This window comes from Python bivittatus, unplaced genomic scaffold (genome assembly GCF_059951505.1).
Source record: "Python bivittatus isolate LINGU-HERP-01145 unplaced genomic scaffold, Pbiv_v1 ctg000020_np1212, whole genome shotgun sequence".
Classification (NCBI taxonomy): Eukaryota; Metazoa; Chordata; class Lepidosauria; order Squamata; family Pythonidae; genus Python; species Python bivittatus.
In genome coordinates, this window is record NW_028277030.1 from 21115886 (window position 1) to 21404243 (window position 288358).

Below are 288358 nucleotides of genomic sequence, written 5' to 3' on the forward strand. Positions count from 1 at the left end.
AAGTTGGGGGAGTTTCACGCTTTCCTCTTGGTTATAAATCGAAATTATCTTTGTGTGCAACTCTATCAAAAATAGCATCTTCACTTGCTCATCATTTTGCAAACTGTAAATGTTTCATTTCCACAGCTGCTGTTCAGGAGAACTCCCACAGCAGGTTTCTGAGCCTGGTGCTCCCTAGAAAAATTAGACAACAATTCCAGTAATCTTCTACTAAATGGCTATTGGCCATTCTGGCTGGAAATAATGGGAGATGTAATCCTACTTTTCTGGAAATGCCAAGTTGGAAAAGGCAGGCATAGAGATTATAAGTATTTTTGAAACTCTTGGTAGGTGGCAATCTTTTAAATAAACAGTAACTAACCTTAGAATGACAGTTGATAACAACTTGATTGCATATAATCAATCAATCAATCTGCAATTTATTTAGTATTCTTTCAGCACTCTGCTTATGTTTAGGAGCACATCTTCCAGCAGTTCTAGTCTCCAACAAAGACCCTCCTTCAAAGGCCTTTTTGCTCAAGGAAAGCTGAGTCTATTTGGCCAATTTATAGGACTCACTAAAGACCATCAGGGGTTAGTGAAAGCCACCTCGTTATCTGCATTTCTAGTGCACAGGCTTTCAACTGGCATAAGGTTTGGAAGCAGACTATTGAGTGAAGATTTGGGAGAAGCAGAGGAAAACTATTTATGGGGTGAGGTGGTGAGGCTGATAGGCAGCAAAAGGAAGAGTTGACTTGTTCTTCCTGCTAATAAATAGTCACAGTTATGTTTACATAATTTTGTCCATAACATCATTTCAGACTCTCTGACTCACTTGTAAGAGGCAAGCAAACCATGCTACAAGCTTACTGAATGGTAACAACGTTATCTCTTCCTGGAAGCTAAAAAGTATAGTGTGTCTGGCACTTTTCCTCTGTTTTATTGGCTTCCTGTTTTTCTCTTACTTAAAGGCTGGCTAAAGATCTTTCATGTCTTTCTTTGATTGTGTTTTTGCTGGGGGAAAGGGATGGGAAGGAATGAAAGCCCAACATGAAGACAGCATCAGGTTGGGGAAAGGTGCTGTGGTGACCAGCTGTGAACTGAGGTGCTCCCCCACAAATGTGCCCATACAGACATCTCAGTCCTCAGTCATTAGGTAGCCTGTACCTCCATTAGCTTTAGCTCTTCTTCATCTGCAGTCATAGTGATTCCACTGTTCCTCATGCCTCTTCTGCAGCTGCATGCAGCCTTAGGAGGTTTCCATTGAACCCAGACCCAGATATCTTGGCAAGTACTGCAGAAAGAATCAAGATTCCTGGAAAACTCTGGGTTGTATGTTGGCTTTAAAATAGCAAGTGGGATATGCTGGACTGATAAAGACCGAGTCCAGCTCCACCCCTGATGACTTAATGGATGTATCCATGGCAGCAATATGGAAGCAGTTTGGTATAGTCATGGGCTTTTGACTTCCCAATCTAGTCTATGGCCTTGGGATTCCTGGTGATCTTCTATCCAAATACTAACCAGACTTTTATTTATTTAATATCAGAGCCTCCTATAAAAACATTCACTGTAGGGGAAGATGACCAGGCAAAAAACAGGAGAGAGCCTCCCTCTTCTGTAGAACTAAGAAAGGTGCAGGAGCCTTTGCCATCTGGACACTGAACTTCATGCCACCCTACTACCCTAAGGTCACTTGCTTGAATTTTTCTTAAGCTCTCTATTCCTCCTCCAGTCAAATCTGGTTTGGCACTGATTGGGCTCTGTTTAACCATTTTAATTAGAAGTACCCTAGATTCTCAGTGGAATTTTACCAAATGAAGGATTCTGTAATATGCAAACATTTCCCTCTCTTATTACTTTCTCTACACACACACACACACACACACACACACATACATATACACATGAATGCATTAACTTATCTTTCTTTGTTACATAAAAGACCTGTTTCTCTCAGTGGGATGAACTTTTTTGAAAATATGTTTAGCATTGCAGCTGTTAATGATGAAATCCTACACATGTTCAATGGGTTTCAATCTTAAATTGGAGAGGGAGGATAGGATTACAGCCTAACAGTGCAACCCTGTGCGTGTCTATCCAGACACAAGACCTCTCAAATCAGTGATGCTTATTTCTAGATAAGCAGATATAGAATTTGCCATCATGATATTTTATCTGCCCAATCATTAAAGTTTCCTGACCATTTAATTTTATGTTCTTGCCTCAGCTCTCATTTCCCTAACAGAGGAGTTGTTCTTGCTAACTAAATTTAAACCATGATGTGAAGTTGCTTTGAGGTCAGTGTCAGAAATGCTTCCTGTTCTGTTTCATATTTGCTGTCGCTACTATCCGTTGACAGGATAGGATCAGATAGTGGGGATGTCAGCCTGAAAACCTGAGAACTAACTGGGCCAAATGAGATCACTTTGGAAGTAGCAGATACTCTTGTCTTGCCCATTAGATAATTTAAAAAAAATATATATTTACAGACAATTTATTTAAGGAAACAAGACCATTGTATAACCACCCTGCTCATATTGACATCTTATGAGCATTTTCTTTTGATTATTACAACACTGGAGCAATAGAAGAACCTGACTGAATTAGACAAAAGGTCCCTCCATTTACTCTATATTCTCTTTCCACAATCGCTAAACGGATGCTGATGAGATCACAAATAAAGTGGGAGCACAAAAAGGCCTTCTGCTTGTGCTTCCCAGCAACTGGTAGTCATAAGAATAGCACCACCAAATACTAGATATATACATTATGACAATAGTGGCTATTGATAGCCTTATCCTCTATGAATTGAACTAGTTCCTCCTGAAGCCATCCAAGCTGGACATCACTACATCTTCTTGTAATGAACTCCATAATTCAACTATGCACTATTTAAGGTACTTCCTTTATCACCCCAGAATTTCTCATCATTCATCTTAATCAGAAGATTCCAATCAAGTTCTAGAATTATAAAAGAGAAACACTTTTCTTTATATCATTAGTCATCATGCATAATTTTATAAACTTCTGCCTGTTGAACAATACACCAATATTGTCTCATTGCTCAAAACCTACTATATATCCACTAGGTAAAGTACCTGTAAGTCCAGACTGGAAAACCTGAAGATCTCCAGATTTTGCTACAAATACAACATGGCCAGTTGTGAGGAATGCTAGAAGTTGTAATTCAGTAACATTGAAAAGTTAGAAGTTTCTTGACCTATAACTAAGTATGGGAAGAAAGTGTTACAGATGAGTAGTAACTCTTTTGGATAGATCTTTAGTATTATTTTATTATTGTTATGGTTGGTTGCACAGTCAGCTAGATGTTTAGACTGGATTTGGCATTTTTATCCATCTATTAAGTCCTTCCCAAGGACCTGGGATAGGCAGATGTTGTTGTTTGATGGTGTTAAAGGTATCATCATAGAATGCAAGCTGTTCCAAGTAAAACTGCCTTTTGCAGTTGACTGATGGTGGTTTTGTCAATGCCAATGGTCTTCAAGTGTACTCCAGCTTCAAGCAAGCTCTTTGCTTGTTTTTGCCACAGTCGTCCTATTTCTATTTGCAGGTCTTTATATTTTGTGATTTTCTCCAGTTCTTTCTTTTCTCTTCTGCTGTCTCCAGGTATTGCAATGTCCACTATCCAGACTTTTTTGTCTTTCTTATCAACAGTTGTTAAGTCTGGGGTGTTGTGTGGCAGGTGCTTGTCTGTTTGAATTCTAAAGTCCCAGAGCACTTTAGCTTCTTCATTTTCTACTGCTTTGTCTGTTTTGTGGTCCCACCAGTTCTTGCTTGCAGGCAAATGATATTTCTTGCAGATATTCCAATGGTTCATTGTTGCTACTTTGTAATGCCATTGTTTGTCATCAGTCTGTGTGATCTTCTTGCAGATAACTAGGTGGTCCACTGTTTCTTCAGCTTCTTTGCAGAGGCGGCATTTGCTGTCTGCTGCTGTCTTCTCAATTCTGGCTTTGTATGCATTTGTTCTTCAGGCTTGGCCTTATGCAGCCAGAATTAGCCCCTCTTTCTTCAATTTTCCTGCTCTTAGCCATTGCCAGGTCCTGTTGTTATCTGCTTTCCTTGCTAGTTTTTTTGTGTAGTGGCTATGTAATGCTTTGCCTTGCCATGTCTCTTTTCTGTTCTTCATTTGGTCTTTCTTATAGGCCAGTTTGGTTTCTCTGGTATTCAGTAAGCCTTCATGGTATACTAGCTTCAGTGCATCTTCTTCACTGTCCTTCAGATATTCTTCCAACACCCTTTTTTCTTCTTCAACTGTCTGGTGTACTTGCTCAGCCAAGAGTCCTGAGTCCTGTAGCCCACTTGTCACCAGATGTCCAGGAACTAGAACACCTAGCGTGGTCCTTGTTGACCTGGTGACAACTGATCTGGTATGTGTTTCTGTATTGAATCTGTATTCCATATTGTTTATGGGAGAGACACTCTTCATCTGGCTCCTCTGATGAGACCTGTCCATATGGTTGAACCTCTGGCATAGCTCTCATCCTCCTCAGAGTATGTAAGCCCCACAACCATGTCAAGGTAGTGCCTCACTGGGGGACGACGATGACGACGATGATGATGATGATTTTATCCCACCTTTATATTTGGTCAACACAAGACAGTGAACATACCTAATACTCCTGCCTCCTATTTTCCTCAAATAGTATTCTGTGAAAGGAGATAAAATGGAACAGATAAAGTTTAAAAGACAATTTATCTTCCTCCCTGTAATAAATAAATGAGTAAATAATCCCATATAAAATTCTTCCTGAGATTTTTTCTTAATTGCAGAAGATGCAGATGTGAACTGGAAATCCAATGGAACATTTAGTATGTTGCCTTGTTACATTTTATTTTAAATGCATGATAAAACTGAGCTCTGCCATTTTTGCTCACAATCATCAAAGGAATATTTTTAACTAATGCCTCTTAGTTCTATTTTTGGGTTTAAACCTGATTGTAACTTTCAGGAAATCCACAAAAATAGACAAATACATATGGCTTGAAGGCCCTTCCTGTTTTGTCCAATTTCTGATTTGGGATACTTGCATCCATTCCTCCTGTGATTCCAATAGTTCATGAGGACCAGAATTCAAGAGGAAGAGGACAGCAAAAACTAGCTCTTTAGAGATGCAATCCAGAAAGAATGGCATGGCTCTTAAATTTGACTGAAGGCACCTTAGAGAATGGAGATAGCTCACCAAACTTGATTTGGTAGGAAGGGTCTCCTGTGGACCTTAAAGCTTCAGAAACCTCATAATTAAGAATTTCCTCTTTCAGATAGTCTGATCCCAAATTGGATTGGGCTTTCTAAAATTGTTCCCTATAACTGAACCAGCAAAGAAACAGATTCTGGACCAACTGACATTTCCATCCACTTTTTAAATATAGCCCGGTAGTCCAAGTGAAATGCAACTAAGACATGGGTCACTATGGCCATGCAGGGCCTCCCCTTAGCAGTAGATATAGCTGGTGTACTAGCAATGGCTGTATAAATGTATTCCTATTCAGGGTCAAGTCCTGAAATATATTCCAAAATACTCACTATAGGACACGTTCCCAGTTTGTCTTTCAGGTGTCCAGGAGTACCTTTGATTGATCAAGTATCCATCTGTTTCTCCCCATCCAACCTGTTACTGATATAAACATTGATATAGATCTTGTAGAGCTTTCTTGGATTTCAGTGGGAAAAGAAAGGGGTAGTCATTGGGATACAAGTGACACTGACATCTAACTCTTTGCAGTTTTTATTCCTCATTGATTATAGATTAAATTACAGACAGGAAAGAGAGAATCCACAGCCAACTCCTCCCCACCCCACACCCCCAGTCTGGAAATGGACTAAGAGGAGGTGTTAGTAGCAAGAAACCCTGGCCCCTGCCCAAGGAAATTTACAATTTCAAACTTTAACACTGAAGGCCATTCAAGAGCTAAGAAAAGATGGAGAGGAAAACATTATACAGTATAGATGTAGCAAACATGCTAGTTAGAACCAAGTGTGAAATTGGCCTACAGCAAGAATGTAAAGCTGCATATTCTAAAGATGTTGCTGTCTTCACTGGACTGGATTGGCTCCCTTTGTAAGGCAGCAGGTGATGGCTGCAAAAATATATTTCTTATAAAAGTGCTGAGATGTGCAGCTTTTTTTTTGCAGCCAAAGGCTGTATTCGACCTCATAGTGCAGACAAGTCTGCGCGTCTCAACAAAATAGGAAAGCCAGGAGAAAGAAATGGGTGGAGTCAGGACAAAAGTTGATTTGATTTCATTTTAATTAGACTTTAAATTTTCCTGGCCTTTGCCACTTAAGGCAGCTAGTAGAAGGCTTGTCTCTTAAAATCTCCACAACAGGGAACAAAATCCTTTGCATGGGTGGAGGGAAAATCAGAGAGAACACTAACCTCACCTTTGTTGGGGTGGGTGGAGTGTTGAGTAACAGCAAGAGTTAAAGAGCAATTCTGACCCAGGAGAGGGCAGAATGATTTTATTTGTATGCTTTAATTTTCAGTTCCAAAAGCCACTAATTGAGATTTGGGAAATTATCCAAAATGGAATGGGAGAGAAATGCCTGACTTTCAGTTGGGGAACAACAAAACCAAAGTTATACTGGTCCACAGTATATACTGGCCACAGGAAAATCTCTCATATTGATTCTATGAATCGATAATGGAACAGGTTGGGGAGAGCTGACGACCGTAGGAAAAAATACATGAACTGTTGAAATGAGGATTTCTTGGTTTATCTCAGATATAAAGGTCTCCTTATCCACCTTTCACTTTGCCTTGCAATATACAGCAATTTATGAAACGTTCATTTTGTGATAGCATAAAGGCACATAGTCAAAGCCATTCAGACTCTGCCTCTATGAGACTGCTGTTTTATTTGATTGCGTGGATGTCACTGTGAACATTCAAGAAGTTAATCAAGTAAAGACAGTGTGAATCCTAAATGTGCTGTGTGTTTATTTATTTATTCTATTTAATTTATTTTATTTCATTTCTCAGGGCAGCTTATAAATAAAATAATAATAAATAATACCCTGGGTCAGGACATTCAACTGCATCTCCTGTTCAGCCCAGGACAGACTGACTGTTATCTGCAAACTGATACTTTTTACCCTGGATTGAAGGAGGACCCCTCCCAACAACTTCATTTAGATGTTAAGGGGAAAGAATTGAGTCCCGGGGCACCCCATATTGGAGTGGCCAGGGTTTTGTTCTTTCTTCTTCATCATTCTTGCCTGAAACTGCCCACTTAGAAAGCAGTAAAACCACTTTAAAATGGGATTCCAAACCCCAGCTCTTTCAGGCAGCCCGATGGTATCAAAAACCACTGAGAGATTAACAGGGCCAGAAGAACAGCACTCCCCCATATAGATCCCCTTCCAGGTCATACATAGGAGGGACCAGTGCAGTGTCTGCCCATACCCAGTCCTGAACCTACATGGACAAGGATCCAGATAATTCACTTCTTCCAAGTTCCTTTGAAACTCAGACCCAAATGATTCCCCCCCCCAAAAAACCTTTCCCCAAAAGGGAAGGTTAGAGATGGGCTGAAGATTGTCCAGATTTGCTAGATTCATGAAAGGCTACTTGAGGAGACCCATATCACAGCCTCCTTCAAGGCAACTGCCACCAGCCCCTCCGTTAAAGAGACATTCGCAATCCTCCCGATCAAGTTTAAATAACCCAGGGGTCATGTTGCAGAGGACCCAACCCATTTCTTCAGTGTCCAAAGGATCATATACAGTAGCTGCCAAGTAATATGGCAAGATACTCTCATAGGCATCTCATTGGTCTCTGTATAAGAGGCATTAAGCTCTGAGTGGCAACCTGGTTGTACTGGTAACATGAAATTAATTTCTGTCCCTCATGTTCCACCCTTACTGTCCTCCACTTGCTTTGACTCAGTTTAGGGTGTGGCCCCTGGATTTTGTATACCCCGATTTACAAAAACTTAGCATGTTATATGATTTATTCAACAAACTGTAGTTAAACATTATGGTTTAACATATTGTGTTAGCCCCGACATTAAACAGGAGCCTCGTGGTTTATGCTTTCATTATAATTTGCAGTTCTGGCTTAAGTCCCAAGGCTAAAAGAAAGATTAAATGGATTACTTGTATTTAGAAATCAGCCTAGAGTGGTGACTGCAGGAAGAAAAAAATGCTCCCAAAGCAGCCCCCCTTTGCTGATGTTTCCGGCCTCACCCGTGAAATACCCATCTGTTCTCCTCTTGGAGTTTGGGTGACAGGCAAGCGTTCCCTGTCTGACGGAGCCCAGAGCGAAAAAGGCAATTTTTGGACTGTGGTGGGGACTCTGATGCCGAGCAAGGGTTTTCTTCCTGAACTGTGAGGTCATATTACGACTGCTCCTGTACACTTCTGGCATTTTAAAAATGCATTAAAATGTTTGCAAGAAACTACCCACAAGTTTTCTGATGGAACAGAGAAGAAACTGCGAATTTGTGCACAGCCTGGAGCTGAAGAATTTTTGGCTTCTGTGGCCCATCTTTTCAAGGGCATCTCTTCAGTTTCCTGTGTCATGACCTTGTGTCTCTTGCTGGGCTTCTGGTGAAGGGGAAGGTCACACTTTGAATGAGTCATCTAGAAGGGTCCACACTGGTCTTTCAAATCTTAAAAGGACAAATTCCTCCTTTCTCTGCAGTCCAGTTAAGCTGTCTTGAAGACTCTTTTGTTTGAATGAGAACTGAAGCATATTAAGGAATAAATAACAAATAATATGCTTTTACAGTGGCTAAGTTCACACAACTCACTAAATGCTAAAACTGGAGGAACAAAACACAGTTGCTAGGTGTGAAGGTATGCTGAAGCAAATGAACTGTATTGTGCCCTAATGTGATGGTCTGATTCATGTAACATGTTAAGATAAGGGCTGGGTTCAGATAAGACACTGGACCGCAAACGCCTCAACCACATTTTAGATTAGCCTAGCATGAATACAGACAGTGCAGGGCTTCTGGTTACAAAATTATTATTTGGAAAACTTGTCTACACATTGGTGGGTAATGTTGCATCCCTATGCGGGGTTTAAAGTATGCTGTGGACAAGTACAATTGGCTGATTTTCAGATGAATGTAATTGAATCTGGTCCTGTCTTCCCACTTTTTCCCCCTAACTCTGAAATTAGCCCATTTGCTTCTTTCACACATTTTAGCTTTTTACATACAAAGGAAGGGAACCACAATGTGACAGCTGTTCAAATTACCATGTGATAAATAGCTACACCTTGAGCAATTAGCATGGTTGTGTGAAGTAGCCTATAGCAAACTGATCAATATCCAAACCAATAAAGTTAAATTATTTATTCTGAAACTGGTTGAGTGCCCTGTGGCTCCTTCATCTTAACTAAATGGCTGTGCAAAGCTCTGGAAGGATGCTTCAGTTTGACAAAACTTCAGTAACAGCTCCTCCCCTCCTCTGAACCTGTTTTGTAAAGCAACATGGTCCCCTTACTTCTAAAGATGAATTGAAGCAACAGAGCCTGTCTCAGCCTTCTCCTGCAGAGTTCACAATAGGGGAAAAGGCTGAGAAGAAATTTCTTTGGCAACTGCTACAGGAGAAGATTAAGTAGAGATTCTTCTCCAGTGGCTGTGGATCATCATTCTGTGCACAGTTCCTCAGCATGCAATTCCTATGTGCAATTCCACAGCACTGGGTGAAGCTGCCTAACCTGGACCCTTCTCTGGATTTTATTCCAGAGCTTTGGTGAGCACTTCTTTCTACCTGACCTCTCGCCCCATTGATAACAAGTTGGGAGAAGCTTAACAGTCACTCCAGAGTGCTTGCCAAAGCTTTGGCCAGTGTTGCAGAGGCTTTGGCCAGCGTTGGAGAGCTGGCCAGTGGTGTGTCCAAAAGCTGCTGCCTGGACAACTTCTGTCGTGCAGCAAGAGCATCCAGGTGAAGAGTTCTGGTGTTTGCTGCACATTGGAGTGGGACAGCCTGGAGCCCCCTTGGCACCTACTGAAGGGCCTCCAAGATGGGCAGCTGAAACACAACCTGCAGGCAATCCGGAAGCCTCTCAGCCTGCAAGGACTTTGGCCACTACCGAGGAGCCTTCTACCTTAGTACTTCCTTGAAGCAGTTCAAGACCACTTGAACTGGATGGCTTCTTCACTTTCCAAAGCAAATCACAACACGTGGCTCAGATGGCTTCACTGTTGCTTTGAACAGGCCTAGTTCAGCAGTCAAAATAATAACAACAGCCAACCAACCAAATTAGTTCAGCAAAAAAGCTCAATCCCAAGTTCCTGGCCCAGTTCTGCAAGTCGCCCTGACATCCAGCAGTATGTTAGGAACACTCTGTGTACTCATGTGGTGGGTTTGGGGGTACATTTTAAACATAGCAATGAATGGCTATTTACTCACATTTGTTGTGGTTATATTTTTGACCAGTAGGGCCATAAGTATCTTGTCTACTTCAGCATCCCAGATGAAAGAACTAGAGCCTGCACTAACTTCACTGGCATTGCTCCCACCAATTCTCAAGAGTATTTATTCTTGCTGTATTGAAAGACGTTGGTGAATTTGAAAGATTCTGACCTATGTGTTTAATTAGAACTTCCCATTGTGCTGATGGAACTCTACAGTCAGTGGCATACCTTAATTTAATATTTTCCACAACTCAGCTTCATCATATTTTTCTGGTACCTAGCATGTATTCATGCTTGCCAGTTTTCATCATGGAACGTTTGCCTTTCTAAGAGGCAATATCCGCTTGAGTCAAGCCCTTAATTTGCACTTTGAAGTTATAGCAAGACAAAAAGAAGCCCTTGTGGTTCCTAATTATTTTTGTCCCTAACCCTTTTTGTACTTTTCTCAGCCTGGGTTTCATTAGCAGCAGCTAAAATTCAGAGTCATTCTTGCGGTATCACCAAAGCTGCAAATTGGAATGTCAGCAAAAATGAAGACTTATAAGGAAGTAATTTCCCAGAAGAAAAAGGAGGCATCTGTCTTCTATAGAAAGAAATTACTATACTTCTCTCTCTTCTTTGAAATCTTTTCAGCAAACTCAGGAAAATGTATAAATGTATAAATGTATTAGTAAAGTTGAAATGGGGTGAGCAACCGATTTTAGAGGCAGTACATCCCCTCCCCATGCAGTACTATAGATCAGGGTTTTCCAGACTGTGTCCTGCAGAGTTCTAGAATTCTATGAGAACCCTGTGGGGTTCTGTGAGAGACTAAGGATTAAAATAATAAAGTAAGTCCACTCGAATGCAGCCAGTTTTCTATCACTAGAGCTTTGCCTCTTGACCAGAGGTTCCAAGATTTATTTTTAACTAATAGGTTCTGTGGCCTGAAGAAGTTTGAAAACCCCTTCTATAGTTCAACCTACCCCAATATGATAACCTCCAGATAGGTTGGACTGTACCATCCACAGTTCCTAGGCCCCAAGGGTCTTGCTGACTAGGCATTACAGAAACTGGCCCAGAAGATCTGGAAGGGATCAAGTTGGGAAGACTACAGTGTAGAGATCAGGGATATACAATACACCATGTCCTCCTGACTGGCATCCATGGTGAGGGACAGAAAGGGGCAAGTGAGAGAATACCTGTTGCAACATCAGCTCCATCCGTTACATACTTGTATGCCACACTGTGATGCCATCATTTTGGCATCATAATGGTTAGGAGCAAACATCTCTGACCATCCTCTGCTGAACTGACCTCCCCAATTTCTCACTTTCTTTTTAAAGAACAAGGGATTTTCCATAGCCTTGTAGGTCAAATGATGGTGTAGGTACTGCTAAGGAAAGCAAGATGAAAAAGTAAACAAGAGCAGTTCACTATTTATTCTTTATCATGAAGAAGGGCACCATTTGAATCTCCAGAGTGTGGCCCCTGGAGCACTTCTAGAAATTGCCAGTGAATTGTTTCTTTTCATGTGACAGAAAGTAAAAATAATGAATACCTAAAGAATGATTATATTAATTGAGTGCAGTTTATTTTATTCACTTGATTCCAATTAAATGTCTAGTTTTTGTTTTGGCTCTGCTTACTGCTTTTGCTGTGACTTTACTCTCTTGTTGGAATATGGCCCTCAGGACCTGAAAAAAGTTCCACGCCTCTGGCTTCACCCTAGCAGTCTGGAAGTAAGAAAATAATTTTATTGGTTCCTTTGAAGTGACAGGAGAACAGAAGTAGGAAACTCCTGATTTTCCAAGAGTTTAACAGTTAACTCAGATGCTACCTGGTGCCTACACTATAAGCAACATCCTTATAATACAGTTTTCATCGTACAGTTTTATTTGCACCGATTGGAGATAGCATGTGTAATTTCCCCCCCAGAATTTCTTTCTAGCTGAAATTTTCTCTACCCTTTCATTTTTATTTATTTATTTATTTATTTTATTTTTGGGAATGCACTGTGCTGCATTCCCAAAAATGGGTAGGACAAAAGCAACATCTGAATATAATTTTATTCATATTTCAATCAAGCCCACAAAAGTTATATAGAGTTTAATGCAATATTATGTAATTAAATGTTCCACTTTTTAATTTTTTTTTAAAAAATAATTCATTTACAGTTTTTGTAACCCAGCCCAATCCACAGACTCTGGGCGGTGGACCACAGAGTAAAACCTAAAAGAGAAAAGCAAAAAAGTAATAGCTTCCCAAGATGGCCATCACTAAACAATCAACTTGTGTTAAAAGCACAGTAGAATAGGATTGATTTGAGGGCTTTACAGAAGGGAAGGGGACGCACAAACCTCTGGGGGACAAGGAGTTCCAGAACATTGGGGCCACACCACAATGAAAAAAGAAGAAGGAAAAGCCTGTTGCCTTTTGTTATAAGTTATAATTCAGCAATATATCTGAGAGGAAATAATCCTGAAAGCTACAAAGAAAGCTTTCAAGGAACCTCAGGTTGTCCAATCTTGGTCTAATTCAATAGATATTTAAATATATAAGGAGGCTGTGAGCCTGTGCTCTTCATGGAGGGTGTGTGTGTGAGGATGCTTCAATTAAAAACATTATTAGTGATTTTATTCCCAATGGTAGAAGATGCATGATGAAAATTAAAATGGTCCTATGTTATCCATCTATTAAAACTCAGAGTAAAATAAGACATGATTAATATAGAAAGCTGAAGGATGATCACCACTCTTCTGTGTCAACCATTTAATTGCAAATTATAGCTACTGCTTATGAATTCCACCATCCCAGATATGGATGCTTATTGCTAAGTTAGGTTTTTTAAATAAATTGTTTTAGATACAACCAGAAGAAATTGAGCTCTGGCTTCATGGAAGATAAAAGGAAAAATGAGTAAATGAGTTTATTTAATATCATGTGCGTGCACATGTGTACATGGCCTTATATGAAAACTATTCAGTAGACAGAGTATACATCAAATAAATAGAAATAAATAAAATAAATTTAAGAGTGATAAAAAAAATCCAGTGGTTGGATTTCTGAGGTTGGAATCAACTACATCATCTGTGCCAGAGGACACGTGTGAAAGCAGGTTGACTTGATAACCAATACACTTATGAAAAAATACACTCCATTCCAGGTGGCAACATCTTCACTGTGTTGGCTGCTCTGGAAAAGCCAAACTGGGTCAGACTGGTTTGGATGTGGAACCACCAATACCAGAGCTGTAGAATAGACTGGATAGTCATAAAAAAAAAAAAAAATCCTGTAAGGTGGCAATGGAAAACCACTTTTAGATTTGGTAGAATGTTAAATGCTTGGATTAAAATACAGAGCATGGGAAATTCAGATTAGACCAGGCACATAGAGAGCTTAGCTTAGCCATGCTACCTGGTTGTCCCATCACCACAGTGAGAAAGCAATGGTTCCTAACGGGAGACATGGACATTGTTGCCCTCTATTCATCCACAAGTCACCTTCAAAATGACCTCAAGCACATTTCTCTGCTCCTTTTCTGAAGTACATGTTTCCCTGTTATGTCACCCTGAAGAGTCCTGCCTGTCTGGGTTATAGAGTGCTTCAGTTGGTTGCAGGTTAACCTCAGCAGCTCATTGGCTCCTTTTCAGAGGAAGTACCACCCCTTCATTTGTTATCATGCACTCTGATAGGGTCTATATAACCCTTACCCTCTGAAGTAGCACAATGCCAGGAGCTTCAATCACCATAGACAAAATAGCTGTTCAAAGTATAGCAGGAATGTTTTGCCCTTGTACTAACAAATTTGTGAAGCTAGTTGTTCAGTCTGTCAGTTCGCTGATAGGGAAACCCAGAGGGAAAGAATATGGCTTTTTTGCCTGCCACGCTCAGCCGTGAAATTGTTAGGCCAACAGGACAAATGAATGTGGACCAGGGGAAAATTGTGGTTAAGAGGAGCACCTTAAGCACAATTTGTATCATGGTTTGTAGAAGACACAGTTACTTTAACTACTTTTGCTATCTGAATCTGAAGCCATAATCTAGGATTCTGGACATAGGAATGGAGAATAAGAGTTGCTCCGTAATGGGATTGCTCTAACTTTTGCACTCTACTTTTAAATTCCTCCATGGTTGCATGGCAGTGAAACAGAAACACTAAGGAGGGAGTGAGAAAATCAGCATTTCCTCATCCAATGCATAGTGGTTCTGACACTATTTGGATAATTTCAGGTTTTAATCTTCTTTATTAAATTTGCTTGCTCCCATCACAGCAGGAAATGGCAGCTCAGAATGGCTGGGAAATTAGCCAGCATGGAAACCAACCAGAAAATCATGACCAACTTTGTTTACTGTGCCAGCTGTTCCAGTACGCTTAGGCAAGAGCTTTATCCATGGTTAATGTAGACCTGGCAAACCATTTAGTGCAAATGAAATCAACCAGTTTATAAGCTCCCATAATAAGTCCATGGTTAAAATGAGATTTGGATCAATACTCATTATTCTCTCAGTTGGCTCACACTCAAATCTGAAGTGGATACAATGCCTCAGCTGCTTGCTTCCTGTAATGTAGCAGTATCTTGCTAAAGTGAGTTTTCAAGTCTTCCCACTTCAACTGCATTTTATTTTTCTTTGTGAGCATACACTGCAGGCCATAAGTTACATGTTAATCATTTTATATCTATGACTTCTGCTGCTTTCTAGCTAGCAAAACTAGAGGATATATTTTCAGAACTAGTCTAGGATCCATGTTTACCCCATCAGTCTGTTTCCAGTTGAGTCACATCTAGATGCTTCTACTACATCCTTCACATGGCATCAGTCTTCTGGAAATGATATGGATCTGATATGTAGATGTAGAATGAGAGAATTTGCAGGAGATGGGGAAATGAAGTTACTCTGAAACAAATATAACAGGTTATGCCAAATATATTGAAGGGGGATGCTTATGTGAAGAAACAGGACAATCAGGAATTGGAAGGAAGCCTAATGATTTCAGAATGGCTGAATTAAAACCAGGAAATGACCCTTAGGCTACAAAAGTCCAGATAACCCCCAGCAAAGAAACAGAGTTTTCTGCAACTCTTCCTTGCCATTGAGAGATCATTTGGATTTGTGGGACTTCCAGGGAAGAAATGGTGAACTGAAGACAGCTCCACTAAAAGCAGAGCTGACAACCATGGCAGAATGAAGAACCAGCAAGTAGACCGGCTCTTCATAATTCCTCTCCAAACAAGGAGAGGACTTGAGATTGTCTACAAGTGCTCGAGACAGTTGCTCCTCACAAGTAGACTGCACAACAGCAGTCTCCAGTGGGTTTAGATCTCTGGGAGATGAGGGAATAGCCATCTTGCTCAAACCACAGTCAGCACCTTCAAAAGTACACTGGGTTCGCATACTTCCTTTTCTAATCACTTTCAGAAATTGCTTGTTAACTGCTTTTCAGCTATTAGGAACCTTTGGATCAACAATTGTTACAGCACCAACTGAGTTTCTTTCAATCCTTAGTGAAAGAAGTTTTAAAAACAAATTTAAGGACTTTAAAAAAATATATTTTGGAATAAACAGCAAAAGGGTGATTAGAACTTTGATTATGGAAAGTTACAAATGGACTAAGGGTCCAGATGGATTTGAAATAAGATTTTGGAATTAATTATAAGAATCCTTCCCATGGGAAAATGCTTTTGTTTTGAATACTCTTAAAATAAAAAACATGATGGGATGAGACTTTGAAGGTTTGACACTAGAGCAAACCAGAAGGAACTAAATATTACAATTAAAGGAGAAGAATACTTAAATTCAACTTACTAATACAGAATGAAGCAAAATATTTTAACATTGGATATATTGAAGGATATTTTTGGACAATGGACCCAGAAGTTCATTTTAAGAGGCAGACGCTTAAAAGATGTTATGAAAGAGGAACAAGTTTTACTTGACAAGATTGGGACTGATCTGAAAGTGGATTTAAAAATGATAGGCTACAAGAATGATATGGAAAAAGATGCTACACTGGACATACAAAGAAACCCGCGGATGTCTTAATAATTAAAAGGGTTATACAAATAACAGTGACCTGGATAATTTTCCTATAAGAGTGACCTGGATAATTTTCCTATATTGGATTTACAAAAGAGGCCTGTAAAGCTTTGAAAAATTTTGTGAGAAGGGACAAAGAAAAAATAAAAACAAGTTCTAGGACATTATTTGAAGGGACTAAAGATCAAGATTGTTAAAAGTAAAGGGGCGGAATATAAAGTTGGTTTATTTGATCAAGGTGAAAATAGATATATTGCTATCTCTAATAACCCATAACGGGCTTTTGCTGATCAGGACTGAAACGACAAGGCTTTAAGGATTTGTTTATACATAAGAGATGGGATATGGGAAGAAGAGATCATCTCTTGAAATACAAGAGAAGGTGCGAAGTTACTACAATTGTTTATACTTGTAATGAAGTGGGAAGACATTTCTTTATATATTTCTTTTCTTTTTCTTTACTATATACTTATTTTTTCTTTTCTATTTTTCTATTTTTTACTTTTCTGCACTATTTTTTCTTTTTATTCTTTTACTTTTTTTTAGTTTGTATTGGTTTTTATCTTTGTAATTGTAATTTTTAATAAAATTATTATTTAAAAAAAAGAGGTCATCTGGATTTGCGTAGTCCTGATCTAGTAGTCCTAGTCCTGAGCATTAGCATAATGCTCACTTGTGAGCAAACTATTCTGTTTCTGTCCCCACAGTGCTAAAGCTGTGTTTCATTTCTAAACAGTGAATAACCTCATATTTGTGCAGTGAGTGTTGGGCCTTTGGTTCTTTGCTCATTCCCCTAGAAGATATTGGTTGGATGCATGATAAATGTGGATGATTTCTTTCTATTTCCACATAGGATGCAAAAAACAGCCTCAATCATCCAAAGGGTCTCAGGAATCAACTAGACATAATCATGTGTTTCTGCAGAATTAAGTCAAAAACAGCCCTTGCTAGGTGAAAGTTGGTCTACACTGTTTCACTCCTTATATCCACTCTCTGTTCTTCGCTCTCTTGCCTTAAGTACACAGAGAAGTAAATGGAGCCAGGGGTCTAGTTATAGATTTGGATATAAACCAAGAATACTTTTTACACTGTGGTCTTATCTCTTGTCCCTATTTGCACTTAGCTGTATCTTTCTTTGGCAGTGGAAGAGGTACTGCTGAGGCCTGATTCAAGCCATTCTATGTGCTAAAACTATCTTCAGTTCAAAAATGAGAGATAAAGGCAGCCAGACAGTTAGGTTTTATATGAGAGGGACAGGAAGAGACACAGGGTAACTAGATTTCAAATTGTGTTGCTGAACCCCAGTGTGACTTCATCGGCTAAAAATTTACCACACCAATACATGCAAATAAGGATGGCCTCAAGAAGTTGGTGACTGCTGTTCTGGTGTGAATCTCAGCATCTTGTAAATTCTCCCCTCCTTACCAAGCTTAAAAATTACCTTCCCAGATGGTTCCTGGTATAACACCCCAGGGGAGAGGGGTGAGTTTTCAGTCCTCCTGCAGCGGAACGCCAGGATGTAGCAGAATCTTTAGCACGGGCTGCTGTTATCTACTGTGTCCACATTTCATGTACTTCCTCTCTCTCTTTAGTAGTAACTAAGCTTTTATAATGCTTCATCTGAAGGAGAACCCTTGAATAGGTAGTATGTAAGTAAACTTGTCCCTACAGATAGCCCCTAGTTCTCTTTTTGCCTTCTGGCAGTCCTTATCAAACCAGTACTTTGACACATGCTGATTACTTTGTGGTTTTTAGACTGAGGTTGACTTAAGATCTGTTTGCAGGATTGGATCAAGAACTCATAATGTTTCAATGTACTTTCATCAGGTGGATTTAAAACTATTTCAAAATGTGTTGGTTATAGATGAGTAGAGTTCAAAGGCTCTTCTAAGGCTGTGCTCATCTTAGTTGGTCATCTTATGTGGGCTGAGCATAGAATTGTCTCTGGGGCCATAAGGCAAGGGATATTTACCAGCTTCACTTTGTCATCTAAATGAAGAGTAAAGACAGAAGTAGATGATCACTATCTTGAGCATCAGCCACTATAAAGTCTTAGAGAATTTAAAAGTCCTCAAGAACTTTTGACAAAATGACAAAAGCAGTGTTGTGCTATCACAATGCAAGCTCTGCCTCTTTTGTATATGTGTGTGTGATGTCATGACAACTTACATCTTATTGGCATAACGATGCTTTCCTTGACACCCCCCCCCCAAAGGTACCTCAAAGAAGATTGGATAAATTAATGGAGAACATGTTTATCAAGGGCTATTGGTTCTGAAGACTCTGTGTTACCTCAAAATTGGGTGCAGCAGCATGTCTCCAAATTCCAGTTGCAGGAGAGCAGTTGGCGGGGCAGGGGGGGAGTATGTCTCCATCTACTACTTGCAGGGATCCTAAAGGCATTTGATTGGCTGCAGCAAGAAACAAAATGTTGGACTAAGATGGGCCTTGGTCTGATCCAGCAGACTTTTCCTATGTTCTTCTTGTGTCTGAGTAAACATGCCTGGCATTACACTGTTAAGCAGCGGACCACTAAAAAATTGCTTTTGGGAATCCCAGCAAGTGAACATTCAGGTTTTCAAAGAATGAAGTGCACCCATATAATTGTTCATTGTACTGCATTTCTCTCAAAAAATTCAATAGATCATACAGTTATTGCATAGAAAAGCAAATAAAAAAAAAAATTAAACTAGGGCTACCAGGTCTAGACTGCAAAAAGGTCTAGACTCCTCATGACCACTGTAGAATTTTCTGTATTTCTTTGCTACCATCAAATCATTATCCAGGTTTTTGTGGCCCAGATCTGGTAGCCCTAACTGCTTCAGTTCAATTCCCCCCACCCCCCTACCCCTGGCAGAAGTTGATGGTATAGATTGCTACAAACCAGGGACATCTGTCAGGGAGGATTTTAAAAAGTCAGGATGGTAGCTGTGATTGTGTGATCAAAATTCTACCCCTTTTTATGTGCACGCTATGCAGTAAAAAGATGGAACTTAGATCTCATATTTATGACAGCCATCTTGACTTTTTTGCAGACTGCCCCATGGGTACTCCTGCCACAAACTTGGCTTCACCTTAGAATTTTCATGCCTTAGTTCTGCACACTGGCCTAGCCAGATCATCTCAGTCCACTTACAATCCCTTCCAGAAAGGAATGTATTATGCTTCTCTAAAATAAGAGGTAGGACCTGTTTAAATGCTCCAGTAAACAACATTCTGTGGGAAATTCAACTATGCTGTTTTCATAATTTTTTTTTCAGAAGAACCATAGCTCTTAATTCAGGAAACTAAAATGCTGCCCTATATTCATCCATGTAGTCCTTGATTTATTAAGAAACCAGTGGTGAAGGAGTGGCCTGACTATATTCTTTCTTTAACTGAAAGACAGTAACTTGCCATAGGCAATAAAAATGTGGACTAAGATCCAATTATTAGATCTTATATTGGTGATCCTGCCTGGCTTAAACACGAGTATGTTTTAAATTAAATGCATTTGCAAAGAATGGAGTCATTCAGAGTTCCCTTTGAATCATCTCCAGCCAAATGGAAACAAATGGGCCCCAAACAGCCATAGCCATGGGCAACCAGTCAGCTGTTACCACATTTACTAACTATGCACAATTAAAAAATGGAGGACCTCTGCCACAAGTATATACTCTACAAATAGATAATTGAAAAGGATAACACGAATAACACACAGACGCACAAAATCCCGATAGAGATGTGTCAGGGACAGGGCTTCGTTAGACCTGGCACCTCACAGAGTCACGCTGCAGAACTGCAGGGTATTTCCATGCAATACGAAAGGTACCAGGCTGCTACAGGAGAAGCAGGCAACAGTGGGTGTTCTGTAGCACCGATTCTTTCAAGTTATGATGACTTGGTGGATCTCTGCATACCTGATGCTGGAATGGCAGGTCATGCAACAATGCTCAGTCCACAGGGTGGCTTGGATTAATGAGATTTGTGTCAGTGTGGTCGTCAAGCCATTTCTCAAGCCATCAACCTCATTAGTGCCACTACTCCCACCATCACTTGGGTGGTTCCCTTTGGGAAGGCTGTCCAGTGACAAGTGGAGAGCTTCCTCACATTCAGGGGTCTGGTGCACCCAGGGTGCAGCCCCTGGTCTCATCTGTGCAGGCAAGAGATGAAGATGCTGAAGGATCAGGAGACAGCTGCAGTCACTGGTCTGAGAGAGGTTGCATGTATTGGCAGGAATGTGTAACCTCCACCTGACAGGAGCATGTATATGATCAAAAAAAAAAAAATCTCCAGTGGAGGAAGGATGAGCAGATCACGCCTTGCAAGGCAGTACAAAATCAGTAACAGGCAAGGGAGGAGAGGCAGCCGTCTCTTTCAGCAGGCATCAATCCTGACAGCAGATCCTCCATCAGAACTTCCAGCAGCAGTTAATGTCAAGCAGGGTCCCTGGGCACCAGCAACAATGGCAAGAGTCCTCCCTGGTAATATATAGATGCCATGCCACATAAGGCTTTTTAGGTCCAAAGCCACCACTTGAATTTGTGGCTAACATTAGACCAGGCCTACAAGTTTGCTTCTGGAAATCATGAGCCATGGCTTGTACTGGGGACTAGGCCTCCAAGTTGGATTTACACCACTTATTGGCAGGCATACAAATCTAATGAAAGGGCTTTCCCCAAATATATGTTGGGGTTAGGGCTGCAAATGAATGGCTTGTTGTCTCCAAAAGAAGGAATTTGCTAATGCTTGCTATGTGTTCGATGACCACTTTCACTGGCCAGGATCTTCTACCACTATGTATTGCTGCTAATATTAAGCATGGGAGGTAACACACTGCTTTGGTCTTTGCTCACTTTCCCAGCTTTCAGCTTCTTATAGCCACAAACTTGGCATGCAAGAAGTTCGGCTTTTGGAATGCAGTATATTCAGAGGTAGCCGCTTTCCCTGAATCCTGCCCATCTCTTTGACACTGTAGCTCATTCTGCCAGCCTGGAAAGGACTTGGGAGTGCTGTGTTTGTGCAGCTGTTTTTCCTCCTTGTTCTTTAAAATAATACCAATCCATCAAAATAAAGTCAAAGCTAATGATGCCTCTTGTATGAGACTTCTTTCGGCATTAATAAAACCAAAAGCCCAAGGTGTTCTCCTGATTTATGCCACCTTCTAAATGTCATGGAATGTGACTCTAAGCACTCAGCACATAGACAAGGAAAAAGCAATGAGTGCATTGAAGCAGCGCATGGTGATGCACACAGATTAGAATCCCAGACCCCTTTGCAGTTTCTACCTCATCCTGGCAAAATTCCCGGGGATGGCCACATTGATGCCCTGGGTGCTTTTTTTTAATTAGCAGAAAGAGGATTCCATGTGGGCGCTTCCCTCTTCTTCTCTGGATCAGTCTTTTGGGGGAAAAAAATGTCATGTTATTTTTATATTGGATTGGAGACAGAAAAGCAACAAGATGACCAAAACTATGTGATTCCATGGGTATTTTAGGTCCTGGACCCTTTATCAAACTATAAGTAAGAAAGGACTGAATTTGTGTGAAATTATGTTCTACCATGCTGGTGACACTATGCTAAAAATATATGCTATGCTATATTTTTGTTCTGAACAAAAAGTGTACCCAGCGAAGATTATTTCCATTAAGTTTGCTCATGGGTAAGCATGCGTGGGACTGCGGCTTTGGACTGATACCACACCATCACCATATCTGTACCCGACCTTAAAAACACACAGCTACATTTAAACCAAAGAGAACTTGGTGGGAAGAAATAGGCAATATCTATAGCTGTCCAGCTACAGTTTCTGTAGCATTTTTCTGGTTATAAAGCACTTTAGTCATTCTTGTCCGTAAAGCAATCTTGAAAGATGTGTTTAATTAAGAGGGATGAGCCCTGCCCATGGTGGTCTGAAAATCTGCAGCTTGAAGATGCCTCCCACACTGAGCAGATCTATTCACTTAACCAGCCGTGTTCTAATATACACCAACTGGCTCCTATTACCTCCAGGAAAAAATGTAGTAATAAAGGAGATGTGCGTGTATCATAAGCTGTGGCAGAGCATTGTTATTATAAAACACATATAGAACTGCAGATGTTCTTCATTTACATTAGCTTACAAGATGAATTTCAAAACTTCCTTTTATCTTTATAGATCCGTAGTGACATGTACATACAGTGATCCAGCGCGTCAGCAAGACTATTCCTGACTAGGCAAAGAAATGAAATCACCTCCAGTTTCCAGCTGAAAAACAAGCAAAAGGCTGTTCAGAGTTACTTTTAAAGAATTGCTTAACTAAAACTTACTTAATGGAAATTCAAGTCTCAGAAGTGGCAGATCAAACAACTTGTGTAGAAGTGATTTGCACCAACTTCATTTGATTTTCCAGTTTAGCCTATGGTCCTGGTCTCCATCCTTTGAATCATCTTTCGGATCATATTCAAAGGTAAAGTTTTCATAAATTAATGTATTTCTACAAAAGCTGCATAATTCCTAGAGAAGGATTTTAATTCCAACCGTCTCCGAGGATCTTGAGGAGGTTCCCAATGTACCTTGCAAAGGATCAGCATAGTGGAGTGGCAAGAAAGAGCAGTCGGTCATGGCCTACGATAGTGAAGATTTGGGACACGTATGGATGTCTGATCCCATCTGGGCCTGTCACACAGCTATGGATATACTGGCTGAATGGAAGGTGAGGACCACAAATTGGGGCTGCTAAGGGGCAAAAGCAAAGTAAAAATAACCCAGCCTTAGTCAAGTAGTACACATACGAGTAATGGTAAAATTAAACGACTAATAGATTAAGTAGATTAAGTGATCATTACTAATGGAACCTGGAGGTGATACTGCCAACAACATCACATTGTTCGTAAGTAATGATTTTACAGTGGGCCTTAGACTGACAAATGAGGTGGAATGAAATAACAGCCTAGGGTAGAGATGCCGTCTAAGCAAAAGAGAGAGGTTTCACTGAATGCAGTGAAATTTAAATTAGGCAAAACCACAACTCTGGCATGCCATCATTACTGGGGTATGAATTAGGGCCAAAGGCAACAAAAAGCAAAAACAAAACACAGTAATTAAAATACAAATATTATTAAGTGCATGTCTAACAGAGATTATAATGAAAGAACAAACGCCTCCTGCGCTCGCCAGCTGGGCTCTGCCCTAGGAAGGAGGCTCTGGCAAACCACTTCCAAAAAACAGTTGCCTTGAAAACTGCAAGGACTTGTCCAAGCAGTCACTGCAGGGTCAGCCATGACTGAGCGCAGACCAAAAAAAAAAAAAATTCTGGCACCGATTTGGGCTGTATTTTATGTAGCTAAATATTTAGCAAGAATGGCTGGCATTTAGATCCAATCTAACACAAGTAGCAACCTTAAGAGGTATTTATTCAGGTTGTGGACTTCAGAAAAGGGAAAAAAAGGGACTCTGGTGCTTTTTTAATTGCATCACCGCTGCAGTCTTTCAGCACCACTGCTCCTTTCAAGATCATCAGCCAATTTCCTTGCCTTCCAAGTGGCAACCTTGAACAGACAAAGTCACTCTGAACTGCTTAGAGGAGAGATAGGAATCTATGGCCTCCAGATGCTGAACTACAACTCCCAGCAATCCCAGCCAGTACATCCAATGATGAGGATGCTGCACTTCAGCATCATCTGAAGAGCCTAAGTTCTTCAATTTGGGATGCTGTTAATTCATTTTAGCAAATGCACTTTTTCCCCTCTACTGTGCATGACTGGGACTTTTTCAAATTACACTTCTTAATTTGAAAGCAATTTTGCCAAACTGTATTTGCTCACTTAAATTGAAACTTTCACAATGTCACAAGATAGCTCTGTCCCCCAGCTTCAAATTATAACCAACTAAATTAATACAATCTAATTTAAATGAAGTGAAACTACACTTAGGTTAAAGTGACTTATTTCATCATCACTAATGAAACCAATTGCTTGGATGGAATTTCTACTAGAACAGTACTGATTGCTGATTTTTCTTCCCACTCATGCTAATCTGAGAGAAAACTAAGATAAATGAGTAGATTAAACTAGCACTGATCATGGAGAAAATCTGTGTGTTCACTAAGAGTCAACACTGACTTGATGGCACATAATTAATCAATCCACTAGCACTGAATTTTAATTTTGTGATTTATTGTATATATTAAAAAGGACAAAATTAGCAATCTCCTAGATCTCTGAGAAATGGCTGAGTTCACACAGTACAAAGCTACATGTTTGGCTAGCATATTATGACTGGGAATCTAATCATAATGACTGGGAAACCATGCTTGATCAGCATGAACGTAGACGATTGTGTTTTCAATAAGCTATGGTTTATTTTTAACCATTTTAAATTATGGGTTAGCAGAGTTAGCAAAATGTGTACACATAACAGTATGTGGGAAAAACCTTGGGAGACTGGGACAAGAGCCGCCACCTAGGGAATGGTCCGATAAGAGGCAGCGTAGCCAGCAGCTGGATAGTGGACAGAGCAAGAGGCTCAGAAGAGACCCTCCCTAGTTTTTTGGGCTGTAAAGGAGATGGGGCGGGTGAGAATTGTAATTTCAGATTTGCAAGATTCTGTTAAAGTAGCTTTACAATAAAGTAGAATTAGCTCATCTGGTCATGTTTTCGTCTGGTCTATCTAGTAAGGCTGTCAGTAAATGAGCCAACATTTGGATCAGAATCCCAAATCATAGGCAAGATGGTAAAAGCAACTTGTAGAGTTAAGCAGAAATATTCAGAATGTTATCTAGTTGGCATCAATACAGAAATACAAGATCTACAATTCATTTACTCAATCTAAATAAGGGGCAGTAGGACCCTGAAGAAACAGGGCAAGGGGCAGTGACCTCACTGTAGCAGGACAAAAGCTTTTTTAAATACTGCACGGCTGTTTACTAAAAAGCTAGGAACCATTCTCAAAGACTTCTGTTTAAGCAGCAATCCCTTACCTCCTGTGTTGTCAAAATATCTCTTTAGTGCAAGTTACTCATAAGCTTACTAAATCTAGAGCTGTAGTCCTGCACGCGCTTAGGGTGCTGAAATCCATTTAATCAATATAATTAAAAAAACAAGATGGAAAATTGGCACATGATTTTAATCGAGTATGCCACTAAAAGTATGCCCCTCCCACTTCTAAGGGAGTCCTATTACAGTACTATAGGCCTCTCTGAGTGAAATAAATCTGCTTAGTTAGGCCAGTACTCCTGTTAAGATTCAGGATGTTTAAAACCCTAATGTACCCAACAGCTGCAGTTCAAGGGGAAATGCTTACATTTCTTTCAGGACCAACAGACATACATTCATTCATTCAATCAGTCACAAAAAAGAAGCAAAGAGAGTATCTCACGAATGTAGTCATAGAACTGTTTAATGCTTTACCAAAAAATCCTGCATATACAGCTTGATTTTAAGTAAACTTCACATGTCTTTTTTGTTTAACCAGATCCATATAGTGTTTTGTGTAATTGTTTTAAATAAAATCCTTAGTACCACTGTTAAAAATTGTCAGTGGGGAAGGGAATTAAATCAATCAACTCTCTGAAACAGAGAAGCACAGGTTATTCTCACACACCCCTGGATGTTGACTGGTGAAAATAAGTGTACTACTGTTTTAAATGAGGCCAGAGATGGCACTTAGTGCTGAAAAAGTAAAATAAAAATGACAAAAATGTCACATTTCTTTTTAAAAAGACAGTGTTTCCACTCATTTCTTGATGCAACAACAACAACAACCCAAAAAGGTATTACAGTGGCTTTACGTAAGTCATCAGTTATACAGAAACAAAGGGCCACAACCCAGCCAATAAGAAGCATTTCAAAGTCCCATTGATGGCTATCTGGTGAAAGTTCTTCAAAGGCTCAGCATCAATGGGGAGGGGGGTTTTAAAAAGTGTTTCCCTGGAAAGTGCTTAGCTGGACTGTGCTCAAAATGAGGTTCTGATGCAAGGGTTTTTGTAATGGTACAGTGTCACACTGCACATCACAAGTGCATTAAGGTGTCCAAATAAACACCCTTGTTGTGCAAAGTAGGTTCTTTTGCAACAGAAATCGGACTGGAGCAGTTGGGCAAGATAAAGGGGGCGTGGGGGGGGGGGGAATCCAAAACATATCAAAGACAGCAGGCACCAGACTCAGGAAAGATTGGGAATTCTCATCACCCCCAGCAACCCAAGGGAACACATTACACCCTTCTTCTGAGAAGAGCTATCTCAAGAAGGAAAATCTTTTCATTGTGGAGGGACTAGGAAGAAGGAAGCCCAGTCCCCTCAACCCCCAAACTGGAATCAGTCCCAGAGAGAGCAAGGGCCCCGTCCAGTGTTAAAACAAGCCCCATCATTTCCTTACCCCAATCCAAGTAATTTGCTATGTACACCCCACAGATACCCCTCCCTCCCCCTCAGTGATTCTCAATGCACGACCCCCTTCCCAGCCTGAAGGAAAACACTAATTCACCGCAGGGGGACCCCGAGGAGGAGGAGGAGGAGGAGGAGGAGGAAGCTACACAGATCTGTCCATCGGCCTCCTTCCAAGGGAAGAGCAAGGCAGGAGCAGAGTTACAGTCCTCCGATCCCCTGCAGTTCCACAGGAGATCTCGGCGCGGGTGCCTCGGTGCGCCAACAGGCAGTCCTCTCCAGCTAGGAACAAGAGGGGCGCATTCGGTCCGTGGAAGTCCCTTGACTGTCCTTTGGAAACGCGAGCGAGGCTGAAGAGGAGCTGCAGCAGGCGGCGGCCCCTTCGCGGAAAATCAGCGCTTCCCACCTTCAAGCGGGCGGCGCGCGCGCGCTTGCTCCCCCCCCACCCCCGAAGAGCGCGGTCCGACCCCTCCCCGGTTTGTTCTGCGTGCGGCGCTCCTCCGCCGGGCTTCAGGCGCCAGCTCAGTCCCTTCACACCTGTCGCCCGCCCCCTCCCCCGCCGTCCATCGTATTATAGCACCTTGCAGCAATTGATGCAACCGTTCTGGGTGCCGTAGCGCTTCTGCAAAGCTGCCCTCGTGGCCGTCTCAAAAACCTCCCGCACGCCTTCCTTAGTCTTGGCGGAGCACTCGAGGTAATCGTAGGCTTGGATGCGAATGGCCATGGCCCGGCCGTCCTCGGTGCGGACGGGCTCCTGCTTCATGCGCGCCAGCTCGTTGCGAACGTGCTCGTCGTTGCGTAAGTCTTTCTTGTTGGCCACCAGGATGATGGGCACGTTGGGGCAGAAGTGCTTCACCTCGGGCACCCATTTCTCCGGGATGTTCTCCAGGGAGTCGGGGCTGTCCACCGAGAAGCACATGAGGATCACGTCAGTGTCTGGGTAGGAGAGGGGGCGCAAGCGGTCGTAGTCTTCCTGGCCGGCCGTGTCCCAGAGCGCCAGCTCCACCTGCTTGCCGTCCACCTCGATGTCAGCCACATAATTCTCGAACACGGTGGGCACGTAGACCTCCGGGAACTCGTCCTTGCTGAAGACGATCAGCAGGCACGTCTTCCCGCACGCCCCGTCTCCGACCACCACCAGCTTCTTGCGGATCGCCGCCATGGCCAGGGTCACCAACCCCGCCCTGTTCTGCTGCTCCAGCAGGGAGACCGAGGCGCCCTCTTCCCCGCGACTGGCCGCCGCTACTCCTGCCTCCCCGCGCTTTCTACAGGGCAGCGTGGCGAGAGGAGCGGGCGGCGCTCTCTTCTCCGGGCGCCGGGGGGAGCGACGGCTTTTCCGCACGGCTTAGGACGCGGGGAGCCGCCCACTTCGCTCCGGCCGCAGTTCTGTTCTTTGCGGGCTCCTCCGCGGCCCTCTGCCCGTTTGCACGGAGAAAGGGTCTCCGCTGCTGGCTGCCTTCTTCCGCCCCAGAGTCCCTCCGAGGGGACGCGGAGGCAAGATGGAAGAAACCCAAAGCGCAAGGGCAAGAAATTGGAGGCAGCGTTTCTGCAAGTTTTGCCCGGCTGCCCACCTCTTCCTTTTCTCAAAGAGCGCTGCAAATCGAGCGCGCCCTTAAGCAAGCGACTCCTCCAGCCAGGCAGGTCCTCCGTACTTTATGCCATAGCACCGCGACAGTCGGACGCTGGTATTTAAAGGGGCCGGCGACTTTCTTAATATAGCTGGCCAATGGAAAGGAAGAGGGTGAGGTCATTCTTTTGGAGGAAGCTGATGATTGGTGGAGAGGATTGCAGGCGCTGGGGAGGGGGAAAGCAGGAAGTGACTGACGGCCGATCATGAAAGAGGGAGGGGTCTTTCTGCTATTTCGCGAGCTGCTGAGATTTTTGAGGGAATCCGAATCGGAAAGAGGGGAAGATACTCGGTTTTACGTCTTTGTCCGCCCCCCTTCCTCCTCCCGGTGGATGCGATTTCAGTTTATCCCAAATTCCCTGTTCCAATCTGGAGAGGTTTTAAAAAAAAAGTTTCGTCCAAGGCAAAAATGTTTATCCTCTCTGTAGCCTTCCCATCTCACTCTCGTCTCCCCCCTCTGCACTAGTTTGTATAAACGATACACGCTAGCTCCGCTTGGTCGTCAAGAAAGAACCACAAAAGATGGCTTAACAGAGGCCCTGCAGATTTTTCTGTGTGGTATTTTGATTTTAGAGCTTAAATTAAACAATTCTCCACATTGTTTTGTTTTTAAGTGTAGTTGGTCACTTGTTGCTAAGCCCACTGGGTTCAGTTCGAGTCAACCATCCAGTTTAGTTTAAAAGGAAGTGATGAAAGTAGTCTGGCATAAATGGTTTAGATTATGATCTAAATTTTTATTTATTTGTCAGATTTATATATCCGCCCATCTCACACAAAGCGACTCTGGGCAATGTACAACCATTATTTTTTAAAAAAACAATTGTATGTAAAATACTTTATGATTACCAGAACTGTAATTGCAAGGGTTTTATTTCCACATATATCCATTCCATTCATTACTGTCATGCCTTCTATGGTGAATAACCATTCTCAGGCTCGCAGCTTGTATATTCCTTGTGGCTGTCAATATTTCTTGTTGAACTGCTGATATTGTTGTCAACCAACCCTCAATATTCTTGAGTCTCATATCCAAATCAGGTACAGGTTTACTTGATGCTTTACCAGGAGATTGTGTTGACGATTTACGTCGCTGTCCGTAATCCATATCACTATGGCTACTCCTCTTCTGCGTTTGTTCTCCTTCAGTTACTTTTTTAACAGGTACATCAGTACTTTTCTTTAATTTTTGCATTAATTCGTTTTTTCATTTGATATTTTTCTTCATTATCAAGACCATCATCTTCATCACAATATCCATCCTCTTCTTCCTCATCTGAATTATCACTTTCATTTGCTTTTTCACTTTCAATGGCAGGAAGGGAACTCAGATGTGGATCATCTTTAAGTAAATCATGACTGCTTTTGCTTTTTCCTTTCATGCTCTGACTAACTCTGTTGACTTCTACTCCTTCCTCTTCAGCTTCATCTCCAAATGAAAGCAGGCTAAAAAATTTTGTGCCCTTTGATTTTGCCTTCTCGACTTCTTCCACTAGTTTCTCATTCCTCACTTTTTGCTGGTCCTTGGAATTATTTCATCAAAGGATTAAATAAAACCTCTGTACTTGTTATTTTATATGGATTGGTTGCTTTTTCATCCATGCCAATTTCAACTTCTGAAAGTCACAACATATTATATATAGTATCTCCAGTGATTTTTCCAAAGATAGTGTGTTTGTTGTTAAGTTTGTCCGCATGACCCAAAGTAAAGAAGAACTGGCTGCTGTTATTGTGAGGCCTGGAATTTGCCATGGCAATTAGTCCTCATCAGTTAAAATGCAATTGTGAATGGAATTCATCCTTGAAAGAGGCTCCACAGATAGATTCTCCTCCTGAGACAGTACCAGTTGGATCACCACCTTGTACTATAAATTCAGGTGCAATCCTATAAAATATGATGTTGTCATAATAGTCTTCCATACAAAGCTGAACAGAATTCTGACCTGCTTTGGGAGCTTTTTCTGACCATAATTCAATATCAATATCTCCAGCTGTTGCTTTCAATAAAACCTTGGCAGTTCCTGGATGTAAATATTGCTCATGGTGAACGCTTCCACACAGCCACTGCCCTGCACGAGTATCCCACCCTTAACAACTACCCAGTGGATGAAAAACTTTGTCAGTGATCATCCCCCGCAATCCTCTTAATTTGTTATAGCCCAAGCCCTCCTCAAGCTGAAGTCATCTTTTGTAGTACAAGGTCAGGGCTGTTTATGCTGACATCCCCCACCTTCTTCTCCAGATATAGCACCATCCTTTTCAACATTGAACATTCTTGGAGTATTTTATTTTCTCATTCTGCATGTACGAGGAAAGAATAATAATAATAATAATAATAATAATAATAATAATAATAATAATAATAATACCCTACCCCTTGAGATCATGGAGAAAATCTATGTGGTTGTTAAGAGTCAACAACACTTGATGGCGCAGATCATCATCACACCATAGGAGAGATTAGATTAGATTAGATTACAGAGAAGACATAATGAAACTCAGTTCCTTGGGAATAAGTTAGAAATCATTTGAAATAACAAATTCCCAGTACAGTTTTAAAACAGAATTTCAAGAGAGTTTTTGCTTTTCTTCAACACATTATGGTACCAGAATGTTCACTAAAAAAGAAAATTCCAGAGAACTGTCACCCTAGTAAGTCAACATACTAGCAGTACTGAGTGCTGTGCAGAATCATGTAAGGTGGATTTTGAAGTGCAGAATGCAGAAGCTCATTGTAACAATCCCTGTGAGACATACATACCCCTAAAGATTAGCAGAATACTCAAATGTATTTATTGTCATTTAACCAATGACAGTCACAGAATAATGCGTTGGCAAAGGATTGGTTAGCATTTGAGTTTACAAGACTCACAGGGGTTCTGTATAACCTGCTAGATGCCAATGGTGAGGCCTCAGCGATTTTATTTAGAGGACATAAACAGCTTCAACTTACCCCTGATTCTGTGATTACAGCCAATCTCAGTAAAAGTAGTTTCAGCCTTCCTGTGGAGTTGATTTCTTGGTCTGGTGTACCTAATGGGGCTCATATCACAAGTCTGATTATGTTGCTCCTCCTCCTCCTCCTCCTCCTCCTAGTTTAGCAAATTAGGGAGGTGTCTGGCTGAGTCACTTCCAAGTATTATCTGTCTGTTGTCTGTTAAAATATGTTTTACCTCTCATCACCCTGGCAATGGATCTTGCATATGTCCATCAAGGTCATCTTCCTTTCTCTCTACATATAGACCACTCCCTCCTGCTTCACTCTATTTATTTGTATTTATTTATATTTCAAATTTCTCACCGCCCGTCTCACTGAAGGTATGCCCCCTTTGTCCCTGTTATCAGACTAATTTTTGCCCAACTTACTAATAATAGGCATGGAAGAGGGGATGTGCTGAGTGCAAGCATTGGGAGTGTTCCCTCTTATGTCGCTAGATTGGGCCACTGGACAGGTGGTTAAAGCCACTGCTCTAAGCAACTGTCTAAACATTGCCCTACCCCACTCCAGCCATATTAGGGAGAGTGATTGGTTCCCCCTGCCTCCCTGCCCCCACTGGCAGATGAAGCTTAGTGAAAACAGAAATGAAGCTGGGGGAATCTACTAATCTCTTTCCTAAAGGTGACCCTCAATAAGTAAGTAAGGATAGCAGCATTTTTTGGTCTCATTACTCTGGTTGAATAGGAGTTGGCAGTGGGGATTGCACCATTTATGTCAGCATACTTTTCCACTGGTTGAAGGACTAGTGGAAAGTATTTGAACCAGATGAGAGGAAAATTTTGTATTCTTCCCAGTAATTAATTTCTCTTCCAGGAACACTCCCTCTTGATCCCCCCCCCCACACACACACACCAGCCCACTCTGACTTCTTCCCCATAGTTCTCCTTAATCTTTCATTACTTTCTGCCTTCTCCCCCACCCTGCTTCTTCTTCTCCAGAGATGGACTATTTCCAACTCAATCCCAGTTACCCCATTTCTTCATCCCACTCCCAGCTGTTCTTTCCTTCTGTTTTGTTTTTTTTGTTTTGTTTTTCCCCAGCACCCAGGACTGCTTTAAAGAAACAAGATGGATTTTAGCCCTCCATCATCTTTGCTACTTATGAATGTCGAAGAGTTCGTGGAGAGTCCCCCAAGGGGCCCAGGGGAATGGTTGGCAATGGCTGAGGACCAGTATTGCAGTCATCCATTAAAAAAAAATCATTTGTTTTTAAATAATTGGCATTAGAGGGGCATTTCATAGGGGCAGTGATAGCTGTTCACATGTACCATGTAGCTTATCCCCCATTAAACATCAAAATCTCCCCCCCCCCCCCCGCTTCCAAGATAGCAGATTGTGGTTGCATTGGAGGAAAAATCTTTGCTGCCCTGTTCAAGATCATCACCTTCTGACCAACTGGTCACCTCAAGTTAATTCAATTTTAAAAAAAAAGAGAGAGAAATTCAATGGCAGTAGCTCTTACTTAAAATTAAAGTGCTTCAGGATGATATATAAATAGCTTATTAATACGACTGAATTAATATCATTGTCGTTAGGTATGATATTCATTCAGCCTTGCTTGTGATCACACATGGAGACCGCAAATCATCTTTTTAAATTGTGCTAATGAAATAAAGTTTGCCTTGTCTTGATATATTAGTTTTACCAGATTCTCTACCTACCCACTGTTTTTTCCACCACTAGTTACAGTTCTTTCTGTTCCTAAGCTCTATGTTAAGTTTTCTCCTCATTCCATTGACACATATGTGTGTATAAGTATTAACATTTATATTCCACCTTCATAGTCAAAAGCCTATTCAAGATCACTTAGAATAAAACAATGTAACTAAGATGGCATTCAGAGAGAATGATTTTTGGTGATGTGCTTATGAGAGGGAATTGGTTGAATGGTTTTTTGGTCAACGGACTGGAAGAGTGCGGCTGGGCTGATGGTTGTGGTGGTTTTGGTTTTGGAGTGAATCCTGGTGGGCAGCTCTGGCTGGGACTGATGCAAGATCAGAACAGGGGCACTCGCTGTAGGAAGATGTTAACTCTCCCTCTGTAAGGTAGACCAGACTTAGAACCCAATGCCATATTGGTCTAAAACTACTTTTATTGGAACAGCTATAATAACAGAATCCTGCAAGTCTGAATGTGCTTCCTTCCTACCTCACTTCATCTTTGTGTGAATTAGGGAGGGGGCCATCTGAGGCATTTTCTCAAATTAGTTTCTTGGAATGGACTTAGGCTACACTAGTTTTGATTGTTGCCTTGGTAAACAGATCTTCCTACTCTCCTTCAAAGCATTCTCTATGCCCTCTCCATTAATGAAAGGACAGTGGCATTCTGCTTCCAGGGAAATGGAACCTTGTATAAGGGCCCTACTCTAGTTCAGAGTGTTCTTGTCAACACTGGTGTGGAGAAGGTCTATTTAGAGGTTTGCAATTTTGAAGAGCACGGATGAACCGGGAGGGGTTATGGTGGTTGAGAAAATGATGGTCAGAGCATGCCAATCCTCTGGCAGAGAAGGACAGTCACAGGTGCAATGGTGAGGAGGCTGTGCAGCAAAAGTGAGGTTGAATCAAGGGGCAGCTGCATTACTGGCCTGAGCCCCATTGCTGCTCAGGCATAGACCTTCCATTTATTTATTTATCAGACTTAGAGGCTGCCCAACCCTAAATGACTCTGGGTGGTTTACATTTAAAAAGACAGAAAACAATAAGGAGAAAAAAAAGTCATGTACCTTTGGACAAACCACACTCCATATACCACAAGACACAACCAATGGGCTACACTACTACTCTATCCAAGGCCTGGGAGAACAGCCACGTTTTTAAAGATTCCAGAACATCAGCAGGGTGAGATCCACAGAGATCCCTTGGGGGGGGGGGTATAATTCCAGAGGGCAGGCCCAACAACAAATAAGACATACTTCCTGGGTCCTGACAGATGGCATTGTTTGACGGAGGATATCTGAAGTGCACCAACTCTGCCTGATCTTGTATGTTTGTTCTCCTGGTGATGTTCAAATTTATCTTTATTTTTTTAGCTTCTTTTTTATTGTATTGTGTAGAATCTGTGATGAGTTGGGCAACCTAAAAAAATCTAATTTATAAACAAACAAAGAAATAAAATAATGAATGTCTGCCAGTTGTTGCTGAATCACCAATCAGCAGCTCTAACCAGTGTGGACAGGTGCGAAAGCTGCTGAGAATTGTAGTTCTACAATGTTTAGAAGATCATGTGTTACTAAACCCTGATATAAAATTTAATAAACAAGTAATAAAACATCAAATAAAAAGGAAGCACAATAAGCCAATGAAAAGAGGGTTATCTTATAAAATGTCTTTCTTGTTTGGTCTTCTTATTCCCTCCTTACATAACTTTTCTGTTCCTGCTCCTTAACCCTTGTGTAGGGCTTATTCATAGATCTCCCTAACTGCACCCTGAAGATGCCTTACAGTACTAAACATTCTTTAAGGCTGACTAACTTCATGAGTGATCTGATTCTAAAATGGAGTTTCTTATCTTCTCCAGCATGCCTTGTTATATGTGTGTTATATGTGTGTTAGCAGCAACTAGTGAAGATGCTACAGGGGCTGGGAACTCCCCAGTTCCTATTGGCTGCTATATGCATCATCATCATCATCCCTCCTCCTCCTCCTCTTACTGCTGGTGACTTGTCTCCATGATTATCAGACACTTTGAAGTTCCCTTAAACTAGAAGCAGTTCTTTCCAAGCAAGATTCTCAAAGACTCTTCTTTAGCAAGATTTATTGAGATGAAAGGGATGAGATTACAAGAATTTCAGTAACTGAACTGTTTCCCATTCAGAACAAATTTAAATGTGGTTTATTGGTTAAGGTGTTGAACTAGGAATAGGGAGACTCAGGTTCTAGTTCACCCTCAGCTATAGAAGCTCACTGGGTGACTTTGGACCAGTCACTCTCTCTCAACCCAAATTAACTAATAGGATACTTATTGTGGCAAAAAAGGAGGAGGGAGTATCATGTATACCTGTCCTGAAAGGTGGGATATAAATCAGATAAATAATCTCTTATTACATTAGGTGGAGGCTTTTTTGCTTTCTTTGCAACAGCCTTCCTGTGAACTGGCAAGGAGGCAGATCTTATCACTGATAAGGGAAAAGCTTACAGCTGGTGGCTGACCTAACCTGCTGAAACCTTCAGCCTGGAAACTCACTGTTACAAGGGCCATCTTGGCTTGGGCAGCAGGAGGGATCAGTCACTGGAGATCAGGTGCAAAGCGCTGGTCAGGCAGTACTGTACGTGTGGTCCTTATCTACATGGGTCAGAAATGCCCGATTTGACGGGCAGCTGGCATAGCAGAGCAGCATTGGCTGAGATGGAGACAGCTGTTTGGAGATGTAGTGATTGAGCAAGGGCTTGAGAAAGAACATGAGAGTTAGACAAAGACGAAGTGAGGGAGGTACAAGTGAGGGGTAAAGATGAGCGAGCAAGCAAGCATGAGGGAGACAGACAAGCAAAAGCAAGAGATGGAGTGAGTGATAGAGCAATAGAGAATACGAGAAGGAGAAGAAGGCAAGTGAGTAAGACAGCACCTGACTAGGTGTGCTTGGCAAGTTTTTTTTTTTTTCTGTGATAGGGCATTTCCAAATTATATCAAGAATATCTCTTTTTTGGAGTGACAGGGTTAGGAGATACATGGTGGTGATAGAGGTTGGCCTGTAACTGGAGAAGAGGAGCTTGCCTAAACCAACTCAGCGTGCCCAGGACACAGTGCAACAAATAACTTGACCTTGTCAATAATGATTGGTGAAGCATTATAGATTTGAAGCTGTGATGAAGGGGGGATGTCAGACAAAGGGGGTAATTAACTTTTATTCTGGAACAAAAAGTGTGAGCTGTAAGGCTTCTGATCATGGTCTGGATAGAAGATGAAGCCAGAATCCTTATGACCAAAAAGGAACATCGGGGTTGCCTTAGAGCAACTTTGGGGTGGCGCTAAGAAAGGATCATAGCCACGTGACAACTGCTTCAGTCAAAAGCCCTAATTCATATATTAACCATCTCTATGGTGGCTGGCCAGCAAGTCCTTCTTTAATGTTTTCCTTTTCTTTGTTAATGTCCTACCTGGAACCACGGCCTCCATGCCTACGACAGGGAAAGCCTGAATCTTTCCTTAGCATGTTGCTGCCACCATTCACATGTACGCACTTCAGACTTGCATGGAAAGAAAATAGAGCTGGGAAAAGCAGAAATGCTGAAACAGCCCTAACGTGTGCCACTCCCTTCTCCCATGTCTATTATTTGGAGGACAAAATAGGGAGTGAATACGCCCCCTCTCCAATCTGGGTTCAGGTGATATGTTGCACCAAGGCTGAAGTAAATGAATCTGCTATTATCTATGGGCAAATGTTGTGTTTAAGGTGCCTTAATTTCAACACAGGTTGACCCAGACTTGCACATTATACTAAGCTTCACACACACACACACACACACACACACACCCAGAACATGCAGCAAACGATATCTTTCATGTCACAGTAGGAAAAACGAGACCTGCTTAATGCTGATGTATTATGGTGCAAATAAAGGAACATCTGGGGAAGGCTGGTGTTAAAACTTGATGAACATACCCATAAATATGCTTTATTGCTCAAGAAATCTGCCAATCCATCTGCAGGATATTTGCATGCTTTATTGCCAGAGATTATTACGGCAAGCGCAACCGTGTTTCATTTTCAGAGAAAATCTATTGTTGGCTTGTTTTACAGGAATCCACTCCTTCTCCTCCTTTACATAATACAGCAAGGCTGTTATTTAATAATTACTTAATACCACAGGCTAAGTAATTCTCTTTCAAGACTGGACCAACTCCTGTGGCTTCTTGAACATGTCTGTACTGTTCACCTCGGCCTTCTTCCAGGGAATTCTTTTTTAACATCCCAGGATGCAAGGCATAGCCTTGTAATTCCCTGGTAGCAAGTATTAGCTCCTGCTCCATTTCTGAACCCAGACAAAGTCTGCCCGAGTAGATCTTGGCTGAAGCAAGACTTACCAAAGACATACATACCAAAGAGCTTCAAAAACAAACTAAAGCAGAAGAATTACGTTGGGCTTTACCGCCCTCTGGTGGCCATTTCCATGATCTGATGTAAGTGGTTGGGTGCGTCGCTGAGCTCCTTTTGGAGGTGGGGATGCAGATTTTTGTCCGGGGAAAATGAGCAGGTAATTCCTTTATGAGTCTGAAACAATAGCTCTCCTGAAGCTAACTTCACTTCAGTGTTGCTGAGCTAATACAACAATTTCCCCTTTCCTTCTGTCTTTTTGCCTACCCAGGAACCCGTTCGCACGTTCGCAATGGAAGAACCAATCTAAGATGCAGTTTCAAAAATGTGCGTACGTGAACTGTTTACATAGATCATTTCTATAATAACCATGGTTATTTCTAGCATGGTTTGCTAAGTAAGTCAGATTTTTACTTATTTTATTTATCTGCTGTCACTCCCATTGTGTGAATCTAAGCAGCTGGCTTGTATTACACAATCACACTGCAGGCAAAACTGCGGTTTTGTCTTAGGGACCCAGCCCATGTGCCATTCACTGCTTCTTTGTCCAAGAAAATGAGTATCATTTGATACTTGGAACACCAAATTGTGACTAATTCATTCAGCCTGCAGTCTCTATCTGCAGTGCTTGCAGACACAACATTTGGCCAGATGTTTTAACTTGTCTGTTTCTCCTCCTATCCCCTGCTTTTTAAAACAACTTAGCCTGATGAAATTTTGCACATCTCACCCTAATAAAGACAAAGCCCAGATGTATGTTTACAATTTTGTTTCAAACTATTCCATTTTCGCCAATTACCTGTATTTCTATGAGGGCTCTACTCAGTGGCAGAACATCTGCTTTGCAAGGAGAAAAATTCAGATATAGTCCTTCCTGTCTCCAGGTAAGGCTGGGGAGGGGGGGAACTATCTGAAATGTTGCCAGCCATTGTTGTTAATCTTGGGCTAAATGGAACTTTTGGTTCTATATTCCAGAGGCATGAAATAAGTGATACTATTTACTCATCAGCACAAAGAGAAGGCATGCTTAACCCCCCTGATTTCACTGGACGCAGTATGCTCAGCTGTGGCCTGATTAAGATGCTGTAACGTAAAGCTGGTGATTTCTTGATAAACCCTGCAGCAGGTCCGTATCTGAGATTGGTTCACCAGGTACAATATGGCACACCGTGTGCTGTCCTCCATCTTTGCCATCTAAAGAGGCATTTAGAAACTTGTGATGGAAACATTTTCCAACACTGCGATATAAGAGATGATCTTGCAATTACAACTCGTCATAACGAGCAGGCTTAGAGATGTGCCCAGACACCTGTGGGATATCCCTCCTTACAATTAGCTAGACTGAATTCATCTGGGTACTCTGTTCATGTTTACTTCTAGGTTAGCCAGTTGCATGGCTTAAAAAAAAAAAAAGTTGGCTGATGACTAATCTTTAGACAGTTGCTCGAATGAAATATTCCTGTAGAACAAGTTTTGCGTAACTAAGCCAAGGACACATGTATGGTACACAGACCTTCCCCTTTTTAGTTGGGAAGCTAACACTTATTTTTTTTTCTCTGATTCTTTTTTTTAAGCTGTTAGATTGATTAGTTGAGTGACTATTATTTTTAGAGAACTGCAGGCAAATTCCCCCCATCCAAGGACTGCATTTGGAAGCCTTAGTTCGCAGACACCTGGGTTGGTTCACACATTTCTGGCCACTGTGCTTTATCCTTCATAGGGCTATCAAATACTGATTCCTGCCCTACAGAAACCTCAACCAAAATGTTGACCTGGGTGGAAACGGTCCTTTTTGCCTAGACATTTAAATGGAAAGCATAAGTAAAATATTTGTTAGTCACCATATGGAGAAAGGGGAGGCAAATAAAATGCAAATTTTCTTAGCAAGTCATTTGGGTTCATGACGCCATTATTCGTTTGGTGGGGAAATTGAAGCTCAGTCTTTGTCTAAAGGGACGTTTTGATGTTTAACTAAAAGTCATGAATAGATGCTACTGAATTTGAAAAAAGATCATGTTTTGGAAATTATTCAGATAAGTTATATTGTTTATTTTGGGGATCTTACACTTTATCAGTGGTTAGTGGAACCATACTTGTATTTTGTTGCCAAAGGGATGTGTGCATGTGCGTGCACACACACACACACACACACATTTTTACAACAGACAGTTCTCACTGTTACTGAGATTAGCTTTTTGTTCAAAATGGCGTTCGGCAAATATGTTAGATATAATACAGCAGCTTGCTTTTATTTCTTGAAGTCTGTGAATGTATACAGTATATAAAAGTGTTATATCTGCTAATCTGGAAATTAATTCCATTTATGTCCTGGATACAGAATACAGAATCATCCATATTGGGAGCAATGAGAAAGACCTGGTATGAATTGCTGGCTGCTTGACTGAAAGCATATCAATGAAGTAAGGTTGCTTCTACTGTCAAGAATGCCCAGGCAACGTATATTATGATTCTGATTTAATAACTCAGCAATTATTTCATTCTAATACTTGATTTTATTATAGCATTAGTATCCAGTAGCATTTTATTTGGTATGAATTTATACCTAAACTCAGTACAAGTAATACTGAATCAAAGATGAGATTAAAAAAACAACAACAATATAGCTCTTCCGAAGATTACTCACTGAACTATTTATTTAACTGCATCTTTATCTTTTCAGGAAATATTAGGTACTATTAAACCTATGAAAACAAGAAAAGCTCCTGGCTTGGATGGCTACTCCACTGAGTAGTATAAGACGTATACTAATTGTTATCTCTATCTTATTGAAGGTTTAGAATGATGCTTTTTAAAATAAAGTTTTTCCTAGTTCCTTTAATAAAGCTTATATAACTATAATTTTAAAGGCCAGTAAAGATTCTGCTGAATGGACAACAGAAGATATGATTGTGATACTCTCCTTGGATGTGCAAAAGGCCTATGATATGGTACAGTGACTTTGGCCCCACCAGCAGAATATCCATTCCTACAAATTACCCTTCAGCTAATTGTGGCTTTTAACAGACGTTTTATTCTCACCTTGATTTTATGTTTAGGCTGGAACTGAACTAATGTTTTAATCATTTCCCTGGGTTATATATACCAAACTGATAATCCAGTAACACCTACGGTGGCATGCCAGTTAGCAACACTTCCTATGCCAGTACTGCAAAAGCAAAGGGTGTTGCTTAGCAACAGCTGTATTAAACTCTTTTTCGCCCCCATGCCAGAAAAACAACTTTCTAAATATCCTGGCTCTGTTTAACAATGGTCTCTATAGACTTCCTCCCTGTTTGCACTTTACATGTAGCTAATTCAATGTATCACACTTAGATTGCCAAACTGGGATTAAGGAGACTTAGGTTCAAGTCCATCCCCATCCTTGGGAATGTACTGGGTGACTTTGGATCTGTCACCATCTCTTAACCCAGTGGCTCTCAACATGGGCCATGTGACCCCCCAGGGGCCATGCCATATTTCTAGGGGCCCTTATGCTGCTGCTAGACACTTTAGGTCTTTAAGAATTTTGTTTGCTATTACACAATGATGTCTGCATAGGATGAATTGCTTTTGTTAGCTACTCCAAATACTTTGTTTTTATAATATAAAGACAGTTATATGATACAGTTTAGGTTAATAAAAAAGAACAGATAGCAAAGTACCTTTTCTTCCGGCTAACCGCGACTGTGAGGGTGTCACAGAGGTAAATAAGGCTCAGAAGGGGGCCATGAGCAAAAAAATATTGAGAATCCCTGCCTTAACCCAAACTACCTTACTGAATTATTATTGTGAGAAAAAATTGCCATAAGCTCTGGGAAGAAAGGGAGGATATAAATCAGATAAATACATCTCTTCCAATCTCCCTGTTTCCTAGCAAGCCTTAAAGAGGATGCTTCCCTCTAAGACCCAAAGCTAGACAAATAAAGACATGACAGGCCAACACTTCTCTTTCTGTGCGATATTGGTGGGAGGGAAACACATGTTTTAGAGGAGGTCGAGCAGGATAAACAGCTCATGGCATTCCAGATGTTGTATTCCCAGCACTCAGAGAGCCTTTCTGCTGAAGATTATAACAGTGCTGAAGTCCTTTGTTAACCCCAAATGTGCGTGCCATCCTCAACCATAAAATCTGTTTAAGTCTTCTTTGTCACATTCTTTCTTGAAAGACATCCATTTTCTTCTTAGCTAAAGCAATCCATTTTGTTAAGCCCCAGGTATCTTCCTTCCTAGAGGTTAGGCCTTTTGTCTGGTGAAGTCCAATGACTTCATTCTTTCCCCAAGCCTCCAACTTGTTCTACAGCTTTGTAAGCCTTTGGCTTCATTTTCATGGAATGTATTCATCACGCAGATAAGACTGTGAAGGGTCATATTGATCTTTCTTCTCTGCCTTCCCTCCAGCTGGGCCATGTCTTGAAATATAAGAGAGAGTCAGGCTCTGAGACATTTTTTTTAAAATAAAAATCTCAACTTTGCCTACACATAATTCAGAGTGTATGATGAAAGAATTCTGGATGGTGATTTTTCAGGCTGTAGGTGTTTTCAGGGTAGAGTATTGTGTTTTTGGAACAATTTGCTCCATATGGTAAGCAAGCACATCAGAGATAAAGATTTGGAGTAACCAAGAGTATTTTGCTTGGGATATCTTTACAAAGATGATCCCCAATCCACCCACACAATTGTAGTCTAAAGGAATTCCATTTCAATCTATTATTTGTAAGCATTTGTGTCTTGTGTTAACATGTGACGGTCTACTGAGAAGAACGGATTTATCCTGGATTGCATCGCTGGCCTTTGGCTGTAATAAAGCATATCTGATCCAATCCTGAGTTGCATCTTAAGTGTTACAGTATTTTGCGAAGCTGGCATTTGGGTACTGTCCATGACCATGACCTTCATTCATCTACCACTCACCCACAGGCATGTAGTAAATATACTTTAGTCTGTTTCAACAGGGAATGTTCAGCTGGATGAAGCAGTGGCTGGATTCACACACACTGCTAAGCTTCTAGGTACCTTGTTTAGTTGTGGTTTAGTGTGATTTGTTAACTCAGTCATGGTTGTTTATAAGACATGATTTAGGGCTTAATATGAACCCAGCCACTGTGGCTTATTTGACAAACCACAGCTAAGACAATATGATTAGTACAATATGGCTAAAACAAAACATGGTTTAATGTAATATGCTAGTGTTTAACTCCTTGAATGTGGTAATAAGTGTAAGAGCTAAGCTTCATATTAAGACAGTGTACTTGAATATATCAGAATCCTGAGCTAGCCACAGACTTGCATAACTGTTGCAGCTGGGAAGTTGCAACCCTTGCTTCCTCTATAAAGGAAGTTTTGGATCTTGATTTCTGTTTCACTCCAAGAATCTGAAAACTCTGCTAAAGCACAACTAAAGAGTCTTTATTAACTATGTTGGGAAGGGTTCAATAATTTCCAATCACTGTTTGATCTAAATTGCATGTCTCATTTATTGGTGCATCCCAGCCTTGCCCAACCTGGGTGCCCTCCAGATGTGTGGACTTCAGTTTCCAGAATTTGGCATATCATGCTGGCCCAGGAATTTGGGGAGCTGAAATTTACATATCTGGAAGGTACCCAACTCGGGGAAGACTGCTGCATCCAACTGCAAAGAAAGAAAGAAAGAAAATATTCTTGAAATTCTAATAATTGTGCTGAAGAATTAGTTTCAGCATCTTGGTTGTTTGCTTTTACTCTATTTATCCCCAAACTTAAGACTCTTTCTTAGTCTTAATTAGTCTCTCTAGTCCTAAAAGAAAATTAGACAAAACAAAACCCCACCCCAGACCCTTGTCCACCTCTTTTATTGGCTTCTCAGCAAATCAGGAGCAATACTATTTTACCCTTGCATGATCACATTCAAAGGTCAACATTTCTTTCAGTGAAACCGTATCTTCCTTGGTCCTCCTACTGCTACTAACACAGAAGATCCACATAAGAAATTGTCCCCATAACAAAGCTATGTATGGTTACTCAAAAGTAAGCCCCACTGGATATCAGGAAGGTTACTCCCAAATAAGTGCGCATGGTGTTGTAACCTTAACATTTGTATCACAACCTGGAGAAATCCATAGGTGCAGGATATAAGCTTGTCTTCCTGATTATCTGACAGCATCAGAATCAGAAAATCAAATTTATGAAATGTAGCCTTCCATATGAACCCCTGGCCTATGTGGCTCTTTCTTTCAAAAAGGTGGATGAAAAATCATTGGGGGAGAAACAGACACAAAGGTAGAGAAACAATGGAAAAGTGGAAGGAAAAATGTGCTTGGCTTTAGAGTATTCTGTAAGTAAATTAAGAATCCACAGGCTTTAATCTTCAGTCCTTAACTATTATCCATGCTTTGTTCATCTGTCCAACAATATTTGCTAAAGATAAGCTGGAAACAGTTTCTAAAGGAGAAAACTGAGTCCACACATCCTGAACTTTAGCGGCATCTTTATTTTGTTAGACTTGGTGTATACTTCTAATAAACAAAAGGGGGGGGGGACCCTCTCCATTCTCCATAGACTTCTTATTGGCTAAATAGCTCTAAACTCTTGAAATGTGTATTTTAAAAAGGAAATGAAACATGATAAATTGCTGCATTTTAAGATCAAGTTGAGTGTGTTTTTGCTTTAAACCTAGCACAATGTTGGAAATGAGATAACTTGCCTGTTATAACCAACTGGGAGACTAAAGTTGGAGAATCTGCTGCAAGGGCAAAATTGACAGTATATGTCCACATAGAAGTTTAACCAAATTGAAGCAGGAATGGCTTCCTTATATACAATATGTCACAAAACAAGGCAGATTTAAGTGTCTGGAATATGGTTTTTTAGGACTTAAATAGAAACTAACAACTGTTAATGTTTGATCCAAAATTTAAATATTTAAATTCTGGCTAGTAGTTGAGATACAAATGGAAGAGGAAAATGTATCTCTAGAAAGTAATTTCTCTTTTTTACTATTCTTTTTTAATCTAATAGTATTTTTGGTTTTATCTTGCTTTTTTCTACTTCTTTGTATTTCCATATTTTTAACAATAAAACATACCGATTATTAAAAAATAATATCAAGCTGAGTAGGGAACACTCTTTGCAAATGGTATATATATTTTTTAAAAATTCATCAGAAGTACATTTATGAAACTATGGTTTATTACAGCATAAGCAAATTCCAATAGAAACACAGTTCCTAAACAGGTTGAAGTAATATACTTTTGCAAATTCTGGGAATGCACCAAACCTAAATGTGCTGATCTGAGACATGATATCTATCATTTTTGCAAAAGATAAAATCATCAATTGCACTGGAATGCCTTTCCCAAATATTCCAGAGCAGTTTTGGGCTCCCAAAAAATCAAATACATTTTAAAACCCAAAGCTTGCATATTCTGAGGTAATTTAGGAATCCATATTTGGAATGAATTAAATATTTAAAATGCATTTATCCATGGATATATATTGACATTGAAGGTTTGTACAGATTTTTAAATAAATGTCCTCAGTGTCCTGAGATAAAGTATACCTGTTGCAACAGCTATCCTGTAACCAAATCTTTCCTGCCACTATTATTAGGAAGTCTCTTTCCAAATATTAGTGGGATTTCATTGACTCGTGGGACACAAGTTGGGCCTGCCAAATTCCACGTATTACATTTATCTGACTGTAATAATAGTGGCTTTGTTACCCACCTCCTCCTTGTGCCCATGTATTCTTCTATCTGCTTGATATTTCAAAATATGCTGCAAAAATTAATCATATGCCATGGTACTTTCTTCAGCTCCAGCCCACGTTCTCCATGGCTTGCTTCTCAACCCTTGTTTCCTTAATTCATTCTTGACAGGTCAAAGTCCCTAGAATGTTTCCAAAACACACTCCAATTTTGCCCACCTACACACCTATCTCTTTTCTCTGCTCTCCTTTCTTTCTAATGGTTTAGGAGGACCATATGTTTAGCCTAGGAAATAAAACCTGTTATTACCATACACACATAAGCCTAAGATCCCCACATATGTTCATGTCATGAGAGTTTACAAGAGAAAATTCACATTATGATGATTTTTTTTTTTGAATAACAGGTGCTTGTGAATAGGCAGTGGCAGAAGCGAAATTATGTATCATCCTCTGAAGTGCTGTCATGCTTTTTTATAAAGTTTATCACGTGGCAGTATAACTAATAAAAATAATTTGGTTACAATGCCCTAATTATCAATAAGTAGGAAAAGGAACAGATGAGTGTCTGTGTGAGGGTGTCCTATACTGCTATTTAATGTACATATTTTCCCTATTTCCTGAGTCATAAAGTCCTAGAGTAGGAAGAAGCCATTTAGATAGTCAAATCCAACTTCTGTTCATGGTAGGACTTCAAACAGATGGCAGTCTTGCCTTTGCTGGAACGCTTCCCTTCATCCCACCTACCCAGGCTCTTTCAATATGATGAATTGTAGTGCCCCAGTGTTTTGGAAATTTTGAACCATATTTCCTAAGGGGATAAAAGGCAAAGGTTACGTATTAGGAGTAGGGGAGAAGAGGCCACCTGTTTTTGCTTTTACCTATCTTTCCACTTTATCCAAGTGTCTCTAGGGTGCTCCATATTTATGAATCAACTGGATTAATCCAGGCCTGCCTGAGAGGGTTCTAGGAACCCTGCTCCCAGTTGCTTTCCACTATCTAAGTGGGCCCATCCCAACTTCATAGGCATGACACCTAGTAAGAAGTATGGCTACAGAGTTGAGCAAGTTTGCAGCTCAGTAATACTACACCAAGGGAACGGGAAGGAAATTAAAAGAGAGCTCGCTTGCATATTACAGCACTTGGAAGTAAAGATTGTTAAAAACTAGAAATGCCTAACTAGTCTATCCAGATAGCTGCTTTACGCTTTTTAAATCATACTACATTTATGGCCAGATGCTGTAATTTGCAAAGTACAATCCACCAAGTGGGCCATAGCAGCCTCTCGCATACATGGCCAAGGTCCTGCTCACTGCCTTGGCCCATCTCTTGACCATACCAATAGTCAGCTGCCAAGAGCCCATTGGCCATCTCAGGGCCATCTCCCAGAATGCTGGCATTCAGGTAGCCAAAGCCAAAAGACCCCCCTCAACCCCAACTCTTCCCCCACCATGCGCTAACAATTGGCTGCTGACAGCCTGCTGGTTGCTCTGACAGTCAGCTGGCTTTGTAAGAAGGGCTTAGTGGTGAAAATGGTTTCATTGAAGCCTAGAAGAGATAAGACAAGGAGCCATATGAGTAACAAAATTTAGAAAACTGATAATAGTGAACAGATTCTGAATGTAGTTACCGATCAGGAATTCACATGTAATGTGTTATGTGGAACTGTCATCTTGAGCAAACTAAAAAGTGCAAATAGGATATATAATGATGAATATAAAAAATGGACTTTGTTGGGCTGGAGAACCTCTAGCCCCTTAGCACTCAGAGTACTATTGAAGAACCTTCTCGACCAGGAAGTTTGTTGTTATTTAAGATTTCTAAAAATCAATTGGCTAATAAAAAGGATGTGTTCTCTTCCACAATACAGTTGGAACAATTAATGAGGAGGGTTAATATTAATTCAGAGCACCATATATGGTACAATGGAAAACTCAGCAGAATGTGAGATATTTATTCAACAACACACTCCATGCAAGGAGAAATACAGTTCTGAACGTGAAGGCTGTTGTATCTCCCTTCCAGAACTGTTAATTGGGAACGCACTGAGCCTGGCAAAAGTAAAAAGTCTTTTGTGAGGGACAGAGAAAATATTGTAAAAATACTTTGGGATATATAAAGCCTGTTCCAAAGGTCAATGTTACAAGGATGAGCAATTCTGCTCCTATCTTTCTGTAAGTCTAGATCTAGGACATGTTGCCTGTTGTTTTCTAAGGCCCTTTCAGACCCTAAGTTATCCATGATTTTGCTGAGAATCCACAGTAGGATAAGTCTTGAGATAGAAGTCTTTCCCAGAAAATTAGTTTTAGCTAGTATTTTAATTGGCAAATCCTTATGTGAACCTCTGTTGACATACAACCTAGCTCCAGCTTAAAGCTTGCATTGGAAATGCAACAAGGATCATGAAGCATTGCTCTTAAGAACTTGGACTAGATTGCCTCCAAACTTTTTACATCACTATAGGCATAGATCTGTGCACCATAAAGTATTAGACTTAACACCGTGGCCCCCCAAAATGTGATTGCAGTAGGGACATTATTATTTCCATGGTAACTAGCAAATCTAATGCTGTATTGGAATTTTTTTGTGCATAAGATGAGATATTTTTTGCTCTTTCCAAGTTTTAGAGGATTAAAATACAACTCCTAAGTAACTAAAAGACTTAACTTGCTCAGTCTGATTGCTTTTTTCCCCATTTATTAAGGATGTTAGAGCATCATTTTGTGAATGCAACTACTTCTGTTTTTCTGTAATTATTCTGTAATTTTTCTTCAATTCTTCAGTAAAGCTCGTCAACTCTGTTGGAGACTGACTTGTGTCAAGGAGAGGAGGACAGCATTGTCTGCATTAAACACACCAGATACTGGTTTATTTGCTAACGTTAAGGGATGGAATTCACTTTTGGTATTAATTTGGTATTAATATAAATATTAAATAAAAAGGGAGCCAGAATACAACCTTGTTTGACTAGTCGTGGCAGAAATTTGGGCAGAAAGATCTGCACTTAGTTGACATCTAACTAGCGTGTGTATGTGTGTGTGTGTGTGTGTATGTATGTGTGTATGTGTATGTATATATGTGTGTGTGTGTGTGTCTGTGTCTGTATATATATATATATATTCTCATGCAGTAACATGCTAATCTAATGAGACAGTGATTCATAGATGTATTTAATAATTTCACTCCGTTTCTCCCTAGAGACTGAATCAAAGGCAGCCTTTAAATCTACAAAGGAAGCCTAAAGAGAACCTTGAGGATGGGAGGAATATTTTTCCATCAGATGATTTAAGATAATCCATTGGTCCTCATGTATTCATTGTATAGTTTTACTGTAACATCAAGGAATTGGCCTTGTTGTGTAGATAGCTTGAAACTGAGGTTGATGGTGGGATGGAAGTTGTTGAGGTCATGATGGAATTTGTGAGATATTCTTTTCCGTGGGTCCAGATGATGAAAACGTTGTCAATGAATCTCAAGTAAAGGTGGGGTTTTGGTGGTAAGAACTGAGAAAGTATTGTTTCCATGAAGATGTTGGCATATTGTGCAGTTTTACATGTGCCAATGGCTATGCCACTGCTTTGCAGATATATGTTATACACCACATTATACAGGAAACATACAGATTGCCATGTCTTCATGTTTCCAGCTACCATCCAGAACACACCACCAAATCTATCATATATAGCCAGGCTTTATGATACAGGCAGTCCTCACTCAACAATGGTAATTGGGACCAGACTTTCCATTGCTAAGCAATGCGGTTGTAAAGTGCAACATCACATGACCTCATCGCTTAGCAACGGCAATCCCAGCACCACCACCCCCCCCCGTTGCCATCATTAAGCAAGGATTGCGGGTTGTTAAGCAAGTCCCAGGTGGCTTGCAAGCAGGCCAGCAGGGAGGTAAGTGGCTGCTATCAGTGGCGGGGAGGGTGTGCGAATGGCCAGGGAGTGGCCAGGGAGGGGCAGTGTGAGTGCAGCAGGGCGGAGGGTGGCTGTCGATGGGTGAGGGAGGGTGTGAGGGTGACTCAAGAGGCGTGGCACAAGCTCAGTGGGGGCAGGGGTGGCTACTGCTAGGTGGGGGAGGGTGTGCAGGCGTCTGGCAAGGCCCAGCGCAAGCATGGCAGGGCCAAGGCTGGCTGCTGCTGGGCAGGGGAGGATGTGTGGGTGTGGCTGGCAAGGTATGGCATGAGTACAGCAGGGCTGGGGGTAGCTGCTGCCAGGTGGGGGAGAGTGCAAGTGACTTACCAGAGTGATTTGCAACCTTCTCTACTGGCTTCCCCATTGATTTTGCTTATGGAAAGCCAGCAGAGAAATTTGCAAATGGTGACCACGTGACTGTGGGGTGCTGCAACAGTCGTAAGTATGAGCTGCTTGTCAAGTGCCGAGATCGCAATCACATGACCGCAGGGGTGGTGGGACAGCCAGAACTTTGAGAACCAGTTGTAAGTACCACTTGTTCAGCAGTGTCTTAACTTTGAATGGTCATTAAATGAATGGTCGCTAAAGGAAACTACCTGTACAATCACACTTGTTCTGATCCATTTGACAGAGATGCTCAACTGATGAAATTAAACTAGGCATTTAGGAGACTGAACTGCTCACCTATCAAGATCAACAGACAAATCAACAGAGCCAGATCAATTCCCAGGGAGGACCTATTCAAAGACACACTACAAAAACAAAACAACAGAACTCCACTGGTTGCCATCTCAAGCCACTCTAATGCCCTATTAATAAGCAACAACCAGTGGTGTGCTGCTAAATGTTTCAGAACTGGCTCTGCAGGCTCCATTGGCACTGCCACACCACTAGATGTAGGGGCTCCCCTCTGCTCTCAAGCAGCTCACAGAATTCCCCAAAATTCTCTTGCAAGCCAGCGCAAGCCAGCATTAGCACACCACTGGCTACAACTCATACTTGACAATGACACTGCACTTTCTCAAGCACTGGGTGGCAGGCCCATACTTACATATAGACAACCACCCCACCTGAGGCTGATTTTCACAAACTTTGCCAGTACAACTGAGCAAGGGATTACTGAATGTATGTGCATCAAAAGCTTTCAGGCTATCTCCAAAGGCCTGAACAAAGACAATGGATATTTAACCCACTGCAATTTTTAATAGATTAGCGGTTTATAATCTGTCTCACATGTAATCTGCATCCGCATAATGCCCTGTCTGTTGTCTTCCCCTCCTTTCTCCCGCCTGCCACATCCCAATTTAAATTCTCCCTCAGGCTGGTTACTCCATTGCATCGAATGAAGTGAGTTGTAGTTCATGGGAGCTGATGCCTTTCCATAAAATTTGTTCGTCTGAAAAGGAGCTCTCAGACTCGTCGTGACTTTGGGGTACCATAGATTAACATGCCTCTCTTCCTGCAATATCTTCAGTCAACTGTGACTCAGTAAATCGTAAGTCACCATGTTGTGAGCCTGCTGCCAGGACTAATTGGTTGAAAAAAAGGACAACTCTTGATAGATTTCGGAGAACTTGAGAGACTAGGCTAAATAACATTTCAGGATGTTATCCACAAGCAACCAGCTTTTAAAAAATGGACTATGCCCTGGCAAGCTGACTGCTTTGGATTGTTATATTTGGCACTGAAGGCGAATATAAATAGGATATCGTGTCCAAGAAACCTATCTGGTTTCCAGTTCAAAACTCTCCATCTCCATCTCCATCTGAAAGACCAGCAGGTAAGCTGTCTTAAATTCATTCAAAATGCTCTACTACTAATTTCCATTTAAAGCATTAATTTTTTTTAATTGATCTACTCTTTCTGATATAAATATTTTAAAAGTTCCAAAATACATATTGCACTATTTTCATTAAAAAATGCTCCAAGCTCTTGAGGAGAGTGCAGTATAATTGCAATCTCTATTATACAATAATCGAAAATGCTTTCAACATCCTTTCTAAAAGTCAACCTAGGCAGTTCTATGTACACAAATTAAAATGCAGCCAACAATTTATTTTGGTAGATTCTTTTTATATACAGTAAGTGTTAAGATGTGGATTCCTTCAAATGAATATATATATATATATATATATATATATATATATATTCATATATTCATTTGAAGGAATCCAGTTTCTATGGTGATACATTAATCTTCCTTAATAGAAAAATATAGCACACTTACAGTTTATTACAAACCTTGCCTTGATCCTGGATTTGAGCTAGCACTATATAAACTTCTCCATGATCCTGGATTAAAGCTTTTTTTCCCTTCTTTTATAATGCCAGGGGTCATATTTGTACATAGTATTCACTCTAGGAGTTAAAAAAACTACTTTCAAAATACAAAGCTACTTAAAGAATTGAACTTCAGGGATGATGATGATGATGATGATGATGATGATGATGATTATATCATATTAAGTTTGTGTCATAGGCAGCACTTAAATTACTCTGGGATTGGCTCTGCAACTTCATGATTACATGCTGTTGTTTCCATTGCTATGATGTTCTGAAAACCACTGAGGAAACATTTGCAGGATGCTTGGGGTGAAGGGATTCCCAACTGCAGAAACTCTTGCCTTGTTCTTGTAGAGGAAAGAAAGAAGGCCTTGAAGAACAGGAGGAAGACTGCTGCCAAGGCAATGGTCAGATAAAAGGGGTCTGAGCCTGGGCCAAGAAAGTGGTGTGAGTAAACATCTCAGACAAGCCTTTCTCTAGTTCACACAAAGTTAAAGGGAGAGAGGGGGGAAGCACATTCAAACTTGCAAGGTTCTGTTACTAAAGCTTTACAATAAAAAATAATACTGAACTACATGGCATTGTACATTGTACATGACCCTGATGCTGGGCAAGATGGAAGGCAAAAGGAGAAGGGGACGGCAGAGGATGAGATGGTTAGATAGCATCACCGAAGCAATAAGCATGAAACTGAGCAAACTCAGGGAGGCAGTGAAGGACAGGAAGGCCTGGCGCAATGTGGTTCGTGGAGTCACGAAGAGTCGGACACGACTTAACGGCTGAACAACAGCAACATGGCATTGGTTTTCCAGTCTGATCTACCTTGAAGGGCTGATAGTTCTATCTCCTGCACTCCTTGTCAAGACCAAAGCACCATGCAACTGTTTCATGCCACCTTTTCAAATATTAGAGGGATGATTTTGAAGCTCCGCTCACAGGTACCAATCTCATTGTTTTGAAGTTGCTAAGGAAACCAATGCAAAAGGAACCAAAGGCTGGGAAGAAAGGGGCAAAGATTATTTTAATTCTCCCTATTGTCTATTTGGAGGAATCACTGATTGGTTCATCCATAATTCTGTGTTTTGAGGAAGATGGAGGCAAGAACAATTGTGTGTGTGGGTGTGTTTTAATTTTTAAAAATTTACTATTATTAACTAAATACAAAAAAAATGAAAAAATACACAAAATTATAAAAGAAGAAAAAAACTTTTAAAAAGGAAACAGAAACATAGAAAATGCATATTTGTAGATATCTGTATATCAGTAAATTGAAGCCATGCTCTAGCTATATTAATTAATTTTACAAACTGCTAAATAGTTGAACCCATATATTTGTGTTTCCAGTGCTGAACAGTAAGTCATTTGATTATGTGTTCATTTCCCCTGTCCAAAGTCAACTTCCATGTGACTGAGATACTGTACATCTCAAGTTGAGATGTACTATGTGTAATTGCTTCTTACCAAAATGGAACAATATGTTTAAATAAAGCATTAGTTTCACTGCTTCTCCAACAACATAAATACAATATGGTCATTTCTGAAATATTGTTTCTTGTTGAAAAGGAAGTGATCTAAAAATCTATTGTTTTTTAACCTCCCTTTTTTTTTATTGGTTAAATAAAATATTCAAGCAAAAAAGGCAAAAAGAAAAAAAATACACGTATAAAGGAATTTGAGTAAGAGAAATTTAAAAAGCAAAACAGACAAAAAAATATAAACAGGGCATTCTGGTAGCCCCCTCTCTTTCTCCACCCTCAGCCACTAATTACTACTTGGATAGAGACAGGAACAATTGTGATCCGTTTCAAAATGTTTCTGAAATATGAGCAGGAAAAACTGGACCCTCATCTCTATACCAAAACAGCTCATATCAGAACTGTACAGATGATTAGAACATTTGCCAAAGCAATCTTATGAATATTAATTCACTTCATGTCCTTTTCAGTTGCTGCAACTTCCAGTAACAGCTGCATATAAAAAGTTAATTTTCGTACGCACGCAGGGCAATACTTGTAATGAACCAAAGGAAAGTAAAATATGATACCACCGAGGATGAATAGGATAACATAGAAGAACTCGATCTGTGGCTGGTCAATGATGGGTGTCAGCACAAGGTAAATTGATATCAACAGAAAAATGATCGGTATGATGATTGGCACCTGGAATGAGAGGATACATATTTATGGTCACTGTATATTTATTTGGGAAAGTTTTCCAGGAGGGCAATGGTGGCATGCAGGTCTCCAAATATTTTCTGCCAGCTCACATATCCGGCGAAAAGAAGCACCAGCCTCACTGTTCACAGGAGATGAAATAAGAAATAAAAATCCAGATATCTCATCAACCAACCAGCCATGAGTTTTTGGAGGATGCTCCTTAAATTTTCCAGTTTTCCCCCAATAATCAGTCTACATACCATGGCCACTGAATAAACTCAGTCTTCATTGAACTAATTTTGGATGTTCTGCTGCTCCTACCATTCCTTTTCTTTTCTTTTTCATTTTTTGGTACTGCCGTGAACTTTGCAATGACCCCAAGCCTGCTAAGATCTTCCTCTTTTGTATGAATGATGCTATTTTGGCTACATGACATTAAACAATGGGGATAGAAATAGAAAAAGTATGACCGCACAGTTTGAGTGAAGTCAAGTTTTTAAACCAAGAGGTTTTTTTAAACAAACACTCAAATCTCTTTCTCTTGCTCTCCAAGCTTCAAAACCAGCAGAAACAATTGAAAATAATTCAAAGAGACCAATTCCAGAGCATATATTTTTGCCAAGAATAGCAGCTAAAGGAAGGTAGGAAGACTTTTATATTAATGGTTTTCAGCAGAAGTTGAAAGTGCAGTCATCCAAATATTACTGACTGCAAATCCTACAGTTCTCTGCCACAGGCTGAAGCTGATAAAATTTGAAGTCTGAAACGTTGGAGGGCACCACCTTGCCTACAGTTCCCAACTATTACTCTCCCAGGTATTATTTATGTAGCCTGGTATACTCTACTACAAAGCTGCCATTTCTTATATTTTAATTTCTTATATTTTGTGAGAATGGACTGGATTTATATCGCACAGATCAACATGTATGCCCTGTTTTACTTTTCAAAGAAAATGATCTCAAATACAATTGAGATTAAAAAAAATATTAACAAAGTTAAATAAGCATTTGTAACAACTTCTTCAGATAAATCAAATATAATGGAATGCTAAGATGATCAAAAAAGAAGCATCACATGACCATTTCTTGGAATGTTGTCTTACAGGCTGGATGCTACCTCTAGGTCCTTAAAAACTGTCCTCCTACTATCCAAAGGCAGGCCCAATTAGAGCGGTGTCTTGATACGAAACAAGCAGCCCCTTATTGATGAAGGCAAGTCTTCAGATAATCTATTTTAAGCTTTAAATAAGGATATCAGCCCTGGGTCACATGTTTGCAAAGAAACTAACAATCAATGGAGATTTTAAAGAATTAGTGAGGTAGTCCTCATTTAGCAACTGCCTTGTTCAGCGCCATTCACAGTTATGATGGTGATGAAAAAATAACTTTATGACCAATCCTCGCATTTGGAACCTTTGCAGGTCTGTAAAGCAAAGGAAAGCTGAAGTAAGATCATAAGCACAGTTGCAGTTTCACTTAGCAACTGCTTCGCTTAACGACCAAATTGCTGGTCCCAATTGTGGGTGCTAAATGAGGACTACCTGTATATTCAAAGTGATGAATCCCACTATAATTAGTCCATGTAATACTTATAGTATATATTTCACCCAATGGGACAATTCACTGTTATTCAATGGTTTAATCCAGAACACGGCATGAGAAGGGGGTTAAGTTCTGGTCCTGATCTAAATTTCCCTAACCACCGTCCTTCTCAGTGAAGACGATCCTGTTCACAGGACCTGTCTAATCATATCTAATGGCTGAGGCAACATGGCTATCAGGTGAGACATTGAATCCTCTTCTGCTAGAATGCCATGAGACAAAAATCAGGCAAACAATGAGAGACTACAACTCTTCCAACAGTCTCTCAACATTCTCAGGGAGAAATAATTGGAAAGATGGTTCATGTGACCAAGGCAAGAAAGGCTAAAAGAAGTATCTGCTAACTCTGCTGTTCTTACAAGTCAATCATAATATAGAACAGAGCAAGAGGTAGCCAGCAAATTATGGACAGTTAGGTTTAAATAAATATGTTATAGTTGTTTTCCTGGTTTGGCATTCAGAACCATAGAATTACAACTCCTTCCTGTTTCTAGAAGTGATAAGACTTGTAATCCTACACATCTGGAAGATGTTCACTTTGGGAAAGAAAGTGAATTCAGGTTACAACCATTGTCATGTGCAACTGAAGAAAAATGAAAAGAAGGGAAAAGAAGGGGGAAAAGCATCTTAGTGTTTTTTATAAAGTACTAACCTTGTAAGATCTTGGCAGTTCTGGTTTCTTAATCTTTAAATACAGGAGACTTGTGACACTTATCCCATTGAAAATCCAAGCTGTAAAACTATATAAAGTAACATTTAGTAGCAGCTGTTCCATGGGTGATCATGCAATTCCTGCTGCTATTAAAAAAATGCACACACATGCATGCTACTTAAATATCAGACAAATATACATGATACTAAAGATCTTATTCACCCTCCACATTCTGACAATACATCTCCAGCTACCCACATATACTGAAGAACATTATTATCTCTGTTTCTACCTAGGAGCCTAGTTCATGGGCATCTATAGAGGGGAGCAATGTGATCATGCAAATGACACAAACAACATAATTCATGTCATTTGCAGTGTGTGCAATGATGTCACAGTACACGGGATATCTTTGCAGCTTGTCCTGAATGCCATTGCCTAATCCTAGGCAATATGTCTCTCCTATCTTTGTACTAGAATGGGCAATCAACTGTTGTCCAGACTTCATCCTTGCCAGCAGTGAAGATGCTAATCTAGCTGAGCCACATCTGAGAATTTTCAGCCAAGCTGAGGAATTGAGCTAAGCCATGAATTGTCAGGTGGTTTGGGATTTCCTTGCCTAGTCCAGGAAACTTGATATGCGTACTCTGATGATACCCAACTCTGCTTCTCTGTTATATATGAACTGGGGAAACTAATTCCTACATGTAAGAGTCTGAATCATGAAGATCCAGTGGGTAAATGATTTCCTATTCTGGGAAATAGGTAACTGGGTTATCCTGGAGAGAATTCCATGGAAGAGGCAACTACATGGCCTGGGATACTTTTAAAAATACCATTGTCACAAGCCACAAGTGGCTACAGCAATAAAGAACACCTTTTATCATTATGTGGTGTGCTAGCAACAGCTGCTCTTAGACGGGAAAAACTTAGCCAGTGTGACACATGGACTGGGAACTGCAGAGTTTGATTATTGAAAGGCACTTGAAATAGGACTGCCCTTATGCATGGACTGGAAGCTACAGTGCAAAATACAATTGCTACATAGTTAGGTTGACCATATGTCCCGGTTTATGCCTATTGTTCCAGGGTCCCATCTGGTTAACCTCTGTGTACTATGTATGCTATACCTCCCTTTTGAGGCCCTCAGGCCATGGCCAACTTCTTCCCCACAGTGCCCAGTGGACCAGAAGCAGCTTCTTCCTTTCTTCCTGCCCCCTTTCACTTGGCTGACCACACATCCTGGTTTGGATGATAAATTATATGGGGACTCTATATATAATGCACCTGGCTACTGTCACATATACCATGGTTAAAAGAATGGCATTGCTTATTGATTTGCTATGGGACTAAGCTTAAGATTCTGGCATTAACCTATAAAACTCAAAGTATGCTAAAGAAGCACCTTCTTCCAGAGTCCTCTTTGTTGACTATGATCCTGGTGGTACCACATCTTGAGGATCAGCATTTGACATCACCTAAGAAGAGAGCCTTTTTGGTTTTAACGCAATTCCCAAGAAGGACCTCCCCTCTGAATAAAGTATGCCAGAATTTAGGTGAGTGCTAAAAGCACAGTTACCCTGGCATTTGACTGCCCATGCTGAACATTAATTATCCAGCAAGTTGTATTGCTTTATATAAATACTTTATAGTGGTTGTTGAAAATCTTTTGTACACCTCTACTATTTTATTGCCTTTATTTAAAATTCTCTACACAGCCTAAAGATGCATTGCATGGCAAGCAGGATGGAAAAGTGTGAAATAAAAGAAAAAACTAAATAAAACAACTGAATAGTAGTAGTAGTATTACTAAATACTATTAATAATAGTAGTAGTATTCCTCTCTCTATAAGTCCAGGCAATATCACTTTAACATACAAAAATAATCAAAACGATGCTGAGAGATCACTCTCATTAAATTATTATGAGAAGCTAGAAATACCCACCTGAAAACATTCACTATCTTACTGAAATTTCCAGGTATTACCATTATTATCGACACCACAGAAGTAAATATGAGAGCAGGAAAAGGTGTAAAGTAGCGCACATGAACCATAGATAGAAAGTCTGGCTGAAAATGAAAACATAAAAGCAAAAGATTATAACTAACTATGCTGAGAGGTTCGTTTTGCTCCTTCACTTTTGTTCAGCTCTCCAAAGTTTTAATGAGTGAATGAACAAACAGCAAACCTGAAGGTTATGTGGCGAGACATAACTTGAAAACTCATCAGCTGCAGTAAGTTCTGTTCTACAGCCCTCATGTCATTTGGAATTTCATGCCTTTAACGGTTTGCCCATTGGCAGCCAACCACGCTTATTTCTTGCACATTAATTTCTCTAGAACATTGTATCTTTGAACTAAACCCACTTGAATGAAAGCCCAATGTTTTTCAGGGGGACATCAAGGGTAGGACACCTCGTGTAGCTGCAATCAGGACTGAATTCCCTTCTGCTTTCCGGTGCACCAGGAGCAAAGCATTTGCTGAGTACTGACACACTTAGTTCCTGTATTGTTGGGAAGTTCAACATTCACAGCTCTGCTGGTAGATTATAAACCAATCGGGCCTAAGCTGACACCTCTACACCATAGCTCTTTTCAGTATTCCCAACCAGCTGGACTCCAGAGCTTAGAGTTTGATGAGCTACTCTGGAGTAGAGAAAGCTGTAGGAGGAGAATAATGGGCAGAATGATAAATATGGGCATTAATCACAGATTAATTGATTTACAGCTCAGTCCTGTATCATTTATTCACAGCTGAATTTCGTAATAAATGCGATTGCATTTCTGCCACGGTCTTGTAAGAGGGTAAAGTATGCTATTAACATATTGAAGAATAATTGGGTGTGTTGCTACTGTTGATAAAAATTAATATCCATTTTTCATTGAACAAGAGAGGAGTACAGGACTGTGATAGAAAACTCACAACAAATTCCCTGAAGCCTCACTTGTTTTTCATTGATTCTTTAGTGTTATCTATATATAAATAGATTAAAACTGAAGACATTAGAGCCAGAGTAAATACACTGTTCTTAATTCCCATTTAGATAAAAGAGATCTTGTAACTAACTTGTCCCATTAATTCCAGTAAGTTTTACATACAATTAATTTATAGACTGATACACATGCCTGCTCAAAAATAATTTAATTGGATTTACTTTTGAGTACCTAAGTATAGGATTACATCCTAAATCTGGATTCAATCTTATGTATTTTCCAAAGATTCAGTGTGAGATCTAATACCCCAATGTACCTGACAGCTAAGCAAACAGTCTTAGTGTTAAATGAGTTCAGGTCCATTAGTTTTAGTTGGTTCAATTTACAGAATTTAAATTGCCAAATTGGTTCAACTGAGTTACAGGTAATTAAAAGGGTCAAGCCTTAATAGAGAAAATAGGTTATACAAGCACTTTATGGCATGTATAGCACAGGTTTACTAGTGTCTTTCATTCTCCCATCCTGCCAGATCATTAATGCACTTTATTTTATTTATATATTGCACTATGGGTCACGCCCCCTAAGAATATGTAACTACTGACTAGGAGACAGCCTTATGCATTCATAAAGGAGTCAGGCAGGCATGGAATAACAGTAAAAGATTTTGATGTGGAAGTTATTGATTAAAGAATGCATCCATATATACAGCAGAAAGAGCAGTACGCTCACAGTCCTCACCATATGGCCTTCTCTTGCTGCAATGTAGCACACACGGCTTCCGCAGAAGAACGTTCCATTGACGGATCCAAAGCAAGAAAGGGCAACTGCCAGTGACATCAGCCATACCCAGTTGCCCAGGGCTTTATTTCTTTGGAGGGAAATAAAGAAAATATTACCAGAAAAATCAACAGCCATTGTGGATCGGCTAGGATGCTGACCAGTTGCGCTTTTGGATGGCGATTATGCATCTACCCTCACCCTACTTGGCTTCTTGGCAGCTCTCAGTGCCATCAACCGTGGTATCCTTCTGGATTGACTCCGAGGATTGGGGGTGGGCGGCACGGTTCGCCTCCTTTCTTAGCGGTTGATTCCAGTTGGTGGTGACTGGGGGGGGGAGAGCCCACCCTCAGCTCCTACTGAGTGGGGTGCCACAGTGTTCAGTGCTCTCCCCTCTCCTATTTAACATCTACATGAGGCCACTGGATGAGCTCATCCGTCGCCATGGGGTGAGGTATCATCAGAATGCTGATGATACCCAGTTTACCTAGCAAATTCAGTTATATTGTGAACGCCTTATCTGAACCCTGGCAAGACTGGGTGGCTTTGGGTTTTGGGTCCTGCCAGTTCTGGGACTATACCATCTTTGGTGCTGTCATGGGGGTTGCACTGCCCCAGACAGACCCTGTGTGCAATCTGGGGGTTCTCCCAGACTCCTGACTCCTGCTCGAGGAGCAGGTGGCAGTTGTGGCCAGAAGGGCCTTTGCTTTTGCATTGTGCATCAGTTGTGCCTGTTCCTAGATCAAGGAGCCCTACTCACATCACTCATGCCCTAGTCACCTCCCACTTGGACTACTGTAATGTGTTCTACATGAGGCTGCCCTTGAAGAGTATCTGGAAATTTCAGCTGCTGCAGAATGCCGCGGTGTGGGCAGTTATGTGTGTTTCCGAAGAATATGTGTTATATCTCTGCTCCACAAGCTGCATTGGTTATCAGTCTGTTTCCAGGTCCAATTCAAGGTGTTGGTTTTGACCTCTAAAGCACTACATGGCATGGGGCTGGATTATTTGAGGGACTGCCTCTCCCCAGTTACATCTGCCTGTCCCACCAGATCCAGCAAAGAGGGCATGCTGTGGGTCCCCTTGACTAGGGAGTTTGGCAAGTCCTAGGTGGCAGGCCTTTTCTGTTATGGCTTTATTCTTCCCCCCCAAGTGAGGTTGGCCTCGTCCCTTTTAGCTTTCTGGAGGTCCCTCAAGACCTGGTTGGGCCAGGTGGCCTGGGGACCCCAAGGGACTGGTGGAATATTGAGATGGCTCCTGTGTTATTAACAACTCCTCTTCGCCTAATCTTTTTTATTCTGTTTTTACTTTTATGCTTTTAATAAACTTTTTAATATTACTAATATTAATATTAATTTGTATATTTTGTTTTTAACTTTGTTGTACGCTGCCCAGAGTCACTTGATTGTGAGATGGGCAGCTATATAAATATGACAAATAAATAAATAAATAAATCCATCATTTGGTGGTAGATGACCTGGCAGGTGGTGTGTTACACCAAGACCTGGCTGAGGGAGGGCAGAGATGTTGCCCTCTCATAAATCTGTCCAGCTAGGTTTCATGTCCTACACCAACCTCAATGCCAGGAGCAGGAAGGTAGTGTGGCATTTATCTACCCCTCACTGCTTATTCATGGCTAGGTTTGCTGTTCTGGAAGTGGTTATATGTGAGTGCCTATGTATTTGGTTAAGTCGTAGAAACAAACAGGGGATCAATTTGGTGTACTGGCCTCCCTGATGCTTCTTAGGATCCCTTCCTGAGCTCCTGGATTTCATGGCCAGCTTGGCAATGAAAGAACCCCTGTCTCTTAATATTGGGGTACTTCAATCTGCAGTGGACAAGGTCAGGTCTTGTAGAGGTCAGGAATTTATAGCTTCTGTGATGACCACGGACCTGTCCCAGGTCATTACAGCTCTGACACCCGTAGCTGGTCACATGTTAAACTTGGTCTTCACATCCAAGCAGTTTTGTGATCTGGATGTGGGGGATATTACCATTTGCTCTTTGTTGTAGCCTGATTAGTTCCTGGGCCAGATGTGATTCATTGCCACCCATTCAGATGGTTTGTTCCACATGCTTTATGGATCCATCTATTTTCCAGTAGATACAGTATTTGGGGATTTTCCCAACCATCTTGTGGGTGAATTGGCTCCTCAGCCAATGTTGATGTCTCAGGCCCTTGATGAAATTGCCCATTATCTCTCTGCTAGTCAATCCCAGGTGACTGATTGGTTTTTTGAGGACCACTGGGAGATGAATTGATAAAAGTGATGCCTGGAGCACAGGTAGAGAACAACTAATTGCTCCTTTCTTAGCAGCCAGTTCTAGTTGGTGGCGACTGATGAGCAGAGCTTGGCCCAATACCTGCTGCCATTTGGGGTGCCAGGGGGGTCGATCCTCTCCCCCATTATTTAACTTCTACATGAAGCTGCTGGGGAGGATTATCTGACAGTTCAAGGTCCAGTATTATTAATATGCTGATGATACCCAACTGTACATCATGACCCTGGCCTAGGAGATGCTGTTGAAGTCTTATCTTGGTGTCTGGAATCTGTGAGGGTCTGAATGTTTGTATTCTGGAGTTCTTCTACATGGTTTTGTCTCTGGATGGGGTTGCACTGCCTCTGAAGGAGCAGGTCCATGACTTGGAGGTCCTGCTGCACTCGCGGATCTTGCTGGATCAGCAGGTAGAGGCTGTGGTTCAGCTTGTGCACCAGTTGCAGCTTTACTTGGGACAGGAGGACCTGACTACAGTGGCTCACACCCTCATCAGCACCTGATTAGACCACTGCAATGTACTGTACTGTTTATGGGGCTTTCTTTAACAATCATCCGGAAGCTTCAGTTGGTGTAGAGTGCAGTGGCCTGCGTGCTCATGGGTAGATACCAGTGGGTTTATATTACACCTGCTTTGCAAGTCCTGCACTGGTTTCCTTTCAGCTTCCAGGTACAATTTAAATAGCTTGTTTTAACTTATAAAGCCCTTTATGGCTTGGTGTGGGGTTACCTACAGGACTGCCTCTCTCCACTGGAGTCAGCTTTCGATCATGCTGGGAGAAGCAGCCAGTTGTTCACCAATTTTGGGAGATTAGAGTATCCAAGCCCAGTGATGGGGTTGGCCCTCTGGAATGGAGGGTTGTTTGTCCCCAACTTTATCGGCCTTCCAGAAAAAAGTTCAATGGGGGGGGGGGATTTTGGGGTCTGCAACCATGTACTGTGTTGTGATTTTTTAATGTATTATGAGATATTATATTTGATATTATTGTATTCTGTTACTATTGTGAACTGCTGAGAGTCTTTTATGATTTTGCCACAGTATAAATCTGATAAATAAACTAAAATAAAAGTGCCAATTGATCTATAAACGTTCTATACCATTCAACTGAAAATCCATCTGGGCCTAGGGCTTTCTCCAGAGCCATAGATTTAACTGTCATTATAATTTCTTGTAATATCGGTGGTGGTATTCTTGGGGAAGGTCTTCCATTTCAATAGCTCTCCCCAGATTAATTTGTTGTTTGGTTGTAAAATGTATATAACTGAGTATAACAGTAAAAAAAAAAAAACCAAAACCCTGATGGTTAATATACTCCATATCACTGTATAACTGACCATCTCTGGCCTTAATTTCAGAGAAAATATTCAGTTCTTTTTGTTGTTTCACCTGACAGGCTACTAACTTTCCAGCTTTCTCCCCGAATTCCCAATATTTTGTTTCATATATTGTACTTGTTCCAAGTAGAACTTTCCCAGTTTTACCTTAGCTGACAGAAATGCCTTATTAGGTTTGTCAGTTGGGTCTCTAGCATAAGGCTATAATAGGTCAGGCTTTACCACTTGCATTAAGTTGAGGTCTCTGGATTTTTTTCTCAGACATAACAAAGACTATCAAACCACCACAACTATATGCCTCAGAGGTTAGTGAAGCTTCAATTAAGTTCAGAAAAAAGCCAGATTTTTTTCTCAATGTATTTCACAAAAGAAATATTTCTTATTAATGAAGTGTTCAAATATTATTTGGACTGAAATTTCTGAAATTCCACATGGTTGTATTCAAATTTAAACACTGTTAATTGTTTACATTTCAATATAATCATGCCAAATTTCAGAAAGATAGGTGGGGAGAGTGTTGTGTAAAGAGAACAGACATTCATAAGGAATGGTGACGTGCATTTCTAAACCCAGGGAGCTGATTGCTGGGAACCAAGGTAAAATAATAAGGGATTAACTCATTGATGGAACCCACACACACACACACAATCATAAGATAAATCAATCGCTGACCCATGTCAGCAAACTAACAGCTCACAAAACAGTGCCACCCAGTCACTTAGAATGAGACGGTGTCAAAGGGAGAGGAAGAAATGGTAAAACTAAAGACTTCTGAAGCTCTGCATCCCGCCCAGACAATGTGTCTGAAGTAACCATCACTGGATTCGGTACTTCCCTTAACTTTCTTTTCCTCCCACCAAAGGGTTTTACATAAGTGCTAGTTGTTTTTACATGTTTTGCAAGGCTGAAGCTATGACACGTGTTGGAGATGGTACAATGGAATGGAAAGTGTTTTTGAGTGTGGATGTACGAATGCTAGAGAGAAGGTAGCCACCTCTGTTGAACAGGCTGATAAGGCCTCAGTGATTAGCATTGCTCACCCCCATGTAATGGCGACAGCACCTGAAGTCAGAAACTCAACAGGAGTCATGGCTGCAAAATAGCTCACATTTACTAGCAAATAAAAGCAGGTCACCAGAGGAATAGCAACCATCAATGCCCTTGGCAGATTCACCTGGAAAAAGAAGAAAATAAGATGCACAATAATGTGCTATGTAGATGTATAAGTGTGCATCTGCATAGCTTTCTAATATTCCATTTTAAATATATAAACACAATAACAGATATTTCTCACATAGTCAAAAAGCAAAGGTGGAGGAGAGAAAACAAAAAGATTTCATAAAATGGAAACAACTGTAGTTCAATATGCAAACACAATAGCTAACAACAAATGTGCAGCTATGCAAATAAAATAGGACTAAAAGGATCTTATTGTATAATATTTCTTATGTTGCTTTTCATCTGCTGAAAAATCATAATTTTGTATTTCATTGTTTAAACCAGTATTTCTCCACCTCAGCAACTTTCAGAGGTATAACTTCATACTCTGAAAGAGACTTCAACTCCCAGAATTCCCCAGCCAGCACGCACACAAGAAGTCCACACCTCTGAAAGTTGCTGAGGTGGAGAAACGCTGGTTTAAATGTATTGTTACATTTAAATCCTACCTTTCATCTGACAGCATAAAGCAGTATGAATGGTAGAACACCCCCTCCCCATTTTTTCCCCATAGTTATTCTATGAGGTAGTCAAGGTGAGAGTGAATGAATGGCCCCAAATCATCCAGTTTGCTCTGTGATCAAGTCAGGATTTGAAACTGGGTTCCTCTGGTCCAACTCCAATACCATAACAGTTATACGTATTATGTAAAACAACATTTAAGTTTTTTATGATGGCTGCAATCCTAGACATACTAAACTCATTGAAGATATTGGGACATACTTCTACTAGGGGACTGCTGGGTGAGACGTCTGTTATCTCCTCTTCAGTCTCTGATGCAAAACAGACTTTGTGGCTACGACACCAAGCTTGTTCTGCCCTCTTTTCCTCTCCTGCCTTTCTTAGCATTCAGCCAAATGGCAAGTCTGAAGCACTCAAACGCTCAAGGCTCGGTGACATCTTGGTAACTCCTAATAGTATACTAGACTATCTAGTATCCATTTTATTGCTTCCATTTAATGATTATCCCTCCCAGCAGCCCCACCCTCATTCTCCACTTATGTCTCTGTCGATCTCCTTGACGATGAGTAACAAAAGCTGATACTGATTGAAGAAAAATGTCAAAGTTCAGTTTGTATGACATGCATCCATTGCAATTGAAAAACTGAACTTTAAAGGTTAACTAAAAATTCAGATTCTTTGCCCCTGTTCTTTTATCCTTTTGAAAATCTGCCATGTGTAGTTTGTGAAGACATAATGTATATTTTCTGTAATGTACAGTATTTATGTTGGAAATGAACGTTGCTAGCTCATGTCAAAAGTGCAATGCTTCAAGAACTCCAAATTATCTGGGCTTCCGGGTGGGGTTCTATGGTGGACTAGTCATCTCTGAAGGAGCAGGAATGGCACCATGATGGAGATCAGTGGCCAGATGGTGAATTCTAACTGGTGCAGTCTTTCTGGACAAGGAGAAATTGTGAGATTGCCCACTTGCATTCTGGACAGCTGCTCCTCATGAGGAGACTGCAGGAACTGAGTTTTTTGTGATCAACTTGTGAGTCAAGTGGCTGGGGTTTGAGGGATTTCAATCATGTTTACAGCAGTAATACAGCCTGTAGTGGAATAAATACAAGATTTGTGAAATTAAGAAAAGTTCCCAGGGATGTTCTGGTGCACTTTGTCAAGAAGACGACAAGGGACCAAGTTCTGCAGCAGCATTTTAATACCAGATTGAAGGTTGATATTACAGATGTAATTGTGCTTAAAGAAATTCCACTTAGAATACTGCATAAGAGAAAAGAGTACTTCTTTCTGACTGATAGACTGAAACAGAAAAAGATTCCATTTTGATGGGACAAACTGGAAGGAGTGATTGTTACTTTCAAAGAGCAGAGGTTTTGACTGAATTCTGTGCAGAGAGCAAGAAAAATTCTAGAAAAATTCAAAGAAGAACTGGAGACAATACAAATGGATGTGACAGATGAGACTACACAAAAGCCTTTACAGATGCAATGGGAAAGTGAAAGGGATGATACTGAATTAGGTGCTAGAGGTATTGACTTTTCTAAATTTTTGGCTTGATTATGGATTACAAATGCTTAATGTAGAATATAAATGGAGCAAATGTTCTTCAAAAGAGAAAAACAAAATCATTATTTGAACAAATTCAAGCAAGATATAATTTGCTTACAGGAAACACATATTAGAAAAAAGGATATAAAATATTTGACTTGCAAAAATTTGAGTGAATAATTTAACTAGGAAGGAAGGAAGGAAGGTTGTTTTGTATATAACCCCCCCCCTCCCCAATTACAACCAGAACTTATATTGACTGATGAGCATGGTAGATATGTTGGGTGGAAGTTAATTTGCATGGGGTGAAGACTCTGACATTGGGAATTTATGCCCCAAATGAGGATAAAGCAATATTCTATAAAGGACTTATGGACAGACTAATGGGCTTTTCTTACGAAAATTGGGGGAATGGAATGGAGTGATCTCCCCACAAGTAGACAAAACTTCTGAGAAAAATATTAAAATTACACAAGGCAAATTACCAAATTTTTTTTTTTTTAATTTGATGAACAATTTAGAGCTTGTTGGTGATTAGAGATATAAAATGACTATTCAAGATTTTTCTGAAAGACATAGATCTTTTTCGAAAATAGACATGATTTGGATTTTGAAGAATTCGACTACTAAGGTTCATAAAATAGAGATATTACCAAAGACCTTTTTCAGATCATAATCCAGTGAGTTTTGGTTTTTAAAGGGAAACCCAGTTTTTTCAGATGGAGGCTAAGGGAAATGCTGTTACAGGAAGAAACAATAGTGGAGGACTGTAAAAAGAAATTAAAAGAGTTTTTCTGAAAATAATCTTAATAAAGTTTTCATGAAAGGTTACTTTACGCAACGTAATAGTGAACTCAAAAAGAAGAGGCAAGAGAAAGCAGAAGCTATTTTGGATGAGATAAAAAGAAAAGAAGAGGAATTAAAGAATTTTCCAGAGAAGATAAATATCTCTCAACAAATTAAGCTTCTACAACAACAATTATCTATGTTAACACTAAGAGACATGGAAATAAAAATGAATTATGTAAAACAAAAAAACACTGAGTTTGCAGATAAACCAGGGAAGTGGTTGGCACACAAATTACAAAAAGAAAAGAAAACAATATTGAAATTACAAGAGGGAAATACTGTAATAACAGATAATGTGGTTATGCAAAAAGTATTTTATCAATATTATTCCAAATTATATAAAGGACAAGAAATTTCCCTTGAAAAAATAGATGAATATTTAAAGAAACAAAATTTACTGAAGATTGCAGAGAAACAGAAACAGATTATGAATGGACCTTTAACAATAAGGGAAGTTTGCGAAGTTATAAAAAAGACTAAAACAGGAAAGGTTCCTGGACCAGGTGGGTTACTATAAATGCTCTGAGGCTGAACTTTTACAACCTTTACAAAATATGAAGAATTCTATTTTACAGAGTAGAAAGATGCCAGAGGGCTAGAAAGCGGCTAATACAGCATTAATACCTAAGGAGGGACAAAATTTGACTTTAACAAGAAACTGTCAGCTGATATCACTATTGAATAATGACTATAAGTTGTTTACAATGATTTTGGCTGAGAGGTTGAAAATAATTTTGCAAGAATTTATACATGAGGATTTATACGTGGGTTTTACCTAAAAGACTATTAAAGGATAACATAAGAACAACAAACTACATGCATAGTTTGTGAAGACATAATGTACATTTTGTGTACTGTAGAGTATGTATGTTGGAAATGAATGTTGCTAGCTCATGCTCATGTCAAAAGTGCAATGCTACAAGAACTTCAAATTTTCTTAGCTATGTCTCTTGTTATAGCCCTATTTCCAACACAGTAAAAGTGTTCATTACACTCTTGAACCTAAAACTTGCTCATCAGAAAGAAAGGAAGCTATAGGGAAATAATTATGCTAAGATTAATATGTAACCGTAAATTAGATGTTTTAGGATAACAAAACTAAAAAGAATGTCATGATGTTTATTTGAAAACACATATAATATTCAGTTGCAAGAGATGGTTTCAGGTGGTTTTGACTCCTCCATCTGCAGGAGGGAGTAAAAAAAAAAAATCAAAATGGTAGTCATGTGATAAAACCCCCTATTGTAGAGAATCAGGGAGATGATTTTAAAGGAAATAGGAAAGAACTGTTACATGAGCAGAGGGGGCTGAAACATTCCTTAAGTCCTGGGAAACAAGATAGTATTCAGAAGACACTCAGGCAGGCTTGACCTTAATTCATTGGGATATAAAAGCTGGGGAGGTAAAACACAATCAGGCTTACAAGATTCTGTTATTAGAGTTTATCTCAATAAATAATAGTTCTAGTCTTCCTCTGGAGTCTTTTTCCTGGCCTACCCCAAAAAGCTGACATCAATCTTGCAAGCCTTGTACTGTCTTTCAAGAGAGGCAAAGGACTGTACCTGGATTCATAGAGATGGCATCTGACCCTCAGGTTGCTCTACTGTCTGCGGAGCACCTTGCTGCAGCTTTATTACACCACCAACCACAGGTGGATTTACAACCTGCAAAACGCCATGATGCAACTCATACAGCATGTGGGACAGAATTTGACTCAGCCCAGCAGCAGCTTGAAGCCCAGCTGGTATTTCTGTCTTCTCATGGGAATTTGCTCAAGAAGTTTGGAGGAAACCAGTGCAAATTGTTTATGGTGGCTCAGCCAGTGGAACTGACCGCTGATCACACCAAGTGACTTTTGTGCTGAGTTTGCTGAAAGAATGGGGAGCTTGTTAGGATATTCTCGTGGGAAGAAAAGCAAATCGCTTATCTCCAAACAATTGTTTTGACTGCAAAAGTCAGGCCATCTGCATTTGTTTTTCTAGTTTACACGTACAGTGGTACCTCTAGTTACGAACTTAATCCATTCCGTGACTCTGGTTGCAACTCGAGTTGGTTGCAAGTCGAGGTAAAGTTTCCCATAAGGTTCAATGTAAATATGGTTAATCTGTTCCGCCCTCCAAATTTGGTCGCACCACGAGGCAAATTTCCCTATAAGGTTCAATGTAAATATGGCTAATCCGCCCTCCAAATTTGGTCGCACCTCGAGGTAAATTTCCCCCATAAGGTTCAATGTAAATATGGCTAAACAGTTCTGAAACATATGGATTTTATTTTTAAACCTCAAAAACATTAAAAAAAAGTACAGTATAGCACAGTATGAAGAGGGAGAATGGGGTGGGGAGGCAGTTATTGTTTGGAGGGAGAGTCCCCCTCCAAAGGGACATCGGGGAGATCTCCTTCAGGGGTTTCCTCTCTTCTTTGCCTCTTAGCTGCAGGCTCAGTTCTGGGGAAAAACCTGTCTAAAGTCAGTTGCTAGCCTGTTCTGCATTTTCTTTGGAGCCATGCTGACAAGCACACCAAAAACCTTCCAAAGGCCACAAAACACACCACAAGCCTCACCGAACATCTCCTTGCTACCATGATCTCGCCCACAGGAAGCCACGACCGCGTGGCAGCAGGGCAAATGGCCACGGATCCGGTTCATAGCTCGAGGCGGAGTTCGCATGTCGAGGTAAATTTTTGGGGCCGGAGCTGGTCGTATCTTGAAAAATTCGTAAGGAGGGGCATTCGTAACTAGAAGTACCACTGTATACTGCTATTTACTGCCACCTATTGGCGTTTGTATGCTAGTTACCCAAGGGGAGGTGCATAGTGTCAATAAATTGTGGGTGATTATATGCCTCACTGCTTAGTAGGATTTTAGTCATCATGTAATCGGTTTTATAGGTTATGTAGTTGTAACTAATAACTAAGTAGTGTACCTCTTCTCTGAGAGTTTTTTGGCTAGAGACTTGGTTAGACTTGTGTATTGGATAAGTCTTGGATGCCACATATATGAGAAGAAGTGATTTTTCCTATGTTTTGCATGAAACTTGTATTTTATGTAGTTTTTATTTTTCTCAATAAACAACCAGTTATGTTTTATAACTTCTGGCTGGATATCTATAATTGAGGGCAATAACCCAATGCTGGATAATTATCAACATTCCATGCAAAGATTTAGAGTCTTGCCTGATGATTCCACTAGGGAAACTTACAGATTCAAACAAGGTCAGCAGAGAGTGAGAGTGTACCCATCAGGTTTTAAATTATTTGCTAGGGATGTGGAATGGTATGATTTGGTGCTGATTGACCAGTTCAGAGAGAGGCTTGCTGATGAGCTAGGAGATAAATTGGTGAGAGAAGGAACCCCAGATAATCTGAAAGAACTGTTCCAACATTGTGTGATGACATATGGCTGATTGGAAAAGGCAGAGGAGAAATGGCAAGGGAGGGGGTTTCATTGTCTCTCTTCACTCCCCACCCCCCTCCTGAAGGCCTCCTCAGAATCCAGTGCTACAGAACCCAAGCAAATTGGAGCAATCAAGAGATCTCTGTCCCCAGGAGAGAAACAAAGAAGGAAAATTTTCAGTTTATGTTTTTACTGCATATAGCCAGATCTTGCACAGCTAAAGCTCATGCTTCTGACTCAGCTGTGAAATGCTGCTGGCCATGCAGCAAGCAACTGCCTGAATCACTCCAAGGTCTTGGTTTTGGGAAACTTTGCAGGCCCTTCTCACTACAGCTCCAAAGGGGGACCCTCAGACAGTTAAGGGAAGTTCAGACTGCCAAAGGCAGACAAGCACATTTTATTATTCCTGTTATGCTTTGTTTCAACTCAGGCCAGAAAATACAACTCTCGGCCCTTGTGGACTCAGGGATGACAGACAATTTCATAGATAAGACCACAGTACAAGAGTTTAATTTACCCACTGTAATGTTAGACAGACTGACACTGGCAAAACTATTGATGAACAGATGCTAAGAGCTGGGCCAGTGTTAAAATGCATGACTCCCTTGCAGCTGACAGTACAGGATCTCACAAAACTCTTAGCGCTCTGTGTGTGGAGAGTAAGGAAGATGACTTTGACGGAAATATGCAAGAACCATTTCCTAGGCAAAAGGTGGTGAAACATTTTTTTTTAAGTCCAGAGAAATGTGATAACATTTGGAAAAAGCTCAGGCAGATGCTGCCCTGATTCACTGAAATATAAGAAAGGGGAGGAGGTACAGCTTAATCAAACTTGCAAGATTCTATTATAGCCAATCTCAAAAAAAAAATAGTTCCTGTGGAGTTGATTTCCTGGTCTGATCTATCTAGTGGGGCTGACACGTGATAGTTTCCTTACAGGTTCCCATCATGCTAGGGATTGATTGGCCAGAGTTATATAATACAGATATGCACTGAGAACAAAGAGCTACATAATTCTTTTCCATCACTGAAATGTCAAAACCACTGCTTACAAGCTTTTCAATCTCCCCCCCTCCCCCATATTAATCCAGTACAATGACTCTTCTGCCTTGCCAAGGAAATTTGACCTTGCAGTTGTTTTTGGGGAGGAAAAAACTAAAGAATTGCCCCTTTCCATAGAGCATGTGACTGTACCATCAATTTGAAATTGGAAGCCCAGATTCCAGCTAAGAGACAATATCCTACGTCTAGCTGAGAGCTGGCCACATTGAAATAATTTCTGGGTGACAATTTTAAAAAAGGACTTAGTTGCCCCTCCAGTTCTCCAGCATCTGCACCCACCTTTTTCATCCCTCAAAGAGGTAATTCTCCTAGAGCTGTTCATGATTTTAGACCGTTGAACCACGTGATTATTAGGGATCACTACCCATTGTTTCTTATTTCAGATAACCTGGACCACCAGCAAAGGGCATACATTTTTACAAAAGTTGGACTTGGGCAGCACTTACAATCTTATCAGAATGAAAGGACAACATAAATACTTGTTAGCATTTGATGCCAGGAATGAAAAATGTAAATGTACAGTGGTGTCTTTCAGCTTATTTAATTATGCAGCAATCTTCTCCAGGTTCATGAATGAGATATTTTCTGATATTTAAACACATATGTAGTAGTGTATTTGACTGATATACTGATTTTTTTCTGAGGACTTTTCCTTGTACAAAAGTCATGGTGGCACTGTCCTGAAGAAACTCCAGTAACACAAACTTTTTGCTAAATTTGTGAAATGTGCATTTGATCCACTCCAGTTGGACTATTTAGGGTACAGGATCACTACTGAAAGCATACAAATGGATCTGGCAAAAGTATAGTCCCTACTTTCATGGCAGCCACCTCAAGGTGTGAAATATGTGTTTTCTGGGATTTACTAATTTCTATCAGAAGCTCATCCCTGATTTTGAAGACCACGTATAGCCACTATCTAAACTTCTAAAGGAAGGATGAAAATTCACATGGCTTACTCAAGAGCAAGCAGCATTTCAGGAGTTGAAACACTGTTTCTCTTCACAGCTACTCCTCAAGCACCCAGACCTATCCACCAATTTGTGGTGCCAACCAATGCTTCCAACGTGGTGTTGAATCATTTTGCTTCCAGGTAGAGGAAGTGGGTGGGGTGTGTTGGATTTCTTGCCATATGTATTTTATTCCAGGTTGCTTCAGCCAGCCAAACAGAAGTATGACATCTTCAATAAAGAGGCTGCTTTCCAACAACGGAGGCATCTTCTGGGAGTTACAATCCAGCTATTCCAGTTCCAAACAGACCACAAAGATTTAGAAACTCTGTGGAAAGCCTTGGCAAATGACAATTTTTCACCCATTTTAATTTCTGTATCTCCTATATTTCAGGCACACAGAACAAGGTCCCAGATGCCCTACATTGGAATATGCCCTTCCTTATACAGTTCTCCTTGTCACAATTCTGCAAACAAGCAACTTCATCTCTCCACCAAGGTTAGGCCAGTCAGAAAGACTGGGGGCAGGGAGATGCTAGCTCAGATTAAAGAGCAGCAACAACAAATTGTTTACTCTAGGACTCAGATGAATGACCTCCAGGAAGCCCCACAGGATGAGCTATCATGTTTCATGTCTGAGGAAGCACAGCTGTTTCACAATGGTCACTTATATGTTCCCCTTCCTTTAAGGGAATAATTGTTACAACTCTGTCATGACAATAAAATGGCTGGTTATGGGGAGTGTTTAAAACTCAGCATTGGGTCCTTAGGGAGGCTAAGAATGAAGGCAGACATCAAGGATTATGTTTTGTCCTGGCATGTTTGCTGTCAGGCAAAATCTGTCCATGGAAAGCCAGCTGGCTTGCTGCAACCCAAGTTCTCTTCTGTGATACAGTATCAATAGATTTTATTACTGATCTCCCCCTGGTACAGGGGTATACCAGCATTTTTTATGTATTGTTTTAATTTTATTTACACAAGTTTGTTTTTTTCTGTTTTAATTTGTAAGCCACCCAAAGTCACACAAATGAGATGGGTGGCTATATAAACGGAAGGAAATAAATAAATTCTGGCAGTGGTGAATTTGTTTATAATGATGGTCCACTTCACTGCCTGCAAGGGCCTCCTGTCAGCTTAGGAAATGGCCCAGCTTTTTTTAGACCATGTTTTTAGATATGCAGACCTAAACAAGCATATAATCTCCAATTGTGGATCTCAATTTACCTTCAACTTTTGAAAGGCCCTTTTCCCCTCATTAAACATTAACATTCATTTATCATCTAGAATCCGATGGGGAATCTGAGAGATTGAACCAAATATTACAAGAGCGACTGAACCAAATATGAAGATGCCATGTCTCTTATCAGTAAGACAGTTAGACTTAGCTTCTGTCACTTGTAGAATTTGCCTACGACAACTCAGTACATTCCTCCACCAGCATGTCTCCTTTTCAGGCAAATCATGGCTTCTACCCGGGTTGCCCTCCAGAGCTCCTGCATCTGCGGTTCCTCATATTTTGAGCTTCCTGTAGGAGAGGCAAGCTACTCAGTACTTTTTAAAGGAACAGCTAGATTTGGCAAAGGGTGCATACAAGCTGCAAACACCCACCCACAAGAGGGGGCCAAAATTACTGAAGGGGATTTGATGTGGCTTTCAACAAAAATGCTGTCTTCTGCCCAGCCCTCCAACAAGTTGGTCTCAAACTTTATTGGCCCTTTGCCAGTAGTTCAGCAAATAAACCCAGTTTCTCATCCTGGCTTCAGTGAGGGGGTAGGCTAATGCCCTTGCAATTGACAGGCAACATGCAGGCAAGGAATGAGCAATTGTGCACAAGGCTTGCAGAAGTGCTAGGGGGCAAAACACATGTTAAGGAGGTTTGGTAGGAGATGCAATGGTGGGGAAGCAAGGAGAGCGGTAAGTTTGCAATGAGGCTTATGAAGGCATCAGGAGACCTTGGGTGGAGAAACAGTGGCAGAGGGGCAAGAAAGAGGCACAAGGAGAATATGAGGAAACACAACAGGAGTGGAATTGGGAAGTAGAACAAAGAATGTACACATGCACAACAGCTTACTGGAGGTTGAAGAGGAGATGCAGGCTGGGTCAGTCAGTGTGTAATCAGAAAACATACAATATCTTGAAAAGTGCTGAGGAAAGAATGAGAGGCTTCCTCAAGAACATGCCAAAGGAAAAAAAAACAGGGGTCAAGAGCAAGAAAACACAAAGTACAAAGCCAGATGCTGAAACCATTATCAGCAATGGTAGGTAGTCCCAGTGCAGTTTAAATCCTCTCCCCACTGAGCACACACAGCTGAAGTTTCTCTTGCTCAGCAGTTGCCAATAATGAGGCACCGGGCTTGCATGCAGAGTCAGCAAGCAGCTTGCTGCTTACTCATGAGGTGCTTACTTTAACAATGCTCCAGACTCTCAGGCCAGGGCAATTTTCCCTGCTTCTTGGCACTTGTGTTGGCTAGTGAGACAATGGAGCTGGTTGAGGAGGGACCTAAGATGGTGTCAGTGTTGGTGAAGGAAGGGTCTGCCATTGCTGAATCTGTAGGCATGATGCTGGCAGGACCCAATCTGCCTGCATCTTGGAGCCTGGCCCTGAGGCTGTGGCACCCAGTGCCCTTCTGTGTACAATTACTTGCATCCATGAAGATTAATCCTGTGTCCAATTTATCACTGCTTGTGCGAGAGGCACTCCCCTGCAGTTTACAGATTAAGCAACTCCACTTCCCCCTTTTCTGGTGAATGAAGTGGAAGCTATTCTGGACTCTAGACACAAGGGGAAGCATGTGGAGTACCTGATGCATTGGAAAGGCTATCCAAAGCCAGAGAGATCATGGGAAACTACAATGGATGTCCATTCCCCATTCTTGATACACCAGTTTCATCTGCAACTGGAAGCCCAATCTGTGTGATCTACCACCATTACAAGGTGACTGTAGGTCCCAAGATGAGCAAGACTGTTTCCCAGCATGGGGGACTTCACAGAACAGGCTAAGGTACAACCTGCGGAAGGGGAAGATTTCCCAGCTGCATCTACCTACAGTTTTGGGATGCAAGACTAGCCTGGTGTGATGGGGGAGAAAGGGATGCAGAAGAGCAGCCTAAATACAGCAGAAAGGGGGGTTGGGGGAAATGCCTCCTTTTTTTTACCACTGTGTTACAGGACTTGTCTAGTGATTTCAGGAAAGGGCTAATGGCAGAGGAGACAAGTAAATCTACAGCTTGTTACCATGAGTCTGGCCTGAAGTTTTCTGTGCATGCAGGAGGGAAGACTGAGGCTAACAGAGGAGGTGGTATAGAGTATCAGGGAGATGATCTTGAGAGAAATAGGCAAGAACCAGTATATAAAAAAAGAGGGCTGAAACATTCCTTATGTCCTGGAAAACAAGATATAGATAGTCCTCACTTACCAACCCTATTGGAACTGGAATTTCCATTGCTAAGCAATGCGGTTGTTAGGCGAAACATCACATGACCACACCACTTAGCAACGGCAGTTTTGATAGTTCCAGTTGCAGTCATTAGGCCAGAACTGCACTGTTGTTAGGCGAGGACCTTGCACTTCTCCTGCCAGCCACACTTGCCTCTGCTTCAACTCCCCCTTCCCCTGATGATCTCTCCCCTCTCTGCCCATTTGGCCACCCTGCTCTCTGCCACTCCTGCTGCCCCTGCTGCCCTGCACCCCCAGGTCCCTACACTCCGCTGCCCCCACTGTCCCCTGCCACCCCCAGCTGACCTTTGCCATCTTTTTCCTCCCACTGCTGATGAGGGGCGGTCAGCTGGGGTCAGCAGGAGTGGCAGAATGCAGGGAGGCAGAGGGCAGAAATGGCCAAATGGGCAGAGTTGGGGGAGAGATACGAAAGTGGGGGGAATGCCCCTGCTGTCATAAATGTGGGCAGGCTGCCAAGTGCCCAAACTTTGATCATGTGACCGTGGGGGCACTGCAGCAGCCATAACTTAGGTAGGCTGCTCCCTGATTCATTGGAATATAAGAGGAGAGGAGGTAAAGCACAATCAGGCTTGCAAGGTTCTGTTATTATAGTCTATCTCAATGAAGTATAATTCAGTTCTTCCAGTAGAGTTTACTTCCAGATTTGGTCTACCCAAAAGGGCTAACATCATTCCTTTTTTACAAGCAACATTATATAATTGACAATTGTACATGCAAAATTGTACAATCAATGTCTTTCTGGCCTTATGGCTGTAATAAAGTTATCTGATTTACAGCAACATCACACACATTCAAACAAATAAGTGGAGGTTCAATTGCATGTCACAACTGCCATCTTGAGTTTTTGACCTCCCCATGGATGCTGCTGGATCTGAATAGGACTTTACACCAATTATATGGGGATATATTAATGTTAAAGAAAATTAAAATGCAACAGTTTGCAACACAACTATAGCCATTTTTCCATGCATCTAATAATGGAGTTCACAAAGTTTAAGCCGTAAACTTTGATGGCTTCAGCTTTAACAAGTTGTATTTGATTAATTAAAGTAGCCTTGTCTTTTTAAGGTTGCATGGAAGCCTGAAAAAGGATGCAGCTATTTTAAAAGAATACCATACTTGCACTTTTGAACTGCCCTAAATTCAGAGATACATTTTTTTTTTCAATTCCAGTTACAGCCAAAGGAAGCCTCTTTCTTACATCAGGCTATACAGAACTGTATAGAAAGGCATGTAGGTGAGTAACAAATGCAGCATATTCTTTTCTGCGCCCTGATATACTGGAACATAAAGATTTAGATTTAACAATGATAATGGATTTACCAGTTTTGGAAGTTGCCTATGTATAATAATCATTCTCCAGCATTAAATTGCTGTTAATGCAGGAAGAGTAAACAGGATTACCATGTGCCAGTTCTATAAGGCTGGGTGACCTAATGTTATGTGCAAGTATTCCACTTATGTTCTAATGTGATGCAAATGTGATACTTTGAACAAGTTTATTTGTTTATATATCAAATTTATTTATTTATATATCAAATTTGTCACTGCCCATCTTGTTGAACGACTCTGGGCGGTTTACAAAACAGTTCATCAACACAACAGTTATTGGATGCAGAAAACAGGATTAGCCGGGTGAATCTCCATTGACTGGGATTTAGAAAAGCAACATTTTTGAATGCCAGTTTATGAAGCTTCACTAATAGCCAGGCTAAGCCTATATTCTGCATCCATGACAACAATATTATGAGAGGTTGCATATAAATGGAACCTGATGCCACTTAATTGCTTGGTATTCTTTTATTAGCACTCTGCATATGTTCAGGAGCATGTCCTCTAACAAGTGTTCCTGCTGGATGCAGATCTCCAACAGAAGGAAACCCAGAACTTCTCATGTAAGATAGTGACATTGTAAGCTTCTTCTTTTCCTATCCATATATATCACCATTCATGTCTGTCACAGCTTCCTTTTTCTGTTCGTCAAAACTAGAGTTGTGCTTGCTGGTGACAACAATTGAAGATGTAAACAAACTTATTTCCTGCAGAATTATTAGAACAACACTATGCCACTAGCTCTACTGGTCAGGGACTTCTGCTTTTTTAGTTTTTTAATGAAAGCTGAGAACCTAAGCTAAACAGACGGAGGTGGCCTGTCCAGGCAATTTCCAGAAAATTGGGTCATATGATAACCCTAGGTGTCAAATCTGTAGATCTAAATCAACTATCTGTACAATATTTTAAAAAATCACAATGCAGGTATTATCTATAAGTCAATCTATAAATTATAAATCTATTTAAAAAATTAAAAGCAATCTTCACTCACTTCAGGTTTTTTAATTTCTTCAGTCACTGAGTTCAAGACGTTCCATCCATCGAAAGACCAGAGACCTTGATAAAATGCAATTCCAATAGCTCCAGCCTCTGTATTGGTGTTTTGAAAGGCATCTTGGAAACTGTGAGTTTGCCCCTGAGCAAGCAGCACTAGTCCTCCCACCGCGATGACCAGCAGCGCCAAGAGCTTGGCAGCTGTAAATATGTTCATCACAGATGTCGCTAGCCTGACGCTGAGGCAGTTGACCAAAGTCAGGAAGAGGATGCAGCTTATAGCAGCGCATTTGATCATGACCTGGGGTGGGGAGCACCCAGAATAAAATGGCACCATAGCATATTCTGCAAAGCTCAGCGAGACGGCTGCTACCCCAGCAGGCCTCACCACAATGATTGAGGTGAATGCAAAAAGAAAAGCTGGAAGGGACCCAAAAGTCCTCAGGATGTAAATGTAGTCACCCCCAGATTCTTGGATTAAAATTCCCAATTCAGCATAGGACAGAGCTCCAAAGATGACTACCAAGCCACAGGCTGCCCAGATAATGAGACTACCGCCAGGGCTCCCAATGTTATGCAGTACCCACTCTGGGGACATAAAAATACCTGACCCAATCATAGTTCCAGCTACGAGTGAGATAGCACTGGTCAAGCCAATTTCTCGCTTCAAGGTCAAGTTCTCTGCCATCTCACTCGGCTGAGCAGCTGAGCTTCGGAGGTTGCTTCTACTCTTCTCCATGGTAGGACTTGCAATGCTTGTTTCTTCAGCAAAATGGGGCAGTTCTGTCAATTGCCAGGAATAAATTAGACTTCATACTTTGAGCTAAGTTAATGATTGCAGGTACTGAGTGTCTTCCCATGTTTGCTGGTGTACATGAAGTTCTCAAAGCCCTACCTTGTATGAAATGTTAGGGTTTTTTTAACTTGCCAGAGGCAATGTAGGATGTCAAACACAATAGTGAATAGATCTTGCTAAGCATCTTATCCTTTTGATCTAGATAAGCAGACAATCTTCCTGCTCTTGGGGGCCTATTTTATACAAGATTGCAGCAAGATAAGTAGTTGCCATACTTTGTCCCCTGAGGTGATTAAAAAAAAAGCAATTGGTAATATTTTACACCCACCTTATTACAGTAATAAGATATAATAAGTGAATTGCTTAAAGTTGTTTGAAGTCCTGTGAAGTAAGTATGGTATTGTATCTGACACACTGGCATTGTTCCCACAATATGCTTAGCTATGTCAAGGGAGAGGTCAATGTGTTGGAGAACACCAAAGAGGAGTTACTTGACCCAGCCTACTAATTCCTAAGGAGTTGGATTCAGCCTCAGAGTGTTCCAGTCATGAATATGACTAACTCTGTTTAGTCAGCCATGTCATGGAACTCAGTGAGCTGCCCTAATTTGTCTCCTTCCTCCTCCAAGAAAAATTGCTGAACAAAAGGAGGTTTCCTCCCGCCCCCCCAAAGCAGGGCGAACATTTTCAGTTTCATTGTTGGAGTCCTGGTAGCAACTCAACAAGACTTCCTAACATCTCCTGGCTTCAGGGGCAACAAAACCACACACCACACAACACAATCGAATGGGGAAAAAAGCCTCAATGGTGCCCTTGAGCCTAACTCCTGAAACAATCTAACATGCTCCCACCTGCACCCAAATGCAAACCAACACCAGTACTCAAACAGAAATATGGCCACACCCCTGTAAGAACCAAAACAACCTCAAATGTTACTGAAATGAATAGTACCAGTGGCTACCAAGTTCATGAGGGAACATCACATTACCTCCTGGCTGCCACAGCCATCACCATCCCATAGAGTCCACAGGGTGAGGACACTTAACCATACAGTTATTTATTTCTGTGGGGAAACAAATACCTACCCCAACCCGCCCCCACAACACAGGCACACAGAAGAAGCTGTGCCAATCCCAGCCAGAAGGAAACTACACAGACATGGCACAATCCCCCAGCAGCCTTCCATCTGGTATCAGCACTAGTTTTATGGACACTGCATCCTTCAATCCTAACCACGTCTGGAGCAGGCAGCAGGTTCAGAGATCCAGTAGAATCAGGATCTTTTATACTTTCATGGAAGGCAGCCCATCATACTGCTTAGGGGTTCTGATCTGCACAATTCTCACACTGTATCACAGTACCTCCTTACTCCATCCCACTTTGGTGTCAGAGCAATAGAACAGACCTTGGCAAAAGCAGCTTGTGCGCTCTTTGGGATCACTTGACTATCAACATTCCAGCTAAAGTAACACCATTGGTGACTTCCATGGATGAGGCTCAGATATTGGTGAGTGGAAGAGAGTTTCCATGCTGGTTTTTGGAATGTCCCTCACAACACTCAGCCAGATCACCTCAAAAATAGCTCCTTTAGTTTAACAGTAAGTCATCAAGATGTGTTGGCTGCGTCTGAGTGGCAGCTGGCTCTGACCCTGTACAAGGTAGCTTTCAATATTACCTACTTTTCCCTGAGTACTATATGTGTTATGGTTAAACAATTCTGTATCATTTTCTGTGAGATGATCTGTGTGCTTAATGAGTATTATGACTGTCATAAAATGGGAAACAAGGGAAGTTATTTAGGGCTTGGGGAGTGGGGGTATACCTTGGTGGTAATAGGGATGGATTCCTTCCACACTTGCATCCTTGTATCAGGGATGCGTGGCTCCACATTGTAGAACAGGAAATGCTGCTATAGCATGGTGCTTCAGGTTGTGGTGGATAACAATGTGTATTTCATGGGTGTCTTATGAAGAGGGTTCCAGTTCTTGTTGTGACACCAGTATTTTTGAGCTTCTGATTCACAATGTGACTAGAGAAGGTCTTCCTATGGTGGACCCATTGGCTAATGAATGGGATGTTGGTTGGTTCTATTGTCTAGGAAATGAGGCCTAAGCCATGGCTGATTATTTCCTACCATTTATTCCGCACTCTGCAGCAGCAACTCTTTAACTGCTACCACAGACAGAAACGTATAGTGGTTGAGTGAGTATCTGATTGCCTGAAACTGAAATAGACCAAAAAATTAGCTCCAGAGATGATTATTGCTTCTTACATTCTTCACAGTATCTATGAAGATGATGAGAATGTGTTGCTAGATGATATTCTTGGTTTGTCCTCTGAGCATGCAGCAGCGGACGCCATCCCAGTGAATGGTAAGAAGAAGTGGATGCCCTGCTTCAAAAACTTTTGAGCTAGTGATACCAATCATAGGAAGATGACAATGATCTGTGACAGAATCTCTCTGGGACCACTGTGTTTGTGTCTGGTATAGATGATGAGAAGCATATAGACTGCTGCTACTGGTTGGTTTTCTGTAGTTTGCTGATTTTGATTGTGCACCTGAATGCCAAGGATGTGCCCAAGTATTTGTGTGTGGTCCTGTCACTCTCTTTCTCTTGGTCTTGAATTGCATCATGCTCTTTGATAGACATGTCTTCTTTGCTTTTGTTGTCTCCCTCCTAAAATGCTTTGCAAAAAGTGTGGGAACATTTATGCCAGGGATCATTTTTAGCATATTGACAGTCTGTCAGATGGTGGGGAAAGGTGGTAGTGGTGTTAGGCAGGGATCAGAGATGTGAATAAGATGGATGATTGCTGGAAGGTAGGGTAATCAAAGGGACAGGATGCATGAATGAATAAGGATTCTAAGTCATCATTTGAATCAGTGTTTGAAGTACTGTTCTTTGGTGGCCTTTTCCTTCTACTCTCCATTTTCCCTTTCTCTTTTCATATCCACTGCTGCTTGCTTAGCTAACAGGAAGAAATTGCTGATATCATGAAACTTTGCCAGCATTTTCCTACTGCAAGAGTTCATGGGATACCAGGAATCTTGTGCCCAGTGTCTTCAAAACTGATTATTTTTTACACATACGTCCCTGACAGAACCACTAAACGCTGACTGGGCCATTCATGTTGTGGAATAAGGTCAAGGAGCATGTTCACACATATCACACTAAGCCAAAATCAAATGAGCCATTTTTGGCTGTGCATCCTTGCTTGAAAAGATAACCCTGTCACATGATGATGGAAGAGGCCATAATGAGGGTCAAAGCAAATGTGTTACAACACAAGCTAAAGACCTAGTTTCATTCTGGCATTTGCAGGTAATGAATTAAGGATACTTCACGTGAGATCCTGGAAGGCTACTCCAGACAAGCTATCCAATACTGGGTAGTTGACTTATTTCTTACTTTCCTTACACAGCCTAATCCTATGAATGTTTATAGGAATGTAAGGTCACTGTGAGTTCCGCTGAATTATAGCCTTTCTATACTTCATCTTAGTTTTCTCTGCAAACGAAAACTATCTTTTCCAGTTATTGGTCAAGAATTCTAAAACATTTATATAGCAAAATGAAAAGCTTCTAGGAAAGGCGAAGTTTCCCTTCCAGTATTTAGTCAACATGCAATCTGATCCTGGGCATATTTACCTGGGCTATACTTACAGGAATATGCAGCAGATTAATATTTAAACTCACTTTTTGCATTCCAGGGACCAGCAATGCAAGTTTACAATATGGTGTGCAGTTATCCAGTGTTCCAGCCAATCAGCCATGTCATCCTCTAAGATATTCTTTCTCTTGACCATTTTTTTCATTCCTCCTGGCAGTCAGCTAGAATTCCAGGGCCACTGAAAACATTCAGTCTTACTCGGACTTTCTGCTTTTTGGGTTCTGCTTTTTGATATTTTCCCTTTAAGTTAATCTGCAGTTCTGCAAAACATGGGTTTCCTTATGACTATCTGGCTGTGAGTAGTCTGGGTAGTGCCACTGAACTATATAAGCAATGGGTCTCAGTGTTAAGCCTGGAAGATAAAGAGCGTATCTCTAGTCAGTTGGCTAAAAGGGACTGCTGGGCTTGTCTCCTTTCTCCATTAAAGCTGCATCCACCTGGCAGTTTGCCAGGGCTGGTTTACTTTTTCTGGAAGTGCTGAAAATAGACTGGAAGATTCATCAGGGAAGAGCAACAACTGGAACTATGGGTATGGGAGGATCATAGTGATCCTCTTATTCTGAACCACACCTCAGAAAACCCTTAGTTGTTATTTACATGAGCAAAAATTGATAGGAGGACTGGCTAAGTCCTGACTTGTATGATTTGAAGGGATTAGCCTTGCTCAGATAATGTGCTTGCTCTGCTATGGGTTTGCCCTCAGCTGTATCATCATGCCCTCTACACATTCATATGCATCTCTCTATATTCGGCCATGAAAAACGTGTTCTCCCCACCTACCCTAGCTTCTAGGCCCAAATTGGACTTCAAGACTTCTTTGCCAGTTTGGCTGAAGTTTGCCAACCCTTTCAGAGCTAAGGAGGACATTGCAATATTCTGCAGCAGTATCCACTCGTTATGGCTAACCTACATGGATAAACCTTTTCTTTCTGAATGTATTGAATCCCTTTTTAAAACAAATGCAATTGAAATGAACCTCCAGCTGCTTCCATAAACTTACTATTCAGTGTTCTTGCTCATTACTGTGCAGAAGCCCAACATATTTCAGGAAATTGTTTTATCAAGGTCACTATACTAGCAACTTCTATCTGAAATGTATTAGCTGGCAAGCACCATACGCTTGATAAAGGAATTTTCTGAAATGTGTTGGGTTTACACGATACATTATTTTTGTTTCTTATTGGCACTTGAGATATTCTCCCGGTTATGGTAGAGGTGAACAGCATTCAGTGTCTGCCCTCTTTTTCATTTTGTTCTTCACTGAACAGATTGCTATATATTCTGGAATAAATTGCCTTGTACTTGAACAAATGAATTTATAATTGTATCCTTCTTAAAAGCTGGAACTACCGGACACAAAAAAGGCAGTCAGTGAACATATTAGCTGGGTTCACATATTGCACTGAGCCATAATTTGCTTAACCATGGTTTATTCAATAAATCACAATTGTTGGGTTTGCATGACAGGCTAAACTACAAGATTAAAGTTTTATAAACCAAACAAGCCACTTTAGGCTTAGCATGAGAGCCTTTTTTTTCTGTAAAGTGCCACAAGACTGCAGTAATCAGCAATAGGAAAAATAAATAATATAGACAAAAAAATAATAATGAAGCTTTAATATAAAGGTATCTAAGCAAGGAAGGATTTACTTTAGAGGAGTTTGATTGGTACATATATATTTCAGTGCCATTTTAGTGACAATTATTATGAGTGGGCCTCTCATCTTGGTATAGAGTAGAAATAAGAAGAGCTGGGATGATGGAGCTACACTTTGTAAAAGAATGCATATATTCCATCACATAACTCTTTAATGAAGACAGTGGGTGGCATCCGACCTTTAGTGATTCTTAATAAAGGCACAACAGAAACACAAGCGGGAGAGTAACTCCCACTTCTAGTACAGCTAATTCTGGAAACCAGATGGGTACATTCTGTAGTGTTTCTGGGACTGGATTGCTACAGCTAACTTTTTTTTTTTTTTAAATGATCCCCTATTGCCATCTACTGGTCTTTAAATAGTAAAAGCTTTATTTTATGAAATGTCGGCAGCTTGCACATAGTATGCAGAGACTGTTTCCATATGCCCTATAGGACTAATACTTGGAGAAGGAGCAGAAACCACAAAGAACTGTATCTTGCCATTGGGCAGAGTAAGACAGCTACTTTAAACAGGTGATTTGGATTATCACAAAAAGGCAAGACGTTGTTAAATGCATTTTTATGGCTGATGAAGGGGAGTCCTGGAACACTCCTTGTTTAAAGGAAGACAATTGTACCAATGAAGAACTGTACCACAAAATTATAAAATCTATGTACAATGAGATTTATCAGTATAAGACTTGTAGAAACTCCCAATTTTGCAGAAGTACAAATTTAGGGGAAAAAAATCAAAACCAAACAAGACCAAGATGGAAGACCCACTAAAAACAGCTCAGTGAGGACTTGGATTGACCAATGACCAAGTAAGTATATGATTGCAAGAGAGAAACACTGGAAAACAGGGGCAGTAAAAACTCCTTTGAATCAAACTTGATTCCTGGTAATGACATGGACACATCCCTATTGTTTTCTTGGCATTTCTATGGCAATGGTTTGATTGTTTCCAGGATTTTTTTTTCTTTTATTCCCCTCCGCTCACCTCAGCTCAGTGGTCTCCAATTCAAGTATTAAATCAAACTCTGCTTGGCATTTTTTGAAACCAGACAGGGATGCTAGGTGCTGCAACAGTGGGAAATTTAATGAAACCTCTTTGAATATATTCATGGCCGATAGGGCCAGTGGGGAACTCCAACTACACGCTGTTGCAGGTTCCACTTTTGTGTGTGCATCTATGAAAGAGAAATATGGTTTATGCTTATATTAAATATTTTAATTCTACTCTTGCTCTAAAGATCACAATATAAAATAGTTCTTCATTTTGATTTTTACAAGATTGTAAGGAAGACTGGACTATCACCCTCTATCAGCTTTAACTCTTTTAATGAGCTTCTGTTTTTTACCCTATCTATTCTACATGAACTCGCTTACAATGAGATCTATTATATTTCATTTCTATTTCTATTTCTATTTCTGTATTTACTTACTTACTTTTGCTTTATTTTTGTGTTGCCACAAAATTTGTATTGCTACCCCATCCAAAGTCACCACTGGAGCAAAGAGAGAGCTAATTGGTTTCTGGGCAAATAGCAACTCAGTCTTCATGGAAGTCAACTTCATCTTGTTTCTCCCCATGCAAATCCTCACAGCAGCAGGTTAAGGCTTCTACTGCATCACTGCTTGGCCTGTGTTGGAAAGGTGTATCTGGGAACGATCAACAGATTGATAATATCTCATCCCAAATCAAGAAATGATCTCTTCTGGTGGCTTCACATAAATGAAATTTGCTATTACGTATATCTAATATTGAAACATTTATTTGTGTTTACTTTCTGACTTCATCTGAATCACCATTCTTCACAACCTTATTTCCTCCATCCATCATTGCCAACTAGTACAGCAATGCACCTGGAGGTATCAGGTTAGGGAAGGCTTCTCTACCTCTGTGATAACTTTTCTACTTAGAGAAAGCATTGTGACATGTCTAAACAGCACTGGGAGAGACTGCTGCTCTGAAAGTTTTTACTTTGTCCTTCTAAGCTTCCACAGAATCTTTGCAAACCAGGAAGAAAGGAATGCTTCCAGTTGTAATCAAGCTGAGCAATGCCACTGATAAATGATAGTGGCCATACCTGGAACTCTTCCCAGTTTCCTTGACAGCAGCATGCTGGGATGGAGCCCTATGAAATGCTGAGTCATTGGTTCACTACCCAAGGATTAAAAAAAAGAGCATAGTTCTACTTTAAGGCATTTCTAGGACTACAGAGGTTTCTACATACAGTAAGCTTAATGAGAAGTCTATGAATGCCAGGACAGCCATGCCTGAAATGCAAGGAGTTAGCAATTTTGCGAAAAAAAAATAATTTTAACCCAATTCCCAGTGAAACAGGAGAAGCATTTCAAACTGTATTCACAAATAATAAGGCCTTGGAAGACATAGGCAAGCATGAGCCAGGCCTCTCAGAACTATAATTAGGACATAACTCTTACAGAGATGCAAAGGACAAGCTAGTATGTGGTATCAGTGATGAAAAATTCATGACTTCAGCCTGAATCACAGAATCTATCCTTTGACTCTGCTATAAAGCTTCTCCAGCATATGGAGTCAGTAAATAAAAGTATACAGGCTTTACTGGCTAGCAAAAATAAAAATGAAGAGGCTATTAATAAATATGTGAAATTTGCAGCACAGATAGCCTAGGTAGTACTTTAAAAGTAAATGGTCCTTGATGCATATATGGTAATTACAAACTTTTCATAAATCAGATCTTCCAGCTACAGCAATCACCTGCCTCCTAAATTAGAGTTCTTTTGCAGTATTAGTGTCCTCTATAAGACTTAGAATTAAGGCAAACAAGAAGCAAAGCAATTAAGTTCATGAGCTTCAATTGCTCTGTTGTAAATCTTTTAGCAGAGACCCAAGACAGAAATAAGGGCAGGCTATTAGAATCAGAGAGTTGGAAGGGCCCCTAGAAATCATTTAGCCCAACTCCTTGCTCAGAGCAGGATTCACTAGAGCAGTGTTCTTGAAGTCCACACATCTTAAAGTTGCCAAGGTTGAGGAACACTGCACTAGAGCATCACTGGCAGATAACCATCCAGCCTCTGATTTAAGATCTCTAGTGAAAGCGAACTCATTATGTCATATGGCAGCCTGTTTCACTAACTGATAGCTCCTATAGTCAGGAAGTTCTTCTTGATGTCTAGCCTGACCTTCCTTTTTTATAGTTTCAACTGACCAGATCTGATCCTACCCTTCTGGGGCAATAGAGAATAAGTCTATTATTCCTGTATGATAGCCTTTCAGACATTTAAAGACTGCTATCATATTTCCACTTAGCTGTCTTTTCAGTAGACCAAACATACCCCAATATGTTCCTTGTTAGGCTTGGTTTTCAGGCTCCTCCTTGGTTGCCATCCTCTGAACTTGCTCCAATTTGCCACTGTCCTTTTCGATCTGTGGTACCTGAAATTGGACACAGTATTTCAATGGGGTATGACCAAAGCAGAGTCAAGTGGGACAATTGCTTTATGTGATCTGGACTCTGTGCGCCTGTTAATATACCACAAGACAGCATGTGTTTTTTTATCACATTGCTGACTCATGTTTAACCTGTGATTGAAAGAGACACCCAGATGTACTACTATCTCCCCCAGCTTTAATATTGTGCCTTACATTTCCCCCACCCAAATGTAGAACTTTTCATTTTACCTGTTCATTTCTACCCTATCATCTCACCCACTGCTCAATTCTTTCTTTCTGAATCTTTTCTGTTTCATCTTAAGTATTAGCCACCCCTCCAAACTTTATAAGTGTCCCCTAAACTCCCTCATCCAACTCATTGATTAAAATGTTGAACTTTGGATACTGTCATTCAGCCAACTGTGAGTCTATCTTACAGTAGCATTATCTAGCCCATATTTTAGTATTTTATGAAGGAGAATATCATGAAGCACTTTGTGAGAAGCTTTTCTAAGGATCAAGGACACAATAATGATGGCAGTCCCCTGACCTAATAACTCTATCAAATGAGGTAAGGTTAGTCTGGCATGGTATGTTGCTAACTGTAATATGCCTATCCAAGTGCTCACAAATATGTCGCTTGATAATCTGTTCAAGGACTTTGCCCAGTAGATATGTTAAGCTTGCAGGTCTATAGTTTCCTGGGACCCCCTTATTCCCCTTTTGAAGGTGAGGATATTCTTTTCTTCCAGTCTTCTGGGACCTCACCAGTCCTCCAGGAGTTGTCAAAGGTTACCCAGAATAGTTCTGAGATTACTCTGCTAGTTCGTTCAGCATTCTGGGATATAACCCATCTAGCTCTAGAGGCTTGAATTCATTTTAATTAGTAAGTTCTCTCATACTTTCACCTTGTCTGTCAGAAACTGCTGTTCCCTCCTTCCCTCAGTGGCATAACCATGATCAACTTGGGCTGCTTTTCCTTTGTGGGAGAAGACAGGCAAAAAATAGGAGTTAAGAAAATCTGCCTTATCATCATCATCATCTATTATTAATTCATCACTCTCTCCTTGCAATGGACATACTCCCTTCAGCTTTCCTTCTGTTTCTAATAAACAACATTAACAAAAAGAGTTAATTGGGTATCTCTTGCAAGCTTCAGCTCATTCTGAATTTTAGTTTTCTGATGAGTTCATATGGTTACTAGAAACTTTCTTGTATTTGTATTTGGTTATGTTCCCCTCTTTCCATTTCTTATATGTGCCCCTTTTTTTCTTGAACATTTCAGAGAGTTCTGCATGTATCCATACTGACTTCTTAGATTTCTCCTGATTTTCTCTCTTGTGGGGATTGTTTGTGATGTACCTTCAGTATCTAATTTTGCAGAATTTCCCATCCTTCCCAGACACTTTTTTCCTTCAGGGTTTCAGGCCATTGGATACAACCTACTTTGCCACAAGAGTTCATCAGAATTGGCTATTCTGAAGTCCTATATGAGGTCTGACTCTTCCCACTTCCTCCTCCTCTGGAGATCACACATTCGAGGATAACATGATTACTTTCCACCAAGGTGTCAGTAACCTTCACTTCTTCAACTAATTCCTCCCTGTTGGCAAGGCCTAGGTCCAGTATAGCAGACCCCCCTGTTTTTCTTCCACCTTCTGATAAATGATGTCAGTGAGAAAGGAACAAGAATCTGCTAGACCTCTGACTCTTGGCAAAATTAGATTCTGTGGAGTCCTTGGGGTTCTCTGAACTTGGTACCTGGCTAGGTAACATCTTCAATGCTAAAATGGGATGGGGTTTGGTCTCTATTTATGTGCTGTGGCCTGCCTTGCCAGTGCTGGTAAGGGTGGGGGTTTTAGCACTGAAGATGTTACCTAGCCGGGTAATGAAACGTTTGCAAGAAAAGAACCAAACTCAGAGAACCCCAAGGACTCCACAGTTCAACCCTGAGCTACACATATTCACCTCTGAAGTTAGATTCTAGTAGATTTCTGAATATTGCATACCTCTTTGAAAGACTATTTATCTTTATAAAGACTTCATCTGCATCTTCTGCCTACCCAGGTGGCTTACAAATAAACTTCCACAATGTATCACTTTTGTTTCTTTTTCCCCTTTTATTCTTACCCAAATTAGACAAAGATTTGAATAAAACAAGTCAGAGTTTTTGCCACACAAATTATTTATTTGTTTATATTTATTACCGGAATCTCTATGCTGCTGTACTTCAAAACAGCTTTAAGCAGCATACGACAGAAATAAAAATTTAAAACACTGAAAATAGTGGCAATTAAAACATACTAAGATAGCACTAATCAGTGGAAGTAGATCATAATAAATACATGAATAAAAATATTAAAAATAAAAAAAATAAAAACCTGATACATTAGTAGTGCAAGCTCACTGGGAGTAATTGTAGGCTGAAAAGCCAGCTCATCTGAGAACAAGCTATGGGGCCAAAATCAGAGAAATTTCTAAAAGCCAGTCCAAAAGTCAAGCTGTAAGTTCATTCACAGAGCAATAAATCACATGATTTATGGCTTGGCACTCTCCCAAGGTCAGGGATTGACTCCTTGGTGTCTGAATCAACAGCCATCTCTACTGAGTCTAACTCATCCCTCACAAGTGTGTGACAGCCTCAGAATCAGAGAAGTCGGTAACAGTTACAGGTAGTCCTCACTTACTGACCACAATTGGGACCAGCAACTCCATCACTAAGTGCCATGGTTGCTAAATGAAAAATCAAATGACTGCACCAGACTTACACCATCACTTCTGCTTCCATCATTAAGCGAATCACCGTGGTTGTTAAGTGAGACATCATGTGAATATGACTTGCGATTTCACTTCCATGTTCTCCATTAATTCTGCTTGTTGGAAGCCAGTCAGGAAATTCGCAAATGGTGATCATGTGACCATGGGATGCTGCAACAGTTATAAATGTACACTGGTTGCAAAGAGCCGAAATGGCAATCATGTGATCACGGGACGCTGTGATGGCTGTAAATGTGACGATTAGTCACAAAGCTGCTTTTTTTCAACCGCTGTAACTTCAAATGGTTGCTAAACAAGGTAGCTGTAAGCGAGGACTACCTATAGGTAGAAGACAGCTATTCAAAAAGTGGACATTAGTCATGATGGATTAAGGTTCCAAGCAACATGTTAACAAAAAAAGGAAGAATTAAACTCAGGGATGATGAACTTTTTCCAACAGAGGTAGGCTAGAAATTGGTAATGGAGACAACAAATTTATGCTGGTACAATTTTTTCCTGACTCAAGGATAGGGGCACTGCACTTTAACTATATTCTGGGAAAAGAATTAATATTTCCCAAGACTTTGGTTACCCCTTCCATCTACAGGGCATTGAGTGGGTCCCTATTTATTCATTTTTTTTCAAAGTAATGTCCAGTGGTGCTACTCCTCAGACCTTAACTGGTTAGACCCCTGCTGCAGTCACCAGATCCATGGCTGCCACTCACAACTGTTCAAACAAGTAAATGGTAACACTTAAGGAAATAAAACTAAAGAAGATTAATTATAATTAAAGAAAAAATGTAACACTTTTTGGACCAATAATGACATATAAAGTAGAGGCCTGAGACTTATACCTGTAATAGGGAAATAAAGCCAATTATGATAGTTAATAAGATCATCTGAGCCAAAAGATGCTAAAGCAATTACTGCAGCATTTTTTTAAAAAAGCCTGACCATTGATATTCCTTTAAATTGTTCAAAGGAGCTTTTATAGAACATGCATCTGAGGATTCAAGTACTGCTGCACAACCAGCCTGACAGAGTTGTTTTTAAGATGCAAGGATTCTTTTTTTTTTTTAATGGGTTGGGAACACTGTTTGCTCATTGGTCTGGAAAATCCAATATTATTTGTATTGCTATCTTGCCACTTCTAGGGCATAATTATTCATGTTTGGACAGGGAAGGAGTAGCTGTTATCTTTAGAATGTAAAATTGCATAATAATGCATACATGGGACATAATTTAGGATTTGCACTGTCCTGCCAACCCTGGTTCTGCTTGTAAATAAATCAAAAGTAATTCCTCTATAGCTGGACTGCACAGCTGGGCTTTGGAAAGTTTATTGGGCATAACCAGGAGAAAGCAATGGGAGGGCCAGACAATCAATCTCCTTCCTTCCTGCCTGCCTGCCTGCCTGCCTGCCTTCCTCTGTAAATATAAAGTGTTTTTTCTGCCACTATAAAAATTACAATTTGGTGGCCACAACTTCCACAAGTTGTTAATCATAGGCTTTGAAGGGAGCTTCGGATTGCAACTCTATAGCTTCACCAAGTGAACAGAGATAAATTATCACCTTGGCTGTGACCAGGATAATTTTTGACATCAGGGGCTACATGTCTCCCAAAGTTTTGAGTGCAGTGCCCAGAATCCCTCCAAAAGCCGCTGGCCATTTTATTTATTTATTTTAAAAAATTCTATGCTACTTCCTGTTAAAAAAAAAAAATCTCAAAGCAGTTTACAATTAGCAAAGCAGGTTAGAATTAATGGTAACTTTTAATATGACAGACACAGGAGGCAACCATAAAGAACTGTAATTCTATAATTTTATCTTAACAGTTAAATGAAAAACTAAATATAATTTAAATATATTTCAACTATTAAATTAAATTACCCTTGTGCCCATATGCCTCTTTACTCTTCAGCTGTGCAGCATGCTTCCCAAAAGCCAGTCCAATAAAAGTTACATACTCTTGCTATATGGAAAAAATAACAATTTATTTCCAAAACTGTGCTACAAGTTTTTTGTAGCCCACTGTCACAGTTCCCTCAGCCTGTACTATTTTCACCACTCATAAAAATCCCTCCTTTGTGAGAACTAAGTGGAGCCTGTATGTTCAGAAGTAGTATACAGTACTTCCTAGTAAGTCTTGCTAACACAAAACAAAGAAAGTTGTTGCCTCTGCACCTTCTAAGATATCCAGATGGATTTGATGAAACAAAGCACTACATTAGCATATCTACGGGGGGGGGGGGAGAAGTTGATTTTGATAAATTCAGTCCCTTCACACAGTGTTTCTCAACCTCAGCCATTTTAAGCTTGTGGACTTCAACTTCCAGAATTCCCCAGTCAGGCTGGCTGGGGAATTCTGGAAGTTGAAGTCCACACAGTTTAAAGTTGCTGAGGTTGAGAAACACTGTCTTAACATATGGACTTTATCCATCCAAATTTGACTTCAGTCTAACTACTGTATCAATGTTTCTGCAAGTCATAACTATGTGGTAGACTGTAACTGTACATCAATTCTGATTCCCCATATATGATTTATTTTCACTGCATTTTTTTTCTACATTGTTTTTATTATCTTGAGCATATATCTACCATTTTCAAGAAGACTCTAAAGAATTGTTTGAAGCCCTGACCTTCATTGATAGGGAACCAGAGGAACTGTGGAATGAAATCAAAGAAGTTGCTAAAGATGAATGTAAAAGGAGATTGCCAAAGACCAAGAAACAGAAGAAAGCAAACTTGGATGTCAGAACAAATGCAAAGAATTCGCTCTCTGGAAAAATCTATAATAGTGAGAAAGGTGGAAGGAAAGAGAGGAAGAAGACTACCAGCAGCAAAGTGGATAGATTCAATTATAATGGCAATGGGCGCACTGTTAAAAGACCTGAAGGACCACATTGGGAACAGATCCTTCTGGAGAAAATCTATTTTTGTGGTCTCTAAGTGTTGACATCAACTTCATGTCACATAATCAATAGTAAAGGAACCAGAATTTTAAAAAAGATTCAGACTAGCACTTGGTAGAGTAGCAATAAAAGCCTTGGAAAAGGTATTCAGATACCATGGCATGTCTATACATAAAAAGATCAGAACTGTGCGCACAGTTGTTTTCCCTGTAACACTCTTTGGAAGTGAAAATTGGACTTTGAAGAAGCAGGATAGACAAATTATTGCCACTTTTGAACTTTGTTGTTGGAGATGATGAGTATACCATGGATACCAAAACAAACAAACAAATGAATCATTGAACGAATCAGCCCAGAGTTCTCACTTGGGGAACAAATGCCAGGCTCAATTTATCATTTTCACACATCATGCAAAGACCTAGTTCCTTTGAGAAGTCTGTAATGCTAGAAAAGGTCTAAGGGAAGAGAAGAGGATGACCAGTAGCAAGGTGGATAGATTGGATTACGGCAGCAATGGTTGCACTGTTGGAAGACCTGAAGGGCCAGAACATCCTGGAGACGGTACATTTTTGTGGTGGCGATGAATCAACTCCAACTTGATGGCACATAAGCAATCAATCAGTCAATGAATTGCTTTTGTATTTTCATTCTTTTCTTGTAAACTGCGCTCAGATGATTATAAAATGCCATGATTCTAAGATGGGGGTGAGTGAGAAATAAATGAATATGTCACAAGAACAAATAGGAAGAACACCCAGTGTATTGCAGGAAACCTTGACTGTGGACTCCTGATGAAGTGTGGCCCTTGACAGGTGTTCAAGACGAACACTACACAGCAATCTTGTGTGCCTGTTCTGAAGAAAGGTGCAGTTATTTCAGAACACTTGACTAAAAGGCGCCTTTACGTTTGTGCAGCTTTGAGTTTTCACGCCCTTTTCCTTGCAACGGCATCTCACTTTAAACCGACTGCAATCAAGGGCCGGAAGTCTTTCTACTATACCATGACGACCTAGACTCTTTGGTTTACGGGTATCGGCTTTGTTTGGGTGTTCCCCTCCTCCCCGTCGATGTTCCTCGTACGCACGCGCAAAGCGGACGCGAAGCTAGCGCCGCACGCTTCAGAGAAGTGCGCTGGGACGCACGCGTCCACACGCGCGCACGCTGTCAAGTCAACCATCCTACCTCCTTGTGCCGGCGTTCGCCGATGGGTCGGCAGCGCGCATGCGTGGTAGTGGGTAGCTGCCGCTGCCACCGCTGTGTATGTCCGTCCCTCTCTTTCTGTCTTTCACTCGCCATGTTGTGAGCTTTCTTCACGCTGACAACGACGGTGGCGGCGGCAGAGGTGGAGGTGGTGGAGGAGGAGGAGGGGGAGGGGCGGTGGCAGGAAGGCAAGGGTGGCAGGGAGGGGGCAATTGGGTCGTTATCGGCAAGAGTCTTCCGGGAGGAAGAGGGAGCCCCCTCCTTTCCGTGTCCGTTACAACAAACAGCGCTGCCCGCTCACCCCAGCCCGTGAGTATCCGGCCGTGGGAGGGAGCGGATGGAACGGAGGGGCAGCGCGCGAGGGAGGAGCGAAAGGGTAACCCCCCCCGCGCCTTTCCCGTCCCACACAGCAGTTCACCCACGTTCTTTTGTTTCGGTCCCGGGGAAAGAGCGGCTGCAGCTGCCCAGGGCCTGGCTGGTGGTTGCGCGCACGTCGCAGCCTCGCCTCCCCCCTCCTCCTTTGTGTTGCGGGGAAGTAGGCCTGTTAGGCAGGCCCGGGCTGGCCGAAGCGAGGAGGAAGCCATGTAAGGGGGGTGGGGGGCGAGCCGAGAGAAGAAAGGAGACCGTCCGTGTGGGTGTGGTGGTTGGAACGAGCCAGTATGGTGCTAGTGGGGACGTTTGACCGGGTGGGTTTGTTTCCGTTTCTGTCTCATTGTTCTTGCGTTCATGCAAGGAGTCGAAGAGGGTTTGGACGCGGCTCGCGTATAAACAGAAGAGATAATTTTGGAAGTGGGTGGCGATCTTTTTAATGGAAGGAGTGTGACGGGACCATTTGGGAGGGAATTGGGATGTTTTAGTTGGGAGGTGCACTTCAATTCTTCCAACCTTCTGGTCTTTCCACGAAGTCTGTGAGGGATGTGTGGGGCAACCGCAGGGGCGGGGGTTGAGCCGAGCGGACATCATTTGCAGAAGGGAGTGTGTGAGGGCCTATTCTTTGGTGGGGAATCGACCGACTGGAAGGAGGAATGGGGTTCTGGAGATACAGTGGATTGGTCGTGGATAAGTACTTATTTTCTTTGTTTCGGCGGCAGGATTTGTCTCAGCATACTCAGGCTTCTTCTGCAAGTGGTACATTGGAGTGCTAAAATGTTAGAGTCTTAACATGGGTCTTTTACCATAGAAACTGTATGGTAATTGATCGCTTGCTTTCATTCTAGTCTGTTGTTAATCTGAGAAAGGGTGAATGAATGCATGGAAAGGAAACAGTACTTGAAGTGGAGAGAAAATCAGTGAAATTATTCTCTTCTACTAGAAGAATTGTGAAAGGGACTGCCTCAATATTTTAAGGGTCTGTTGTAATAATCCTAGTTCCAAATAGAGATTTCCTTGTGTGGTTTCTTTGCCACTTTGAATTATAAATGATCCATTGGAGATGCTTCTTTATAGAATAAATAATAATTATTGGGAAGAAAATACACAGTAAACTGAGCTTGGTTCAAAAAGACACTTCAGCTGTTAATTTAGCCGTGATCTACTTAGCCCCATTTTCTGTATTTGTATGGTAATATTTGAACTATAAGATGACTTCATCAGTTAGGTTCACAGAACATGCTAGGCTAAAATGTGGTTGGCTAGTGATTGTAGTTCAGTATGTTGTGCAAATATATCAATTGTAGTGTTACCTGTAGTTGAAACACCAATTCATTTAGATTTTTTTTAAAGCTGAAGTTAAGTGAAATGTGTAAGAAGAGTTTGTTTTGGTGCCTGTGGGGAAAATCTCTGGGAAGAGCAGTCAGACATTATAAATGATACAAGAAAGGTCAACAAACAGGAAGTAGTGTGGGGATACCGTACCAGTAGTTTTTAGTGTGTAAGACAAGCTGCTCAGTAGAGAAAGTCTTTGAAATGTGCCTTGGTTAAAAAGTAAGATATTCTAATATATTTGTGATGCATAAAGTCATGGGATGAGCAGATAAGCAGATACTGTGCAATTTTAAAGTCATGTAACTTAAATCTTACTGTGTGATAGAGAAACAATAAAACAAGCAACTAGCATTTGTTTAAAAGTTTGGATAAATGTAGTTCTGAATAGTATTTTCCTTCTTTGTCTTTAACATAGTAAATAGTTTAGTAAGATAAATATGAGGCAGATTAGGATAAATGTGATTTTAGTTAATGTTGCAACCAGAAGAAAAAACGTTTTACAGAACTCTTGATGTATATCACTTTTCATTATATATTGAATAGGGCAGTTCAAACTATTTAAAAATGATTAGTTTGAACAATGCATTTTATCGTACATTTTATTGAAGAATCTAGAATTTTTGTTGTTGCAGATACAAGCCAGTGGGACAGGATATATAAACATATGCATTTGTTCACACAGAAACCTATAGCGTTTGCCTATGTCAGAAAACACTAAGTTAGTTTGGAGATTCTTCGTGGTTCAGTATCTTAAAACTTCATACTGGTAAAAAAACAAAAACACTTTTTATGGATTGAATCCAGAACGACAAATATTGAGAGTCAGCCACCTCTGCCTTCTATATAGAGTTCTGTGTAGAGTAGCATTTGAAAAGATATCTCCAATTAATGCCCCCCACACACACATTCTGTTCTAGTGCTATTCTGGCTCTTAGGGGATAGAATGGAAGGGGAGACGCTATCCTGTATTCACAATAATTTTACATTCTAGTCTGTGTTGAAAGATATTTTCAAGAAGCACTCCTTTACACAATTCATGGGAATAAAAAATGGCAGGGCTTCAATAGCTGTGATATTTTCTGTGTACTAAGCCTGGGACTGGAGGGAAGAAAGCACTCTGCTAAAAAAAACCCCACTGACTATAAGTGCCCTTATAGCCAGTATTCACATTAATCACATCTTTTCAGTTACTGCATCCCTATATTATTCAAGACATAGAAAGAGATAGTGTTTTGGTGGCAGTGGGGTCCCTTTTTCCTTATAGTGATATAACAATGCCTGTGACTGAGCCAAGATTGACCCTACCAGTGCTAGTCCAGAAAAAAACACTGGACATTGGTTTATGTCTTCTTTTACCATCCATACACTTGCTAGCTTTGTTTTTTATCATGGTGCACAAATGAAATGAAGGAGACTCATGTAGCTTTTTTTGACTGGAATTCCCACAGAGAAAATGTATGTCCCTGCTCAGGATTAGTTTGGAAGAGAAAATAAATCTTGTGAAGGACAGGAGACTTGAACAGGCAAAGAACACTGCATGTGGACAAACAACTTTCAATACCTTACTTGCTTGATCAGTATTATTGATATCAGAGGCAAAAAAAAAAAAGCCTCATTGGACTGAAATCCATACTGCAAATATCAGAAGACAGTTTCCATGTGCTCGCATGTGACAAACATATAAATGCCAGGCATATGTTTTTCAGCCTCAAGATCTAATCATGTATGCTACAGTCATGTGAATTGTAGAAAGAGCCCTTCTGGAAACTTCTTAATCACAGAGTGGGCCTTTCTGTTCTATATGGAATTGTGCTATAGCTCATGTTACTGTAGAGAGCTGTCTATGAAGAGCAAAATATAAACTGAATAAAGAACAGTGTTCAGTTGCATGGTTCCTGAATGCACAGTGGATTATTTTTTGGTCAAGAAATTAGAGGAGAGTGAATGATGTCACCAACGTTCATTGCCAATATTAAAGCCTGTAGTAGATTCAGCCATGTACCCTTCCTGTTGGCAGAGTTGATAGTGGCATGCAGTTAAATTATAGATTGGTCTATTTCTTACATCCTGGCTTTGATGCTGCAAAGCAAATAAGTGTCATGAATATTGAGCCTGCAGTTGTAATTATTAGAGTGAAAGATCTGACTTTTGCCACCAGAAAGCCCACCTATGTTGAAATACTTCTCTTGTGTTTGAAAGATAATGGTTTCTTCTAATGAGGGTAGGAATTTTAAAATAATATTGTTTGGAGAAAAGGTGATATTCATATATGGGTGAAGGGCTTGAGAACAGAGGGTAATTCTAGCACTTTTAAATATTTATAGCACTTTTTTCCTTGTTTTTCTATCTAGAACATTCTGTTTTCACCCCCACCCCCATCCTATCTCCACTTATAGAATGTAGATTATTGGTTGGATGTATATGAAGTCCCAGAGATTGGTGCTTAGAATTCTAGGAAGGGAATGCCTCATAGCATTTAGTAGTTGAGTTCCTTTGTATGTTTTGAGTTTAGATTTTGTCAATTGCAAAGTAACTTTCATTGCTTCCATCACTAGAGTTTTTTCTCACATATATCTGACTGTGAGTCCAGAATAACAGTCTGTGGAGATTGCCCTATTATCTGAATTGCGGATTCCATGCCCAGGCTTTAATATGACTGGTAGTACATTGCTTTTGGATGCTGAATTACAATGTTCTGATTCTTTGGGGCATAGGGATGTGTGAAACTCACTGATTCAGGAAAGCAGCATTCTGGAGAACTCTGGAAACTGTCTTTAAGCACAGCATGGTCTAGAGGAGGATCTATTATGTTTCAGGCTGTTCTTGAATTACTGAGTTTTGTACGTCCCTATTGGGACAATAACTTTGTAATTATTTTTCCATATCCATGGAATTTGTGGATTTGTCTTGTGCTAATTCTCTAATTGGTATGAGATTGTCTTACTGAAATGGAAGAATCTGAGAGAATACAGGTAGTGCTATAAGTGTGATCCTCTATAGACACCTGTACTGTAGTTCTGTCATGTTTCATGTTTTCATTGGCACAACAATTATACCAACATATTTTTCCTTCTGTAGTATCTTTAGGTATTATAACATAACATAATTTCATCTATGGAGTATCTCAGCTGCCTGTTTATGTCCATTCCCACATTTCATAAACTTGAAGCATACTTTGAATGTTTCAGATATGTCAACTATGCTAGAGTTTTGAATTTTAAGAGTTTGTTGAATATTAACACAGAAGACAGCACTTTTTTTTCAGACAGATTGAACCATGTGCAATCTCACAGAAGCCAAAAAATTGAAGTGTGCAGATGGCCTGAGTTCCAAGTGATGTTTTTGTGGACCTGTGACAAAAATTGATGGAGCAAAGGTTTGTTTCAAATTCTCATTATGCCCTAGGACAGAACACTTAAAATGGTTCAACTTTCATTCTGTGAGGATGCAACTCCTTTGAAGCATTCTGACAGAGTTTTTTAAACTGGAACTGTTTTGTCCTAAGCTTGCACACTCATTTAAAACAGAATAAAAATTAAAAATAGCTGAATTTTTGTAGGATTTGGTGACATTATGAGAGTATGACCATTTCCAACATTTTAAAATTAGGCAACTTTTTTAAGGTTAAGAAATTGTGGGTGTCTTGTTGCTGACTACTCTTACAGTAGAAATATATTAACAAGATTTATATGCACCGCATATCATTTGGTTCTGTGCCTATTTGTTTAGTTTTGTATTTGAATCATTAAGTTATTTTGAACAGATTAATGCAGTTCTGAATAGAAGAGAACCTGGAGAAGCATACTAGTCACAAAGTCATAGTGATAAATGGAAACCATTGTTAAAGATTTTCATTTATGAGTTTTTCATTTTAAGTTAAAATATCAAAGCCCCTGCCTGTTCATGATAGGGAATTTGGATTAATTGTAGCTTAATCTTACTTGTTTTTACTCTATAGTTCCATTTATAGGGACTTGGTCTCAAATCTGGGTTTCCATTTTAGTCTTCCTAGTTATTTTTTTTTCTAAACTGATAACTATAACTGAGTGATGTCAAAATAATCCCCCCCTTTTATTTCAGCACTGTCACTGCGTTCATTTTAAGGTTTGTGTGGGTGACAACACAATTTCTAACAGGGAAGTACTGTTTAGTCTTGTAATATGAAGTAAACCTCAAAGTCTTTATAGTTCAATATTAAGTTATTTCAAAAAGTGTTCTAATTAAATAATATGCAGAAAAAATCCTTTTAAAGTGTTTAAAATGTTTGCCTAATCAGAGAATACAATAGGAACTTCATACTAATTGTCAAGCGTGAAGGTGATAATGTCATGGATTGGGGATATTTTGCTGCCTTGGGATCTGGACAGCTTGAAGAAAGAATGAATTCTGGCTTATATCAAAGAATTCTACAGGAAAAAAAATAGCTCTTCTTGGTCACCAGAAGAAGGAGCCAATAGGAAAGATTTAACTTCACCTTTTCTAGCTAGAAGGCAGAGCTTAATGTTCTTTGCCATCTGGTGACAGCTAACACCTTCTCAATCTTAGTTCTGCCTTCTGCAGAAGAAGAAAGGCTTTCTCCCCTTGGTTCCATTTTCAGGCCTAGGGATTTAAAAAGAAAAAAAAAAGAGAGGGGAGGAGGGAAAATAGGCCTTTTTGGAAGCGCAATGCAAGAAGTGGCAAGCAGACAGTTTCAGCATCAGTACTCTCTGCTCCTTTGTCTCCAGCCATGTGGAGCGAATTGATGGAAAGTAGCTATGTTAGCTGCAATCAGACCAAGAGAATCTGTTGGAGATCTGTCTTCCCCCCTCAACCAAGTGAGCAACAGGCAGAGAGGCTGATGCCCCCTCCAATTTTTGTGTGTTTAGTCTGCTACCATCTCCTGTGTGCCTCCTTCCAGAGTCAAGCATATTGACTGGGGGGTAGCACTAGCTGCAGTAGACCTACTTTCCCTCCCATCACAAGCAACAGAGAATTATAAGGCTCAATACTTTTGGGCCTGACTGCAGAGAAGCACAGACAGCTTAAGTAACCAGTTGAGTAATGCAGTTGGCTTCAGTTGTGGTGCCCTTTGATGGACCTCCCCTCTTCCACAGAAGCTGGCAGATGGATGTAGATCCAGTTTCCAGGTAATGTCCCATCCAGTGCTGGCTAGTGGGTGGTGGTAGAAATTCAAGTTGTATGCAACAGAAAGCCTCCTGCAGCTTCTTAACTAGGACATGTAAGTGGACCTCCCCCCACCCCTCTTTGCTGATATGTCAAGTAGTAAGATAAAAGCACTGAATTAGAGATGTTGCTTGCAAAGGATGTGGGCTTGGCTATGGCTGAGGCACACTTGGGGCTAGTTAGGCCTAATGGACAGCTCAAAATTATGGGAAAGAGCAGTTCCCAGTGGAGTTAATGGCATACACTAGGGTGGATACAATCTGCAATCTCCCAAATGCCAAGCAAAACAGCATTGTGGGTAGAGCTCTCAGTGCTGAATCAGTTGTTGGACTGGTCCAAAGCAAATCAGAGTGCATTTAGGTCTGAGGAGCCACCAACCATCACTGTTCCTTTTTCTTATCTAAAGACCTTAGGGTCCTCTTGCTAACATGACAGAATAGTCATAGGAGATCCTCCAGAGAAGGGAAAGGGAAGAGAGATAGAGAAGGAGCCAACAAGAGGAGAACAGGAGTAATAAGAGCTCCTGTCCAAACTCAGTTTTGATGCCTTAAATGGAAAAGAAAGCCCTTCACAGACACAGTGCACCAATGCAAGGTCTAAGGAGTCAAGCAAATGGGCCAAAGGCTGCTTCTCAGAAAAGATTAGCTGTGTGAGGTTCCAGAGGCTGTTCAACTCAGATGCCTACAATATGAAAGTCAAAAAGTTGGCAGAGTGCTACTGCTTACATTACTAAAAAGATCAGAGAGGTGCCAGACTGGGGATTGCTTCTTCCTGATTTTTTTTCTCTGAAATAATTAGTAAGGAATGGGTGGAACCAGCAAAGAACAGAATTCTGTCTTCCTTGTTTGACAAGTTTTATTTCCTGTGTGGGGAACATATGGACTGGATAAAAACCAGGAACAGAATTTGGGAGTGTGCAAGGGGCAGGAGAAAGTTCTTTTGTATAAAGATTACATCTTTACATTAAATACAAAAGATAATGAAATAGCATGTATTATCTCAAAATGAATAGATATCCTTGAAATGTTATTTGTTAAAATGGTTGGCTCAGTTTTTCAGTTGTGCTGTTTTTATTTATGTAGAAGTTTCCTGTCCAAACTCATTTAATGTTCTGTATTTGGAGTTTGTATTATATTTTAATGCCTTAACATTTGAATGTGGCAAATATTTATTCAGAAAGTTTAATATTTATTCTGAAGACTGTTACAAATAATATAATTAATAAGAAATGTTTTTATAAAAATAAATGATAATGAGAACAATTAGTCAAGGCTATGTAGTATTGCTTGAAAATAAAATAATTTAGTAGTATCACCTGCACTGCAGTTCTGTGCAATCTGGTATTGCATAACATTTCATGTAAAATCAGTCCGTATTCTGTTTTTATTTATTTTTTCCCCTCTCTTCTGTAGGTTCGCTCTGTGGATGAAATGAATCATGAGTTTCAAGCTCTTGCATTAGAATCTCGGGGAATGGGAGAGGTAAATATTTAAAGATGCAATTTTACAGAATATTTATTTATATTTATTTGTAATTTCAAATTCTAAGGCCTGAAAGTGTTACTTTATTTAGAATATATAATCATTCTACCAAAACATAATTTTAATAATAATAATAATAAATGAACAAATCGGATCATTTTTTATATAATTTAAAAAGCTGAGTTTTTACTTGTTAATAAACATTTAATTATTGCAGAGTATTCCCTCAAGAGTCTTCATTTGTGCCTTTTATCAAACAAACAAAAAAAGTAAAGGTGATCTTAATGTTTGTTCTTTAACTGAGAGCACAAGGTATGTATGTATGGAAGAGATGCTTCCTGGAGTATGTAAGTCATAGATTGCCAGTTTAAGGATAGTTTACTTCACATTTTTCCTCCTAAAAAGGAATTGCTTAAAAGCATTCAAACAAATACATTCAGCTGAAAGCAAGTTCAAGCACAAACCATCCAGGTATTTATTAATGATTACTTAGTGCTTTAGAAATCTGCATTAGTGTTTTGAACTGTGCACAAAGTTAGATAACCAATTCAATTGAACTAAAATTGGAATTATGTTTTCCTTATGACTTGAGCCTGTTAGGAGACCAGAAAGCAATTTGTATAGGTTGCATAAGTCCTGTATAGAGCCTATCTACCTTTCCGAGAGCACATTCTTAGTTTCTTGTTTTTAAAAGCATTTTAGGATTGATGTATTTTTTTTCAAAAGTCATATATGTATATAATTTATTTAGAAGACATTTGTCTGTAGCTTTGTTTTTATAAAACAAAATCCTCCATGGTCCATGGAGAAATGTGATGAGAAATGGTTTTAAAATTGTGGAGTCCTTGGTGCTCTCTGAGCGTTGTGACCTGAGTTCAGAGAACACCAAGGACTCCATAGTTCAACCCTGAGCTACATACAGTGCATTCGGAAAGTATTCAGACCCCCTTCACTTTTTTCAATTTTATTATGTTGTAGCCTGATACTACAGTCGTTCAAATTCATTTCTTTTCTCATTAATCTACACTCAGTACACCATAATGACAAAGTGAAGACAGAATTTTAGAAATGTCTGTAAATTTATTAAAAAGGAAAAACTGAAATATCACATTGGCATAAGTATTCAGACCCTTTGCAACAACACTTGAAATTTAGCTCAGATGCCTTCCATTTCTCTTGATCGTTGCTGAGCTGTTTCTGCACCTTGATTGGAGTCCACGTGTGGTAAATTAAATTGATTGGACATGACTTGGAAAGGCACACACCTCTCTATAGAAGGCCTCACAGCTGACAATGCATACTGTACCAGCGCAAAAGCCATGAAGTCAAAGGAACTGCCTGCAGAGCTCAGAGACAGGATTATTGCAAGGCACAGATCTGGGGAAGGCCACAAAAAAATCTCTGCTGCACTGAAGGTTCCCAAGAGCACAGTGTTCTCCATAATTCTCAAATGGAAGAAGTTTGGCAAAACCAGGACTCTTCCAAGAGCTGGTCGCCCGGCCAAACTGAGCAATTGGGGGAGAAGAGCCTTAGTAAGAGAGGTGACCAAGAACCCGATGGTCACTCTGAGCTCCAGAGATCCTGTGTGGAGATGGGACAAAATTCCAGAAGGACAACCATCACTGCAGCCCTCCACCAATCTGGGCTTTCTGGCAGAGTAGCTAGACGGAAACCTCTCCTCAGTGCAAAAGACATGAAAGCCCGCTTGGAGTTTGCAAAAAAGCACTTGAAGGACTCCCAGACTGTGAGGAACAAGATTCTCTGGTCTGATGAAACCAAGATTGAACTGTTTGGCCTCATTTCTAAACGTTATATCTGGAGGCAACCAGGCATCGCTCATCACCTGCCCAATACCATCCCAACAGTGAAGCATGGTGGTGGCAGCATCATGCTGTGGGGGTGTTTTTCAGCAGCAGGGACTGGGAGACTGGTCAGGGTTGAGGGAAAGCTGAATGGAGCAAAGGACAGAGATACCCTCAATGAAAACCTGTTCCACAGCGCTCAGCACCTCAGACTGGGCCGAAGGTTCACCTTCCAACATCACAACGATCCTAAGCACATAGCCAAGACAACACAGGAATGGCTTAGGGACAACTCTGTGAATGTCCTAGAGTGGCCCAGCCAGAGCCCTGACTTGAACCCTATTGAACATCTCTGGAGAGACCTGGAAATGGCTGTCTACCGACAGTCCCCATCCAACCTGATTGAACTTGATAAGAAGCAAAGAAGAATGGCAGAAACTCCCCCAGTCCAGCTGTGCAAAGCTTGTCGTGTCATACTGAAAAAGACTTGAGGCTGTAATTGCTGCCAAAGGTGCTTCAACAAAGCACTGAGTAAAGGGTCTGAATACTTAAGTACATGTGATATTTCAGTTTTTTCTTTTTAATAAATTTACAGACATTTCTAAAATTCTGTTTTCACTTTGTCATGATGGGGTACTGAGTGTAGATTAATGAGAAAAAAATGAATTTGAACGATGGTCGTGTCAGGCTGCAACATAACAAAACTGAAAAAAGTGAAGGGGGTCTGAATACGTTCCGAATGCACTGTATATTCTCTTCAGTTGGTTTTACAATTGGTGTGATAAAGGAACATTGTTTAATTTTACTGGTAATGTTAAGAAGTTTGAACGTATGAACAAGTTGCCCTGAAGTGCTGTGTGTATAATGTATAAAGCCAGAAATTATTTTGAAGGGTGAATATATGTATTATTAGTAGGAGTTATATGCTGTTTCAATCCAGAGGGATTCTGAATGGGTTACATTCCCCCTCTGTAGTAACAAGGTTAAAACAAATGAACAACATCAATATTAGGTTATAATTCAAATAACTCCCAGTCACAGAGGAACAACCGCAGGGTACATATATTCATACAAGGAGAGGCTTGTTACAGACCAAGGCCCTCTGGAATAGTGTTATTTTTATAGCTTTTGGGAAAATCAATCTGATTTCAGGGGGATGCCATGCCAAAGAATAGGGGTTTAGACAGAGAAGGTTTGGGCTGTGGTCCCTGTAGATTATATTCTCGGATGGAAGGGTCCCAGAAAGTGCCCATCGTCCCAGAGCTTACTAAATGAATAGTGGCCATTGGGAAAAGGTGGTCCTGTAGGTATCCAGGTCCTGTGCCATGAAGGCCTGATGACAGCATCTTGAAATTGCATTAGGTGAGAAATTAGAGGCCAGTGCAGCTCTGTAAGTAAAACTGTAATTTAGTTCCAACCATGGACATTTTATTTAAATGCTTATATTTAAGTGATTAAATAAATACTAGTGTTTATTAATTCTGGAAATAAATGTTTACAGAATATTTATTTCTGTAAAATGAATTTACAGAAATGTGGAGGGAGGCACAATAATTAAGCAGACTGGATTTCTCCTGTTGAATTGAGTGTACAATACAGCCTTCCATATCCACTGTAATGTGAAGAGCTGCAAAGCCTGCAGAGTGTCTAGCATAATCTTAACTTCACCATGCTCCTTTCTGCAATAATTAGGCCCAAGTCGCCTCAGAGGTATTGTGCTTAGAGGAAACGTTCATGAAGAACAAGCATGTCTGTTGCAGAATATTTTCTTTTATTTGACATTTCAGTTATCAAGGAATATTTATTTGGGGAAATAGAATGAAATATTTGAAAATGATCTGAGAGGCAATTGATTTGTCACATGAGTGTTGTATGGCAAAGCAGTCTCCTCTTTTATTCCCCTACTTCTTATAAATGAGGAGGAAGAAAATTAAAGAGAACATATTTCAAAATAGAAATACTTACTACATTTTACACATACTGTATTTTTCTTTCTTTTTTCCCCACTGCTTATAATATAGAGACTAACACTTGTTACATGCAGGTTTCTAATTGTGCATGGGGTTACAACCAATTTTTAAAAACATTTTGGTGCATTGACATAGTGTTAATGATTCCCTGGGTTTGCAATTTCCATATTTGCCCAAAAGAAAGATTGCCTTGAATTTAAGGTAATCCCTTCTAAAAAAGAAAATAAGACAAAGTTACAAACTTGCCAAAAATTCTGCATGCTGCTGAGTTGCCAGCCCATGCTGAAACCAATCCTGGGTATGATTTGTTCAACATGTACATATGTGATTCATTTGGTTTATGCATAAAGGTTTTTGTATACTCCAAAAAAAGTATAGAACAAATGTTAATTGAATTAATTACTATTGACTATTGATTAAAAGTGCTTTAATTCATTTAATTTATATAAATTAATTAACCCCATCTGTGAGTGTGTATATATTGTATATATAGATGCACTCACAACATACACATAGACATGCAAACAAGAATTGCATACACACATTCAAACCATTCTCTAATATACAGTACTTTCTTAAGCAAACACACAAGTACATATATTCATGCAGAATGACTTCAAGCAGCTAACATAAACTTATGCAGGCTGACTCTAAATCCCATTGGGTTCAGAGGTCATCTAGATGTAGTCTTATCAACTGGGATGTTAGCCTCACTCCACTTTCATTCCCCTCTCATGCTGAGGATAAGTATCTTCAATGAAGAGCCTCTTTATTTACAGAGACTTCCCATTCAGTAAGGATCCTAATTTTGCTGCTTCCTCATTTACATGGAGAGTCTCTATCAAATAGAAACACTCCACTGCTGAAAAAGTTGTGCATTATCTACACATGCAAGAGAACAAGAGAGTAGGGCTAGCATGCTTGTCTCATTTGTTTCTTTGTCTCTCTTTAGTTTCAGCCATTAGTTTCATTATTTGCACTCTCCTTTCATATGCTTGCTTTAAGCTGCTTCTGGAAATGTATTCTCTGCAGCAAGAGGAAGATAGGGCTAGTATTCATCCGTTTCCTAGCTGCAGTTTCTCTCTCTCTCTCTCTCTCTCCAGCTTTTGTTTCAATCTCTTTAATTACTTGCATCTCCCACCAGTTAGCTTTCTTCCAACAGCATCTGTGATTATTACCATTACCATTAATATGGTAATAAACACCAATAGCAAGATGAATCCTCACCCCCCAAATCCATAAAAATAATTATTTCAAGGTAAGGGGAATAACTTGGGAAATGCTTTGTCTTCCCTAGATAAATAATTTGGGAAGCCCTTGTGTAAAATAAGATGTTAAATAAAATATCCATATTGTTTGTAAACAATATTTATTAAAATAGGATTAGTTTATTTTTGAATGAAAAATTGTATACAAACCTATCGCAGTATTCCCTAAGCTGTGTTATACAAAATCAAGAAAAAGAGTGAGTACAAAGCAAAAGATTTGAAAGGAATTCTATAAAGTGTTCTTCATTCTAGTTTGAATAGGTTACCTTGTCATGCTTCTAAATTAGTTATTATCAGACGTGTATACTATCTTTGAATCGCTTTATGCATGCATGCATGCATGCTGCTTATATAGCCATCCATCTCACACCAGTTACTTTGGATGGTACAGAGGATTTAAAAAAAAAAAAAGAGTAGCATAATATACAAAGTAAACAACCTGGATACTAATCTGAAGTAATAGTAAAACAGATAGTCCTTGATTAGCAACCATTTATTTAGTGACCGTTCAGAGTTATGATAGCACTAAACAGTGACTTACAACCAGTGCCTGAAGTTACGACCATCACAGTGCCCCCATGGTCACATGATCATGATCCGGGTGCTTGGCGACCAGCTGATACTTACGATGGTTGCAGCGTCCCATGGTCACGCAATCACCATTTGTGACCTTCCCCAGCCAGCTTCTGGCAAGCAAAATCAATTATTCACTTAATGACCACATGATTCTCTTAATGACCACCGTGAAAAAGTCATAAAACCGTGTCCAGTCACATGATGATCTGCTTAACACATTGCTTAGCAACCTAAATCCCAGTCCCAATTGTGGTTGTTAAGCAAGGACTATCTGTATATGCCTGGGGTCTAGAAAACATTCCATTTTCAATCATTGTAGACCAAAACAAACAAATCCAACAGGGCTGGTTTCACCTCCCAACCCAAATGCCTGAGGGAATATCCAAGTCTTTAACACTTTATGAAAGGCCAGAAGCTTTGGAGGTCATCTCCCCAGGTATCTGGGGGTATTCCATAGGGCAGGTCCTGGACAGAGAAGGCACAACTCCTAGATCCCACAATATGACATTTCCTAATAGAGCGGAGCTGGAGCATGCTGACTCTGGTGGCTGCGGTAGGGTGAGCAGAAACAATTAGATGGTCCCATAAGAATTCTGGTCCTATGCCATGTAGAGCTTTATAGGCAACAACCACATCTTGAATTGCATCCAGAAGCCCCTGCAGGTCACAGAGCAGAGATGTTATGTGGATGTTTAGTAAATCACTGCACACTCACACTGCCTGTCTCACTGCATTCTAGGCCAGTTGCAGCTTCTGAATACTCTTTAAGGGCAGTCCTATGTAGAGCACATTACAGAAATCTAGCTGGGGATGGGGGACAGGGACTAAGGTTTGATTTATCATGAGTAAAGCCTCCTAGTCCAAAAATGGGCATAGTTGGTGCACCACAAGGCAAACCAGTGCAAGGGCTATCCTAGCCATGGCTTCCATCTGCTCTTCAAGCAGGAGTCATGAGTCCAGAAGGATCCCCAAATTGCACATTAGCTCTGTCTGGGGGAGTGCTTCCCCATTCAGAGGTAAAAATGGAAACTCTTTGTATCCGGGATATTGAGAATAAGGGAAATGACCTTGACAGAAATATGCAAGAACCATTGCCTAGGAAAAGAGGGCTGGGAAACAAGATAATATTCAGAAATGGCTCAGGCAAATGCCTCCCTGATTTACCAGAGTACAAGAAGGTGGGGAGACGGGGAAGCACAATCAGTCTGCAATATTCTGTTGTTATAGGCTATCTCATTAAAGCATAGTTCTAGTTTTCCTGTGGATTTGATTTTCTGGTCTGGTCTATGCAGTGGGGCTGACAGAGGAGGGCTCACAACCCACAGCCACTTGGTTTTACAAGGTTTTGCTGAAGCCTGTTCTTCCCCATCCAGATCCCCACAGCCTCCAGACACTGGGAAAGAACCTCGATAGCATCACTTGGTTAGCATGGGGCAGAGATGTGTAATTGGGTATCATCAACATACTGATGATATGTATTGTCAAAGGCTTTCACGGCCGGCATACGATGGCTGGTGTGGGTCTTCCGGGCTGTGTGGCCGTGTTCTTGAACTTTTGTTTCCTAACGTTTCGCCAGCACCTGTGACCGGCATCTTCAGAGTGCAGGAGCACAGACAGGAGCAGTTCTCTCTGTGCCCAGGGTGATGTGACCCTTTTGTGGGTATTTATAGAGATCTGAGGGGGAAGGGGGATTGGGTGTGTGGGGGGGTTGAGTTACTGAGTGGCTGCTTGTTTTGGTGTCAGCATCTGTGTGTATCTTCCTGGGGATTAGGCAGGGTTTTTTCTTATTCAATATTCTTGTTATTCTTGTTATTCAATAACAATATTGAATTGTTAACGAGGGGCTGCTGGGGGTGATTAGCAAGTTCATTGTGTGAACTGTTCACATGTCCTGGTGGTTGAGCTGAGTTCGTTGACCTTTTGCAGGCTGTATTTTTCAGGATTGGTAGCCAGGTTTTGTTGATTTTTAGACTCTCCTCTTTTTTATTGAAACTGTGCTGGTGTTTGTGAATCTCAATGGCTTCCCGGTATAGCCTGGTATAGTGGCTGTTGGTGTTGTCCAGTATCTCTGTGTTTTCAAATAGGATTTTGTGTCCAGTGTGCTTGAGAGCATGTTCAGCTACTGCAGATTTTTCTGGTTGCTGTAGTCTGCAGTGCCTTTCGTGTTCTTTTATCCTGGTATGGATGCTGCGTTTTGTGGTCCCGATGTATACTTGCCCGCAACTGCATGGTATGCGGTATACTCCTGCGGCGGTGAGGGGATCCCTTTTGTCTTTTGCTGATTTTAGCACTTCTTGTACTTTTCTGGTGGGTCTGAAGATTGTTTGGAAATTGTGTTTTTTTCATCAGTTTTCCCATGCGGTCTGTGACCCCTTTGATATAGGGCAGAAATACTTTGTTGGTGGGTGGCTGTTTTTCTTCTTCAGTCGCATGTTGCTTTCTTGGTTTGATGGCTCTTTTTATTTCATTTTTGGAGTAGCCATTCACTTGTAGGACCCAATTAAGGTGGTTAAGTTCAGAGTTTAGGAATTGGGTTTCGCAGATCCGATTGGCACGATCCATGAGGGTTTTGATAATGCCTCTTTTCTGACGTGGGTGGTGGTTGGAGTTTTTGTGTAGATACCGGTCTGTTTGGGTGGGTTTTCTGTAGACTTTGTGTCCTAATTTGAGGTCTGGTTTGCGTATGACCAACGTGTCTAGAAATGGAAGTTGGCTGTCCACTTCTTTTTCCATGGTGAATTGTATATTGGGGTGGACGCTGTTTAGGTGGTTCAGGAACTTCTCTAGGTCTTCTTCATCCTGGCTCCAAATTGCAAAGGTGTCATCCACAAATCGGAACCAGACTGTTGGGGTAACGGGTGCGGTATCTAAAGCCCGTTTTTCAAAATGTTCCATGTAGAAATTTCCAAAAACACAATTTCCAAACAATCTTCAGACCCACCAGAAAAGTACGAGAAGTGCTAAAATCAGCAAAAGACAAAAGGGATCCCCTCACCGCCGCAGGAGTATACCGCATACCATGCAGTTGCGGGCAAGTATACATCGGGACCACAAAACGCAGCATCCATACCAGGATAAAAGAACACGAAAGGCACTGCAGACTACAGCAACCAGAAAAATCTGCAGTAGCTGAACATGCTCTCAAGCACACTGGACACAAAATCCTATTTGAAAACACAGAGATACTGGACAACACCAACAGCCACTATACCAGGCTATACCGGGAAGCCATTGAGATTCACAAACACCAGCACAGTTTCAATAAAAAAGAGGAGAGTCTAAAAATCAACAAAACCTGGCTACCAATCCTGAAAAATACAGCCTGCAAAAGGTCAACGAACTCAGCTCAACCACCAGGACATGTGAACAGTTCACACAATGAACTTGCTAATCACCCCCAGCAGCCCCTCGTTAACAATTCAATATTGTTATTGAATAACAAGAATAACAAGAATATTGAATATGAAAAAACCCTGCCTAATCCCCAGGAAGATACACACAGATGCTGACACCAAAACAAGCAGCCACTCAGTAACTCAACCCCCCCCACACACCCCCAATCCCCCCCTTCCCCCCCTCAGATCTCTATAAATACCCACAAAAGGGTCACATCACCCTGGGCACAGAGAGAACTGCTCCTGTCTGTGCTCCTGCACTCTGAAGATGCCGGTCACAGGTGCTGGCGAAACGTTAGGAAACAAAAGTTCAAGAACACGGCCACACAGCCCGGAAGACCCACACCAGCCATACTGATGATACCTTGCCTCATGTCAAGGGATGACTTCCTCCAGTGGCATCATGTAGGAGCAGGGAGAGAGCAGAGCTCCAGGGGACCCCACAGAGCAAAGGCCTTGAGCTTGATCTCCACCCACACCAGCATTGGCTGGAACTGGCCCGGGAAAAAGGAGGAAAACGACTGTTTCCTGCTGTTGCCATTAAATAGTTTGAATAGTGTGAGTTTACTAAATTATATAAATAAGGATAGCTGCTATAATTCTGCATATAGTTATATTTAATCCTTCTAAATGTATTTAGGCTTAAGTGTGAGAGGAAGCAGAAGCAAAAATGCCAGTGTCATTTCCTCTTGCTTTTTCTCCCACATGGCTTAAGAAGGGCCCCACTTAGGAAAAAAGGGAGCCATTTCCTTTAAGAGGAATGCAGCTGCCTCAGCAGGGGGCTTGCCTGCTAGAGTCACCAAAAGTATTGGAGGAATGGAGTTGGATTTCCAAATTGCAGAAGACCGAAATGTTGATGGGAAAAGAAGAAAACTGGATGAATAAGGCTGAAAGAAGAAAGAGAAGAACCTGTAGCCAGCAGTGTATATGAGGATATGTGCACTTGCACTGTGTGAGTGACTGAAGAACTCTTCTGTAGCACTGAAGGGCAGGAGAGAAGGAATTGGCAGCTGGAGAATCCAGAGGGACTTGGTGGCAGCAGATCTAGACCAAGCTGGGAGAAGAAGAGGCAACAGTCCAGGCAGATGGTGCCAGAAGAAGCCCACATGGAATAGGTTCTCTGGAGATCACAGAGCAGCAGAAAGACCAATATTGATGGGATGCATCCCTAGAGAGGTGATCAAGATGGAAGAAAACAAGTGAGGGGAAAGTGGTTAGTCTCCCTCCTCCTTTGGACTGCGAAGTAAAGAAGAAACCCAGGAGGCTCAGCAAGGCTGGGCTAATTATAGTGCAACCACAGTCAGCCAATGCTAGCAGCCAGCCAACCAGCAGAAGCCAATTAGAGTAGGTGGGGGAGCAGAGCCTGAGAAAGCACAATGGGAGAAAGAAAATTATTTGGGCTCAAGAATGCTGGAATAGAGTAGCAGCAGGTCCAAGAAGTCATGGTAAGAGAAGACTTGTAAAGCCTGAAGAAGTTGGGTGGTAACAGTGGAAGATAGCTTAAATAAGCCAGGAAGCATGGTTGTAGTAGCAGCCAGTACCATCTGCCACAACATCAGCTGGTGCAAAGAAAGGTTGAGACAGAATAGGCTGAAGAAAGGGTTAAGCTATAATGGGCAGATGTTCTAGGTGATCAACAGAGGCAAAGCAAGAAGAGCCATCATCAAAGGACTATCACCACTGAATTGAAAACTAGAAATATCAGATGTGGCAAGGGCCAGCACTAGATGAAGTGGCACTGAAGTTGATGTTAAGTAACACCATCAGCAATCCCAGCACCACAGTGGTTAAGTCTAGATGTGACAGTTGACAACAGGGATCAGCCCAACAATAAAGACAGCCAAGCAAGAGGTAGTTGGTAGTATCTGGGACTGGGATCAGGATAAATAGTTAAAACAGAGCTAAAGTTCAATAGAAAGATTAAAAATAAGGGTTAGGGTTAGAATAGGAATATTAGATAGCTATAAGGGAAAAATAAAGAATAGGAACTAGGTAGTTAGAACTTGAGAGCCAGTTTAGTGTAGTGATTAAAGGTGCTGGGCTAGAAACCCAGTGAGTTTTAGTCACTCCTTAAGCACTAAACTAGCTGGTTGACTTTGGGCCACTCTCTTTCAGCTTTAGGAAGAATGGTCCTTAATAATGGGGGAGTTGGTGGAAGATATTAAAAGTGGGAACTCTGGGTGCAGGTGACTATGCATTGTTAGAATTCTTGATTATAACAGAGTCAAAAACAAACTATGGATTTTAGAAAGACCTACCGTATTTTTCCATCAATAAGACGCCCCTATGTACAAGACAACCCCCACTTTTCCAACCCAAAATTAAGGAATCAATATTTTAAAGATAGTGCAGAACACATTTTTATTTAGTAATTGGCTAACATTTACCTGATACACTCGGTGGGAGGAGGTCCAAGCCATGTCTCTGCAGCTCTGTTTCCATGCTCTTTTGCATAACTGATTACATTCAATCACAAGTGAAACTGCAGATAGCTTGTCTGTGCAAACAGACTTCCTCCAATTGGTTTGTTCAGCATCAGTTGACGTCAGTTACATAAGTCTCGTGATTGGAGGAAGTCTGTTTGCAGAGTCAAGCTATTTCACTCGTGATTGGAGGCTAGCAATAGGAGGAAACCTGTTTGCAGAGACAAAGTCTGGGCAGTTTTGCAACTGCGCGGTTCTCTCTTTGGCTTACTTCCTTGCATAAGATGCCCTTCAATTTTTAGCATAAGGATTTTAGAAAAAGGTATCATCTTATAGTCGGAAAAATACGGTAATTTAATAAGCTAAGAGAAATGGTAAGGAGGATGTCAAGGGAAGAGAACCTTAAAGGCAGAGGTGGTGTAGCCAGCTGAGTTTTCCTGAAAAGAAAATTAAAGATAGCATAGTCTCAAACATGACCAATGAGGAAGAAAACTAGGAGATATCTAAAGATCCCAGTGTGGTTGAATAGGCAGCTATTCAACCATACTCAACAATAACTCATGAAGGAGCTGAGATTACATGTTTCTTAGAAATAGAAGGGCTAATGACCAAGGAAATCTACAAAGCTTCAACTCATAAATGTGGGAAAGATGGAAAATGAGGTAAATCTAACAAAAGAGGCAAAACCCAGCAAGGAGAGTTTGTTCAAATATAACAGGAGGAGGAGGAAAACAAATGAGGCCTTGGGCTCACTTGTAGAGGAACTCATTTTGTTTCTTTCTTTATATCAAAAGCAAATAATGTGAGACTAACCTTGTCTCCTTTGACAAGATAGTGGAAAAGGGGAAATGCTGTGGATATGTTTACCTCAATTTCAGCAAAGCTTTTTACAAGTTTGCATGTGACTTTGTCATTGACAAACTGTTAAAGTGTGGTTTGAATGGCACTACATTAAGGTGGGTCCATAAGTAGCTGACAAAATTACACTCAGAGACAGCATAAATGGCTCTGCACTGAGCTAGAGAGCAGTAACTAGTGGGGTCACACAGGGATCTGTCAGAATGCAAATATTATTCAACATTTTATTAATGTTGGGGTTGATGAGTTGCTTAACCAATTTGCAGTTGACACAAAATTGGGAGGACTGGCCAACACACTGGAAAATGGAATGAGACTGCAAACTAATCTGGAAAGATTAGAGATCTCAGCTGAGAGAAACAAGATGTTCCTCAACAGGGCAAAATATGAAGTATTGCATTTAGAAAGGAGAAATGTAGGGCATACATACAAGATGTAGGATTTATGGCTTGAAAGCATTACATCAGAAAAGGACTTGGGCATAATCACTGACATCCAGCTGAATGTGAGGCAGCTACTAGGACTAATGTAGTTCTGGGCTGTGTTAGAAGAACACAATATTGTCAAATACATGTGAAGTCCTTATTCTCCTCTCCCCTACACTGGTGAGACCACATCTGCAGTACAGTGTATGATTTAGACTCTGCATTTCCAGAAATATATTGACAGGTTGGAACAGGTCCATAAGAGGCTGACAAAGATGTTAAAGGTTCTGTGATAGGCTGAAAGAACCTGAGATATTCAGCCCGCAGAAAACATTGAAGATAGACATTGCCAGCGTTCATATCCAGAAAAGGGGTGTCATAGGAAAGATATTCAAGGACTATTTCCATTGCTGCAGAAAATAACACCAGAAGTAGTAGGTGCAAGTTGCAGCTACCAAAATTTTGTTTATAAAGAAAAACTTCCTGTACAACAGTAGAATAGTCTTCCTAAGGAGTTGATGGATTCTCCCTCTCTGGAGATTTTTTTTTTTTTTAAGAAAAGGCCAAACAATTACCTCATGAAGATGGGTTAATTGATTTTCTTGTGCCCTACGAGGGTTGGACTACATGATCCTTGTGGTCCCTTCCAATTCTACAATTTAGTGATAGGTAGTCTTTTTTTTTATGATGAAAATATTTTTATAATAAAAGCTCTTTCCAGAAGGAATTGGTATAAATGTGTCCTGGTTGGGGTGTATACCATTCTTAAACCTGTACCACCATCATGTGGTTAGAGTACATTTAGCAACTATTTCAAGTTCATGTTTATTGATTTATCAAATTTATATAGACATCCATCTCTGGCTCACAAACAGTATAAAAACAGCAAACCAATCCAAAAAATAAAAGCAATAGGAACTATAAAACCATATAAAATCAATACAAAATTCAGAGCCGAAGTAATCATCTCCATATCTAGCAGTCATTATAGCTATTGCACCGGCTCTACCACACTCGCAGGTCCTGATGTCTCACTTAGTAAATACAAAAGTATAGCATGTAATGGAAGATATTATTGGTTTGTTAAGTGCATTATTGTTTAATGAATAAGTTTTTATCAAAAAAGGTAAATTCAGAAACTCCAAATTCCTTTCTATAAACATATAATTTATGCATATACATCTAGGCATTAGTGTGTTAATACATGAGAATTAAACTTAATGTGTTTCTTTTTTAAATAGCTGCTACCTGCCAAAAAGTTTTGGGAACCAGATGATCCAGCAAAGGATGGACAAAAAGGGATATTTCTTGGTGATGAGTGGAGAGAAACTGCTTGGGCAACACCTCGTAAGTGATACATGTTTAAATCATTATGTAAACTAAATATACTTCTGAATAGTTTAGTATGGGAAAAGACTGTTCTTATGTTCAGTGATTTAAACATCTACATTGATTTAAGCTTTGTTAACTTGCATATTAATTTTAATGTCTCTGTTTTAAATTTAAAACAGACCACTCCATGTCACAACCTATTATGGTTCAAAGAAAGCCTGGACATGTTTTTCATGGAACAAGTGAAGTAAATGCTGTCTTATCTCCTCGATCAGAGAGTGGTGGCCTTGGCGTGAGCATGGTAGAATATGTGCTAAGTTCTTCTCCAGCTGATAAATTGGACTCCCGGTTTAGGAAAGGAGCTTTTGTAAGTAACTTCTATCAATAAGAGTTATTGTAGGCTATTCTACAATATTATTACCTGTTAGATTTCCCTCATTCTGCCATGTAATTTAGCAAGAAGTAGATTAATCATTTAAATTTTTGTTGTGGTCTCCAGGAAGCAGTGCTTTGTAGATGTGCATTTTCTGTAGCACATGTAGCTAAACAAAAACTTATGTCTCTATACTCAGTTGTTTCATGCTACTCTTGGGAAAATGGCTTCAAAATAATATCTGTAATATGAGGCGTTGTATATAGATCTTCCATATGCCCTCCAAAGTTTTTTCAGAGGCCTTTTGTTCATAATGTTGTTTTAAATAGCTGTATTTATTCCAAAGGAGCTTTCCATTATGAGAAGCAAGATGTCTGGAAAAACAACGCACCAAGCATAAAATGGCATTTTGGTTATAGCAGCATTCAGTCATTCAGTGACTTCCAACTCTTCATGATTTGATGAAGATAATTTTGCCAGGATTGTCTATCTGTAACTGCTTCGAGCTTATGCCGTTTTAGTTTCATTTGTTTTATAGAATGTGGCTCTAGACAGTGTTACAAGGAAGAAAGGCGTACCAAAAATTGCCTCTCTTCACTGTCCTATGACCAGGGTTACATTCCGCTGGATCACCAAACCCTCTCACAAATGGAAAAACCACCTCACTTTACAGGAAATTTACCTTCAGCTAATGTTGATTTTTCTGTTTTATCCTGAAAACTAGCTTTATTTTATGCCTGGACAATATATTTTATGTAAGAATGATACCTGACAAGGCACCTTACAACATTAGTTAGATTTGGTAATGTTACATTGTGGATGCTACATTTATTTTCTATTAGATTCAGATCAAACATGTTTTTTTACTTAGGGTACTAGAGAAGCTGAAACAGATGGACCTGAGAAAGCAGACCAGAAAGGCAAGGTTTCTCCATTTGAGGAGGACAAGAACAGAGATCTTAAACAAGTTGATGATGACGATGTTACCAAAATAAATGGCAGAGGTTTGCCAAATGGAATGGATGCTGATAGCAAAGATTTTAAGTAAGGCTTAGATTTTTGGGGGAGTGGGGGAAAGATGTATCTGTTTTTAATAAATAAAAGTTATGGATGTATGTATCAAATTCAAAGTTTCATTTAGCTTCTGCATTATTTTGCATAATGGTTGCCATCTTTATACATGTTAATATGTTTTAATTGGTGGGATATGTGCAGACTACAAAACAGGTGGGTATCCTGTCACTATCACTAAACTTAATTGATGGAAGTTGGAGTTCGCAGCAACATCTGGAAGACCATAAGTTGTCCACTTCTGCTAAAAAAACAAAACAAAACCCCCCAAAAGGTTTCCACTCTTTTAAATTGTAAGTCAGTCTTCAAATTACAGTAGAGAGCCTACTCCCAGTCTTTGAGAGTAGATTGAAACTTGTGGATATTATAATTTGTACTCATTCTTTTCAAGATTTTTTCCTCCTGCCTGCTTAAACTATCAAACTAAATTTCTCCAGCATGTGTTTCTCTAGCTATATTCATGGATGATCTGTGGTTTTCTACATTGATTTTTGAAGCCTGGTTATTCAGACCTACCTATATATATGTATCCAGATAGGTTCTTTAACTGCCTGCTCATGTTTCCTTTATACCTTGCTTAACAAAGGTAATTGGGACTGGAATTTCTGTCGCTAAGCAATGCAGTCATAAAGCATGATGGGGTCATAAAACGTGATGGCAATCCCAGCAGTCCCTGTTGCCATCGTTAAGCGAGGACTGCAGGTCATTAAGCGAGGACCTCCTCGCAACTTCCTGCTGGCTTCCCACAAGCAAATTCAGTGGGGAACCATGTGATTCACTTAACTGTGGTGATCCGCTTAACAACCATCACAAAAAAGTCATAGAATCAGGTGCGGTCACGTGATGCCTCACTTCATGACCGCATCACTTAATGAATTTTCCAGTCCCTATTGTCATAAGTCAAGGACTACCTGTAACATTCAAAACCATCTTGATAATTTGGAGAAATGGGCTGATAGTAACAGAACGAGGTTTAACAGTCAAGGGTAAAGTTTGTCACTTAGGAAACAAAAATTAGATGTACAGCTGTAGGATGGCTTGGCAATAGTTGTGGTTAAGATTGGAATATTTGATTGCAAATTAAATATGAGATAGCCATGTAATGAAGTTGCCAAAAAGGCAAATACAGTTGTAGGCTGCAGCAACAGAAATATCATTTCCTAATTATGGAAAGGAATCATTCCACTCTATTCTGCTTTGGTCAGATCTTATCTTGAGTATTATGTCCAGTTCTGGGAACTATAAGGAATCAGAGAAATTAGAACAAGTTCCGGTAAGAAAACAGTGAAGCTAATCAAGGGACTAGAAGCGAGATTCTGGGAAGAAAGATTGAAAGAGCTGCCTGTGTTTAGTTTTGAGAAAAGAGGATGGAGGATGATATGATAGTAACTCTTCAAATACAGGTAGACCTCAGTTAACGACCACTCATTCAGTGACCATTCAGAGTTACAGTGGCGCTGAATGAGTGGTACTTATGACCAGTCCTCAAAGTTCCAGCCATCCCAGCACCTCCACGGTCACGTGATTGCAACCTGGGCGCTTGGCAACTGGCTCGCACTTATGGTTGCACTGTCCTGTAGTCACGTGATTGCAATTTGCTACCTTCCCTGCCGGCTTCCCGCAAGCAAAGTCAGTGAGGAAGCCGGCAGGGAAATTTGCAAGTCACTCCTATAAGTTGTTCCTACTCCCACCACTTTCCCATACACCCTCCCATGCTCTGCAGTACCTATCCCCTGCCAGACCACACTTGCGGCACACAGCAGCCATTTACCTGTACGTCAGCCTGCTTGTGAGCCACCCGGGACTTGCGATTTCCTGTCTGCTTCCCTGTTGATTTTGCTTGTGGGAAGCCGACAGGAAGTCACAAAGAGGTCCTTGTTTAACAACCTGCTACCTTTTGTAACAACAGCAATAGGGACTGCCAGGATTGCTGTCACTAAGCGACGTGATCATGTGACATTGCGCTTTACGACCATATCACTTAGCATTGGAAATTCCGATCCCAATTACCATTGTTAAGCAAGGACTACCTGTACCCAAAAACATAGCACACAGAAGGAACTCAAGACTGTTCTTCCCTGTTCCAGGGTGCAAGAAACAGATGAATGGATTTATGTTACAGGAAGGCAGGGTGTAACAATGTGAGAAAAATCTTCCTATCTATAAAAGCAGTTTGATGTGGTACCTGTTTCCCAGAGGCGATAGACTCCCCTTCATTTGATATATATTTATTTATCATATTTATATAGCTGCTCATCTCAGTAACATGACTCTGGGCAGCATACAATAAAACAGTCAGTTAAAAACAAATCTTAAATAACGAAAACAAAATATAAACAAGATCACAGAAGAATGCATCAAAATCTCACATACGAACCATCTTAAGGGCTCCTCATGGGATCCCGAAGCCTGCTTAAAAAACCAAGTTTTTAGGGATTTCTGGAAGGACAGTAGGGTCAGAGCTAGGTTGCCATATTTCTGGGACACTCATTTGGATTCCTTCACTGAACTCCAGGTGGCCTTCTTACTTCGTGTTCACACAGCATTTTTAACTATAAAAGCTCTTCCTCTTGTAAAAGGAGCACGGTCGCTTCTTCTTCCTATAAGTGGCCAGAGAGACAGTATTTCCCAAATCACCGCTCCATGATCTGGCAGTTCTTAAATATGTTTCCAAATGCAGGATGTACATAGTTTCTGGTTGCTGGAAATTGTTCAATATAAAACTTATGCAAAAATCCAAGTGTTTTTTGAATAAGTTAAGGCTCATACAGGCCTGGTGTGTAATTGATTCAGAAAAGGATTTCTCCGATGCTGCCCTTTAAGATTCACAATGAAGTTGGCTTTGAAGCTGGAGCTTCCATATCCTGCCACACATGCTCTCCCCATCCCACCCTACTCCACCGTAGATCTACTCTTTTAAACAGAATCTGAGCTTTCTGTTATAACATATTTATTAAGCATTTCTGATGCTGTTATGAGGAACTACTGAGAAAATATTTGCTGCTTCATGACTTGGTTTGTTCAAACTTTACCAGTGTTAAGAAAAACAGCAGCAGCAGCAAATGCATGTTAGTTTTACCACGTGCTTACCCTAACAGTAGAAGGCAATATCTATCAATTTCAATCACAAACATTAGCTGTAACTATACTTACCATAAGCAAAAGTAAAATGAAAATTTCAGGAAATTAAGAAAATGGGAAAATAATGGTTATTTTATCATAAGATTATCCATTTTCTTTAGATTAGCAACATATTGTTGGGAATGTAAATTCTACCAGTGCTGCTTTTCTGGGCATTAATAATTCAAACATGCTAATTTTCCCATTGGCTGTTAACATTTTATTGCTCCTGAAAAGAACTAAGAACATTTGTTGTTTTGCACTCAATTATTTGAATTATCGATTAACATAACATTATAGATACATTTAATTTTTAAACAACCTCAACATTAACTGCCATAGAGAACAATTGTGTGCCATTTTCCTGTAAAGCAGCAAAAAATTATTGTGGCATGACAGTCTTTACATGTATAAAGTTTTTCAACATCTCTTTAGACAGTTGTTTTTATAAAAGCTAACTTCTGTTTTTCATTTTTTTTCTAAGCAGTCGTACTCCTGGAAGTCGACAAGCATCCCCAACTGAAGTAACTGAGCGTCTGGGTCCTAACCCTAACGCTGCTGAAGGCTTGTCTTCCCTTTCTAATCCTTCAACTCACAAGCCACTGGTGGAAGAATTTTCAAACTCTGAATCTCAGAATTTGGATGCTATGGAACAAGTGGGTCTTGATTCTCTGCAGTTTGATTATCCTGGAAATCAGGTACAAATGGATTCTTCAGGAGCTACTGTGGGACTCTTTGATTACAATTCACAACAACAGGTTAGTATTTTTATAGCCATATTAATGGTTGGAATTACATTATATAAGTTACAGGTTTCAGCTAAAATGGAACTTCCTAAAGTTCTCACATTTGTTTTTATTGCTACTGCTGTTGTACTTTTTTTTTTATACTCCCCAGTAACAAAATCAGTTCCACATCAAGGGAAGACACTGGCTGAATTCATATAATGATCTCAGTCATAATGTCTTAGCTTTTGTATAAACTCAGCCATTGTCATTTATGAATCATAATTCATAGCTCAACATTATGTGTGGTGTCCCAGTTGTAGCATATTCAAGATAATTGAACTTCTGCAAGCTAGATTTTACAACAGTGAAAGAAGAAGCATGCCATGCAGAATTGTCATTTCTGGTGGCAATTCTGTGTTTTTTATAATGTGTAATTCTTCCATAATATCCCTGAAAAATTTTTTCTATTTACATTTAAAATTGACAGTATTGAATGGTCCTGTGCGTAGAACTCCATGGAATAATAATGGGTCAGTCTTGTAATTTAAAGTAGGACTATTTGTAGTATTTGTTACATTGTGTATTTATTACATTGTAACATGTGGCTCCTTCAAAAATCAAATCCCTATCATTTATTGTTGTTTTTTTCTTAGATATTTCAGAGGACTAATCCTCTTACTGTCCAGCAGTTAACAGCAGCGCAACAACAACAGTATGCACTGGCAGCAGCACAGCAACCACACATAGGTGAGACCTTTTAAAAAGTTTGTGATGAAAAGCTTCTGGATTTCAGCTGGTGTAGGTAACTGATATTTTTTATACACAGAGATTTGGTAGAAATATTTTACGGTTTTTGCCAACGCTCCCAAGCAGAAATTTGTACAACAGATTTTTTTTCCATCTGCAAAAGGCCTCTTGTTTCTTCTACAAAAGACTCTCCATAGGTTTGATAGGTCTTAACCAAACATAGTTGGCTGTGTCTTCAGTTGCTGCAATAGAAGGGAAGGAATTATCTAAACTTGGGAACTTTTCACGAGAAGTGCCAGATTCTTTCACTTCATCTTTAGCAGATGCAGGTGATTAGTAGTAGTGGAGTAGCAATAGAGGAAGAGAGAAAAATATGCACTGCGTGAACTGCTTTCTACCTGCATAACATTGTATTTCAGTCTTGGACTTCAGTGCTTAACAGTGAAGATTGCAAAAGTGTGAAGTAGAATCATATTGCAGCAAGATAAAAATGATTTGTTGGAATGTACAGTGCTATGCAAAAGTTTTAGGCAGGTGTGAAAAAATGCTGTAAAGTAAGAATGTGTTCAAATATATATATTGTAGTTCTTTATGTTTATCAATTTACAAAATGCAAAGTGAGCAAACAGAAGAAAAACCCAAATCAAATCAGTATTTGGTGTGACTACCCTTTGCCTTCAAAACAGCATCAATTCTTACACTTGCACACTTTGTACACTTGCACAAAGTCAGGGATCTTGTAGGATCAGAGTCAGGTGTATGATTAACCAATTATACCAAGCAGGTGCTAATGATCATCAATTTCATAGGTAGGTTGAAACACAGTCATTAACTGAAACAGAAACAGCTGTGTAGGAGGCTTAAAACTGGGTGAGGAACAGCCAAACTGCTACTAAGGTGAGGTTGTGGAAGACAGTTTCATGCCACAGGTCATACACCATGGCAAGACTGAGCACAGCAACAAGACACAAGGTAGTTCTACTGCATCAGCAAGGTCTCTCCCAGGCAAACATTTCAAAGCAGACTGGGGTTTCAAGATGTGCCGTTCAAGCTCTTTTGAAGAAGCACAAAGAAACAGGCAACATTGAGGACCGTAGACGCAGTGGTCGGCCAAGGAAACTTAATGCAGCAGATGAAAGACATATCATGCTTACTTCCCTTTGACATCGGAAGCTGTCCAGCAGTGCCATCAGCACAGAACTGGCAGGAACCAGTGGGACCCCGGTACATCCATCTACTGTCTGGAGAAGTCAGGCCAGAAGTGGTCTTCATGGAAGAATTGTGGCCATACCTCCAACATGGAAACAAGGCTAAGTGATTCAACTCTGCATGAAAACATAGGAGATGGGGTGCAGAAAAATGGCAGCAGGTGCTCTGGACTGATGAGTCAAAATTTGAAATATTTGGCTGTAGCAGGAGGCAGTTTGTTCGCTGAAGGGCTGGAGAGCGGGACAATAATGAGTGTCTGCAAGCAACAGTGAAGCCTGGTAGAGATTCCTTGCAAGTTTGGGGTTGCATTTCTGCAAATGGAGTTGGAGATTTGGTCAGGATCAATGGTGTCCTCAATGCTGAGAAATATAGGCAGATCCTTATCCATCATGCCATACCATCATGGAGGTATGTGCTTGGCCCCAAATTATTCTGCGGCAGGACAATGACCCCAAACATATAGCCAATGTCTTTAAGAACTGTCTTCAGTGTAAAGAAGAACAAGGAGTCCTGGAAGTGATGGTTTGGCCCCCACAGAGCCCTGATCTCAACATCATTGCGTCTGTCTGGGATGACATGAAGAGACAGAAGGATTTGAGGCAGCCTACATCCACAGGAGATCTGTGCTTAGTTCTCCAAGATGTTTGGAACAACCTACCTGCCGAGTTCCTTCAAAAACTGTGTGTAAGTGTACCTAGAAGAATTGATGCTGTTTTGAAGGCAAAGGGTGGTCACACCAAATATTGATTTGATTTGGATTTCTCTTCTGTTTGCTCACTTTGCATTTTGTAAACATAAACAATTATAATATATATTTTTGAAAGCATTCTTACTTTACAGCACTTTTTCACAAAACTGCCTAAAGCTTTTGCACAGTACTGTATGTTCTAGTGTGAAATGAGTTTACAAAATGCTCTATATTTGCATTTTACATATTGAATTTTTTAACATTAGCACAGAAAATGAAATTGTCAGTTACAATTAAAGCATTTCTAATTTTCTATCAATATTCTCTGAAATCATATCAAACTTGTAAAGCTAGCATTTTAAAAACTTGTGCGGTACAACATTGTATGGTGTCTGTTTTTGGTGAAATTGAACCTTTTGTTACTGTAACAGGTGTATTTTCGGCAGGCTTGGCTCCAGCTGCTTTTGTGCCAAATCCCTATATTATCAGTGCTGCTCCACCAGGTGCTGACCCATATACAGCAGCAGGCTTGGCTGCAGCGGCTACGTTAGCAGGTAAGGGAATACTATTATCAGACAAATTGTAGTATTGCATATTTTAAAAACAGTTGCTTTTTTTCATATTAGGTGTAAATCACCCAGGTTAGAAAATTAAAATGTTCAAATTGTTCCTTTTGACTTTCAAATGTCAGAATTACTATAGATAGGACGTCACAGTATTTAGTCCTGTTGTTGAGACTTATATTTTCTGTTGTGTCCATATCTGATATGAGGAATTAATTCTAACCAAGATTTTAATTGGGTTTTTCTACTCCTGTTTTTCTTGGACTCCCAATCCCATGTTCCTCTTCACTCCACAGCAGAAAAACTAAGCCAAATGCAGGAATTTACTGTCTTCCCTTTGAATGATGTCAGAATATTAGGGCAGGGGAGAGGAGCATATGACTATCTTCAATATTTAGTTGAAAGAAAAGTTATTTGAAAATTATAAACTGATAATGTCAGATAAAATGGATCAACCCTCACACTTGAGAACAAAGATTAAGCCATTCTTGGATTAAAATTCATAATGAAACTGAGATGGCATCATCTTACTTGCTGCCTTAACCTATACATAGTTAAATTATTTTTTTGTTGGGCTTAAGTGATTTCTGTAAGACTCCTTAAGGGAGTTAGTTATTTGAGGAGTTGCTGACTGGAAAGCTGATTCAAATCACAAAATTGAATATGAATTATCCCCAGTTTTATTAATATATATGATCTGCAAGTATAGAATCAGTTTTCTAAACACTGATTCCAGGTGAACTGATGATCATAACCACAAGTCAGGCTATCATAGGGCTGTTCCAGGTCTCTTTTCTCATTGTCCCATCTTCTAGATGGAGACAGATATCATTTAAATCTGAAGAAGACAAAGCATCTAACTCCCAGTTGCTCATAAGTAAATCCATTTCTTGTTCTATTGTTGTTGTCAGTTGATGCAAAATATTTGGGCACTTCTAATTTTATTCTTAATAAGCATTTTTCTTTAAGTTGATTACAGTAAGTTACTCATATTTAGTCTATAACCTTATTTGGATTGGTATGGCCCAGTGTAATTGACCTAGATTTTTACAACCTCATAATTAGATTTATGACAGCCTGGATTCAGCCATAGATCTGTGCTGGCAGTTCATATATCTACACAGAAACCCAAACAAATGTTTTGTGACAGTTTTGGTGATAAGGAGAAGCTGGTAGAGTTTCCTCTAGGAAATTGTTTTCACAGGAGGAGGAAGGGCTGTTGGGTTGGCCTCAGGGGTGGAATCTTCAATTACCAAAAGAACTCTGGGAGGGATAACTGGAACTAGGAGAGAACTTGAAGCGAAGTGGAAAGTCTTCTACAGTGAACCTAGATAGCTCTGCCTGTTGACGATTCATGGTATTAATATAGAATAATGTAGGCTGATATAACTGAGTTGGATTAGGTGGTGTTTATTAGTTCAGTGACAGATCTGGAGAAGATTGCTGAAGAGAATTTTGAACACAATTCAGGAAAGAGTGCTGAATGATTAGGCGGATGCATTGTGGGGTATGGTCTGCCTTGTGCCGATGATCCTCCAGGGATCAAAGAGGGTAGAAAATCAAAGGTTTTCCACTTAGAGAAAAGCCAGCTGCCAGCCTAATTAACAGAGGGAAAATTGGTGCCAGAAATAGAACATGGACAGACAGACAAGATTATAGAGTACATTCATATCCAGGTAGAAAAATCTTATGCTACATAATATTAAATAAGAAAAAGAAGTTTAGTCATTCTGCAGTTTAGAATCTTTGCACTTATCTAGAAATGAGTAGAAGGTGGTGGGAGAACCCAAGCTTGGCACTTAAACCTATAAACAAATCGATTAGCGCTGCTAAAGAACGCAGTTGACGGATTGAAAGGGAAAGTTGACAAACAGAACATACCGTATTTTTCCGACTATAAGACGATACTTTTTTCTAAAATCCTTACCCTAAAAATTGAAGGGCGTCTTATTCAAGGAAGTCAGCCGAGAATCGCGCAGTTGCAAAACTGCCCATACTTTGTTTCTGCAGAGAGGCTTCCTCCTATTGCTAGCCTCCAATCACGAGTGAAATAGCTTGTCTCCCAAACAGACTTCCTCCAATCATGAGCCTGTTGTAACTGACGTCAGCTGATGCTGAACAAACCAATTGGAGGAAGGCTGTTTGCAGAGACAAGCAGTTTCACTCGTGCTTGAATGTAATCAGTTATGCAAAAGAGCCTGGAAATAGAGCTGCAGAGAGACGGTTTGGACCTCCTCCCACCGAGTGTATCAGGTAAATGTTAGCTAATTACTAAATAAAAATGTGTTCTGCACTATCTTTAAAATATTGATTTCTTAATTTTGGGTTGGAAAAGTGGGGGTCGTCTTGTACATGGGGGTGTCTTATTGTCGGAAAAATATGGTACTTTTTTACTTTTATGTCCGATTATACAGTACTAAATAAATGTTTGGAAAGCATGGGGACAAATCCTCCTCCCTATATTTGCATCTTTAAGGAGTTTACATTTTTTGGTGAATAGGATAATGATTCATGTTTCTTGTGTATGGTTTCCCATCCCCTCTATTTTTTTTAATGTGATTTTTTTCCTTTTTATTATATTGTTCTAAGTCTTGATACATTATAACATTTCAGTAAAGTGATATTTATACAATATTAATTTATACAATATTAATTGTGTTGACATCTTATTTAGATCATTTAGAATATTAGAAATAAAAAAGAAGATAAATATTCTATCAGTATTAATTACAATTTAGGCTGTCAATATTTCAAGCATATAATTATTTGACTTTTTCATCCAGTATTGAAATATTAAAAAAAGAGACTCCTGCAAGTTGCATCGAAGTGTGTGTGTGTGTGTGTGTGTGTGTGTGTATATATATATATAGTTTGTAAAAAGAAAAAAAAAGATAAACAATATAGATTTAGCAAGAATTAGAATACCAAATAAATAAATAAATGAAAGTGAACAAAAGGAAAAAGAACTATTGGATTTCTAACTTCCTTTTTTTGGTATATCTGCTGATTTACAGTATTGTAGACATTTAAGCCCCCTAGAAGCCTGACGGTAATTATATTTGCCCTGCTGTGTGATGTATGTATGAGAACCATTCTTGCTTAAATTTGGTTGTTGTATATATATATACTGTTAGTTTTGCCATTGTTGTGTATTCTCCAAGTTTAAGTTCCCAATCAGATATTGTCAGAATTATATCTTTCTTCCAGTGTTAAACAAAATTCATTCTCACTGAATTCCAAAATTTTCTGTGTTGTATTATGTATATCTTTCCAGTACTTTTGAGGTTTTTTTACAGCCCACCACATGTGATAAAATGTTCCTTCTGTTTCATGACATTTCCAACATTTATTACTGCATGTCTATCTTAGATATTATTGATGGAGTTGCATATCACCTGTAGTACATTTTGTACCAATTTTCCTTTAAGTTGTAACTTGGTATAAATTTTATAGATTTAGTCCATAATTCTTCCCATTGTTGTGTTGTAACTGTTTCTTTAAAAATTTGCATCCATTTTATCATAGTTTTTTGTTTGTTCTCTCTCTGTGTCATATCTAAGTAAAAGTTTATATACGTGCCCTAACAGATGGTGTTGGTTTTGTACGAGTATTTTAAATTCTGTATTTTTTCTTAATATCCCTCCTTCCTTCCTGAGATCTGATTTTACCTTCCAGCAATTTGTAAGTACATCAACCAAGATATCTTCCAGACTTCACTAAGTAGTTCTTTCTGTCTTTTTAATCTGTTCGTAGAGTCTGAGTGAATCATATCTGCATATGTAATTACATTTTTCTTGCTGCAGTTGTCTCCAACATGAAAAGCATTTGAGAGAGATGCTAGAGGTGAACTTGTTGGGCTTATTACAAATAGTCCTTGTTTAGCAATTGTGTCATTAAATGACCGTTTGCCGTTACAACAGTGATGAGAAAGTAACTTTACAACCAATCCTCACATTTATGACCTTCACAGGTCTGTAAAACAAAGAAAAACTGAAGTAAGATCATAAGCATGGTGGCAGTTTCACTTAGCAACCGCTTTGCTTAATGACCGAGTTGCTGGTCCCAGTTGTGGTTGCTAAAAAAGTGCTACCTATATTCCCTTTGTCGAATTCTATGGTTTTATCAAACTTTGTCTAATAATATGTCCTTTTAAATTTTTATCCTCCTTTGTATCTCTGTACCATAATTATCTATGAAGTCCATTGGCAAAGCCAGCTCCTTCTAAAATTGCCATTCTACTATTTGGGGATTTTATCTACTGTATTATCCATGACAGGGAACTTGCTTTATGATATCATTTAAAATTTAAAAGTGCAAGACCACCTCTCTCTTTGGAATCATGTAGGATTTGTTGTTTGACTCTGCATCTTTTTCCATTTTGTATAAACTTATTGACAGTTTCTTGCCATTCTTGTAGAATTCTCTCTGAAATTCTGATTGGCAGTATTTGGAATACATAGTTTATTTTGGGTAGTACACTCATTTTGATGATTGCAATTGATCCTAATCACTTTAAGGAACTTTAAATTCTTCCAACTTTCAAGGTCTCTTTTAATCTCTTGCCATAATTTAACATACAGGTAGTCCTCATTTAGCGACTGCCTTGTTTAGCGACCGTTTCCAGTTACGATGGTGATGGAAAAGTAACTTTATGACCAGTCCTCACATTTATGACCTTTACAGGTCTGTAAAGCAAAGGAAAACTGAAGTAAGATCATAAGCACAGTTGCAGTTTCACTTAGCTTAATGACCGAGTTGCTGATCCCAATTGTGGTTGCTAAATGAGGACTACCTGTAGTTATTTTGATAGTAAACCAAGGTATTTCGCTGAATGAGCCATCTGACAGAATGAGCTTCCTGCAGAAGATTGATTTCTCCTTGCATTAAAAATCTTATAATTTTTTTAGTTTTTGAACATTGATTTCATATCCAGAGTGTTCTCCAAAACTATTAATTGTTTCCACTTTTTATTGCCTTCTGTGGTTCTGTGATAATTAATACTATGTCATCTGGATAATATTTAAGCTTATCTTCCTCTGTATGAATTTTGAGACCTATTTGTTTATCGGACTTTTCCTGCCAGTAATTCTAATACAATGATTAATAAAGGAGAAAGTGGACATCCTTGTCTTGTTTCTTTACCGATTTGGAAATCTGAAGAGAGCGTTCCATTAACCATAATCTTTGCTTTTTGCTGTTAGTATATACTTTTAACCCAAGCTTGAAATTATTTTCCAGAATTCATTTATTGGATTTTGTAGTCTCTAAACATCTATTAGTTCCAGTTCCTCTATAAATTGAAATATCTTTTGCGGAAGCTTCCCACATTTTTGTGTGTGTCTCGATTTATCTAAATTCAAATCCATAACTCCATGCATATCTCCCAAAACAAGTATTTTCCTTTCTTCATATTCTATTAATTTTTTGGGAAAAAATCTTATTACAAAATTGTTCTTTATTTTTATTTGGAGCATATATAGAAGCCAAAGTGATTGTTTTATGTTCTTTTCATATTTTCAAAACTAATATCCTTCTTACTGTGTCTTTGAATTAGTCTAGAACTTCCCAGGCTGATGATTTAATATAGATTACTATTCCATTTTTTTAAGGTTGTCTAATGGTTATATATTCTTGTCCCAATTTCCATTGCTTTAACAAATGAATATGTCCTGTTTTTATATATGTTTCTTGTAGGCAAACAATAACCACATTTTGTTTTTTCAGTTTGTAGAAGATTTTGTTATGTTTTTGTGGTGAATTTAGTTGATTAACATTCAGTGAAATTAGTGTTGTCTCCAATTTAGAATCAATTTAAAGCTGCTATATCCAGTTTTCCTTTTTCTTTGTCAACTGTGTCCAATTTCATAGTCTGAGCGTGTTCATACCTGGTCTGAGATACCCTGAGTTATTAGTTCTGTTTCCAATGAAAGGACTTGTGAGGATGTTTTAATCAAGAGTGTCTTTGTATCCAGAAAAACTTCTAACACAAATGGAATCTTCCGTCTGTATCTGAGTTGTTTTATTCTTAACACAGATGTCTGTGATGTGAATTGTTTTCTTTTTTTAGCATTCCTGGAGAAATATCTTGAAATATTTGAATTTGCTTCCCTTCTGTGGTCAGTGGAGATTCTATTTGCTGTTTCAATATAACATCTCTTGTTTTTTTGTGTTTAAATCTTACTAATATGTCTCATGATGATTGTCTTTGTGCGTATCTTGAGTTTAATTCAATGGGCATATTGAATATTTAAGAAATTACCTTGTGTTTTTAGAATTGTTTTCATTAGGACCCTTATTTTTGCTTCTACAACTTTCCCTGGGTCCTCAGGGATGCCTCTAAATCTTAAGTTTAAAGTGTCTTTGCTGAGAGTCTAAAATTTCCAGAGTGTCTTCTATTTTCTGTTTTTCTGAACCTTGGGCGTCCTGGACTTTTTTTAAACTTTCATATCCTTCTTTCAATTTCGATATGTCCTGTGTGTTTGCTTGTACATTTTTTGTAAGTCCTCTTAATTTCAGTTTTCAGCTGAAAGCTGTATTTGCTAATTTATAAAATACTTTGTCCTGTAATTGCTGAAATTGATTGCTAATTTCTGTGGATAATGTTTCAAACATCTGGTTGAGTCTATCAATTCTGATTCTGTAGAATCTCCATCTCACTTCTTATGCTTGTGAGACAGTCCTCTATCTTTTCTATTTCTAAAGGATGAAAAAATACTCTCCATACAATTTATGTACTTATGCATTTATAGAGGAATCATATACTTTACCCCCTCCTGAATTGAAATTACATTGATATTGCTAATATTATACATATAGCATTGTCTTTGGCTCCATCTTGTGGCTTCTGTAGTTCTTGTGCCAGTAGAGGGGAGAATAAATCCCAATTACACAATGTTCTATTTTGTTTTGGAAAATAAATGATAAGCCAGTTCATTTTAAGAAATTTCAAGGTCAGTGTCCTACCCAGATTCTTTGAAATGGACCCAGCTCTCAAAATTGTTGCTCAGAAATACTAGAGAAAGTTGCTATCCCTTCACAAGTCTCACCACAATCAACACTGCTCCTTTAACTGAAATTTAGCTTTATGCAAACTGTGTTGCAATCCACACTTAAGTTCCAGTTGTTATTATTTGTCCCTTATAAAAGATATATATTATGCACAAGTTAGAGTTAAGTCCCAGGAAAGAAAAACTTAGTTCTCACCACAGTTTTCTCTTAGAGATGTTTCTGAAACGTAGATTGAGATTAACAGCAATGGGGGGTTCTGCCTCCACTTTAGCCATGCTTTCTAAGCAGAATCTCCAGTATAAAACCTGAGGTTAAAGAAAAAAACAGAAACCAGGATGCAGAGCAGGACAGGAAAGCTAGTTGCTTGTGTATGATTTCCTATCCCCTCTATTTTTAAAAGCCTTTTAAAACTACATTTTATACTAATAATGTAATCCAAAATAGAATAATTCAAGTGGTAAATATTGAATGTAAAGCCATAATAACAACTACCAGAAACTTGCTGATCAAGAATGTTCATCAGTAGTAATAATAATTTTAATAATGTATTAAACTTGTATGCTGCCCAACTCTCAACAACTCTGGGTGGCTCACAACAAAGAGATTACAATAAAATCAACAAAAGATAAAGATAAAAGATGGCAAGTGTGATGAAGCGAGGGGTCTCATTCTCCCTCACCAAAAGCCTGGGTAAAGAGCCAGGTCTTCACAGCTGTTCTAAGCAATAGCAGAGTGAGGGCCATCCAAATCTCAGGGGGAACCTTGTTCCAGCAGGCAGATGCTGCTACAGAGAAGTTGCGCTTCCAGGGTTCCAATAGATGATACTGTTTAATTGAAGGAACTTGAAGCACACCAACCCTTCAGGATCAAATTGGCTGGGCAGATGCTATGGGAGATAGGTAGTCCTTCAAGTAACTAGGCCCTATGCCATGTAGGGCTTTTTAGGTAACAACCAGCAGCTTGAATCATATCTGGAAGCAAACTGGCAATCAGTGCAGCTCGCGAAGAAGAGGTATTACATGGGCATACCAAGGCATGCCCTTTGCTGCTTGTGCTGTTGCATTCTGTACCAGTTGAAGCTTCCAGGTAGTCTTCAAGAACAGCTCCATATAGAGTATGTTGTGGTAGTCAAGCTGCGAAGTGACTAGGGCATGAATGAGTGACTGAAGGGCCCTCCAAACTAGGAAAGTTTGCAACTGGTGCACCAGTTAGAGTTGTGTAAAGACCTTCCTGGCCACAGCTGACACTGGCTCTTCAAGCAGGAGCTGTGAGTCCAGGAAGGCCCCCAGATTGCATACGAATCTTGAAGAGGGAAGTGCTACATCCAAGATCAAAGATGAAATGTCCCCAGATTTGGGTGACCTGAACACCCACAGCTTTGGTAGGTCTTGGTAAGATTGGTAGGATTGAGTTGGAGACAGTTCCTATCAAAACCCACGCAGCCTCCAGACACAGGAATAGAACCTTTAAAGCCTCACTTGGCTGGCCCAGGTTTGAAAGATATAATTGGGTATCATCAGCATGCTGATGATACTGAACTGCAATCTGGCAAATGAGTTCACCAAGCAGTTTCATGTAGATGTTGAAAAGAAGAGAAGAGAGTAGAATCTTGCGGCACCCCACACAGGAGGGGCCTAGGGAGCGATCTCTCCCCCACAACTAACACCGACTGGAACCTCTCCTGGGGAAAGGAAGAGAACCACTGTAAAATAGTGCCCCCAGTCCCCAGCCCATACAGCTAGCTCACGGTTGACAATATCAAAAGCTACTGAGACATCAAGGAGCACAAGGCCAGCGCACCACCTCTATCCTGGCTCTGCCGCTGATCACCAACAAGCACAACTAAGACTGTCTCAGCATTAAATCCCATCCTGAAACCCAACTGAAACAGGTCTAGATGATCCATTTCCTCCAGGGTTCCTATCAGCTGCAGACCAACCACCCTCTCAACAACCTTCCCCAAAAGTGGAAGGCTGAAGACTGGTTGATAGTTGTTGAATACCATGGGGTCCAAAGGCAGCCTCTTGAGAAGGGGGCACACCACTGCTTCTTTTAAGGCAGAAGGTACCACCCTCTCCTTCATAGGGGTTGACACCATGCCTGGACTCAACTGCGGGTCACCTCCTAGGCCAGGATTCAGTGAATAGATAAGATACAGCTAGAATTATTCAGTGAAGGCTGGAATATACTGTGATCCGATGTATTTACAAATTGCTGGAAGGATAAAATCACATCTTAAGAATGAGGAAAGGACATTAAGAAAAAAGACAGAATTTAGAACTCTTATACAAAATCAGTACCATCTGTTAAGCTGCATATATAAATTCCTACTTAGATACGACAGAGATAGAACAAATAAAACACTAACGATAAAATGTATGCAAAATTTTAAAAAAAACAGTCGCAACACAACAATGGGAAGAATTATGGACCAAATCCATAAAATTTACTCCAAGCCACAGTCTAAAAGAAAATTGGTACAAGATGTTTTTGAGATGACATACAAGCCTATCAATAATCTCCAAAATAGATAAATAATACAATAATACATGTTGGAAATGCCATGAAACAGAACAAACATTTTACCACATATGGTGGACATGCAAAAAAACTCAAAAGTACTGCAATGTACTTTTGTACATAATACAGTGTAGAGAATTTTGGAAATTACATTTGAAATGAAATTACAACTTTTTTTTAGTAGGTATAATCCCAGAATATGTCAACAAGAAATTTCATAATTTACTGAGGTACTTGCTCATGGCAGCAAGAATAAATTTTTTTCAACATTGGAAGAAAGATGCAGTTCTGACAATATCTGATTGGAACTTAAACTGATTGGGAGGTTATGCAGCAATGACAAAATCAGCAGCATACAGGTAGTCCTCACTGATTGCGTTTGGGACTGGCAATTCCATTGCTAAGCAACATGGTTGTAAAGTGAAATATATGACTGCATCTGATTTACAACGTCAGTTCCAGCTCTGTTTGCTAAGTGAATCAGCTGTGGTTGTTACCCATGACGTCACATGAGTATGACTTGTGACTTCCTGCCAGCTTCCCCATTGACTTTGCTCATCGGAAGCTGGCTGGGAAGGTCACAAATGGCAATCACATGACCACAGGATCCTGCAGGTGTCATAAACGTGCGCTGGTTGCCAAGCGCTCAAATCATGATAATTTGACCATGGGGATGCTGTGATGGCCTCAACTTCGAGGACCTGTCGCTGAACGAGTGGTTGGTAAGAGAGGACTACCTATATATTCACAACAGAAGTTTAACCAAATTCAAGCAACAATGGTTCCCATGTATACAATATATTACGCAACATGGCAAATATAAACACAAAATGGCTTCTGAGGGCACCTAAATGCTTACAAAGACTGCAATTGATAGAGGCACAAAAATGGGGAAATTAGAAACCAAATAGCTTTTTTTTTACTTTTTGTTGTTTATTTTGTTGTTTCTTTTTTTAATATGCACAGTTATAAGTAACAATACAGTAGAGGCCTTAGTATTAAGTGTTATGCTTAAGACAGAAACCTTTATTATTTAAAAAAAATTCAGTGTATTTTATAGTTTATTAATGCCACATTTAGATATAGATGTAAAATTTAAATAACTTTATGCTTATCAACATTAACATTTTAGAAATCATAGTTAATATCAATATAAACGTTTTCTTTTCCTTTATCTTTAAAGGTTTAAGTTAGCTAAACATTAGAGCATTAATAATCTCCAGTCAATACTATATAAATACCACTATAGCCAAATAATATAATGTACTACTTGTGTTTTATAATAGTACAATAAAACAATATTTTAAAAAAGGAGAGGTAAATTAGGAAATATTTGGTGGATTGCAGTTTGAGAATCACTATTATAAAACAGCTTAGGATCCAAATGCATAAAAGATTGCTTTCCCAATAACCCTCCAATCTGTACACTAAAATCATATGGATTTATGTCCCACTGATGGCTTCAGCTCACAGTGCAGTGGACAAAAGTAGGACCTTCTCTGTAACGAAGTTCCAGTTACAGAATTCCTTCTCAAGTATATGGTTGTCACCCAGACTGTTGTGTTTTAAACAACAACTAAAGATATGCCTATTCATACAGGTATTTGTTAGATGACAACTGTTTAGGATCAGGCTACCCGACTGTTTTCATTTGCTGCATTTTTATTATCTAGGATTAGTGTTGTAATAGATTACTTTTATTCTTTTGTATGCCACTTTGACTCCTTTGGGAGAAATTGCAATATAAAGCAAAATAATTATTATACAGATTTTTATTTTCTACTGTGTCTACTACACTAAATAAAAAGATTACTTAACTAAGTTTGCTGCTTAATGTGCCTCAGATGATGCATGGGTAGAAAATGAGCAAGTACTTCATAAAATAATAGGAAAGCTTCCTTTAACTGTTCTTTTTATGTTATGTATCAATTTTTCACATTGATCTGAATGGAGAAAGAAAAAGACATGATTAATTCTCTCATTAAAATCAAATTGTAAAAAGGTTCAGTTTGACTGGTTTATGTTCCAGATGTTTAAAAATATCTGCATTCTTTTATTTACTGTGTGCTAACCTACCACACCTTGTTGCTTTCAACTGTTAGGGACAAAAGATCACTATCTTCTTTTGGAGGAGAGGGGACTTAAGGTTTTTCTTGGGGGCATTTTGTTATGAGATATGTAGTCATGTTTGTTTATTTATGATAGTATTAAGTACTAACAAGCTACGTTTGTTCCCAGGGCATCGGAAAAATATAAATATTTGGATTTTTTTTTTTTCTTTGTCAGGACCAGCAGTTGTTCCTCCTCAGTATTATGGAGTTCCTTGGGGAGTGTATCCAGCCAATTTGTTTCAACAGCAAGCGGCCGCCGCAGCAAACAGCACTGCCAATCAGCAGGCTGCATCACAGGCACAACAAGGACAGCAGCAGGTAAACCAGACAGATACACATGCCAAAATATTTCTTTGCTTATATATCTAGCAGGCTGTACTCTGTGTGTGTGGTGTGTTGGAGAAAATACTACTACATGGCTTGATACATTTGCTAGGTCAAGCTATTCAAAACCTCTGATTCTTCAAGTGCATTTCCTTTTCAGGTTGGTCTGCAGTTTTTAGTGTTCTCCTTCCATAAAATGTGGTACCTTTTCTCAGCTTGAAAATTGGAAGCTGCTGACTGGACTATTTGTATAGTCTTGATTTTTGAACTAGAGATACTTAGGCTTTTTCTTTTCCTGTTCTCTAGTTGATATCACATACACTTCCTGTTGGCTTTTTTTCTGTGAACTTGTAAAGACCCCCACTCCAAAGCAACAAAGATCAAATTCAGAAAGTGGCAGAAAGCCAGAAGTCAACCAACCTGAAGGATGACTCTTGCTCTGAGCTCTGCCTTGGAAATAAGTTGGAAAGCTATTGATCTCTCTCACCTGGTCTCTACCCTGAGTTATATCTGAAAGGATTACAGAGGCATCTGATCCATAAGCATGTCCTACTAAATATTTGAGTATCATCACTATTTTTCATTTCCATAGTTCCCTGCCAACTACCATACCAACTCCACCAAGCTGATTCCACAAATAGAGATCATGTTCTTGGAGGGGCTGTTCATCTAGCTGATATGATGGCCATCAATTTTTATTCCCTGACAAGGAAGAGTGCAGGATTTGCAGAGGGTGAGAGAATTGGCAAAAAGTGGATCCCTGTCTTGCATAAACAGAAGTGGCTTTTGCTGTTTAAAGCTAGAATCAGAAAATGTCTCTTGGCATTAAACATTGAGTGTATATGAGAATAATTATCCAAGGCACTGATCACATAAAGCTGACCTTGTCTCAGAGTGTTTCAAGGAGAATTGCTTTATACAAAAGTGTTTGAACAACATACTGCAGTGCTTTATTAAAAGAAATACCCTGTTTTTTAATGATTTTAATTAATCCATGTTAATGTTCTCTCACAACTTAAATTTCTGCCTGTTATTAGGTGGTACATCTTAGGCTCATACAGATGTAACATTTTCTGGCTCCTAATCATACTTAGATTCCTTTCTCCTTTTATTCCTTTTTTCAGAGCTAATTTTGATTTAATGTTACATCAGTTTGGTAATAGTTTAATCAAAGGATAGTTAGAAGGTTGCTCTAAAACTCATTTTTTCAATTTTGTTAATGATCACTGCTATTAACCTATGCATTGCTTCATGATTAATTAGAAAACCACAAGGTAAGAGGAAATTTGCATGTGGTACCATTTTTAAAGCAAAATGGCTGTATCAGGATATGTCTGCAGTAAGCCTTAGGACAGGATTTTATGAGTGACACTTCTGTGTTTCATGCTATTTCCTATTACACATTAGACTTGGCAGATCTCTTTATTTCTCATAAGGATAATTAATAAAGGATAATTGGATATACAGCTTTAGACAAATATGCTAAAATTTCCTTAAAATAGTTCTACAGTTGAAAAGAATTCTGTAGTAAAAAGAATTAAAAAAAATAAAAAATAACCTTGAAGGGGAAGACAGAAAACATTAAAACATACAAATGAATGGGTATGAAAATATTTCTACTTTCCTTTTTCAAGAATTGTTGTTGAGGTCATGGGTCAGATGAGTTTGCCCCTAATGCTCTTTTTTGTGACTTACCATATTTGTATATTCAGTAACTGAATAACAGGTGGAACGTACTCATTATCTATAATTTGAAGGGTTTGTAGAGTACATAATTCAGTACTCAGGAGCTCAACCTGATCTGTACTGACTGTGGCTGGCAGCAGTTGACCATGGTTAAAAGTACTGAGGATAACTTGCACTAGACGAGAGGTGCTAAGAAAGAAGTGGTCATTATATATTAACAATTCTTTATATATGATTTAGAGCCAACAAGCATTACATCTGCATTGATCCAAGAGAGTAAATATTTCACTAAACCTAGTAATCCAGGTTTTCTGGTAACTGCAATTTTAGGAATGTTACGAAACAATATTTAAAGGCTGGTGATGGCTATAAAGAGGGAACTCTTACCTGTTTGCCATGCTTACCTACAGCAATGTGTGGAGTTTGATTCCTTGCCATTTCTTGAGTTGTGTTTAGCAGTGTTGGATTATAGAAAGCTTCGTGTGTTGAACTTTCACCTCTTGTGCCATATATTTTCCATCAAAATAATCTACTCCTAGTACACTTTTCTTTTGTTTGTACGCTTAAAAAAAACACAACGAAAGCCATTGGTTTTTTGTAGGTTCTTCGTCCTGGAGGAAATCAGCGCCCTCTTACTCCCAGTCAGAGTCAGCAAGGGCAGCAGGCAGAGCCACTTGCAGCAGCTGCGGCAGCAAATCCAGCTTTGGCTTTTGGTCAGGGTCTTGCCACCGGCATGCCAGGTATGTAATGATGAGTCAAGAAAACTAAGAACAAACTCAGCCTAAAAATCCTAAAATCTTGATGTTATCACAATAGCCTGTTTAGCCGTAATCTCTCTATAACCGTTGTTTAGCCTGGATAAGACTCTGAAATGTGATTTTCACTATGTTTACAGCTGGCAGGGTCAGCACAGAAGAATACATGGGGAGAAAGGAAAAGACTGGGGAACAATGTGTAATGTAGCAGCCTAGTTCCAGCCCTCCAGCATGGGGTATCATATCTATACTACCTCCCAAAAAATTAAAATTGCCCAGTTCTAATCTCCCACTTAACAGCTTTAGAAAACTAGGGAATTATAATAGTTTATGTGTAAAAAAGGGGGGCTTTGTTTTATTTCTGTAGTGGCAGTTTGTTTTCTGCTGCAGCCTGTTGCACCCTCTAAAATATCCATGCCAGGGACCATCTGAAATGGAAAATGAACCATAAATGAAAGGCAGTTCTATGTGCAAGCAGAAGTGTGCTCACTGGACAGCTTGGAGCCAGCACAATTTTAATGTGTTTATCTCAAAATGTATTTAGTATTTGTTATAATATCTAATGCATAACTTAGAACTCAATTCAGCAACATTTCAGAACTCTTTATTTTTTTAAAAAAGGAATTCTGCCTTAATTAAGTTCAATCCATATTATTTATATTTGTGTATATTATAAGTTGATGTTAATACACACATTTAGAACTTTCCTTTGGTTAATAGTAAATTAAATTTGTAGCGTGTGCATTTCAAAATTAGAAACTAGATTGCCGTGCATAGCATTTAAGCTTTGCAATGCAGCTCTATTTTTCTGCTTTTATGCAAACCACAAAGCTGCAACTGGCTATAATGGAGTTTAAAATGTCTCTTTATTGCATAATGGTAAGATTTTGTAAGGCAGTTTAAACTTGCTGATAATATACAGATACGTCTACTTGTTATGGCTGCGTTGCCTATGAATGCAAAGGGTAGCTTTGAGTACTTTTTGCTTGGAACATTTCATCTTCCTAGCAAATGGATTGTTTGATGAAACTCAGAATAGAAGCTGTAACTTTGTGGTTCTCTTTGTGCAATATGACAAGTCAGCTGCTGCCTTGGCCAGTTGAATCATTCCTGTTCATCAGGAATGCAGATTTGGGGATCATTCAGTCAACCATTTCAGATTTCTTTTAGTGGCTGCAAAGGAGTCGGGGAGGCTGTCAGTTCCTTCTTTCCCTCACCCCCATGGAGCAAATTAAAAATCCAGGGTGGTTTGGTCACGGATAGGAGCGGATTATCCATGCACATTTTTGCAGTAGGTAAAACATAACAAGAATACAAATGGAATGCCTAAAGGGACCCATTTTGTGAACATAGTTTGGTACTGCCAAATTTCTAATTGGTCTTACCTCCACTATTAATTGGGTTAGCATGTTCTTCACACACTAGTGCCTCTTCTCTTGATCCAGTTAAGCCTGTTGTGTGAATATTGTATTCACTATATATATTGTAATTTAATTCATTATGGAGTACTTGCATACAAAAAAGAGAACAGTGATCTCTTCCCTACAAACAAAATTTACTGTTGAAATTTAGATATTATATTAGACAAACTTCAGTAGGTATTTAGACAAACTGCTGTTCTGGCACAGATTTGGAAGTGAACACTTTGATTTTGAGCCATTGCATAATATTGCTATTTTTAAGTTTATTTAGAATGTTTTGTTGACTACATTCTAACTATTAAATTAACAACTAAATGGAAGATATAGGAATTCTTAGCATTCAAAGATACAGGTATTCTCATATTGTATTACAGTATTAACTATGCTGCTTAGCTTCATCTTATATCAGTGCCATGTAGTTTCCGTCACATTGAATTCAATTTTAGTTGGCAAATCCAGAGACTGTTTATAACGTTAAGCACTTAAGAGAGAGTCTAAGTGGACCTCATAGCACCTTTTTCTAAGTAAACACATATAGCTCTGTGTAACAAGTACCTATCCATGTATACTTGGAAGTAAGTCCTATAGTATTTCCACTTCTCCCCCCCATTTAAAATTATCCTAGTTAAAGATACAGAGATTTTTGTCCAGTAAATTGCAGTTAAATGTTTTTGAAGATAAAAAAGGTAAATTTGTTTTAAAAAGCATACTGAGCAAGAAAGAATCAAGGCAGTGATATAATGATTAAGCTGATGATGGTGGTGGTTGAAATGGCTTAGGTAAATCAAGAGAGGATTAAATTCAGTGTTATGAAAAAGAAACTAATGCAAAGATTGACAATACTACAGGAAATCACCATAGATCTCAATTTTGGGTATTTCAAGTATATTTTACCTGACTTAGGAACCTTTGAATAAGTAGAGTAGAAATAAAAAATGATATATGCTGTACCACTAGCATGCTCATACTTGTAGAATAATTAAGTAATGCTTTCTTATTAGAACTCAAAGTCACTATGTTGTATATTCCATAAAGTTAAGAATTCTGTCATGAAATTACATCATGGCCATGAATGGCAGTCAGAGGGAAGTGTATTCATATACACCCTTCCTTTAAGAGTAGCTATTCTGCTCTGCTATCCTCCTGACAAGTTCTCTTCTCACTTGACTTCATTCTGCCAGTGGAAATTTCCACAGTAACAAGACAGATATAAACCAACCTTTTTCTTGCTAGTAAGATCCTGATTGCTACAGCTGTTTCAGCTAGTAGGAGAACCAGACAAGAATAACTTGGCATTGTGCCTTAGAATTCTTGCTTATTTTAGAGAAACTTAGTTAATTTTCTTTTTTTACCTCCAGATCACACTTCAGGAATGGAAAAATATGTATAGTGTTAGAACCAGTGTCACCATATTAATTAGAACACATTATGATGCTAATATACTTATTTCTTGTATATCTAGTACTGCTTATGATACAAATTCATTCTGAAGTAAATTGTTATATTACTTTTAACATCCTCTAACAGATTATTCTACATTCTTTACAGAGGAGCAGTGAGCAGAAAGCAGTGAAAGCCTGATCATTTGCTAGCATGTGAAAATGTTAGCGAAGGTAGTAGAACAGAACAGCACAGTTTAGTTTTGTATATGCATCTACAATATGAAACTCAGTAATTCCATTTTTCAGAAGCATATTCTAATGACAATATATAGGTAGTGATGACTTAAATCTGCATCATCTTTTTTGTCACCTTTTTGCCTGTTTGATGTATTTGTTTATTTAAAGTTCATGCTAGAGAGAGATGTATGCAAGACATATAAGATACAATCCTTCCCAGGATTATGTGTGTAGAATGTTGTCACTCAGAACATGACTAGCCATTGCTCTTGAATGGGATGCTGGATCATTTTATTGAAGTTTCTTTCTACTTGCTTTAGTTTCTTTGATAGATTTTAGCATTCTTGATAAAAGGACAGGTACAGTATGATGAGGGACATTTTGCTAGAATTAAAGAGAATTGCAACTATAACTTGATTATATCTGTACTTGTATACATTTTACCTCATCTGACTAGGGGAATGATGGATCATATGGTTTGTGATGCCTTGGGAATTTTCTAGAAGATTTAAATACAGTCCTGCTAAGATTTCCTGGTCTTTATTTGGAATTAAGGAATTTTCATTTAAGAACTCACATAATACAGTTATATCAAACCTTCCTAGTATTTTGGAAGACTTGGAACAATAAAGTACCACTTGAAGCTGAAACATAAGTGCCAGGAAATTCATAACAATTCTGTCTTGGATCTTATTCTATAGCAATGATTAAACAGCTTGAAGTGACCACTTTGCCAACATCATTCTGTAGATCCCTTTTGGGTGGCAACAGGCCTTAGGAGAGGCCATGCAAAGAAATAACATGAAGTATCAGAATAACTCTGCCCTATTTGCAGAACTGTCTCAATTATATTGAATATTTAGACACATTCTAATTAGATTTACTGTTGGTTTGGAGGCAGAAATAACCTCAGACCTCCTGGTACACCACAGTTAGATGTCTGTAATCATGCAGAAATGACTAACTATAACATCCCTCACAATTGACCATGCTAGCTGAAGCAGCTAGGAGTTGTAGCTCAACAGTTTCTAGAAAATCACAAGGTTGTCGTTGCTTTGGTAAATTATCAGAAAATGAGTGGGTGGGGTAATCTGGAAAATTTGACAACTTGGAAAAAAATCTGGTGTGGAAATTACACTGTTCATTCTGGTATTTTTCTGAATTATTTAAGTAGGGATGGATGTAGGATGCCCAAAGTCCTTGGAAAAATTATCTTAGAATGTTTTGCCTGCATGTTACTCTTCTATACCATATTTATGGCCTGAGAAATGCCTAAAGAGTCAGCCTTATCCTTATGTTCTCCATCATGCACATGAATCTGCTAGAGTAAACATTCATGCTTTTGGAATGAGAAGCCATTAAAATGTGGATTACACCTATAACTTTCATTTTTATCTTTTGACTTTGGGGAACTTTTGAAATGCTATGTGCAAAGAAAATGACCAATCTGGATAAAGAAATAACTGTGGCTATAGATTGGTTGTATTTGCCCTGCATGAAGAACTATCAATGTAGTGCTACGTAGCTTGGCACTACATTGGGGGAACCTATGGGGGTGGCGACAGTTGCTCTTTTACACAGTAGGAATAGTATCCCAGTTGCAGCCCTGCCTGGAAAGGGCTGATTTTGCATATTTTGGTAACTTCTGAAATGGACAATCTTAATGTGCTTTGCATGGGACTGCCTTCAGAAATTTCACCTGTTGCAGAATATGGCTGCCCACATAATGGTTGAAACTAGCTAATCAATTTGTGTGATACTGATATTGCTCCAGCTGAATAAGTTCCAGTGCATTTCCAAGTCCTATTTAAAGTTAGGATTTTAACTTTAAAGGTTAAATAATTTGGGCTCAACTTAAAGGAAGTTGTCATGCTTATTAGCTTGCCCATTTTCATCAAGAGAGCCTCTTTACTTGGCATATGCTACCAAGGACTCATTAGAATAACCAACTTGATATTCTATTGTGGGTTTGTCAGAACCCTTTTTTATAAGACTCTATTATTCTTACTAATTTAGTTTGCATTCTTGGGTTACTAGAATCTATTTTCCAAGTACTGTATAAAACAATAGTGGCCATAAGAAAACTTCAGAGTTGCCTAGGTTATTCTTTTTTTTTTTTTCCCATTAGCCAAGGGATCTTGGTATCTTGCATGGGTCAGAAATAGTTTTGACTTTAATAGGTGGAATGTATAAAGTACATTTTATAAAGTAGAAAACCTAAAAGCAGGTGCTTGCTGCTTCTTTCCAATAAGCTTTAGGAGACTGCTATCACAACCTTACACTATTTTGTACCTGATAAAATTTAATTAATATGTCTGAAGTTTACATTCCATCTAATAATATAATCTGATTCATGGAGTCCTTGGTGTTCTCTGAGCGTGGTCATTTGCTTGCAGACATTTCATTACCCAACTAGGTAACTTCATCAGTGAGAGTGAGTGTGGGGTTTGCTTCTTGTTTATATACAGTAACTTGCCCTGCCAGTGTTGGTGGTGTGGTTTTCTCTTTTGTAGTTCTTTGATTAGGGTATGAAAACCACACCCCACCAACACTGGCAGGGCAAGCTACTGTATATAAACACGGAGCAAACCCCACACTCACTCACACTGATGATGTTACCTAATTGGGTAATGAAACGTCTGCAAGCAAACAAGCTCAGAGAGCACCAAGAACTCCACAGTTGAGCTACATATATTCTCTTCTATTGTAATCTGATATAGATAAAGCTGCAGCTAAATTCCCCCCCCCCTTTTTTTTTTTCTTCCCCTGACCAACTTGTTTGATGAAGTGATCAAAACTGTTGACTTCAGCTGGCCTAATAAACATGTTGCTAATATGGACTGCATTTGTAATTATTTTGTAGTTCATCTGTTACTGTTTTACTACATACCTTTTACATATGCTGCTTTGGAACAATACTACCCTAATGCTTCCTTTAAAAGAATAGTAAATACTTCTGTAGCATCATTTTGCCTGGCTAGGAAAAACAATCTGGATCTATCTTGCATTTTTCTCCTAGCTTGGAGAAATCAGAAGTTGCCAGGAGAGTCCTTGAATGTGATGGCAGATGAGTGAGTAAATAGATGAAGGCAGGAGGGAGGGGCAAGTGCAATACCTTATTTGCTCAGTCTGGCAATAATTTATTTAGCCTTAGACAAACATATAAGTAGACTGTATTCTGAGTAATATTTAAGCACAAAAAGAATAGGGTTTTTCAGTTCTAGAAAACAGATGACCAAGCTGCCAGTTTGCTCAAAGTTAAAGTAGCCAGTTAGATGCAAAATGAAATCTGCACTCTAAAACTTATTAGATTGTGTGTTTTGTATTAATTAGGCTATCAAGTGCTAGCCCCCACTGCCTATTATGATCAGACGGGTGCCTTGGTGGTAGGTCCTGGGGCCAGAACTGGACTTGGAGCACCCGTCAGGTTGGTGGCTTCAGCACCTGTTATCATCAGTTCTGCAGCTGCACAAGCAGGTAAGTAGCGCTTCTGCAATTTTATTTTTAAAATGTTCTAACAACTCTTTCCCCTCTTTGCATTCTACTAGATAGTATTATTCAGAATATTTATTTGTTGGCACCTTCACACATAGATGCAAGAACGTTCTGATCTAGGTTATTTTTCTCAACATTTGCATTTATTCTATCATTTGTCCAAGAGGCATAAAAGATTTCAGTTACTGTTTCCTAGATTAGTTCAGAAGCACTCCACATCCTGGCATTCCTTCTTATTTATGGGATTGGGTAGAAAAATGTCTGTATGAAACAACAGTGAACAGAGTTATAAGCAATAGTCTCAGCATGCGATAGTCAAAATAAATTCTTTCCAGCCATTACAAATATATATATATTTGTAATATATATATATATATATATATTATAAAGATTATACAAATGTGCATCGACATTTTAGCTTAAGAGACCTTGCTTAGGATGCAGTTATTGGGACATGGAGAAGTGGTTCAGTGGCTAAACAGCATTTTCCTTCCTTTTGCTATTAAATAATTGGGCATTGCATAGATATTTTCTAGGTAAGTAAAGATATATACTGAATTAATAAAACATTAAGATGTGTTTAAAGTGCTGCACTTTGTGATCATTGTTGGAGATGCAATTCAGGAGTTGAAACTAACGTGTGATTTGTGCTTATCTTACTATTGCAGTATTTGGGTATGAAATTCATAGGATTATCAACATGACTTAGAGTAATTGCTGCCTTTCAAAAAACATTCTTCTTGGCTGTACCCCTGAAATTTAGAATTTATCAAACTCAAGAAGTCTTCATGAAGCGGAGGTGATCACAGGATAAGTCTATACCTGATCTGCCCTAGTGAATTCCTGACACATTACATTCAGTTTATCCACACTTGAATTGGTCTTTATCTAAAAGAGGGGAAAGGAAAGTAGGCCTTCAGGTGCTCTTGTCATTTCTATTTAAACATATTTTTATATTCTATAAGGACTGATAATTTTTAATTCAGACTATATGCTTATGTATTAGCACTTCCTAATGCTTATGCAAGAGGCCAACACTGACTATATTGTTGATATTCCTATAACACTTAAAGATGAATTTAATATTTGTAGTTTTTCTTATATGCATAATAGTACTGCTATCACAATAATTTTGCTGTAGGGGATATTAAGAATTTTTGTTTTGAGCTCTGATTGAAACAGCCTTAATCAAAACATTATGTTGTATTCTAAGCTGGCTGTATTCAAAAGGAGCCTAATGTGGAATGCTTGGAATATTCCACCATAGGAAATATGGGAGTAAGAAGCTTATTTTGCATTCCCTTGATTTTCTTCCTAGAGCCACAAACATAAATAAAGTGATAGTCCATGCTGGCTGCTGCCTATGATCTAGCCTATAGAAAAGAATGGCAAAGGGAATGATTTAAAAAAAAAAGTCAAAGGAAGCTACAGAAGCTGAGCATACGCACAGCACTGTTAATTTCAGGGTAAACTATGAATGGCAATAGCAGCCAAAATATTCTTCTCTGCTATTGACTTGGGGCTTCCATTTCAAGCATTTGGTAACCTGCCAGTATTGCTCAAGAATCAAACAACATAGTCGTTGCATTTAGCATGCAGCATGAAAGTTGAACATCATAAAGGGCATGTAAAGGGCAATACACAGCTCAAAAATAAACCAAAGCACCATTGCATTTGCATTTTAAAAGTTTAGAATCAGAAAATCTCAACAATTTTAGCAATATTTGGCAGAGCCCAGCACAGATCTTTGCATTTGTCCATCACAGGATTTGAGACTTTAGGAACACTCAAAACCACTTGAAACAGCCCCCTTTTGTCTTAAGAAGACAATGTTCTCAGAATACTGATGTCCCCCTAATAATTTTCCTTAAGAATCGTAACTCTTTGTATGAAAAGTTGCCTTTATGAGAAAGTTTATTGAAAGTAGTACCCTATTTCTAAAATTTGAAACTTTCTACATTCCTACTGCTTATTGAAAACCGTGGTGTCTTACAGCTGCTGCAGCTTCAGCTGGAGGAACAGCAAACAATATCACAGGAACCACAAATGGGCTTTTTCGGCCCCTTGGTCCTCAGCCTCAACAGCAGCAACAGCAGACAAACAACAGTCTACAATCTAATTCATTTTATGGCAACAATACCTTAACCAATAATTCTCAGAGCAGTTCACTCTTTTCACATGGTCCTGGTCAACCAGGAAACACCTCTCTTGGCTTTGGAAGTAGCAGCTCCTTGGGAGCTGCCATTGGGTCTGCACTTGGTGGATTTGGCTCATCCGGTAAGTTGTTACTTTTAAAAAAGGAAAACGTGAACAGGTTGTATGAGTTGCTGTGATTCAATTTTTTTTTTCAAATTATTTCTGTGCACTAAAATGCTATATCTGGAATTGAAAGGAAATCAGTTGGACCAACTAGGCCTTGCATATGAGGAACAACTTGTATTAGAGACTGTGAAAGGTAACTCACATTTTTAGGGCTTTTAAATAGCTAATTTTTGTGCTTACATGATCTTGTATTCAAGTTTGTTGCATAAGTGTTACAAGGGTTACTTTTGTCACAGAGGTGGGCAAGAGATATCCTTTCTCTCTCCTTCCCCCTGTCTCCAGCAGCATCAATTATCAGGAGGACTGTTGCTGGAAGTGAACAACAGTTTCCTTTCTTAGAGTTACAAGGATGCTCTCAACATCTGGAGGAGTGTGTTGAGCATTTTTTACTCTTTAAGCCAGACATCTTATAGTATGAAAGAGTAGAAGCAAATACCTTCGATTTCCTACTTGAGGACATTTTGCTTCTGTATGGAGGCAAGGGACTTTCTTTTGCAGTTGTCTTGGAATTTATCTAACATTTGTCTTTCAAACACCTTGCAGTAGGTAAACTTTGTTTAATTGTTTCAGTTCAGAGATGCTAAATCTTGTCATTTTCTATAATTTCTATTGTATAATCTTTATTACTTTGTTCACAGTGTGATAGCACATCCCCCCCCCTTTTAGAATTCATCAGTTCTTAGATTGTGGAAATTACTTTATCACTGGAGAACATGTTTACATATACTAAGGCAGATACGTATGAATAGTTGTTTATTTTGCATAAGTAAAGGCATGAAGAAGCACACACAATTTTGTGCACTGTATAAAAAAGTGAGCTTGCACACCTTGACCTTGGAAAATGTCCCATGTGAAACAATTTTTTAAATATTTAGAGGACTTATTAGAACTCTTCATATTGACTGTTACAGGCAATTCCTCATCACTTTTTTTGTCTTGTAGAATCCGTATTTCGGTTGATGTCCACTGAAATTAGTAAATGGAAAGAAAACACTGTAAAAAGAAAGGGCCTAATAAATACAGTAATTCGTTACATGTTTTTAATTGAAAGCTATTAATAAAAAAATTGGGGATGAAGTTCCAGTGATTTTTACTTAAGGAGAATAATATTCTTAAAATAAACTTTTTAATTGTAGTCTTATTTGCAGTTCTGAATTTTTATGAATAATTAATTCCTATTCTATATGAGCTCAAAGTTCCGCTCAAACAAATCCTGGCTGATTATATAAATAAGTTTATTCAAATCCATAATTAGTTTCTTTAAAAAATAGTATATGACATAGTTTTTTTATACCAATCACTCATTTTTCCCATCATTGCATTTAGAATAGAATACTGTTCTAAACTACACTTAAAATAGCAATTCTCTGAAATACCTTTTTTTTTTTTTTAAATACCTTTGCTTTCTACTCTCAGAACAATTCTCTCAAGTGGACAAGATTGAGACCCTGATTTGTCAGGATCATTAGTGAGCTTGATAGCTGAGCCAGGATTTTAAAATGGGTATCCATATTTCATTTTAAGTTTGCAGGAACAACTCATCCATGCCATATTTTAGTGCTCAATAAATTAATTGGCTTATTGTGCCAACTTAATCTCTTTAAAGATCACTGCAGTTTCTTTTTTCTGCATTAGACTGAAATACACTAAAGTTCTAAATAAAAAATACATTTGCTAAGTAGGGAAGTAAAATTGTAAATTTAGCTAAGCAGCTCAGCATTCATAATAAGTGCTACTTCAAGATTTACATAGGTAAAATTGCTTAGGTGAAACATTCTATAACAATCAGTATACAAGTATAAACAAATATACAAATATTAATTTAAACTCCTAGTCCATACTTGTATGAACACATCCAATTTTGTTATTTATATTTGTTCACCCATCCCTATATTCTGTCTGTGGTCCAAATCATTTTAAGACTTGCCTTCAAAATACCTTAGACTTTTAAAAATTGAATTCCTTCTTTATTTGTTGTTAACCAAGACTGCATAGTGTGGTCAACATGTGTAATTCTGAACAGTGTAGAACCTAAGGGTAATTTTAGTAACAGCTGTAAAACAGGATGAAACAAATTATTATTTAGGCTGTCTGTATACAAAAACTCTTCTTGCATGCCTAAAATATGACTTGAGTAGTTCCCCCTCCCAAACTAGTAATTAAGTTGAAAAGAAAAATGGAAGATATTTGCATAAATTATTTCCACTTAATATTCAACTTCATTGGTTTGTATTAACACACTAAGAAATGCCTAACTATTGGTCCCAAAGCCTGACTCCAGAATACCAAATACTATGAAAATGTTACTAAGTCTTGAGTGAATCAAGACTTGGAGGTTGCTTAAAACTTTTCCGTATCTGAGGAATGCTTGTACTCATTTGTGATTTATTAAATCATGTGTGGTTATCACAGTAATTGTCTCTAGCATAATTTGATTGTTATAACTATTGTGATCATATCTTGTACTGCCCAGCTGTAGGTTGGGTTTGGCTAGGTTTTCTTTGGTTGACACTGTATGTAATAGGGTCTTTTTATTTCTTCTTCAGTTGGCAGTTCTGCAAGTAGTAGTGCCACAAGGAGAGAGTCTCTATCTACTAGTTCTGACTTGTACAAAAGATCTAGTAGCAGCCTAGCACCCATAGGGCAGCCATTTTACAATAGTCTGGGATTTTCCTCCTCTCCAAGCCCAATAGGCATGCCTCTGCCAAGCCAAACTCCAGGACATTCACTTACGCCACCGCCATCACTTTCATCACATGGATCCTCATCCAGTTTGCATTTAGGTAAAAAAAACAAAGCCCTTTTTTGTTTGTATATGTTTGTGTGTATATGTATTTTTATATGTGTATCAATATTTTATGTTGGGTAAAGATGTCAATCTGCCTCTTTGGTAAAATGTTGTATAGGGGGCCTAGTCCCAGTACGTTGCTCAGGGCAGTCACTCTTTAACTGATTGGTCATTGAAAGTAATCAGCTTTGGGAGCAAAGTGTTTGCCCATGCCACCCTACAGATTTGCCACATAAAAATGAAAGACTGATACTTAGAAAAATAAGAGTGGGTTGTTGTGGTGGTGGTGGTGTTGTATGACAGGCAAAGATATATTTTTCCCTGTATCTGTGTTAAACATACGTCTTTTTTTAATGGAGTCAGCTTTAGGCTAATGTTTGGTACATGGTAATGATACAAGTTTTGCATCTTTGTTTAAAAAAAACAAAGCTCAGCAAAGTATGCAGTAAAGAAAACTGCTTTTGAACCAACAAGGTGAATTCACAATAAATCTTACAAACTCACTCTCAAAACAGACAAAGGTGATAATGAAAGGCTTCAGGAAATAGTAGTAGCGTTTAATCTGTAATGTGTCCTTTCCATTACACCTGTAATAATTTCATGCTTGAACCAGTGAGGATGTACATTAGCATGGTTTATATCTAGATGATACTGCTGACTAATATATGTTAAAATTACATTATTTGGGGGGCATGCTTTGCAGTATGTAGTCATATAATTCCCTATTATTATGTATTTAGTGTAAATTGTGAATAAATCACTTTATATGCTTTATAGTTGTGAATGGAACATTCACTAGGCATTTTGCTAGAGAAAGCTTCTCACCATAAATGAGATCTAAAATTTGGATATTAAAAATGTTTCAAATTTCACACAGTATAACTCTCTTAAACTAAATTTGTCCATTATGGCACATTGCCCAAATAAATACTATTTAGTTCAAGCACATGCCTGCAGTGAGGAAAAAATGGACTAAATAATGTTTCCATAATAAAATTATTGCATAGGTAGAAAATATAGGTGCTCTTATATATTGTCATGCATACAGACTTATTCCAGTTACAGTGAAATAATGTTCTTGAAAATGTTATGGTCTTTGCAAGTCTCCAAGTACTCTTGGAGTCGATGGCTGGTGTGGGTCTTCCGGGCTGTGTGGCCGTGTTCTGGAAACTTCCAGAACACGGCCACACAGCCCGGAAGACCCACACCAGCCATCGTATGCCAGCCGTGAAAGCCTTCGACAATACATACTCTTGGAGTCCTAAGGCAGATTGAATGTTGTTGATCACAAAGAAATCTCTACTTGGGAAAAAATGAGGCTCCTTTGTACACTGCTATTTAAATTTGGTCTATACAACATTTGACTGTGCTATATTTTACTTTTTTACCTGTCCCTGGTTTTTCTGCAGTACCATTCTCATATCAAATAATGCAATGTCTTTCACCGCAACTTCAATCCTTATCCATCTGGAAGGCTGTTGCTAAAAATAGGGATTTTCAGAGCAAGAAGAAAATAATTATGGGTGAAGCCCCCCATCCCTCCTGTGTCATTTATGCACATAGATCTCTGGATTCTACCCAGAATCAGACATTATATGAAGTATTTATATTGTGATCCTAAGATCAATTATTACTCCAAGATAAATAACATCTCATCAAAGTTAATGCACTTCAAGCTTCATAAGCAGATAACCAATTTCACTTGTCTGATATGCAAATTGAACTCTTCAACAAATGCTGACGTATACTTTTTTGTGAATTAAACATTACTTATTTCACGTAGTTTGTACTATATGACTGACTTTGCTTCTGACTGGTCATGGAAAGGAGCAAAAGATGAATGCAAAATATTTCAGCCTTGCTTATTGTAAGTGCTAGGTTTGGAACATCTACTGGATTCTAGTGTTCCAGTAACAGTTTTAACTGATTGTCGTGTTCTCAGCCACATGAGCATAAGCTTTCAAATTAATTTATAGCAAACAGTTTTAAAACTTAAAATGCAGTATGATTCCCACTCTATCTCGTTTACTCACTATATCTGCTGTAGCATTTTGTGTTTGATCTAGGTTATAGAAATCACAGACTATGGAGTAAACAGCACTTGTCATTAGACTTAAGTGCAAATGCCTGAATCTGTGTAGACTTTGAAAAATAGCTGACTTTTAAAATAAAAATTATATATTTCAGATGGTGGCTAGCCCTCGACTGATGTTATTCTATGTTCATGCAATTCTAAAACTTATCTTCTTGAGACAGTTTAGATAAACTGCACATTCTGAAAAACACTTTTAAGACTTTCCACAAGAATTGTATATGTGTATATCTGTTCATAAATAACCTTGCAAAATGTGCCATGTTAAAATTTACTCGGAGATATATTGTCAATCAAAAATATTTTAATATTTGAGTTTTAAAACATTAGCTGAAAGTATTAAAATGCATAGCATATTTAAAACTAATACATTTTTATTTATAGTTTGTGGAATGCAAGCATTATTCAAATTCTTAAAAGTATAGAAGTAAGTTTTTATTGAAAGCAGATGTTTAATAAATAATGTCTAAATTGTAGGATAGACCCTCACCTCTTCTCTTCCTCCAGCAGAAGCACACTCCTTAGCAGAATCCTGCTCAGGATGCTCTGCTAGTAGAAGAAATCTCCCCCCCCCCCAACAGCTATATTACCATGCTAGATCTGATATTTTTCTGAAAAGCCTGCAGCCCTGCAGAATACATTTTTGCATGCATAGAGATTTGCAGTGGGAGGGGAAACAATTATAGCAGCTGCATGAACCATAACTAAGAATGTAGCTCCTTTAACACTTCAAAAAGAGATGCCTTGCTCATTCTTCTGAATGCTTTGCACACCCCTAAAAACTAATATATCTTGGATCAAAGGCTTCAGATCAGCCTCAGAGACCCTTTGATAAAAGAGGAGTTTCAATAGCAGATTTTCCTTGTGGGCATTGGAACTCTCCCTTGATATCCGAGGGGCAGAACCACCTGTCCCAGGGCTCATAGGATTGTTGCCATAAAGAGATAAACTCTTATGTTCTGAATAGGTTGTAGAGAAAGATCATTATCTGTTAACTTTTTGTAACTATTGCCATATGAAAAAGTAGGGAGAAATTTACCTGCCATGAGGGTTCTTTCCACAGAAAGAAGTTTCTAGTTGTCTATTTCTAACATTATGCTAGAAAAAATAACAAGCTAATACTTTAAGCAGTTTAAAAGTATTTCAGAATAAAAGTTCATTTCTTTTTTTATTTTTGGTGTATTAATCTTTGTTCTGCTCATTTTAACTAATTGTTATTGCAGCATTTTTGCTCACTCCCTGCTTCTTTGCCTTTCCTTGCTCCATTTCCACCTGGACCAATAAGCTGTTGCCACCTCTGCTAATGTTATGCCTCCCATTGTTCTATCATGGTCTTTCCATGTGTTACAGAGTTCTTCTCATAAACTTATCTATTTCTTTGTGTAATTATGGAGTTGATGATAAAATGGATTTATTCATGGATTATTTTATAGAAAGCCTAAGTCTGGGTATTCTGTAGAAAATAAAATGAAAGTAAACTTGTATCTATTCCATACTTAGTAAAAACTGTCAAATATTAACAGAAAAAATTGTTTCCAGGGACAATTTTCCGAATAAGATTAGTAAGATATTTTTGATACACTAATTATCATGTGCTAGATGCATATCTAGTCACATGACACATGTTTTTAGTAACTTTGGTTAACGCTGCTATAAAATTTTATAAATGCATACATTTTATAAAAAATTATAAATACCTAGTTCATGGGTTTTTGCTTAAAAACAAAGCAAATTGTGTGCAAGGTAGTCCTGATTTGTTTATTTTGCCTTGATTGTGTGCGCTGATTACATCATTAAATCCATAAGAATTTCATTCCCATATAAATCTATTACTGCAGATGCAGACTTTAGATATGTATCTGAAATATTGGAAATGGTACATAATGCTTTTCTCTTAATACTGAATGAACTTTGCTGCCACCTTGTGGCTTTACATTATGAACTTAATGTACTTTGACAGGATTTCAGCTATTTCCTATGCTCCTATTAATAACTTTACATACATAATACATTTCCTCTGTACTCAGGGGTATCTCCAGAACAAGAATTTTTTATTTTTGTTTGTCAGTACTTTCAGAAAAGGAGCAGAAGGAATCTTTGGGATCTAGTTTTAGACACAAAGTTATTTCCGTGTTCTGCCCCTTTTAAATAAATAATGCAAAGCCATGTATGTTTTTTTTTTTTTTAATTTTGTCAGATGGACATCACTGTCATGTTTCTAAAAACAGAGAGGGTTTCCATAATCTGTAAAAATAAGTGGGTAAGTCTGGGTGGTTTGGATGGTTTAAGTGAAGTCTAGTTGGTAAAATTCAGAAAAAAACATGACTAGAATTTTGTGACAGAATGGATGCTTCCCATTGTTGCCTTCAAAAGACATCTTCATGGATTTGGAGTCCCCTCTGCAGCTGTATGGGATATGGCACAGAGGAAAAGAAGGAACAACTTTGAGCTCCTCTCTTGGTGCAAGTAGAAGGGTCTTCTGTTCATGCAGGAGGCTCTTCAGATCCCATTCTTCTTTGAAACTACAGTTTCAGGTTTAAGCTATTAAATTTTAATATAATCTTCGGCTTACATGCATTTAACTTTGTAAATACATTTAATCTGAAGTTTTGAATTTGTTTTCTGTAGCAAAATAGTTTTTATAAGGCAGTAAATATAATACATTTCATGATGAAATTGCTGGTTCATCACAAACTAATGTTCCAAATTCTACAAAACATTTGAGTTGTTTCAACTGCATTACTACTGCATTACTATAGTAGTGATCTAATAAGCTCTTAATATCATGATGTATTGATGCTGCATTCAGTCAAGATAAAATTAACTCCTCCTCTCTTTTCCTGAGCTGCCCACACATCCTTCCAAAAAAATTTTCTTGGGAGCTTGCCTGTATTGAATTTTCAGAAGTTTTCAGTAGCTGTTCCAGATCCCATGCCATTCAGGAAGGCCTTTCATTCCTGAGAGTACCTTTTTTTAAGGGACTCTGAGTAAAGCAGGATGTAAAGAAGTCAACTTGTACTAATCTTTGTTACATGCATGTTCATCTTGGTATGGCTATATAATTTTTTTAAATGAATTAGAGCAAACAGTTGAACAAGTAGAAAATGTATTGAGCAACCAATTTCTTCCCTTAAAATATTGAATGATTCCTGTGAGCTGTCCTCATGAATACATTGGAGGACATCTTCCAGTTCTCCAGCAGAGTTTGTTGGAAGGGAGAGAAGAGAATCTTTTGTAGGACTAACTTTCCACTCATGCAATTGTATCTATCTTAACCAATGATGTCTTATATAAACATTTGTCACCTTTCATGGACAATTAGATAACCAATCCACATTGTTTAGAATTATATATTTACTATGACATAATAGATTCTTCTCCCATGCACAAACAAATCTTTTTAATAGTTACATCAAAATGTGCCCATCCCCCTGTATTCCAGATAGATAAGAAACTTTCTCTAGTTTCACATCTGATCTGTTAATTCACATGATTGCTGCCAAGGTGGTTAAATTGGAAGGTGTTTGTCATAGATTTTTAAATGTATAAATCATATGCATTGAATTGGCATGCTTTGAATGCTGGCTAGTACACATAGATGAAAATATCTTGTTTGCCAACACTTCAGGTTCAGTGGTGTCTTCCAGTAACAACTATTTGAGTGAGGACACAACTGTATCTCCAATAGAAGAGAATATATGTAGCTTGGGGTTGAACTCTGGAGTCCTTGGTGCTCTCTGAGCTTGGTTGTTTGCTTGTAGACCTTTCATTACCCAACTAGGTAACATCATCAGAGAAAGTAAGTGTGGGGTATGCTCTCTGTTTATATATAGTAGCTTACCCTGCCAGTGTTGGTGGGGTGTGGTTTCCTCCTTGGTCGTTCCTTGATTAGGGTATGAAAACCACATCCCCACCAACACTGGCAGGTCAAGCTACTGAATATAAACAGGGAGCAAACCCCACACTCACTCTGATGATGTTACCTAGTTGGGTAATGAAAGGTCTGCAAGCAAACAACCAAGCTCAGAGAGCATCAAAGACTCCTCAATTGTATCTATCTGTTGTTATTTATTTATTGAAATGTTTTCTTTGGTGAGTTGTAATGTTCTAGTTACTTTTGCTCTTTTATTTATATTTTATGTTAACTGCCTTGAGCACTGTTGACAGAAAGAATAATTTTAATAGTTTGTTTAGGAAAGAGCATTGAGGGGTGCTTTAAGAGTTATTTTAATACAAGTCATAATAAAGCAGATAAAAGCAGGATTTAGTTTGAGCAGGTTTTGGAGTTATGCTAAAAAAGCATTTGTATGTTTGTGTGTATGTGTTATAGAATATTCAAGATCTCTAAACTTAATAGGATAATTTGTTGTTAATGCTAATTCCTTAGAGGAGAGTATAGCCTAATGTAAGGAGGAGAGATTAAGTTATTTAATGTGTGCCACCATGTGAAAGGTTTGAAAAGGGGTAATTGTTTGCTTTAATGTATGGTTAACTTAATATACACACAATTTGCCCAGTAATTAAAGTTATATATCCTTTTGTGGAAAAACACTAATATCCAGAAGCTTGTTACTGAGTTTGTTATATTGGAGTTGTTGTGCTGGAGATGTTTCAACTGGTAGCTATTGCATTTTAGGCTTCAACTTTTAAAATTATGATACTTAGGATAGAAAGGAACAATCAGGATTTCTTTTATTCCTTTCTCTCATAAGTAACATCTGGACAAGACATTAAGAAAATGTGAAGAGACGCTAATTCTAGCTTTCCTTAGTTTGATTACAATTTAAGTAGAGCATTCTTAAAACTTCTTACTAATCAAACTGCTTCATTGTAGGGGGACTGACCAATGGTAGTGGTCGCTATATTTCAGCAGCTCCTGGAGCAGAAGCAAAGTATCGCAGTGCTGCAAATACCTCCAGTCTTTTCAGCTCCAGCAGCCAGTTATTTCCTCCCTCACGACTACGTTACAGTAGGTCTGACATTATGCCTTCTGGACGGAGTAGGTTATTGGAGGATTTCAGAAACAATCGCTTTCCTAACCTTCAACTAAGAGACCTTGTTGGGCATATAGTTGAATTTTCACGGGATCAGCATGGCTCTAGGTAAGCATGTACAGTATAGCCCTCCTGAATAATTAGGGGAATATGTATTTCATTTAGTAATGTCTTTGAGAAATATATTGAATTTTGCATATTTTAATATTCATCATGTAAATACCTCAGTAATTCTTATTAAAAGTCTATTCATTCTCAGTGTTCCCAGAGACCTAAGTATGGGAATTCAGTTTGGCATTCATTACAAGATGGTGTACACAATATGAGATCAAAGTTTGTTTTCGAAAGCGAATCAGAGCCCACTTAAACTGATTGTACCCCATTGAAATTGGACTGATATGGTGGTAAATAATAGAAGCTGTACTTAACTTTGCTCCAACACAATCTAAAAGTAGCTTTCCTTTTACTATTTTCCAATATTTCATCAACAAAATAATTAAAATAGAATTCTGAATGTGTATGTGGAATTCAGTTTCTTATTGGCTTGATTGATTATAGTCATCAGTACTGTACATTAAAGGCTTTAAGTACTTGCCATATTTATTTATATTGGCATGTACATTTCTGACATTTACAGATTTATACAACAGAAATTAGAGAGAGCTACTCCAGCTGAGCGCCAAATGTTGTTTAGTGAGATTCTCCAAGCAGCATATCAGCTGATGACAGATGTGTTTGGAAACTATGTAATACAGAAGTTCTTTGAGGTAAGTGTGTTAAGAGTATTGTTTGAAATTTTAATCATCTGAATGTATTTAAATGGAAGATGATTCAGAGATGGAAAACTTAATAAACCTTGAGGTAGAGTTACTTAGGGGTAGAGTTACAAGCAATGGAAATAAAAGTTAAGCATGCAATTTTTTTTGCCTGTCCTGCATAAACAGCTACAGAACAGAACTCAGCAAATAAGCAGCAGCAGTGGATTAACTTTTAACACAGCTCATAAACAACATACAGGTAGTCCTCACTTAATGACCACTCGTTCAGCAACTGTTCAAATTACAGTGGTGCTAAAAAATGGACTTGCGACCCGTGCCTGAAGTTATGGCCATTGCAGCACTCCCACAGTCACGTGATCAAAATTCGGGCACTTGGCAGCCCGCCCACACCTACGACCGCAGGGCGCTGAAGATCCCCCCACCCACCTATCTCCCCGCCTCCATTCTATGCCCTTTTGGCCACCCTGCACAGCGGCACTTGGCAGCAGCACTGGCTGGGGCTGAAGTAGAGGCTCAGAGCCTTCAGCAATCTCAGCCAGCTGCCACCGCTCCCCAGGCCTCTACTTCAGCTCCAGCACCACTGCTACCACTGAGAAATGCTGCCTCAAGACCTACATCGTGGCCAGCTACCCCAGCACCATTGCACAAAGCCCTAGTTGCCCCCACCGCCCTGCGCTCCACAGGCTCTGCCATGCCCAGCTGACCTTTGATATTTTCCTCCCACTGAGGCATGCCTGGCCTGGCCCTACTGTATGCAAGGCAGCTGCTGGCATGCCAGGCCTTCCTCCCAAGGCCATTCATGTCATTCCTTCTCCAAATCACACATCCCATTCTCGCGAACCTTCGGAAACCTTCTGGTCTTCCCCAGGTCTCACATGAATGGGCGCGCTATTTGGAGAACAGCAGGAGCCCCATTCTCATGGTGATTTGGAAGACCTCATTCTCCAAATCACGTGCTCCATTCCTTCTCCAATAGCATGCCTGTTCTCATGAGACCTGTGGAAGACTAGAAGGTTTCTGAAGGATTGTGAGAATGAGAAGCATGATTTGGAGAAGGAATGGGGCACGCAATTTGGAGAAGAAATGGTGTGAGCGGCTTGGAGAACATCGCGAGCAGCCTTGGGAAGACGTCCTGGTGCAGTCAGCAGCTGCCTCACATATAGTGGGGTCCAGGCTGGGTGCACCTCTTCAGCGAGAGGAAAACTCTGAAGGTCAGCTGGGTGCAGCAGAGTCTGTGGAGTGCAGGGCAGCATGGGCAACTGGGGCTTTGCACAATGGTGCTGGGGTGGCTGGCTGCAGTGTGGGGCTTGAGGTGGCATTTCTCAGTAGCACTGGCAGCGCTGGGGCTAAAGTAGATGTTTGGGGAGGTGGCAGTTGGCTGAGACTGTAGAAGGCCCCGGGCTGCTTCAGCCCCAGCCCTGGTGCTGTCGCCACTGAGTGCCTCTGTGTGGGGTGGCCAAAAGGGCATAGATGGGGGGGGGGAGATAGGCAGATGGGACAGTTGCAGTGCCTCTGCGGTTGTAAACACTACTGGGCCAGGTTGGGGCATCTAAGGCTTCCCAGGGTACAGCAGCTTTGCACTGCACTGCAGGAACCCCCAATTCATACTCAGCCTGCGCTGGGCCTCCCAGGGCCTTCCCCATCCCTCTACGGCACCCCTGTGCTCCTTACCTGAGACTCCCTCCACTTAATGACCCACAATTTTCAGTTAACAACAGCAACTGGGAGTGCCAGGATTGCGGTCACTAAGCAAAGTGGTCACATGACATCTCACTTTACGACCACATCACTTGGCAATGGAAATTCCAGTCCCAATTGTCATTAAGCAAGGACTATCTGTAACAGTAAAATACATTTTTCTGGCTGTTGGCTTGAGGTTTCTTTCTAATACATATGCATAATGTATATGTTTTGTACTTGACACTTGAAAGCTCAACAGGATAATAACCTTATCTATAATTCACATGCACAGTGCACATATTTTATTGGCTAAAAAATAAATGCAACATATAGAATACATAGAGGCAACAATGTAATCCAGGGACTCTCAACTTCTCCATAGCACAGAACTGGTAAACAGGAAGTATACCTACCTGTCAGGTAGGCAACAGTGTTTATCTTTTCTGAACAGTTAGCTATCACCTTTGATGCAGCATCATACAGCCTTAGAACCAGCATACTCTAACCTTTACTGGTTGGTCAGAAGGGCCTAGCCATGTTTGTTAGGGGGAAGGTAGGTAGTGGGTGACTACTGGTGGTCTGAGGGTGAGAGAAGGGCGTAGTTCTTAACTACCTTCCACTAGCATGTTGGGAAGTTCAGTAGGGGGAGACTGTTCTTGAGGAAAACCAGCTGTTCCACCAAGTCAGTATCTGAGCATGAAACATGGAATGTCACTTGCCTTGGAGAACACAGTGTGTCAGTGTGCAATCATTGATAAATCTGGCTAGATATGTGCATTGATGACTAAACTCTGTTTTGCCATTTCACCTTCCTCTGGCTTATGGAGGAACTATAGAACATACCCAAGGAGATAACAGTTACCGCATAATCCCACCCTTTTTGATGAGCCAAGAATCCCTCCCCTTCCGCCCCACACAATGGGGTATATTTTTGTGCTTGCCAAGGAGTGCCCAGTGTTGGATCTGGTCCCCTGATTGCCACTGATGCCAGAGTTGAAATATGCCTTGATATTCCAGCTGCTGCCTCCTACCAACAGCCTAATCTCTTGACCTCTGCCTGGGCCACATTTAGAACTTTATTGCTGATGATCTTCTTCTTCACGTGACTACTCTACCACATAGCTACTTCAAAGAGTATGTGATGCTAGTTTTCAGTCAGTCTGCCAAGGTTTTGCCTTCTTCAGAATCCAACTGAAGTTCAGAGAAATAGCTATGAGCAGAATCTGGATTAGTTTAGAATGGCATGACAAATGTGAAGATGAACTTTTACTACAGTTCATTAGGGAAGCATGCCTCTGTCTGGCCATGTTGTGTACCACTACCTCAGGTAGCCATTTAAACAAGGTAGACAGACTTCTTTTGCACTGTGACACAGAAAGCAGGAATCAGAATACTGACTTCACTCTGCCTCCTTTTCACACAGTGATAACACTACTTTGTAATTTCATTGTACTTCTCCATAAGATTCCAAATAATAATACAGGGTGACTTTGGGACTGGCCACTTTTAGACCAGGATTTCCTACCCAGTGAGGTAGAAAATGTTGGCCCTTCTGTCAGTGAACCTGAACCCATGACTTAGATTTAGCTGCTCTAACTGCCAGCCATCACCCATTCTGGTTGTGGCCCACTACATCTCATCTGCAGAATGGGAGAAATCCATTACCTTCGAGTAAAGTAGCATCTGCCTATTCCTGATAACCTGCAGCACAGGAGATGCTACACAGTATAGACTTTTGTACTGATGCAGTTTCTGTACTATATTCTGACAATCTAATTAATTCCTTCTAAATAAACAAGCAGGTCTGGAGAGTGGGTTGGAGTGTAGAGATGTAGGTGGGATGTAAATTAAAAGGAGGTTCTCTATCTTTCCCTTCTTTTAACTGTTCCCTGTACTGCTTAGTAAGTAAAGTTGTATAAGAAAAACATTACTAACTGTAAGGAATAGGCTGGGAAGGGGGTTACCTGTGCACGTAACCATTATTCACCAATGAATTTCTGTGATTGTATCTGTGATTGCCAGCTCAAGATTGCCTCTATGAGTCAACAATCACAAATGAATCTTACTATTTAACATGTGCTCACTGACTGTTTCTCAGCCTCTTCCTTCGTTTCTTTACCAGCTCCAGTCAATAGCAGCAACAATGGAACTTGTGCCTGCTGCTTGTTGACTAAAGCAGTCTCCGGTTTTCCATAGCTTAGAGAATTTTTTAAGCCAGTTGTGAATGTTAAAACAGTTAAGAATGTGAAACAAAACAGACCATTTTTGTCTCAAACTTGAGACAAAACCCTGGAATGCAGGGTGTTTTCTTCTGCAATCAAGAACACTCTATGGTTGTTCCAAACTCAGAATATTTTGCGCATCCCTAGTTTGAAGCACTTACATGCTGGATCTCAACTTTTAAAGTAGCTCCCAGATTAATGTTAAAAAATTAAACATCTTATACCTCTAACCCAGGGGTGCTTAACTTCCAATCCATGCAACTCTTGGGGAGTATTTCTGCAGACTCTGAATGGGGTGGATGGCACAAAAAGATTAAGCTCCCCCTAAAGCAACCATTTCAGACCATACTAGCTTATTTCAGTTGTGTTTCTTGCTTATCTTCCTTCATTATTCTGTAACTAGGAAACAAAAATTGAAATCTACCCTACATCACTTCCCTAGGATTTGAAAATCCTAGGGGAAAGGGGACAATTTCCCCACCCTAATCAATATCACTCTGAAAGCATCAATTGTATGCATCCTGCAAGAGTGAAGAATTAGGCTTTTTTTAATCTTACATTTTTTGAGAGGGCCAGTATTATTTCTATGTGAGATACAAAGGATTTTATTACTTAGTTCTGTATTAGAAAGAAATGCTGATAATTTAAAATTCATAAAATCAAGTTTCCGTGCCTCAGAACCATTTTGCTTACATGAGCCATAAGGAACCTGGAGTATGTAACAACTCTTAACATCCTCCTCCTTTGGTCATGCTTGCTGGGACTGCTGGGAGTTGTAGTTCTACAACAACTTGTATACAGGTAGTCCCCAGTTTAAGAACAAGTTCCGTTCCCAAGGTCTGTCCTTAAGTCGAATTTGTATGTAAGCCGGAACAGTATTACTGTATAATACTGTGTAAGTAGTATTGTGTGATGAACTTGAACCATTGTGTCTTTAACTTGAATTTTGCTACAATAAGCTCTGTTCTTAACTATGGGTTGTCTGTAACCGAGGCGTTCTTAACCTGGAGACTACCTGTACATGAAAACTGGAGTTCCTTCATTGGATGATTTATTTCTAAGATTGTAAGTTATATATGCAGTTAATTTTCAGGTCATGAAATAGAAATCCTTGGGAAAAGACATAAGGGAGCTTCTAGCACTAACAAATGACAAAATGGCTAATAATGTAGATGCTTTTCATGAAGTTTTTACACTTGTACTTTTCTGCAGATGAACATGTAGAGGAGAGTTTGGGTTTTTTAAACAGTGCTTTCACTTTCATTGTAGTTTGGAAGCATTGACCAGAAGTTAGCACTTGCAACGCGCATTCGTGGACATGTTCTCCCATTAGCTCTACAGATGTATGGTTGTCGAGTCATTCAGAAAGCTTTAGAGTCTATTTCACCTGACCAGCAGGTAATTGTAAGTTAGATCAATATTTTGCTTTATATTTATAACCAAAATATAATCTCTTTTGCCTAGTTCTGAAAGATGCCTATAACACTAGTCTAATTATTTTTAGTTTAAGAATACTCTTCTTTGAGTAGAGCTCAATTCTTGTTGACTTCATATAGGTTGACTGGCAAAATGCAGAAGTGGATTATCATTGCCTTCTTAGATGTTATTTTAACTTCTCAGTCTAGCTTTCAGCTCTGGGACTTTCTGGTGGTCTCCCATATGAATGCTAACCAGGACAAACTCTACTTCGCTTTTTGATATCAGCAAACATCAGCTAGCTGTTTCTATCTATCTAGGCAATTATTTATAGAACTATTTTGTGAGAGGAACATCAACTAAGGACATGTATAACTTGATCTTTCATGTTATTTCTTCGTAGAATGAAATGGTGAAGGAACTAGATGGTCATGTCCTAAAATGTGTTAAGGATCAAAACGGAAATCATGTGGTACAAAAGTGTATTGAATGTGTTCAGCCACAGTCACTCCAATTTATTATTGATGCTTTCAAAGGACAGGTAATTTTTCATTTATTATTTTGTGAATGAGGAATGACTTCCATAATTCATAGTTAGACAAATGATAATCATTTGCGTATAGCTTCAGTTTTGATCTTGTGTTATATAGCCTTTTATTCCCAAAGAGATTTTTACTTGGTGCCTATACTATAATTCTTTCTGCATGTACTGAAAATAATTTAGTTTAGTTTATTCAATTTACAGTCATAGACCAAAAAATACAAAAAGAGAGATAAAGAAAAAGGAAAAGTATGTCTTCTGGATAAAAGGAGGATAAAAGGATAAAATTCTTATCCAGGAATACAGTAGTTCTCTTAGTGGGTCAAAATTTGACTTCTGATCTTGAAAGCAGCATAGCAAAATTCAGCTACTCTCAAAGTTGTGTACTGAAGAGCAAACAGTAACTGGATATAAAAACGATCTGTATGTCCTGGAAAGTCCACTAAAAGAGGTGCAGAAAACTTTTTAATTCACCTAGTGTTTATAATATTTTAGTTTTAAATATGTATTAGTGTTAGATCTTTATTTTATTCAGGGGCTGCTTTAATTTGATCTAGATTTTACTTCATTTTTAAATAGATTTGTGGATGTTAGAAATCTGACTAAAACCCACTTAACACATGATCCAGGATGCAAAATGCTTCTGATCATAGAATTCTAGTATACATTTTTTCCACTAAAGACACTTGCTGATCATCTATATTTTGATTGTCTAAATCACCAAATAAAGTTGCTTACTGATGAATGTTGAAAACAATCAAAAATTGAAATTCCAAAACTATTGTGCTTTGACAAATTAATTGTGTGCTGAGGTGGGTAAAGGCCTTTCTCATCACACATAGCTTGTTATTTCAAAACTGGGGCTAGAGATATGAGAACAGCATTCCCACTGCTTTTGACTTATCACTTGAAGATTTTTCTAGGAGGTGCCATTAACCATTCCATTATTTAACTTCATATGTACTGCACTATGCAGAACTTCCTACAGGTAGTCCTTGACTTACGACCATTTGTTTAGTGGCTGTTCAAAGTTACGATAGCGCTGGAAAAAGTGGCTTACGGCCATCGCAGCACCCCCACAGTCACATGATCAAAATTTATGACCGTCCCCCTGGTCACGTGATTAAAAAACTATTTATGATGGTTGCAGTGTCCTGGGGTCACGTGATCACTATTTCTGATCTTCCCAGCTGGCTTCTGACAAGCGAAATCAATGGGGAACCACTTGATTCTAACTATGTGATTCACTTAACAACCACACAGTGATTCACTTAATGACTGTGGCAAAAAAAGTCATAAAATCAGGTGCGGTCATGTGATGCCTTGATTGATGACAGCACCGCTTAACAACAAATTTTCTGGTCCCTATTGTGGTCGTAAGTCAAGGACTACTTGTGCCAGGTCTGAGAGATGGAATGTTTCAGAGTTTTCTAGAATGTCCCATTCCTGGATTGAGTAGATTTCTAATTATTGTTTCTGTAGGTGCATTTAATAATATCTGTCTTGTCACTATGTTGCTTTATCAAGGAGAATTGTAAACTATCCAAAATGCATTGGAGAATAAAGACAGATATTCAGTATATTCAGTCATTGTTCTTGAGTTTTTTTCTTGAAATGAAACAGTCTCTGCATCAGATGTTACTGAATACATTCCTTGAGATATGTAGAACTGAAATTTTCCCATAATCTGACATCAATAGGGATGGGGATTTATCATTCTAAAGATTTCACACAGGTATGAGATAATACATTCTAATAATTAAAATCTTGTTATTTTAAGGTATTTGTGCTTTCAACTCACCCTTATGGCTGCAGAGTAATTCAGCGTATTCTTGAGCATTGCACTGCCGAACAGACCTTGCCAATTTTAGAAGAACTGCATCAGCACACAGAACAGCTTGTGCAGGTTGGTGTGTACTGAAATGCCAAGATGAACATAAACAATTGCAAAGTGATCATCTTAATTGGATAATATTGGGAAAAATGGATTTTGGAAAGATGATGCGTATGATTTCGTTAGGCAGGGGTGTGAATATAGGCATGTGGCTATAATGTGATCAAAGCTAAGATTAAGCTTTTTAGCCAAGCTAAAAAACATGGTATGTTTTTATTTTATGACCTGGCTATGGAGACCACTAGGAAACAAAGGCAAGGTGCAGGAGAGCCCACAAAGCCCAACCTCCTGTTTTATCTCCTGGTTTGGAAGTCACAGGGTCTCAATGGCTCAAAATAAGTTTGGCCTGCCTTGGCTGGCCTGTGATATGCAACACTTCCTGGACCAGGATGCTTGGCTACAACATGCTATACTCTAATAGCCTCCTAGTTAGACTACTGAAGTGAGCTTTATGTGGGTCTGCCCTTTAAGAACACTCAGGAGCTGCAGCTAGTGCAAAAATATCTTTGGAGACCATTTAGTACTGATTCTGGATTAATTGCACTAGCTGTTTATCTATTGCTTGATTGCATTACATTTAAGGCCCTGTATGTTTAGGACCTTAATACTTGAAGGAGCACTTTCCTAGTACGCACCTGCTCAAAGATTAAAATTTGCAAGGCAGGGGGCATGTCCTCACTGCTTCACAGTTGGAAAAGATTATTGTGGAAAGATATGGGAGGGGACACTCTTTCTTGTGGCATGCCAGCTTTGGAATGCCCTTCCCTTAAAGATAGGGCAAATGCTAACATTGTTTTCAACATCAGGTGAGGACCTAGCTTTTTGCTCATTTATATGGGCCTGAAACAGCCACAACCGATCCATGCCTTAGTGCCTCATGTGAACATTTATGCCTCTCCACCAGGGATGTGCAGTTATTTGGATTCCAAGCAGAAAAGATGCTTTCCAAGCGGGGCATGCTTGCTGCATCTGTCAGTGCCTCCATGGAGCAATCCCAGAATATATATGTTTCAATTAATAAGGTGCCATCAGCACCTCCTTAACACAGACATATATTTTGAGGGACCATGTGTGCAAACCGAGGAAAAGAAACAGCTTTTTTAAGGAGGCACTGAGAGGTGCAGGAAGCACAGTTCTGCCAAAGCAGCTTTTCCATTTTGGATCTGATTAGCTGTACATCCTTACTCTCCAGGTGACTCCCATTTATGGTAGATGTGATTTGCCAGGGTGATTGCCTCTCTTCAGAACCTCTTGCATCTCATCTTGGGCAAAAAAAGAGCTAAAAGGAGGTGTAAAGCGTGCTACCTTTTGGATTCCTCCCTCCATATGTTTTATATCTGGGCTTCAGAAAAACAAAACCATAATATGAAAGTGTCCCCTTCTCCCCAAAAGAAAACAACCACCACCACAACCAGAAGGCACTGTCCCAGGCTGCCTTTCCCCAGCCTGGGCCCATGGACAAGATGAGCAGGGCCAGGCAGCTTGTCTTGGTGAAAGGGAGTCTGATGTATCTTGGAGGCTTTCCATGGGAGGAGCCAGTCAGGAGAGCAGGTTGTTCTTGCTGGGCAAGAATGGAAAGAGCCTGTTAGGGGCTGCTATTGGGTAAAGAGTGATCTGGAACAACTCTGACTGGCAAAGCAGTTGAATGACTGGGGATGGGAAGAAAGCCTGTACCTTTTAACTGTTGACTCTAGTAGCAAATGGCTTGGAACTTTGACCAGAGGCACAGCGGTAGAGGTAGAAGAGGAATAAATGTGTTTTCCTCAGAAAGCAAAGTACCTTTGTGTTAGTTTTTGAAACTGCTTTGGTGTTGTGGTTCTGGGACTAATGAAATAATCCTCATTCAGCACCCAAGACAATTTGAGTTTGAGACCCCAGGTATCTCACACTGCTTATACGAAAATTAATCTTTAAAATAACCCAGAAGCAATGTAATCTTTCTGGCTTCTGGGTTATTTTAAAGCAAAGGTGACTGGAATGTGTGAACTTGGAGGACACAGCAAGTGGAACAATTTGTATGATTATCTAAATGTGCCTCTTGGGTGAGTCTGACCCATGCTTAGTTGGTCTTGTGACTTAGCATATTAGACAGATATGCCCAGTCCAAGGAAATATCATGCCTTCTTTCCATATATTTTGGCTTAGTATTTATCTTGGACATGCCCACTTGGCTCATATATCTTAAATTTTTAAATTCTGGAGCATTTATGTGTGATAAATAATCACCTCTTCGACTTTTACATTTAAAAACAATTCTAAAACATTTAAATGATATGAATCTTCTAATTTTAGGATCAGTATGGAAACTATGTTATACAGCATGTTCTGGAACATGGCCGCCCTGAAGACAAGAGTAAGATTGTTACTGAAATCAGAGGAAAAGTTCTGACTTTAAGTCAGCATAAATTTGCCAGGTATGGTCAATAAAAAATCCTAATTGTACTCACCTTGGATGGATGGTTGATTGTTTAAAATAATGGTAGCTGAGTTAATCCTTGAAGAAAAAATACATTTGAAGTTGGTAATATTTTTATTAGGAACAACCCTAAGCAAAATAGTATTTAAAAAGTGCAAGCTCTTTTATTCTCCACAACTGTTCGCCTGCTAGGATGGTACCCCCCTCCCAAAAAAAAAGCAAGGAGTGGGAAAGAAGCCAGAAAATCCAAAAGTTTTAGCTGGGTACTTTAGTTGTGGGGTTTACAGTTAAAAGTCAGCAACAAGATGGAGAGTATAGGCTAACTGCACTTAACTATAGATATTGGAGCGAGATAACGTAAACTGCCCAGAGTCGCTTTTTAATGAGATGGGCGGTGACAGATTTGATATATAAATAAAAATAAATTTAAAAAAATAATGTGTAAGAATAATGGCTGATCATGGCATGATTGAAACCAGAAATGAAAGCACATGACAATTGGTTCTGAATTTGCCAAGTTAGTCTGCTGTATACATATAAATACGTTTATAAAATACAGTGTAGAAGTAGAATTCTGTTTGCATGGTAGGAGTGTCCCGTCCCCCCTTCCCTCACCAATCTTCTATTCCTTGTACCACCCAAAATCTGCACAAAAGGTTTGGGGAGTACACTTTGGGAAAAAGGGAGAATCATCCCTTCTACAGTACTGTATTGATGAGGGTACAATCTATTTTGTTAGAAAATTTGCATTCCCAAAATAAAAACATCTAAAGAGCTGCTTTAAATCTTACTGTGTGGCTCTATAAATATATCTATAAGCCAGAGGGGTAAATTGTTGTAGGAGTTCCCAAATATATTGTGTATTATTGATGCACAGAATGCAGCTGATTGCAACACATTGCAATCCCCTTAACTGCCCCACATTCTCTCACATACAGGGAAAAAAGAATGTAAATGGGGGGGGGGGCAGGCAGCAGAGGGCTAACAGTGGGATTAAAGGGAAAGAGAAAATAATATTTAAAATTTTGATCAGGAAGTTTCATCCCTATACAAGGACATAGAGGAAATCTATTCATGTTGTTGAGACAATTCTGCCATTAAAAAAAAAAAAAAAGTAGTCCACTAGGCCTTTTGATCTCCATTCAGTAATCCAATAGATGTCAAGTATTCCTGAAGAGGGGTGAGATTCTCATGTTTCAGATGAAATTTTTTGCAGGGTGTTATTTACCTCTGTGCAAGTACAGAGGGGAAATCACAGTTTACTTGCATAGCAAAGAAATTGTGTAGCATGCAGTTCAGTATAGTCGTTGGATATCAGATGGAACCCCAGCAATTACTCAAGGAGGGTTAAAAGTAGCTCATACTACTATGAGTATAGTATAATTTGCATACTATATTGCAATTAGTATGAAGGGAGTTGAGTTGGCACACAGTTTAAGTGAAATCTATGTTTATTTCTGTTGACCAATCTCATAATTTTTACAGCAATGTGGTAGAAAAATGTGTGACTCATGCATCTCGTGCTGAAAGAGCTTTGCTTATTGATGAAGTATGTTGCCAGAATGATGGTCCTCACAGTGCCTTATACACCATGATGAAGGACCAGTATGCAAACTACGTGGTTCAGAAGATGATTGACATGGCGGAACCTGCTCAGCGTAAGATTATAATGCACAAAGTAAGAAGGAAATCCTTGAGTTGCTCTGCTTAAGAATCGCTACCATCAACAGAACAAGGAGAGAATAATTCCTCATCCCTTTTTCCATGCTGTCATACAAATAGATTTGAAAGAAGGGAGTGAGTCTTGTCACATGGGCAGACTTTTGCCTGTGGATTTCACTCTACAGTGGGGCAAAAAAGTATTTAGTCAGCCACCAATTGTGCAAGTTCTCCCACTTAAAAAGATGAGAGAGGCCTGTAATTTTCATCATAGGTATACCTCAACTATGAGAGACAAAATGAGAAAAAAAATCCAGAAAATCACATTGTCTGATTTTTAAAGAATTTATTTGCAAATCATGATGGAAAATAAATATTTGGTCACCTACAAACAAGCAAGATGTCTGGCTCTCACAGACCTGTAACTACTTCTTTAAGAAGCTCCTCTGTCCTCCACTCATTACCTGTAGTAATGGCACCTGTTTGACCTTGTTATCAGTATAAAAGACACCTGTCCACAACCTCAAACAGTCACACTCCAAACTCCACTATGGCCAAGACCAAAGCGCTGTTGAAGGACACCAGAAACAAAATTGTAGACCTGCACCAGGCTGGGAAGACTGAATCTGCAATAGGCAAGCAGCTTGGTGTGAAGAAATCAACTGTGGGAGCAATAATTAGAAAATGGAAGACATACAAGACCACTGATAATCTCCCTTGATCTGGGGCTCCATGCAAGATCTTACCCCGTGGGGTCAAAATGATCACAAGAACGGTGAGCAAAAATCCCAGAACCACACGTGGGGACCTAGTGAATGACCTGCAGAGAGCTGGGACCAAAGTAACAAAGGCTACCATCAGTAACACACTATGCCGCCAGGGACTCAAATCCTGCAGTGCCAGATGTGTCCCCCTGCTTAAGCCAGTACATGTCTGGGCCTGTCTGAAGCTTGCTAGAGAGCATTTGGATGATCCAGAAGAGGATTTGGAGAATGTCATATGGTCAGATGAAACCAAAGTAGAACGTTTTGGTCTAAACTCGACTTGTCGTGTTTGGAGGAGAGAGAATGCTGAGTTGCATCCAAAGAACACCATACCTACTGTGAAGCATGGGGGTGGAAACATCATGCTTTGGGGCTGTTTTTCTGCAAAGGGACCAGGATGACTGATCCGTGTAAAGGAAAGAATGAATGGGGCCATGTATTGTGAGATTTTGAGTGAACACCTCCTTCCATCAGCAAGGGCATTGAAGATGAAACGTGGCTGGGTCTTTCAGCATGACAATGATCCCAAACACACCGCCCGGGCAACGAAGGAGTGGCTTTGTAAGAAGCATTTCAAGGTCCTGGAGTGGCCTAGCCAGTCTCCAGATCTCAGCCCCATGGAAAACCTTTGGAGGGAGTTGAAAGTCCGTGTTGCCCAGCGACAGCCCCAAAACATCACTGCTCTAGAGGAGATCTGCATGGAGGAATGGGCCAAAATACCAGCAACAGTGTGTGAAAACCTTGTGAAGACTTACAGAAAACGTTTGACCTCTGTCATTGCCAACAAAGGATATATAACAAAGTATTGAGATGAACTTTTGATATTGACCAAATACTTATTTTCCACCATGATTTGCAAATAAATTCGTTAAAAATCAGACAATGTGATTTTCTGGATTTTTTCCCCCCATTTTGTCTCTCATAGTTGAGGTATACCTATGATGAAAATTACAGGCCTCTCTCATCTTTTTAAGTGGGAGAACTTGCACAATTGGTGGCTGACTAAATACTTTTTTGCCCCACTGTAATTGCAAGAGTTTAAAAAGTCTTCACATAAAAATTAAATAATTCCAATATTTGCAATTAGACTGATGCTATTATATCTGCCAATCATCTCCTAAGTGCCATTTTTAATTTCATTTTATATAAGTTAATAACCTATATTAGTTTTATGAAAAATAGGGATTTTAATTCTATTTCCTTTTGATTTTATTCTTCCAAATTTCTCTCTGAAATATTTTTTTCTTTTTATATGAACGTGGATAGAAACAAACTTTAATTACCAATTACTCAATTTACTCAACAGTAATTAGCATTCCTTATAAAATTACAAATGTTATAGTGTCCAATTTAAAAATATAATGAGAAAGAACAACTACTTTAAAAAACAGACCTCCTAAATTTTATCTCCACCAAGTGTAATGTCGGCTTGGACTCATACACACTCTTGTGCGGTCAGAGGTATATCTTCTTGCACAAGGTAGTCTTTTATCAATTCTCCTTTCTTGCTGGAGGCCTCTGTAATCTCCCAGCTCTGCAGCGACATGCAGGAAAGAGAAATAAGAAAATCGTATTCAATTTTCTGTGCATCGGATGCTGGAAATATTTTGGCCTGTGAGAGCTTGAATGTAGACCTGAAATGTAGGGCTGAAATTTGGAGTGTTTGAGCGAATTATACCTTTTTAGCTCTTATCTCCCTTTTAAAAATGTGAAAAATACTAATACTAAAAATTTTAGAGTGCAGTCTTGGGTTCTACAGGAGAAAAGCAGGGCTAAATGTACATTCAGCCCATTGGCTTCTCAACCCTCCTGTAGATCCAGTCCATTGAGTATACTCATAGGGCTGCACAAAACTTTGATTCTGGAATCAATTTCAGAAATCAGGTTGGCTGCCAAATCAATTCAGAAAATCAAACGGCCCAATTTCACACTGTGAATCAAAGAATTGACTTGATTTTCTTAATCAGTTCAAATCAGATCAGAGCCAGTGTACACACCTCCACTGCTTACTGCTATCTAAATCAACATTATCAAATCTTTAACCTAAAACATCTCAGTTTAATAAATTAAAGAAAATAAATTTCTGTCCCATAGTATGGAAAACAGTGTAGTTAGCTTTTGGGATAGCATGGTTCATTTATTTGTGGATAAAAATAATTGCCATTCTTTACTGTGAGTCTGTTCTTTTCTTGAATTCAGAGTTTAAGTTCAAAACTCCACTTGACATCATTTTTTTGTCAGATATATTGTTATACACCAGAATATGGCCTTTCTATTTGACTGTGTTCTAGTTTATGGCTTCCTGTTTCTTAATATAACAGATTGCTGTTGGGTTCCTCTGTGATCCAGAAAAGCTTGATTCATCTAATTGTGTCTTCACTTCTGTATGTCATGTCCCTGCTTGAGCATTCTGAACCTGTTCACATCCAACCCAGAGATAGGAGAAAACTCTAGTTAATAGGCCTTACAGTGCCTATTGTATTTGTATGCATACTGATGTAGCACTTTTACTCACAGCTGGCTCTTAATCAGGGTCTTATATTGTTCACAAATATTGAAGATCAATTAACAAGCGATACCTTGAACATTCAGTTAAAGACAGCTTATATTTTTCTTCATCCTTCTAACTACTCTTCAGAAAGGCAATTTTGGTGATGGGAGTGTTTGATAGTCTCAATTTCCTCCTTCCAGATTCGACCCCATATTACAACCTTGCGTAAATACACCTATGGGAAACATATCCTTGCCAAGCTGGAAAAGTATTACCTGAAGAACAATGCTGATCTGGGGCCAGTTGGAGGGCCACCAAATGGGATGCTTTGAAGACAAGTTTAAGCAGCAGTCTAAAAGATGAATTGTATTGTGAATTATCAAAACACCCAACTTAACTAAAATGTTGTGATTTTTTAAAAATATATTTATTGACTTCATCCATTTGTAAAAATTTTATTCATGTGTATATTTTTGGGGAATGAATTACAACGTATTGCCATTTCTTATCAGAGACCTATCAGATTGCAAGGCTTACAAAGCACAGAATGCCTGTAAATGATGTAACTATCGGAATAGCTCTCCCATTTTGTAAATTTTTACCTTGTAAAGTCACTGAATAAAATAGTTTTTAAAGGGAAAAAGTACAGTATTCTTTTAATATACTGGCTTACAGTCTGGTAGGTCTACCCACCATCATTGCACAACATGTTTATATAATTGTATATAGAATTAGTTTTCATTTTTTTCCCCTTTGTGTGGAATCTTTTTTATAACAGTTGAAAATGAAGCAATTGCATAATTATTATTTAACATGATACAGAAAGTTAAGTTCTGTATTTTGGTGGTTCACAATTTTATAGTCCCAAAAGCAATCAGGGCACTGCAAATACCAGTAAAGAAGTGGTAAAATGTGAACACTGAGGAGTAGTTTCCATCTTTTACTCTGGAAATAATTTTTTAAAACAATGCCCTTTTCTCTGGCAGTGTACAGAAGCCATGTATATACTTTAATATTTAATTGATGGTGCAAGAATAGGGGTATAAAATCAAGGTAGTACTTGGATCCAGCAATGTACTGTCTGGGAAAAAGTAAATTCATTAAATAAATAGGCAGACAGTTGGTGTAAGATGTGTGTTTTGCTTTGCATATACAATTGTAAGACGGGATTGAAAATTGAGCATATGCTTTGTGTTCTCACAATAGATGAAATTGTAGGCAATTAATGGAGGAAAGGGCCTACTTAAATTTGATAGTGCAACATCTAAAGCATGATTAAATATTTAAATAGTTTTTTTGCTTCCTTATAAATATAAGCATTATATAAGTATAGTTAATAGATGTAAGTTTACCGTTTGTAAACAGATTCCTTGTTTTCAATGTTTTAAAAGCCTTGCTAATTAAGTAGTGATGCTTACCTTGGTTGTACAGATGTACATTTGTAAACCTTCATGCTGTAAATGTAATTTGTTTTACCCCTTTTGGGAAGAAAATTTGCATTTTAGTGTATATTCATATCCCTGCCCCTCTGCCCTGACATAGTGTTGTATAATGTAAATTTATTTCGGCAAATCAAGACTGATTTTTTTAAAAATTCTATCTTTATATGGTTTCAGAGATATGAATCAGCTTTCTTTGATTTGTTACAAAAATCTTTTGTTTATTACATAGCTATTCTGTTAATATGGACATTTTGGAAACTTAAATCAGTTTAAACATTAATGAGAATAAAGATAATTAATGGACAGAAATACTGATCACAGAAACCAGTGCTTCTTCCATCTTAAATGTGGCACGATTTGTCTTTGTACAGAAGAATACTGTATTTTTGAACAGCTTGTTTCATCCTAAAGCAAATATGTATGATACTGTCAATTTAAACACAACACTGTAACAGTAAGATAAAGGTGTACATTTACAAGCGGCCTTATGTACATTTCCCAGTTTCCTTTTTAAGGCAAGAATTGTGACTATATGTGTATAATTAAAATCCTTTTTAATCCTTTGCCTTTGAAAATATTTTGAAAAGACATTTACTTTGTATATCCAGTTTCTGAAAGATAAAATGCATTGTTCAAGTTGGCATTTTGTATAAGCACTTCTTCATTTTTATGACTTAATGTAGGTGCTTTGCCTCAGAATTGTTGGAGGGAGTGACAGTTGTAGCATATGCAAAAGCTTTGGGGTGGAGGAAAGAAAATGGAAGAGAACAGTGCATCTCATTTATGCAGTTTCTTAACAGAAACACACCATTACCTGCATACCTTGAAAATTTAGCTTATTCCAATGTTGATCTTTAAATCAGATTATTAGATTATTAATAATTATACTAATTATTAAATTAGATTATTCTTTAAAAGAATAATACCAACTAAAAATATCTGCAGTTTATAATAACTTCTATTTATAATGGTCCTCTCTCCATTTACATATTTTTAAATGTGTGATTACAGTTGCTATAGAACAGTTTTCTCAAGTAGCAACCTGATAGAATTCTGATGGAAATTCCAGTGAAATTTATCATACCTTCTCATCCAAAGAATATGATTTGAAGAGTTGAAAAAGCATAGATCCTTTGTACTCTGCTATATGTTAATAGCCTAAGTGTGTATAAAACTTATTTCAAATATCATTTAGTGTTCTTCAGTATACTGCAAGTCTATCCTGTAACCTGTTGGCGCGATGAAATGTTATATTTATAATACAGTGAACTCTCTTCTGTTATATGAGTAAAATGTTTCTCATTCAAATATATTTACACAGTAGAAGTATGAGACAACAGGAATGGCTTTCCTCAGTTAATTGTTGGAAACGGTCTTAGGTATGGCAAAAAACTATATATTTCCCCTTCCCACATACCCTCTTTGATATCTCCTCTGATGTAGATTTGATTATAGAACTTTCTGTTTAGATCTGTTCTGCATCTGGGCTGCTCTTAGTTCATATTGAATGATGTAACATTCACTTGTAATATGCTGTATAGAAAAACAAAAATGAAAATGTGTGAATAAGTTTATGCAGTATGTTGGTCTTATATTCTGCTTCTTACCAAAAAGTGGTGTTCCACTTTGACTACAATTATTACTCTGCTTTTTTTTGGAAACATTAGCTCTATTTGCCTGAAATAAGGTGCATCAATGATTTTTTTCTTCTGGATTTTTATATTATGGTTGGTTGTACAGTCAACCAGTTATTTAGACTGGATTTGGCATTTTTATCCACCTATCAAGTCCTTCCCAAAGACCTGGGATAGGCAGATGTTGTTTGATGGTGTTAAAGGTATCGTCGCAGGATATAAGCTGTTCCAAGTAAAGCTGCCTTTTGCAACTGACTGATAGTGATTTTGTCAATGCCGATAGTCTTCAAGTGGTGCTCCAGATGTTTTGAGATTGCACCCAAGGCACCTATTACTCTTGGTACTATTATTGTTGGTTGCACATATTATTATTATTATTATTATTATTATTATTATTATTATTATTATTAACCACTTATATGCCACCCATCAAGAAAAGTACCAGTAATGCTTCAGTTACCTGTTTAGTTTCCCACTTGCTAAGCCATTTATAAAACAGTCCCTTGCAATTGGGCCTTGGTGGCTGAAGCTAATAGGAGTTGTCCAAAATGAACAAGCCTTTGTAGTAAAATTTGATCCATGTATTTTCTCTAGAAGCTTCTATGTCTTCTCTTTTTAAAGTTTCAACTGGGAAGTACAGGACAGATGAGATCCCAATGTTTTGTATGTCCACATATGTACATCTGTCATGTGTATGTATATATTGGATAAAATATGTTTAACACTCTCTGGCTAATTACTATTGTATAAATGAAGAGGTTCTTAAGGATAATTAGGTACCATATTTAAACTAGTTATTTACCTATGTATAACAAAGAAATGTTCCCTTTTTAAAAATTACAATGTGCTTTTTTTCTATCAACTAATCAGAATCTACATGAAGGATATCTGTTCTTTGTAATCTGACTTGGATGCATGAAACATCTGTTCCTCTCTAAAATTGGTGAAGATATACTTCTAAGTGAATCTATGTGCTTTCAGGAGAAGTTATCCTTGAGAAATTTGAGAAACTGTAATTTTTACCCCTGATGGTTAGATAGCATCACTGAAGCAATGAGCATGAAACTGAGCAAACTCAGGGAGGCAGTGAAGGACAGGAAGGCCTGGCACAATATAGTTCATGGGGTCACGAAGAGTCGGACACGACTTAACAACTGAACAACAAAAATTTTTTACCCCTATTACAGAACCCCTTAATCCTTAGAAGTGACTTTTGGAAGGCCCATGGGGCTGTAGACAAGTCAGAAGAGCACACAAGATAAAAAGAGTTCTCCTATCTCTAGTCTTCACAAGTTGCTGGGTCAGTTGATCTGTGGATTTTCATTATTTTTAAACATTACTAGTTATGATTCCAGTTTACCGAATTGAATGAGAAAATGAAAATAGCAATGACCAAAGTTTAACTGGAACTCATTATCCTTGGCAACTTCTTAAAACGAGAAAGGAAAATAACTTAGCTTTTTTATCAGTATCAGTAAATTCCAGGTGTACTTAAACGGTCAGTACATATTTCTGTATATAGCTTCCTCTGGCAACTTTGAGCTGGCTTTATTTTGTCAGAAGTAACATGTTACCAGTGCAGATCGATCCCCATTTTCTTATCAGAGAAACAAACTATGGACTTCTCTCTCTTTTTTTTTTTTAATTTTGGCTAAATGTTTCTGCTTTGCTTTTTGTTTTCTCCAGGACCTCAAGTAACTAAGACTCTTATCCATCTTCCCCGCCCCCCAATAATTTTTAGGTTAAGCCATATTCTTGGAATATCATCAATAACATCTATTTTGGTTAAACTTATTTTGAAATAAATTCATTTTGTCTTTCGGAGCCAGCACATTAAGGCCTCCCTTTCAAATTGATACTGTCAAAATAAATGATAGCACTTGAAAAGGTCTTAAATGATACCTTCCAAATTAAATGGCAGGATATCTATCCCATGTGGCACACTATTGCTGCTCTAGTCCATAACCATCATACATTTATTGGCTTTGATGTCTAATGCAAAAAAGATTCTTCAGTCGGAGGCTTAGCACTCTGTATATAGCTGGAATGTATAATTTATTCCACAGCATTGAGTTTCACTTAATTAGGTCCAGCCATTGCACTGAGCTCTTACCCCAGCACACTAACAGCCGCTTGCCAAAAGTCTCTTCTGCACTAGCAAAAAACTCGAGTGCTGGCCGAACGTTATATTGGTCACTTAAAGTGGGGAGGGGTGCGGTAAAAAACACTGAGAATGTAAAGCTTGAACCGGGGTTGGCATTTCAGTCGGATTCTAGCTGTGTCCTAGTTCTAGAAAGGATGATGGTGCCAGCGGCTCTCCAGTTTCACTGCGCCCCCAGGGTGCGGGAACTTATCCTGACCTTTATCCTACTATCAGATAAGCTACAGCCATTGGCATCTTACATTGTGGGGTTGTGAGAGACAGTATTCATTTCTAAAATGTGGGTGCATTTAGCATTGGGTGCCACTGGATGAGAAAACGTAATACTGTGGGGAGGCCTGCTTAACAAGTGGGCATTTGAGCAAACTCCCAACCCCCCAAGCCAAAGGACCACTCGGGAAGTGAAAATGGAGCAAGGCAGGAGCAAGCAGGCCAGGTTCAGTAATCGATGCTTTCCTATAATTTTGTTTCTTCTTTAAAAGTATGCCAAACTCAAAAGGCTTGCCAGCTGGATAGGTATACCACAGCTCTCATTTTACTTGTTAAAAATAATCTTTTATACCATAGATTCCTAAGTAGTCATAATTTATATCATGGTATCCAAGTTTTAATGTTACTAGGCTGTTCCAATGACTTACAAATGGAAATGATGGTTGCAGAAGCCAAGAAGGGACAGTCCTGGCTATCATTTGCATGGGAAACCATCAGGCAATAAGCAGGACTGACATCCGGACTGGGAAATTAAAGCAGCAGCAACAATCTTTCTAAACAGCAATGGCCAACTACTACTTTACTTTCACCAGGAAAACTGCAGGGATGCCAGTGTAGTTATCAGGGACTGAACTGGACTTAAAGATGTCTGCCTGGTTAGTAGATGAACCCAGAAATGCTTATCTCCAGTTCTTAAATTCCAGCTAGCTAATGTTGTACCTGGCAGCAAGCTCATGGTAGTAGAAACAGGAAGCCCAAATTTGCTTCTCTAGGGAATGGCTTGGTTAATCTTTTCCCTTGCCACGTTCCTGGATGCACAATAGTTTGACAACTTGATCCTTTAGATCAGGGTTCCTCAACCTTGGCAACTTTAAGACGGGTGGACTTCAAGCAAGGCTGGCTGGGGAATTCTGGGAGTTGAAGTCCGCCCATCTTAAAGTTGCCAAGGTTGAGGAACCCTGCTTTAGATGGTGGGTGGTAATGGTTTAATTAGCTATCAACTGTCACCACTGAACGCATATTACAACTTTCCCAGTGACTCTTAATCTGAACCATCAGAATTTCCTCTAACTTGCTTTTAGCACATACTGAAAAGTTTTTATTTCTGGGCAGCAGTAATGTGCACCAGATGGCAAACTCTTGTTGAAAAATTTGCTGCATGGCACAAGAGGCTTGATTTTTTTAAAAAGGATTCCAAAGCCTATTTGCATAAGTAAAGTTAGGACCAAGGTTCTTTGAATCCAATCCCAGGCCAAGGGAAAATTCACATAAATGAGGCATTCTTTCATTCTCCTAATTAGCTAGAAAACAAAACTGAAATATGAATAAGTAATAAGGTCATGTACTCCCCGATTTCCTTCAGATTTTGTTAGTATTAATTGACCTCAGTAATGAAAAGCTGCCTATACATTTCCTCATTATGCCTGTAAAATTTATTTACATTTTGCCCAAGAACTTAACACACTTTCTTACCTCTAAAAGTCCTAAATTACACCCAGAGAGCCCCACCCTTTGTGTTTGCTTTTCTCTACGTTTACATTTTTCGGTCACAGCTCCTGCCCTCTGGAACACCATCCCACCTGAGACCCTCTGGTCTCCACTCTGGCCAAGAGTATAAGAGCACTGAAAACTTGGCTCTTCCCCCAGGCCTTGGGTTAGCACAAGTGCCAGGTCCTGGGTATTTTATTATTTTCAAATAGTTACTCCTCTCCTGGACATTTGGGTTTTAAATTGTTGTTAGAATTATTTTTATTGCAAGCCGCCCAGAGTTGTTATAAAGTGGCCTTATAAATTTAATTAAGAGAGTTCCTCAGAGAGAGCAAGAAAACCCATACTGGAAGGGGGAATTAGCGTGATACCCTGGTTAAAATGTTAGATGTGGTCAAGGAAAAATCTATGTTCAAACCCCGATTTGATTAGGATTTAGCCAGTTGTCATTCCTTGGCTTAGCCTACCTCACAGGATCATTGCACAGATAAAATTGAAGCGGGAGTGGTATGAGTTCCTGGAGGGTAGGCTGAATATAAATTGAAAAAACAAAGAGAACCTACACCTAATAAATGAGATGAGTCTCTATCAACTCCTTTCAATGAGATTGCAGAAGACGGTCTCCTTTTGGAAGACTTTTGTAAGGGGTTATCAGAATGTGGAAGCCCTTTTCTCCTTTCTGAGGAACACCCTCAGTTTTCAGCCATTGTTTATACAGAGAACCATCCACTTCCAGTAACTGGTTTACTTGCAGACCTGAATTAAACTGAATACCTGTCAATGTATCTGAACAGGATCCATATTTGGCATTGATTGCCAGAATAAGCTTGCTCTGCATATTTGCATGATTAACCAATGTCTCCAAAAGAAAAAATATGCTCTCTATTCTGTACTACTCGTCTCTAAAATAAATTTTTAAAAATCTTACCTTAAAAGTAGTAACAATTCTCTGGTATAGATATTAAATGATGTGTAAATATTTCTCCACTATACTGGAAAAGAATGGGAAGTATCTCTGCTACATCCAGAAAAGTTGGTTAAAAGTTTATGTTCTTAGTGACAGAAGAGAAAGTGAGCTTTGTTATGATGATAGTAGAACACTGTTGAAGTTTAACTCTGTAATAAGAGGAAAGTGGTAGGGTGTGCTTAGGCTTCTCGTGTTGCACCTGCGACAGTTGAGATAGAAATAAATCAAACATTTTAGAATGAAGGTAACTTTTCAGGGATAACAATGCTTTTGGAACGTCATAAACAAGGTCTGCTAGGGAATTTTCCACATGATGCCAAAAGGATACACGCTACTTTCTCTGCCGTTCCAGAAGCACTTGTGTATGCTTTCCCACCTCTGCTCCTTACCCTCTTCTTTATGTCAAGGCCCTGCCTCTAAATAAGGCCATTCTTGGTTATGCCTGCATGTCTAACATCAGAAGGAACCGCACAATGCTTTGAAGATAAGCGTTGGGTGTGTGTGTGGAGGCATCCCTCAAGGAAATCAGAGATGCTTTTGGCCTGTGGGAAGCTAGCACATTACTGCATGAAATCCATGCTTTTAGAGCAGCCGCCCACAAAGGATTGGCTGCATGCTATTCAAGTCTGTGTGCACCTCCCAAGAATATTGATTTTTGCTGATTCAAATTATGCATATACATTATTTGATGTTTCATCACTCAGTGATTCATAGGTATCAGACACAGGATCAATGTCCTTGAGATGTTGCATTAGGCTTTTTAGGTGATAGGGAAATTGTGTTGGTAATCATTTGAAGGACCTGTTGTTCAGGCCACTTAATACTCAAACCATCACCATAATTTATACATATAAAGTCATAAATCAGCAGTTACATTAGACAGTGGTCAGCCTTTTGGTCTCATACATTCTCCTGGGGGGGAAAAAGGCAAGGTTGTAATGATCACTAAAACAACAGCTATTCTCATACTTTATGTCAAGCTATGCTTTTTTCAAGTTGTGGAAGTCTTTTTTTTTTAAATTTTTTATTGAAAGTTTGAATAACACCAGTAAAAGAAAAGATAAACTAAACTCAAAAAGAAGAGAAAGAAAAAAAGAATAAAGGGTGTACAGAAAAAAAAAAGAAAAAGAAAAAAGAAAAAAAAAGAAATATAAAGAAGTAGCTTCTGAACTTTATCACAAGTACAAACAAATTTAATAATTCATTACCTCCTATAACATTGCATGCAAGTATCTCTTCTTCCCACAGCCCATCCCTTATCCATACACAAATCCATAAATCATTAACATTTCAGTCCTAGTATCAGCAGAAAGTCTATAAAGGAATCCCAGATTTATGGTGGTGGAAGTCTTAATGGCCTGCTTTGCATATCACGTGAAGACCTGCCTCTTCCTCCAAGAGTTAGGATGGGGGTTCAGTTGGGAGGCTGTTTGGTCTGGCACCTGGGGGTAAGGTACTTTTGTTTTTAGCCATGTTTTTATGGATTGTTGTGAGCTGCCTGGAGTCATCATATGAGATAGGCGGCCATACAAATCTTGTAAATAAATAAATCACACCAATCCAGAACCCTGCTGGATTGAGAAGCATTTAACCGGAGATACAGGTAGTCCTCTTTCAGCAACTACTCATTCAGAGACTGCTTGAAGTTATGATGGCACTGAAGGAGGGGGTCTTACGACTGTTCCTCATAGTTGTGGCCTTCACAGTGTCCCTCCAGTCACATGATCATGATTTGGGCGTTCAGCACCCAGTTCGCAATTACGACAGTCACAGTGTCTCGTCACATGATCACCATTTGCAACCTTCCCTGCCAGCTTCCAACAAGCAAAGTCAATGGGGAAGCCAGCAGGAGGTCACAAATGGTGATCACATCACTGTGGGATACTGCAATTGTGTGGGATTTGACTAACAATGGCAACTGGGACTGCTGCAACTGTCATAAGTTGGTGCAGTCATGACATTGCGCTTTACGACTGTGTTGCTTAGTGACAGAGTTGCTGGTCCCAATTACCATTGTTAAGCGAGAGCTACCTGTATAAACTAAACTAAACTAAACTAAACTAAACTAAACTAAACTAAACTAAACTAAACTAAATTTAATTGGTGGGTTTGCATGTTACCTAGTGTGATGTGTGTACCCAATGAGGTTTTGTGAACTATAGATCTCCAGAAAAAAATGAGAGAAAGCAAACTGAAAAGGAAATGCAATTTGGAAGAGGAGCAGAAGCATTCATGGGGGGCGGGGCATGGAGATGAAAGAAATCAAGACATGACTAGGCAATTGAAGCCCCATCCCTTTTTTACATGGGACTGAGCACATTGCAAAGGTAGACATGTTAACTTAAAATGAAGGCCCACTGTATTCAATGAGGTTAACTCTCACAAAAATAAGCTTAAGTACCATGATTTAGAATATAAATTAAAAATCCTTGCTTTTCTTAGATGGTTTGTTTGTTTATTCATTTAGAAAGCTATATGGCCACCTATCTTAAATAACTCTGGGCAGCAAACAATCAATTACAAAAAAAATAAATAAATCCACAACTGTCAGGTTCAGCCCAAAGAACTCCACGAGACAATGCAAATACAGTTCTGTTGCATTTATTAGCTTCCACCTCAAGACAGAATCTCACCAGAGATTCCCAAGCCAGCCAGCCACAACACCATGAATTCCTTAGGGAGGTGCCAGCCTCATCTTCTTGAACTTCCCATGCTCCTGTTGGGGGCTAAGAACACGCTTATCTCCCTGAGCATGGCCTTCATAAGTCCATTCCATCACAATGACCAAACTTACAAATAATCCAGTATAGAAGAGAGAGAGAGAGAAAAAAGATAAACATGCATACGTTGAGCTCCCCCAATATTCTGGCCCTAATGCCTGGGGGAAAAGCCAGGTCTTCACAGAGGCCTCTGGATCACAGGGAGAAGCTGTTTCACGGGGCAGAGAAGGTCAACGTCTCAGAGAAGCAATGAAAAGACTTTTCAATGGCTAAGAATAACTTGGCTATGACTGTAGCCCAGATTTCGGCAGGAGGGGTGGGTGGGAGGTACAAACAACTCTACAGCCTCACGTTGTACCTCCTGGTACACAATAACCAGCCCTGCTGTACGATGAAAAGATTGCTCATAATGTTGACTAGGGGAACTGAATGCCACTCATTTCGTTCAGCTATCATATGAATCAGAACCCTCCCCCCCCCCAGCACTCATGGGATGATGGGAAACTGAGGAGATGACACAGAAAAAAAATCCCCTTGCTGATGCAGTTATACGGACTATAGAACAATGATTAACCTTATCATTTCAGTAATGAACACTTGATGTTTTCTTACTTCCACCTGCCCCAGATTCCTGTTTTCCCATCTCTTCCATAAGTCTGTTATTTATTAACTACATCCTGGCTTCTTTTATTCATTCTCGTTTGAGCCATTTTTGCCCAAGGTAGTTTAAAACTATTGTCCGGTATTGCTTCTGCTAACAAGTCCCTTGGTTCATTTGGGTTGTGCCAGGGGGAGGGGAGGGGAGGGGAGGGGAGGCTTTCCTGATTCTCTCCCTCTAAAAGCAGTTTTTCTGTCCTTGCAAGTTGCTGAAAGTGTTCTGCATTCAGTAGTGACAGCGAGCGGTCAGCAGGTGGTAGCACATAGCTGACCTTGGCTGAGCTCAAAATGCTAAGCTGGGCCCTGGACAGGTCTTAAACAATTCAGAAATGCCTCCGACCTCTGGAAAGCCCAGCACTTTTTTCTGTAAGACTGAAATAATAATAATAACAACAACAACAACAACAACATATGCATATAAAATATAGATATATTTTATATAAATATAAAAAATAATATAAAATAACAACGAAGAAGAAACAGTGCAGTTCTGGGTACGGCTATGGGACAACCCGAAGAAATACAACAAGAATGCAGCTTGGATAAAGGAGGCAGATAAGAATAAAAAAAGAAGCTGAAATGAAACAACTTGTAATAACAGCAGAAATAGTGGAGAAAAGGACAAGGAAGTTCAAGAATTGGTCAGCACCCAGTGAAGATGAACTGCATGGATTTTGATTGAAACATCTGACTGCTCTGCCCCCACACATTGCCAAGCAGTTTAACAACATACTGCAAGGAGGTGAAATTGAAGATTGGTTAACATCTGGCAAAACCTACCTGATAATGAAAGATCCAGCAAAAGGGGCAGCACCAGGCAACTACAGGGCAATTACCTGCTTGCCAACAACTTCCAAATTGCTAACTGGTGTGGCAGCTGATGCAGTCCAACAGCATCTAGTTGAAAATGAGCTCTTTCCATCTGAGCAGAAAGGAAACCGCCCAAACAGCAGAGGGACAAAAGGTCAGCTCCTAATTGACAAGATGATTTTGGAAAACTGCAAGAGAAGGAAGACCAATTTGAATGTAGCTTGGATTGCTTACAAGAAGGCATTCAACTCCCTGCCACATGACTGGATAATCAAGTGCCGAGAAATAACAGGAGTCAGTAGAAACATCAGAAGCTTTGTGCAAAGATCAAGGGCATGATGGAAGACACAGTTGCTGGTCAATGGTGACAGACAGGGAGAGGTTAATATCAGAGGAATCTTTCAAGGAGACTCACTATCACCACTACTGTTTGTCATTGCACCGATTCCTCTGTCAACAATACTGAAGAGGACAGGCCACGGCTATCAAACATCAAAAACATCTGCCAGGCTATCCCACCTCCTTTACGTGGACGATGTGAAGCTGTATGGAAAACCACCATCTGAAATGGAATCACTGCTCAACACTGTCCAAATATACAGCCAAGATATTGCAATAGAGTTTGGACTGAACAAATGTGCCACTCTTACCATCAACAGGGGGAAAATAGTGAAAACTGAAAGAATCAAGAAGCCCTGTGGAAATAACATCAAGAGTCTGGATGAAGAAAATCATAACAAATACCTGGGCATTCTTCAGGCTGACAACATCAAGCACACTGAAGTCAAGAAGAAGGTTAGTAGTGAATACATCATGAGAAGGAAGAACCTCTTAAAGTCCAAACTCAGTGGAGGAAATACCATCAAGGTGATTAACACCTGGGCAAGTCCAGTCATTAGATATACAGCTGGAATAGTGGACTGGACTCAAGCTGAACTAAAAGCCCTGGATAGGAAGACCAGAAAAATAATGACAATGAATCATGCCCTTCACCCACACAATGACCTGACTGACTTTACTTACCAAAGATCATAGGTGAGTGTGGAATGTTGCAAGTACCCCAGAGAGTTGAAGAAGAAAAAAGAGCACTGGAGGAATATCTGAAGGACAGTGAAAAAGATGCACTGAAGCTAGTACACCCTGAAGGCTTATTGAATACTGAAGAGACCAAACTGGCCTATAAGACAGACCAGATGAAGAATAGAAAAGAGACATGGCAAGGCAAAGTATTACATGTCCAGTACACACACACACACACACACACACACACAAACTAGCAGGCAAAGCAGATAACATCAAGACCTGGCAATGTCTGAGAGCAGGAAAATTGAAGAAAGAGACAGAGGGGCTAATTCTGGCTGCACAAGGCCAAGCCTTAAGACCAAATGCATACAAAGCCAGAATTGAGAAGACAGCAACAGACAGCAAATGCCCCTCTGCAAAGAAGCTGAAGAAATAGTGGACCACCTAGTTAGCTGCTGCAAGAAGATCACACAGACTGACTACAAACAATGGCATGACAAAGTAGCAACAACGGTGCACTGGAATATCTGTGAGAAATACCATCTGCCTGCAAGCAAGAACTGGTGGGACCATAAAACAGACAAAGGAATAGAAAATGAAGAAGCTCAAGTGCTCTGGGACTTTAGAATTCAGACAGACAAGCAACTGCCACACAACACCCCAGACTTAACAATTGTTGATGAGAAAGACAAAAAAGTCTGGATAGTGGACACTGCAATACCTGGAGACAGCAGAATAAAGAGAAAGAATTGGAGAAAATCACAAACTATAAAGACCTGCAAATAGAAATAGGACAACTGTGGCAAAAGCAAGCAAAGATAGTACCAATAGGAATAGGTGCCTTGGGTGCAATCCCAAAACATCTGGAGCACCACTTGAAGACCATCAGCATTGACAAAAAACACCGTCAGTCAATTGCAAAAGGCAGCTTGACTTGGAACAGCTTCCATTCTGCGACGATACCTTTAACACCATCAAACAACATCTGCCTATCCCAAGTCCTTGGGAAGGACTCCATAGGTGGATAAAAATGCCAAATCCAGTCTAAACATCTGGCTGACTGTGCAAACAATAGCAACAATAATAATGCGGCTGCTTGAAGAGCTGCATTAACTTTAATAACATTAATGGATTCCTTAAAGTAGCAGCAATTTTTTTCAGGTTTGCCAAGAAACTGGGGAAAAAAATGTCAGGCTACTTTAAGGAACAACAGAAGGGTGTTGTGTTGTGCTCACATGAAGCCCAAAGCCATTCTATCAAATCATTTTCAAAATTAATCGTGGTTACTGCTTGGATGAGAGGCCACCAGGAAATCTTATAGCAGATAGACAGATAGAATGTTAGAGCATCCCGGAAGAAAGCAAAGGTAAATCACTCCCAGGTTGCTCCCAAGAAAATAGCATCAATATGCGTGTGAACTGACATGGGGTCGAGCTTAACTTCTGGGGTTCTTAGAGAGAACAAGCCGCTACCCTTCCAAATGACCCTTACCATTTAGACCCCCCCCAAAAAAAGTACTTTTGTAACATTTATCTGAGCTCAGTATTTATCAAGCCTTTTTATTCTTAGTATTTTCATTTCTTCAGCATTTCTGATGATCAATGGATGTCCTAAGTAAGGAAAAAGAGCCAGTTTAAATGCCCTGGGCTAGAACCACAATGAGTTCTAGTGCCACTTTAGGCACGAAGCCAGCTGGGTGACCTTGGGCCAGTCCCTCTCTCTCAGCCCTAAGGAGGTGGCAAGGGCCAGCCACTTCCAAAAATCTCACCAAGAAAACTGCAGGGACTTGTCCAGGCGGCTACCAGGAGTTGAGGCTGACTCAAAGAAACCAAAAAAAAAAGGAATTGGGAAGATAGTTCTGTGGGCATTCCCCATGAGGTCTCCTGCTTTTGCCACATGAAACAACACATGGATCTGTGGCTGATGCCTGACTAAGCACTTGGAGAACTAGTCATAGTTGTATGAGAAGAGCTCTATGATTGGCTGTGGCGCTCATAAACCTTCAGTGTGTGATTGGCTGTGGCACTCATGAATCCTGCCACAGGATTGGTCACTTGGCCTCTGTATGATTCTGGATAGTTGAAGGGCTTGGGGAATAGGAAAGGAGGGGCTTTTGCCTATTTGGCTATGATGTCTGTTTGTCTTTCTGAAAACGAGAAGCAGCAGCCCAGAAGTTGTTACAGTGGTTTAAATGAAAAATTAACCACGCAGCTACATATCCAACGAGCTTGCATAGGTCAATACATCTCTGAGCTTGGACTGGGCAGTTTGCATCTAGGGGCCATCACCAGACCTTCGTTTCTGCCTCTTTTGCCAGGCTGTGCTTCTTCTGACACTGTGCCAGCAGAGGGGTGAGCTGTGAAGACTTCTGCATCCAGCTTCACAGGCCACCTCCCGCTCTGGGGATGAGGCCATTATCCCGCACAGCGCTGCTCCCTTTTTTCCACTCCCTTCTCCTCCTCTGCAGGTGGGAAGGGTGGGAAAAGGAACACGTCGCAAGGCCTTTCCGTGACAAGGAAAGACCAGCTGTTGATAACCAAGGCTTCTTCCCAGCTGAGCTGCTGTGCAGGAAGACCAGGACAGGCAGGCCCAGACAAGAGCCCAAACAACTCTTCTGCCTGTTTCCTGGTGTCTGAATCAGCACTTCTGCAAGAGAATGAGTGAGCTGGAGAGCGAACTGCCATAGCAGTTACAAGACCTTTGAAGCTGCTCACCAAGTAGCTTGTAGCTAGAGAAGTTCTGGGCTCAGTTGCGATGGAATGATATCAGAACATGGTATGTCTTGGGGTTGGGGAGGAGCACCAAAAGTAGAAGGCACCATTTGAGCTTGGGTTTGGGTGTCAGAGATGTTCTCGATGCAAAATGCAAGCGATGACTATCTGTCCCTCAGTGCCAGCTTCTTTTGGCCCAGAAGGGGTAGGTAAATATTGTGACATTTCAAATATTGTGAATTATAGTTCCCAGGGCTCCTGGCACTCCCAGCCTGCATGGCTAGTAGTGGGCAATGCCAGGAATGGTAGTTCAGCAACATCTGATATGCCATAGGTTATCTATTGCTGGTCTAGGTTCAGTTCTGGACCATATCTTAAGTTGAGGGTATGTGTAACAAGCCAGTGGATTTTTTCTGGAGGCAAGTGTGTCCTTTTCACTATCCATAGATTTACACTGTAAAAGCAGGGAGATTAAGGGGTAAAAGAACCCAGTTTAGGTATAACAGGCCACTTCTAACACCACTCTTTTAAGTCTTTAATCAGAATTCTTGATGAAAGTGGTATCGATGTGGCCACCCCAAAATAACTATACAGTTATATATCTTGCCCAATTATGTTATGAACAACATTCAAATTCACTAGATAGATACACTTATATGGCAGCTTTGAAACCTTGGTGGCTATTCTACCTCATTCAGAAAAAAAATTGTCCTGGGAAACCAGTTCTGAGGAACAGAATATATGTTTTAGTAAGATAGGTATAAAAAACTAAAGTAAGTATAAACAATTAAATAAATAGCCTGATATTCCCCACAAAACCTGGAAAGAGGCCTCGTGTAGCTCAGAGAAGTCAACTGCTAACTTTTAATTTAATTTGCTGTTGCCAAGCATTGACTTCTGTGCAGAAAATCAATTCATAGTTTGGTCCAACGTTCTGAGAACATAAAGAAATGTTAACATGATTCTTCAGATACAATCTTGTGAGCACATGTATTCAGTCATCACTCCAAATGAGTCTTTGGGATTTATGCTTAGGACTACATTTGAAGATGAATATTGTCCAGCTGAGGAAAATGGCTTCATGGCTTCAATTGTACAGGAATGGCTGCCATTTGCCTTTTGACCCTTCCGAAGATACCCCTGCTTGTTACTCTGATGGCAAGAGAATCAGTCTTTAACTTCTATGCTAGTATGACTCAAATACATATTACAAAGACAAAACAAAATATTTCTCAGGAAGGAAATACAAGAGAATAATTAAAATCAATAGTGTCATCCAATATTTGGCCCTATGTGCAGTAACGGTGACACAAATAATCCAGCAGGTGTTGGAGGAGGAGCAGGTAGGAACGGGAAGACCCAGGTTCTGGTTCACCCTCAGCCACAGAAGTTCACTTTGAGCCAGTCACTTTCTCTCGGGTTCCTGTTGTGGGGGAAAAGGGGAGAAGGGAGTGCTATGTACATCGCCTTTAGCTCCTGAATAAAAGGCTGGATGTAAATCTAATAAATTAACAAATAAAACAATTCAACACACAAAATGTATGACCTATAACATGGATAATTTCTCAGGCAAAGCTGACTGCCTCTACTTACACAGTGAGTGAGTTATCAAGCATAGAAGAAGCATAGTCATGGAAGCAGACCCACACTCGGGGGGAAGTGTCAAAAAGAAGACCCCAGAACAAAACTTGTTTCTCAATATCCTCTTTAAAAGGATGGGCAACTCACAAGCCACATCCAGCCCAGCATCTGTTTGGTGGCCCCAAAGCATTCCCAGATTTTGCCAAATTGGACAGTATGATTTTCTCTAACATCTCTGCTAGAATGTGACATTTCACTCCTTAAATCCTCCCAAACTGACCAGAGGTTTCAGGGCCACTTCAGTGAAGTCATTTGATCAGCAGCTTAGGTCTCCTGAAGCCTTTAGTGGCTGAGCAAAGAATTTTAAAACATGCGGCCTCCATTCCTTCAAATTTGCCTTTTCCCTATCTTACAACAATGATCTTGAGACAAGTAACGATCCTGGCCAGCCTTGGCTGCTTAAAGAGCAGCTACTCTCCAGAGTCTTCCTGCCTTCCCGCCTTCCCCTTTTATGGCCACCCAACTCACAACTCTGGGCAGCTTGCAAACAAATAAAAAATAATAATAAAAAAGCAGTATGTATCAAGACAAGCAAAGCAAACTGACAACTGAGGACGTGCTCAGAGTTGGAATCACTCAAATTTCTGATCTTCTGTCTTAAGCAGAGATCCTACCAGAATCACATACCAGTCTCCTTAAGGAGGAATTATTCAAACTGAATTTGTTCACTTGTATTTTTTTCTGCAAAAGTGTGAAGCGGTATTGGCAAGCAGGTAGCAGTTGGGTATGGAATGAGGGATTTTAGGAAGGAAAGATAGCTAGGCTCGATTGTGCCAAACTGGAGTTGCCCACTGTCCTAAAAGAAATTGCCCATCTGGATTTTTGAGCCAGCGTTCAGATGTTCTTCGCTGTGATTGCAATGGGATGTGGCCCCTGTCGGCAACTTCTTAAAGCAGCTGCATTGTCATCACAGGAAAAGATGCTTTTGGCAGGCACGGTGTAAATATTTAAGGACTAAAAAATGGACTTGTGATGGATGCAATATTAGTCATAGTGCACAAGCCTACAAAAGTGCAGCAGAGTTAAAATGTCTCATCCCATTCTAAGCTCCCACCAGGAGTGTTAAGTCTGGAATTGATAAGAGCCAGATTCCCATGTAGATATGCAAAGGGCCATGAGGTGGGGCGGGGGGGGGGGCAGGTGCCTATGCAAGAGTCATAATTTCTGCTTGCTGTTCAGTAGGTCATCGACTTGAATGACCTCCACTCCAAGGAAGAAACTATTATCATCCTCAGAGGAATTCTTGCAAATAGGAAGAACCAATCCCATCTAAGCTTCCCCAGGAGCTGCTGGGAGAAATAATGAACACAACACTGTTTTTCTCATTTTTTTCTCTTCCGGCATGGCAGTGATGATAAAAGATCCAGGAAGGTTGTTCAGTTCTCAGCAGTACTTAGCTTCTGGTACATAATCCTCATCCCAATCTAGAGCTCTCCCTATGTGTTTGCAATACATTTCCCATCATCATAGGCCTGTCTGCCCATTGATCTTGTTGGCTGGGGATACATAGTCCACACATCTGGCTTACATCCTGATCAACATTAAGTCACAGGAAATGTCCGTTCCAGATAACAAACTAGAAGCAGGCACCAATGTCAATATGTACCTTTTCTTTCACTGCAGTGCAGGATCTCTCCAGCACCTCCAAGGTGACACACATTTTTCTAACTCAACCTGTACAGCCAGAAAAGCTGCAGTAGGAAAAGCGTGGAGGGCAAAAAGTGTTTATACTATAGTGATATGAAATCAGCAGCTTTCCCCACTCCCAGCACACAGAGAAGGTTCAAGGAAAGCCTTAATTGCTGCAGTTAGGCACCTGTTTCCAGACACGTTTCATCTCCTCCTTCTCTAATAACGCTGCCTGGAAACCTAAAAGTCCCTGCAATGATCCTGCAGTAGGGAAGGGAAACTAATCAAGGGGAGTACTGTGTTGCAATGGGAAGAGACGGTAGAGTCCCTTCCAAAAATCATTTTTAAAAAGGGTGGCTAAGGAATGGAGCAGAAATAGGCTGGGCTAGCATCACAAAGCAAGTGGCACAGAAGGTGTGGTGCAAAAATACAAGGTATTGTCCTTTTCTGAGACAGCCTTTTGGTACATCTACTCTGATTGGGCCCTCATAAAGTTGGCAAGGTGCCCAGAGAAAGCCATGCATGGGCCTGCAAAGCCAGGGGGTAAGAAGGGTGACAGTACAAGCCGGTTCAGCAACCCAGGCCTTCCTAACAAGTGGCACAAAGAGGACCATAACTCAGTGCTAAGGCACATATTTGGTGATTTTCTTTAGTTTTATACTGCCACACATCCTAAGGAGTTTGCATGTTGGAGTTCCCAGGTTTATTCCTTGGCATACCTAGGTAGAACTGGAATAGATTGGGTCAAAAACTCTTCATATATTACACAAATCAGTTTCTTTAACCATGGTCTGTTGAATAAACTACGAGTGGAGTTACTTATAACGTTAGAAAGGGCTGAGTTCATACATTGTGCTAATGGTGTGCTTTATGGTTTTCGCTTAATTTTTAATTTTAACAAGTCATGGTTAAAACTTACAATGGCTTAGCATTATGCATCCTCTGATATATCAATGGTTATAGAATAAGATTTGCTGAGCACATTCTGAGCCTAGGACTCAACTTCCAATCTTTTGTGTACTTCCAGTCCCAATTATTTATAAGGTTTCTTAATTTAGCAGCCTAATATTGGTAGGAAAGCTTTGCTGTTGCTATTGTATAAATGTTAAGAGGTCAGATAGTCTAACTCAGTGATTCTCAACCTTTTTGAAGCTGCCGCCCCCCTAAGGAGCGGAAAATTTTTCAACGCCACCCTTTGCGAAAATCCTGTAATTTAGGGTATGGGGGGGGAGTTACTGAATTATAAAAGGCAAAAATTTTAAGTAATTTAATTCGAACAAATCCGAACTTCAAGTACGTGGAACTGTATTGATGACACTTCCTGCAGCGCGGGAAGACAGCTGACGCACGCGCTGCGATTAATCGCACGGGAAAACAGCTGACGCATGCGCTGTGCTGGTTGGGATCGGAGAAGAATCGTAGTGTCAAGTTCTTCAAGGTCAGCCTACCTAGAATACAAATTCGTCTCACCATTCTTAGAAGTGCTTGAGGGCAGCCGTAGCATAAGTTCGTTTTATTGCTGGTACAAATGGTGTAAACCGGATAATCAATTTAATAAATTTTTTTGGGAGTTTTAAAATTAAGTTTGAATGCCAAAACATGCTCATCGCCCCTCTACCGCCCAAAACATGCCCACCACCCCCCTACCGCCCAAAACAAGTTCACCACCCCTCAGCATCCTCCCACCGCCCTCCGGGGGGCGGTACCACCCCTGTTGAGAACCAATGGTCTAACTTAAGTACTGTAAATGTTCCAGCCATTTACAAATAGACCTTGATCTACTTTCTGTCTGTCCCTGATTTGTGTGTGTGTTTGTGTGTGTGTGTGTGTGCGCGCGCCTTTGAGTCAATCTTGACTCCTGGTGACTACATCGACAAGTCCCGGCAGTTATCTTGGCAACATCTTCAGAAGTGATTTGCCATTGTCTGCTTCCTAAGGCTGAGAGAGAGAGGGACTGGCCCAAGGTCATCCAGCTGGCTTCATGCCTAAGACAGGACCAGAACTCAAAGGATCCTGGTTTTTAGCCCAATGCACTGCACCAAACTGGCTCTTATGTCCTTGATTTAGATGGGCCTGTGGACTGTATAAGGTCCACTGCTTCCTTTGTCTAAAGAAGAAAGAAAAAGAAGGGACCTCCCCCCCCCCCCTTAATGGCTTGGATAGGAAGCTTCTTAGCCACCTTGAAGATCCTGTATTTTGCATGCCTGGGATGGTGGTACATACTGACAAGGTGTTAGCCCTTTGTACTAATCTGTCTAAACCATAATTGTCTGGCTTCATACAGTGTATTAAGCTATAAATTTATAAGCCAGAATCGCTGGATTCACACAACAGAGTCAGCAAGAAACCACCTACATGATGGCATACATCAGCCATTCTTACATCCTGAGAGCAAAGTGACACAGGGCTGTCCTGGCCTTACCAGTGTGTTTCTTTATCCTGTTCCTTGGTTAAGCCAAGGACAAGGTGCTGAATTGTAGTGTAGAGGCTAAAATGTTGCTGAGAAGTCTTCCCTGCTAAACTGTTCTGCCAACCAGAATTCACTAGATGGTCTTCAGTTGGTAAGCTTTCTCAGCCTTGCATCTACAATACCTTAAGAACAAGAAGACTGACTGGTTCTTGTCAGGATTCCTAAGTGGTATGCATGGGAAGGGCAAGAAACACCCACACGTATTATTTAATTTTTAATAGCAGAATAATTAACATCATATCTGGTTTGGAATTCATTCTTTCATTCAACCCATTATTTGTGCCTCCTTTTCTCTTTGCAATCTCTGTGTTCAGATGGCATGCTGAAGAAGAAATATTAGATACCAAGTGCTGTATTTTATTTAAGGCGTCATACTCATGTTGTTAGTTTCAAAATGGGTGTCATCTTGGATCCTTTAAACTCAGGGACTGTAACCAACAACAAACCAAAGGCATAACATCCAAGTTAAAGAGTTCTAAGATGGCAACTGTTCTGATTTTGAATGACAAAGTAGTCTGAAACACAGCATGTGAAATGGTTGGAAAGCTCTCACTATCTAGGTTTTCTTAGTATGTTGTGCAAGTACAGATCTCCATTTATCCTTCTACTTCTCTTCCTATATTTTGCCATTACACGCTATATGATAACCAGGTTCACACAGTAACAAGATATGCTTTAGACTGCATGCTATTGGAACCTAGCCATTATAGTTTCTATAAAACACTTTATGTTTGGCATTTATGTCACAAATTGGCACGCCTGGGACCTACTGTACCTATGGACATCTTTCCTGGTGCATTCCAAGCTCCATACCCTGTTTTTTTTTGTTTTTGTTTTATTATTATTATTATTATTATTATTATTATTATAAACAAATGAATAAATTGGAAGCTAGCATGTTGGAAAGCAAAACTCCAGCCTCGAGAATTTCCAAAAGTGCTTCTGGAATTTGTAAATATACCAGAGGCATTCTTAAAAAATAAAGATGGTAAGGGATTACAGTCAAGTGCTTTGGAAATGTGCCCACCAATCTAGAAAAATAAGGTTTCTGAGAGCATTCTGGAAGGCTAGAGCAGGTTTTGAGAAGCAATTTCAGCAATACTGTGTCCCCCATGGCAGTTATGTTTTCTATATTTCAAATATGCTCACTGACCCAGACTCCTAGCTCTATTAACCTAGCCAATTCATAGTTAACCAAAGCGTGCCTTGGCACATGTGTACATCCATTCTCTCCATGTCCATGCTAAGGAGGTCCACTTAGAAATGCAGATCTTGTAGGGTTTGTCAAAACCTCCAAGTTCTTTTCCATCATCTTTCTTCTCCCACCATTCATTCTGTTTACAAGAAACAGCATGCCTATAGACTAAGAAATGACTCATGAGGATCAGGACTCCAGACAGACTTTCTGGATAATGGTGATTAAGATACTCTTTTTAAACAGAAATAGACGATCCACGCTTTTGTACCAGAGAGAAAAATGGGAAAATCCTCAGAAGTTGTAATAAAGGAGAGGGAAAGGTAATTTTACAATGAACTGGGGCAGTACCTTGGCACTTTATACATTGCCCCATGTAAGTAGTCAGGCATAAACCTATCTATTAACAAATCCTCTAAAGCTTGATCACTGGGATCCAAACTACAGAAGAAAACTGTTGTATTTCTTCTCTACGTGTGGGCTTCTTGCAAGCAACTGGTTTACCGCTGCTAGAAACACGATACTGAGCTAAGGTTTCTGGAGCATTCAGAAAGTCTGCTGGACATGGTTGTTGACAGGAAAGAGACAAAACACAATTGTCAGCAGTCAGGCTAGCCACCTAGGATTGCTGAAAAGGAGAGCATGTGTCACCCAAAAGGGAAAGTGTGCAGAGCATGGCTTTTGAATTTCTAACCCCTTAAAAGGGCTCCGCTGCAGGTCACATGCCTGGGAAGGAAGAGGGAGGGGCTCAGAATGAAGGAGTCAGCTGCATTCTGAGCCGCTGGCCGGGTCTCTCCCCCATAGGGATGCTCTGTCCTCCCATCACCCGCCTGGATTTGGCCTGCGTTTAAACCCAACCCTTCTTTTGCAGACTTCTCCCACCTTACCAGATTTGGTGTAGCTCTCTTCAGTTTTGGAGAGTTACCCTGTTGACGGACAGTCAGAGGCCAAAACTCATCCAAATAGAACTATGGAGAGAATAAAAAGAGAGTACACAGAATTGTATAAAGTCTGCATAGGCTAACTGATAGGCCCAGGTACAAATGTAGAAATGAAAATATAGTAAATTTAAACAAAACCATAACATACATCTGCTGTGGGGAGACATGTAAGCAGACGATTTGCATTTTATCCCATCTGCGGTCCAGGTGATAACCATTGATGGGCACCTTCAAGGCCCTTGCTCTTTTTTTTCCTGATGGTTCTTTCTATTTAAATTAGAATGGACTGGACTATCCTTTAAATACAGAATGTCTTCACAGCCATTCAATTAGGCAGCCCTATAAATAAAAGACTGTACTTGGACAGATGGCAGATGAAATATTTCATTCTCTCACTAAAAGACAGAAAGTATTTCTTCTTCTGTTCTGGCTAGGGATGATTAGAATAACCAGTTTGTGAGAGCAAAACATAGCAAAGTATGTTATTAGAGGAGCAAGGATTTTTCTATATATTAATACTTAGTGAGGTGAAGTAATTCATGTTCACTTTTTTTTACCTTATTAATGAAACTGAATGTGTCCTTGCAACAAGAAGTAAATGTCTCTACAACTTTCTTCAAATATAAAGACTCTGACCATTTTTTTTTCAATAATCATGATACCCAAAATGTGAGAAGCAGTTTTATAATGCATTTGCAATTCTAAAACAGGAGTATGGGTTTTTAGGAAACATGAAAAATTTAAGAGCTCACATTTACAGATAATTACTCTTTCATATTTGGTGCCATTGAACTAGAAATATCTTTAGGATACACTGATTGTTTCAAAAAGTTTTTTTAGAATGGAAAACTAGGTTTACTATTGCAAGAGTTTCATGCGTGAGACAAGGGACCAAAAAAAAGAAAAAAGTTCTAGGAATGAGTGAGGATTGCACCTCCGAGTTTCCCAAACAAACAACTAGTGCTTCACAGAACAGAAACTTCCATCAGTCTACAAGCCAACAAAACCCTGTGAATCAGGATCTGAAGGAAAAAATGGCATATCAAATAAAAAAACTGGACCTAAAATAATAATTGTAGTTAACTTTTAAATCCACTGCAGAAAATATATTGCCCACTGGCTTACACAGCAAGTTAAACCTATTTTCAGTTTCAAATTTACAGATTATGAGCAAAAATGCTAACAACATAAACATGGAAGGATTAACTGTTTCACAGTATGCATGCCAGATATCACATTATTGTCCTATACTAATTACTATGCTGTGTCTGACAAACAAAGGGAAGCATTCGCTCTATGTCCTCATTATCAGCTTACTGGAAAGATCTAACTGGTAAGAGAGAATACCAAGACGATGTCCTCCCATCTTGATCCAGCAGGCTTTTCCATTTTACACTCTTCATAATCTGCTTTTGGTAACATTCAGCCAACTTGGCGGCATCCATCCAGTAAGGTGGCATCTAAAATCTCTTCAGTCAGATCAACAAAATGAAGATGGTTGTATTTATTCCAAAGTAATACGTTTATATTCAGAATCAGATTTCAGGTCTAATTGTTTCCTGAAAATTGTTTATGCTATAGTTGTAGATTTTCATTTCTGTATGAACTGGGTCATGTTTCCTCAGACCATTCACCTAAAATCTTAAGTAGTGCAATTGTCTTGTAAAATTTCCTTAGGTTAGATCTCCCACAAAGAATGTGATCATATGTTAGAAGTTGAGAGGATCTCTGTTTTCCCACATCCCAAAGACGTGATTGGGATTGTCAGAGGTTGTTTCAACCACAGACTACCTATTTGCAGGTAATTGTCTACTAGCTAAACCACCAGTGATGATCTTCCCACAGAACCTGGTTTCTACATGCATACATGCATGTTCTGGAGCAAATGGTTGCCGTTGTTTGGAGGCAAGGTTACACTGAGGCTTATTTACAGGTAAGTGTATTTTTTGACTATCAACACATTTCAATAAAATAAAAAGCTTTCCTTTAAAAAAAATTTTCAGGCAGGCCTAAGTCTTTCAGGCTCGTAGGTCTTTGATTTAGTCTAAAATATTGAATTATTTTCAGGAAAGATAGCTTTCTATTGGTAAGAATTGAATGTGTGAATCTAATACTTCTAAGTAACCATACATAGATTTTCAGTAAGTCCTACTTACTGAAACCAGTCAGACCTACTTCTGTGTAAGTATGGATAAGGTCCAAATACGTAACTGTTACATGTTCTCCATCTTATGTATTAACAAAAAAAAAAGTGGTCAATTTGGAAAGCATGCGCAGCGTGTCCGGCCATCACCAACTGAAAACAAGGAACGCACTACCATTCTTGCCAAAAGCAACTGGTAAAAATGTGAATCTCTTCAACAAATTTTGTCTCATTTTTTGTGGAGTAAATATTGTTAATTTACTTATGTATATATGACTTCATTTTCTCCAAATACTTTGCCCTCTAAATATTTACCCCCCCCCAAAAAAAAATAGCTATGCCTCAAAACATGTTTGGATTTCTGAAGTTTGAAAATTAGCAACTATACATAATAGTTAAGGCCCCTAACTTTTTTTTCAGCTTCTGCCCAAACACTCTTCTTCCTATCAGATTACTGGAAAAACTTGTCTCCTTTCACTTTCCTCTCAGCAAAAGCCAAGCACATTTTCCTAGCAAGGCAAGGTTATTTGGCAAACAACATAAAAATGCAATGTTTCCTTCAAGTCAATGTTGGCCGCTGGAGACTTCATCCCCAGGTAGTTTCCCAGCAACTATTCAGAAATGACCTGCCACTGCCTCTTTTGGGGATGTTACATAAACTTCCCAGTCTACCTTTTAGATTAATAGTTGACTCCCACCTAAATACCCCCAGGTCCAGCCTTGCTTAGCTTTGTCATATCAGACAAAATTCACTAGGTGCTGCTCCCTAACTTGGTGATTAATAGCAAAGCAACCCTAACAAAATTTAATGCATTACCTAGCTTTTATTTCTTCTACAGAAGAATCCTTGTGCCTTTTAACTTTAGACAGTATGACCTTTCAGCTTAGAGCTCCATACAGCAGATCCAAAGCATATCCAAAGCAACACACAGATCCAGAGGTTGGAAAAGGAGAGGACCAGGAGCTTACTCAGACCTAAGTTATATAACTCCATGACCTGAAAACCTAAGTCGTCGGACCTCAGGAGCTTGTAGATCAAGGGCTGCTAAGAAAGCAGAGTGACGTGTCTTGGACGTTAGCATTCCCACTGGACTGACTTCAGAGTCTTCACAGGCTCAGGAAATGAAGCGAATCGGAGAGTAAAAAGCGCGTTGGTTCTGATCCAGCGTTTGAAGCTTGTGGGCTGCCTCTCTCTACCGCCTCCCGCTTCTCTGCGAGCGAGACCTTATTCTCAGGTTCTGCGCCCCCGCTTGTCTTAGGCGGACTTTCAGGTTTATACACGGGCTCATCTGAATAGTGTCGCGGGCCTTTCTCTCGTTTATTGGCAGGGCATGTACGGGTTGATGGCTCTTCTTCCGCGCCTCCCCCCCCCCCTCCACGTTTTTCTTCCAACACCGTCAGTACTACTGAGGTGGTGTGACACCTCCTTGCGGGAAGTTGGAAGCCAGGAGACGTGGAGCTCCAAGGGCTTTCAGGCAGGGCCTAGGGGGCCGACCAGCCAACCGCTAGTGGGGGTGATGCTGGAAATCTCAAGAAACCCAGCTGGAAAGCAAAACAAGCGGGACCCCGTCCCAGGGTAGACGAAGAACCCGCCAGCCGCGGGACGGGGCGTAAATAAAGCCGGGCGGGCGCAGGAAGCGCCGCTTATGGTACGAGGGGGAGGGGGCGTGGCAGGGCTGGGCGGTGCTGCCTCCTGGTGGGTGGGGCGCCGGCAGTAGGTGAAGGTTAGGCTGTTGCTTTTGATTTATATTAGAAGAAGGCAGAGTTTAGCCTCGGTTCCTCCCGAGCGCCTTTTTGCAGCCGTCGCCGGTGGCGAAGCGAAGACGGAGGAGAGGAAGAGCTTTGCTTTATTTATCGAGTTCCTTGGAAAAGCGGCTGCTTCTCGACGGCGAGGATGAGGATCAGCGCGATAACGGGGCTGAGCGCCTTGGTCTTCTGCTTCCAAGCGGTCTTAGCGGTGAGTAGCAACGAGCCCCGCGGGGAGGAAGCGTCCCCGGGGCGGGCCGGCGCTTCGCTCGCGCCCTGGAAGGGCCGGCTGCACGTGGTCGGCTCCGGGAGAGGAGCCGCGAGCCGCGGCGGCGGCTTCCTTCTTTCTCTCTCTCTCTCTCTCTCTCTCTCTCTCTCAAAGCGGGCGTGGAAGCGGCCAGGTCGCGTTAGCGCTCGAGTGCCTTCAGGAGAAGGGGGGGGGCAGAGGAGCCTTCCGACCCCTCCCGCGTCTTCTTTCTTCTCCTCCTCCTCCTCCTCCTCCCTCGCCCTGGCTGGTAAAGCGGTTCCAGCTGGAGTCTGGGGGGCAGAGCGCAAGGGAAGCGGATTTCTGCCCCCTCCCCGTTCTTCCTTCCTTGCCCCCGCCGGCTCGTGGCTGCTGATGCCCCCCGCCCCTCAACAGGTTCCGGGGATTTATTCTATTGTGTGAGCCAGGGGAGTACAGCCGGCCGGGGCTGCCCCGAAACCTTAATTCAAACCAGACCAGGGAGCCTCATAACCTGACTGGAATTTTTCTGTCCTCAAAGCCTCTCCCTGTAGCTAACCGGATATTTGCCTAGTCCTGCGCGGCGGTGCGCCTTTTCCCCTCGCTGCCTTTTAACTCTTCATGACAAGTTGTGACTCGAGCTTGAGGATGTGGCGCGCCTTGTCCCTTGGCACCGTCGGCCCTGCCCTCTTTCCCGGGACTTCGGTAATCTCTGCTGTGCCCCATCCATTCGTAATGGTGCAAAAGAATCCCTCTTGTGGTAGGCTAACGTGAAAGCTGCCGGTAGGGTAGGCGACTCCTGTTTCACACGTTTGGAAATTTCAGTGTGGGAGGAGGGATTTCCCCATGGGTGCCTTTTGAGATGGGTGCATCCTACACGGACGTAAAGTACGGATTTCAGTTGGCTGAGGGGTGTGGGGGCGTTGAGAAAAGTGTTTTGTAGAAATCAGTTTAACCTCAGGAGAGGCACCAGTTTGCTATTCCCTGTGCAGGAACTGCCCAGAGATACTCCATTTATGAGATTGTAGCTTGACCATATATCTTGTGGGCGTAATGAGCTGAGAAAGGAGCATTCATGAGAACTAACCACAGCAGTTAGGCAGTTGAACTGCCTCTGATTTTATTCTACTGGCAGCTAAAGCCCTTGGACGATGATGGTGGGGTGAAGAGGGAGTTGTTCCCCTACCGGATACATGGATCTTAAAACAGAATTTAAATGAAACGTGTTGCTGTTCATCAGGTCCAAATAACTAGCATTTATAAATGCCTGAAACAGTGAAACTGTTCAACACCCAGCCTTGAAGGCAGAAGACGTATAGGTCTTCCGATACATTTTTTTAGCCTGCTTTTTTGCTTGCACAGCAAGAATCCTTTGTCTCTTAAGCATGAGTAGAGTTTCCTGTCCAAGGCTGTTTAATGTAGTTCAGCTACCAGCTGTTAAAGTGACAGTGAAAAACTAGAATGCAGCATTGAAGTTTCTGAAGAGCACCTCTCTTCCCAATGGCCTCACAATTCAGTATAATGATTAACTTGACCCCACAAAGTTTTATCAAATGAGGACATTTTCTGTATTGGTGTGATTCAGTGGATGAAATACTGTATGGCTTAATTATATATTGTTTTTTTTTAACATGATTAATAGAAAATAGGACTCTATTTGGATACCTGTAGTCAAGCTTACCTCATTCCACTCTGCTTGCTCCTCGGGGCTGGGCCAATTTTTTGCTGTATGGAGGAAACATAATATGTGTCCTGTTATAAATTTTAATTGTATATTTATTTATTGTTTTAATATGTTGTAAGCCGCCCAGAGTCCCCCATTGGGGGGAGATGGGTGGGGACAAGTTTAATAAATAAATATCCCATACACATTCATTCTGACTTAATTGGGGCTTATTGCTAGCAAGAGTGTGCAAAATTACACCAGTTTAAAAATTAGAAAAAGGGTTATGTACTTTACCTAGAATTTCTTGGCTGTTGAATTCAATAAAGCTGGATGTGTAAGGTTGCCTAGCAAACTGAATGTGCTACTTTAGCTAAAATTGTAATATAAAATACTAAGTTGAGAACTTAGTTGCAGCTTTAAAGGCTGGTATTAGTCTGCTGTGTGCTAGAGTGCATTCAGAATTTGAAAGCTATAATCTTAATTCTGTTTTTCCCTGAACCAGCAGATGTCGCCACTGAATAAACTATGTATATCTTACCTAATTGCTGCTCCCAGAGACTCAGCCCTAACAAATTGCCTAAATAAATAATTTAATTACTCTTATTTGGGTCTAAATAGCTCATTATAATTACTTCCATTATAGTATGAATCTCTCTTATCCAAGGATTAATCTGCTACAAACAATACTGCAATCTCCAGCTGATTCTTGCTAGGTCTATGGAAGGATCACCCAATCTATTTAGTAACTGGATCTTTAACTCCAAAAGTAGCCCAACCTATCTAGTTCTCCTGTGTGTAGCTCTAGCCATCTTGTTATTGATTGCTGGATGCTATTCAGACTGAAACTCTGCCCTTCCATTATCAAGCAGGGGAAAAGCATACAGACTGTATTTTTGTTTTTAATCAGAATGGGATTCAGTTGAAACGTATGTGGGAAGAAGTGGGGCAGACAGCAATTGGTATGGGAACTTTTGAGGTACATAAATGTGCCTTTAACTTTTTTGCTTCTCACCATTTAAAGGAAAGGGGTGGGTAAGGGAAAGGAGTGGAGGCAAGAAATAATGATGTTCCTTTGTGAACAGATTGTTGGAGCTGATTCTTCCAGGTAGAGGGGTTGGAGTAGTAGAAGAGATTATCTCACTCATTTGTGTAAAAGAAAATATAGACCTTAAACCTGTTAAGATAGAAGGAACAACTACAACACTTGCAGCTTCTAAGGATGGGCAGTAGACAGCAGTGTGATAGGTAAATAGCTAAACTAAAGATTATCTCAGGTTCTTTCCAAGACACCATGATCAGAGAAGCTGGTTGAATTTCTAGTGAAATTATCAATATAATTTAAGAGAAAGGTATTAGTAATTCTGCCCATGTAGGGATTTTAGTAAGTATGAAATGATAGTGTTTTTAAAAATCTTGCCATACTTTTTGGTAATATTTTGCACTAAATCATGAACTAAATGATTTCCAGAGTTCCTTCCAACTCTAATTCTGGGTTTCTAGATTGTGTAATAACATTAGTTTGCCGCTGAATTCTATAAACTGTTAGCATGAAAATTCTCTGCATCCAGTTTATCGGAATTCATCACACATTCAGTTCAAAATCATTCTTTTGTGAACATACAAGTATTAATTGGCTCGTTATCATTGATGGTGTTTTCTTCAAGTCAGGTATGCCGTTATATATAATAATATCCAAACTTTTGGATTATACAGATTCCAAAACAACTTCATGTTAGTTACTTAAAAGCTTACAGCTAGACTTGACTTCCTTTTAAACCCTCTCCTCAATAAACTGTTCAGTTTCATCTGTGATAAGATTATAAAGCCCTTTATCAAAGAAGAGTGTCTATTCTGATTTAGAAGAAGCTTCTTAGAAAAATATCTATGCTGAAAGTAGCTATTTCTTGGCTTTGCAGCTAGAGAAACAGCTGTACAAGTAACTGGATGACTTAAATATTGCTGAAGTAGTTAATTAGGTCAGACTTTAGTTGGCCAATAAATTTGTTAAATTCATTTATATAGAAAGGGAAATACTGTAATCAAATTCATGACTTGTCTTAAAAGAGGATTAAGTATGATAGAACAGAGTTCTGGACTCTTGATATGCCCTGCAGACTATAAATTTGAACTTGCTACTAATTTCTCTGTTAGGTCATTCTGATATTGTTTAGCAATGCAGTATATTACATTAAATGCTGTCAGTCTGTGTTTCAGATCTTTCTGTGTGAGGTTCCTCACTTAAAATGTGGAAACAGTAGATGACGTCAGTGTTTTAGAGCAAATCATAGAGATATTGTTCTGTAAGCACATTGAAAACAATGTGATAATTGCCGTTTGTCAGCATGGATTGGTTAAGAACAAATCTTGCAGACTAATCTTACCTTGGATCAGGAAAGTTATTTAGTAGATTGTGGGAATGCTGTAAATATACTATATCTTGATTTCAGGAAACCATTTGAGAAAGTATTCTATAATATTCTAATTGGAAACCTACTTATGTGTGAGCTGGATAGCATGATAACTAAGTGGATATAGAACTCACCTGAAAATTATACTCAAAGAGCTCTCGAATAAGGGTAAGATATCAGGTGGAATGCAACTCAGTTGTAGGGCCTGTACTCTCCAAATTTTCATTAATGATTCATTAATAATTCATTAATTAACAAACTTTTTTTAAAAAAATCTGCGCTCAGTCGTTACTGACTCTGCAGTGACTGCTTGGACGAGTCCTTGCAGTTTTCAAGGGAAGGTGTTTCGGAAGTGGTTTGCCAATGCCTCTTTCCTAGAGGAGAGCCCAGCTGGCGAGCGCAGGAGGCGGGGTTTCCGTTGCTTCACGCCCTTTTTGGGCGCGCACGTTTTTTTGCACTTACCGGCAACTGTTCCCAACTCCTTTTGCAAGGCGCCACCAACATTTTTCCTCCCACCAGAGTGAGAGTCCCCATTTATCTACTCACATGAGTTTTCGAACTGTTGGGTTGACAGGAACTGGGGAGGAAACAGGAGCTCACCCTGTTAACGCGAAGGCTGGACTCGAACCGCTGAAGCGTCGACCATTTCTGGCCGGCAACTTTCAGCGTCATTAAGCCGCTGCGCCACTGCGTCCCCTGTAATTAACAAACTTACTTACTGGAAATTGTTTGATTCCACAGAAAATTAAGAACTTTTGAGAATGTCAGTGTTATTTTCTTGACTATACTACATAGTGGGATTCACTCTATGGCATCTTGGAACTTAGAGGTTCAGCTAAAGCGTAGGAGAACTAGAGAAGATTTCTAGTGGTTTCTGGGTAGTTTTAAGTACAATAGCTGATCAATCAAGTGTAACTAGAAAATTCCAATAGAAAAGCATAGCCAGAAATTTTAATGACTTGTCTGTCACCAAGTTACAAATCTCAATTATCTTTCAACTATTTTTTCAATTGTTAAGCAGGAGGGCCTTCACACAGATTCATTTCGCAGACTAATTACATGCTTTTCTAGACAAGGAGGCTCTTTGGACTGTCATTCATACTTCCGTAGTCACTGCATGTGTACACTATTGAAATATCCTTGAAGACCACTTGGAAGCTATAGCTCACCCAGAATAAGGTGGCTTGGGCAGTTACAGGCATGCCTTGGTATGCCCATGTAACAGCTTTGCTTCAGGGGCTGCACTGGTTACCAGTAGGCTTCCAGGTACAATTCAAGGTTATGGTTACCGCCTTTAAAGCCTTAACTGGCATAGTACTAGGGACTATAGACTTGAGGGACTGTCTATGTCCCATAGTGTCTGCCTACCCTGTGCAGTCTGACAGAACTGTAATTTGATAGGGCCCAGGAAGCTTACCTTCCCTGTCTCTATTCTTACTCTCTGGAACAGCATTCCCTCTGAGATTTGCATGGCCTCCACCTAGCCTCATTTAAAAAGGCCCTCAAATCCTGATTCATCTCCCAGGTCTTGGGCTAATATGGATGGTGGGGTCCTTAAGCATGCTGTTTGCCAGTGTGGGGGTATGCTGATTCTTCTGGGTTGCTTATATCTGTTTGTTAATTGGTGTTTTATTTGTTTTTATTTTCTTTAACAGTTTTGAATATTGTATGCTGCCCAGAATCATTTTGAAGCGTTCAGCCTTACAGTTCCATTACATTAAATTAACAGAGATTCATATTGCCCCTACTAACCTGGCTGTTCCCCCAGGCCTTGGGCTTGGTTAGGTGTTGGACCCCTTGTGAGAATGTGTTAGAAAATATGCTTATTTTATTCTTTCCAAATGTGCATCATTTTCCTTTGTTGTGTATTGCTTAATCTGTTTCTAATATTGTACGCCAGTCACTGTCATCATGGAGTCAGGCAGCCTTACAAATTTGATTGATAAATAAATAGCTGTTCACAAAGGCAAAACTTCATCTATACCTCTTGGGAAATATTTTAGTGTATTTCTGAAAGAAACAAAATATAGTTATATCCTTAGTCTATTGTTAGAATATTAGAAAATTAATATTCTAGCAAAGCAAGGGGGGCTGTAGAGTTATGGGTTGCATTCCCTGGTTTGATGTCTTCCATGTATGTTGAGCTACAGCTCCCATTATCCATAATTATAACTATAAGGAATGCAAAAGAGGGGCAACTGGAAATAAGTGAATAAAGAATGGATGATAAATACCACCTAACTATTGGAACCTTTTTATGGCCCAGTCCCTCTCTCTCAGCCCTAGGAGGCAGGCAATGGCAAACCACTTCCAAGAAAACTGCAGGGACTAGTCCAGGCAGTTGTCAAGAGTCAAAAACTGACTTGAAGGTGCGCACGCACGCACGCACACTAGTATAAATGCTGCCCTCTCAAACCCTGTGGGCTAGAAATGTATATTTATAAACCACAAGTTTAGAAATCTTTATTATGCCATAACATTCATGTAATTTTCAGTGATAATACAAATGCTGTAGTACATATATCACATTTTGCATTCAGTGTTATATGAATATTGAGAAATGATATAATCATGTAAATTATTTATGTTTGAGATATAATTTTAAAAAGGAAGGAAAAAAGCATACCAGCTTCAGTTATTAGAGTGATGTTTCCATGTTCATAGATTGTATTCTAAATGAAAACGTGTTCAGCATCAAATGGCGGCTGGTTAATTATTGATATCTTAGTTGGCAGAGGTCAATACAGGAGCATTATTTACAGATCCAGAGTTTTAGGTATGAAAGTATAGTTGAAGGTTAAAGAACAGTTTTGTTTTTTCACTATGGTTTTGATGTTTTGTTGAGAAAAAAAGGATGAAGCAGATATAAATTGCAGCTGAATGTATTGGCCTTGCTTACACTAGATGACAAAAGGGAAGTTCTGAACAGGAAGAGAGTCGACTATGGGGATGGAAAGACTCAAGAATTAAATGGGATGCCAAGTGCAGATGGGGGCAGGAGGCAAAAGAATAAAGCTTGTATTGTGACATCACAACTCACATCTGGCATTTTGGTTGGGAATGGATGCATATGAAGCCAGGCTTTCCTAGCATCTAAACAGAGATCCTGAGATGCGAGGAATGGTAGTGTTAGCAATGCTAACTCTTATAAGTTTTATTATTATTATTATTAATTATTATTATTAATTATTATTATTATTATTTTCAAAGTCATATACCAGAGCTATCAGTGTTAACATTATCTTTTGTATATGGAAGCAAACATTACTGTCAGTAGTTTTAAGTGGGCAGAATTAATAGTTGGAGGAAAGAAAGAATCATTATAGAGCTTTCTGATGTCTAGATCTTCTCCTTTGTATCTGATGTTTGTTTGGAGTTTCTAAAAGTTTAGTTTCATCAACTAATGAAGAACTTTAGTCTTTTACGGTAATGACCAAGAGGAGGGTAGAAGCACCAAGAAGCTCTAACTGATGGAATGTCTGCTTTATATGTTTCTAAAAATTGACCAGTGACTAATGCTAAATTGACACACCACTTTCCACTAAGAGTCAATTCCATGCTTCAGGCTGTTGGGATGGCTAGGCATTCTGGCATCAGCTGATCAATTTCAGCCTAAGTTGGTACTGGATGACTTAAGCATTGGCTGGAAGGCAGGCAGTACTAGTCCTTTTAAGGCCTGCTGAAATTTGAAAGCTAAGCATCTTCCATGCCTATCTAAGGAGCCTTTGGGTTAATGTAATATAGGGCCTTTTAACAATTCAGTAGTAAATGATAAGCTGATGAAAGACATGTATAATAAACTTATTTACTACTACACAGGAATGACTGTGAAGACATGTTTATTGCATTTTACATCTGTCTTGGATGTGTGGTTCTTCACTGCAACCTTCTTTTGAGTCATGTGCTCATAACTATATCCATTGTTCTGGCAACTCTATTCCAGCTAGTCTCAACTCATATAATTTCCCAGCCATCACAGACATTGGGATCTACTAAGTGACAATACGTTCCTTTCTCTGGAGAAGGAGGAAGATGATAACCTGTGCTTATTTGTTTTATCTGGAAATATTATTAAAGAAGAAAAACCATATTATTTCTTGTCTGCTGTCTGGGATTCCACTATTGGTCATGATAATCAACATTCTTTTCCATCTGTAAATGGACATTATGTGATGCACAATCAGGATCTTCTAGTACTTTTGTGGGAAGCTGCTTTATGGCATAGAATAATGCTCTCAGTTTAAATAGATTTCATGTAGATGCTTTGAATCTTGATGTGTTACCTTGTTTCCTCTTCCAGGCACTTTGGGATAGACAAAGCTGCTTGATCAGTTGTCATGAAGGTCATTTTAATTATACTGCCTTAAAAATTGGATTGTGCAGGCAGATTGAAGATCGGCTAGCTTCACCTGTCTTCCTTATTTATTAAATGATATAGGCAATTCTCACATTTATCCTTGGAGTTAGCTTTCTTTCCCATGGAGAATAAAGTATTAATATTGAGAGCTTTACATGACAGTGGATATGCTGGCCTGTGCATTGCTGCGAGCCAAAGTCAAGGGTAGGTTCCTTACATTTCCAGCCAGTTCGAAGAGAGAAAACTCATTTCACAAAGTAAATGGATTCTTTTCTTGCCTTCCCCTCTTCCCATGTGCTCTTTCATCAGTTTCAGATGCTAAACAAGGATTTTGATTAGCATTTGTGGAAATCTCAGCTTGTGCGATGTGATTGAAGGAAATAAATGGTTGCCAGGAAAAAATGCTTATTGGAAATAACTGCATGGTATTCAGGGGTTACCTGTTCAGTTTTAAAATGCCAGCATCACAATTATTCCAAGAGGAAGATTATTGTAACTGAAACAAGAAGAATGGAAGCTGACAGAAAATAGGATGGTTAAGCAATAAGGTAGAAGAGTCACATAAACTATTTGAGCAAACAGTATTAAAAGTGGCTGATATATAACCTATGTATGTGTGTGTGACCACACACATTAACAAATATAATTTATGCTTGTCTGATAAAACAAGCCTGTGAAAAATAGGGTGTTTTATACTGGTGTTGCATGAGAAATTGGCACTACTGGCACTGTCTAAGCCCCAAAGGATTATGTTTCTGATGACTTCCTTGTATTATGCTGGGACTTCATTAAAGGCACCAACTAATTGTACCAGTATGCATGCTAAATAATGAATACAGCTTAACCCTATTTTCAGTTGCAGCAAATTATTTGCAGGCTGCCATATTCTCCTGCTCATAAAAGGCTTATACTGCTAACCCTGTACATATGTATTTATCTGGGAATAAGTGCAGCCGAAATCAGTGAGGCTAACTTTTGAATAAATACAGGCCTGCAGTGTTTCAGAAAAAAATATATGAGAGGAGGTGTCTTAAATGAAAATGTCTCTGTTTCATAGTCATGTTTAACTGATGTTATTAACGTATAAGGCTTCTTTCTTCTTATTAGGGTGAAGCGTTGAAGAGACACATTATATTCTCTAAAAACTTCCTTCCTGGCCTTCTCCCTCTTTTCATCCTTAGGGAAATTTATTTACCAGGTTAAAAGAGTGTTCATTGTTGGTGACTCAGCAAGTACAACTGTTGATCACTAATACCATTTCTCCTTTTTTCACAAAAAATATATGTATTAATAAATGTTAATAAACATTGCAGTCTTTTATCCAAACCCTATGACAATATCTACCAAGTTTAGATTATGTGTGGCTGGCATCCCATTAGGGTTCATAACTGTAGCACTGACTATATTAGGGGAATGCTGTGAATCAATCAAATTTCAGTACTGAAATATGTTGCTTGTATATATTTCCTTGCTAACATGAATTCTAGTCTTTAAAGACCAATGTCTAACATGCCTTGGGATATTATAATTAGGGTGGAGGTCTTGAGGTTTTTTCAAATGTGCCCCTATAAGTCATTTCCTGTGGCCTACAACAGTATTTAGGAAAGGGTAAGTCCTGTGGCAGGAATGTCTCTTGACTGGTGAGGAAGATCCTCAGAAGAGGCATTATTCCTTTCCCAGTTCGTGGTGGAGCACATGAGCTGGGAGTATTGTGGGCTGCAGAAGATGACTTGGGGAGACCTATGTTTGAGACTCCTGATACAAAACCAAATATTGATGTTCTGGTTAGTGAAAAACTGCTGGAGTTAAAAAAAAAAAAAAAAAAAAAAAAGTTTGTTTTGCAGTATTTTTTAAATTTAATATATTTTTTAAATGGCATATTGTGGTCATTTTCTTTGGTTTTTATTCGCTGGAGACTTTTCTATCCATAGAACTAGTCTTCATATAGTGCTCACAACAACTTAGGTTTGAAACCTCTGTTTTAGTAATTCTACCAAGAAACGGTTAGTGTATAATTGACAAAGTACATGTTAATGTATTATTTTCCGGGCAGTTGCAGATTTGCTGTGTGAAAGAGGTTCTGTTCTACTCAGTCTCTAGTTTAATTAAAACAATGCCCGTTAGACTTTCAGTATGGTTTTCTGTTGAATTAATAGTAAGAATTTCTTTAAAAAAAATGTTTAAAGATAGCCTGTAACAATAAAAATTAAAAATTACAGGCTTTTTAAAGATGTGAGTTTGCTCTCAGCATACCTCTTAATTACTATTCACTTTATATGTTTCCTAATTAGTGCAAAGAATGGAATATGCACTTAAATTTTTTTTAAAAGCTTTTATTTTTAAATGTTGGGGTGGTTGAAAGAAGAGGAATTAGGAATTTCAGATATAACAACCACAAAAGGCTAAATTTAACACTGAGGCAATTGAAGCAGCGGATAGTGCCATAATAATAATGGAAGAGGAAAACTGGAACTAACTTTAAAATATTTTAAAAGCTACTGCTAAACATCAGTTAGTAAATTTCCAATTGAACCCCAAACAATATAATATTTTATTCACTTTGAGAATGCTGTGCAGATCAGAACAGTGAATTCAAAGAATTCTTTACTCCAAAAAACAACATTCATTACACCTGAATGTTGCAGTGGTTTTATGGTTAGATCTCGTAAGTTTTTCAGTGGATTTGATGACTTGCCCCGTATTAGATTTGAAATTAGGTCACATACTAACATTTCTAACCATGTAATCTGGGATGGAACTTGATTAAAAACATGGTGCTGCAAGAGTGGGAGAGAAGATGTCAATCCACATTTTTTGTATTTAGCATTTTTCCAACACTTTGTTCTGCTGGAGTAATTTGAATCAGGAAAGGGAGAGATGAAGTCTAGCATAACATGGTGCTGGTAGCCCTGGCTTTTTTCCAAGGCATTGGGCAAGCGTGGTAGATGAGCCTGTCTGTGATGGTTACTGAATGATTGCAGGTTATCCCTGATAGTGTCGTGCTTTTTTCTTTGTTTTTATTGTGTTGGAATTGTAGTGTATTGGTTTTATCCTATGTTAGCCCCCCAGAGTTGCAGTTTGTGAATTGGGTGGCCATATATATACAGGGAGTCCCAGGTTAAGAATGCCCGGGTTACAGACAACCCATAGTTAAGAATGGAGCCTATTGTAGCAAAATTCAAGTTAAATACACAATGATTCAAGTTAAATACACAATGGTTTGAGTTCATTACACAATACTATTTATACAGTATTATACAATAATACTGTTCTGGCTTATATACAAATTTGACTTAAGGACAGACTTTGAGAATGGAACTTGTTCTTAAACTGGGGACTATCTGTAATCCTAACAGCATGTAGGGGAGTTCCATGGCTATTTTTTAAAAAAATCCTGTGATGTAAACTGCAGCTCTTCCACATTGGCTGGATTTACACAGGTTGGATTTATACACTGGTTTAGTTAATATTAATTAAACTATGGTTTATTCATCAATTTTGTATACTGCTGGCTTCAACCAGCTCTCATTGGTTAATAGTCATGAAGTCAATCAACATAATAAAAGAACAGTAGCATGGTAAGATAATAATATACAATATTATAGAAAATCATGGCATTGCACAACTGTCTAAACTGTCAGGCTCTAAATGCCCTGTAAAAGAACTCTGTTGTCAGACTCTTCCTGAACAATGTCTGTGTGCATACAACCCAAACCTCCAGGTCTTGTCCTATAATGTTGGGGAGGAGGGTCATTATACAAAAGCATTGCCTGTGGTCCCCACATCTCTTACCTTATGACAGGTACCTCAAGCTTCTTCATATGGGATGAATGTACAGAAGTGTGTTCCACCTGGAAGAGACACTCCTGAAGGTACCTTGCCAAGCCATGTAGAGCTTTAAGAGTCAAGCACTTTGAATTGCACTTGGAAGCCTCTTCACAGCCAATGCGGTACCCACCAACTTGTGTTATGTGACTCTAGTGGATCTCACTTGCCTGCATGTGGACTGCTATGTTTTGTACCAATTGTAGTTTCTGGTTCATCTTCAAAGGCAGCCCTGTGTAGAATGCATTATGGTAGTCCTTATGGATAATGATAAGGGCATGAGTCACTTGTTGCTAGTTCCTCATGGTCCAGGTTTGGTAATGTGGTGTATCAGTTAGCTTGATTCACACAATGTTAGGCCATTAGCCAAACAAATCACACTGTTTTATCCTGTTGTGTGAATTCAGCCATTATATCTAGTTTTGATGTTTTTTATGAGACATTATTCAAATATCAGCATAGCCATTTTTCTGTGATCTGTCTAAAATGACTTTAATAACTTGGGCAGCTGTTTTGAATTAATGATTTAAGGTCTGATTGCCGTGGTTGGAAGTAGGATCAAACCTCTCCTGAACTGTACCAGCTGTTGGCATAGTGTTTGAATGCTCCTTCATAGAAAACCCCAGTAAAACAAAGTTATCAGGGAAGATTAGGCGACTTGGGCTTTCCAGATATTTTAGACTCCCATCAGCCCCAGGTTTATGGGAGTTCCAGTCCAAAGCACTTGGAAAATGTCAGGCTGATGATTGGTTAGTTCAAATACTTTTCTCTGATAAGTTAACCCTTCTCTATAAAGGAACATCCAATCCTTGCAAACTGTATAATAGATTTAAGGAAATGTTTATACATGAATCTGCACACTGTATGAGTACTTCTTCAGTTTTTGTTATGCTACATCAACTGTGTGTACATTCTGAATATTTTACTTGCTATTGAAATGCCTTACATAACTATAGAAGTAAAGCACAAAATAAGGCATAGGCTAAACAAGCAAGCAAAAAAAAAAAAAAGGGCAGGTAATTCTGGTGCAAGACTTCAGTTTTAAAATGAGTATCATTTTAAATGATCTAAAGTATCATTCACTTATTGCTGAAAAGGGGTTAGTGCCAAAAGAATCTCCTGAGGATTGTATTCCAAAAGTTGATTTCCACAACCGAATAGATATTTTTCATCATCTACATCTCAGGGCAGGGCAAGTTTTGAGAAAGGCCCAATATAATTTTAATACAGAATGAGATTTATTAAAGTATTTATTCTTGGCATATACTCTCAAAAGCAGTTGAACATGTGGATCAGATCAGATTTGTTTTTGCAGATGACAGTCCCATCCAACTTATCAATAATCCTTGTAAAATTAGCTAGCCTTAATTGCAAACCTTGACAATGGCTCATGGAAACAGCAGAAGGTCCTCTATGCACCAGTGTCTGTGCCAAAGCAAGAAGCTTACTAGACTGTTCAAGGTCTTGCAGCTGAGCCACACTGTTGAAGGTCTTGCAGCTGAGATCAGATCAGTGGCATCAGTAGATGACCTCCACAGTTCAATACACTTGCAGAGCTGAAAGATCCTGGGTTCATTCAGTGTGATACTCAAGGCATGTTGGTATCCCCTTTTGTGAGACCAACACAGAAGACATCTGTGTGCACTCTGGGATACAAATGAAGCTCTTTGATCAGCTGCCAATTCTGTTTGTAGAGCCCTTGACAAAAAATGGATATGCTCTTTGGGCGTAATGCTTGAGATCCTTTCCCAGACCTGAATAGATAAACCTTTAGTTATACTTCATCTGTCATAAACTTGCTAGGTGTATACAGTAGTTATAGCCATGTACTTTGCCTTTTTGCTTTACCCATCAAATGTAGGAATGGGTCCTACCTTCCAGGTTAGAGAAAGGAGGATTGGAGGATTGTAGAACATTCATATAAGGAAACAGAACTGATGCCTGAATGCCTTAATCTAATTATTATTGGGCCAACCCTCTGCTTCTACTGATAGGTAATGGAGGATAATTTGATGGGGCAGATTACTAATGCATTTCTTATTAACATATGAGTTGATTTGGTTCTTAATGCAGTGTGCTTTGTGTACCAAGTAAAAATGTGGAGGAGATTACAGAATTAAACAATGGGGAATGGGAATTAATGTTTGCAATCTGTCAAGGATCAGGAAGTAGAGGAATCCTGTTGGCATCTGGGGGGACAGGGAGGTAGGGCACAACAAGTGAGAGAAAATAATGGTGAATTGCTTCTTGCCATATGAATCAGTACTTTGTTTTTAAGTACTGCAGTAGTCTAAGGAGGGCCTTGGCATGAAACAGAAGTTGGTAGAATGTACTATGCATTCTGTGTCAGACTGTGCAAAAATTGATTTTTTAAATACTGTACTACTGTATGTAAAAGAAAAAAGAAAAAAAATCTCAGCAACAGCATAGCAAAAAGTGAAATCTTTCCAGAGCCTACCCATACTATCCCAGTTTTCTGCTGTCAGATTATTGTTGTGCAGGGAAAGTTTCTGAAAAAAGTGACTTCATTGCAATCAGATATGGCTAAGTGCTGTAGGTTCTAACACACTATTCTGAAGGACACATTCTCATACTATATTCTGTATGTTTGAAATGCTTAACTGCAGCTTTTATTACCATATTTACACTTATATGGTAAGCTCAAAGGGAAAGAAGGGAACTTGCAGTTCAGCTTAATTTGTACTTCAGGTGAGACAACATCTGCTGTGTTATCAAATAGGCTACAGCTTGTGTTTAAGAGAAGGTAAGAAGTCTTCAAAGATGAAGGACATGTGCATATGGCCATTCAGCCTGAGACTTTGTGGACTAAACCCTTGAAACTGGTGAAGTTATTATAGTAAGTTCTCTGTGGCATCTCTAAAACACCATCTTTGATTTGATGTGAGGGATAACTGTTCTTCTTAGAACATTATCTCCTTGATTCTTCCGTCTTACTACAACCTTTCTGAGAAGCAGACAGCTCAAGAAGAGGTTTCTCCTGGACCAGATTTGTTAATGAAATAGCAAAAATATTTTGGAACAGTTTGGTAGGGCTTGGGAAATGAGGACCAATGGCACCATTGCAATTGCTTGTCATGTACTCAGCTGGCTTTTAGATGTGAGATAACCTAATACTTGCTTAGTATCTGTGAACTCAGCAGCCCTTAGACATATTTCTGTGGGCCATCTAGCCATCTGCCTTGTGGAATGATGACTGTATAAGATTCAGAACAGCTATTGGCTTCATCATACATGGAAGAAAAAGCTTGCATTTCACCTCACATTTTCTAGTTTTTATGCTGTATTGATACAGCCTCACTTGTTAACTCAGCACTACTCAGTATTATTGTACACATTATTATACAAGTAACCTATACGTTTGTCATTCATGGTGCCTTAACAGTGTGCATCAAATCATATTTTTAACAACCTATGACAGCTGGTCAATTTTCTTTTAAAATGTATTTTCCTTTTCTAAGGCAGAGTTCCTTTCTTGGAGATTCAGGATTTTCCATTGCTCCTGGCTAATCAGTAGGGTTGAGCCTTCATGTAGGAAATAACTAAAAATGTTTAAAGTCATGGTAAGGCCTTGACCACAATATGTAGGTGTTGTCTGATCAAAATAATCCATCTTAATTATATCACCCATCTATAAGCAGACATTCTCCTATCAAGGATCCAGCCTTGCCTTGATATGTCTGAAAGAGGGAGTCCTACCTCACACAATGAGTCAACATGGAAATTCTACCTTGCATCTCACTTCCAAGGACAGCTTCCTGTCTGATCAGACACATGCCAAAAGATTTGGATGTCGGAAACAGAACAGGAGAGTTGCCACAAGGAGGGTGGTAGTCTAAAAAGGAACACATCTGATATTGAAAAGCTTGGATAGAAAGCCAGATGCTAAATATACTTGCTGTTTTTCCAGGTGCATTCAACTCTGACTTCTTCTACAAGACTTGGCAGTGCTGCCTTGGCCATTCACCCAAAGATGTTCCTCTCAAATGCTTGTCCATTAACTATTTAAAATGTTATCTGTATCACTGATAGGGATTACAGTATATCTAGACTAAGGATAGGTAAACCTTTTGGGTGAGTGGAGTGTGGCACCTCACCCTCTGACATAGAGACATTTGGAATTATAAGAGCATGCCATGCGCACGCTCAAAAAATAGCTGCTGGGGGTGGGCAAGGGGACAGGCAGCTAATTTAAGAATGTGCGATTTGTAAATTAACACAGTTAATGTAGCCAGTCTCAAAACACCCACTTACCACGTGGCTTCCTACTCAATGCAGTATTTGTCTTGTGTGTGGGGAGGTGGGGCAGGTAGACAATTTCCCAAACAAAGCATGGTGTGGTCGCCCAGCATTTTGATTTTTGAAGCATGCTTCTTGGAGCCAGAGCAGTTCTTGGAAATTATGACAGTGCTAGAGGAATTAGCAGCATGGGAGTTTCCCATAGGATTTTGTTTTAATTGAAAGAATATTTTGAAAGTCAGATGGGGCAGGGAGCCTGGCAATTGCCAAGGGAGGTGTCTGTGGGCATACTGAGGCCCACAGACAGCACATTGCTATCCTGGTTTAGACATTCTGTTTAGAAACCCAACAGGCAAGAGTTCATGCCTATTTACTTGTAGGCAAGCCACTGCTTGACTGTATGTATAATCCAATTAGAGAACTGTGGGATTTTTTTAACTAATCAGTTGGGAAGATTGTTTGAAATACAACTGACAGTAGTTGAATGAAGTGTTAGTGCAGCTCATTAAGATTTTGCATTCAAGTAATTAGAAAGCAAAACTTCCAGCCTCATTGAGCTGAAGTAATAAAACTTTGCACGATTTTAAATGTTCTTTTCTTCCTTTGGATTTCACAATTAAATGGAACTAAAATGAGCAGATAGGAGTGGATGATGTATATCCAGCTATTTTAACTGGAGCTCAGAAAAAACTGACCTCCTTCTTCTTACTTCCTACAATAGCTGCTGCCAGGCGACAGGTCTGTACTTGAACTGAGCAGAACATATTCTTCTCTTGCAATAATGGAATCTGTGCCAGCCCAAACCACCTTGCAACCTGAAGCAAAGCCCCGACCTTCCCACCCCTCCCCCTCCCCCAGAGGCGAAAGCTTAGTCTTGCTGCACCTCTCAGGCACTGGTTCCTTCCTTTGCCGGTTCCTCCTTCGCCATCTTACACGGCAGGGCAAGCTCTGAATTGAGTACTGGCTGTCTCTGCCAACTATAGGTGTGCCATTCCTCTTGAGATGTATCATTCACTTCCTAAAATGGAGCAGTTCAGACATTTTGGTTTCTTCTCTGCCGTAGTCTTTGGTGGAATGAATGGCCCCACATATTTATCGAGCAGCTGGTTTCCTGCCTGAAAAATTGAAGATAGATCAGATAACTGTGCCTTTTGGTTTACGCTGTTTAACGCAGTTGGCGAAATAGCAGCCTGTTATATTTCTTTCAGATATTCCAGGGAAGCTGCCTTTCCCACATAAATAATTATGAACTGGAAAGGAAGAAGAATAGAATTCTACTATGTCTTTCCCACCTCCTTTGACATGGAGCATGAGAAGGAAGGCGCTGGAGTCACTTGTCCTTTTTGGGGTTTTTTCTTTTTTTGCTGCTTCTCTAGAACCTTTGTGAGTTTTTCTGTAAAGATGGGACCTAATTGATTTAACAGAACAAATGAAGCTAAGCTAACATCTTCATGGAGTGTTTCTTACAACTAGGCCTCACATCAATTTATCTTATAACGCCATGAGAGTTTGAGGTTAAATATGGGAAACTTACATTTTGAAATCTATTTGTCATTCTCACAGTTGCTTCTTTCTACCTTATTCTGCTTTGACCTTGAACGCTCCACACAAAAACACAAAAGCAAACAAAAATAAACTATTTCTGGTGTATTGAAGTAAGGTCGAAGGGTTATTGGGCAAATTAAATCTGTTCATTTCAGTCAGGTTTGGTGGATAGTATAAATGCTCAGTTTTGAAATTTGATGAATTATTTGATCATTACTTGGCTGTTTAACATCCAGTTATTTAGGAAAAGGATGGTACATATTTTTTTTTAATCTGATCTAAATGAAAATATGTTAAGCATCACCTTTTTTTATTCACTGTGGACTACATTGTGCCCATTTAGGAGTACGGTAATAGCTAATTTGTGTGAATAACTGAGACTGAAATGCCTTGCACACAAAATCCAGCCTTTAAGAGCCAAGGACTGGAAAATAATTTGTCAGATTACAGAAATTTAGGACCTGCTCTTTTAGAAACTATAGTGTTGCCTTTTAAGACGTATCTACATTCAAATTGCTTGGAGAAACAAAGTTACAAGCACGTCTGGCTACTCATGAGAACATGGTAAGCTTACGTTCTCTACCAGAGGTCTCCCCTCCAGCTGTTTTCCCTACTTAAGGTGGGTGCTACTTTTAAGTAACTGCACACCTGTGTAGGACAAGCTTGTACAAGAAAGGATTCCGAATAGACTTCACATTGTGTGGATAGTACAATTAAAATCAAATAGTGTTTGCTTCTTTCTTTTAATTCGGATAGGGGGGTCATTCAAATGTAGAATGGTTTCTTGTACCCTTTCTGCTGGGATTGGTGGCACTCCAAATAATTCATTCACATCTGTTTTTTTTTACGATGACAACAACAAAAGGTTCATTCTACAGGGGTTTTTTTTCTCTGATAGAAGAAAATTTTCATGTGCATGCATGATGAGTTGCCTAAAAATTAATTTACTGGCTTTGTTTAAAATATGTAAACCTGATCTAGTGACCACATCAGGTGGGGAAAGTCTGCTATAGAATAAAACCACTGGTAGAGATGTTGCAGCCAAGCTGTTGCCTCTTAATTCTCCAGCATCCTGTAGTTGAGAGAGGTATGTTATATAGACTTGCTTTGAATTCCCTTTCCCTAGAAGCCAGGCTAGTGCCAATATGATCTGCCTTCGGTGCCAAAGGTGAAGCTTTCAATCTTGCATTCAGGTCTTGGCATCCATAGCCCAACCATGGCTTTACCAGTCCCTTATATGCCTCTCTATCAGTGTTACTATGATTGTTATTGTCTCATTTATTTTTACTTATTTTATCTTACTCTTTAGTTGGAATAGTGGGCAGATTATTAATATTTTGAACAAAATTAACATGGACTTTCACTGTAAAGTTGAGTCCTGGGCATCTGTACTGACACACATTTGTACTGCTCACTAGGAAATGGCAGGTTGCAGAGATCCTTTTTTAAAATTTAATTTAATTTTTTATCCTGCCTTTATTCATTTTTTTTTATTAATAACTCAAGGTGGCAAACATATACTTCTTCCTCCTCCTATTTTTCCCACAACAACAATGCTGTGAGGTGAGTTGGGCTGAGAGAGAGTGACTGGCCAAATTCACCCAGCCAGCTTTCATGCCTAAGGCAGGCACAGAACCCCCAGTCTCCTGGTTTCTAGCCTGGTACCTTAACCACTAGTCCATGCTGGCTTTTTCAATGGAATTAAGCTTTTTCTGTAATACACCAATATAAAATATTACCACTTCCATGCAGGTGGAAATGGCTTTGTCCAGTAAGCACAAACATGCTACTAGGAATACTTGCATTTCATTCCATCTCCAATTTTTCTCTTTTAATGGCAAGTAACTAAATTATTAATGGCTAACTTGATTTCTCTGTGGAGGAAAGAAATTATTTATCTTGCTGTTCCTTTACAAGTGGAAAAACTATTTAAGTGACATGCTGACATAACTAAAACCAGAGTGGAAATATACAATCAAACAATATAGATAAGATAGCTCTGTGCATGTGTTCCTCTGAAGAACATTATACAGGGAGGCCCAAAGGGAATAGACAGTTACCACTGCACAGTAGCTATCTAAAGTTGTCTTGCTGCCCTGTGGCAGTTACCTTGAGTGATTTGTGCAAAGCAGTTCTTAGTCACTGGCTACTTCAGCAAGGTCTGGGGGTATAAAATACTTTTGGTATGAAATACATGAGGACAAAGATATGGTGGGGATTAGGCCTAATATTCTCAGTATGAGGAAAAAGACCATTATTTAGCAAAGATATTGGGTATGTTTTACTTCATCCTTTATTTGTAGGAACGTAATGTTAAAAAGCTTCAAGTGGCTCTTTAGATTAGATGTTGGAAACTTGTGGCCCTCAAGTTGTTGCTAAACTCCTAGAATATCCTCCACTGTTGGCTGTGTTTCTGAAAGGGGTTTTCATTCTTCCTAACATTTTCTTCTCATAATCTATATTATAAAGTGGTAGACTTCGGTAGGGATTTTAAGAGATTGGTTGGCCATTTTCTGAGAATGTTATTGTAATGAAGCTGTTCCAGTGTGGAAGAACTGGACTGTATAGCTTTTAAGGCTCCATGGCTTTATGTTTCATCTTCAATTGATCTAATGCTGTTAAAGAATTTCACCACACAATTACTTGAGGAAATAGGACAAATTTTGGCAAAGTTTTGGATGATATTTAATGGTAGCAGTATAGGAACTACTTCTTGTAAGTTATCCCAGGATCGTGTTGAAGGAGCCCATCTTCATCAGAATTTAAGATCCATCATCATATAGAAGGGCTAACCGCATGGGTCCCTGCTCCAGAAATAAACCCATGAAAATTGATTGCTCTTGGGCTTCTTTGATGTATAAAAAAGTCTCAGGATGCAGAGAATGAAAGGAGAACTGTCACAGAAAACCCACACACAGATATATGTATGGTTCTGAATCCTACAAATGCCTGGCTTCTATGCATTTTTTTTTTTTTTTACTATAATCCAAGAGTGGGTACTATAGAAATCTTTAATCAAAGAATGCTGTTAACTACTAAAATGGATTTTGCTGCCACATGGAGTCTGTTGGGTTTCCCTATTCTAGGTTGAAAGGGCAGGGTATAGTTAGGAGGTTTGTATGAAAAACAAATTATATTACATAATCCACAACAGAGGTTTCTAGCAGTTTTAGAAATTCACTGAGCAAAAAAATGCCAGATTGAAATAATATCTGAACAGTTAGGCATATTTTAATAATTTGGATGCAAGTTGGAGGTGCTCAATTTTGTGAGTGACAAATAAGTGTTTGTCACAAATAGCTAGGCATGGCCATTTTTTGTTTCATTCTGATGTTAGCCTCTGATTACACTCGCTTTTGACTCTGGCATTAGATATCTCATCCAAAGCCAAATGCAAAAAAGGTCTTTGCTATAGAGTTTCTGCAAGTAGAATAATTTTAGTTATTCTTCACTGTGGCTATGGAGCAACCTTCATTTTGTAGCCTATAGCATGCAAAGTGAAATTTGAATGGCTGGAGGCAGGAGTAGGGTTGATTTTTTTTAAAAAAAATGTTGGAATCAACATGGTGGTTCAGTTGGCTTATTTTCCGATCTAACTGTGTACGAGCATTTACATTCCCTATTATGTGCATCCACAATAAACCCAACAGGCCCTCTTTTGGGAAGAGCCCAGCTCTTGCCAGAAAGGAGTACAGATGTGCTATGTTTCCATGCAAAGACGATGAGAGGGGCAATATAAAATCTTTTACCAGTGCACTCTATCCAGCATAATGATAGGCTTTTAATTAGTATTTAGTCAAGTCTGTTCAATTAGCTGAATGTAGGCATTTAATTAGTATTTAGTCATGTTGTCTGTTCAATTAGCTGAATGTGCTCTAAAATATATATATATTGATTTTCCATTCTGAAGCAACCAATGGACATCAGTCTCCCTCCTGAAGACCTGGATTCATCTGGAGATGATGACGATTCATTTTCTGGTTCTGGTGCAGGTATGCTTAGTTCTCTGCGTGTTCGGTTGTAAACAAAACTCTTGCTTAAATGTTAACATAGGGAATTAACATTTGCTGCCATTAGAGCAATGATGACTACCAGTTCAGAAAATTTGAAAAGGGACTAAATAAATTCACACAGGATAAGGCTACCAGTAGCTGAATTTCTCTATGGTTGTATACAACCTTATAAATCAGAGTTGTACAACCTGAGGCCCTGGGCCATATTTGCTCTTGAGTCATAATAGAGTATGAAACTCCTAGAAATCCCCATAGATGCTATCTAGCTGCAGTTTTTTAATGTGATAGAATGGAAGGTTATTAAATAGAAGGTTGGAGAGAAAATATATTAACTATAATGTAAGTGCTAAATGAAATCAAATTGAGTCTGGTACTGCCCACAGTCCAGAAAAGGTGATGCATCTCTGTCTTTGTAGAGGACATAGGGAATTGCTTTAAAGGACAGGAGAAGAGCTCTACCAAGGCAATGGTCAGACAAGAAGGACTTGAGCCTGGGCCAAGATACAGAGAAAACTTCTCAGACAGGCCCCTCCCTAGTTCACACAAAGATAACATGAGGCAAGGGGGGAAGCACATTCAGAGTTGCAAGATTCTGCTACTATAACTGTTACAATAAAAGTAATCTTGACCTGCAAGGCATTGGTTTCTTAGTCTAGTCTATCTTATATTGCTGACAGTCCATAAATCAAAGGCAGCATCCCTTAAAACTGAGCTGCTAGGAAGGAATAGTGGGAAAGGACCACCATCCTCATATCCTTTTGTAAGCTTTCTGGAGGCATCTGGGTGGCCATTGTAACATAGAAGGGTGGGCTAGGTAGGCGTTGCTTTATCCAGCAGGTCTCCTTTTAGCAAATAGATGTTCCTATTGCAAAGACTTGTAATCTGTCTTACAGGAGAAGAGAGGTGTTTCTGTGGTAGTGGTAAGGAATATTATGATGACCTCAAGTGGGGCTATTAAAAATATGGGGTGGAATTCTTCAGACTCTTGATCTATTTGGCCAAGGTTTCTTTTACTGTAGTATTATACATTACTTTTGAATACTTGCTAAAATTAATTTTGATGTTAGGTCCTTTGATAGAGCATCCTGTGATTGCCTTGAATGTTCCAGTACAAGAAAGCGCAAATACCTCTCTGATGCCTGAAGTGTCTACCAACTTGAGAGATACCCAAACCAAGGTTCAAGTAATAGATAGCCCTGTGGAAGATAATTCAGGAGCACCTGTGTCTACAACAAACATATCTGGGTTTCCAGTTACTGATCTGGTATCCAAGGAGGCACCAGTAGTTTTTGGAGATAAAGAGGTGGACTCATTTATTGAGCGAGAAACAACAAAGCCTACCGTGTTAACAACAAGAGTCCCAATAATGCATCATATTTCCACAGTCAGAATTACAACTTCTCGTGCTGCTAGCACAGTCAGAGTAATTGATGACCATGATACTCATAGCATATCTAATATTGACAAAATGCCTGCTGTTGACATTGTGCCAGAGAGTGAGAAAAATCTGAATATCACCACACCCTCTACAGTGTCTTCTACTGTCTTAATGGATAGCTCTCCTCTGCCTGAAAAAGACATCTTTTCTGAAGATGGATCTGGTGATCAGGTAAGCATAAAATAAATTATTTACATAAATATGTTGGAGTACAAAACTTTGGAATGCCTTTACTAGTACTTTTGTTTTAGTTTCTGATAAGCATTATGATTTAACTATTTCAGATATAGACTTTGAAACATGTGACACAATGCATGGATGTAATTAAAATGTGGGTGCTTTAAAACATAACATAAATTATGCCTCATTCTTCCATACAGGGAGACTTTATATTTCCACAACTTGATGAAAATCTAATAAACGTAAAGGACCCTGAAGCAGACAATAGAGCAATCAATACAAAAGCAAAGGATGCAAAATCTGAAGGAGCCCCGCAAGGATTAATGGACAGGAAAGAAGTACTAGGAGGTATGTCTATGTTCTTGGGTGTATTAGGACTGTGCAGCACTTCAGATTTAATTCCAAAAATATATTTTGGAGGCTGCAGAGAGACACAAACATGCCACCTATCTACAACTCTTTAAAGCAGCTGTTTTTCCCCAAGGTCATGCAGCTGCCCCCTCCCCCTCAAATCTTCCACATGACCCTGAGAGAAGACACCATTGTTTTAAAGAGTTGCAGACATGTGCGAGCCCTGAAACCCTTTTTGGGAATTGAAACAGCTCTAGTATGTATAGATATCAAAAGTCATATATATACATTTTGTTATGCACCAGTCCTCTGTATAAATTTCATACGCATGTTCAACTCAGGTTACGTTCATGGCTGAACTGCCAACGCTGTTTTCTGTGTAATATTAATTGCTTTATATTAACATCGGTAATGAACATTATTTGTGGCAGAATCTGACAGTTACTGGAGGGCATTACTGCAGAATTAAAGATGCTTGGAGCCAGCTGGTCTTGTTCATGGATCTTAAGGCCAGAACCTGGAATCAAGTAGCTGAATGGCTCAGATAAAGGTGTGTGCAAAAAGAAAGCACACACCTTTAGGCAACCAGGTTCTTTGTAGAGCCAATTAAAATATAGGACTGATGATGTGAGTGTCCTTTTTTTCTCTTTTTTTGCAATGAAGAGGGGTCCAGCAATCATTTCTTTCTGCCACCCATCCATAGTTCTTTATGTTGTTCCATTTATAGTGCACTTTTCCTTAGAGAACTCTGTTTCCTTCATACCACTAACTTTGTTCCATTGCACACTGAAGTGTCTTGAAGCTTCATTTAAGATTACTTCTAGAAATATGTCAAGTATTTTGAAATCAGAACATTTTGCACACTCCTAATAACGTCAGGTTTCTCCAATTTTTTTAGGTGGTTGGCATGCTTGCTATTGTGAAAGACTATTGTGGGTGCTATGCCACAAATGAATATTCTTATTTATAACAATACATTTACAGCTTCCCTAATAGCATGGCAAACCATGAACCAGAAGTCATGTGAGGCAGAGAAATTGGTGGCTGCTGAAGGAAATGTTCATAGATATTAGGTTGGGGACCCCAGGATTATTTTTAAGGATCCTAAAGATGTGCACAAAAGACATAGGTCAACTGAAAATACTTTTACCATAAGCAGCTTCTGCTTTTGAGGGCATGGGGGAAAAAAAGATGGCTGTTTAGATTGCTTCATCTGTCGAATTCCATATATACAATTTTCTTGATGATATCCTTTGAGACTTAAGAAGCAAGAATCTCTCTTGGAGGTTAGAACAACTTCTCTTTCTACTTTAGTTCTGGCTTGAAAATGTAAATGTCTTCCTTTCCTTTCCCACAGGGGTCATCGCTGGTGGACTTGTAGGCTTACTATTTGCTGGATTCCTAGTTGGGTTCATGCTATATAGAATGAAGAAAAAAGATGAAGGAAGTTATTCACTGGATGAGCCAAAGCAGTCAAATGGAGGCTATCAAAAACCACATAAACAAGAAGAATTCTATGCATGAACAAACTGAACTAAAACTAAAGACAGTTTTCTTATCTCTGGACATCATGAGTTCTCGCTGCGTTTTAAAAGGGGGGAAAACTAAAAGCCATAAGACTGAGTTTAAGCCTCTGCCTCCTTGTCATTGGGAACTATAATTTCTCCAAAGTCAATCTGGATTAATAAACACCCTACCTGCTTTCTTGCACAAAGATTACCTGTAAAGTGGGACTTCCTATCTTGTCTAAAGACTCCTAGGGGAAGATAAGGAATCAACTGTATATAGTCTTGATGTCTTATGAAAGCACCAAGGAATTCATATGGTACAATGTGTGTGTTATCAAAGATACCCCCACCCCCCCCCGCAATATTGGCTAGCCACATTTTAGAAAATAATCTTTTTAAAGGCAATTACGTGGCTTTCAGCAGTTATTTTCCCCATTTCAGCCATTAATGCTAAGTCCCTGAATAAGCAAATAGCGTGGAAAGTCCACCTCAAAAGATAAAGATCTGACCAGAGTGGTGGAGTTCTTGAATAGAAGTACGATTCCTCTAGAATTGAGAAATGGTGTACCCTGGTGCTTCAAATTCTGAAGCAACACAGTAACACCTGGGAAGTAGGTATTTACGATGTTCACGCTTTTCCTGTTGTTCTGATCTTACTACGTTGTCCCTGCTGCTCACTGCACAAAGTCCACATAAGTCCTAGTATCGGGACCAGTACTTGTTCTCTACCTCTTCTGCACTGAGTTTTTGATAGTGGCTCCTTCTCCACTGCCTTCTTAAAACTTCTCTCACATAGTACCTATAATGCCAGGGGTGGCCTGCAGCATACAGGACAGAGCGTGCTACGGCTAATGTTGCTGCCAAGTCCCAGGGATTAGAATCCTGTTAGATTGGTGTTCGTATTAGGAATTCAGGGAGCATAGGCTTGGCATGCAGGGCCTAGGGGAATATGTACATGGGTGACTTTTATCTCAGTCCAGCTGGTATTAGAGCATTAAGAAAGTTTGAAATTCAAATATCTTCAGAAATTATTCTGTGTAGAAGAGGGAGGTAATAATGGATTGCGTGCCTTTCTCTCCTTTGTGTGTCCCAATTTAACGTAGGGGTCATTGTTCAGTTTTGTATCAGTGGGACCAAATCAATGAATGTTGGCACTTCTGAACCAGTATTTAAATATGGTGTTCACTGTGTTTGGAAAAGACGATGATCTCTCCTGGCAGATTTCTGTTGTAGAATAAGAAGCGTAGATGTATTATTTCCATAATACCCAGGAGGATGATATGGATGTGAATAATCTATACTGCGGTGTTTTGTAGAGGTTCTGGGTTTATAAAAAAACACTTGCATCCAATCAAGGCTCTTTGTTTCACCATTTACAGTTGTTAGTTTGTAATATACCTTCTGCTTCTAGCAAAGTTTAGATAAAGGGATGGGCTAACACTAGTGCACTGTGAGGCAATATGGAATGCCAAGCTGGAGTAAATATTTCAGATAGAACATAATTGTGAGTTGCTGTCCATTGCACAATTGGTGCCTTTCTTCTCTCTTCCTGCTGAAAAGACCCTTGATGGGTTACAGGCTTTTTCAGTGAGTGAAAACAGGCCGTCAGCTTCTTACAGTACCAAGAAACAATACAGTGAGGTTTTAAGTGATATGTCCTTTTTATGTATGGAAAATATGATCATTGACTTTCTCAGATATAGGAAACACTTCTCTTTTTCAAGCAAACAATAAAACGGATGTTTTTTTAATGGTCAAGCTTGAAAATGGAATCTTGAAACTAAAGAGTACAATCCAATTGCTGATTCTTTTGGTTTTTTGTATTCCACAACCATACACATGCAATAAAAAGGCAGTCGGTCAAAATAAGTTGTCTCATGTCATCTACCTGAATCATGTTTTTCTACTCAAAATGATTTTTTTCATGTTTAAAATTGCAAGTTTATTTCTCTGGGACAGTTCTCTTAGAATATAAGGGCCCTTGCTTGCATGTTCCTCATTAACTTGGTTTACTGAAATGCATCTAAAAAATGTGCATGCTTCCATTCAGTGGAATGAGAGCAAGCAGTGGCTTCAAGCTGGGATGTCTTGAGGAGATTGTTCAGTGAAACATGAAGAAGATGCAATCTGAGTATTAAAGAACAAGACAGAACATTGTGAATGCTCAAAATGAGCACATGTTTATCCTACCTTAGTCATATTCTGAAATCAGCTTCCTGTTGAAAAAAGACAATTCACATGGACTCATTTCAAGTGTGATAGAAGATGTGAGACTACCATGAGGGAGACTTATTGGTCATTTCTAAAGTTTTGAAGGGATGGCATAAACTCTTGAGTAGGAATGTAGACGTGTGCAAAATCATCTGGTCCTCTGCCCTGGGAAAACTCTGCTCTATGAGCTATGTAATTACTAACTTTCGAGATGGGGGCTTATGTGGGTGAGTAATAAACAAAATTCTTTATTACAGTACAGTAGGACTAGCCTGGTAGCATTCTTTGGTAGAGGTTGTCTGTCCATTTCTAGTCTGGAATGATCTTTAAGTACATGAAGCTGATACAACTCAATTGTATGGGGCAAAACATTTTTTTTTAATAAAGAGACTTGGGGTCCTTCCACTTGAGGATTTTGGTTTGTGTTGTGCTTGCGTGTGATCTTCCCACCTCATTTACTGGATTTTTCTGTGAATTTTTCAGAATTTTCTGCTTGCATCCCTTTTATGTTTCCCATCATTCCTTTCCACAAAAAGATCAGCTAAAGAGGGGAAGATGAAATAGCTATGCAGAGTATTGTATTAATGTTGACCCCCTCCACCTGGAAAGCGCTGTAGTTCCAGATGTTCTACTATGTCTTTCCAAGGTGATTCCATAGCATTTCCTCCTCCAATTCTTACCCAACATAATATCCCTCAGACTAAGATTGGGCTAAAAAGTTGTGACAGCCACCCAGTAAGTTTCTGTGGATAAGGCTAATGCCACATGTTAGCTGAATGAACTTTTTCACCTTGCTGTTCATCCTTGAATTGGGTAACACATGCACCTCTTAGCCTAACATAGCTCAACATTATATTTTATTTGGCTAGAGTATTAGAATGTGATCCTACTTTGTTGTTGTTTAGTCGTTAAGTCGTGTCCGACTCTTTGTGACCCCATGAACCATATTGCGCCAGGCCTTCCTGTCCTTCACTGCCTCCCTGAGTTTGCTCAGTTTCATGCTCAGTGATCCTACTATTTATCACCTATTCCATGCATATCCCTGCAAAATGTATGCATGGTTTCTTATAAAATGAATTGGAAGACAAGTCAGCACTACCATCAATGAATAAATAAAAGGACACTTTTAGAACTTAAGATCTTCCAAATATGGGGAGGATAGTTCTGTCCCAAATACCATTTCAGTCATATGTGTTGGGGAGAGTTAACCTCTCGGGCGATTCAGGGAGAAATTATGGGAAAGTCTCTTAATGGGCCTGTGAAGTTCTTTGCTTTGGATTCCATTCCAAACTGCTCTGCAGCTGTTATATGATCCTGGGAAAAGACACAGCTGCTTTAAAAAGTTGTAGTTAAGTGTTAACATGCGTGCCTCCACATGCTCCAAAGCACCTTTCTGGAACTGAATCCAGAACTCTGCACAGCCATAGTCTCCAAGCATTAGTACATTATTGGTGCCATTTCTGATGAGAGAAGAAGACACGCATACTGATTTTGCTTCTCTTAAGCTTCATGTCGTTCCTATCCAAAGCCATTTTTGGAAATTAGGAGGTTAATTGAAATCTTATCTAACCGCATCAGAATCTTAAAGCTTCTGGCTTGATTTTTTTGCATCAGAGCCCCAGAATTCATGCCACCCTTATTTGGTGGTTTGCTGGTCAATTTTGGCACTTTATGAGATTGGGAAATAATGACAAAAGAGGTGGGGAGCAGCCATGGTGGAGGGAGGAATAGCAGAAGCGAGCTTCCTGCATCCAGTTACTAATTACATGGAATGAATTACATGAACTGCGAAGGAAAAAAAAATAGGCTCACTCAGACATGTAGAGGGGCTATGCACGTGGATAATTGTTGAACAGGGTTTCTGTGTGCAATAAAGGCAGATGTTGATAGTAGCATTTCTAAGGTTGAAACTTTGCTATTTGATTTGCTCATATACAGAATATAGCTTTCCTCCTTGGAATGATTTTGTGAAGCCTATTGCCAAAGATAGTTAAAAACCTGCCCCCTCCCCCCACCTCATTGCTCTAAGACAAGGAGCAAAATGACTGCATTTGGGTGGTCTCCTTACCATGCCAGAGAGGTTAAATTGTTAGTTATTACTTGAAAGAACATCAACTTCACGAGCAAGCTGGCTTTATTACTGCCATTAAGATGTGATGGCATTTGCCTCCCCTTGCTCTGCTGCTGCTGTTTTTTGTCATAAAATACTCATAGCCAGCTGTTAACAGTTCATAGTAAAATGTGTACAGCTAAAGCCAGAAAAAATAATTGGGGACATAAGTTTTAGATATTCAGAAGTTGCAAATTCCATCTATTCTTTTTTCCACCTTCACACTCATCTTAATGGTTTAATAAGTTGCATGGTTTAAGGAGCAGTTATGTGGTTTCTTCACAAGTAAGCATTAGTCAGTCACATGTTAACCACAGCTGTGAAAACAAGAGTATGAGAAAATTGTACCCAAACTATAATATTGAACATCATCACCTTAAGAAGTAGCTTTCTGAATCAGTTTTTTTCCTTCCTTTACACAGGGACACATATATACTGTATACTTTTTCTGCCATGGTCTGTTTGCTATAGCAAGCGCTCCCCAGCTCAAGACTAAAATTTGCTAATGCATAAATCTGAGATGTTTACTGATCTTCTAGAATGGAAATAGGAAACCTGATGCCCTCCGGATGTTTTGGACACCAACTCTTATCAGATCTGTATGAGCTGTAGTCCAAACATTTGGAGGCCAATAACACCTGAGCTAGGCACTTTTTCTTTATCATTTCTTCATGACAAATTTTTTGATGTAAAACTGGGTTTACAAAATAAGCCTACACAAACGCTGGGCTGGGCTAGTCTGAGCAAAGGTGTGCTCATCTTCTGTGTCTTCTATTATTCTCACATGTGGAGAGAGCCAGGAAGCCAAACGGTAACAACTAGCTTGTTCCTCACCTGATTGGGTCATATACAGTTTTCAGACATGCCCTAGCCACGTGAAACTCAGAATGACAGTAAGGATGTGTATTCTCCATGGGAAATGGCTCCTTGGGAACCCTCCAGTTGACATGTAAAAGAAAAGGAAAAAAAAAAAAAAGTACCAGACCAGCAGAGAAGAAAGGATGCCTATTTCTAGTTTCTAAGTAAGCATCTACAAAGCAGGCAGCTAATGGTAAATGAGACGTGACGTGTGTTGATTTCATTGCAGCCACAGGTCATAGCAATAACAGCATTGTATTGCACCAGTACTGTAAAAACAGCATCTTTGCATTTTTGGAAGGGCTTCCTTGACACTGTTTGCAAGCAGCTGGTCCAAGTTCTTCCTGGATTGCCACTGTACTCCTCCTTGCATTTGCTGAGAGAGTTTTGCCACTTGTTTCTACATGTACAGTAGCCAAGGTTGGAACCTTTGTAGCTTCCATCACAAAGCATTAATCATGGTATCTGCAGACTCCTAAACCAAGAAAATATCCAAAGGCCCGTAAGGTAAAGCTCATGCATATGCTTATCATTTCTCTTTGCTAAATATTTTAAATGAGGAATAAGCAACATTGAATATGTGTGTGTACAGTGTACATATACACTGTACCAGTGTTGGTTAGTAAATCTTGGGGGTTTAATAACATCTTATATCTCAAATCAGCTAATGCTTTTAGAGCAAGACTGGCCTATTTGAACTTAAGGTTTTGTTTTGTTTAGAGAGACGGTATGTGAGAAGTATGCATATGAAAGGAAAGCTACTTACCTTTTTTTATCCTCTGCAAGAAATTAAAATCTGGCAGAGTTTATGTTTATCCCCTCCTCTTTCTTCCTCACCAATGTCCTGATTGGTTAAGGTAAGAAAGTGTAACTGGTCCAAAGTCACTCAATGAACTGCGTGATTACACTGAAATTTGAACTTTAATTTCCTTAATCTGTCTGGTCCTTATCTTTGCACTATAATCATGGCATACTGTAATTTTTTCCCCCTTTCCTAACCAAGTAAAACAAACATGTTATAGGCTGCCTTGAGCCAGTGAGATAAACTGCTGTGAAAAAAAAAGTTCTTTATGAAGTTATCTACTTCATATAAGTATGGACAGGGCAGATAATAAATCTGCATGTAGCAACAGACTCTTTTATAAAACATACCATTTTTGGAAATTAAAAAAAAAAAATCAAGGAGTGCATCTGATAAAATTCTATTAGGGTTTTGTTCTTGGCAGGGGGAGTGGAGGCATTTAGGCAATCAGGAAATATAAAGTAAAATGAAAGTGATCTGGGCTTTCTGTTGAAAGGAGGTAGATCCAGAATCAATTGTATTTATTTTCTTAGAAAAGGTGTATAACCACACAATTTGCATAATCACAACTCTGAGTGACGTCCATCAAATAAAAACCAAAGGGGGTAAAAACATGATTATGGCTAAAAGAAAAAAAGTCTAAAGCAACCCAATCCATTGCCAGCATATCAAACAATATATGGCAGGAGTCAACCAGACACACACTCCACCTCCCAGAAGTCAGTTTCATCTATCATCTTGGCCTAAAGCTTGGGGGGGAAACCATTATTTTTTTTCCAGAAGGCTAACAAAGTCAGGGCTATCCAAACCACAGAAAAGGTACACCACCTAGGTCCCATCAAATGACATTGCCTCAGGGAAGTGACCTGGACTGTGCTCACCCTGGGAGAGAGGGTTGGATGGGCAGAAAAGGTGAGAGTAACCCAGCCCTGTGCCACGTTGAGCTTTGTAGGCGATAACCAGCACCTTGAATTTCACCCAGACGACTATTGGGAGCCAGTGCAGTTTGGGAAGTAGTGGGTTAAGTGGGTATATTGTGGTGTGCCCACAACTACATGTGCTACCACATTGTGGATGAATTGCAGCTTCTAGATGGTCTTCAAACTAAGAGGAACCACAAGCAGAGCCTCCCAATCTAGAAATGAGTGAATTGGTGAACAGAATTGAGTAGTGCAAAGGCCCTCCTGGCCATGGCTGCTACCTAGTCCTTGAGTAGGAGCCATGAATCCAGGAGGACACCCAAGTTGCAAACAAACAAAGGAGTGCAACCCCCTCCAGAACCAGTGGTGGAAAATGTCTGGATCCATGTTTAGAGGGACGGAAACCCCACAGCCACTTGGTCTTGCTAGGGTTAAGCTGAAGTTTGTTCTTCTCCACCCAGTCCCCCACAGACTCCAGACACTGGCAAATGACCTTGACAGCATCACTTGGTCGGCCAAGGACAGAGATGTACAATTGGGTATCATCATATATTGATACCTCACCCTGTGCTGATGAATGAACTTATCCAGAATCTTTATGTAGATGTTAAACAAAAGAAGGGGGAGGGTAGAGCTCTGAGGCATCCTGCAAAGCAGGAGTCTATGGCTATATTTCTCTCCCCTGCCCCCATTAACATGGACTGGCACTGACCAGGACGAAAGAGGAAAACAATTGCCACTCCATGCCTTCCACTCCCAACCCTTGAGCTGGTCCAGAGGGATCCCGGGATCAATGGTATCAAAGGCTGCTGAGAGATCAAGGAATGCCAGGATGGATGCACTCCCTCCATTCCAAGCCTGCAGAGGTCAAGAAGTGTGATCAATACCATCTTAGAACTATATCACAGTTTGAAAGAGGTCCATATAATCCATTTCCTCCAGGGCCCTTTGGAGCTGCATCTCGACCACCTTCTCAGCAAAATGTCCTCCAAAAGATTGGAGATGGAATGAAAATTGTATAGCTCTGTTGGGACCAACGATGCCTTCTTGAGAAGGGGGTGGACTACTGGCTCTTAAGAGGTGGTAGGACAGCCCCGTATCTAAAGGATGCATATAACACATGTAAAAAAGGGACAGGGTTTCAATCACATGGTCGTGATCGCCATCTGATTTTTTTCCGTCTCCCCCAATGGACTCTCCTGACACTTTGCCCTAACTTGTATGCTTTAAAAAAGGATGGCACTGCTATTTAGGTAGTTCAAACAGACAAAACAATATTGCCAGACAAAACCTAGAGTCCTCAACGTTTTCACTTCCTAACAGGTTGCAGCGACCTCAGTTCTCTCTTTCACAGCAGCTGCCAGAGGATCAGTGCCACTGGCACAGCCTTCCTTTCCAAAGCCTGGGGAAACTGTGATCCTGGCCATGGGACTTGTGGGCAATTCTTTGGGGCTTGAACACAGCTCCCCAAGATGCAGATGCAGCTTTTTGGCATGAGTGCTTGTGAAAGCTGGGAAGAGAGGGATGGATTTGCACCGCTGAGTTCAGGGAGAAGGGGTGTGTGGGTCTGTGTATCTATATCTGTGCACATGTGTATGAACATTCTTTAGTTTTGCCTTTCTTAAACCACTTATTAACATTCAGTCTCTCTTTGTCATAAACAGGCAAGCACTTGCCTTTAATCTGCCAGGCATTCTGCTCTTTGATGCTCCTTTCAAAAGGAAGCAGAAGCATGCCTCAGCTGATCCTTCCGTGAAAAGAGAGCTTTGTTTCACTTGTCAGGATTCATATTAGCAAGATGTTCCCCCTCCCCTTTGACTTGCAAATTAATGATGCATCCAGCTTTTTCTTTGGGTGTATCGGCAGATTTTGAAACATTACAAAGCCCAATCCTCTTAGTCATTAGTTATCACAGTGCTGGGTTCCCCAACACGGTGCCACTGAGCACCAAAGTGTCAGCAGACCCTTCTCTTGGTGCCCTACTGGGTTTCTTGCCTATCAGATTTCTAAAGTTTCTTCTGTAAAGATCATGTCAATGATAGCAACAAAACAAATAGTGTTCTGCAATGCACAGAACCATCCTCTAGGCTCTGTAGGCATTCTTAGAAACCAAAAACAGTGGATGGTACCTTACTGCTATTATGGTGTGTTTTTTGGTTTCAGGAGAGTTAGGTTTGTTTTTCTTTGGGGGTTTCTTTCTATTCTTCGTAAAGTGACTAGTGCTGGGTGGTATACAGAGTAATGAATGAATGAATGAATGAATGAATGAATGAATGAATGAATGAATGAATGAATACAGCCCAATGATTTACATTCAGAGCTGTCAGCTTATCCAGAAAAAGAAGACAAAGTAGAGTTTGAGAGAACAGCCTTGCAGTGGCATTGGGTTGATTAAACTGGGATTCTATGACTAGTTATAACCACCATATTGTTATACACACGTACACACATGTACACACATCTATACCCCCATGCATATGCCATACTGCTTACTTTCCTCTGAATGTAGTTGTGCTGCTGGGGAGGAACTCAAGGTAAGTTTTCTCCTACCTGATGTGCTCCGGATAAATGGATTTATGTGCTCCACCTTCCCCAACCAACACAGGAGCTAGATGCTGAAGGGATCAGGAGAGAGAATGGTGGTCTTGATCATTACAATTTAACATCCATAGTTCATCAAAACCTGCCTCTCTGCATGTTTCACTGCATTTATTTTCAATGTTCTTAATTATTAAATTAGTGGAATTTTCATTCTGAATATGCATCATGATTTACAGCATTTCTCTTAGTATCCTGTTAGGGGGTGTAGCTCAACATGATGGTATAGGAAGCATTTGATCCCCACTGATTACTCACCCAAGATACCATGAAACAATATCAAACCCTCCATTGACAGCACTGGAGCAAGTCAACCCAACTGGTCTATGTCTTTGAAACATTCCCCCCAGAGGTTTGATGGATTTGTGTCTTTGGCTTTAGGTATAATATACCAGACTCTTAGGATTCCAGACATATATTTATTGAAAGAAAATCTTTCTAGCTCAATTCTCAATTTATTTGATTCTCAACTATTCTCCTGGTTTTAATGGGAAAACAACTCTCAGCAAAAGCAGAGAAAAAAGCCTTAGGGGGCTAATTATCTCTAGGCAGCAGATAAGAAAATCTATGGTTATTCAATAAGGCAAAGTCTGGAGTTGATCTGATGCAGAAGTAAGAGATAAAAGGAAATATTAATCAGTAATTTAAAAATGCTCTCCAGTACCCTGAAGCAAAGGGCTTATATTTCATTTTTTCAAAACAGTCTTCTTTATTAGTACTAGTAGGATTGGAAGTGCTCGTAGACTGAGCAACCAGACTAGCAGAATCAGTAGAGGCCATGTGTCTTGAATATTAACAAGTCCTCTCCCACCTCATCTCTCCCTCTAGGTTGCAATCTGGAGATGATGCTTCTATTGTTAATGATCCAGAGGCAGCAGGAGAGGGACTACTATTGTACCTCTTACCCAATTTCAGTCCAGGTCCAGGTCCTTAAGTTACTGGTCCTTCCATATGCTTCAGAGTAGATGGGGAAGAATATGCCTTGAGATGGAAAGGACAGGCCAAGAGATGTACCAGTGGTATCTCTTTCTGAGACATATTCAAGGTTATTTATCCAATTTTTAAAAATCACTCAGTATAATAGCTACAATGCCTGGGGGAAATATAGATTAACAGTGTGAAAGGCAGAACTTCTTCTAGACTCACTATGGAATGATTAAATGTGGTGGGCCATTGACACAATTACTCTTGAGTGTCATCTCTGACATTGTGAAGTACAGGTTGCTACTGAGCTTACTAGAGAAGGTTGAGCAGTGAAACAGATTGGGCAATGGCTAGACCTCCGGTGAAGAAGAAGTAAATGTGTTAAAGTTCATAATCATGACTGCCTAGTATAGGAACCATCCTTGGAGGCCTACTATGATCAGTCTGTGGAGCATTTTGAAGATCAGATTGCACAGCCTCCTAATGATTTAAATGCTGCAACAGTTAAAGTTTCAAATCAATTGTCCCTTGCGCTGCCTTGTCCAGTTCTGTGGCGCAGTTTCAGCTTTTGGGATCCTAAAAATGTAGAAAAGACACTTGTAGCACTAGAAAACTACTATTTGTTTTCTCAGCCTTTGTACAACATGGCTTATTTGAGCTGGCTGCAGCCCACAGGGCTGGGGGGGTTGAAGAATGATCAACCTTCCTGCCCTGGATGGTTATAAGAGTGATTGGGAAGGTGGGGATAATCAGCTCCAAGTGTTCCTGAGGATAGTGATCTACTTGATCCCATTCAATCTGGAATCTGCAAGCCTCAGTGTGGAGGACAGGGCCTCCCCAAAAGGTTATAGGTGTCTGAGACACTGGGTTCTGGACTAGAGTTAAAATTGGCTTTAGTTGCCCTGGTGGAGTACAACCCTGCTGTTTCTATCAGGGGCTTTCAATATAGTTGTCCATGGTACCCTTTTGAGCCAGCTGCATGGATTAGGAATTGGGGGCAGCATCATGCAATAGTTCTGCTCCTATTTGTGGGACAGGTTCCTGAAAATATTTGGAAATTGCTGGAAGCCTTGCTGTAGGTATCAACTTCAATGCTATTTGATAGCTATCTAAAGCCACTGGGTATGGTGATTAGGAGATTTGGGATGAGGTGTCACCAACATGCTGTCCACACCCAGTTCTGTTTATCAGTAAGACAAGAAATAGGAGAGACCATGGAGAATTTAAACCAGTGCTGGAGTACAGTAGTGGACTGAATGAGGATCAGTAAGTTGAAGTGAGTCCTGATAAGAAGAAGCAGAGGGGGTCAGCGGTTCTTGGAATTGGGAATTAGGGGAATTGCCTGCTCTGGATAGGATTACACGACCCATGAAGGAAGAGGTGTGCAGCCCGGAAATGCTTGGATCCATCATTGTTACTGGAGTCCCACATGACTTCTATGATTAGGAGCACTTATTACCAACTGAGGCTGATACATCAACTCTACCAATCTCTGGAGAGGGACTGCTTGCTGTGGAGATCCATGCATTTGGTAACCTCAAAGTCAGGTTAGTCTAGTGCACTCAATGGGGGGCTGTCCTTAAGACTGATCTGGGAGGTGGAAGTGGTACTGAATGCCACACTTAGGCAACTGACTGAATGCTTTTCCACTTACAGTTTATCCATGTGCTAAAAGATCTGTACTGGTTGCTACTCTGCTACCAAGTTAGAATCAAGGTGTTGGCATCACAATGTAAACAACTTGGGATCAGCTGGTCTAATAAAGATGTTTCAGCTATCTCAGCCTCTCAGTCCCCTAAAATGTTGGGGGATTCACCCTGCTGAGGCTTGCAGAATGATGGTGGCAATGAAAAGCAGGGCCTTCTCTGTAGTAACAGCAGCCCTGAGGAATAACTGCCCTCTGTGGTATCTTCTGCTTTTCTGCTTTCATCCTCATTTTCTTCTGTTTTTATATCTGTTTCTCTTCTGACAGTAAATGCCTTGTTTTTGTTTTTGTTTTAAATAAGAGCTGGTTGATCAATATTCTTAATAAATAAATACATTGATTGGCAGATGTTTTGAAAAGCCAGTGTGATGTGCAGCCCTAACAAACCCCGACCGCAACAGCTTTCCTTCCCAAATGACCTCAACACGGGTGCCAGGAAAGCCTCCCTAGAAAGGGAGCCCCATAATTAAGACATCACCAATTTAAAAAAGATCTTTATCCAGAAGCCATTCAGTGCATTGCATCTGATGGACAGGAGGACCTCAACAGAAGAGCTTTTTTTCTACAGAATTTGGGCTGTTAAGGCAAAGGAGTAAAGTCTGGATTCTAACTTGGCCAACCAGTTTGCAAACATGATGCTACTCTGATGACTGAGGAAGAGTTTGGCTTGATCTACACAAACCAACTGGTGTGATTCAACCCAATGACCTGCTAATGGCTCTTCTTCAAATGACTGTTAATGGCAAAGCGGTATGGTTGGCTCAGATGAAGGCAATACTATTCTGAAATCTAGCACGTTGTACCCATTTGTTTTCTTTCACATCCCATTTTTTTCTGCTTCGTAGTTTTCTCCCCTGTCCCATGAAACTTCTTCTTAACTAAGTGAGGGGGTGTCCAGGAGGAGCAGAAAGTGCTTCTTCATTTACCTGGTTCTGCTTGACTGGGTCTTTATTGCTTTGCCTTTGCAGGAACTGCACTACTGCCCTTGTCCTCCTCAGGCAGGAGGCATGTGCTGGTTTTTTTCCCATATAAAAGGCCATGCTATGAATCTCTATTAAACATCATCAAACTTCAAAAAGAGTTCATTGGCAAAAACAAGACAAAAGGCAGGTAAAAACAGGGAAGGAGGGAGAGAGACATGAACAACAGACAAGAATTTACATTATCTATATATTTATCTGCATCTATGAAAAGGACAGAACTGGGAGTCCCTGGAAACAAGACCGTGGGTAACTAGCACGGACAGTCACAAAGAGAGGGGCCTTTGGTTATTCCAGCTTTAATCCTTTTAAGTACATCACAGTAGCAGAATGGAGATGGAAAGTGGGACACCAGGTGATCCCTCCTCTATCCTGCACCATGAAAGGAACAATTTGGTGGACGGGGACGATGTATCCAACATTCCCCTTCCATCAGCTCTGTGCACCAAACTGCATGCCGCACCGCTGCGCATCGTTTCCTGCTCTGAGCCCCGGGGCTTCTCTCAGCCTGAGGAAGCACTCCTTAAGCGGGGGCTGGGAAAGCGTGTCTGCCAGCGTATCATCAGTCGGACAGGGCAGGACGTCAGCTTTACTGGCTCCTATTCCGGCACGTCCTCCACATCCTGCAGCGCTTCATCCTGGGTCTTTATTGCTTTGCCTTTGCAGGAACTACACTACTGCCCGTGTCCTCCTCAGATAAAGTGGCTGGGATTGGCTATTTTATTTTGAAGTCTGGGAGTCGTTTGTGCAGCTGTGCAAGTTCTCTCCATGCTTCTTCAGCAGTGCAATATTCAGCTGCTCTGCTTTGCTTCTAGCTGCTGCGGTGATAGGCCCCTGGCCATAAAAGAATACGTACCTGTAGCTGAGTTCCCATCAGATTTATCTCCAGCCCGATCCAAGCCTGGACGCCCAGTAAGTTTTGGATAATTAGTTACAGGCCATTTTAAATGAAAGCCCACAATTCCTTTTCTGCCTAATCTTTTTACTGCTGTCCAGATACCTGTCCAGTTCAGATATCCAGCTTCCATGGGTGTACTTGACACCTTTGCTTCTCCGAGTCCTAGAAACGTTATTAGGTCTATTATCTTTTGTTTTTCATTGGGTAGATACACTCTACTTAGGTCCTTCTTTTTATTTCCGTTCCAAGACTGTGGCTATGGCTAATAGCCCCAGGAGGTTTTGCTTTATTTAAATGGTTCACTATCTCCAAACTGTCTCTTTCGTCCTCTGCATAAAACATACAATTAGATAATCAGCATAAAGTGAATGTACATTGGTCTTTCGTTTGTAACTCGTGTATATAAGCATGGATCAGCATTTCCCTGCTCAAAGCCCGAGCTTTGCAACATCTCACTTAGTTTATCAGGCCATGCGTTGGCTCGTATATGGATTTTTAGAATTGACATGTTGGTTTTTCTTTCCCCGACGCTTCAGAACACAGTGGGTTGGTGCATCTAAATCTCCTCTTTCAGAACACCATGCAGAAAGGCTGTCCTAATATCTAAGTGCCCACGCACCATTTTCTAAATGCTGCTACACTTCGTAAAATTCTGATGCTTGCATATATAACCACTGATGCAACGACTTCATCACAATCTTCATTGTACTTGTGCATGCAGCCCTTTGCTCCCAACCTTGCTGCAGGAGACTGCACATTTCTGTGACCCTCATGCTGTGTTTTGGAAACCCGCTTAGAGCTCATGGCTTTCTTACAGTTTGGTAGTTCTGCTAGAATCCATGTTTCTTTTCCTGAAGGGCCCATTCTTCCCATGCAGCTCCCTCCATTTCTGCTGGCAGTCCCTGCACTTCCGTCCATGACTTGGGATCAGGGAGGTCCCCTGCTCTAGCTGTCCAGGTCAAATTCCTTTATTAGACCTTTGGGATCTTCTTAATTCTCATTCTAGATCTGGTGGGCACTGGGGGCCAGCAGCCCTTTCTGAATCGGATGCTATTTCAGATTCCTCTAACTCAGTGTTGTCCAAACTTAGCCACTTTAAGACGAGTGGACTTCAACTCCCAGAATTCCCCAGCCAGCCATTCCCCATGCTGGCTGGGGAATTCTGGGAGTTGAAGTCCACTCATCTTAAAGGGGCCAAGTTTGGACAACACTGCTCTAACTCATTATCAGGAACCCCTTCTGCCTATGCAACGTCATATTCATGATTAGTGTTATTTGTTGCTTCCCTTTGTGAGCTCTCTGGATAGGCCCAGGTACTACTGGGAAAACTAGTACAATTTTGCTGAGAATGCAGCATCATGAGTAAACCAGGATATTGCCAGTATATCAGATTCCTGGCTTAGCCTGTGAACAGAGTGACAGACTCTCCTACAGAGCTGGTTTCTCTGCATCAACATCTGCATGAATCAATCAGACGAAAGCGAGTCCGGTAATTTTTCCTAAACCTACTGCTGGGTTTGTGAAAGGCCTATTTAAAATACAGATGAATCAAATGAAACAAAATTGCAGCATGTTTTAGTTCACCATTTCTTGACAATTAAAAAACAGTAAAGGTAAATTCTCCTTTTAATTGGGTTCTCCTGACCACACATCTGTGTAATTTTCTTTGGATGAGGCTTGCCATTGCTTTCATCCAGGATGTTTTTTTAGCTTCATCCTTGGCATTTCTGGTGGTCTCCCATCCAACTGTTAACCAGGTCTGATCCTGCTTAACTCTGCAAGTTCAGCCAAAGTTGGCTAAGTGTTCCTATCTAGCTGGGCATTTCTTATATAGTTATGCTATAAACACACACATAAAACCTCTTTTTCAACTTTTTAAAGAATGCTTAAGGAAAAAGAAAAAAAAAATGGGCTTTTTTGGGCTTGTGGTCAGTTTTTTCACTCCTCCCTGTAAGCTGATGAGCAATCACTTCCAAATAGGTTCCCTTGACCTCTGGGAGAGTTACTGCTGAGTTAAAGTGGAACAATTATGCCATCTCACTTGAATCCATTAAAAATCCAGCCTTCTCTGCAGTGAGTTGCAAGACTCACTGTCAGAAGGAATTAACCCTAATACACAAATTGTGGTGTAGTTACTTTCCAGCTAGCAAGGTTACAGATGCTTGTACAAGCTTGTCTCTATGATAGAAGCATTGAAGCACATTGCTCCAGTCCAGCCTGGCCCAAAACTAGAAGTACTTTGGCCGAGAGCAGTAAGTCAGAACTACTTCAGGAGACTGGACTTCATGCCTTTTCCTGTACAGTTGGCCAACTGATCCTCAGCCATGAGACCCCTAAGAGTTGGGACCCAAATCTTTCAGATTTCAACAGATGGGCAGAGGCCAGTGGGAGAAGGCAGTCCTGTGGATATTCAGGTCCAGAGGCATGAAGCGGTTTAAAGGTGATAAACGGCAGCTTTGCTCACAGAAACAAACTGGCAGCTTTCAGAGCAGAGGTGTTAACCTTGTGGGTGGGTCAAAGGGAACATTGTTCCCTTCATGGTGGTGTGTTGTTGCTGTGTGATAACAACAACCAGACAACTAAAGCAGACCTGTAGAAGAACTTTTGGACTGCCTTGTGTAAGCAGAATCCAATGTTTTGAGGTGACACGTGTGCAAAAATGTAACAGAGATTTCCTGTACTGGTTAGAGCTTTACACCAGTAGAAGGATACTGTTGGGTGCTTTGCAGATACAAGGACCAGCTATAACAGCCCAAATGTTTCTTTTCTAAAACATCCAATTCCTTATTCACTTTCTCCTTCTCCCCAAATTCTTTTTGCATTGGTTCTGTAACACTGCCAAGAAGGCACATCAGATCCGTTTTACTGATCTCTTATAACTGCAAAACGTAGGAAACATTTCAGAAAGAAAAATGGACACATCATCTTTCTATGCTTTGTTTTTTTCATGTACTTGCAGGAGCTGGATTGGGTCTGAAGGGCCATCTCAGGCAGGAAGTGACTTGGCTGCCATGCCTTCCCTCTGCTGCTACACTCAGTGACCTCCTGGGGCAGGGAAGCCAGAGGTGGAAGGAAGGAGGAAGGGTTGGAGACAAGGTAACAGTACCTTTTCTCGCAGCCACATATGCAAAACTCAGTCACCTAGCGCAGCAAAATATTTTCCTCGCATTTATCTGATGGAGACTGAATGCCGTTTCTTTGTCAGTGAAAAGGTATTTGCAGAATGATTTGAGTAGGAAAGCAACAGGCATTTCTAGAACATGGTTTGCTGCAAGGAGATACCCATAAGATTTTAATGGGGATTATTTTAAGACCTGCAAGTCTGAGTCATAGGTGAGCTTTTCAGATAAATTAGTGCAGCCAGTTTTTAAAACCAGGAGTCAATGATAGCAATAAATAGAAAGATGTGCATTTCAAGCAAATTTATGTTTTATATCTACTGTAACAGTCCTGCAATATTCAGTCATGGTGTATTTAGAATCTGGTTACATTTTTTTGACTGCTCAAAGGCTCCAGTTACCCAGGATGGCTGCATATTAATTTGGTTATTCTTACAACGGGTATCTCAGGTAGGTCAGTGTAACTATCCCCATTTCACAGACCAAAAGTTAAGCTTGTAACAATGGGGGTTGGCTAAGGTGACTGAGTTTGCAGACAAAGGGGAATTTTCATGCAGTGCTCTCTGTTTTTGCACTCCCTGCTCAATGTCCTTTGGCCCTGAGGCCAACTTGCATCAACTGCTGCATTTGACAGGACTACTGGCCAAACTTTTCTGTATCATGGCTACCATTCCCTGAAGACCTTCTAGATCAAGGGTGGGAAACCTGGGGCCTGTCAGATGTTGTCAGACTACAACTCCCAGCACTTCTCACTACTGACCATGTTGGCCAGGGCTCTTCCACTGAAGAATCAAGTTTCCTGCATCCTGATATGAAATTCCCAGACTTCCTATGAGATCAGTTGTCATCTGTGTTTGAGAAGAACTTTAGTTTAATGTGATAGCCAATTTTACTTCTCAGGATGGTGCCCAAAATATTCACATGTCGTTTAGTTCCATTAGAGACACCCAGAACTTCTGCTTAGTGTAGCACATCTGGCCCAAGTGGAGACCAATGACTGTCCCTGTTGGGCTGGATCTTTCTGGATATGTCTGTTAGTCTGATTGGCCATGTCAGGCCATTGGGAACATAGGCTGCGTCTGACCATATCTTGCTTGCTAAATACTGTAATTGGAACTGCTATTGTTAACCTTCCACTTAGGGCTAGGGAGGCACCCAGAAGTAGAAAGGATTCCATTGAAATAAAGTTTCTGGGGACTAGGTTGGGATTTGTCATCCCTGCGCTCCACAATTTTTATAGCATTGCACAATGTGGGAAAAAGTCTGAAAAATGCTTAAAATATTATGGCTTGGTTTCAGATTCATTGTACAATTCCTTGGCCACAAGATCAAAGCTGATAAGAAGCTGCGCCCCAGCCCTCTAGGAAGAATATTGTGGCTTGGGTAAAATTAGTGGCTCTGCCGTCTCTCTGCCAAGGAGAAGACTTGTCTTCAGGATGGGAATGCTGAAGACTCACATCCTTGTCCTGGTCATCCACTGGGTATCCAAGAACCCTCACTTGCCATTCAAGCAGAACATTAACTGAGGCCAGCCTAGACATTTAAGTGATCGTGGCTTCTGCGGCTCTCTACTCTCCTCCCTTGTAAACCTGAGGAAGGGCCTTTCTCTGTCTCTAATTGATGTGAGCTGCTTTGGGAGACAATAATTGTCTACTAAATGGGATAAAGACGCAACAGAAGTAATACAGGAAAATCACGGAAACAAGTGGAACTTAGCTTAGCAATGATTCACTTCTCCTGAGTATGACTAATCTGGATCCAGCCCAACAGGTCTTATCTAAAACCCTGTGCAAACAAAGGCTGCCATCTCATAAGCTAGAAAACATGACTGCAACAATTACGTTCTAAATGTTGCCCGCCCCCTCCCCTCCCCTCCCCTCCCCAGTATGATTTCATTGGCAGTTACAGTGAACTCTCAGGATTGCAGCATTACAGAGTTGATTTTTCACAGACTGTGCCTTCCATATAAATGTGGCTAGCCCTCAGCTTTCCCAGATTCTGTGAGGCCATTTGTAAATGTATGATGGGGGTGGGGAGAAAGAAGCATCATTCATACAACAATGAAGCCTACACATAAGAAACAGCAAATTAAGTGGAAATATCTCTTTAATGATTCAGGAAGTTTCAACTGGAGAAGGAATTGCTAATACATCTTAGGTCTTGCACAGACTTTGCTCTGTGGGAGACAACTTGTGTTAGCAGATACTTTTGGAGCTGAAGAAGAACAAATCATTTGAAAAAATGTCTTGGGCCAATAATCTTTTAGTTTAATTAAAGTTGTTTTTTGCTACTTTCAGAATGAAATAAAAAAGACTTTTGACTTCTAGAGCTGTCTTTTTCTATATGATAATACAGAAAAGGTTATGCTGGTCTATGACTATAATAAAAATTTGATTTGATGATTTGAATGTAGAAAAGGGCATTTTGCTACATGAATATATAATTGTGCCAAAGGATTATATGGCAATCATTTTATAGAATCAAATTAAATCTGATACTACTACATAGTTGAATGCATATGTTTAAAAACCATATATACATCCTAAAAATTAAGAGCAAATTATGAAATAAAATATTTAATCAATAAAAGCATGTAAACCCATAATATCATACAAGAGTTCTTGAAGCAACTGTTATCCCATTCAAAAATTGCATGACGTAGTAAGCCACAAATGCCAATCAAGACTGTATGGTGGTTTATGATTAGGACTTGGTAGGAGGAAAACAAGCCCCAAATCCTATTTGTCCATATGTCAGGCTAAACCATGGATGAACAATCTGCTGCTGGCCAATATGTCCACACTTACATTGGTCCTGGGGTGGAAGACAAAGCCTGCTGTGGGTGAGGAATTATGCAAATTGTGTTGTATAGTATCACAAACAAGGGCAAAGTTGATGGGTTTCTTTTGCTTTGTTTTTTAATGATACTGTGCCTATTTCAGGGTTTACACAATAATGTTTTGAAGTGTTTTCCTGCCTTAAAGTGATGGGAAATAATCTTGTCAACTATTAATACCTATAGTTTAGGGGCCACACCTATTTCTGAGCCCCAAGCTGCCTAGTCAAAAAAATCAAGATGGCAGCCATGACCACATGATTGAAATCTGATCCTCATTTGTAGATGTGTGACTTCCAACTTGACATTTTGGCCCACCTTCATCCCATCTGCAGATGCCACTGGCAGAGTGCACTGGCTTTGTTCATAGAGTTTCTGACTTACAATATGTGCAACTGTGTAAGAGAGAGCGAGCGAGCGAGAGATAGCTAGCTTTTGTATTTTTTTTCTCATTGCTCATTAATGATGTTCCAGCTTGGGGCCTCAAGTTCTTTCAGAATTGATAGTTTTATAGGGGATCCTTCATTTTCATGGACCAAATTCTGATTTTTGAAATGTTGCCTTTAAATAACACAATAACCTTTCCATATTTCCCAAAGAGCATAACAGAGGATAACTTCACAGAAGAGTGACATCAGAAATCTGTGTTTTTTAATTTATTCTTTGTTTTTAAAAGAGTACAGAATATAAGTCAAGTAGCAAGAATACATCAGAAACCTTTGTTACTGAACCACTGGCTGCATCAGTCCTGTAGGGACTGGGGTAGCTGTTTAAGAATTTGAGAATTTCCATTATCACATTCAAGCTCCTATTTCATGAAGGCATGCATACATTTCAAGCATCTTTCCAATATGTATTATTTATTTATATACCACCTCCCTTAATATTTAATAGCTTCTCATATACAGTACAACATTTTAGTGTCTTTATCACCACCCTGTGAAATGGGCTGACATCACTGTTTTCCAGCTTGTAAAATATGGGTCAGCCAAAGCTGAGCAATAGCCTGCTTTTATCCAGGTGAGATTTAACTCAACCTGGACCTTCTCTTGCAAACTTCAAATTCCTATCAATCTGGGTTAGCATCCTGTAGCTTCCCTGAAGTACAACTGCCAGAAGCTTCAGGTAGCATGACCAATGCTGAGAGAAGCTGAGGGTTAAAGATCAGGTACATCAGGAGGCTCACAAGTTGCCCACCCTCCTAAAACATTGAAGAAAATGTGGAAAGTAGATTGATATTCCAGGTGGGCATGGTTCTGTTTGAACAACCTAATTAATGGATGAATGAGCTATGATATGAAAAGGAGGGGGACCCTGAAATTATTTATTTACTATTTATTTATTTACTAAAAATTAATCTGCTTTTCATTGTGATCATAATATAACAAACTCCCTAAAATGTGCTGAAATCTTAAATAATCTAAAACTTTTACCATTCAGAATAATAAACAGGCATAGCAAGCCCAGCTAATGAAAAATCTGGGTAAAGAGCTACATCCTGAGCTGATGTCAAAATCTTAAAAGGTCAGTGCCAATGGCAACTAGACATGGAGGGAGTTCCACAGCTGGAATTTCCACTGAACTGTTGCAGATTCTCTACTGACCACCTTTGCAGCATTAGGGAGGGGGGAGCAGGAGCAGAACAGCATTACTCTGCAGTTCAAGGGATTTCTGATCTAGCCAGCTTCTCTCTCTCTCACCAGGCATTGGATTCCACCCATCTAATTAAGAAGAGCCTTGCAATTTGCCATGTGATGTATTGGAGGAACCCTCCCCAGGGGAACAGCTAGGTCATTTACAGCCTGGACATAGTTATCTTGGGGGTGGCAGGGAGGCTCCCTGATTTGGGAATAAGTGCTAGCTTGCTGCAGAAAAGGATAATACGCATTTAAAGAAAATCTGCTAAACCAAACAGAAGGAAGAAAGCTTGCAAGAAGTGGGCCCCGCATTTGTATGCCTAGCCTGATATCCATAATCCAGACTGCTTGTTGCTGCCCCATTCTCAACCTCTCTTTCTGAGGGGGCCATTTTAGGGGCCCTTTGGCTCTGGGGCCCTGGATTTCACTTTGAGCTGCCCCTTTAACTTGACTTCATGCTTCAGTTCTTCTGCTATGCTTCTCTTGTGCCAAAAGGCATGGAAAAAGAGATGCGCCTATACTTGCTTGCTAGCCACGGGGGTGCTAATGGTGGCATCCCAAATCTTGTAGCAACAGATGATTTAGGATTTTGGGGTTTGGGGGTTGTTTTGGTTGAGGTACACTGTGCTCTCAGAGACTTCAGAGGGGGGAGTTCTGCAAGTTCTTCCACTTCCTTTAAGGTCATGAGGAAAATTGGCTGTGCCTTTCCTTTGGGGAGAGTGATTCATATGTGATAATTACCCCTAAATGGGATGTCTTTCCCCCTGTAATTTTCCCACTTTAATTCAGAGGGCTTCTTCAGGGCTGAAAAAGGGGCAGGGCACTTCCCAGCAGCTGTCCACTTGCAACTCTGTCCTTCTTTCATTTCATCTACTTGTGAGTGTAGAAACTGAGGCTGAAGCACCACTTAGTAAACCTCTCCTTAATTAGGGCTGCTGCATGGTTTCTACCTTGCTTGTTTCAATGGGCCAAACTGGGAAGGGCTGGTCTAGCTGGTGTGAACATCAAGAAAAGACATTTGCTCATCACGAAATATTGTTCAGGTCAGAAATCAGCCAGATTGAGTTTGCAGATGAGGCAAGGATTCACAGCTTCTTTGGCCAATTTCTGGTTTTCCTTCCTCTTTCACCTGTTCCTGCCTTTCTCCATTTCTCTTTCACATGTACAACTAAATCATCAATAGCCCAATGACAAAAATCTAACTAAGATTACTGCACTGTAAAACATAAGAATGGTTAACGCATCTATATTAATCTTTTGTTCACCCAATAGCATGAAAAATCATGCCACTAGGAATGGGTGATTTGCCACCATCAGCTGAATGGGGGATAGGGGACTCTGGGGACCAAAAACATGAGTCTGGGAAGCCCCATCTGGTATGTAAGCTATGGGTCACTCATACCTGGTTTAGCACCATGTATGAACTCTGGATATCTGTCTTATGACCTGGGAAGCTGATCTTGGAAACTGCAACCCAGACTGAGCTTTCCTTTGAGTAAGTCCCATTGCACTTAGTATTACTTCTGAGTAAACATGCATACGATCATGCTGTAATTTTCAAAGCAAAAGGCTCCAGGTTTTTAATAGAACTACCAGCTTCTTCAGAAAATTACAGTGTTCATTAAACCAATTTTGACCATTAAACCAATTTTGAATTTGGCTTAATTATATAAATGCAGAGATACATTCTTAAGAACTGGATTTCCCACAGCAGAACTCTATCCTGAAACTAAGGAAAACTGCTTTGAGGAGGAAACAACTTGTGTTAAATATGAAATACAGAATATGTGCAAACAGCCAGACGTGAGTAGGAGTAGAAAATACAGACATATCCCCAAGTGCTGATTAATGCATTAATAAACAGTAGGGCTTGTTAACTGGATGCAAAGTTGGGAGTGAACAAATTAATTGTGAGTCAACAACCTTTTTTTCCTGTGTTAAGTACCTTGGAGTCATCTGAAAAGCTTTAGATGTTTGGCTACCAAGGAAACCACTCACTGCCAACCAATTATACAAGAGTTAGTTTGGGATGGAAAAGATCTCACCTACCTGGGATCCCTTTGCAGGTTGTACATGTGGGCCTTCTGTGCTGAATGGAGTGATGATGCACCAGGCCACCATAAGAAATCATGCGCTTTAAAAGGGTTCTTTCAACCTGGAGAAAACAAATTGTATCTCAGATGTCAAATCCAAGATTGGTCTTTGTCGTTATTTTCCCTCCTTACTAGCAATTGTTGTTAACTTTGGAAAATCCATCTTCAGAAGGAGCAAGGCACTGGCTGGTATGACACGTCTCATAGTGTGGTCTGTTTTGTTTTGTTTTAACATGTTGCATAATCTAGTCACTGTAAATCAGGGTTTATGGCTCATTGTTATGTGTGACTTGTTCAACAAACCATGGTCAAGAAAGCAAGGCATAGAGCAGAGATGGCACCCAGCCAGTACATAAACCCAATAGGCTTGTGCAAGGCAACCACCCTTTGACTCCTCAAGACACTTTGTGCTGCTTCCGAGGCCTCCTCTGACACAACTGCTGGAGGGAAGAAGCCAACGGAAGCCCCTGGATTGTTTTGCTTGATTTTTTAAGAAGCAGAGACCCCAAGGCTTCTTGAAGCCATTTCGAAGAGGAATGTTGCTCCAAGCAGCAGTGAAGCAAAGCACCCATTTGGCAGTGTGCCTAGCTCCACAAACTAGCCACCCATTCTTGAACAGTTCAACTGTGGTGTAAAAAGAAGGTGGGAGGAGTATGGGGGAAGAAAACGTAGGAACACAGTGGCTGGGGATGGCCACATATATATCTGGGTTATGCACATCTTCAAAGGGATGCTTTGCTTTGACATATTTTCAAGGGAAACACCTCTGGGAAGCATCACATTCCCCTGCTTCTTAAACAGAGGAATAGAGCTTTTGTTCATGCTCAGAGGTCAGATCCTCCTCCCCGATGCTGCTCCATTTTGAGGCAGAATGATGTGCCTCGCTGAAGGGGATCAACTTCTATTTATACAAGCTTAATGTATGTGCCCTTGCAAAAGTGAGAAAACAAAGCTAGGCTCTTCCAATGCCTATTCTGGAAGCGTGCTTGACAACTATAGTCAGCCTCAAAAAACATTGGTGTAGTAAATGATGAGAGCCAGTTAAAATGTATGATGTCATGATAAAGTTATTTTGGAACCTTCTCCATTAAAAACAAATTCTTCCAAAAGCATGTTTTCACAGGGAGTAGCCTGACAAGGCAGTTTATTTGGTTTTCATTGGAGTGACAGAATAATGCTGTGAATTCTTCCTGCTGGAAATAGAAACTCATATTCTCAGCTGAAGATGAAATAAATCCTGATATGGTAGAATTCGTAATTGTAAAATGAAGAATAAACACAGCCCCAACAACCTTTTCCCTCCAGGGCAAGGACTATGACCTTCCATTATAGCTCTTTCTAGTTCATTTCAGATAGATGGCTCCCATTCACACCTTGCCTCTGTGACTGTGATGAATCTCTGGAATTCCAGGGAGAGCTGACATTCCAATGATTTGCTGATCCTCTTCCTACCCAGTCAGTATAGTTAACCACAAGATCTTTTCTTCTGAATGTCTTTTTAAAATTTCCAGAGATGACCTCTTGCTAATTTGCAAGTCCACTGAAGATACTTCTTTTAGTAATTCTGTCTTAGGGCTTATCCACACTGCCCAGTTGCCCATTCCAGCAACCATTTCTGGAGGGCAAAAATGGACGACATCTACTAATGTCATATTTCTACTAATCCCCCCATCACTATCAAAATCACCCCAGGGTGTATTTTCTGTTCTATTTCTAAAGTATAGTTTTCCATGTTATGTTGCCTCGAGCACTCCTCCCATTTTGGATAGTATATTTCAGTTTGTGAAGGCTAATCCCAGCAGTTAGATACTTTGCAGAGGCAGAAACATCCCTACAACTGATGGTAAAATGGTATAGTGCATACCATAGTCTTTACATCTTCTTTTACCTTAAGTGCTGCAATAATACAATGACTGTAACTTTTACCTTGTAAATAAATGCATGCTTGTTCAAAATTCAGCAGAAGTGTGGTGTGTGTGTGTGAGTGATAAATTACTATTTTTCTTTCTCTGAGTTTTCTAGTTTTCCCTGTGCTGCTTTTTTCTTAAGTCCAGAGGTGCACCATTTCATTGTTTTTTCAGTCACCTGAAATGGATGGTTTTACGCTTAGCTCCCAAATAATAACCTATAGGTGCCTGGAAAAATGTGAAATGGTGCAACACTGGAGATTTGTTGTTGTTTAAAGCACCTGGACAATTAGGAAGCTCACGGAAAGAAAAAATAGTAATAAAAAAAATTCTGCAGGGTTTTGATTCACCAAACCTCTACTTGTGAGACAAAAATTAAACCTATTGAGCTATTATAGCACTTAAGATAGAAAGACAGCTTTGAAAGGTATTAGATAATATGATAAGCACTGACACATTTAGAGGGGTATTTCCTCCTCTGCAAAGGAGCCAATGAACTGCTCAGATTAGCCTGCAACAAACAGAAGTGCTTTATCCCAAACTGACAGAAGCATTTGAGGAAAAGAGTACTTTGGAACTGAAGGAGAAAAATGCACTGAAAGGTGGCTTTGAAGGTGAGTGGGGGATTAATAGAGGGCAACATCATTCATTTCTGCCTCCCAGAAAAAAAAAAAAATAGCTTGCTTGTTCTGGCAATTGGGTAGAGCAAATAAGCCCTCAGTTTCTTAAGCTAATTGAGAGTCAAGCAAGGCAGGAGCACAGGACAGAAACAGAAAGTTCAGATAAGCTCTCAGATATCATATAGTTTTTTTTTTATTTTGATGTTTTGTGTATTTATATATATTTATGGTTTTAATGTTTTGTGTGAATCGCCCAGAGTTCCCCATTGGGGGGAGATGGGCGGGGGAGAAATTTAATAAATAAATAAAGTTCAACTGCATGTTTTCTGAATAATTCTTCCTGTTTCTTCTGTTTTTTAATACTGATTTCAATAGATCTCTTCCCTTTAGTTGCAGTGTGGAGGGATTTTCTTGCCAACTTCAGGATCTTCCCTTAGCCTAGCACCTGCCCATGCTACAGGCCATGAGGGAGAAGTCTGGGAAATTACAGGCTGCAGGGATGCCTCTGTTCCAGGTGTGAGTTTGTTGAGGGCATTCATTCCCTCTCAAATCCCTGTTATCACCTGCAATTATTTCTCTACCCCAAGCAAAGGGATTCTGAAAATGACTCCCAAGAGTAATAGAGAAAAAACAGAACACCATGTCCTATTTAGTGGGGAGGTAAATACTTTTTTTGCTGATTTTAAAAAGTCAGTGGTCAGTCTTTTTCAAAACGGAAAGGAGATATAAAAGTATTTTAATACGTAGTGTGCATTTGGGGAAGACGGAGAGAAAGTGCATACTCTCATCTTAATGTAGTATAGCCAATGTTTTGGCATTACCTTTTAAAAATCTCTTTACTGGGTAGGATTGATAGAAGGACCACAGCCTCTGTAGCAAACCACAGTGATGCCAAAATGACAAGCGTGTGGTAGCCTCGCTATGCAAATGCTGCCTGGACATATTTGTGTCCTGACACAAGTGCATAAGTTACATGCAGCATTTGTGTGATGTTACACACACAATCATATGCTCCCCCTCCCGGTCCACTTCCCCTGCAGATGCTTATGAGAATGACACTGGAAAATGTGGCCCTGTTTGCACACCACGCTTAACACCATCTCCATTCACAATCACGCTAGTGGTGTAAAAAATCATAATTTTGAGGAATGGGGCTTCCTGACCCTTTTTTCCAGGAAATGCTTGGTATCCCATAAGCCTTTGTACCAGAAGAGTATCAGCAAGTACCGCATCATTAGCCATTTCCTCCTTGGCCATGACTGACAATACTGTAAGTGAGGCTTTGTTGCAGAACAGTCAGTGTTTCAGAACTGTATTCTGTTCTGCCCTACTTTAGCAATGATTGCTATAAAGGAGAAGCTTGCTTTTTTCAACCCTCCTTTCTCTCCAGCTCTTTTTCTTAGAGGACTGGGGAAAAAAATTAGGGTGATAGGCAGTCTTGGTATTCTCACAACATGGCTGATGGGTGGAATTAGTTTAATCATGTTGTCTGCACTGAGCTAAATCTAATTCCCTTGGGATTTAGTTGATGGTGTTAATTGACCACTCTTTGATGTTCCCACAACACACTAATCCCCCCCCCCCCCCATGGACCCAATTAAGCATGTTGTTGGGACACAGGTTATGTGGCTTTGAAGGAATTCTTCATATGATTCAGGTTATTTTTACCACACCTGCAACATTTTTCACTGACAATCAGTTTTGCCGTGTGGCTTAAAAATAGCACAACCTGTCTGCAGAACTATATCATGGAAATGTTTTCCCATGTGTTAACAATCTCAGTGAAGATCTGTCATTTCATGAACCCATTTTAGTAAAATTCATTATTAAAAAAATATGCAGATCATGGAAGACAAGATCTTTGGGACTCTGAAGCCTTCTCTGACCATCAGATGGAACTCATTCTTGGTCAACCATCCCACTGTTTTAACTTCAGGCTTTGCAAAAGTGTTGAACTAAAATAATGAGAGGAAAGGATGAATGGAAAAATTCACTCCTGTTTTTGCCAAAACAATGCATTCAATATACATCTTTTACTAATATAATAGGCCAGAAGCAAAGAGAGAAAGGGCCACCTGTCCTTTTGAAAATCACATTAGCCATGGAGCTTTTTTTTACTCTTGCATGTCAAGGGTGTAGTAGTTAAAGTATTTGACTTAAATAAAAAAATCCCAGATTCAAGTCCATCTTCACTCATGGAGAGTTACTGGGGGACTTTAATTATTTGGTCATTATCTCTCAGATACCCAACCCAGCCTACCTTACAGAGTTGTTATGGAAGAAAAAATGGAGAAAGAGAACCTATGAACACTATTTTGGAGCTCTTGGAAAAAATATGGCTAAGAATTGAATGAATAAATAAATCTAACTCATATGGTTGTGCTATCTGTGGGGCAGACTTATATGTTCAGATGCAGGTTTGTAACTGATGCATACTATTAGGGTGGTAATTGTGTTTTTCTGGTTTAAGTTCCTGTTACAATGCTGATTATTTTGCTTTCCTGATTAGCAATGAGTTGGCAATTGTAGTTTTGTATTAAGTTTTAAGGTCCTTTTAAAAGGTACCGAGATTGGATTTTATCGGTTTGATAAGCCTGTTAATGAAATTAAATATAAATTTTTTTTACTGGCAATGATAAACTAAGGAGAGGAGAGCTCCACTCAGCTCATATCCTAAACTTTGACCTGCTTGCATTCCTGCTGAAAGCCTGGTTTATTCATACAATGAAATTCTACCATTTCAACAGCTGCTTTCTAGAGTCCCAAGACTGTCATGTTAAATACAGGTAGTCCTCATTTGGCGACCACCATTGGGACCAGCAACTCAGTCCTTAAGCGAAGTGATCACTAAGTGAAACCACAACTGTGCTTATGAGCTTACTTCAGCTTTCCTTTGCTTTACAGACTTGTAAAGGTCATAAATGCGAGGATTGGTCATAACTGTCATAACTGCAAATGGTTACTAAAGGAGAACTACCTGTAGTGGAACTTGACAATCCTGATATTCTCCTAGATGTCTGGTGGCACCATGTCCCTTCAGTTTCTGCTCTTTTTTAATTTAAAAAGCAGCCGGAGATTCTAACATCTCTTATGTGTAGCTTCTTTAGTGGAAGCTATTGCTGTAGGAGCTGATTGCTGCAGAATGCTATGGGTTTCTTTGAGAAGAAATGGAAGATGTCTCTCTCTCGCTCTCTCTCTCTCTGTGTGTGTGTGTGTGTGTGTAAGAGAGAGAGGGGAGTTGGTATGCTGCAGAACAGAAAGCTATGGGAGACAGAAAATTCAGCACTGTGCAGCTGACAGATCCAGAAGGAAGCTGAAATGGAGAAGACATGGCTGTTTGTCCTGGGAGAGATGTTAAACTTATCCACCAAGGATACTTTTCATACATGTTGCAAAATGTGTATGTGTGTGTTTCTATTTTACATATTTTACAAAAAAAAAAAGAGAGGGGAGGAGAGAGAGAAGGAGATGTGAAATGCCTGATTCCTCTGCCAAAACAAGGAGTTCAATTAAATGTATTGATTTAATCTTGGCACCCAGGTCTATCTCACCTGATCCAGAACTGGCAGTAGATGAGATTTGTCAGATTCTTCCACTTTCGGGTGGGGGGGGGAGGCTGGCATGTGCAGTAGACACTTATCCTTAGCTTGAGCTTTCACTGGCGAACATGAGCGTGCAGGGAGAGAGATGAAGAGGAGAGTTCCCACTGTTTTGTAATTCAGAGAATGAGAAAGCCCAAATGGGTGCTTTGCCAAGTGGGTGGAGGCCGGAGCCGTTGCCATGGCAGCCCCTGCTGAGATTATGGTGTGACTGGAGCCAAGGTACACAGGGAGAGTGTCTGTTTCAGTCTCCCGCTGCCAGGACCACGCAGGGCAAAGTCTGGGGCATGGATCCAATTGAGCATCTGAGCTTTCGCCCAGCTTCTTTTTTCAGTCCCTCTGGCAGGAGGGATCTCGCAAGTCCTCTAGGCTTGGGCTCTGGCAGCGAGGCAGGCTCAGTGGCCGGCCAGCTCCCAACGTGTTGGAGTTCCTCCCCAAACTGTTTTTTTCTGAAGTCAGAACTGTGTTCCAGTGAGCAGATGGCTGCTCTTCCACACTGCGTCTTTCAGGCTTAGAAGTGCACCCGCACATACACAAACACGCTCTCTGCAGTAACAAGGAGGGGTCCATCTGTACCTTTTGCTTTCGGTCACCCCAGCCCCACCTTAAAGAGGGGTGAGGAAGAAAGAGGGATGGCCTGACCTGGATGTGTGTGTATGTGTGCTAATGGAGGCTGGGAAGGTAGTGGAGAAGGGGGGCAGGAGGTGGGGAAAAGATGTGGTTGCAGTTGTGGGGGTTGCTTTATGGGTTGAGGTTTAGCGTGTGGGCATAGAACTGTGAGCTTGCACGCACTGCGTCCTCCTTTGCTCACTCAAGGACTCCCCAGGGACACTTCCAGGTGCAGGGGTGTTTCTGGCGCATGCTCTGCAGCTCACGTTGGAAGCTGCTGGCCATTTGTGAGGCCTTCTCCTTCCTCCTGCAAAGCCCCAGAGCCACAGCGCAGTGCAAAGGGGGTGTGGTGCACGTGAGCAAGTGAAGGAGGGAGTGGTGTGTACATGTGAGTGAGCAAAGGGGGAAGGAGGGCGCAGTGCATGCACGCAAGTGAAGGGGGGAAGGAGGATATGGTGTGTGTGAGCAAGCAAGCGAGCGAAGAAAGGCCTGGATGGGTGGGGATGACTTACCCAAGTGACTTGCGACCTTCCCTCCCAGCTTCCCCCTTGACTCTGCTTGTGGGAAGCTGGCAGGGAAGGTTACAAATGGCGATTACATGATCGTGTGGTGCTTGGCAACCCACTGTAAGTGTGAACGGGTTCCCAAGCACCCAGATCACAATCACGTGATTGGAGGAGGTGCTGCAATGGCCGTAACTTTGGGGACCAGTTGTAAGTTCATTGTTTTAGCAGTATTGTAACTTTGAATGGTTGCTGAACGAATGGTCATAACTTGAGGACTACCTGTACGCTTAGCATTGTTTAAAAACAGTTTATATAACTCCATACACTGTTCTAAAGCTAAAAATCCTGCCTGTCCCTATATAATATGACTTTGATTGTTAGCCTAATGCTTCCCACCCCATGTTAAAATGTTGCCCAAGCAATCCTTTTAAGAGGACTGACCCTGGAGCTCTATTGCACTCCAAGTATACACTTAATATAGCTCAGAAGCTAAAAATATTGGGCAGAAGATTTCTGTTCCTGAACCATGTTACTGCCTCAGTTCTGCAGAGTAGGTCTGGCTCAATTTTCCTGGTCCTTTGCTTCTGAAGTTAGGACTGAAACAAATTTATATTTATCTTGATGTACTTAACTAACTTTAGCTAATCTCAAAAACCTAAGGTGGATTGGTCTGGGTTAGCAGCTGGATAGGAGACCACTTAGAAATAATAGAATTGTAGGCTAATGTGGAAAGTTGAAAAAAATATCCTGGAAGAAGACAGTGGCAAGCCATTTCTGTGTTGTTGCCAAGAAAACTATTTTACAGTGACAGAAGTAATAGCCCTAACTTCTTCATGGCATACAGCAATTGTCATTTGATGGGCAGTTTTTCATTTGTTTCCACTCGTAAAGAGGACACAAGTAATCTGTCAAGGAGCATGATGTAATCCAAAACACTTCACTATGCTTTCTGAGACCAGCTCTTCATTGTAAGTTTCCTATTCAGCTCAATATAGAGTAACATATATTAATGGACATGATGTATTTTTTTAAAAAAAAACCTCTGTCTTTAACTCTTCCTTTTGCAACACTGAAATGTTCTAGACTTTAGTGAAGTTATGAGTTTGAGCAAAGGAAGCACTGAGCAAAGGGAGCACTGAGTCTGGAAGCAGGGGAAGTGGATGGTTGTTTATTTATTTATTTGTATTTAGCACATTTACTCTGATTAAATGTAACTGATCCCTTGAGTGGATGGGATCCATCATTTATTGCTGGATTACTCTGAACACTCATGATTGTAATTATAACTGGTATGGTTTTAATGCTACCACGCTTGAAAGCAATTGCTTTCATTTTGAGAGGCATTGTAGTGGTTGGAGGGGCTGTGTTAAATCAACTACACAAGAAGTGTTAAAATTTGCTGAAAAGTTCTAGAAATCTTGGCATAACTCAGCCATTGTTCTAACCTCATTAGGTGTCATTAAGAAAGTAATCTATCTGGAAGCAGCTGGGGACAAAACAGGCTGAAACTAAATCCTAACAAAATGGAGTAACTGCTCATTGCAATTCTTGGTAGCTCCAGTATTGTCTCCTGGCTGGGTGGCCCTGCCTTTGAAGGAGCAGACTTGGGGTCCTTCTAAATTCATGGCTACTGCTTGACAGGCAGGTGAAGGCTGTGGCTAGGAGGTCATTTGTCCAGCTTTTGCTGATGCACCAATTGTGGCTCTTTTGGAGGACATGGCTACATTGCCTTATCACCACTTCTGCAGTGATTCTTTTCTTGAGGCTGCTTTCCAAAACCATTTGAAATTACAGTTGGTCCAAAACAGAGCAGCCTTTGTTCTGACTGGCACTAGTTTCTATGATTATATTACATCTATCTTGAAGCTATGCATTGGCTATTAATTGATTTCCAGATGCAATTCAAAGTGCTGGTTTTGACTTACAAAACCCTTGACACCCAGGTACTTTCAGGACTGCCCACTCTAACTAGAGTCAACCTGTTCATGGAGATCCTACCAGGAGAAGCTGCAGTTCCATGAGGCAATGGGGCTGATGGTGGTGGTGCTAACGCCAAGAAACACTCTTTTCCCAGTACTATGGAACTGATTGATTATGTGCCATCAAGTTGGTGTCAACTCTTAGTGACCACATAGATAGATTTTCTCCATGATGATCTGTCTCTAACCTGGTCCTTCAGGTCTTCCAATGATGCACCCATCACCACTGTTGCTGAGTCCATCCATCTTGCTGCTGGTCATCCTCTTCTTCTCTTTCCTTCTACCTTTCCCAGGATTAAAGTCTTCTCCAGAAAGCTAGGTCCTCACATAAGGTGCCTGAAGTAGGATAATTGGAGCCTGGCCACTTGTGCCTTGAGTGAGAACTCTGGGTTGATTTGTTTGATGATCCAGTGGTTTGTTTTTTTGGCTGTCCATGGTATTCTCAGGAGTCTTCTCCATTACCCAGGTTCAAAAGTGTCAATACTTTTTCTACCCTGCTTCTTCAAAGTCCACCTTTTGTTTCCATATTTTGAAATAGCCTTCCTTAAATAGATGGGCTGTTTCTCTTGGCATGCACCATCTAAAGCTGGAGTATATTAAGTAATGTATGCATTTTATACTGTTACTGTATTTTATACATCAGTGTGAGTCAATTATGATTTGGTTGCATATAAGATTGACTAATAAATTAAAAAATGGCAAATTATTTTGCTCTAAGTAAGGAATGGGTGGCCTACAACCTATGAGCTGCATGCAAGACCCAGTGCTCTATTTCTGCTCCCCCAGTGCCCCAAGATTCTACACAGAAATTTGATGATGAAATGTCCATTTTTTGACAGTGCTCTTTTTTTTCAAAAATAAGACAGGGAACAGGATTAATGTTAAAGTTGCTTCTCTGGGAAACACCATTTACACCCTTGAAATCCCTGCCTCTACCTTCAAAATAGCCCAAATCACTCCACTGAAAGACTGTGAGCTCTGGCAATCAAAAAAAGCAGGAATTAGAGGTGGTTGGCCTCCCTATTATTCCCACCCTTAAAAACTGGAAGAGAATACCTCCTTCCCCTTCCTTCAGGTTTTGCTATTTTGCTATTTTGGTGCTATTACCATTTTACTAGAAAGCTTCCTGTGGCCCTCCAGCTGATCAGGGGATAGAACTGAGGTCCCTGAGCTTGGTAGCTAAGTACACATGCAGGGAATAAGCCCAATATGATCCCCCTACATTTTATTAGAAGCAAGAAAGAGAAGGAGAGGCATCAACTCAGAGATAGAACTTTTGCTTTGTATGGCATCCCCAGATAGGAAGAGTCCTATTCCAGTCCTCCGTAACTAGAAGGCAGTCATATTCCTTGGGCTTCTGTTTGTATTATTTTTGCCATCGTGGCCTTTGGCCTAATCTTTTGGTCATGTGGCATGGGGATTATAAAACCTGAAGTATGAAACACCCAAAGGGAAAGGATTGGGAAAGTCTGGTGAACATGTTACTCCTGAGATAGATGGTCAAAGGTCTGGTTCAACTTTATATGTTTATTCCTACTGCCATTTCTGCATTTCTCTGACTGACCTTTTCTCAAAATTTATACTATGGGGTTCTGTGGTTGAAAATGTGAAGTTTTTTACACTGACTACAGGGAAAGTTTGCTTAGCTTATGCTATATATAGGAACGAGGAGGAAAAGCTGTATAATTTTGCTTTTATTGTACTGTCAAGGAGAAACATGGTTAACACCTGTAGAAAATTTATTGATTTAAAAAGGAACTAGTAGAAAGTCACTATTATATCTTGGAACAGTCTAAGTGAATAAATCAAATTGACTCTTGACTTTAATAGATTTATTTCCTCCTCTTGACTTAATAGATTTCCCCCCCTCCAATTTGGAAAGGAAACACCCAATACAACAGGCATTCAATAGTAACAATCCACAAGAATCATTCTATAATAAAGCAGAATTTCATTAATAAGGATTAATTATATTTTGCAAAGCTGCTGCTTTAATTTGGTTTGTAATAAGAGAAGTAATTCCTTTTTTTTTTTAAGATTGAAATCCTACACCCATTGGCTTGGGAGTAAGACTCACTAAATCAACAGGTCCTGCTTCTGATTAGACATAGGAAGTCCATGACAGCTCAAGGGAGTCTTATTTAGTCCTGTGAATATGACCTGAATTCTAGAGGTAATCAATATATGAAACTGAGATGTCATCTTCTGGCCCCGTTGTGGATTTTGCACTACAGTTTTAAGAAAAAAACCAAGTTTTCCATTCCTGGTTAGTATTATTACATATATTATATTAGGGTATATTAGGGGTTTCTATCTAGAATATATTCAAGTGTTTGTGAATTATTATTTTAGAAATAAGAAATCTCCACAATGCTTTCTGAAGTAAAAGTAAGAAACTCATCTTTATGCAATATAAAGTGCTTTGGGAATTTACATATTTACTTTATCCTATACCTCATTCTTTTATTCCTTATCCCATTCCTATTTGTCTGTACATTTATATTTTATATATTATATTAATAGTGCTCCTGAGGGACTCATCCAATCCGGAATGGGTTGGGCCAAAGAATAAAGGCCAACTTCAACCGCACACAGAGAGCCAGCATGATGTAGTGATGAAGGTGTTGGACTAGAAGTGGGAAGACCCAGGTTCATGTCCACCTTCGGCCATGGAAGTTCACTGGGTGATTTTTGGCCAGTCCCTCTCTCTCAGCCCCACCTACCCCAAAGGGTTGCTGTTGTGGGGAAAAAATGGAAGAATGAAGCATAGTGTACACTGTCTTGAAGAAAGCCAGAATATCAGTCTAAGAAATTAAGCCTATCATTTCCCTTCTCCTTGGATTTTTGTTGTTGTTGTTGTTGTTGTTGTTGCCCCCAGTTTGTCACTTGTTGTGCAATACTGCATGCAGAAGTTCTGATCACATTTGGAGGGGCCAGAGAATTCCTCCAGTATGCTGCCTAACATCAGAGCGAACTTTACGGGAAAAGAACCAAATTGTCGACCGGAAGTGAGCCTAGCTCTGCAATGACTCACTTGTAAAATGAAGGGGATAGATTTAAAATCAGTTTGAGAATCTCTGGTGCTCCCAGCTAAGGGATGGGAAACCCTTCTCATAGGAGGACAGGCCATTGGGCTCAACTGCTGTGGAAGGGAAGGGAACAAGACCCTGTGCTCTGGATGAGCAGGATTAAGCCCCCTTCCACCCTGGCTAGCTTTTATGAGACCCCCCTCCCCAACAGCAATAACTCTTGCTTTGTTTTCCTGTCCTTTTCCCTCCCCAACCCCCTTTCTTTTGCTCCATAAGCTTGAGGGCAGGGATTGTCTAGTTTTTATTATCCCATAAGCTGTTTGGGGAGCCTTTCAGACTGAAAAGCAAGGTGTCAAAGATTTAAACAAAGAAACCAACTATGTCAAAAAGCTTTGGGCCCTGTATTAGGAATAAAACTTGACTGCCTAGTTTCCAACCCATCCTTACTAACCTGAGGTGTTTTTTTTTTTACTGCTTCCCTCTGACCCATCTCCCAAGAGACAGAAGAAGATTAACAAGACTGGTGTTTTTTCTGCCCAAAGTTCAGTGCCCTGCAATTTCCCAGCTGCCTGCAATGACACAACTCATCTGGTTCCCAGGGTTTCATCACAGAACGTGAAAGAGGAAGGAAGGAAGGAAGGAAGGAAGGAAGGAAGGAAGGAAGGAAGGAAGGAAGGAAGGAAGGAAGGAAGGAAGGAAGGAAGGAAGGAGGATTTATCCATTCATTTATTTCTAGGCCACCCAACCCCAAATAATTCTGAGCAAACAGTAATGCAAGGTAGGATTGTCTGAGTATAAAGCAGACCCAACTGGTCTTGAGTTTTAAGAATCCATGCCAATCTCCCGCTATTGGAAGAGGATTTGTTACAGTCCCTTGCCAATGAGCAAAAGGGAACGTCTCATAAAAGTTTGTTCTTTTATCTTCAGAAAAAAATGGGGAGGTAGGTTATGAGACAGGATTCTTAAAGCTTTCTTAGTTTAAAGAGGTTTTGAATGTTAGTTTCTCCAGGCCCAGCACCATCTTGAAATCTAGGAATGCACAATGTGGGACCCCAAGGGCCCCTGACATCCCCCAAAATGACCTCCAGAGCACATCTAAACCTTGCTATCCAATTGCAGTTTTGACCATGACAAAGAGGAAAAAACTATGTAAACATTTGAACAAAGTGTATTAGTTGCACTTAACTGTAATCTTAATTTTAATCTAATGAAAATCAGATAGAGTTAACTCCTTCTTTGTCACACTTCCAGCCACCTCTGAAGCAGGTCCCTGTCATGACATTTGGAGAGCAAGTGTGGCCCTCAGCCTACAAAAGATCTCCTTTCATTGTTCCACTATGCTGGCTCTCCAGTCCAGGGGTAAATGTGGATCCCAGGAAACATTTGCAATGCTGTGAGGTAAGAAAATATTGCATCGTGACAGCCCATGGTTCCAATTATGCAGACAATGATTGAAGGGTGCAGTCTTCAAATAATAAGCATATGTATGCATCCTAATTCTGTTGCCTATAATTCCCTCAAAATAAGTGTGAATTCATTCTCTGGCAGATCATATTTGTATCTTTCTGAAAACAACTCATGAATCAAAATGCTGATTTCTTTTTTTAAGGACTATGAAACTGCTAATATTTTGACATTATATAAAGAGTAACATTCTCATTAGCGTTCAGTGGAGACATTGACTAGAATTCTGAGATTTTGTGCTGTACTTTCTCCCCACTCCCTTCATCTCCAAAGCCCTGGGGATGCTGCACATTAGGTGAAGATGGTGGGGCAGGGCGAGGTTGTTTATTCTTTCCCCTCCAGTTATTTTTCAGCTCAGAAAATCACCTCGCCAACCTGTTTTTCACGCAGGAGTGGAAAGAAGCATGGAAACTATGGGAATTCCACAGGTGAACAAGCAAGCTGGGCAAGCGTGAGCTGGAAATGGCTCAGAGGGAAAGGGGTTATGCACCCTCTTCTGACATTCCTGCCCTCTGCACTGACAGACAACCCAAAGAGAAAATAAAGCAACATCTTGGCTGAGCCAAAGAGAAAGAAAATGCTAATTCTGTGATATTACTACTTTAGAGGTTTTTAAAAATTATTATCTCTTTTAGTTTGGCCTCAATGAAGGCAACATCTGAGCAGAGAGAACTGAAATACCATTATAGTCACAGTGGTTAAAATGAATAGTCTTGGAGTAGAATTACAAGGTGTGTTTGAGCCGTGTCTGTAGGCAACACTTGTATGTGGGGAGCCCCCACACCCATTAAATTGGCCCTTCAGATGTTGATGATGTCATGTGGCATCTAGACCTTTATTGAGGTCAGATGGTCATTAAGTAATAGGTAACTAAGCTATTTATCTATGAAGGTGCATTTATAAATATGAAATGGGGGAAAAGGCTGTAGAGTAACATTAAAAAAACAAGAAATCTGCACTGTCATCATTTCAGCATATAGTGCTTTAGGGCAAGTTAAGAATCAGGGAGAATTTTGTTTTTCTCATCACTCTTACACAATTTTGAGGGAGGGGTACCTTTTTTTCTGGCTGAAGCCACTTGAGTTGATTTGACAGTTTGCCTGAAAAACAAACTGGCCAGATGAGAAACCCCTTTTCCAGATCTTGTTGTGGTTGGGTTCCAGAGGGAAATAATCCCTAGGCAAACCGTAGGTCACACCAGATTAACAGGAAAGACCGGACTCTATAGGAACAGATTAACACTTTGAAGTGCATCCTAATTAAAACCAACTTAGAGCAAGTAGCATTGTTCATTGTTCATGAAATGAAAGAATTAAAAATCCCAAACGCTGGGCAAAGGTATCGTAATACCTTTATTACGATATGTAATATCGTAGTTGACTGGCTGACTGGAGGAGAAAAAAAAAGTTAGAATTTCCTTCCCAGAAGTGGGTTGTCGATGCTGGGTCTGAAGGAAGACATGCCTGCTGTTCTTTGCCTAACTAGGTTACTGCAGTCTAACCTGTGTGGGATTATCCTTTGAAGAAAGGATGGGGCTATTAAGGAGTGTTCAGGACATGTTAGAACTTTGTGCTTTGCAGTGAAAGCGCCTAAGGAAGGACAAGCATGTCCTGAATAAACTACGTTATTATGATCTTTATCTTTCTAAGATCCCTTGTAAGGTATGGAGCGTAACATCTGAGCACCTTTTAAAATTACCTGGCTCATTCTCACAACACCCTTTTGGATGGTAAGGAAGTGATGTCAGTCTCTTCCAGTATCCACCCCACCATAGCTCCACCATACTGCAGGGAAGCTGGTGGGCCCAAACCAATCCGAACCAAAATATGAAATTCCACACCCAAAGCCACAGAATGAATGTGGCACGGTAGGAAACTCAACTGAGGTTCCCTGCCCTACATTGTTATTGCTGCAGTCTTATTTTAACAGAACTGTTGTCAGTTTGATCCACCCTAGCATCTTCTATTGTCTTCTTTCTTTCTTTCTTTCTTTCTTTCTTTCTTTCTTTCTTTCTTTCTTTCTTTCTTTCTTTCTTTCTTTCTTCCTTCCTTCCTGCCTTCCTTCCTTCCTTCCTTCCTTCCTTCCTTCCTTCCTTTCTCTCTCTCTCTCTCTCTCTCTCTCTCTCTCTTTCTTTCTTTCTTTCTTTCTTTCTTTCTTTCTTTCTTTCTTTCTTTCTTTCTTTCTTTCTCTTTCCATGAGGAGATTATATCGTCCACTGAAGTAGGGGGAGGAACGGAAAGGAATAAAAAGCATTACGCTTCACCTATTTCAAGCAGGCTAATGAATTTAAACCTCTGGATTCTCTCCCTAGCCTTCTTTCTCAGAGTCATTTACAGTAATCATAGCCCATCATTGCAAAGAATGTGGTCAAAGCTGAAAAGCGTTGTTGTATAGGCACGCTGGAAAAGCAAAGTGCTGTTTCTTACTGGTCACCCTTGACATGCAATACAATTGCCAATTATTGATTCTGAGATGATCAAGATTCATTTGTTCTGCCATACGTTCTCTGAACCCCATATGCTATTGCTTTCGGCACTCTGTGCTAGAGTCAGTACAGGACACTTTTTTGCCTGAAGCAAATCCCCAGCCCATTCCACCAACAGAACTCTCTAGCTGAGTAAGTAAATCTTACTTCTCAGCTGCTCCTGAGAATAGCAGGATAGTTTATGGATCACAAGGCCAATGGCATGGTATGCCCAGCTCCATAATGCAACATATTATTTTGCCCAGCTCCATAATGCAACTTATTATTCGTGCTTCTGCCATGTGTGATGGTTGGCAGCCACCTCACATTGCCACATTGTGAGGCCAGCCCTGACTTGACATTTACACTGGCACCAACTTCAGACTGGTTATTCTACAGGGCTAAAATCTAGGAGCAGTAGGTTTGATCCTAATTTGATTGCATTTATGACTATACCTATAGAAACACTCCTCAGTGGTGACTAGAAAGCCTTCATGGTGTTGGAAGCCTTCATAATGGAATCAAGATTCACTTGAAAATATGTCCAAATGATAGCTCTGTGGATGCAGGGGGAGGCGGTGGCTATATTTTCCATATTTGCGGGCAAAGAACTATATCTCTCAAGTTTTATGAATGCTATATGGTCTTACGACAAACTTCTATCACATCTGTTTAAGCATATTATAATAGGAGCTCAACACCTTTAACAGAGAATTCATGGCAACCAATTTAAGATGCAATTGTATGCAAAGCAATATAAATATATCAGTTACATTAATTTCCCAAGGTGTAATCCCCATAATTAGTTGGGAAAAACATAGGAACTATTTTCAAAATTGTTTCTAGCTGGGCTTGCAGCATATAATAGGGTGCTCTGATCAGATAAAAATACACCTTTGATATGTTTCTTTATTCCTTTGGCCCTATAGTGTGTCCACTGAATAGTTTTGCAAAGGTATGTGCGGGGGGGGGGGAGGTGGACAGTAAATGTGTCTGATCAGAGGTGATTGGTGAAAAATTAGAAACAATTATGCAGGCCTCTGCAATGTAGGGCTTATAGCCACACTATTAATGAGAGTTTGTGCAGAGCTTGACTAACATGTGCCTCTTGTGCCCTTGGAGCACCAGATGTCCCTTGTGGCTAGAGACAAGAGAGAAGAAAAGGCCACCCTTTTCCTTCTCTTTCAAGAGGGTTCCACCATTCCATTGATCCCAGGAAATTTGAGAATGCAAAGCCACAGTGGAAGTAAAATCAAAACGCAGGTGCAATTGAACTCATCTCTGTTACTATTGTTTATCTTATTTAAAGTGTTTTACTGTAATTTTCAGACTAAAGTGTTTCCCAAAGCAGTTTTCATATACTCAACAAGACAACCCGTCTGAATTCTTATAGTCTAAAAATATCTGATTCTTCAGGAAATCTATAATGGGGTGGCATATGAGAAATCAATCTGTCAATCAATATGAAATATATTGTTTTCCAATATTGTCACTGACATCACAAATGAAAGATTGCTGGGTATTTTTGGCAGGGTGCCATTAATCCAGGAGTTCTCAATTTTTTTAGGAGAAGAACTGCATTTGGCTTTTTCAGATACATGGCTGGGACCACTCAAAAGGATGGGTAAGGCCAGGACAAACACTAAATTTGATACAATGTCAATGTAATTAAACATAAATTAATTAAATCTGCTTAAAAAGATGACTCCCTGTGTCTTGAACCATTTCTCCCTTCAGTTGTATTAAAAGCTTCAATTCATCTGCATTTTTGGAGGAGTTCTGGGGAGGCTGAATGAGGCCTTGGGGTGCTCCTGATTTAGGTACTTCACATCAGTTTTCCTACATCTGGTGCTCAGATATTGCAGCTCACAGAATTCTTGATTTGCCTAGCCAATTGGCTGAGAATTCTGTGAGACAGTCCCAATGTGTGTGTGTGTGTGTGTGTTGTGTGCCAGATTGGGAAAGAGTGCTCCAAACTCTGGAAAACAAAAGGTGTGAAAAGTGAGTGGGGCTTCACACAGGGGAATGACCCCCAGCTGTCTTCATTGGCTTTGCTCTTGTTTTGCACCAAAGTGAACCAATTCATCTAAGAATCTCTCTTTGGATGGCTGTGCTGGGGGTGTGGCAACCCAGAATGGGTTGGGTGGGGCTGGTGCATGTGGGAAGTTCGGAGCAGAACCGGTGCTTCTGGACCTCCATCATTTGCAGGTATACTTTCTGCATCATTTGAAGTAATGCCTGAACAGGGCTTTGAGTCCCCAGAGGAACAATTGACTTTTATGTCATTAGATAGCAGACATGCATTTTGTCTATTTACTTCTAAAAGTTGTAAGTGCAGGTGAATCAAGCTTAAATGCTATCCAAGCAATACTGTAATGCGAAACCATTATTTTTCTGTTAAACTAAATGTCAAATTCCTCCTACCTGTTTTTAGTTTTGGATAAATTTGTTGTTCTTGAGCATCAGGTTAATGCCTGGCTTTTAAGGGGAGGAGGGAATAGGCACGAATAAAGCAAAGGCCTGAGAACAAAGATTTCCATCTCAGTCTTATCTGTGAGGCCTGCTGAGAAATCCAAAATGGTTTTAGTCCTGGGCTGGGGCATCTTCAGTGAGACATGATGATGCCAAAATGATGACATGCACAGTGATGCTGTGGTGCAAATGCCAATACATCCTGACATCTGTCATAAGTATATATGCGGTGGCATTTATATGATGATGGTGCCACATCCATTTTATTATTTTTCCCACCCCCCTTCAGCGGACACCAGCAAGTATGTCAAGATGCTACGCCTTTGTTCTGCGTATTGTTTTTTTTATACTTTTGGGTAGAATATTTTTCCATGTTAAGGTTATGTGTCACATTGAAACTGTTGGAGGAAAAAGATGTCTAATATTTTGGAGGAGAACAATATACCTTTTAGACATTTATATATATATTTAAAATGTTCTGCAGCTCTAGACACCATTCCTTTTGGTTTGGCCAAGGACCCTGGTGATCAGGATGAAGATTATTCTGAGTTTTTGAAGCTTCTAAAGCTTGGAGGAAATCTAGGATCATCAAATAAGCCGAGCATATTATAGTCCTACAGTCTATCAGTCTCAAGTGGTAGACATTAGCTGTGGCTCTCCAACTGAACGGAAGTGAAGGATGGTTTTACTTAGTCAATAACTGAGCTGACCCTGGGAGAAAACAGAGAGTGATTAAGAACTTCCTGGCTGACCGGGCAGGGCAGGTTGCACACATTACACATCTGAAGTTTTTGGAGTCATATGGTTGTGACCAAAAAGTCTGCTCTAGTCTGAGCAGATGGAGACGCGGATGGATGCCGTCAAATCCGATGACCCTGCAAACACAAAGGTTTGTTTTTCAGTGACTGATCTTTCTAGACCACGTCTGCTCTTAATCATATCTTGGTATACCCGGCTGACTATTTCGGTGTCTTCAGTCAGAAATAGACTGAATGATTACTCTCAGGAATTTCCTGCTTCCCATTAAGGCATATCCTGGTGGATCAGAGAGTTTGATGACCTTGGTTCTTTTAGCTTGATTGCAAGCAGGCCTCATTATGCTACAGCCTGATACACTAGCTTGGATAAGTTCACTTGTTGTGAACCTTCACGGATACATACAGCAGTACAAATTCACAAGTAACTAGTCTCAGAGGCTCGGCTAATTATGGGAGCAACAGCTTTCAAGTCAACCACCCCCCCACCCCCACCCCCCCTCTAGGATTAAGAAGGCCGAAGTGCTGGTTCAGCAGCAGCCTCAGGACTCTGGAATCAGTATTACCAAGGACACTGTGGGTTGGGCTGGCAAAATGTGCTTGGGCTCTCTAGTTTATTGGACTTCAACTTGCCATGTTCAAAGCATGTATTATGAGAGAACAGTAAAGACAGATTCATTGTTTTTGCAGAGTGAGAAGCTTAATGAGACCATAAAGACCGAAAGACCTTGTAATAACACCCTTATCTTCACACCTAGGATCATTGCTTGATTACCTTCCTTTATCTCTATTACATCAGTGCAAAAACATTTGGGTCACATCAAACCATTCTTGTTACTAGCTATAATCATCACTTCCTACATTTACATTTACCATTCCCTCTCCTACTTCACCTCATGCGCATTCATACTTCTATCTTGTGATAACGGTCCATACATCTAATGAAGTAGATTGTAATCCACAAAAGTCTGTGCAATATTACATTTCTTTACTTTTTTTTAAAAAAAAATGCCACATCGGTTTTGCTTCCTAGCAGCCTGATAAAGCTGTTTTTGAAAAATAGCCTTGGCGTGTTTTTCCTCTGCTTACTACAACCTATTTACAATGAGTCTGAAATATCCTTACCTGCGCTGGCTTCTTCAGAATCCCTTTATACTAGGAAACAATGTTAATAGCTAACCAGGATTGTTTTAGGTGTATTCATTTTTTATTCTGGATCCTACTTTTTGACTGCTCCTTAAATGGAAGGATATAAAAGTGGCCCATAACAAATAAAATACTGCTGTGAAGTGAAGAATTGTATCATCTTAATTACAGTATTTCTAGCTGCTAAGAATTGTATGATCAATATAATAACTGATGCTCTTAGCAGCTACTACTATGATAATATGTTGTCTTGTATTTCTTATATTTTATTTTCTTATCGTATCTATTGAATGTAGATAATCGGAATATCGTTTACACCACAAATGAGTTAAAGTTTTGTAGCATGAGAATCTTGTCTTTATTTTTCTAACCAAACACTATATCCCACATAAATCTGGGCTACAAAAATCTGGGCAACCACTAGATGTTAGTGAAGAGATTTAAAAAACTCCACCACTTTACTTCAACCTAGTGATCATCTGGATGGTTGCAGTCCATATATGGTAGCTTTACCCCACAGTCCATGAAAACATTCCCTATAGAACCCACAGCGTATCATGATATTCTTGACAATATTTTGAAGTTACAGCTGGCATCTGAGAATCCCCTACATCTCTTCTTTCCCATCTTGAATGCTTCTGAAAATCTCTCTTCCCCCATCCCATCAGCTGTTTACATATTCTTCCATGTCATTTTGATTAATAAATAATAAAAGTATTATTTCCCTGTGGACTTGGTTTAGGTAGATAGATAGAAGATAGATGATAGATCATGGTTTACTACTATTGCTTTCGATGCAGTGCTGTCGTAATGAAAAAAAACAAAGCAAAAACTTCATGCTCCTATCTTGTTGCTATATTTTTTGAAATTTAGAGAAAGGAGAATCCCTATCTGTCTGCTCCCCAAAACAATAGCGAAGATTCAGTGTTCTTTTTCTTTATTATATGAAATGTTTTATTCCAAAAGTAGACTTCTGTGTAACATGAATAAACTAAGTGCATCATTTAGAACAGTGGTGCCTAAGAAGTGACTGAAAACAAACACTGCAATTTAAAAACAAACAACAATGATTGAATCCTGCCAAATTGCAATAATGTGAAGACATTTTAACATTACAACTTAAGCCTCTCTATATGGGTGTTTAACCTTCATATCAAATACCTATGAAGATCTGGTCTACACGGGAGGTTGGAATGACTAAATTGTTCTTGCATAGTGATATTAGTTTGTTATTCCAAAACTTAATAAAGTCAGCCTCGCTTGCTTAAAAGACATACCTATTCAGCGACAGCTTAGGATTGACCCATTCAAGCCCATCACAGATTTACTCAGTATTTGGTGGCTTGCAGGCAAAGCTATAGACGCCTATGAAAAGCACGATGCTTTAGGTGGGAAGTCCGCCTGTTCCAGTGTACTGTAAATGTTATTGCATAATAATATAATTATCAAGTGATGGAAATTTATGTTTGAACTAGGCTTCTTACCCACTTCCTTTGGAATACAGCTAATGAGCTGATCCATTATGGTAAGCTAGACACTTCTGCACAAAGATTATATGCCCCTACCAGCCCCTCCTGTCTTCCTCTCTTTTCAACCTCTCAATCCACATCTTCTTATTGACTGTCAGCCCCTTCTTAAGTCACCAGGTCATATGTTTGTGGAATTCAGCAGGAAGGGTCCTTTGTACAAAGACTCATAGACACACAAAGGGTTCTTTTTCATTCAGAGGTATGGATGAGGGGCATCTTCATCCATGAAGAACCAGGGGAGGAGGGGGATCGGTGAAGGAAGGAGCAAAAGTTTGATAGGCCTTGCCAATCTACCTTACTGAAGATATTCATTGATCAAGGAGAGCAGCAAAATCCTCTGGAAAAACAAAAAATGTCAGGGGTAGGCAACCTGTGGCCCTAGGACTAGATGTGCTCCTCTCTCTTTTTCATGTCCCTCAGAGTTGGAATAGATTTATAAATAGATTTATAAAAATAGACATAAAAAAAATCAAGCTCTCTCCATATTCTCCTGTTAACTGGGACCTGGCAGAGATGTTCTTTCTGGTTTGCGCCTTTGTCCCTTCGCCACTAGAGATGAGAGAAAGATCAAACCAGCAATCATCTAGTGCTTCCTACTCACTAATGAAAAAAACAGAAACCATTAGCCCGCATCCCAGGAGACTGAGAAAAGGGCAAGTCATCCAGCTGCCCAGAAGAAGATGCTCTCTGTGTGGATGTGTGAGAGATGCAATTGTATATCTGAACCGAGTCCATGTCCCAATGCACTCTTGTCCCTAAGCCTTCCCTTCTTTACCCTAGAACAGAAAGAGGGGCCACTCTTATTGTCCTCTCAGAAAGTAAAGTATGATAATAAATGGAGCTGTTGGACCAATGAAAGAAAGTCTCCTTAAATTTAAGGAATTTACACTAGTGCCATTGCTAAGGAGGAAGATGAGAGCCAACCACATCAAGTTGGCTTTGCTATGATCGAGCTGCCTCAGTGGCACCAATGAATTCAACCCTGGGGTCTCATTTAGACTGATTTATGTTCAGTGGGGCTTATTTCTAGAGGAGTGTTGCTTTTCCCTGAGAATCAGAGAGATCACTTCCTGGTATGCTAGCAGAATGTTTTGGTGGCCTATCAGGTCATCCATAGGCAGATGGAAGAAAAATAATTTCTTGGATGAAGGTTTGCATGAAAGAGAGCGATAACAGGTGTCTGTAAAAAAAAACAGAGGCCACATATCTTGTACTACACAAGAGGTGGCATGACATTTACCACCTTAACATTCACAAGACTATTGGCTCAGTCCCTCCTGTGGAGAGAGTGCCAGCAAGAAGGTCTTGGTTCTGACCATCCTTGTCTCACAAAGCTTTTGTGTTAAATCTGGGTGGACCTAAGCAAGACTCTCAAATCTACCAATTTCACCAATTTTATTAGTCACCTGGCTGTGAGCCATTTAATGCTACAAAAGTCCAAACAATTGGGCTGACTCAATTGTTGAGTTGACTCCAGAAACAAATGGGTAACTACTGTAATGTAGGTATTTTAAGGGGAGATGTAATACAATCTGTGTGTCTGACTCCCAGGAAAAACTGCAGATGGATTAAGGTTCTCTTGTAATTTCCAGTTTCAGAAGACAGGCAACTGTAAAAATGCATGAAAATGGCTAATCCCAGGGGGAAAATGATTTCAGTGCCAATAATAGTAGGCTTTTGTAATAATAAGAGGAAGAATTCCCCCAGGTTTGAAATCTAAGTTTGGGATTACCGTCAACAGTACTGATAGTAAACTCATTGTCTTATTGGGGACAAGGCATTCCATCATATTGGATGATGGTTTATGTTGAACTCTACGGAACTGAAAGCAAATTCATCAAGATCCATTGGGCCACAGTGACATGCTAATAAACAGAAATGGGGTACAACAGTGATCCTCATTCATGTCATGATGTCCTATTATCATAGATTTTGTGTGTAGGTGTGAGTGTTCCAGTATCTCTGCATAATGTGCCCATTTTTCATCTTAATTTTGATGCCCCTAAAGCATATTAGGTTGAGTCATTAGAGATAAAGCTCTATTTAGACGTATTGTTGTAACAACTACTTGCAATTATGTTCAGGTCTTTATTTCACTTTGTTAAATATTGTGTCACTCTGTATTTCACAACTCTCTTGGATTCTGCAGAAAATGTATGATAGCAACCAGGAATCCATTAAGGCATTCTTAAGACTTTCATAATAAGGATAGAAACAGAAGGTAACTCCTGTCATGCGTGTGTGTGTTTGTAAAAGACAAATAAAGCTTGTATACCTCTTATATAAACTGTCCTTACACACTGGTTTGCAGAAGGATGAACAGCAAAGTATTACATCAGTTCACGGAACAGAGTGGGTACTTCTGTAGTTGAACCTGAGTAGTGCTGACTGGTTTCTTACATCTTTATGCTTTGGGATTTGTCTGGGGGATGCCAGGATGGGGAGAGTCCACAAGGAAGAGATGTGGCAACATCTGGAGTCAGGAAAACCCCCAGCATGTCTGAATAAAGAATTGTTTGTGCAATCAGGAATGTTAAACACTGGGTTGTAAAGCCTCCAAGATAACCAGAGCAGTCTCATCATCAGTCCACAAAGAAAGCTTCCTGAATGAGGCTCCATGGAAAGATTGCAACATGTTAAAAGGGCTGAAATCTGTACAGGATAATGGCCTCAAAGGCCATGGGAATTTTGTCTTTACTTTCCATACGGGTGAATTTTGTGTGTGTGGGGGGTGTGTGTGTGAGAGGAAACCATATAATGTTTTGAATCTCATTTAATGACCCTTTGGGAAGTATTTGTCAGCAATTCCTTATAACCTGCCAAACATTTTAAAAGTGTTTGAAACCAAACCTTTCCTAATTACTGCTCACACCGCAGTGGGAAGTTTGGGTGGGCACTGAGCGTTTCAAAGTCAAAAAACTGGGGCAAAGTATCTGGGGCTCTCCCCATGTTGTTGAATTAGGTGATCTTGGCTGATATTGAAAAAGATGAGAGGAGTTAGTTAGTGCATGGATGGGAGACCACAAGGTAATCTCAGGGTTGCAGGCTAGACTGGGAAGTAAAAAACAAAACAAAGCCCACTCTGAAAGAAGGCAGTGGCATATGACTTTGCACACTGGTCTCAAGAGAATAAAATATTACCAGGTGTTGAGCTCAATCCAAAGGAGACTTTAGCTTTTAATAGCAATGTATAAACAGTTACTACAGAATTATGTCACAAAGGCCTGCTAAAGTCTCTAATTCTACAGGTGATTCTGAAGCACTTGGCATTCCTGGCCTTTATCTAAAAAAGCTATTTTCAGTGAAGATACTACCATTCTGCATATATATTTGGCCAACTTTCCTTATATTGCATTCATATACAAATGCATAGGTACCCATTACAGTATTCTGTTTTGGGATAAGCAAGGTTATGCAGGACACAAAAAAGGAGTAAGAACAGGACTTCCTGTTGAGGCAATGGTGGACTAAGACATCTCCCAAGGAGCAGAGACGACATTGCAGCGAACACCGATGGCTGGGCAACAAACCCCAGCCAACGGAGCCTTTCCAGACAAGGAGAGGCCAAGAGATTGCCCACTTGTGCTCTGGACAACTGCTCCTTGCAAGGAGACTGCAGGATTGTGGTCAACCTGTGAGTCTGAGCACTGGGAGACGTGGGAACAACAACAAGTTTACAGCTGCAGCGGAGCCTGTGAGAAAACTGAGTTCGCTAAACCTCACTTTCTAAAGCACGTTTGGATTACAACTATTCTAATGCTAAAAGAGATCTTCTGAGCAGCAAGTCAGAATAAAACCACCTGGTGAGTGATCCTTCATTCCAGAAAAAGTGAATGTGATGCTTTAACCTTTAAAATCCTTTTCTTATCTCATGCCATAATTTCTTTGGCTTACTATTCTTACTCCCCGCCCCCCCCCCTTTTTGCAATACTTTCTATTGAAATTTTTAACAGTAAGAAAAAATAATACAAAATGAAATTAGAAAAGAAAGTAAAGTAGAAAAAGAAGGGATAGAAAGTGCAGAAAAGAAAAAAGAAAAAAAAAACAAAGAAAAGGGCATTTAAAGAAGTGACTTCTGATCTTCTTTATAGCAGTTACAAGCAAGCTTAATATCTTTCCTCCCCCTTTGAAGTTATATTACATAGATCACTTCCTCCCATATCTCAACCCTTTTCCATCAGCAAATCCAAAAATCATTAACTGCAATTTCAGCAAAAAGTCCACAAAGGGTTTCCAATAATTGATAATGTTTATTATCTTATCCCTGATCAAACAAGTTAATTTTATATTCTTTATTTATGCAACATTCTGACTTTCTTAATCCTTAATCTGAAATTAAGATGCTGTCGTAGGACCTGATCTCCATCCATATCTTCTTCCTCCCATCCTAGAATTTTTTTTAAACCTTTAACAGCCCTCTCTTGTCAGTCCAATAGTAGGCCATTGCCTAGGTCATTTCCCATCTCTTGACTTAATATTTGTATTTCCTCTCTATTTTTTTAATCTCTGTTTTATTTTCCACAACCTCTGTTTTGTTTCCCAAGACTTCCACCTTGACTTTAATTTGGTTTACCACTCCATTCAGTCATCCCACTGATTCTTCCAAATTATTTTCCATCTCATCTTTCGTCTCTTCTTTGAGATCTCTTTTAAATATGCATTCACATAAGCAGATATTGATGCTGTTATTGTAGCTGTGAATCTCTTTCCAATTCCTTGAAGATCCTTTGAAATGTCTCAAATGTGATACCTTTGTCTGTCATTTCTGTAAGTTTCACTGCTTTTCTATCCTTGCTTCCACCACATCCCTACCCTGCTTCCTACATTGCTTTTTGCCTTTCCCCTTTATTTATTCTTATTTATGTCTATTTATTAGGCTTGTTCAGGCCACCCAGTTCTAAAGAGACTCTGGGCGACTTATGAAATACCCTGCAGTGGATGAGTCCTTTTTCTGAAGAATGGTGTGTAAGTACACAAAATAGTTGGCAATCTGGCTGCTACCATAGCAGGATGTGAAACAAGGCCTGAGATATGCATGCAGAAGAGAAGGCTCCTTAAAATCCTGGCGGTTGAAACTTCAAGTTTCGATATCTATATATCAAGGGCAGACAGTGAGATGCTCACGAGCTCCACATGCCTGCAGGCGTTGTGCGTCCACAAAGGACAAAAGGGGGCACCTGTCGTGGGCACTGTGGTGTCATCATGGAAATGAGGCAACCTACCTACAGAGATAAGTAGATGATCACATCGTTTGTGCAATGATGTCATAACATACATGTTGTCATTTGGACATCCTTGTGGCTTGTTATGGTGCCTGTGCCATAGACACCTCATTTTCCTCTTCTGACATTTTCCAAAACATTCCTTTTAATTTTAAAAATTAGTTGGGACTTTGGCCTGTTGCAAAGGAAAACACTGCCCTTGCCTTTACCTTGGCCTTTCTAGAAGAATGCTTTGCATCTCATTTAGGTCCCAGAAAAAGCCTCTGTTTTAGTTTTAAAAACTACTGTGCGTACTAACAAATCTATATATCATCTACCATAATGTATAAGAAAATATGTGCACGCATAATTAGTATGTTTCAGAAAACCAAATCTGAGCATACGCTGCCCAGAGACTCACCACGGAGGCATGGTACAAATATTGCTAACAAATGATCAAATCACACCTCCTTAGATGGATCGGGTCAATTAAAAAAACACCAATACGCCACCGATATTGCTGAACTTTGCATGCAGCTGTTACTACTTGTCTTGGGCTATGCCGGGACTTAATCTAGGATGGTTTCCTTCCTCCTTCAGAAGGAGATAGATTCCATCAACATTAAAATTATAGGTAGTCTTCATTTAGTGACCACAATTGGGCCAGCAACTTGGTTGTTAAGTGAAGCAGTTGCTAAATGAAACCGACTGTGCTTACAATCTTACTTCAGCTTTCCTTTGCTTTACAGACCTGCGAAGGTTGTAAATGTGAAGACCAGTCATAAAGTTATATTTTCATTACCATCATAACTTTAAATGGTCACTAAACAAGGAAGTCACTAAATGAGGACTACCTGTAGTGACCATCAGTTCAAGGATTGAATGGGTACCACCCTTTATTTCATTGGCAGGTCTGAAGATTAAAGTCAGAAAATAGGTTCCATGTGCCTTATTAACAATAGAAGGTCCTTTGGCAGGTATTTAGGTACAAGGTTGCCTATGTTTTTGAGATAACTTGAAAGGCGGGAGGAAGAAAGGCAAGCTACAAAGGAGAGGATTCCAGCCCTTCCCAGAGATCAGGGCTCTGAAAAGGCACTCTTACTGCCCAGTGAGATCAATGTAATCTCCCAGTCTGGAGAATGTAGGTGGAAGGGTGCCAAGTATGACGTTGGATTTCTACTCTAGGTGTTTGCAGGGCAGGAATTGTGTCAGATTTATTGTTCACAAGACCTCAGAAAGAGGATCAGTCCTAGCTCCCCCCTCTTCTTAAAATAAAACAATTCCGTGTGACTTTTTAATAGCCTTTAAGTTCCTTGAAGCTTATTTTTGTTTGAAGCTGCAGTCTTAGGGCTGTTAAAACAATTGTGTAATGGAATGAGATCAGAGAACAGAATCACTCATGTTCCCTACGCTATCTTGATGCTACTTACAGTTAATCGCTTTTCAATTATTATGAAATAATATGGAACAAAGCACTGCACAATGACGGTACGTTGTATGCAGAGACAAACGCAGAGGACTGATGTCCTTCAAATATGCTGAACTTTAGCTCCCATAAGCCCAAGCCAACATGGCTATTGACAAGGGATTATGAAAGCTGTAGATCAAAAGACCTAGAGGACCGCAGCTCACCAGTCACTTGTCTTTTAGGTTACCGTGTTGATGTGAAAGAGACAGAAGGGATGCTTCTTCGTGGAAGGGCTACCTGTATTTAAAACATACTAGACAACCTTTGACCTGTTGGGTCATCCTTTGAGAGGAAGTCTGATGTGACCAGAATGAAGATCAAATTTTTCTGAATTGTATTGCTTGGGTTTGAAAATTAAAGAAGAAAACGCCAGTTTATTAAAGAAGAAAGATGCATAGCATCATGTAAGAAGACTATACATCATAAATAGAAGAATAATTGTAGTGGCAAATGAACTTCAGTAATAAGTCAAAATTTACTTACCTAAAGAGATCAATAGAATGACCATGGGTGGGCAAAAAAACAGTGGGAGTGGGAGTGATTTCTGACTTCCTGCCAGGTTCCCCATTGATTTTGCTTGTGGGAAGCTGGCAGGGAGTATTGGAAATCACAATCATGACCACCGCTGACGGTGGCTGGCCATGGCGGTGTGGAGGCACTGCAGTGGCCACAATTTCGCCAAAACAACTGGTGTGAAGATCCTTGACACTTCAATTACACAGGAGTAATGGGTCCCGGATTTTGTACGCATTTTTTAAGTTAGCACATTTGAGGTACCTTCATTCAAAAATTGTGCTATGATGCACCATTTCGGCTAACTGAAGGTTACAAACAGCAGGAGAGTTTTAGTAGTATACTAGACAATCCATGATTTCAGAGATATTTCCTTACCTAAATGGAGAAACAGAATAACCGAGGGCAAAAAAGCAGTGGGAGTGTGAGCAACTTGCCAGCTTCCCCATTGACTTTCCTGGTGGGAAGCTGGCAGGGAGCATCAGAAATCTTCCTTCTTTCCTTCCTTCCTCCCTCCCTCCCTCCCTCCTCCTCATTTTCACATTAAGGTCCTCTTACAAAACATTTTTTTTTCTGATTTATGTCATATTTTCACCGGAAGTTTCCTTATGCCACATTGGACCATTGGTTCAGCCAGCTCAGAAATGATTGTGTGGAGTGCCCCTTCCCACAGTTTCAAGTAAAGGTCTTTTCTGTGGCTATCAGGGATTAAACCAGGGCCTTTCTGCATGCAAAGCCAAGCTATTCCATTGATTTATGTCCTTTTATAAAGATTTTATGACTGCTAGGAGAGCCAGTTTGGTGTAGTGGTTAACGGTACTAGGCTAGAAACCAGGAGACTGTGGGTTCTAGTCCTGCCTAAGGCATGAAGCCAGCTGGGTGACCTTGAGCCAGTCACTCTCCCTCAGACCTAGGAAGCAGGCAATGGCAAAACACTTCTGAAAAACCTTGCCAAGAAAACTGCAGGGACTTATCCAGGCAGTCGCCAGGAATCAAAACTGACTTGAAGGCAGAAACAAAGAGAGAGAGAGAAAAGTAAAAATCCATTTAAAGAATGGAGGAATGGTTGGTGAAGATGTTGGAACTAGCAGAGATGGTAAAATTAGCTTGTTTGCTTAGAAAAAGATCACCTATTACATTTATTAGTGACTGGAAACCCCTTACGGACTTTTTGCTGCAAAAAGAAAAAAATGAATTTGTGATTTATGGGTTTGATGATTAGAAAGAGTTTCAGCTTATGGAAGAAGGAAATTATGATGTAACCTTAGAGAGAGAGGATACAATATAAATGCATTTATAACTGCTGTCAGAAAGATCGGAAACCGCTTCTTTATCATTTCTTCTTTTTTTCTTTTCCTTTTTCAATTTTCTTTCTTACTTATTCACTATTCTTTGTTTTCTTTGTTTCTTTTCTAATATTGGTACTGCTTTTCTTTTGTTAAAAATGTCTTCAATAAAAATTATATATATTTAAAAAACAATCCATTTAAGGATGTATATCCTGGTTTGTCTCTATACAGATATACAATCATTATGTTGGCTACCCTAACCTCAGAACTCAGAACATGTGTTCCACACTTTTTCCCTGACCCAATTTTCCTGCAAAAACACATTTTTTTCATTCCATTGTGGCTTCTGAACACTGCCAAGTACGATGTATTTTAAAACTATGGTCTATCAGTTTCACTTGTGAGACTCTTCTGAACCAAGGTAAAGCACAAATGACAAGGAAAATCAGATAGAGCTCTTTTCCTTAGCTATTGTGAAACTGACAAGGGGTTGAAACCAACAAAAAGGATTAAAAGTGGCTATGTTCAGTGGTAATACTTTGTGTAATCCCCTCATGAAATCATCTAAAGAGCAGGCAGGTCTGCAAGGGGACAAGAGAAGTAGAAGTTGTCCTGATTTCCATATCCCCAAGGAATTCATAGCCATGACAGATTTCCTTTTTTATAAATGCATTAGATTGACAGACCTAAAGAAATAATAGTTGGAAACTGTGCATGTTGGCAGGTAGAAAATAGAACTGGAAATATGAATATACATGGGAGGAACTGGAGCCTGTATCTATAGTGTTGTTGGTTCCCAAAATAGATGTCCCTTCTAGCAACTTCCGCTGCTCCTGCCGTCAAGTTCTAAATTCAGTGTGTGTTGTGCTATATGGCTACATTTTGAAAAACCTTTGCATTTCCTCCCCCTTGAGAAGGGCACTTATGTAAATCCTGCCCTAATCATCCATTCCTTCTGCTCCTCTTTTTTTCCCCTTCTCTCTCTCTCTCTCTTTTCTCCATCTTCTTTCCTTCCACCCCGTATAATTGTACAGTTAGCATTACAAGTGCATTTTTAAAAAGAAAAGACAGGGGACTGATCAGAATAAAAAAGAATATTCTTGATGGGGTCACAATTCCTCTTAAGGGTCAGATGTGCAATTGGTTGATGCTGTTGGAGTCATCCCTTGGCTGAACTTTCCCCAATTTAAGTAGGTCTTTTTAACGAGACCCTTGCCACAATCAGGCAGATGTGGATTAGTTCATATATCTGGAGCAGGGCGATTGGATCTTCCTTTACTACTCTTCTTTAATACTGGGTGAGAGTCATGCTATCGTTCTGACTATCGCATGGATTTTGTTTTTGTCACTTTTATACTGGTTGCTTTATTTTTATTGCTGAAATGACTACTTGTTTTTATTTGTTATATGATTTTAATATCTAATTTTTATGACTGAATTTTGATTATGTGTTACTCCTGCCATGGACGTTTTTGCAGAAAAAGAAGAATGTAATTAAAAAAAAAAAGTTGGGGGGGGGGGAAGCACCAAGAAAGACCCAAGGGTGAGGCAGTAACATTAGATACCTTCTTGTAACCCATGTCTACATCATAACCCCTTTCTTCATTTCAGTTCATGGGATTCCAAAAAGAAAACAGAAAAGGAGTTCAAGGACTATGCTGTTTGATCTTGCTTACCAGCTGATATGCAGCCATCAAATCTTTATTCTTTTGAGTAAATGCCTTATTTTATTTGACCTTTCTTGTCATGACACTCTGAAGATGGTCAGCAAGAGGTTATACTAAGGCAGTGTTGTCCAAACTTGACCACTTTAAGATGAGTGGACTTCAACTCCCAGAATTCCCCAGCCAGCCATGGCTGGGGAATTCTGGGAGTTGAAGTCCACTCGTCTTAAAGTGGCCAAGTTTGGACAACACTGTACTAAGGCAAGGATATGTCTGTATGTGAAGATGAATTTCAGAAACCAAACTCATTTGGGGAATAATTAGCAGTCTGTGGCTGCCACACGTAAAGGAGGGTAATGAATAATAGCTGGCCTACAGCTTCTCTCATTTACTTGAAACCAAGCCTTTTGGGGAAAAAGGGGGATTGGCAAAAATAGATTGAGTCACAATGTTTGCAAATAATTTGGAGTTTAATAATGTAATCCTAAAGCCATTTCTTTATGAGTCATTCCCATGAATTGAATGGGCCTTACTTTGGAGTCAGTACAGCAAACCTTGTTTAGAAGGAGGCGTTATGTCCTCTCATGGGAAGGCCTCTTCAAGCACATGTAGTCATGTGTTCTACTTCTGGATTACGGCTGTCTTGTTTCAGAAGAATGCTGTCTAGAACATCTCTGGCATTGACAAATGTTGTCATCCACCACCAGCTAGAAGGGAATCTCTCATCGCCTGTTCCCAGTGTCGTGTTTCTGCATTTGACATACACCCCGCAAAGTGCGAAAGGTCCTCGGACAAACCATTCTTGCACAGTCTCTCATGCTCAAGATGAAAAATCACCTCTACAATAATCAGATAAACTACGGACATTGTTTGGGTCTTCTCGTCTCATCTTTCATCCCCCTTTCCTGTCCATGCTGTGTAATTCCTTATGAGTTTTCTCCAGAGTTCCCTTTTCCATTCGTTCCTCTTTTTCTTCATTCCCTCTCTCTTCTATCCTCCTCAAGAGTCTCCGCAGGCTATTTTTCTCTCTTGAAATCTGTTTCTGTTTTCATTGGTAGTGTCAGGTTAAGCCCTGGCCCTTTATCTAAGCTCTTATTGATGGATTATTTCCTGCTATATTTCATAAGTTACAATTCTACAGCTTTGGATTTATTTGTTCTTAAGGGGCAAAACATGATTTTGCTAATTTAAAGCAAATGATAGCTCTGATAACCTGGCCCCATGATTGCCTGGAAAATTCATGTATCTGTGAATATGAGCCTATTCTTCTAAAGCATACTGACTAGATTGGTCCAATATACTTCAACTGATGATTAAATTAACCCATTTTCTTGGTTTGTACAATACACTGAATAATAAATGAATTAAATAGGCTGTGTTTATACAATTCTTTCAGCTACAAAAAAACTGAGCTTAATGCCAACTAAGTAAATATATTATACATCTGCTCGGTTCTTACCTGACCTGTTAAGCTTACCTATTAAGCAGGTTGTGCAAAGTTGCTTTGATGCCATTATTACCTGAAGATAGGCTGGGGCTTCAGGAAATTAGACTTTCCTTTTGTGGTGGTGTCGTTATTGTTGCTGTTGCTGTTGCTGTTGCTGTGGTGCAGCAATACTTCTGAATAAGAAATACTGTACTCAGCATTTAATTCATGGCTAATCTGAGCATCGTATAAATGTTTTGCAAGCAACCAGGGCAACAACTGCTGGAAGAAGTGACACCAGTCCTTGTCAAAGACTCAGGTCTTTGCCTCTGTGAAAAATAAATTGTTTACCTGGATGCTTTGCACTCCAACTCTATGCAGCAGATGAAGCTTCACTTCACTTTCGGCTCCTTAAAAAACAGCAGCATTGACGGAGGTATTCTGTCCCTTTGCAACTGCTCGAGAGAATTGGCGCTACCTGCCAAGTCTCGTCGTCTTGTTTCCCATCCATTTTGTTTCTTTGGAAGCTGGTTCTCCTCATCTCCTGGGCAGCAGGACAGCATGATTAAAACTAAGCCCTTGGAAGGAAGGAAGGAAGGAAGGAAGGAAGGAAGGAAGGAAGGAAGGAAGGAAGGAAGGAAGGAAGGAAGGAAGGAAGGAAGGAAGGAAATGAGACCCTCTGAGAAATATCACGTGCCTCTTGATTCAGACCTGGCATACATACCAGGCTCGGATTGTAACCTTCCTTTGCATGTGTTAATTCTGTGAATTATTTCCACTCATGCAACTTTTCTGTTCTTCCCTTTGCAGTTAATTGCCTAGATATCCCCAAATGCAGCATTTCTACATAGAGAAACATAATGTGTCTTAAAAAATGGAATTTGATCAAGTTCAGATGGGCAAAGAACTGTGGCAGTTGCAAAGGAAAAGGAAAAGCAAATTGGCCAAGTTTGATTTGATTTTTTTTTAGGATGGCTATCTAGTCTTGCGGCTGAACTCATCATTTTAATGAGCAAGCTTCATTTGGTCAGCAGCAAGCCATGACTGCGGGGTGGCAGGACTGCCTAGGTTTCATTATGGGAATGTACAGCCATAAAACCAAATGGTTCTTCCTTTCTGTTTTCCATGCCTTGGAACCCAGAGGGTCCAATCTGGGGATGATGCAAAAGGCCAGCATCTAATACAAATTAGATTCTCTTCCTCCAGGCTCAGGTTGTGCTCTTGGCATTGCATGACTGCCCGAGATATGAAAAAGGTTCAGTTCATTTCAGTATTGAAATCATATTCTCTAGACCCAATCAGCACCTTGGTTGTTCTCTCAGGCCTTGGGAGAGGTTATTTGTGGAATCTCTATAGTTTTGGTTCATTTGATACTGAGTTAGCTTCTGGTTGGTTGATTTTTCCTCTGATATATGTTGTTTTTCCATTTTAATTGTATGCCACCCAAAGACATTAAGAAGTTGGACAGCCTCAAAATGCATACATATTGATACTTTTAGAGCTCAATCCTCTCCTATGCCTGCTCATTTCCTATATAAAATGCTATTAAAACCCACTTATCAAGAATATTTTATCAATACAATACTGAGTGTCTAGTTGGTTGGGCATCCAACTACGTCAATTAATTTTCAAGACATAAGGAATCTAAACATGAGAAAGCGGGGGAAGAACATGTCTTGCCTAGGGTGCAGTAATGTAATGCACTTCTCAATCAGAGTAAGGTTCTGGTGCATAGATGTAGATCTATCATAACTAACATATATGGAGGGGGGGTTTCTTTCCAAAGTTCTGTTAGGTATCGATTTCGGGCAATTGCAGACAAATTGATTTGGGGGAGTTTAGGGTTAGCCAAGACCACAATTGGAGCAACAAATGGTATTGCAATATACATCAAGTACAAATACTCTGTTGCTGGAAGCTGGAAAAACAAATCAGATAATGGGAAATTCTTCAGAGGATAAGCCTATTATCTTTACTACCCCTTGGATTTATCCTTGAACATGTTTAAATGCACAGAACTCTACGCTGGGGTAGCTACAGGATCCTTCAAGAGAGTGCGGCTCAGCATCTTGTTGGAATTGTGCCATCCCAGGTTGTGTGAACTAGACCAACCTAATAAGCCATTCTAGGGTTTGTTTAGGGATAGTATGTTATATGAACATAGCCATTATATTTTATTTACTGAAGTTTAGGATTTAGTATGTTGTATAAACCCAAACAGAGAGATGTTCATCTATCTATTAGATTTAGATTTTTTAAAAATCCCGCTTTATTATTATTTTTATAAATAACTCAAGGCAGCAAACATACATAATCCTCCTTCCTCCTCCTATTTTCCCCACAGCAACAACCCTGTGAGGTGATTTGGACTGAGAGAGAATGACTGGCCCGAAGTCACCCAGCCAGCTTTCATGCCTAAGGGGGGACTAGAACTCAAGGTCTCCCGGTTTCTGTCCTGGTGCCAGAACCACTATGCCAAACTATCTCTATTAATACTTAGCCTGTAGGAACTGACTGTTCTGAACTTCATATCTGAAATCGGTTTACCAGAACTATGTCTGAGCAATGTGTAATATGGGGCAAGTAATGTGATGCTCATTTAGCCAAACCAGGGATGTACTTTTTCTAGATCTAGGCAACTTGGGCTTGTGATGAAGCAGTCAGAGCAAATGCAGCCAACCTCTTCATTTTCAGGTCAAGGAGTGAATCAGAGCTGAGAAAGGAGCAATGGCTGAGGTCTTGATTCATCTCTCTCTTAACCTTGGAAAAGGAGTGTGTCAGCACCAGCAAGATTATTTTAGGTTGTTCGAGTTCATCATTTCCTAGAAAAATACCAGGGGTCTCTGTTAATGTTTCAAAAATAGGTTTACGGTCTGGATAGAACCAACCTTGAGAGCCAGTTGTTAAGGCACCAAGGTAGAGACTGGGAGATCGTGAGTTCTAGTCCCACCTTAGACACAAAGCCAGCTGGATGACCTTGGGCCAGTCCCTCTGTCTCAGCCCTGGGAAGCAGGCAATGGCAAAGCACTTCTGAAAATCTTGCACAATATCAGCATCCTGCAACCAGAGGCATTTTATCATGTACCAGGACCCACTAGGAAGGATACCG

General features: G+C 39.9%; 4 protein-coding genes, 1 long non-coding RNA gene and 1 pseudogene across 22 annotated transcripts; 3 read left to right on the forward strand and 3 right to left on the reverse strand.

The window, feature by feature from the left end:
- Positions 1 to 25732: 25732 nt before the first annotated feature.
- Positions 25733 to 28372, reverse strand: RHOB (ras homolog family member B). The gene has a single exon (XM_007423745.3). The coding sequence runs from the start codon at positions 27895 to 27897 to the stop codon at positions 27307 to 27309; it is 591 nt and encodes a 196-aa protein (XP_007423807.1). The 5' UTR covers positions 27898 to 28372; the 3' UTR covers positions 25733 to 27306.
- A 156-nt stretch (positions 28373 to 28528) lies between these two features.
- On the reverse strand, positions 28529 to 30401 carry LOC103058755 (spliceosome-associated protein CWC27 homolog pseudogene; annotated as a pseudogene).
- A 14061-nt stretch (positions 30402 to 44462) lies between these two features.
- On the reverse strand, positions 44463 to 94784 carry LOC103058999 (b(0,+)-type amino acid transporter 1-like). 3 transcript variants are annotated; one of them, XM_088135727.1, is made up of 7 exons: positions 94649 to 94784; positions 87698 to 87797; positions 64044 to 64177; positions 59353 to 59482; positions 57626 to 57750; positions 55680 to 55767; positions 44463 to 53429 (listed from the first exon to the last, which is right to left on the reverse strand). In XM_088135727.1, exons 1-7 carry the CDS (start codon positions 94687 to 94689, stop codon positions 53196 to 53198), a joined length of 852 nt encoding a protein of 283 aa, XP_087991853.1. In that variant the 5' UTR covers positions 94690 to 94784; the 3' UTR covers positions 44463 to 53195. The 3 variants fall into 3 exon arrangements, 2 of the variants coding, with proteins under 2 accessions (XP_087991853.1, XP_007423824.1); XM_007423762.3 differs by lacking the exons at positions 87698 to 87797; positions 94649 to 94784 and adding an exon at positions 78267 to 79188; XR_003084209.2 differs by lacking the exons at positions 44463 to 53429; positions 55680 to 55767; positions 57626 to 57750; positions 59353 to 59482; positions 64044 to 64177 and adding an exon at positions 84151 to 86035.
- On the forward strand, positions 94675 to 176566 carry PUM2 (pumilio RNA binding family member 2). 15 transcript variants are annotated; one of them, XM_025163783.2, is made up of 21 exons: positions 94675 to 94975; positions 102946 to 103014; positions 116973 to 117078; positions 117243 to 117430; positions 118308 to 118480; positions 122112 to 122385; positions 123009 to 123102; positions 125446 to 125553; positions 137377 to 137519; positions 139813 to 139951; positions 146340 to 146483; positions 148497 to 148778; positions 151370 to 151606; positions 158538 to 158805; positions 159335 to 159464; positions 164648 to 164782; positions 165198 to 165335; positions 167116 to 167241; positions 169522 to 169643; positions 171131 to 171323; positions 174760 to 176566. In XM_025163783.2, exons 1-21 carry the CDS (start codon positions 94727 to 94729, stop codon positions 174889 to 174891), a joined length of 3450 nt encoding a protein of 1149 aa, XP_025019551.1. In that variant the 5' UTR covers positions 94675 to 94726; the 3' UTR covers positions 174892 to 176566. The 15 variants fall into 15 exon arrangements, with proteins under 15 accessions (XP_025019551.1, XP_025019557.1, XP_007423808.3 ...); XM_007423746.4 differs by having other exon boundaries at positions 94676 to 94975; positions 125431 to 125553; XM_025163784.2 differs by having other exon boundaries at positions 94676 to 94975; positions 122115 to 122385.
- A 25560-nt stretch (positions 176567 to 202126) lies between these two features.
- SDC1 (syndecan 1) lies at positions 202127 to 230533 on the forward strand. The gene is made up of 5 exons (XM_007423759.4): positions 202127 to 202358; positions 224339 to 224420; positions 225509 to 226050; positions 226260 to 226407; positions 227768 to 230533. The coding sequence occupies exons 1-5, from the start codon at positions 202296 to 202298 to the stop codon at positions 227932 to 227934; spliced, it is 1002 nt and encodes a 333-aa protein (XP_007423821.1). The 5' UTR covers positions 202127 to 202295; the 3' UTR covers positions 227935 to 230533.
- Positions 230534 to 262282: 31749 nt separating this feature from the next.
- On the forward strand, positions 262283 to 266088 carry LOC112540138 (uncharacterized). 2 transcript variants are annotated; one of them, XR_003084207.1, is made up of 3 exons: positions 262283 to 262335; positions 265110 to 265256; positions 265713 to 266088. It is a non-coding gene; the product is annotated as an uncharacterized LOC112540138 (long non-coding RNA). The 2 variants fall into 2 exon arrangements; XR_015797811.1 differs by lacking the exon at positions 262283 to 262335 and adding an exon at positions 262873 to 263095.
- The last annotated feature ends 22270 nt before the right edge of the window (positions 266089 to 288358 follow it).

Coding starts and splice junctions, on each gene's coding strand:
- RHOB (XM_007423745.3), bottom strand. CDS start 27,897: ATGGCGGCGATCCGCAAGAAGCTGGTGGTGGTCGGAGACGGGGCGTGC.
- LOC103058999 (XM_007423762.3), bottom strand. CDS start 79,007: ATGGAGAAGAGTAGAAGCAACCTCCGAAGCTCAGCTGCTCAGCCGAGT. Junction 64,178..78,266: donor AAGAAATTAAAAAACCTGAA/GTGAGTGAAGAT, acceptor TTCTTTTTCCAG/GTGAATCTGCCAAGGGCATT. Junction 59,483..64,043: donor GCTGTCGCCATTACATGGGG/GTGAGCAATGCT, acceptor TTCCCTCCAAAG/AAATAAAGCCCTGGGCAACT.
- PUM2 (XM_007423746.4), top strand. CDS start 94,727: ATGTCCGTCCCTCTCTTTCTGTCTTTCACTCGCCATGTTGTGAGCTTT. Junction 118,481..122,111: donor GCTGATAGCAAAGATTTTAA/GTAAGGCTTAGA, acceptor TTTTTTTCTAAG/CAGTCGTACTCCTGGAAGTC. Junction 139,952..146,339: donor TCTTGCCACCGGCATGCCAG/GTATGTAATGAT, acceptor TGTATTAATTAG/GCTATCAAGTGCTAGCCCCC.
- SDC1 (XM_007423759.4), top strand. CDS start 202,296: ATGAGGATCAGCGCGATAACGGGGCTGAGCGCCTTGGTCTTCTGCTTC. Junction 224,421..225,508: donor ATTTTCTGGTTCTGGTGCAG/GTATGCTTAGTT, acceptor TTTTGATGTTAG/GTCCTTTGATAGAGCATCCT. Junction 226,051..226,259: donor AAGATGGATCTGGTGATCAG/GTAAGCATAAAA, acceptor TCTTCCATACAG/GGAGACTTTATATTTCCACA.